The 246277-nt window shown below is 46.3% G+C and overlaps 1 protein-coding gene and 1 long non-coding RNA gene across 4 annotated transcripts; one reads left to right on the forward strand and one right to left on the reverse strand.

The window, feature by feature from the left end:
* Positions 1–15896: 15896 nt before the first annotated feature.
* LOC146863769 (uncharacterized) lies at positions 15897–223311 on the forward strand. Of its 3 annotated transcripts, none has more exons than XM_085627947.1 (4): positions 15897–15985; positions 106347–106432; positions 215629–216141; positions 217658–223311. In XM_085627947.1, exons 2-4 carry the CDS (start codon positions 106387–106389, stop codon positions 218176–218178), a joined length of 1080 nt encoding a protein of 359 aa, XP_085484073.1. In that variant the 5' UTR covers positions 15897–15985; positions 106347–106386; the 3' UTR covers positions 218179–223311. The 3 variants fall into 3 exon arrangements, with proteins under 3 accessions (XP_085484073.1, XP_085484079.1, XP_085484075.1); XM_085627953.1 differs by lacking the exon at positions 15897–15985 and adding an exon at positions 16261–16341; XM_085627949.1 differs by lacking the exon at positions 15897–15985 and adding an exon at positions 16458–16519.
* LOC146863770 (uncharacterized) lies at positions 165989–193762 on the reverse strand. The gene is made up of 3 exons (XR_014976563.1): positions 193688–193762; positions 193466–193588; positions 165989–166315 (listed from the first exon to the last, which is right to left on the reverse strand). It is a non-coding gene; the product is annotated as an uncharacterized LOC146863770 (long non-coding RNA).
* Positions 223312–246277: the final 22966 nt, after the last annotated feature.

A 246277-nucleotide genomic window follows, 5' to 3' on the forward strand; every position in this document is an offset into this window, starting at 1 on the left:
ATTCCTTTACTAGTCCAATTACTTCCCTGTAACCATTATGTATACTTAGCCTGCCTGTTTATGTCATAAAAATAACCGTTACCTTGTTGCTTATTTTACTTAAATAAAAGTCCAAGGTTAGCTTGAAACTGAAACAATTGGTTTCATAACCTTTTTTCCGAGCAACATGAGATACAGGTTAGAATTATCTGTCGCATCTTCAGATACAAATACGTCTGTCAGTTATTTTTGATGGCTTGATCCCAGGGAATCTCTTGGTTCAACCCAGATGTTGCTGTATTAAGGATAAACATCCAATAGACTTCTCTCATTTTTCTGATTTTGTCCATTGGCATGCTTTCACGTGGCAAAATCTTTTCTAAAATATACCACTGGATGTCTTCTGGCGTGTGTCCTAGGTTCACGAAGTGCTGAACCATGGGCGCCGATGTTTTCTGCGTTCTAATCGCAGATCTGTGCTCTGTAAGTCTGACATTAAAGGCTCGCCCTGTTTCTCCTACATAACCCTTGCGGCATGGACATATTATCAGATATATAACGTTTGTCGATTTACAGTTGTTAAGTGTGTTGGGAGAAATATCGACCCCATTAAATGTAAATGTCGATGCCTCAATGGCCATTGAGCAAGATTTGCACGAAGTGCATCTGAAGTTGCCCACCACCTTTTTGGTGCCTTCCAGATTGGTTTGAAGGAAGGTAATCTCATTTTTCATCCTTGAATGCACTATGTGATCTTTCAAACTTTTATTGCGCCTGTACGCAAATAGTGGCTTAGGTATTATGTCCTTTTCCTTAGATTTGTCCACATTTAATATATGCCAGCTGGAGCAAACCGCTTGGCGAATCCTGGCATTCAACATAGAATGCCGTGTTACAAAAACTAATGATGGATTTGTTTTCGTCTTTGTGTTTGTCAATAAATGTTGCCTGTCATAGTAGCGTGCCCTTTTATATGCATCCCGTACAATTTAGTTGGGGTAACCTCTCGCTTGAAATTTTTTCTTCATAATCACAGATTTTTCATCAAAGTCACTGATATTAGTACAATTTCGCCTAAGGCGTAAAAACTCGCCAAACGGTATATTGTCCTTTTGGTTCTTGGGGTGAAAACTATCATAATGCAGAAGTGTGTTCCTTGCGGTGGATTTAGTGAACAACACGACTGCTAAAACTCCCATATGATGTTTAATAAGGATGTCGAGATATTCTACTTGCTCCGAACTTATGTTATGAGTGAAGTTAATGTTATCTTCGCATAGATTAATCCACTCAATGAATTCAAGCAATTTCTCATAGGTGTCCGACCAAATGAAAAAGACATCATCAATGAACCGCGACCATTTGGTCACAGATTCATAAAATGGTGCTATTTCATTGTAGATGTATTTCTTCTCAAAGAAGGTCATATAAATGTTCGCTACAGTGGGGGCACAAGACGCCCCCATGCTGACGCCTTGATTCTGTTTGTACAGTTGTTGATTAAATTCAAACACATTGTCCTCCAGCACAATCTTTAAGCATTCCAACACAAAAATTGATGGGCATGTGATATTATAGGCATTAATAAACCAATGCACAGCTGATAGGGCTCCTCCAATAGGGATGTTACTGTATAAGGCCTCTATGTCCATAGTGACCATATACTGAGTCTCAATACTGAAAGGTGTATTTTCCAAGAGATTAATGACATGTCTGGTATCCTGTACGAAAGCTGGAGTTCTGGATATATATTTGCATAGTATGGCATCAACATATTTAGCTAATGGCTCCGTCGCTGATCCGATCGTCGTTACTATCGGTCTCAGCGGTGGATCCTCAGAATTCTTATGTATTTTTGGTAAGCCGTAGATGCTGGCCATTCTAGATTTTTCTTTATTAAGGAATGTCCACTCCTTAATGCATATGTCTCCATTTTTCAGAGCCCTATTTGTTATTTTACGTATTTGGTTGATGATTTGAGATGTTGGGTCTCTAGAAATGGCACAATAATATTGTTTATCTCCCAACATTTGATTCATCTTTAAAATGTATCTGGGAGTGTCATACACAACAATGCCTCCTCCCTTGTCACATGCTTTTATCGTCACGCTTGATGTCTGTTTAAGGGTTTGCATTGCTGTGTATGTTTCCAAGTTGGACAGTTAAAATTCTATGGCTTCAGTTGTAGAACCAGCAGGCAGAGACATAATATAGGGGAAAAATTAAAAGATGCTAATCAGGTAGAGAAAAATTGAAATGGTATTGGATGTGGATGGGTACACCTAGTTCCTGTATGGCACTGTACAAACACAAGTCCTTTTCTCATTGCTGATCACCAATGTGGGCTTCTGGTTGGCAAAGCTATGCACCCTGTTCAGGCAGGAGCCACAATCGTAGTTAGGGTAAGTCACAACACACCCTAACATATCCAGTGCTCACCCTCTTGCAGCTTGGCACAGAGCAGTTGTGCTTAACTTAAAATGCAACGTGTAAAGTACTTGTGCATCACTTCAACCAGTAGCAGAGTAAAAACACCACAATAATTATTTTAGAAATAAAACAAGACCAAAATGAAAAGAATCCAACAAGTAGAAGTCAAGATATGAATTTTTAAAGAATAAATGCAAATAGCGCTTAAAAGCAATAACCACTTAAATGAAACATCTGGTCGCACTGGACCGGGACAAAGTCAAAAATTCAGGCCGGCTGCAATGGAACATGGGCCGGATACAGGGACCCATTTGGGGCTGCTTCAGTAAAGTATCATGATCTGGAATGCAACATCGGCGACGGAGATGCGAACTGCAGCTGAAACGATGCGTTGGTGTCGAGCCACGCAGTGGACGACTTGCTTTGATTTTCACCATGAATCTGCAGTGATGTGCTGGTTCTGAATGTGATGCGCAGATACTGCTCCCCCCGTAGGTGATGGGTCAATTCCGAGGGTGTTGCACTGGTTCCAAAGGCGATCTGTTGGGTCCACTCCATGCAACAACAAGGATGCACTGGTTCTGACTCATGGAAAGGCGAAGATGTGCCGGTTCCGATGAGGATGCATGGGTTCTGGATATAGCAACACTTTATACCCACTTCCAAGGGACCAGGACTGTGTTGGCACCACTTGGCAGCGCAAGACTGACAGCAAACAAAGTCCAGGTGTTGATGAGTTGAAGTCTTTGATGTCCCTGTGACTTAAAACAGGAGGCAAGCCAGCAAGCCCTTGGAGTCACTCGGGGTTCAAGTGATGCAGGTCCAGTCCTTCTCACTCAGGCAGGAGAACAGCAGGGCAGCTCAGCAAAGCAACAGACCAGTAAAGAAACAGTCCAGCATAGTGGCAGTCCTTTCAGCAGCACAGCGTCTCCCTGGCAGAGTGGTCACACATTGAGATGTGTACTGAAGGTAGGTCCAGTACCCAGTTGTGCCTTTGAAGTGGGGGAGACTTCAATGAAAGCTTTGAAGTACACAGAGGCCCTCCCTGCCTGTCCTAGCTCCCGACTCACTACAGGAGATATGCAGTCCTTTGATTGTGGACAGCACACAGCCTATTCAGGTGTAAGTATGAGATTGTGCCCAACTCTTCCCTCCCATCTCCTAGGATGACCATCAAGACACATCTAAGCTTCCTTTGTTTATGGCTGTCTTGAGGGAATACACAAAGCCCAGCTGTCACCCAGCCCAGACTGAATAAAGACAGACAGCAGGCCAAAATTGCTAAAGTATATAAATGCCAACTTTCTAAAAGTGGCATTTTCCAAACTGCAACTCAAAAGCCAACTTCTCCATAAGTTGTGATTTCAAATTGTCAGTCCAGACACCAAACTTGAAAAGTCTATCTCTTCATAATTGGGAATTACACTTAAAAGATGTGATACAGTATTCCCTATGTCATCCCATGGGAGAGATAGGCATTGCCTTAGTGAATCAACAAATGTGGGAGATTTCACTACTAAGACATGAAATATTTAAACGTATGTGTCCTGCCATTTAAATTCATGACATCCTGCCCTCCGGGTTAGACAGAGCCTACCTTAGGGGTGACTTATATGTATTAAAAGGAAAGGTATAGGCATGGCAAGAGGTTTATCTTGCCAGGTCGAAGTGGCAGTGTAAAACTGCACATACAGGCTCTGCAATGGCAGGCATGAGCCATGGTTAGGGGGGTACTAAAGCAGGTCCACAATGAGTGCTGCAGGCTCACTAGTTGCATTTAATTTACAGGCCCCGGACACATGTAGTGCATTTTTACTAGGGACTGCTAAGTAAAATTACATATGTCAATTGGGGTTTAGCCAATATTATCATGTTCAGGGGAGAGAGCACAAGCACTTTATCACTGGTCAGCAGTGGTAACAAGCACAGGATCCTAAAGCCAGCAAAGACAAGGTCAGAAAATGGAGGTAGGAAGGCAAAAATTCTGGGGAAGGCCACCCTAAGGCTGTCAGGTTTAACATGATCCACCAGGGAGGGGTTGTGCATGCACAGAAGGAGTGCCCAACCATGGAGGGCATGAGGCAACAGGCCGAAGCCCAGGCAGCAGGTGATGCCTCTGGGAATCACCACATTTATTGGGAGGGAAACCTCCTGTATTGTGAGCCTAAGACACCTGTCCTTGGGGTAGCAAGGGTACTCATTGTTCCCCAATGCTACAGGGCCTTCTTACTGGAGCAAGGTCATGAGATACCCTTATCAGGACATCTGGGGAAGGGCGATAACTTTGCCAGGCTTGTCCCCCACTTTTCCTGTCTACTAATAAATATATCCTCAGTTGCTTTTTGTAGGACCTGCCAAGCCAGCAGGAAGACAGGGCAAAAGCTGAAAGCTCCACTGAATCACTAGCCTGTCATTGGCACCCTGTTTGAAAGGGTGGGCATCAACATTGTAGGGCCTATGGATACCCAGACAGCCTCTGGCAAAAGGATATCCTCATACTGTTGGACCATACCACAAGATACCCAGAGGGCATACAGCTGAAGGCTGCAACTGCACCTGCAGTGGCTAAGGCCCTGCTGGGGGGTTTTACCAGAGTGGGTTTCCATAAGGAAGTGGTGTCTGAAAGGAGCAGCAACTTCATGTCTGCTAATATGCAGTAAATGTGCAAGGAGTTTGGAGTTACTTGTATGGTTTCCACACACTACTTTCTATAAAACAATGTGCTTTTTGAAAGGTTAAACAAGACCCTCCAGGGCATGATCAACGGCCGGCCTCAGGCCATGTGGTATAAGTGGGACATCCTCTTGCCATGCCTGCTCTTTGCTTACAGAGAGGTGCCCGAGAATAGGGTTGGCTTTAGCCCCTTTGATCTTCTGTATCATCATCCTGCAAGAGGACCTCTCAGTCAGATTAGGGATGGGTGGGAGCAAGCTCCAAAGAAACCTCCCCAGGATGTGGTAAGCTACATGCTGGCATTCAGGTGCACATTTTTAATTTTTGTGTTTTATTTAATCTGTTTTTATTTTCACTAACTGGGTTAAACAGCTATATTGTAAGCTCCAGGTACACATCAACTGTTACAATTCTGGGTATGTTGTGCGTGCTTGTAGGATAAGTAACAATACATCTGCTTCTTCATTTCCATTACATTGTCAGAATTAATCACATTAAATGTGGTCTGTGGGCTGGATGCTGCTACATCCAATTGAGTAAAATGCTGTGACCAGTGGTAGTCGCCATATTCAGGGCCGACCCCACACGCTGCAAGTTAATCATTAGTCCCTGGTCCATGTTTCAGCATAGGCAGTCAGGGAATGTGGCACTGACAAAGCATAACAAGCATTGGCAATGCAATAGCTCTCGCACTTACGCAAGTTTCAGCTATTGGCATTGCAAATGACAAGGCGTTTTATTTATGCTTTGAAAACTAAAACATAAATAAAAGGCCTTGTCATTTCCAATGCCAAAGGCTCAAACTTGCGTAAATGCGAGACCTACTGCATTGCCAATAGTAGGCATCACAGAGAACGGGAGGGCGGGCGGGCGGGCGTGGGGAGGGGGAGAAGGCACAGACAACAGAGGGGGGGGGGGTAAAGAAGGCATGAGAGGGAGGGCAGGTTGTAAAGAAAGCACGGCCAATGGGAGGGAGGGTGGGGGTGTAAAGAAGGCAGCAAAGCGCGACGTACCTGCAGCAAGAGAAACTTAATAAAGAAAATAGTGCTCACAGTCTAAATAACACGTACAGTGCAGCAGCCAAAGTAAAGGGGCCAGTCGCCATGGGAGGCTCGTATGTTTCAGCGACACATGCACATAGCTATGCAAATCAGCTAGACGTTCATTCTTCTTGGAATGTCCACTGCGAAGGATCCCTGGGGGCATGACCCATGACTTATGCACATGTGAGCCCTGGAGGTGGGTGAACAATGCGCTGCAACTCAAGATTTGCATTAACGGGTTTTCAAAGAAACCCACAGAACCTTCCATTCACTTCACCTAATCAAGAAAATAAGCGATGGATATTAAAATAAGTAAAAATGACGCACTGCGCACTGTCAGTCCTGTCAGGGAGCGGGGGTGCGTTCTTGTTTTGAACCGCTCCGCTGCATGAGGGCAGCAGCCTGCAGGCAAGGTTCGCAATGTCCTTAAATCGGCATTTCTAGCGATCACTGGGGCCTCAGGCCGAATCCAAGTCAAAACTCGCACATATGATTCGAGATTCCTTTGAAAACCGACATGTTTTGAGTAGTCTTTAAAATAATTCAACACTCCCGGCGCCTTGACGGAAGATTTTCAGACAGGGTTCGACACGCATCGGTCTGGAGTTTGTCTCCCTGCGGTCCTATGGCATTAACCACAAGTCTTGCCCAGCGCCTTGAGGTAACTGAACGGTGAGCGTAGCACTTTATGCAACGTCTTAATGCATGAATGAATGGCACTGTGGCCTCGGGTGATGGCCCGGTAGTGGCAGGACGTAGGCAGAGCTGAGCAGGCTGCAGGCGGCCCTCGTCGTCAGCAGAGCCCACGCTATAGCCCGTGTGAGGGGACTGACAGAGACCGGCCTGTGATGGGTGTATTGACAGAAGTGCTACCAAGCCAGAGGCCAGAGGCCGGAGTGCTGCCGCTCGGGCCTCCCAGGTCTGTAAAAATGAGGGGGGCGTGAAGTCCTGAAGCACTTCTCTATCTCAAACGTCACTCAGTTTGAAGAAGCGAAACGAGCAGAAACCAAAAGGGTAATAAAATGAGAGGTGGAGAGAAAGTACAAAGAGCAGTAGCAGAAGAGGGTCAAGAACACAGGGTGGAAAGAGACCGGAGAAAGGAAGTGGGTGAAGTCATAGGACTGGGGGAGAAGGAGGAGAAATCAAAATGGAAAAGAAAGAGCTCAGGTGCCGAGGGGAAGAATCTGGTGAGTAGATAATGGGAGATAACAGGAGAGGGGAAGAGCAGTGGAGCGAGAAAGAGGAAACAGGATTGAGAGTAAGAAAACAACAGGCGGACAAGTGCATGTGAATGTGCAAGAGACATAGGAGTTTTACACGAGTTTTATGCCAAACGTGTTAGGAGACCGGGCAGTATTCGAATTGTGTGTCTGTCGTTTTTACCAACCCGGGACATAAGATGGCACAGCCCAATGGTGCAAATTGGCACAATCAAATGTTGCCGGTATTTATCTGAAGGAAAGGCAGCCGCAGTGACACGCTGGAACGCACAAAGACAACCTGTGTGCATCCCTGGACTTCAGCCTCAGTCACGCACCTACACGCAGTTAAGAACATACATGCACCCCAGATTTCCAATGTTTGGTGATCAGCCGCTTGGCCACTAGCATACCTAGATGAAGGAAGCGGGAGGTGACCTTGTGTCCCTTATGTCTGTGGAAGAGGTGTAGTATGCACGTCTCCCATCTGTGCGGTATGGGGAGTCCGAGCAATGGGATATCATAGTCGTGACAGATCGCCAATATGCGGTGAGAAGCGGGCAGGACCACAACATATGCAGAAGGTCTGCATCCTCAAGGTTACATCACGGGCAGCCGGCATCAGTGCAGTTAAATATTTATAGATTTTAGCTGGAGTGATATATGCTCATTGTGTAACATATTATTGTATGTTGCAGAAGTGAGTGTTCCTGGAGACATGTGTCGGGCCCTCTAGTACCATGCCCCATTCCTTCTCTGTGCAGGGAGGGTGCAAATCCGCCTCCCAGAGCTGCCTCAGGGATGAAAGTGAGACTGCGGAGTGATTGATGCAGCAAACCATGACATGCAGATATTGAACTGTCAGGTATGGTTGATGTTAATTTGTGATATCGGCCCATGCGGCATGCAGGGCTGGAGGGAGTTCATAGTATAACAAGAATTGGTCTACGTGTAATCCATCCTCCTCAATCTGTGTTTAATATGGTATCAGGGTGTCATCTCAGTATTGGTCGCCTAGGGTGTGTATCCCTACTCTGTGCCATAGAGATAATTCTGTATGTGTAGTGACCGTTCGGACCATGGGCGTGCCCTGTATGGGTAGGGTCGCTGTGTATGGTGTCATCGTCCGTGTTATGTACAAACTCCTGCAGCAGCAGCGGTATGCGAACTAAAGCAGCAGAGGTTCTGGTGGCCTCCGCCTGGTGCAGGGGTGGAACAGTGAAAGTAGGGACAAGAATGGCCAAGGCAGTGAGACCTTGGCTGTGTTGTCTAGCTGGAGACCTGCCATCCATCTGGCAACCAATTGGAGTTGAGCTGCAAGTCAGTATGGCTCCATGTTTGGTACCGCTAATCCTCCCTGGTACTTCAGCAAGTAAAATCTCTCATGGTGCTTTCCAAGGTGCGGAAGAAGGGGGTTGTGATGTACAGAGGCAAGCTAGTAAAGTAATATAGGAGCCTTGGCAGGACCACCATCTTAAGCAAGGCCACCCTACCCATGACAGATAGTGGAAACATAGCCCAAAAGGACATCTAGGAGTGAAGAGCTGTCATCGCTCTTCCAAGGTTACCATCTAACACATCTGCATGCTGACAGTACACCCTTATCCCAAGTATCGAAAGGCATCTAGCTGCCATGTTATGGGAACTAATTTAAGTAGGATGGCTGGGTCGGGACACGCCTGGTCAAAGGGGTAATGGCATGATTTAGTCCAATTGACCCTCAGAGCTGCTAGCGCGGCAAAGTCTTCTAGGATCTGGGCCAGTAGGGGTGGGATCGACCTTCATCATGCAAAGGAAGTTGCCCCTGATGCCGTATTTGGGTAGGATGGCAAAAAGGAATTCCCATTACAGAGAATCAAAGGCCCTCTTGAGGGCAAGCACAAGACACCCAAGAATGGCCATAGAGCTGTGTAGTAAGCAGCAACTCAAGAAAAGTGCCTCTGGTTCAGTGAGGTGTTGTGGGCCGGGACAAAACCATTTTGATTCAGATGACCAGTGGCACCAATCGATCAGCTAGTATCTTAGTTAAAAAAATATTAATCAGTATTTAGCAAAGCCAGAGGGCAATAGGATCCTAAAGTGGTAGGGTCTCAACCAGGCTTCGGCAGAGAGATCAAGAGCGCTTTGCGCAGTGATGGAGGAAGAGTAGAAGCTGCAAGGGCTGCCGTGTATATTGAGTGTGGCTGTGGGGCCAAGATTGGAACATAGGCGTTATAAATTTCAATGGGTAGGCAGTCGGGTCTGGGGGTTTTACCCATTGCCATGGCCCTGATGGCCTCCCGGATCTCTGAGAGTGTAATGGGTTTGATTAGTTCTGCATGCTGTGCATGATTAATCCTAGGTAGTTCTGTATGTGCAAGGAAGGTGTCCAAGTGAGTTTGCTAAACTGGGCAGTGGTTTCCTAAAGAGATGCGTAGTGTCGGGTTATTTCTGTGTGTATTTCGTGTCGTGGAGTATATGACCGCGCATGATTGTAAAGAGTGAATGTGGTGTCAAGGTCCATCTGGACGTATCCGCCGTGCCATTAGTCATCCTGCTTTTTCCGAAGCTGTGTGCGTGCGAGTAGAATGTCCTGCGTAGTTCAGGCACCGGAAGTGTTCCAGCAGAGCGATGTGTTCGCTGCGTGCCTCATCCAGCGGTTGTGTGTTTCTAGGGTGTGTCACTGCCCGTGTCTCGAACCGCAACAGTTCACATTCAATTTTGCTGATTTCCTCCCCTAGTTGTTTGCGAATGTTCCAGGTGAGCCCAAAACTGTATCCCCTAATGGTCACCTTAAGGCGTCCCACTCAAATAATGTGTTCTGTGTGGAACCCTTGTTAAAGTAAAAATACTCCCTTGCTGCACTACCGAGGGATTCACGGAAATGGTGGGTCCTCCAGAGAAGTCAGTTAGAGATGCCACGTGGGTATGGCTGGCGGGCCTGCTTCCCATGCTCGCTGCAGCAACTGGGGGTTGTGTTCAGAGTGGTTACGCCCCAGGTAACTGGTTTGTCGGACAATGGGGAGGAGTGCGGGTGACCCTACAATGTGATCTGTTCTGACATGTAAACCATGTGTTGGGGACTAAAAAGAGTATGTACGTGTGTCGAGGTTGCATGCGCACCATATATCTATTAGTCAGTTAGCGCTTGGGCACTGGATGCACCTGCTGTGCCTGACAAGAGTAGGAATGAGCAGTCTACAGTGGTGTTGAGGACAGAATTAAAGTCACCGCCCAGAAGCCATGGAATCCCACTCCAGTGAGCCAAGACATCGGTCAGCCTGTGTGGGAAGGAGGCCTGATCTGTGTTGGAGCGTAAATTGTTCCTAGTAGGAGTTGCTGACCATTGTCGCGTCCGCTCGCGAACACATATCTGCCCTACATTTCCGATACCAGCTCCTCCGCGATAAACAGGGTACCTGCTTTCAACCAGATCAGCACCCCTTTAGTTTGGAAGGAGTACAACGCAGATGATCTGCCTTAACATGTATCAGGTGTGTTTCCGGTAGGAATGCTATCTGTATGTGTCTACATTGCAGATCAGAGTAGACAGAGTATCGGCACGTGGGTGTGTGTATGCCTCTCACGTTCCATGTAATGATATTAGTATGGGCCAGTATAAGCGGATGCAATGGTTTCTCTCACAGTAAGGGCGTGCATAGTTAAGGGAGCTTACTGCACAGTTTGACTGCAGTGAGTGAAAGCATAGTGAGGGGTCTGGCAGTCTCAAGTCATTCAACAATCCTAGAAAGAGATGTCAGGGGGTTTAACCTTAACTTTTGTAACTTTAGTGGAGCAGATTTGCAACAGGGATCCAATCAAACCGTTCAGCCCAACCGTGGCAACTACCGGGCGCATTGGTGTGTAATAGGGGATGTGTACAGCAGAGGGTAGACATTGAGGAACCCCTACTATGCGGCATGTGACGTACTAGCTCTATCTATCGGTGCTTATCACGTAGTGCTTAACGATGTGGCATCCTGGGTTCCCATTGTCTGGCCCGCAATTTGTTCAGGTGGAAATTCTGTAGTATAGCTATGGAGGTGAGAGACGCAGGCCCCCGGGGGTTGTTGCATACAGTTCGTCATAACTCGTAGGGCACTATTTCGGCTAGTCCACCTACCACACTACCTCATAAAATGTCGTCTGCTGTCTGCGGCTTTATCTCCAGTGGAGCTGGCAACCCTGGCTCCGTCGACCAGGTGTTCATGAAGCCGTCATCGCTCAAGGATTAGGTAGCGCTTACGTTTTGGTCCGAGCTCATAGCCTGATCATGGATAGCCGTCGCCACGTGAAGAGTCTCATGCCGTTCCGTGATCATTTGTTACAGATTGGGTGCAGCCGCCAATAGAGGACTGCTTGAAAGGAGCTCTGTTGTTTTTTTGCCAATGCCATGTAATCTGGAAACAGCATAACCAGAGCATTGTTTACCCTGAATTCCAGTAATTTGTGCGCCTCCCTCAATATGGTGTCTTGATCTCTATACATTTTATTTACAGGCCCTGGCACCCCTTGAGTACTTTGCTAGGAACTTACTAGTAAATCAAATACGCCAAACATGGAAAAACGAATCCATAATATATTTTATAGCAGGAGAACTTGCACATTAACAATGAACAGCAGTGAGAAAGTGCGCAGAGACACTAAACCAGCAAAATCAGAGTCAAAACCAGGAGGCCAGAAAGCAACAAGCATTTACAATGCAAATGGGTGTCGCAACTGCGAGTTTTGGAGCTATTGGCATTGTAAGTGGCAATGCCTTTTGGCATTGTTATTTACAATACCAAAAGCAACACCTATTGCTTTGCATAGCACGGTGTTCGGAAGACGGTGCCGCGCTCATTAAAGTAAAAACTAGTGAGAATAATATGACATGGCAGGATGCAGGTAGTGGGCCACATTGAATTAAGATGGCACGGACCCTGGACCAGCTTTTAAAATGGTGGATGAGGGCCGAGGGACCCGTTGTTCAGTTTGGGTTTACGACTCCCCACTTCCCTGTTTCTCCAAAGGAAAAGCTGAACACCTGGGTCATTAAATTCTCAAATGTACCACAATATTACGAGGAAGTTGAGAAAAATTAAACAAGTAAATATACGTATGGCGTCTTTCAGTGTTTGTGAACCCTTCCTTTTAAGTCTCCTGTTTATCTCTGTAATGTTCTATTGTGTAATACTTTTCTCTTTTAACGTAACTGGTTCTATTGTACAGCGCTCTGACACGTTCGGGTGATGTCCGCGCTTTATAAAAATGCACTAAATAAATTTAAAAAATCACTGGGCAGACAGACGGCCAAATCTCGGACCCTCGCCCTCCCTCACTTTCCTGCTCGGGACACGTAGCTCTTGGCTTCCTGTTCTTAGCCCGTGGCAGATAAAGAGTTAAAAGAATAAAAATATATAAATATAAGGGCAACACATTTTGTCCAAATGGGTGCCAATGAGATCCAGATGTTAGAAACAGCGCTCCCAACCCCTGGCTGCTCCTAAATAAAGGAAAGTATTCCTGCAATTGAGCTGCAGCCGCCGCTGTCAAGAGCAACTCCCAGATAGGGTGGCGAGCAGCAGAGCGCCACCTGGAGAGTGTTAGGGAACATTGGGGAGAATTGCAAAGACCCGTCTGTGAGGGGAGACAGAGAGAGAACGAGACAGCGGGCAGAAAGAGAGTGGAGATAGGCAGAGAATCAGGGGGGTGGTGGGGTTAGGAGTGAGGTTGAAAATTACATGAGAGAGGTGTGAGCTCCTGAAGAAGCGGGAAAACAAAAGAAGGGGCTAGGGATGCAGGGTGTTCTGTGAATATATGGGGATGAGGGGTCCCTGGGGCATAAAGTTTAAACTGGATAGCTGTGTGTGTGTGTGTGTGTGCAGGAGGGGGTTGAAAGGGAGAGAGAAGTATGGAGTAAGAGGGGGCGTCAGATCTATGGGATCGTGGAGAAGGGAGTATGAGAAATGGAGGAGAGACCCAAGAGGATAAGGGGTGAGATGCATTGCTGATGATAAGTTATGGGAAACACAGGCGGAGGGAGGGAAGCTAACTGCAGGGCCCAAGAGTGCAAGAGGGGTCACATCACATGAGTGTGAGAAACAAAGGAGAGCTAGAGACAAGCCTGTGTATGTGAGAGGGGCAGGGTGTATTGACAAGGTTACAGAAGCAGAAGGAGGGAAAAACGAGAGAAGCAGAAGCGAGAACGTGAAGCAGATTGAAGAGAAACAGGTGACACAATAAGACGGGTGAGAGACCGGAGAGAAAGATGTTTAACTACCTCGTGTGCGAAGTGGAGTAAAATTGCACTTCTCTAGGTTACGTATAAATAAAAATGGCATTCGCACAACTCCTGCTGTAAAGTGAACCCATTATCCGCTTGACTTGTGCGTCCTGCCTTTGCTCGGCTGATGTGCACAGTTTATATCAGACACCATTCGAGAGGCCAGCCTAGAAGTTAAAGGAAGGGCCCAGGTCCGCAGTGGTTTGGCGATTACACCTGGGCTGGTTGACCTGAAGCATAGCCCCGAGCTCGGTGCTTTGGTGTCCCTGTGCAGCTGGTGCTTCACTTGAAGGGGGTAAAAAACATAACATCCAAGGCCGCAGCATTTCCACAAATAACCTGTTACCATTCCCTAGTGATCCGTGGTGCTAAAAAAAAAATATTTCCTGTGTGCGACTCGTTAGTAAACTAGGATATCATTTTTCTTGTGCAGCAGAAGTCTAGTGCCTTGGTATATATCTCATGTGACAAAAAACAATGAAATGCATGAAAAAAATCAAATGGGTGATCAAGGACATTAAAAAGTTGGCATCTGGGGTGCACCCAGACGCATATGTGAAGTCTTGGCGTCCTGCTGGGCGTACAGTGTGATACCATACAGTTAGCAACCGCAGCAGCTTAATGACTCGGGATGGTCACCAAGTTTTTGATGCACCTCCAGGGTGAAGTGGCAGTGGTGCCTCAGAGCAGCAGTCATTCACCACATGTCCACCACATTTCTTGCTGAGGTTACCACAGCTGACAGCAAAGCTGTTGGAGACAGGGCGGAGCTCACAAGAGCCGGCTTCACATGCAGCTGTCAGCGGCCGGGTTGATGGATGGATGCCAGAGCCCTCACCGTGCACATTCTCTGTATTACAGCCTGAGGGCTGCTTCCAAAGCAGTGCTTGCACAACTCAAGCAGACGCAGCCCCGGGCGCTGCTTTACACTACAGTCACGTCAGGGTGCTCGCATTAATATAATAGTGAAACATGGCACCTCTGTACTAGGACTGGGACCTCCCAGTCTGCGAGAGCACCTCTCGGTGTCCTACATCAGTTAGCAGGGAAGCATGGGGTGCGAGGCGCAGCTCTGCTAAACCACCTCATCCTAAACCAAAGCACACATATCGTGGAGGGTACTATCCGAGCAATGCACATGCACCTCGGTTCTAGCCTGCTGGAGCACCGCTGCAGCGCCGGACCCTGGCACCCGACAAACCGCTCGGCCAGTGCAGCTCTGTCTGGAGCACTGCTGTGGTGCCGGACCCATGCACCCGACAAACCGCTTGGCCAGTGCACCTCTGCCTGGAGCACTGCTGTGGAGACACACCTACACACCTGACATTCCGCTCTGCTAGTGCACTTCTGCCTGGAGCACCACTGTGGAGCCGGACCCACGCACCCGACAATCCACTCTGCCTAGAGCACCGCTGTGGAGACGGACCCATGCACCCGACAATCCGCTCCATTGGAATCCATGATAGAAAAATAAACACGTGGCTGCCTTTGGCAAAGCGTAAAGCCTAATGAGCGCGTGGGGGAAGCCACGCAGTTAAAGCAATGCACACGTTGGAAAGACGCCCAAAAATGCGGGAGTCCTACCAAAACAAGCCTGTTAACATAGGGAGAGCGTTCTCAGAGCGCCCAATGACAGAGCCGGACTGGCACGTGCAAGGCAGCGTGACGAGGCTTCTGATAAGAAATTTTGTCACAACATCCGTAATGCAGGCGAGCCAGTCCAGGTGGGCCAGCACAAAAAGTCAAAGGGAGGCAACACAGATAGCTCCTTTCCAATGGCTGGCCACCGTTTAGCATAAACGGTGACGCCAGCCAATGGAAATGAGGGGCGGGGCTTAAAACCCTTTTCTAAAAGTACTCATCTGCAATAAATCTCGCCGAGCGAGGTGCGCATGTGTGCAGCAACGCTAGGCGAGACCTAAAAAAGAAAGGGGAAACATGACAAACAATGCCAGGACTAACAGGAGCTGACACTTACACCTCAATTGTCTGTGTCCTGTCCCCACAAAAGGGTTTTGTGCACAGCTGTAATGAGTCTGCAGCCAGGACTGCCACTCTGCTGACCGGGAAGAACTGTTTTTCTGCTGTGCTGCCATGCTTCGGCCTCACAAGCAATGCATTGTATTTCTCTTGTTTGCCTCTTCATTTTCACCCTTTTATGCCCTTGTAGATTTATTTCCCGGGGCTTCAGTGTTCATTTTCTGTTTTCACAGAGAAGACATTTTGCTGGCAGGGGAGACAGCTGCAGGGGAGCAGTCAGTGTGCAGTGGGACCTCCCCCCTTCTGCCTCCTCCCACGGTTGCATTCCAGGCTCTTTAAAAGCAGAGTGTCTGTGTGTGGAGGCGTGCACTGTGCAGAGGGATCCTTCGAGCACGGACTGAAGCACCTGTACCTGCAGTGACCTCTTCAGACACCAGGTAAGGGACAAGAAATGTGCGTGAGTCCAAACCAGCGCCCCTGCTGCAGGTACCTGAGGCGATGGCCTGGCCCTGACTGAGAGCAGAGTGTCTGTGCACAGAGGCGTGCACTGTGCAGAGGGATCCTTCGAGCACAGACTGAAGCACCTGTACCTGCAGTGACCTCTTCAGACACCGGGTAAGGGACAGGCAGTGTGCGTGAGTCCAAACCAGCGCCCCTCCTACAGGTACCTGAGGCGATGGCCTGGCCCTGACTGAGAGCAGAGTGTCTGTGTGTGGAGGCGTGCACTGTGCAGAAGGATCCTTCGAGCACAGACTGAAGCACCTGTACCTGCAGTGACCTCTTCAGACACCAGGTAAGGGACAGGCAATGTGCGTGAGTCCAAACCAGCGCCCCTGCTGCAGGTACCTGAGGCAGTGGCCTGGCCCTGACTGAGAGCAGAGTGTCTGTGCACAGAGGCGTGCACTGTGCAGAGGGATCCTTCGAGCACGGACCGAAGCACCTGTACCTGCAGTGACCTCTTCAGACACCAGGTAAGGGACAGGCAATGTGCGTGAGTCCAAACCAGCGCCCCTGCTGCAGGTACCTGAGGCAGTGGACTGGCCCTCAGTGAGGTAACACGGGAAAGCAGGGACAGACGCCTCATACTCCGTGATTTATGGTTAACACTTGCAAACAGCGCTAACCCTTACGAGTGCGCATTGTCATCAGTTGTATTTCAAAACAGGGAAAGCGTTTTAGCTCTGCTGTTGTTGGGAGAGCCAGGTGCCAAATCTCTAAATCTTTGTACCTTGATGAGTCGCTCACCGTGGATTTAGTCATTCCTAATTACAAACTACATTTAGAGGTGACAATGAAAATAACACATTTCCGCCCGTAATCTCTTCTCCCATATCCAGCGATTTGGAGGCACTTTTTTTTCTTGTCTCTCAATCAAGAGCAATATATTTTCCATGTTGATTGGACTCTACGAAACAGGACGTTTTCGACCACTCCGCCTGTTCTTGGAGTAATGTGGCGTCCTATATTCAGAAACTGCATTGAGAACATGAGAGAGGCAGTGAGTGGACGAGTGAATATGTGTTTGTGGGATTTGTGTAAGCAGGAACTTAGCCAGACTGCCTCTGCATCAAGAATTCTGCGCTTTCCTAAACGTGGAAGGAAGTCAGTCCTGGTGGAAACTGTGACGTCATTCCACTGAGTGAAGCTCTTCGGGCATGCGTACATGTTTACATAAGCTTGTGAAACAAGGACTGGGGGGATCGTGTTTTTTGCGCAGAATGAACACACGCTTGACCTGTTAGAAACAACTGTGACCGAGCACTGAAATCTCAGCCTTGAATGTATGTCTGGGTCTCTTGCGCGCGCAGATGTGTTCTTGTCACTAACACTCTGAACTTCACTTCACAGTGAATGGGGCATTGCACCCCTTACTCCGTGTCAGTCTCCGGAACTGCAGGTACCCAGACTTCCTAATTCTACCTTTATCTTGTTCCTCTGTAGTGATAGCTGTGCAAATTTGGAAAAATGCAACTTCCCATCTCTCCGATGCTGCACTGATAAAAGTGTTTGTTCGTCCGCGCTTTCGCCGCATTCTGTGATGAGTGAGTGAATCATTCGGGCGCCACACGTGTTGAAATGCCTGGTGCGCGCTATTGTGGTACCCAGGCGCGTTGCGCGCCTGGGTACCACAATAGCGCGGGGGGCGGCTGAAGCCCTGTGAGTCCAATGGGTGTTGCACCCATTGGTCTCACCGGGCTTCAGCCCCCCCCCCCGCGTCATGTGTGTCAGCTCGGCTGAGACAGCCTCGCGGGCCGGCGTCCGTCTAATTACAGCCGGACCCGCGTACTTCACAGGTCTTTAAAAGACCACTCACTCGTTAATGAGGCTTTTGATGTGTTTTCACCCCTTTTACAGCCACTCTGCCTATGGCTGGCAGACTTACCCCACCCCCCCTCCCCCCGAAATCTTTTTCAGCCCCCCCCACGAAATGTGGCTCTACCATACATGCCAACATTTCAGAAGAGCAAAGTGGGAGATTTAAATAAAAAATTTAAAAAAATCAGGAGAATGGGGCCTTCAATCGGGTTTCTTTCATGTATGGACTTTGGAAGTGTGCTGCTGCAGGATCGGACATTTAAAAGCAAATTCACGTGATTTTTTTTTATCACCTTTCAGAAGCATGGAGCGCAATGGCAGGCAGAGAAAGAGGGGGATGCAAGAGTCGTGCACTGGCCTGGCAGGTTGCGGTCAGTGCATACACCCCCCTCCCTCCCCCGTCAGCCCCGGCTGAAACAGATTCCGGGCACACACACAGCCGCCCCCCCCCCCCACCCCCACCAGTACTTCACAGGTGTTTAAAAGACCATTCGGTTGTTAATGGGGCATTGTTGGTTTTCACCCCTTCTAGAGCCCCTGCATCGCCATTCTGACTATTGCTGGAAGAATTAGCACGTTACACATTACCAAGCCCTGTCAGCTGAAACCCCGAGGAATCGGGTTTTTGCATGCAGGAATCGGGAGGCGGGAGACTAGCCTTCAAATCGGTAGTCTCACGCCTGAATCGGGAGTGTTGGCATGTATGCTCTAGTTGCCCGCCTGGTGCCACTGCAACAATCTCCTGTATAAATAAGAGGTGCCACACTGGCCGCTGCCCCAATTTACGAAAGAGCTGACGCGTTGCCACATCGACATCCGTTCCTGGGAGTGTATTTACGAGCGCAGATTTTCCACTTGTGAATTGGTGCCGCTGTAGTTCAACGTGACGCGCTTAGTTGAAGAACGCTGTGGAGTTTATTTTCACCTGCCCGCTGGTGCCGGTTACGGTTACTAATATTTTAGAACCGAGGGAAATGTGTATCCATATGTTTATTTAATTTAAAACGCTGTTTCTGATTACTTCTCTGCAGTTGACGCACAATGCACATTGACGCAGTTGTTACATGCAATGAATTGCTTTAGCACTACATACCGTACGCAATGCAGGAGTACGTATAAGCATGCGGGGCGTTGGATAGTGGGTAGTTTGTGGTGGGCAGTTGCTTCTGTCTCTTAAAACGAGCTCTTGATAATAACTTGAGGGGAACCTCACCGTCTTGGGCAACAAGGAAGAGACAGCGTTTAGTGCCAAAAAGCCAATTCCACGCTCATTATGTTCGTACTGCTAGCCATCTTTTCGTTTCCACTCATCCATAAAACTCACTTTCCAGTCGTGAATAGACTCAGGTTTGATTCCATGGATAGTGCATACATACATTTTTATTAATTACTAACCTTTCTGTAACCCCTCCCAGGCGGCAAGCTCGCCCCTTCTTCTTGGTGCCCTGTCCTCTGTCTCCCTTTCCCCCATAAATCATTCCAGGTACAACATATTATGGTGCATAGAAAGGCCGCAGTTTATTTAGAACATGGATTATACATCTTGCAACTGACTGGTTGGACCTTCACAATCATCCATGTTACTTTACATCACACATTGTCCACCCCATGCTTGGCGTTGTCCTTGTATGACAGCACTACCCTGTTCGAGGGGCCCTTATTTGCAAATGTCTAGGCTTCCCTTGCTACCGACTTTGTGGGCGTCCGTTAGGTCTGGCCCGGGCTGCAAGTGCCATTCTGCTTTCCCTGGACCCTTGCTGGCCACTCGCCTGCTCCTCGGTGCCCCTGCCGTGTGGCATCCCAAGGACACAGTGTGAGCAGCTCTTCAACCTATGGTACTTTCCCCTTTGGATCTTTCTCTGGGTTGCCTCAGATGCGATGGGTCTTCATATGTCCAACGTCCCCTTTTGACCCCCTTGTCTCCTTCTACTGTCATTGGACGGCTAGCAGTCTGAACTGGGGAGAGCAATCTGAGGTGCCCCCCTTTTTGCTGGCTTTTCTTTTGGGTGCTCCCGCCTTCAGGAGGAGCTCCGCACGGGTCCGTACGAGGTCTGGCTTTGCCTTCCCGGCCCGTGTTCCTTTTCGCGTCCAGGCGAGGACACAAGATCCAGAAACGCCAAAAATAGTCTTACGGTTCATCAGTGTGACGTCTCTGCTAGTGTCAAAGGTCAGAGTGCAGCATGTACATTAAACAGTGCAGACCATGCCTTGCTTTATGGTACCCATACATTGCTCTTCCATGTGCTCTCTATTGCAGACTCACTGTATGATCTTCAGCACTGCAGTGGGAGGGACTGCGGTAACCATGCCAGCGAAGCCCAGTGTGCATTCATTGCAGGTAGTATGTAGAATCCGCCTGTGTGTGGGCCTGTGATGGGCACCTTCTTCACTAGCCACCAACAGTTGACCACCTTGACCTTGACCAGAAGGGCTGTTTGCCATATATTTATAGCATATTAAGTGTGACTTGAGAAGCCTGATCGGTAAGGGTTTGGGATTTGAGCAGGGAGTTTTCACAGGGCTCCACTTCCTCGGTGATGTAGTGCCTTTTTGTAGGTATTTCTGTGCCAGTTCAGATAGACCTAGACGGTACTTATGAGGCAAACGCAGCTTTACTCATAGGTTGACTGCTCAAACGCCAATGTAACCACGTCAAACGACCATACTTGCAGATTAATCACTGCTACTTCCCAATCTGGTCCTTATGCATGAAGCTCTCTGCCTCTCTGGGTCCTCTTCATGCTACATGAAAACTTAGTTAAAAACTGAATATTGAGGTACTGTGACCTAACCAGAAGTTCTCCATTTGTAGCTTCCAATGGTCAATAGTTGCTTATGTCACTAACCCTATTTAGGTGTCTTAGTCCGTCCGGATGATGACTGAAAACATTTAAAAACGATCTCTAAATAGTGTGGCTATGCATTTATTGCCAGCCTAGTGACTGTGCTGTGCTCCGTGCATGCACTAGTTGTCAAAGCTCTCTGGAGAGCGTGCACAAGATCACCCTGGCCGCCAATAGCATAGACAAGCTCACACAGTCCTTTTGAGCTTAGTTATTTTTCATGTTGTAAGTCATTTAGGGCCAGATGCACGACCCTAAATTGCATACGCAAATGGGTTTGCGACCCGTTTGCGCTTGCCAAAATAAGTAGGGCAATGTACAAACCCTATTTAGCGAGTCACAATTTATTTGACACTTGTTAAATAGGATTTGCAACTCACAATTAGGAAGGGGCGTTCCAAGGGCGTCCCCTCCTAATTGCGTCTCTCAACCCTATGTAAGAATGTTATGCGACCGCAATCGCAGTCGCAAAAAACTTGCAAATTACTCCTCTCTTCACGAGGGTGGTAATGCACTTGCAGAAGGGAAGAGATCCTTTGCAAATGCAGGGTAAAATATTTCTTAGAGGCAGGCAATGGTCCTAGGGACCACTAAATGCCCTTAAAAAATGAAATAAAAAAGTTTAATTTTTCTTTTTTTAAATGCAGCCCGTTCTCCTTTAAGGAAAACGGACTGCATTAAAAAAAAACTGCTTTGTTCAAAAGCAGTCTCAGACATGGAGGTCTGCTGAGCACAGCAGGCCACAATACCTGGGAGGGCCAGCAATTCCCAAAGGGTCGCAAATTGCGAGTCCCTCATGAATATGGATGAGGCATGCAATTTGCAACCTCATTGAGAATCGCAAACAGGGTCTCTGACACTGTTTTACATCCCAATTTGCGAGTCGCAAATTGCGAGTCGCAAATTCGGAGGTTGTACATCTGGCCCAAAGTTCTAGGTTTGCATGTGCACGGTCCTACAGGAATGTGTTGGATTACATCAGAGGCTGTACGGTTCACACATTTGGAAAGCTGAAGTGGACGTGGAGTTTGGTGCAGTTGTACTGTGGTGTGCAACTAGGAATTCTGATTAGAGCTGTACTCGGGAGAAAATTGATCCTATTTAATCCCTAATTCCCCTTCCTTAGAGGGGAATGAGAGAAAGGATGGGTGCAAACCTGTCCACTTTGCTTTCGCCAACCACACTCATTGGTTCAGGCCAAGCTCTACTGCTGTGTTGGAGGCATGTTCTTGGCTTAGCCACTGGAAAACGTAGTCCCTCTTAAGCACAAATTTGCTACACTGCCATATAGCCAGCCTGCTGCTTAGTTTGAAAATATTTTAATGAAAAAAGACCTCTCACTTAAGCAGATAAAAATGTATTAACACCGCAGGGACTCTGTGTTTCACACTTTCCAGAAGTTGACATCTTTCAGCTGTTGATTGTTTTTATCCAAGCATTGAATCAGGAGGCAATTTTGCCTAGATATGGTAATACCCCGAACTGATGTACTGGAGAATGGTTTTTGACTGCGGCAGGAAACATGCGCACTGCACTATGATCTAAAGAGGAAAAAAACACCTTTGACTCTCTCCAATGCACTACCGTATGTCTCACCCTATACCTCTCCCAATATATCCTCTACCTCCACTCTCTGACTCATCCCAAACCTCATTCTGCTGCTATGATCTCCAAAATAACCCTTTCTAGACTTCCCTCCTCTATCCCTCTTTGGATCAACCCAAACCTCATTTTAATACAATGAACTCTCAAAAATATCTCTAAATTCTTCCCTTATATATCCCTCCTTTGACTCATCCCAAGCTCATTCTACTGCTATGATCAACCAATAAACACTTTCTAGACTCTTCCCTCTCCCATTAATCCATTAGCCTTTTCAATCCAACTAACAGATTCACATGTCCACTGCTTAAATTAACTCATATTTCCCTTTACTAGTCCACCACTAATCCTTTTTGGGTCCTAGAATTGAGTGCTACTCGCTGAAAAGTGCTTTAAAGCCTCGTCTGGAGCTATATAAATACAATAACAGTTACAATCACAATGGAGTAACAATCCAGAAACCAGTGGCTTCTTCCGTCACTCGTCTGTATGCTTTCCTTTGACCCAGAGCATCGCTACAATTCCTGTTTGTCCAGGTTTGTGCAATAGAAATACCATCTACATACAAAGATATATTTTTATATATGTACCTTACAATGGGATAGTGTGGCGTTTTTGTTTTTAGTTTGTGGCAATGGTTTACCATCATCAGTTGATCATTCACTTTGGATCTTCCGGTTTGACAGGAGAGAGATCCAGGTACAAATGCCATGCTCGGACCCTGAAAAGTCTTATAAATGCCCAGATGCCATAAATGCCTATATATAAAACCATAGCAGTGCTGCATTATTATTCTTTGAGAATAAACGTTGTAAACCATTCACACTTAATATGAGGACACCACTAAAGTGTGCTCCATGTTGGCACTCTTGCACTGCCATGCCCTCCACCACAATGTATGGCAGGCTACTGCTAGAAATGCTATATCTTCAGTAGTATATATGCACCCGTCTTCTGAGCAGAGACTGTATTTCTAAGATGTGTACAGCTTAAGGGATAGGTCCTCTGTGCGGAGCCTTAAGTAACTAAACATATATTTGAATGCAAAATTGGATAGAGGGGCAATGAGAGCCATTCATAATCCTAAAAGTAATACAATAATAATAGGAGGTAATGCCTTTTCTGTTTAAGATTTTTCTCACAATAAGTGGGCACAATGTTATCATGGGAAGGATGATCATAATATTAATTAAAAAAATACACTAATTTATATAGAATATGTGGTTGAAATGTAAACAAGAAAGGATGGATATATTATTGCACAATAATCAATTCATACTTTGGATTATTGAGCACAATGAAAATATGTTATTGCACAAACACCAATGTATAACAGGTCGTGTTACAGCAGATATGTGAAAGGTGCTCCCTGAACATGTAGGGTGGACATGAAATGAATTGGGGCCTGATGTACAAAGGCCTTTTGCTATTGCGTAAGCTCCAATTCACAGAACCAAGCTTTGTGTGACCACAAAAAGACCTTTTGGTATGTCCAAAACTCAAATTGTGATTCGGTAACACATTACCAAATCACAAATTGGGTTTGCATGCACATACCTTATCGGTATCTGGAAAGGTTGTAAAAAGGGTGTCCCTTTTAAATACTGATTTAGAATGGTATGTAGTAATGTTTTGCAACCAACTTTCTGTCGTAAAACATTACTGTTTTACTGACTACGCAAGTGTGGTGGTAACCCATTCCCAATTTGGAAGGGGTCCCTAAGAAACCCCTTCCCCTTTGTGAATGTTGAAAAAAACATTTGTTAAGAGCAGGCAATTCTCCCATGGACGCCTACTCTTAAAAAATTTTACTTACACTTTTCAAATTTTTGTTTTAAAACACATCCCATTTTCTTTTGAGGAAAACGGGAGAAAAAAGATTGCTTTATTTAAAAGCAATCACAGGGATGGTGGTCTGCTGTCCCCAGCAGACCACCATCCAGATGATAGCTGAGAATCATAGTGGGCCGCAGTTTGAGACCTTCCTCATTAATATTCATGAGGTAGGTCAAATTGCGACCCACTATATTTCAGTCTTTTCCAAATTGGTCAATTTGTACATAAGTCAGTTAGCACAACAGCACACGAGTTGCAAAAATGCTGCTCTCAAATTGAGACCAGTCTTGTGTGACTAGTGCTTTGTACATCTGGCCCTTAGTGAGGGTACAGTAATTTATATTTTGTAATACTGCAGTTATTTTCACTTTACATTGCATCTGTTTTCTAAAGGAAGTTTGATATTATCCGACGTGTGACCTGTGTGTGATTGAATAGCGAATTGTCCGTTTATAACCAATGAATGTTATAGGTTATGCATTGAGGAACATTTACTTTTTATACATTTTCCCTGGTGAGGAGGGGAATTTTCCATTGCTTTTTATTCCCAATGTTGCTCCGTGAGATATCTAAATATTGACTCATTCAGATGTAGTCTATCCCTAAACAAGTGTCCTTCTTCAGGAGGTATCTTGAAATGGCCAACCTTTAAGCCAAGCATGCACTCTGGACAGATGCACTGAATGCAAGACCGGTCTGGAGGTCAGGGTCTGTTTTCAGGGGCAGGTTATGCCCCGCGGGCTCAGAGCACTGCTTTATGCACAAAGAGCCCATAGATTATGTCTCTTCCAATGGACTTCAGCACTGTTTAGCCTCCCAGAGGCCTTCACTGGGATCGCTGATCTCAATAGCGACATGATAGCTTATAATGTTTTCATGTAATCAGTGACATCACTTTTGAGGCCATCATCAGTGTACTGGTTGTATGACTCCTATGCTAAAACCTCCCAACAACAACAACAACAAAAATAACAACAAAACACAACAGCATGACACCGCATAGGACTACACAAAACAAGACAATAAAAAAACAAACACGAAAACAGACACAACTACAGCAGGGGGCTAGTAATACTATTTGTGTACAGGAAAGCACACCGAGCTGGCATTAATGAAGAAATGAGGAATGCAATTCCAATCTCACAAGGGTCTTTTTATCCTAAAATGCTTGCCTTCTTGGACTTATTTCCTGCCTTTGAGTGGATTACAACATCTTCTATACTGCTACCCTCAACCAAGTCTTCCAATAGAGCATCATATGTGTTTTCAGCACAACCGTACCACTAAAATATCTACTCTTCTCAGGGACCCTGGTCTCATGCAGTGTACCAAAAGGTTTCCCTTTCCTCTGTATCTATTAAACATTTACATTAATATCCTCATGGTTCTCCTTGGTGCAGCCCACCTCCACTTCTCAGCTATTGCTGGCAACATGCAAATCTACCAAGCATTTCAGTTGAGAAATTAAACGGCAGGGCAAAATAACAATCTATCAAAATTAATACCACAACATGACTAAACAACATGGCGGCAGAGAACATGCCACACAAACCACTACAGAATAGCATATCAAAAGAAAAACATGAAACAGAGCACGATAAAATACCAGCAGAACACCGCAATACAACACAACACAACCAACGCACCAATGCAGCACACACACACACACACACAACTATAACAAACCAAAACTGCAATACACCAAAGCAGACCACATAAAAAAACGACTTAATGGCACAATTAAACCCCACAAAAGAACACAAACTTTGCCCATCATTCATTCATGTGAACATTCCGATGACTTGCATGAAGTGAACATTTACATTTCTGCAATCCATGTAGTCAGTGGTAGCAGAACAGAGAAAATCTACATTGTGTGATTGGTTTCAAATATGAAACATGGACTCATGTGGCGATGTCTGGCCACCCACTGAAATGGCACTCCATGCAGGGCTCATAGACTCTGGAGGGGAAAATTCTTCTACACAGCTGTCAACAGGTGTCCTTGGAGCCAGAATGAAAGGAACATGAATGAGACAACAGCAACATAACTTTGAGGTTATTTTTCACATGAGAAGTCACAGTTAAACAGAGTTCTTCAATGAAGTCCTGAAGCCAGGACTTTCCTTCAGCTGAGCCTCACAACTCATTCTGTCAGGAAACAGTCAGCTGCTCAAGAGAAAAGTGACTTTCCTTGCTTTTAAACACTGATTTAATTACTTTTGAACTCTGGTTGAACTTTTCACACTGGCAAAGGGGGAGGGCAGGAGTTTTCCTGTCAGCAGAGGGTGTGGAGGGAAAATTAGAGCACCATTTCTGTAGCTGAGAGAGTCTGTGAAAAACAATGAAAGACTGCTGCATGTTTTCCATTTGCTTTTGAATTGCTGTATCAGAAGCATCTGAGAACTTTCAACTCTGAGGTATTTATCTCTCTCCATTTGACAGCTTAGACTCTGCTACACATTTAAGTAGACAAGGGAATTCCTACCAGCAAAGGGTGTAGAGCGAACTTAGATAAAGCTGTGTGTCATTTCTGATAGACTGTTTTTCAACACCCCTTGTTTGAAAACATCCATCCATAATGTTTGAGAATCCCAGAAGTCTGTCCATACCCAAATATGTATTTGCACTTATATTATTACTACCTAACTGCTTTGTGAGGCAACTGGGTATCATATTTGGTTACTAGGCAGTACTTATTTCTTGTCTTCTCTAACATTGAAGATTATCAGTATCGCCAGTGGAAAACCTAATAGAAAGCCATTTTTTACACAAATAGTAGGGAACACTCTAGCTTCGGGCACTTTTACTACTGTCCCACAAGATACAGCTTCAACAGACCTGATTCTAAAAGAGATCTCTGCTGTGGGACAACGATTGGGATCTATGGAGGTCAAAATCTCAGATCTCATGACAGAAATGAAGTCAATAAGGATGGACCTAAAGTCTTTTCATACCAAAGTGGAAACTCTAGATAAACGAACCACCCTTTTGGAAGAAAGATTAGATCAAGCATAGTATTGGGGTCCAGATATCTGCCATTTAAAACAAAAAGTAATAGATTTGGAAGACAGGTCCCAAAGAAATAGCATTTGCTTTTATGGAATTCCAGCAAAAAGGGAAATGAAAAATGATGTGAAGAGCTTGCTACTAACTTTAATACTGCAGCTACTGAACATATCTTGAGTTGCAGCCCCTTGAGTTGCAGAGAGCTCACAGGTTTCAGTCAAGAACTTCTATTTCAACTCTTGAATCAAGACCTAGACCAATTGCCTGTCTCCTGCGTCATGAACAGGTCCATCAATTACAGCTGCTCATAAGCATGGTCCTTACGACTTGGAAGACCATAAAGTATTTATTGCTGCAGACATCTCCGCTGAAACAAATGCCAAACAAAAACCATTCCTGCAACTTAGGCCAAGTCTTCAGAAATGGGATATTAAATATGATCTTTTAGAGCCTGCTACAATGTGGATCGCAATGAATTGGAAATCAAGGGATTATCACACACAAAATGGGGTGCCTAGAGGAGGTTTAAGGACCAGCGAGGGTACACTCCCCACTATTAACCTTGAGCACACAAAGAAACCCACGGGTCCGGGCAAGGTCAATTACACAAAGATGTGCACAGAAGAAACACTACTCCTCAGAAAGAACCTGGGAATCTCCCTTTTAAAGGACGACACCACTCACACACCAATGGTGTCATGCTTCATCATAGAGGTGCCTCCTCGCGTCAGAACCTAGTTCTGGCACGGGCTGCAACACCCTCTCTACGAGAAGGGAGCTCAGGGATGTTTTTCAATGTGGGCACATGGGTTATCCTAAAAACCCTATGTGAGCGTGGCGTGTGGGACAACTAAGTGCAGAGCGGAAAAAGTGTTTGTGAATTAAAACAGCCTACAAATGTAGCGATAAACTTTATTCAGCTCCCCTGTGGCAGGATTAAAAACAATAAACTGTGTAATGAGCCTATCCATATTCAAGATGGCTACATTAATGGGATCAACATGATTCAGCCTTGCTCACCTATAGAAGTGTCGAGTATTTCATCAGGATCGTAGTTGGCATTTACTGCTTATAAATAAGTGCAAGATAGTGCAAATTAAATTTGAAAAATAACAATGAAAGTTTTCTTCATACTGAACCAGATGCTTTCGTGTTCAGTCAAATCCACTGTGTGAACCTGTAATTAAGACAGACAAAGATAGTGTATCTGTGACTGTGACATATCAGAACTGACATTCATATGCCATACCATATTAGGCAAGGCTTACTCAATGCTAGTCTACTGTCAGTGTACGTTTCTGTGGCACTTACCTATTTATGTTAGAAAAGTTGCCACATCTGTCCGGTACTACTAGTACAAGGTACAAATGCCCACCTGGTAAAAGGGAAGGGGGCGTCAGAAGGAAAATATACAGTCTAAGGAGAACACATGGTATAAAACAGTTAGCGATAAGCAGTGTGGTGTCAATGTAGACCAGTCACACAGTATAGACTGGTGAACATTAGAAACCGCTTATGACCTTTATTGATAAGCATTAGGGAAGCGCCGATGCAAGACATAGACAGAGGACCAGTTATGGTGCCCACAGAGATTCCTTGTGAATGGCCAATCAGGTGCATCATTTGTGCAAGGTGTCCCAAAACTGGCGGAACAATTAGCCCAACTAACAGGTATGGGCACGAAAATGAGAGACTCGCCAAATTGCAGCTGAATGTATACTACGGCGGTGGTACAAGTGGAAGTATACGCCTTCATTAGTAACGCTGGCTTAGGCGAAAAACAGGGTGCGTGGGCGATATAAAGAGTTTGTAAGCTCTGAACTCTGAATCGGGCCTTAACAAAATGAAAAGCTATATCCGGGCACACTGCATGTGTGTAATAGCATGCGCCGGTGTGTCAAAGCATGTTTACAATCAGGGCGAGCGCGAGGAATACTACTGCGCAACTGGCGTAATGCCCGAGTATACTAACAAACTGCAGGTATAAGCGCAGTGGTAGACAAGAAAAAACATATATATAGAGTGACTCACCGCAAAGAATAAGCGGCGTGGATAACAATGTCAGTCCAACCGGCAGGGTCAGAGTGAAACTCGGACGCCGGGAATAAATGAGAAAAGACCTTCTGCTCGCAAGGGCTCATGGGAATAGTAGTCCATGGTCAGGAAAACAAGGGAAATGTAGTTCTAAACTATAAAAGGTGAATCTGATCACCCTATGCATGAGCAACAGATATCTGCGGATCACTGCAAAAATGGTTAGGCAGTCCTGCGAGTGAAGGAATGTTATAAATAATTTGCATTGGTGCCTCGGTAATATCAGTGAGTAAATGGCAGTCAGGATAACTCTGATAGAGCAAGGGCCTTGCAATCGCCCGTGGTATTTAACGTGGTGCGATAACAATTAGTACGAGACCGCAGTACAATAGTATGGGGAGCTAAGTGTGAGTGCCCACGGTTGCAAGCGACAGACTGGCAAGACATGATAATTACTAGCCATCATCAGGAGCTCGATACACCCACATCGGGAGACCACGGTATGCCTCAGCACTCGGTGGGTGCGGGCATACAAGTAGGGAATTGATAGAGCTTGTCAGGTGAGTGACAACCAGGGAATCTCATCATTAAGTCCCACCCTGGACGTGCCGGGTCTAAAGACCCAACGCTGATCAATGCACAGAAGTTTGAGTGTGAGCTCACCTGTAGTGGCAAAGAAGTTTTGCTGTAATTCAAAAAAATGTTTTGTCAGTCGTGTGTTCTGTTTAGCGCACCTAATGGTGCTCTTATGCTCTTGTAACCGTATAAGTATTTCACGGGTGGTCATTCCCACATACCTCATGCCACAAGGACACGTTATGAGGTAAATGGCCAGTTCGCTATTGCAGTTGGTGTGATTTGTCAAATGCCAAGGTCTGTTGGTCCCAATGTCTATGTGTTTGGTAGGGTTATTTTGAGCACATACTGAACAGGAACCACGAGGAAAGTGGCCCTGAATAGGTGGTAGTTGCCAGAATGTGTTTTGGTTTGTTGTCTGGCTTTCGGCAAAGGTCTAGTATGTACTAGAGTTTCTCGCAAATTCATGCTCCATGTGCAAACTGTGGTTTTTGTAATGTGAGCCTGCCTTTATTAAGCATCTTCCAGTTACTCAGGATTGACTTATTGACCGCCTTGGAAAGAGTACTAAAGGTGTTCACATAGGTAAGTCTGGTTTGAGGCGGTTTACAGACCGTATTGTCTAGTAAGGCATCACGATGGTTGTTGAGTGCACGTTTTGATGATCTTCTTACCAGTGCTTTAGTGTACTGCCGATCTAATAAGTTGTTTATGAGTATCTGAGCATGTTCATTGTACTTGGCAGTACTGGAACAGTTACGTCGCAGTCTCTAGATTTGTCCAAATAGGAAGTTATCCTGGAGTGATTTAGGATGGTAGCTCCCATAATGGAGGAGAGCTTTCAGGGCCATTGGTTTGGTATGCACTTCGGTGTCCAACTGTCCCTTTGCTGGATAGATTGAAAGATCTAGAAAAGCGAGTTTGCTTTTACAGTATTCACATGTGAATTTGAGATACTCGCTACGCGTATTGAGCCAACTGTGAAAGGCATTGATAGTTGCTTCATCACCTCTCCAAATCACAAGAATACAATCGATGTACCTTTTCCAAACCCGATATGGGTCTGGAAGGGATTGTCGGAAGAGAGTACATTATCTTGCTCGAAGGAATGCATGTACAGATTCGCCAGGCTCTGCGCAAAAGTGATCCCCATATATGTGCCAGACACTTGGAGGTACAATTGAGTTTCGAACATAAAGAAATTCTCTTTCATAGCCAAGGTGGCACACTTCATTATAAAAGAGATCGGTGTAATCGTATCTGGGGGATGTAAATGCAGCAGTTGTTCAACAGTGGCCAGAGTCTGGTCTTGTGGGATGCAGTTGCAGAGTGATTCCACATCAAAGGATACCAGATAGTCAGTGTGGGGATCAAATGGAATCTCTCTAAGAAGCCTGAGGATGTCTTTGGTGTCCTGTACAAACGGCATAGTGCGTACTAGTGGGCATAGAAGGAAATCAACAAACTCTGACAAGGGTTCCAGAATGGAACCAATGCCGGAAATGATAGGTCTTCCGAGTGGTGGTCTTTGTATTTTATAAATTTTTGGTAAGACATAAAAATAGGGAGTAACTGGTTCTTTAGTGCAAAGGAACTCAGCATCCTGTTATAGACTGGGGGTTGGAGCCACATTGTTTAAGAAGAATTTGGATGAAACCAACAGAACAGCTAAACATTACAAATAATCCCTTCTTACCAGCAAGATAACCAAATTTCTTTCTTTCTACGCCTACCAGTAAGCACTATGCCAACATTTGTACAGGACACCAAAGACGTCCTCAGGCTTCTTAGAGAGATTCCATTTGATCCTCACACTGACTATCTGGTATCCTTTGATGTGAAATCACTCTACACCTGCATGCCTCAAGGCCAGACTCTAGCCACTGTTGAACAACTGCTGCTTACATCCCCCAGATACGATTACACCAATCTCTTTTATAATGAAGTGTGCCACCTTGGCTATGAAAGAGAATTTCTTTTTGCTCAAAACACCATTGTACCTCCAAGTGTCTGGCTCATCTATGGGGAGTACTTTTGTGCCAAGCCCAATAAATCTGTACATGCATTCCTTTGAGCAAGATATTGTACTCTCTTCTAACAATCCCTTCCACACCCATATCTGGATTTGGAAGAGGTACATCGATGATATTCTTGTGATTTGGAGAGGTGATGAAGCAACTATCAGTGCCTTTCACAGTTGGCTCAATACGTGTAGCGAGTATCTCAAATTCAAATGTGAATACAGTAAAAGCAAACTCGCTTTTCTGGATCTTTCAATCTATCTAGCAAGGGGACAGTTGGACACCGAACTGTATACCAAACCAATGGCCCGGAACGCTCTCCTCCATTATGAGTGCCACCATCCTAAATCACTCTGGGATAACCTCCCATTTGGACAATTATTGAGACTGCAACGTAACTGTTCCAGTACTGTCAAGTACAATGAACATGCTCAGATACGCAGAAACAACTTATTAGATCGGCAGTACCCTAAAGCGCTGGTAAGAAGATCATCAAAACGTGCACTCAACAACCATCGTGATGCCTTATTAGACAATACGGTCTGTAAACCGCCTCAAACTAGACTGACCTGTGTGAACACCTTTAGTACTCTTTCCAAAGTGGTCAAGAAGTCAATCCTGAGTAACTGGAAGATACATAATAAAGGCCAGCTCACATTACAAAATCCACTGTTTGCATTCAAACGGAGCACGAAATTGCGAGATAGACAACAGGATGTGGGAGCACACCGCTGACCTCTCATGCAAGGTTCGCCCCTGGCATTCTGGGAAATGCAGTCTTATGTAGCTTGCTCCGATATTTTTGAGTGTTTTCCCAAGGTTTGCGCAGATAGTGCTGATCTCTATATTTTGGGATTTGCTGAGTAGGCTGCCAAACATTATATCAGGTGCAGTACCTCTCATTGGCGCGCAGGTGCTTCATCCACGAGCTCGTCAGCTCAATGACTCACGGGAGTACTTTAAATAGACAACTGGATGTGGGAGCACACCGCTGACCTCTCAGGCAAGGTTCACCTCTGGCATTCCGGGAAATGCAGTCTCTTGTAGCTCGCTCCGATATTTTCGAGTGTTTCGCCAAGTTTGGCGCAGATAGTGCTGATCTCTATATTTTGGGGTTTGCTGAGTAGGCTGCCAAACATTATATCAGGTCCGGTACCTCTCACTGGCGCGCAGGTGCTTCATCCACAAGCTCGTCAGCTCAATGACTCACGGGAGTACTTTAAATAGACAACTGGATGTGGGAGCACACCGCTGACCTCTCAGGCAAGGTTCACCTCTGGCATTCTGGGAAATGCAGTCTCTTGTAGCTCGCTCCGATATTTTCGAGTGGTTCGCCAAGTTTGGCGCAGATAGTGCTGATCTCTATATTTTGGGGTTTGCTGAGTAGGCTGCCAAACATTATATCAGGTCCGGTACCTCTCACTGGCGCGCAGGTGCTTCATCCACAAGCTCGTCAGCTCAATGACTCACGGGAGTACTTTAAATAGACAACAGGATGTGGGAGCACACCGCTGACCTCTCAGGCAAGGTTCGTCCCTGGCATTCTGGGAAATGCAGTCTCTTGTAGCTCGCTCTGATATGTTCTAGTGTTTCATACCATGTGTTCTCCTTAGACTGTATATTTTCCTTCTTACGTTACCCTTTCCTTTTACCAGGTTGGCGTTTGTACCTTGTACTAGTAGTACCAGACAGATGTGGCAACTCTTCTAACCTAAATAGGTAAGTGCCACAGAAACGTACACTGACAGTAGACTAGCAGTGAGTTAACCATGCCTAACATGGTATGGCATATGAATGTTAGTTCTGATGTGTCACAGTTACAGATACACTATCTTTGCCTGTCTTAATTAGAGGTTCACACGGTGGATTTGACTGAACAGGAAATCATCGGGTGCAGTATCAATTAAACTTTCATTGTTATTTTTCAAATTTAATTTGCACTATCTTGCTCTTATTTATAAGCAGTAGCTGCCAACTACGATCCTGATGAAAGCCTCGACACTTCTATAGGTTACTAAGGCTGAAACATGTTGATCCCATTAATGTATCCATCTTGAATATGGATAGGCTCATTACACAGCTTACTGTTTTTAATCCTGCCACAGGGGAGCAGAATAAAGTTCACCCCTACCTCTGAAGGCTGTTTTAATTCACACACACTTTTTCAGCACTGCACTTAGTTGTCCCACACGCCACGCTCACATAGGGTTTTTAGAATAATCCATGTGCCCACATTGAAAAACATCCCTGAGCTCCCTCCTCGTAGAGAGGGGGTTGTAGCCCGCACCTGAACTAGGTTCTGACGTAAGGAGGTACCCCTATGATGAAGCATGACACCATTGGCGTGTGAGGGGTGTCGTCCTTTAAAAGGGATATTCCCAGGTTCTTTCTGAGGAATAGTGTTTCTTCTGTGCGAATCTTTGTGTAATTGACATTGCCCGGACCCGTGGGTTTCTTTGTGTGTTCAAAATCAAGGGATTACATAGAGCCTGAGGATCTGGTGTGCTTCCTGAACTGTTTAGAGGACCAACACATGGACTTAACACCACCACCCCTGACCGAAACAACTATGAACAGTCAACTTTAATTACAGAACGATCCACAAAGCCACCGTACTGGTAGATTACAAGTCCATACCTTTAAGAAATAGTCTGACAGAGATAAGGTCCGCTGTGTAAAAGTACTCACACAGGAAAATACCGGAGACAAATCGATACCACCTCTGAAGTCATCCACATCTTTTGATAAAGTAGCTGATGCTAAACCTTCCACTGTTGCTTCATCCAGCTAGATGAGTATATATGCATGTATTAATATAAATGTATTACTGTCTTACAGCAGTTAATACCTCTGATGGACATGATTCATTTCCTTTTCTCCTACACTGTTGTTCAATACACCATGTACATCTTATACTGTATTTGTATATGCAAATCTCCTGGATGGATTTTATAACTCTAGGGCGTGTTTTTTTCCATAATCTGTTTACCACGAGTGGTTTTATTTTCTCCCCTGTGGATTGACGAAATATATACATTGTTTGATCTGTAGTGTTCTTTTCCTTTCTAGCAGTTAGAATGGTGTACTTACACCAATTAGAGTTTGTTATTAACAATATTTTGTGATTATATTTGCACATTTTGGTTACAGGTTAATTATACTCTGGATAGGTTTTTTTTTCTTTTTCGCTTAAGTAATTTTCCATTACCACATTTCCACATTTGTTATCAATCTTCCTTTTGCTTTTTACCCTAGTTATCGCTAAACTCATACATAATTCTTAAGTGTGATTCATGCCAGGCAGAAACTCTCGTAACAATCTACGCACTTTGGCTCACATACTCTGGTTTTCCAAGGGTGCTGGAGAAGACAGAGTAGCCTTATCCTTAGATGCTGAAAAGGCCTTTGACCATATTGAATGGAGCTATATGTTCTGTACACTACATAGGCTGGGATTAGGCAATGAATATATCTCTAAGTTCGAAGGGTTAGATGAGACACCATCCGCACAAGTGAATTGTGGGGGTTTCCTTTCACAATATTTTTTAGTGCAAGGAGCATCCCGCCAGGGTTGCCCTTTATTGCCTCTTTTATTCCTTCTTGCACTTGAACTGCTGGCTGCGGCAATAAAACAGTGTTCACAAATAGCAGGCATTCCTACACCAGAAGGGATCTCAAAAATACTTCTTTATGCAGATGACATATTGCTCACACTTACTGATCTGCCTACTTCACTCTCGACACTCATGTCTACCATTTCTCGCTTCTCGATCATTTCTGCCTACAAAGTCAATTGGAATAAGAGTGAAGCTCTCCCATTGTCCAGGGGTACAACGAAAGCAGCTATTTAGGCCTATAATTTTCAATGGAAAGTGGACCTACTGAAGTATCTCGGTATTAATATCAACATAGGTTTAGAACGTATGATTCAAGATAACTTAGATCCACTTATTGCCAAAACAAAGTCAGAGTATGAAAAATGGTCCCATCTTAACCTGTCCTTTTGGGGTAGAGTACAGGCAGTGATAATGATTATAGTGCGTTGTTTCACTGATGTTTTAGGTATGTTGCCTTTGACAGTTAAAATATCAATATTGCAAGATATCGACAAATGTATTAAAACCTTTATTTGCGGATCTCTGAGACCTAGACTTAAAATCTCAAAAATTGATTGCTCACAGGTGATAAGGGGGCCTTAGTTTACCGTGCATTGAGCATTACATAGAGCCCTTCAGTTATCTCAATTGGTTTATATTTGGCCCAGACAGGATGATCCCCCACTATGGGTTCTCATTGAAAGACAAACTGTACAGGCAACTTCAGGTTTTCAAATGTTTTACACTCATAAATCACCTGCTTCACAAACTTCCAACCCTATTATTCAATTTATATTTAAGATTTTGATACATGCCCACAAACTCCTCAAGAGTTACCTGAGACTACATGGAAAGGCCTCCATATGGCATAACGCTGATATTAGAATAGGTAAATAGACTATTTCCTGGGATATATGGGAGAGAGCATGTATTCTAATGTTGGGTCATATACTCACTTTCGAAGGTGAGCTTAAAACCTTTGAAACGCTTCAGATGGAATTTCAACACCCTACCTCCCAAGAGGGGAAATACTTACAATTAAAACAAGCCCTTTTTCGTAGACTAGGACTATATCCTTGGATAGTTGAGGATTACCCAGTGTTACAATACTTAAAAATGTGGGGGAACTCAAAGGCGCAGTCCTGGATTTTATAATCTCATAGTGCATAAATTACACTCATATCCATTACTAGCACAACTTCACGTCAAATGGCAAGAGTTAATTACTGTAGCTTATTCCAATGAGGAATGGGCGGATGTTATTATGAACATGGATAAGGGAATCAGAGAGGCCAGAATGAAATTTACTCTCTTCAAAATTCTTCATAACTTGTACTGGTCACCACAAAAACTCAAGACAGCAGTTTTACTACACCAATCTACCTGCTGGAGGTGCCCACAGGAGGACTGTGATACATTATACCTTTTATTCCGATGTCCAATTTTGAAGGAATATTGGTCTTCCATAACTGCCTCTCTATACAGAGCTATACAAGTGTCCATTCCTTTAACAGAAAAATGCATTCTATTACATGATGTTACTGATCTCCCAAATCTAACAAACCATACAAGACGATTGATCGCTATTGCACTTACCGTAGGAAATATTTGTATAATAAGAGATTGGAGAACACCACAATGTCCTACACATGATGAATGGCTTATTGAAATGTATAAAATGACATCATATGAAAAGCTCATTTATAGATTGGAGGACAATGTGAACTTTCATCCAAATTTCGAACCATTTTCTAGCTAATAAATATCCTTTCCTTTTTCATCTCTTTATTAATTCATTACTCTCATTATTTATATTCATGATGTTGCTGTTATCATTAGGACGGTTGATGCTTTAGGCATTAACACTGTTATTTTAATTAGGACTTACTGTTCACCTATTGGAAATTGTTGAGTTAGTAGGAATATCTCCACTTGAAATATTATATTTGTATGATATTATTGCTACTATCTTCCAATTATCTATAACATATGGTTTACTGCATATTGTATACTATCTACATCATATCCTCCCTAGTACACCTTTCCTATTTCTTCCTTTCCAGGTTTTATAAGTATCTTAGATATTGTATCTTTCGATATCTGTATTACCTTTTTTGTGTTTAGAAATCTGAAAAGTTAAAATTTCATAGTAATTTATTGCGTGACCTTAATTTGATTCATAGTTTAGTCTCCTTTTCCATGTATTATTTATAAACTGACATGTACTTCTCAATAAAAATATATAACAAAAAAAAGAAATATGGACTCACGTGTGAGTAAATTGTCCATGTCTATGAAGCCTCTGGATATATAAACAATGTGAACTGTCCACAACTCATAGACATACAGATAGAAGTTTGTTATTACAGGACATGGAGCTAGGTCCCCACATCCTAAAACCAAGTGAAAGAGCCTAAAGGGGTCCCAGGATCACAATGTAAATAAAAAACTAGATTTTTACATGGGGTTTCCAGATTCTGATACAAAGCTCAATAAACAACTTGCAAACCTTGGTTCCGCAGGTGCAACCCTGCAGCAAGGGCCCTTGAACCCTAAATCGACCTCCTATGTTGTTTACAGACCCAAAACTAGATCCGCCAACTTTGTGGGAGGTCCAGCAAGGGTATACGATTCTCCATGGGTTTGTGAGACCACACTGACTATCACAATACCCCAGAATCCAAAAAAAGAGACCAGCCTCTGCTTGGCTGCCTTTTGCCATTGATCAGTGAGTAGTGGCCAGAACTGGTAGGTAGGGCACAACCACTGCAGTGAGGGCCCACTGTGCATGCATAAAAGTTGCACACAGCTGGGTTGGCTGATCATAGCAGGCAAGTCACAGATTGGGTTCAATATGAAGACCGAGTTGTATACCACTCCAATTTATTCAATAAAACACCAAGGGCCAGATGTACAAAGCTTTTTTCAGGTCACAATCGCCTGATTCGCAGAATCGGCCCTTTTGCAACTGGAAAGAAGCATTTTTACATGTACCAAACCTTATTTTGCGATCTGGTAACCTATTACTGAATCACAAAATGGATTAGCGATTCAATAGTCCCTTCCTAATAGCGACTCACAGTGGTATATATGAATGTGTTGCAATCAAAATATGGTTGCAAAATTTTTGCTTTTAACCACCAAAATCAGTTTGGTGGTAACCCGTTTTCAAAAGAGAAGGGGTCCCTGAGGGACCCCTTTACCTTTGTGAATGGCTGCAAAAACGTTTTTTAAGAGCAAACAATGGTCCCACAGACAACTGGTTACTCTTAAAAAACTGAAACTGAAACATTTCAATTTCTTTTTGAAAGACATCCTGTATTCCTTTAAGGAAAACGGGCTGCATTAAAAAAAATACCTTATTTAAAAGCGAACACATACATGTTGGTCTGCTTTCCCCAGCAGACCAGCATTCCTGTGTGTTTAGCAATTCCAAATGAGTCGCAAATTGCGAACTACCTCATGAATATTAAGGAGTGAGGTCAATTGCGACCAACTGGGATTCGCTGACAGTAAAAAACCCACTGTTGTACATAGCTGTTTGCAATTTCCTAATAGACAATTACAAAAATTAACTATTAGGTAACCGCAAACTGAAGTCTATGTACATCTGGCCCCAAATCACCAAAACGGGCAAACAGGTTACATGCAATATGGTCTGGTGACATCATAACATCATATCATATCATACGGTCAAAGGCTTAGTTGTTTGTCTATTTCACAAGACACCATGATTAGAATCTCTTGCTACACGACAAAGACCTATGGGCAGAATTCATTCTACGCATTTTAAATAATTTAGCTTTGGGATGCCCGGTCCCGGATTCTTGGAAGGGGGCGGAGGTGGTGGCCATTTATAAGAAAGGGGATAGGGGGGACCCTGCCAACTACAGACCGATTAGTTTAATCGATGTCCTACAAAAAGTGGTCGGCAGAGTTCTCCTCACTAGAATCAAGACCTGGATAGATGAGGAGGGTATCCTGAGCCATTTTCAAGCCGGTTTCAGGGAGGGGGTTGGCACCATTGACCAGGTCTTCAGATTTTGCACCATACATTGGAAATCTGTAATTATTGAAAAAGGCAGCCTGTATTTGGCTTTTATTGATTTAAAAACGGCCTTTGACCTGGTCCCACGATTACAGCTGTGGCAGGTCCTGTATGACTTGGGCATCCCCCCCCCTAATCTTGGACCTCCTCAAACGCCTTCACGAAGGGAATTTTGCTAAAGTCCGATGGGGGCATCAGGGACAGCTCACAGAGAGGATTACCGTCGAGAAAGGAGTACGCCAGGGCTGTGTTTTAGCCCCGACCCTGTTCTCTCTCTTTATAAATGGGGTGGCAGACCACTTGAGAGAGGACACGGTCGATGCACCAACCCTGTGCGGGGAAAAAACACCCACCCTGCTCTTTGCTGACGACACTCTGTTGATATCTAAAAGCCCTATGGGCCTACAAAGATTGCTCTCCCGCTTCTCCCATTTTTGTGACACCAGGGGCTTGAAAATAAACACTTCTAAAACCAAGCTAATGGCACTATCACCCTCTAGAAATTTTAGAAATAATATTAAGCTTAACGACACTATTCTTGAGCTAGTTGAGGCTTTTGATTACCTTGGAGTCAGGGTAAACAATAAGCTAAAATGGGCTCCCCATCTATCGAAAATGCTTCTTGCCCATAAGAGAGCCTCAGGGGCAATAGCGAAACACCAGAGACTCTCTTACACCAGGCCCATTGCTGCGGCAGTTAAGGTCTATGAGGGGAAGGCAATGCCAGCTGCCCTATACGGGGCGGAACTGTGGGGGTTCGAAAACCTAACAGAGCTGCTTAGATCTGAGAATAAGTTCTTCAGAGACTTACTGTCGCTCCCTCTGTCTACCCCACTAGTTCCTCTCCGTTTTGATCTTGGCAGACAAAACATTAGCAATGTAGCCAGGCTGCGCCCATTACTATACTGGGCAAGGCTCCGGAGAACCCCTGAACTCCTCCACTATGCATCTGCCCTCGACGAGCTAATAAAACTCGGAGCTGAGCGTAAGATCCCTTGGGTATTAAATTTGAAAAAGGAGCTCCAGAAGATAGGTCTGGAAGAGGCCTGGGTAACCCAGCTCCCCCTACCCAAATCTGTGATAAAGAAGGCTTACTGGGAATGGGTTATGACTAATACCCTAAGAAATCAGGGAGGTGAGCTAACTTTGAATTTCCTGGATGTGAAACCTGCACCTAGCATGGAACCCTTTCTTGACATTATTGAATCTCCTGAAGATAGGTCCCTTTATCTCAAGATGAGATATGGTACACTCCCACTCTTCGAGTTTCAATCTAGATGGAGCACGGCACCCGTAAGTCCGAAAGGCTGTCCCGGTTGTGCCTCGCCCTTGGAGTCTACTGGTCACTTTCTGTTTGCATGCAAAGCATACCGGCAACCAAGAGCGAGATGGTTGACACCGGTTTGTAAAAATATGGGGACCAGGTCTGCCAGGGTGGCATTGCGTATCTTGATCTATGACACATCAGTCCCTAGTGTCATCTGTGGGACTGCTAAATACCTGGGCTGGGCCTGGAGGATTAGACGCAAGCTCCTTAAGGTGCAACAATTTTAAGATATAAACTTATCCCTGTTGCCCATAAAGAATACCATTGCCAAAGGTACTGACAAATGGGGGTCTTTGTTTACACTGTATATGCATATTTATTATTATTAAACAAATCGAGGGAGAAGAGGGCTTGAAAAAATAACAATAAACTTTATCGCTATCAAGGTCCAGCATACATGCCCTAGCAATAGTGAAAACAGAAGGTATGCAGTTCCTAGCATAAACGCAAGGTGTGACAGAATAACAAGTGAATCGCACAGTGGTGACAGAAAACTATAGTGAGAAGCAGGAGTAAAGGTTACTCCTTATTTGGAAAAGAAGACCCTCACACACCCAACAAGCGGGTGTCTTGCTTCATCACCGGGTCTTTGCTCCTTATCGGGCCGGCAAGTGCAATGCCCGATCAGGCACCTAATAGGGCCTTCCTAGCGGAGATCTTTTATTCCAACGCCGGTGAGTGATGTGTGTGTGGGGTTGAAGAAACAGTATTAAGACATATGTGAGTGTAGGTGCAAATGGAGTTAAAGTGATTAAAACAGGGGTAGGTGATCCACTAAATAATTTTAATGCAGTGTGGTCACCATCCTGGTTAAAAAATATATACAGTCTGCACATGTGACACCAATAGTTAAGTGAGTGTATGTGCTGACGTAATCAAGAGGTCAACATGTTTCTTGCCTTTGTATATAATAAATGGCAATTCATCAGGACCAGGGAATAAATGCGGCTACCTACACCTCTTTGGTGGTGCCCAATGTCTATAAGAGACTGAGTAGTGAGCACGCATACAGCACCCTAAAAAAGTGTGGTACCGTAGTTAAAAAGCACACCTGCAGGGAGAGAAAATAACAACAAAACAAGCATAAACAACAAATAATGTTAAAACAACATATGCATTGCAGCTGCGGTTACTTAAGACAAATGGTGGTGTCAAGCCAACCGTGGCATGCAAAGATGGTGAGCAACGTATGGAGGACTTATAAGCAAGTATATGAAGGAGGCACAATATCCAATCACTGATGCCAGAACCCATCATATATTTAAATTAGATAAATCAGATTATGATAGATAATTCATCCAAAGGAACTCACCCTCCTTGGTTGTGCTGTATATGAGGCTGGGAGGAGTACACACTAAATTATAGTGTCCTAGGGTGAGGGAAAACAGACAAAATCAAAAGAAACAATTACAGGTGTTAGAGCAATTGTATCCAACATCATTGGGAGTAGTCCGTGAGGCAGAAATCCCAGTGCCACTCCAAGCTTGACTGCTCGAAAAACACATGGCAATTGACTTCGTGGTGACCGCTATGACACCATCAGGGGGAGCAATTGAGAAGAGGCTGCCAAATAAACGAGTGTGAAGCGAGGAGGGATAGTAAAACCTCTCATTAAACAAGTCAGTTCCCAACTTTGTGCGTGCTATAATGAATGAAAAAGCCAGTGATCGAGGGAACACGAGGAAGTGGGTCTGGTCATGGATTTTAGCGTTGTGCGCTAATTGTAAAGTAAATACGCTCGCAGAAACCATCCAAAATAGGAAGAAAAAGTGGAAGCGTGGCCGTGCAAGACGACACTCTCAAGGTCAATGGTTAAGTACTCACTGTTCTGTTTACTCGTTAACCGCCGTCCACCTAGTGACGCGCCAGCCGCAGTAGACTGGTGGCGTCTAAACGCGCCCTGCCCGTATAAAGACCCCCACCGGCAAGCTCACGCGAGAGGCACGAGTCAGATGGGAGCGTGCTGACGCCGGGTTAGCTAGACCGCTAACAACAAAAAAGAGTCCAGTGGCAGGAACTCCCTCCCAGGACAATGGAAACCAGGAGTCAAACCAGGGACATGAGAGATTGATTGTCAATCTCTCACCCCGAATAATTACTCCTGTGGAAGAATTAGTACTCCAAAAAGGTCTGGGCTATGTTCCTACACCTAAAATTGATAGGTTTCGAGATACTTGCGAGGTTCAGAACCTTTTCCGCAAAGTGAGACTTCAAGCGTTCTTCCAGGATAGCCCCCCACCAACCAATGATGATTCAGGGCTCCATAGACCATCGACATTCACACCCACTCGCAGCATGGTCCCTCCTGAAGTACTAACTTTTGAACAGGCTGTCCTCAAGGACCTGAACACTGATACCAAGTGCGTCCCCTTTAACAACTTGTCCAATACTGAGTCAGTGGCCATTAAAACCTTGGCCAACGATAAATCTATCGTTATCAAACAAGCGGACAAAGGGGGAGCCACTGTCATTTGGTCCTCAGATGAATATGACATTGAATGTCGGAGGCAACTCAACAATACTAGATACTATGTCCCTATCAAAGACGATCCTACACCCAGGTTGACAAGGACCATTTGTACTATGGTCTCGACTGCTGAACGAGAAGGGTGGATTTCGAAAAAGGAGGCCATATTTCTGACAGCAAAAGAACCAGTAACCCCCTTCTTCTACTGTCTCCCCAAAATACACAAAGGGACTACACCGGTGCCCGGCCGACCCATTGTGTCAGGCATTGGGTCCATCCTGGAACCGCTGTCACAATTTGTTGATCATTTCATTCAACCCTTAGTGACCAGGACACCTTCCTACATTCGCGACACGACCGATGTCTTGCGCCTTCTTGAAGGGTTTCCGAACCCACAGGAAATAGACCTTTTGGTGACGCTTGACGTTGAGTCGCTTTACACAAATATTCCTCAACAAGCGACTCTTGAGGTCATTGAGGATGCCCTGATGAACAGCGATCATTCATTTCACACTCCTGTGCCATTCATTATGGAGTGTGCCAGCCTTGCCCTCACTCAAAATTTCTTTGAATATAATACCCAGTTATATCATCAAATCCAGGGGACTTCCATGGGCAGTACATTCGCGCCGAGCCTAGCATGTATGTACATGTCGGCCTTCGAAGCTAGGGAACCCATTATCATCTTGAACGTCATCCTCCAAATTCTTTTAAATGGATTGTCCTTGAATCACACCCTCAAATGTCAAAGAGAAGCCTCTTCAGACTTGAACAACGTTGGGTCCTGAGGTTATCCGCGGACACTACAGGCCTTAATGAGGACATTCCGTGGAGTATGCTGACCTGATTTCACCAGTTTCCTTTCCTTGAGTTACTACTTCCTCTTGGCTGTCACTCTTATGAAAAAATAAAAAAAGACCTTTAATTTTTGCTAGTACTAAAGAGTTTCCTGGTGTTTGTTGGGGCACTGTTATTATGAACCCTCATAATATAAAACCCTCATTTTTTGCCAGTGAATATGAGTATCCTGGTGTTTTGGTGGGGACTGCTAATATGAACTCCTCAGCTGCTTTACTCAATTCACCAGCGGGCCACTTTGACCCCTATGGAGTTCGTTTCTTAACTTGAGTGCCTCCTACACTTTGCCACGTCAGCCGATGTTGATATGCACCGTCTATTATTGACGGTTGTTTGCCGTCGTGCGTCGTCATATCGCCATGACAACGAGCAGGACGCACAGCCCCGTACGTTTTGCTTCTGTTAGCGGTCTAGCTAACCCGGCGTCAGCACGCTCCCATCTGACTCGTGCCTCTCGCGTGAGCTTGCCGGTGGGGGTCTTTATACGGGCAGGGCGCGTTTAGACGCCACCAGTCTACTGCGGCTGGCGCGTCACTAGGTGGACGGCGGTTAACGAGTAAACAGAACAGTGAGTACTTAACCATTGACCTTGAGAGTGTCGTCTTGCACGGCCACGCTTCCACTTTTTCTTCCTATTTTGGATGGTTTCTGCGAGCGTATTTACTTTACAATTAGCGCACAACGCTAAAATCCATGACCAGACCCACTTCCTCGTGTTCCCTCGATCACTGGCTTTTTCATTCATTATAGCACGCACAAAGTTGGGAACTGACTTGTTTAATGAGAGGTTTTACTATCCCTCCTCGCTTCACACTCGTTTATTTGGCAGCCTCTTCTCAATTGCTCCCCCTGATGGTGTCATAGCGGTCACCACAAAGTCAATTGCCATGTGTTTTTCGAGCAGTCAAGCTTGGAGTGGCACTGGGATTTCTGCCTCACGGACTACTCCCAATGATGTTGGATACAATTGCTCTAACACCTGTAATTGTTTCTTTTGATTTTGTCTGTTTTCCCTCACCCTAGGACACTATAATTTAGTGTGTACTCCTCCCAGCCTCATATACAGCACAACCAAGGAGGGTGAGTTCCTTTGGATGAATTATCTATCATAATCTGATTTATCTAATTTAAATATATGATGGGTTCTGGCATCAGTGATTGGATATTGTGCCTCCTTCATATACTTGCTTATAAGTCCTCCATACATTGCTCACCATCTTTGCATGCCACGGTTGGCTTGACACCACCATTTGTCTTAAGTAACCGCAGCTGCAATGCATATGTTGTTTTAACATTATTTGTTGTTTATGCTTGTTTTGTTGTTATTTTCTCTCCCTGCAGGTGTGCTTTTTAACTACGGTACCACACTTTTTTAGGGTGCTGTATGCGTGCTCACTACTCAGTCTCTTATAGACATTGGGCACCACCAAAGAGGTGTAGGTAGCCGCATTTATTCCCTGGTCCTGATGAATTGCCATTTATTATATACAAAGGCAAGAAACATGTTGACCTCTTGATTACGTCAGCACATACACTCACTTAACTATTGGTGTCACATGTGCAGACTGTATATATTTTTTAACCAGGATGGTGACCACACTGCATTAAAATTATTTAGTGGATCACCTACCCCTGTTTTAATCACTTTAACTCCATTTGCACCTACACTCACATGTGTCTTAATACTGTTTCTTCAACCCCACACACACATCACTCACCGGCGTTGGAATAAAAGATCTCCGCTAGGAAGGCCCTATTAGGTGCCTGATCGGGCATTGCACTTGCCGGCCCGATAAGGAGCAAAGACCCGGTGATGAAGCAAGACACCCGCTTGTTGGGTGTGTGAGGGTCTTCTTTTCCAAATAAGGAGTAACCTTTACTCCTGCTTCTCACTATAGTTTTCTGTCACCACTGTGCGATTCACTTGTTATTCTGTCACACCTTGCGTTTATGCTAGGAACTGCATACCTTCTGTTTTCACTATGCATATTTATTGCCATTTTTTACTGCTTTTAATTGTATAAGGTTCAAAGCATATAGTTGTAGTGGGTTTTTAAAACTGTTTTTATATTTATTGTACCAAACTTTTATGATATTTTTGTAATATATCGAATAAAGTAACTACAACAACAAAAAGAATAAACCTTATTACATGTTACCCATTCTGTATTTTGAGATTGTTTTTGAGAGGTGTTTTTTCAACAAGGACATGTTTTTTGAGAATATTAACTAAAATATTTGGGGTCTATTACGATGGCGGGCAGACAAAGACTGCCCGCCATCGCATCGTGAAATGGGACAGCCCGCTATGTGTGCGGTGGTCCTGCATACACAATTAGGATGCGCCTGCCACACTGGCGGGCACATCCCACATATCTTACATTGCGGCGGGTGGTGCTGTCAGCATAATATGGCTGGGGGAAATGGGAGGTGGGCGGGAGATCATGTCAGGCGGATAGCCACCGGCGTGCGGGCGGTGGCGATCCGCCAGACATTATAATAAGTTATGCTGTTTTGTTGTCAGCAATAAAAATAAGAGAACTATACTTATCAAGTTAAACATGTCTAAAAGGATTTCCTTTTTTTATGCCCTTGTCCTGCATGGTGTTGTCATTAGGCCAGGGTGGAAAGTTTCATTCCGCTTGCAATATTAGCAGAATTTGGTGACAGAGAGTTAGAAGAGTTCTGGCTCAATTACTATTTTCACCATGTGACGCAATTCTTCCTCTTGCAAGGCTCCACTGGCGAGCGCAGGCGAGGTTTCTGGTCCCCAGTGCTTTTTCCGGTCAGTAGGAAAGGCTTCAGGTGAGATTTTCTAAAGCAGGTGGTTGTGAGCATTTGCAGGTTAAAGGGCTGGTTCTCGAGTCTATTTTCTACTTGAGAGGCAGCAAAATCAACTTGAATGGCCATATGGTCCTGCTCACAGCGTGGTATCACTCGTGCTGATTTTTCAGCGCAGAATGTGCTACCCATGCTAAATCACAGGGTGAGCAGCGCAACATGCCTATTTCTGCTCATTGGCGGAACTCCGCTAAATCTCTGTGATTTCTGCCCACCCGTAGTTATCATCAATGATATCATTTCAGATATTTTAGTGATGTTATAAATGATGTCATAGAACATGTCTTGAGTGATGTAATATGTGAGGTAATTAGCAGTGCACGTTGAGGTTGTGTCTTCTAATTACATAAGGGCGCCAGTTATAGTGACTTGAGCAAACTATAAATGGTGAATTTCAGTGATTTTGTTAATTTAAAGAATTATGTTTTTCGCCTAACTATGATGTTTTTTCAACCTCTGTTTTTTTCATTGATTGAGGGTGCGTGGCCTGCTTTGACAACTTAGCAATCCTGCTGTGTTGGACTTACTATAGGTTATAGGATGGGTGGTTGGCCCCCAAGAATGTCCTTGGGGGCCAACTACCCCTCCTGTTACTTCCATTAAGTCCCATATAGTGGGATTGCTAAGAGGTCCTCAGAGGCCACGCCCCCCTTAGTCCACCACTCTGCAAACATGCCTCCTGGCACACTACTGGTTGGGGGATGAAGTCCACTTTACACCTGAGGGACTTTGGGGGCCAAGAAGCCCTCCTGGTATCTCCGGTAAGTCCTATACAGCTGAATTCCTGAGTGCTGGTTGGAGACCCAGTCCCCTTTCTCCACCACTCTGCAAACGTGACTACTAGTTAAAGAAGCATATGCAATGTAATAGGTATCGCATTTGCAGAGTTAAATCTATTGACATTGTAAATGTAAGATTTTACTAATGTTTTTTGGAGTAAAGTGGATGTACGTTGTGTGGAATTATGTGGTATGTTGTGCAGTGAAATTATGTAGATAGAAAGTACATGGTATTTAGTGTATTGGAATTATGCAGAGTGGGAGTATGCGTTATGGAGAATAATTATGTCGTATGGTAGTCTGTATTGTAGAGTGATAACCTCAGGTTTAGTCTTCCTCATTTCCATAGAAGCTAAATGAGAATAAAATAAAGAAGGAACCACTGTGGAGCACTTCTGGGCCTAATCAGAGGTATGAACAGGGCCACTGGAATTATGCGACTGTTCGGCTGCACAAATTTTTGCATAATTATACATTTCCGCAATTGCCACATAATCCATCATCTGCTGCATAATCTGCAGATTTGAACAAAAAAAAGACCTTGTTTCTAGCTCAAACAGCTCAAACGTTACCAGAAATGCAGCAACAAGTGTCACAGTGTGGTAGAAGGTCCTCTGCATACCTGGAATGATCACCTGTTACTTATTGCTAAATGTGGGTGTTAAATTGGTACTAATGGTGCGCAAGCCACTCTTGCTTCTTTCTGCATCTCTCTTGGCTATTTCTGCACTTCTCTTGCATCTTTCTGCATATCTCTTGCCTCTTTCTGCACCCCTCTTCCCTCTTTCTGCACCTCTGTTGCCTCTTTCTGCACCCTGTTCCATATTTCTGCACTTCTCTTTCCTGTTTCTGCACCACTCTTCCCTCTTTCTGTACTTCTCTTGCATTATTCTGCACCTCTGTTGCTTCTTTCTGCACCCCTCTTGCCTCTTTCTGCAACCCTCTTCCCTTTTTCTGCACCTCTGCTGCCTCTTTCTGCACCTCTCATGCGTCTTTCTGCAGTTTTCTTGCCTCTTTCTGCATTTATGTTGCTTCTTTCTGCACTCTCTTGCCTCTTTCTGCAACCCTCTTGCCTCTTCTGCACCCATGTTGCTTCTTTCTGCACTTCTCTTGCTTCTGTCTGCACCTCTCTTGCTTCTTTCTGCACCCCTGTTGCCCCTTTCTCCACTTGTATTTCCTCTTTCTGCACCTCTCTTGTCTCTTTGTGCACCTCTCTTGTCTATTTCTGTACCTGTCTTGCCTCTTTCTGCACTTCTGTTGCCTCTTTCTTCACGTCTGTTGTTTCTTTTTGTACCTCTCTTGCCTCTTTCTGCATATGTGCTCCTTCTTTCTGCACTTCTCTTGCCTCTTTTTTTACCTTTGTTACTTCTTTCAGCACTTCTCTTGCCTGTTTCTGCAGCTCTTGCCTCTTTCTGCACCTCTCTTGCCTGTTTCTGTAACTCTTGCCTCTTTCTGCACCTCTGTTCCCTCTTTCTGCAGTTCTCTTGCCTGTTTCTATACCACACTTGCCTCTTTATGTACCTCTCTTGCCTCTTTCTGTAGCTCTCCTGCATCCTTATGCACTTTCTTGCCTCTTCTGCACATTTGTTACTTCTTTCAGAACTTCTCATGCCTCTTTCTGCATCCCTCTTGCCTCTTTCTGCATATCTGTTCCCTCTTTCTGCACTTCTCTCGCCTCTTTCCGCATATGTGTTCCTTCTTTCTGTACTTCTCTTGCCTCTTTCTTCACCTTTGTTACTTCTTTCAGCACTTCTCTTGCCTCTTTCTGCATCACTTTTGCCTGTTTCTGCAACTCTTGCCTATTTCTTCACCCCTGTTCCCTCTTGCTGCAGTTCTCTTGCCTGTTTCGGTACCTCACTTGCCTCTTTCTGCACCTCTCCTGCCTCTTACTGTACTTTCTTTGCCTCTTTAAGCACATCTGTTGCTTCTTTCTGCATTTGATTTGTCTCTTCTTCTCTCTTGCCTCTTTCTACACCTCTGTTGCTTCTTTCTGCATTTTTCTATTGCTTCTTTCTGCAGCTCTCCTGTAAATTTATGCACCCTTTTGCCTCTTTCTGCACCCCTCTTACATCTTCCTGCAGCTCAGATGCCTCTTTATACACTTCCCTTGTTTTTTTCTGCACTTCTCTTGTTTCTTTCTGCAACACTCTTGTTTCTTTCATCACTTCTCTGGGTTCTTTCTGCAATTCTGAGGTTTCTTGCAGCACTTCTCTTGTCTCTTTATGCACCTCTCTTGCCCCAATCTGCAACTCTCTTGATACTTTCTGTACTTCTCTTGTTTCTTTCTGCACCTCTCTTTCTTCTTTCTGCACCCCTCTTGCCTCTTTCTGCACTCCTCTTGCCATATTATGCATCTCACTTGCCTGGTTCTGCACCTCTTTTGCCTTTTTCTGCACCTCTGTTGCTTCTTTCAGCATTTCTCTTGCCTCTTTCTGCACCCCTCTTGCCTCTTTATGCACTTCTGTACATTCTTTCAGCACTTCTCTTGCCTCTTTCAGCACCTCAGTTGCTTCTTTCAGCATTTCTCTTGCCTCTTTCCTGCACCCCTCTTGCCTCTTTCTGCACTTCTGTATATTCTTTCTGCACTTCTCTTGCTTCATTCTGCACCTCTCTTTCTTATTTCTGCACCCCTCTGGCCTCTTTATGTAATCCTCTTGCCTGTTTCTGCATCTTACTTGCATCTTTCACCACATCTCTTTTTTCTTTCTGCACCTCTCTAGTGTGTTTCTGCACTTTTCTTACATGTTTCTGCACTTCTATTGCTTCTTTATGTACCTCTCTTGGTTCTTTCTGCACCCCTGTTGCCTTTTCTGCACTCGCCTTCCCTCTTTCTGCACCCCTCTTGTCTCTTTGTGCAACTCGCTTGTCTTTTTCTATACTTGTCTTACTGCTTTCTGCACTTCTCTTTGCCTCTTTCTGTATTTCTGTTGCTTCTTTCTGCACTTGTCTTGCTTCTTTTTTGCTTCTTTCTGCACCCCTTTTGCCCCTTTCTGCACTTGTCTTTCCTCTTTTTGCATCTATCTTGCCTCTTTGTGCAGCTCTCATGTCTCTTTCTGTAACTATCTTGCCTCTTCCTGCACCTCTCCTGCCTCTTCCTGTACTTTTCTTGCCTCTTTCAGCACCTCTGTTTCTTCTTTCTGAATTTCACTAGCCTCTTTCTTGCTTTTTTATGCACATCTCTTGCTTCTTTCTGCATCTCTCCAGCTTCTTTCTGCAGCTCTCCTGCAAAGCTATGCACCTCACTTGCCTCTTTCTGTACCCCTCTTGCATCTTTCTGCAGCTCAGATGCTTCTTTATGCACTTCTCTTCTTTTTTCTGCACTGCTCCTGTTTCTTTCTGCAACTCTCTTATCTCTTTCATCACTTCTCTTGGTTCTTTCAGCACATCAGTTGCTTCTTGCAGCACTTCTCTTGCTGCTTTCTGTATTTTTGTTGCTTCTTTTTTGCAGTTCTCTTGCATCTTTCTTCATCTCTCTTGCTTCGTTTTGCACACCTGTTGCCCATTTCTGCACTTGTCTGTCCTCTTTATGCACCTCTCCTGTCTCTTTGTGTACATCTCTTCTATCTTTCTGTACCTGTAATGCCTCTTTCTGTACGTCTTTTGCCTCCTTCTGCACGCCTGTTCCCTTTTTCTGCACCTATCTTGCCTCTTTCTGAACTTCTCTTGCGTCTATCTGCAGTTTTCTTAGCTGTTTCTACACCTTTGTTGCTTCTTTCTGCATTTCTCTTTCTGCATTTTTTGCTTCTTTCTGCACTTCTTTTATCTCTTTCTACATTTCTGTTGCTTCCTTCTGCATTTCTCTTGCCTCTTTCTGCAATCATCCTGTCTCTTTCTACACTTCGGTTGCTTCTTTCTCCACTTCTCTTGCTTCCTTCTGCTCCTCTCTTGCTTCTTTCTGTACCCCACTTGCCTCTTTCTGTACCCCTCTTCCCTCTTTCTGCACCTCTCTTGCCTCTTTCTGCATCACTCTTGCCTTTTTCTGCACCCCTCTTTCTGTAGCACTATTGCCTCTGCCTCTCCCCCTGTTCTATCTTTCTGCTCCTCTCTTGCCTGTTTCTGCAACTATCTTGCCTCTTTCTGCGGTTCTCTTGTCTCCTTCTGCACCTCACTTGCCTCTTTCTGCACTTCTCTTGCTTTTTTCTGCTCCTCTCTGTGAGAAGTTGGCCTGGTATATGCTGTCCACTATTTATATTGGGCACCCTGTCCCAGTCCAAACAACCCCTTATTGATGATAGGTTAAAGACAACCTTTATTGAAAGCTATCCTAGTGGTAGCTATGGAGAGCTGCCTTCAGGCTAAGTCTTGAAGGAATGTAAAGCAGCTTGTTTTACCAGTCTATAATCTCTTAAATGACCAAATGAAAGGAGAACCACACCAGGTATATATTTAAAATATATGTATTTAGTATAAAACACACCCCTCTAGTCTCTTTATGAGGCTAGAGTTCGAAGTACATAAGTTACAAGTCAAAATATCAACAGTAATAGCACAATACACGTGTGAGCCCAGGGGTGTACCAAACCATATGCCAAAATAGTGGTATAAGAACCACGACTGAGCTAGACACAAGGCCTAGAGCCTGTAGAAGTGCTTGGACCACAAGGAACCACCCAAGGTAGTGACACAGGGGACCCACGGGGGACGCATGCAGTGTGAGAACACAGCCGCGATTCACCGTTTACTTCTATGGGAAAAGTCGCAGTTGGATTTTTAAAGAAAAAGGACACTTTGGAGAGGACATCCAGTTAACCCCTTTAAACTTAAGAGTTTCTAGGGCCCACACCCACTTGAGTACCATAGTACTAGAGTTACCTCACCAAGGGGAGCCGGGTGCATATGTGTCAAAAGGTGTCGGGAGTTGTCATAGTTTTGTATGGCAATCTTCTGGAAAGTGCTGCTGCCGTGAAAGAAGAAAGTGTCCGGTGCGATCCAAGCCTGGATCGAGGAAGAAGGAGACCTGAAAGCAGAGGGGACAGAGTCTGGGTCACTTGTCAGTGACCAGGGGCACGATAGTCAAATGCCCACTGATGTCGGATGCTTCTGGTGAGTTGACGGGCATTTTGATTCTTCAGCCACGAGATCCAGGAGGCATTGGCGATAACCAGGAGCTGTATTCGAGCTGTCCCACAACTAGATTGACCCAATAAGCCTTGGCAATGGCAAGTCACGGTGAAAGGACTTCGGTATAGACCAGCGAGGTCCGAGGGACTCACCCAGCAAGGGTAAGTCAGGGTACGTCTGGAGCAAAGAGGAAAGCCCACGCAGAGAAAGTGTTGCCTTCATGAGGGCCCACTACCCAACGGACTAGAGATCACGAAGGATCCTCGAGCGCTTGGAGCTGGCCCACGGAACACTCGTGGAGTGTAGGCCAGTGATCCTCAGTGCATTCGGTGCTCATGACTGGGGCTACTCAGAGCCCAAAGTACAACTTCGAGGAATGCCAGGAAGATGATGCAGTTGCAAATGTGCTCAGTGTCCAGGGGTCACGGTTTCACGTTACCCACGACAGCTACGTGCCTCAGCTTTGCTGTGGTCTCAGGGCAGCCTCAGGTATGTCTGGAAATCCACCTCTGGTGAAGCAAAGTCTTCGGAATCCGGCAGGAGCTTCACTGATGCAGACCGGACAGATGCTTTGTTGGTGCCTGCCAAGCAGGGGAGTCACTCTTTGACCCTAAGGGAGATTCTTCAGTCCTCTAATCTTCAAGTAGAGTGTCGAAGATCCAGGAATTACGTCAGAGTTTCATCCAGAGATAATCTAAAGTCCTAACGACTGGGGGTTCTTACTTTATACCCAAGAAGAGGGTTGACTTACTCTGGGGACCCACCTATGGAAAGGTTTGGAAAGAGGGGTGGCTACACCCATTTCCTCTGTCCAGTTTTGCACCAGAACAGGGGCTGGTAGCCTCTGCAACCGGTTTGAACTGGACTATGCACAGGGACATCAAATGTGCCCCCAGTGCCAGACTTCAAAGCTCCAGAGAGTGCTCCTGTCCAGCCCCAATACACACTATCCTGTTTGGGGAGGTGGTTACAGGAAACCTATTGTCCAGGCCTCTCCTGCCGGAGTTTCAGTCAGCAGCAGGAGGCCGTGTCTGTGGCAGTAGCATCCATTTTGTGATGCAAGGGCTCTGGAAAGTTAATACTGGTTATACCGGTGGGTACATGTCTCTCCCTCTAGAAGGGTGGAATTCTACCCCTGCCACCAGAACTGATGGGGGGGGGGTAGGATTCCAAAATGTTTGACACCAAACTCAACATGTTTCCTTGCAGCCATCCCAAAGTTAGCATTTACCGTGATGTTATAATGCACTTAAGAGTATATGGTCAGGCTGCACCACAAACAGCATCAGAGAATGGACTCCGAATGCTGCACAGGGGCTCTGCTCATGTAGGAGCACCCTCTCGGATGAAAAACAAGCACTCTGCCTTCAGGATTGATAAGGCCTGCTATAGGAATGACTTATAGTTTTATATGTGTGTGTATGGTTAGTGATATAGGTAACCTATATCATAGTAAGGGGTCCATGTACCACCTTACCCAGACTGCAGTAGCAGATCTGTGGTGTCATTTTGGAAGGCTGTCCAGGGGTGGCACAATACATGCTACAGCCCCTGGTAGGCCTCTGGGGTAACTATACCCTTGGTACATAGTGTACCATATACTAGGGACTCATAAGAGTTCCCCAGGATCCAATCTGGAGTGTACCTAAAGTACAGAAAACCATTTTAGAGAGGAAGCAGCTAAGCTGGAGTCCTGATTAGCAGGACCCCAGCCAGAATAAAGTCGACAAACAGTGTAACACCCGCAAAATGTGGGGATAACCATAAGAAGCAGATCCTACTCTCCTACACTCTCCTGTTTCTTTCTGTAACTCTATTGTCTCTTTCATCACTTCTCTTGCTTCTTTATGCACCTCTGTTGCTTTTTTCAGCACTTCTCTTGCATCTTTCTTTACTTCTCTTGCCTGTTTACGCTCCTCTTTTGCCTCTTTCTGAACCTCTGTTGCTTCTTTCTGCACGTCTCTTGCCTCTTTCTGCACATCTGTTGCTTTTTTCAGCACTTCTCTTGCCTATTTCTGCACTTCTCTTGCCTCCTTCTGCACCTCTCTTGCCTCTTTCTGCACCTCTGTTGCTTCTTTCTGCACTTTTCTTGCCTATTTCTGTACCTCTGTTGCTTCTTTCAGCTCCCCACTTGCCTCTGTCTGCACTTCTCTTGTTTTTTCTGCATTTCTCCTATTTCTTTCTGCACATCTCTTGCCTCTTTCTACACCTCTCTTGCTTATTTCTGCAGCTCTATTGTGCATGTATGCACCTCAATTGCTCTTTTGGTACTTCTCTTGCTTCTTTCTATACCTCTGTTGCCTCTTTTAGCACCCCTGTTACCTCTTTGTGCACCTCTCCTGCCTGTTTCTGCACCTCTCTTGCCTCTTTCTGCACTTCTCTTACTTTTTCTGCACCTCTACTGTTTCTTTCTGCACTTCTCTTGCCTCTGTCTGTACCCCTGTTCACTCTTGCTGCATATCTCTTGCCTGTTTCTGCAGCTCGCTAGCATGTTTCTGCACATCTCTCACCTGCTTCTGCACCTCTATTGCTTCTTTCTGCAACCTTCTTGCCTCTTTCTGCACCTCAGTTGCTTCTTTCTGCACTTCTCTTGCTCCTTTCTGCACCTCTCTTGCTACTTTCTGCACCCCTGTTGCCCCTTTCTCCACTCATCTAAGCTCTTTCTGCACCCCTCTTGTTTCTTTGTGCAACTCTCTTGTTTCTTTCTGTACCTGTCTTGCCTCTTTCTGCACGTCTCTTCTCTCTTTCTGCACCTCTCTTGCCTTTTTCTGTACCCCTGTTCCCTCTTTCCACACCTCTCTTGCCTGTTTCTGCACCTCCCTAGTGTGTTTCTGCACTTATCTTACCTGTTTCTGCACCTCTGTTGCTTTTTTCTGCACTTCTCTTGTTTGTTTCTGTACCTCCCTTGATTCTTTCTGCACCCCTGTTGCCTTTTCTGCACTCGTCGTCCCTCTTACTGCACATCTCTTGTCTCTTTGTGCAACTCTCTTGTCTCTTTCTATACTTGTCTTGCCACTTTCTGCACTTCTCTTTGCCTCTTTCTTCATTTCTGTTGCTTCTTTCTGCACTTTTCTTCCTTCTTTTTTGCTTCTTTCTGCACCCCTGTTGCCCCTTTCTGCACTTGTCTTCCCTCTTTTTGCACCTTTCTTACCTCTTTATGCACCTCTCCTGTCTCTTTCTGTACCAATCTTGCCTCTTCCTTCACCTATGTTGCCTCTTTCTGGACCTCTGTTGCTTCTTTCTTCTCTTCTATTGCCTCTTTCTTCACCTTCCTTTCTTCTATCAGCACTTCTCTTGCCTCTTTCGGCACCTCTTTTGCCTGTTTCTGCAACTCTCGCCTATTTCTGCACCCCTGTTCCCTCTTTCTGCAGTGCTCTTGCCTGTTTCAGTACCTCACTGGCCTCTTTCTGCACCTCTCGTGCCTCTTTCTGCACCTCTCCTGCCTCTTTCGGTACTTTTTTTTGCCTCTTTCCATACCTCTGTTTCTTCTTTCTGAATTTCTCTTGCTTCTTTCTGCATTTCTCTTGCTTCTTTCTGCAGCTCTCCTGCTAAGTTATGCACCCCTCTTGCCTCTTTCTGCACCCCTCTTTCATCTTTCTGCACCTCAGATGCCTCTTTATGCACTTCCCTTGTTTTTTCTGCACTTCTCCTGTTTCTTTCTGCAACTCTCTTGTCACTTTCATCACTTCTCTTGGTTCTTTCGGCACATCTGTTGCTACTTGCAGCACTTCTCCTGCCTCTTTCTGCACTTCTCTTGCTTCTTTCTGCACCTCTATTTCTTCTTTCTGCACCCCTCCTGCCTCTTTCTGCACTCTTCTTGCCTGATTCTGCATCTCACTTGCCTGTTTCTGCACCTCTTTTGCCTCTTTCAGCACCTCTGTTGCTTCTTTCAGCACTTCTCTTGCCGATTTCTGCACCTCAGTTGCTTCTTTCAGCTTTTCTCTTGCTTTTTTCTGTACCCCTCTTGGCTCTTTCTGCACTTCTGTATATTCCTTCTTCACTTCTCTTGCTTCTTTATGCACCACTCGTGTGCCTTTCTGCACCTCACATACCTCTTTCTGCACTTCTCTTGCTTCTTTCTGCACCCCTGTTCTATGTTTGTGCACCTCTCCTGCCTTTTTAAGCACCTCTCTTGCCTCTTTCTGCTATTCTGTTGTGTCTTTCTTGTGAGAAGGTGGCCTGATATATGCTGTCCACTAGTTCTAGTGGGCACCTTGTATCAGTCCAAACAACCCCTTATGGTGATAGTGATATAGGTTAAAGACAACCTTATATGAAAGCTATCCGAGTGGTAGCTATGGAGAGCAGCCTTCAGGCTAAGTCTAGTAGGAATGTAAAGCAGCTTGTTTTACCAGTCTATATTCTCTTGAATGGTCAAATGAAAAGACAACCACACCTGGTATATATTCAAAATATATGTATTTAAGATAATACACACCCCTCTAGTCTCTTTATGAGACTGGAGTTCGAAGTACTTCAGTTACAAGTGTTTAAGCATCAGAAAAAGCACAAATACTCATTTGGGCCCTAGGGGCCTACCCAACCATATACTAAAATAGAGGTATAAGAACCAGAACTGAATAGGCAGTATGCCTAATGCCTCTAGAATCACTGGGACCCCAAGGAACCACCCAAGGTAGTGACTCAGGGGACCCACGGGTACTGTATGCAGTGTGGAAACACAACTGCGGGTTCCTATTACTTTCTATGGGGAATGTCGCGGTTGGAATTTTAAAGATTAGGGACACTTCAAATCAAACTAGGACCAAACCCTTTTGGACTTAGACAGTTCTAGGGCTAGCACCCTTGAGAGTACCGGAGTACTTGAGTTACCTCACCCAGGGAAGCCGGGTGCATAGGTGTCTTTTGGTGTCGGGTCGGGATGTCGATTCCAATGGAAGCCTGCAAAGAGCTGCTGCTGCCGTGAACAGGAGAAGTGTCCAGAGAGATCCAAGCCTGGATCTGGGATTTAAGGAACCTGAAAGCAGAGGGGACAGAGTCTGGGTCACTAGCCAGTGACCTAGGGCTGGATGGACCAATGCCCACAGATGTCGGGTGCTTCATGTGAGTTGACAGGTGTATTGACTCTTCAGCCACGAGGTCCAGGAGGCGTTGACGAAGTCCACGAGCCGGATTCGAGCTTTCCCATGAAGTCTGTCGAGTGCTGCAGTGTCAGCGACCAGGAAGGACCCAACAAGCCCTGGCAATGGCAAGTCTCAGGCAATCAGAGAAAGGACTGCAGGGCAGACCAGCAAGGTCTGATGGACTCACCCAGCAAGGGTAAGTAAGAGCAATTCTGGAGCAACTAGAAAAGCACAAGTAGAAGTGGAATTGCCTTCGTGGGGACCTGCTAGCCAACAGGCTAGTGATCGCAAAGGAGCCTCAAGCGGTCACACTTGGAGCTGGCCCACGGGTCTCTCGTGGAGCTGAGGCCCACAATCTTCGGGCAAGAGGTGCTCAAGGCTGGGGCTACTTGGAGCCCAAAGCACAACTTCAAGGATCACCAGGAAGGTCCTGTTGCTCCAAAAGTTCACGGTGTCCAGGGGTCACGGTTCCACATTACCCAGAATAGCCACGGGCCTCAGCTTTTCTGTGGACTCCGGGTAGCCTCGGGGAAGTCTGGAAATCTACCTCTGGTGATGCAAAGACTTCGGCGTCCAGCGGGAGCTTCAGAAATGCAGACTGGTCAGTTGCTTCTTTGGTGCCTGCCATGCAGGGGAGTCACTCCTTGACCCCCAGGGAGATTTCTTCTGTCTTCTAGTCGAGATAGAAAGTTGAAGGTCCAGGACATATGTTTCAGAGGTTCGTCCAGGGTAATCTAAAGTCCTAGGGACTGGATTCCTATACTTATACTAAATTTAGAGGATGGACTAGCTCTAAGGCTCCACCTATGGGTGGGCCTGGGGTGGGGGTGGTTAAACCCCTTCCCCTTTGTCCAGTTTCACGCCAGAGCAGGGGCTGAGTGCCCCTGCAACTGGTTTGAACTGGGCTATGCACAGGGACATCTTGTGTGCCCCAGGCAGTGTCTCAAAAGCATTCTCTGAATGCACCCACCCTGCCCCAATACAAATCTGCCTGTCTGGGGAGGTGGTTATACCTCCCTGTGACAGGAAACCTATTGTCCAGGCCTCCCCTGCCGGAGTTTCGGTCAGCAGCAGGAGGCCAGACCTGTGTCTGTGGCAGTGGCATCCATTTTGTGATGCCAGGGCTTTGAAAGGATTTACCCGGGTTAAGCCAGTGTGAACATGTCTCTCCCTCTAGAAGGGTGGAATGCTACCCCTGCCACCGGAACTGGGGGGGGTAGTATTTCAAGGCATTTGACGCCAAACATGACATGTTTTGATGCAGCCATCCCAAAGTTATCATTTACCGCGAGGTTATAATGCACATAAGAGTATATGGTATGCCTCTATCACAGAACAGGCCTAAGGAAGTATTTCCGAATGCTGCAGAGGGGCTCAGCTCATGCTTGGGCACCCTCTCACATAAAACCAAGCACTCTGCCTTCAGGATTGTCAAGGCCTGTCATAGGAGTGGCTTATACATGTATATGTGTCTGTATAAGGTAGTGATATAGGTAGCCTATATCACAGTAAGGGGTGCAAGCACACCCTTACCCAGGTTGCAGTAGCAGACCTGTGGTGTCATTTTGGAGTGCTTCCCAGGGGTGGCATAATACATGCTGCAGCCCCTTGTAGGCCTCTGAGGTACCTATGCCCTAGGTACATAGTATACCATATGCTAGGGGCTTATAAGGCACTCCAGAATCCAATCAGATATGTAGCTAATGTACATGGAAACCATTTTAGAGAGGTAGCAGCAAGGCTGTGGTCCTGATTAGCAGGGCCACAGCCAGACTAAGGTCAAAAAGCGGTGAAACACCAGCAAAAAGTAGGGGTACCCAAGTGAAGCAGATCCTACTCTCCTACACAACCCCCCAAACGCAGGGACATTAATCTAACCTTGACCAGTTGAGTCTTCATGTTCTAAGTGGAAATACCTAGAGAGTCCATCTGCATTGGCATGGTTACTCCCAGGTCTATGTTTCACTGTAAAGTCCATCCCCTGTAGGGAAATGGACCACCTAAGCAGTTTGGGATTTTCACCCTTCATTTGTTTTAGCCATAAGAGGGGCTAATGGTCTGTCTGTACAAGGAAGTGAGTACCAAACAAGTATGGCCTCAACGTTTTCAGAGCCCAAACCACAGCAAAGGCCTCCCTCTCAATGGCTGACCAATGTTTCTCTCTAGGCGTCAGCCTTCTGCTTATGAAAGCTACTGGCTGATCCTGACCTTCTTCATTCAATTGTGACAGTACAGCCCCAACCCCCAATTCAGATGCATCAGTTTGAACAATGAACTTTTTGGAGTAGTCAGGACTCTGCAGAATGGGACCAGTACACATGGCCTGCTTCAGTTCATCAAATGCCTTTTGACAGCTAGCTGTCAACTGAATCTTTTTTGGGCATTGTCTTAGAAGTTAAGTCATTCAAGGGTGTCAGTATTGATCCATACCCTTTTACAAATCTCCTATAGTACCCAGTCAGGCCAAAGAAGGCTCTCACCTGAGTCTGGGTAGTGGGAGCAGTCCATTCCATTATGGTCTGGATCTTGCTCTGCAATGGTTGAACCTGGCCTCCACCTACAAGGTGGCCCAGGTACACTACCTGACTCTGCCCTATCTGGCATTTAGTAGCCTTGATAGTTAGGCCTGCTTTTTGCAGGGCCTCCAAAACATTCCTTAGGTGGACCAGGTGATCCTCCCAGGTGGAGCTAAAGACAGCAATATTATCTAGATATGTTGCACTAAAGCCTTCCAGGCCTGTGGGAACTGTATTCACCAACCTTTGGAAAGTGGCATGTGCATTCTTCAAACCAAAGGGCATCACCACAAATTGGTAATGCCCACTAGGGGTAGAAAATGCTGTTTTTGGCTTTGCATCATCAGCTAGTCAGTCAGTCAGTCAATAGGGGGCATATGTATCAACATCACCATTTGCGATTCTCAAATAGCGATTTTTAAAGAATTGCTATTTGAGAATTGCAAAACGGGATGTATTAAAAAAATTGCAAACTTTTTGCGATTTCTTAAAATTCCTTAATTGCGATTAGCAAATTGCGAAATCGCAATTAAGGAATACCTGCCCATTCATTTCTATGGGCCAGGAGGCCCATAGGAATGAATGGGAAGTAATTCTCAAATAGCGAATCGCAATTTGCTAATCGCAATTTGAGAATAATTTCAAAGGTGCAAGGGTGTCATGCTGACACCCTGATGCACCCCTGAAATGAGCATGTGTGTGCATATGGCGCACATACATGCCCTAAGGGCATGTATGAGCGCCACGTGGCACTTTGTAAAATTCAAAAAAGTGCTTTTTGAAAGGAAAACACAAATTACCACCAACTGGAAGTTGGTGGTAATTTGCGATTTCTTAAGGATAATTCGCACAACTTGGGTGCTTTTTACATATCATTTAAGAAATCGCAATTTGCGATTTCTTAAATGCTTACGCAAAATTAAGAAATCGCTAAATTAGCAATTCCTTAATTTTGCGATGGGATTTGGCTCATACATCCCGATTACCGATTTTTTAATCGCAAACGCTGTTATTTTGCGAATCGCAGCGTTTGCGATTAAAAAATCGTTTGATACATATGCCCGCAAGTCTTTATTCGATTAACATCATAAAAGACATACTATACATATTAAAAAAGAAAATTCATATAAAATACAATATCATACTACAATACAAGATAAAAATATTAAAATCATGTAAGATATTTCATAGTAGTCAAATGATTAAGACATAATGACTAAGCATAGTAGAAAACACATGCCAATCTAACCTAAAAGTCCATAGTGATGGCGCTAGTTTAAAAACAGCTGAAACCATGTGGGGCACATATCAAAGATTGAGTTTCCGTACCCTAAGAATCCACGCCCAACTAATAAATTTGGCAACATCTATTACAACAGGTTTTGATGTGTCTGTTTTCAAAATTCTACTAGCAACCTGTGCAGAATGGGTGCTCATTAATCTGCAAACAGGACGAAGCCAGACACGTCGAGGAAGAAGGTAGGTTGGACAACAAAAAAGAAAATGATCCATAGATTCGATCATATCCACACAAAAGGGGCACTTATCACTACCAAGAGGACTCCAGCTTTTAGTGAGACCTTGCAGTGGTAGGGCGCCCACTCTAAACTGATGGTACAGTTTACGATCAAGATGTTTCATAATGGTGTCCCAGTAACCTTCATAAACAGACTCGTCCTTAAAAGCAAGAAATGTGAAAGTCATGGAGGTACCCGTAAGAGAGGCAAATCTCCTGTTCCTAATCATACACCAATAGGCGTCCCTTAAAACTTTTTTCGGCGGGAAAACTGCAGTGTCTAGGTTGGCCCAAAGGTCACCCATCCCAAGGTCAATCAACAGGGTTTTAATACCAGACAACCATGATATCCTATGCGAACCCTCAAGCCCTTTAACCTCCAAGAGGGCTTTAGCATAAATAGATAGTTCGGGAGTAGTCCACAGGCGTCGCCAAAACGCCAGGGGTCTATACCCTGCCGAGTCCTCTATAGGCTGAATTCCCAAGTCATATAATAATAGAATGCGCGGTGTTGATTGCTGAAGCCCTATTGCTGACCGGAGAAATTTGTTCTGGGCAGTCATCAATTTGGACAGATTACTAAAGCCCCAAATTTCACCACCATATAAAATGGCAGGAAGAATCTTGGAGCCATAAATCTTCATTAGGGGAGCTATTGGTTTTGTTAAAGAATGTTTATGCTCTTTCAACAAAGCTCCACCTAATTGGGCATGTTTAAGAGCGAGAAGATCCAGCTGGTTTGACCAGCTGCAAGTCTCGCTAAAGGTAACCCCTAGATAAGTAAACACAGCTGTTTGATCCAAACTGACACCACCCAAACATACTCGCGCATTAATGCGCCTAGGGCCTCGAAAAACCATGAACTTGGTCTTCCCAACATTTATTTCCAACTCATGTTCGCAACAAAATACCTCAAAGCGAGACAGGGCTAACTGCAAGCCCTGTCTCGTCTTCGAAATCAGAATAGTATCGTCTGCGAACATGAGTTGGGGAATCTTCATTCCAGCCAAAGAGGGTGCATCAGTTGGATGGTTGGAGAAATAGTTTATAACCCTATTAATGAATAGTGAGAACAGAGTGGGAGCAAGCACACACCCTTGGCGAACTCCTTTGGATACTTTAAATCTGTCCGTCGCCTCCCCTGGTTTGCCCCATCGAACACGGGCATACGTATTGTTATGAATAGTAACCAGGAAGGACACCCATTCTTTGGGCATGCCCATCTCCAATAGTGCTTCCCATAATTTGACCCTCGGCACAAGGTCAAACGCGGACCATAGGTCCACGAAGGCTGCGTAAAGCTTACCGCCCCCCAAAAAAACCTCCTTCCAAAAAAGTAGTACAACCCTAAAAGCTTGGTCCAGGGTCCCAATATGTGCACGAAACCCCGCCTGAAGAGGGGACAGCACATTAGAGTCAGTCATCCAGGATTGAATACGACCCAGTACAAGGCGGGCTATAATTCTTTGTACTGCGTCAATAAGACTGATTGGTCGATAATTGGCCGGGGCAGACCGATCGCCTTTCTTATTGATCGGCAATATCTCTGCCCCGAGCCACGAGTCTGGGACAGCAGCACCACCCGCAAGGCCATTTGCTAGCACAGTCAAGTACGGGATCCATACATCTTGCTCCTGGATGAATAAATCAGCAGGGATACAGTCGGGACCCGGGGCCTTACCACTCCTAATACATTTTAAAACAGACTTAACCTCACAGGGGGAGAATTCCAAGGGGGTTTCAATATCAAATGGACAAATATTATTAGCCACCCTATCGCTAACCTTAAACTGCTCCTCGAAATACGCGACCCACTGCTGTGGCTCAACATAGGTAGTGGGCCGAATATCCGAGGGGCAGTTACCCCATTTGAGAAGATGCCAGAATTGGACCATATTACGGTCATGACAAGCCTGATACAGGTCCCTCCAGCGGTCCTCATCCCAGTTTTGCTTGGCCTTAAGTTGGGCAGATTTATATGCAGTCCTACATTTTTGGATGGTGGTAGGAGAACTAGATTTGATGGCCTGTATCAAGGCACTTTGGGCCAGTCTGCAGTCCTTGTTAAACCAAGTGCAAGATCTCAGCTCTTTGCCTTTACCGATAAAAGAAGAAGTTTTATCAAAGAATGATTTAAGTTCGGTAAAGAGCACATTGTGAATATCCCTTAAGTTATCCTTAATCAAATCTTGGGACTTCAACTGGTTGAGAGTTGCCATGGTATTGCTGACCAAAATCCTGATAGCCGCCCGAGAAGCCTCACAAGTGGCGATTTTCGGCCATCTCACCCTTCTTAGATCGTTTGTAAGAATAACATCCGTAGAGGTACGGGCATCCGGAGTAATAAGAGGGTCAGTAAAGCTATTATCATTAATACAAAGGACAAGTGGGTTATGATCACTCTCGACTCTACTTGCTACCACCATATCATCAATAAGCGACCACAACTCCAAATTGACTAAAATATAGTCAATTCGACTCCCAGTTCTACCATTATCAAAGGTCATCCTCCCCAACCTATCCGATTTTGTTCGCCCATTAACTGCTCTCATTCCCTGATATAAACATAAACCTTTCATGAACAGGGCCGCTAGTGTCCATTTTCTTACAGGTTCCAGCTCCAACTGGGGAATACCCCAGAGAGAGTCTTCATCCTCTGTAAGATCCCCACTATCAACACCCAAGGGCTCAAAGCAGACATTAAAGTCTCCAGCCACTATCTTATTGGTGGATTTCGATTCGAACCCTAAATAGTTCTCCAAAAGGAGACAAGTGGGTGAACATTTACCTCCCAGGAGGCCCCTCACATAAATATTTATGATAAGGAGATTAAGGCCATTGAGTGATTGAACCCTGATGATCAAAATATCTGGACTATCAATTGGGACCTCTGCCACACCCTCACATTGACGGACCCAAGTGGTTAGACCACCCATCGGTCTACCCCTGGGGCCCTTAACAGCAGGTTTTAAAAAGTTCAAGAAACCTGTACGAAAAAGGGGGGTCATTGCCCAGGTCTCTTGAAATGTCCATATCTCGAAATCGTCAATAAAAGTGGCCCAATCAGGAATGTCTAGCCTGGATCCCAAACCTGCAATGTTCCATGAACCAAACTTCAGGGGCGGGTTAACAAGGCCAGTTTCCACCACCTGACCTGACACGACCAGGGGGTCATTCAAAATAACAGAAGAGGGCTGTATAAAAACAGAGAGGTTAGACGTGCAAGGAGTAACACTAGGAGATAGTAACATAGTTGTATCCGAGCTCAAATGACAAGGGAGACCCGAAACCCCAGGATCTGTCAGTAGGGGACAAGCAAAGCTAGCCCTACGTCAATCATTGTCCTCCAATGTTGAGAGAATATCGAAACGATTGGAGGTCACAATGGGCTGATTAGACCTTACTGGGAAACTCGAAAAAGCACGATTATCCCCCACAGATTGAATACACTCTGGCTTATAAAAAAATCCTAATGGGAGAATTTTAATCGAGTTAAATGCTGAAGGTTGGTGGGAAGTGGCTTCCAATATGTATTCAACCAGTGCCGGGGACCTAAAACTCAGCACCACACAATCCCCAGGAAGGGACTTGTAAGACTGGCCAATCCAGTTAATGCGCCTAACCATTTTAAAATCATCGAACAAGGCCTTACTATTCCCTGTTTTAGTACCCAAGTAATGCAGGGATTTATTCTTAAGATTAGACCAATGTTCGTAGGTTCCTTCTAAAAGAGGTGGGACATTAGCCAAGACTATGGAGTAGGGGGTGGCTTGCGGAGGGAGATGTAGGTTGGGAAGAGTGATAAAAACCCCAGTTCCCCCCTCCTCATTACCTGCCCTATTACCCAGGGGGGGGGGCGACTTTGCTCGTCACAATAGTTGTTGCCCCTAGCAGTAACCACTTCCAAACCAGGATTATAACCCTTCGCTTCCCCTATAGGAGGGATAACTGGCAAGAACCCTACAGGCTTAGGTGGTCTAACATTACAGACCTCAATGGACACACCGACAGACATCACCCCGTTTGACTGTAAGGGAGGCCCTATTACAGAGATCTTATCACCAGGGAGTCTGGCTTCTAGCATATCCAACCTTCTGGCCACAAGATCCAGTTTATGAAGGACGGGTTCTAAAAGGCAAGCTAAATGGTCAAGGAATTGGTCGTACAATCAGGACACTTCCCTTTTGCGGAAGTCCCACTTGACTCGGGTTGGTGCGTCACGACAGATAACTTACCAGTCCCTTGGCCTCTCCTATTTTTGCTAGAAACCTCTTTTTTTGCCTTTATGGGCCAACCTCCCTCTTGTTGTAACCCTAGGAGGACTCTGGGTACTAACACACGCCTGGAAGGTATCCAATGACCCCGAGTCTGGAGAAATAAGCATTGGGGGGGAAGTGGAGCCAGCAACTGTACTGGGATTACCAGAAGCGAGTGGGTCTTTCTGTATCTGAGCACATGGTAGTGAAGCAGACACGGGATCTAAAGAGAGTCTGCGTTCCATAGCTTGGATCTCAAGATTCAGTGCGGACTCAGCCCTGATTAAATAATCATCTAATGTCCCCCCCACCTTATCAACAGCCCTTCTTTTAGTCATGTTAAAGCAAAACCAAAATCCACCCTACACAAAACAGCCCACCTTCCCCTGTGCCAACACAACAACCTAAGGCGATACGCAGCAGACAAATACAATGATAAAATAATCAATAAGTTCATCAATGATGCAATTGCTACGCCTGCCACCTTCTCTGAAACACAACGCCCAGCCACACCCAACAGCTTAGTGGACAGGCCCTGCCCTGCCTCTTCCTGGCACTGACGGGCTAGGACGGGCCCGCCCTTGGCCCGGGCTTAGCCCGCGCGCGTCCCGCGCATCGGTTCGTTGGCGGCCCTTATGTAGAGCCCGGGCGCTGCCTGATGACAACTACGGCAGGCGCCCGGAGCAAAGAATTCTGGGAAGTGGAGTCCAGATGCGGCAGTTCCCCTCACGGCAAGGATACAAGGTTCAGGGCAAAATGACACCAGTGCGCCGTTTCCCTCACGGCAGCGTCGTTATGCAAAGTAGTGGCACCAGGATTAGAAGCGCGTCCCGCGCAGCGGTTCGTTGGCGGCCCTTATGTAGAGCCCGAGCGCTGCCTGATGACAACTACGGCAGGCGCCCGGAGCAAATAATTCTGGGAAGTGGAGTCCAGATGCGGCCGTTCCCCTCACGGCAAGGATACAAGGTTCAGGGCAAAATGACACCAGTGCGCCGTTTCCCTCACGGCAGCGTCAGTATGCAAAGTAGTGGCACCAGGATTAGAAGCACGTCCCGCGCAGCGGTTCGTTGGTGGCTCTTATGTAGAGCCCGGGCGCTGCTTGATGACAACTACGGCAGGCGCCCGGAGCAAAGAATTCTGGGAAGTGGAGTCCAGATACGGCCGTTCCCCTCACGGCAAGGATACAAGGTTCAGGGCAAAATGACACCAGTGCGCCGTTTCCCTCACGGCAGCGTCGTTATGCAAAGTAGTGTCACCAGGATTAGAAGCGCGTCCCGCGCAGCGGTTTGTTGGTGGCCCTTATGTAGAGCCCGGGCGCTGCCTGATGACAACTACGGCAGGCGCCCGGAGCAAAGAATTCTGGGAAGTGGAGTCCAGATGCGGCCGTTCCCCTCACGGCAAGGATACAAGGTTCAGGGCAAAATGACACCAGTGCGCCGTTTCCCTCACGGCAGCGTCGTTATGCAAAGTAGTGGCACCAGGATTAGAAGCGCGTCCATCAGCTAGTCTGATCTGCCAGTAGCCAGCTTTCAAGTCAAATGTGCTAAGGTACTTGGCTAAGGTCAAAGTATCTATAAGCTCATCTCCCCTTGGTATTGGATGGGCATCAGTCCTAGTGACTGCATTGAGGCCTCTGTAGTCCACACAAAACCTCATCTCTCTTTTTCTACCACTGGTGTGAGGTTTTGGCACAAGGACCACTGGACTAGCTCATGGGCTATCTGAGGGCTCAATCACACCCAGATCCAACATTTTCTGGACTTTTGTCCTGATACAGTCCCTGACATGGTCAGGTTGCCTATAAATCATATTTTTAATAGGCAGACTGTCCCCATTGTCCACTTCATGAGTGCACCAGGTAGTCTGACTTGGAGTCAGTGAAATCATATGTCTGTACTGATTGAGAACCTGTCTGCAATCAGTTTGCTGCTGGGCAGTGAGGCTGCCTGCCAAGGCTACACCATCAACTGACCCATCATCAGGGTTCTGTGAGAGGAGGTCAGGGAGTCGTTCACTCTCTTCCTCCTGTCCCTCATCAGTTGCCATGAGCAAGCCCATGTCAGCCTTGTCCACATATGGCTTTAGCCTGTTGACATGGAGAACCCTAGGGGGACTCCTAGGGGTTCCTAGGTCTACCAAGTAGGTAACCTCCCCTTTCTGTTCAACAATAGTGTGGGATCCACTCCACTTGTCCTGGAGAGCTGCTGGGGCCACAGGCTCCAACACCACACTTTCTGTCCTGGCTGGTAAACTGTCAGTACAGCCTTTGGGTCATGCCAGGCTTTTTGCAATTCCTGGCTAGCCTCAAGGTTTTTGTTTGCCTTTTTCGTGTACTCAGCCATCCTGGAGCGGAGAACAAGTACATAGTCCACTATGTCTTGCTTTGGGGGTTTGAGAGGTAACTCCCATCCTTCCTTCACCTAACACAATGGACCCCTGACAGGGTGACCAAACAGAAGTTCAAATGGGCTGTAGCCAACCACCTTCTGAGGCACCTCCCTGTGTGCAAATAAAAGGCAGGGCAAGAGAAGGTCCCATTTTCGCCTAAACTTCTCTGGGAGTCCTTTAATCATGCCCTTTAAGGTATTGTTGAACCTTTCAACTAAACCATTGCATTGTGGGTGATAGGGTGTGTTGAATTTGTAATTTACTCCACACTCCTTCCACGTAGCAGTTAAGTAACTTGACATAAAGTTTGGACCTCTGTCAGATATCACCTCCTTTGGAAAACCTACTCTTGAGAATACACTCAAGAGAGCTCTTGCCACTACAGGTGCTGTAGTGGTCCTTAGGGGTATATCTTCTGGATACCTGGTGGCATGATCCACTACCACCAGTATAAACCTGTGCCCAGATGCTGTTGGAGGATCCATGGGAACAACAATATCAATCCCAACCCTCTCAAAGGGAACCCCCACCACAGGTAGTGGTATTAGAGGGGCCTTTGTAGTGCCACCTGCTTTGCCACTGGCTTGGCAGGTTACACAGGAGCGACAAAACTCCTTTGTGTCTTCATACATGTGTGGCCAGTGAAAGTGAGGAACAATTCTGTCCCAATTCTTGTTCTGGCCTAAGTGTCCTGCTAGGGGAATATCATGGGCTAGTGTCAATAGGAAACCCCTAAACTTCAGAGGTATAACCAACCTCCTGGGTGCACCAGGCTTGGGGTCTCTACTTTCTGAGTAAAGGAGTCTATCATCCCAATAAACTTTATGGGTGCCACTAGCATTCCCAGCAGCCTCATCAGTAGCTTGCTGTCTCAGGGTTTCAAGCAGGTTTTCTGCTCCTGGCTCAGATCAGACCTGGAAGGGCCCACTGTCCCCAAGAACTCAACCTGATCAGGTTCAAGCTCCTCTGGGACAGTTCCTTCTTCAGGCTCAAGATCATCTCCCTGAGGAGACTGATCAGTTTCCTGAGACGGGTGGGAAGGCTCTGCCTTAACCCTACTGCTCCTCCTCTTGTGAGGCACCTGATCCATTATCCCAGAATCCAGGGCCTTTCCAGCTTTTAACATTTTAGCCTGTGACCTAGTTACAGCAAAGACATGTGGAGGGATCCCTAACATTTTTGCATGAGTCCTGAGTTCCACTTCGGCCCAAGCTGAAGTTTCCAGATCATTTCCAAGCAAGCACTGTACTGGTAGGTCCGCACTTACCACAACCTTCTTAAGGCCAGTTACCCCTCCCCAGGAGAAGTTAACAACTGCCAGAGAATGGTCTGTTCTGACATTGCTTGTATTGGTCACTTGGTACATTTCACCAAGTATAATCTGCCCAGGATCCACAAGCTTTTGTGTCACCGTTGTGACACTTGCTCCTGTGTCCCTGAATGCCCGAGCTTCTCCTCCATTAATTAAAGGCTGCTGTCTGTATTTGCCCAGGTTACTGGGGCTCACAAAGGGTGACATATCCATGCCCCCATCACTGACAAGCACAGCCTGAGTTGGTACTCTGACTAGGCCAGAGTCCACCTCAGAAACCAGGGTCAACCCTACTACACCCTTATTCTGTGTATTCCCACCACCAATTGTAACTCTACTAGGGGGAACAAGTGCCGTAGGGGCATTGGTGGTGGTTGGAGTATTTTCTTTAGCCTTGGTGCAGTCACCAGTCCAGTGAGTTTTCTGCTTACAGATTTTGCACCAGGTCTTCTTTTGGCCTTTTCCCTTTCCTGACTGGGAATCACCCCCTGAAGAAGATTTTTGGGGCCCTTGTGAAGACTTCTGGTCTTTACCCTTGTCCCCACCTTTATCAGAGTTTTTAGAATCTTGCTTCTTAGGGTCACCACCTTGGTTCTGTACTTTCTGCCTCACCCTGGTTCTGACCCATTTGTCTGCCTTTTCCCCAATTCTTGGGGAGAGGTCAGATCAGAGACTACCAGGTACTGGTGCAACAGCTGATTTTGACAGTTATTAAGAATCTGCTCCCTCATTATCAGATTATACAATCCTTTGAAGTCACACACTTTACTGCCCAATAACCAACCTTCCAGAGCCTTAGCAGCACAGTCAACAAAGTCAACCCAGTCCTGATTCTGTGCCTTATGGGTATCTCTGAACTTTAACCTGTATTGTTCAGTGGTTAGGCCAAACCCATCTATCAGAGCACTTTTCAAGATTTTGTAATCATCAGCATCCTCCTCTCTTACAGTGAGAAGCTTGTCTCTACCTTTGTCTGCAAAGGAGAGCCATAAGATTGCTGCCCACTGACCTTGAGGGACCTTCTGTACTTTACAGGCCCTCTCCAAGGCAGTTATCCATTTGTGGATGTCATCCCCACTCTCGTAGGGAGGGACAATCTTACTTAGGTTTCTATGGTCATAAGATCTCTCCCTATCTCTAGGGAAATTGCTGCCACCAAGGGACCCTAGTCCCTCCTTTTTAGTAGCTCTGTAGAGCTCCAGGGCTTCCCTATCTAAGACCATCTGCTGTTTTCTGAGGTTGAACTTGTCTTGCTCATACTTCAGCAGTCTATCTCTCCTCTCCTGGGAGGTTTGTCTCCCTTTTTGAGAACAAATAGAGGTTCCAATAGAGGAGTTAGACTGAATAGATCCCCTCGACAGAGATCTATCCCTTCTAGCCCTGTGTTCAGACCTACCAGGAGGAATGAAGGAAGAAGCATTATTGTCCTCATCCTCATCCTCATCCTGATGGTCTGTGTCCACCAGAGTCTGGTCATTGTCACCAGTCTGGTCAGCATCAGAGTTAGGGTCAGGGGAGTTTCCGCCCCTGGACCCAGTCTCAAGAGCTGCCCCACCCACACTGTCTCCATCTACAGGCCCATGAGGACTTGTGATATCATCCAGTTTCAATATCTGTATAGGATGCTGTGTGGATGGACTTTTGCCTGTCTTCAGCTTCCTAATGGTGCATAAGGCCCTAAGTCTAGCAAACGACAGATCCTCATACTTGTAGGGAAGGAGCTCACTGGTCCCTGTTAGGGAATCAGTGGTTCCTGACTGGTTAGACATTACTAATGTGGTGTGGTGTATTGCACTACCTACACTAGTGTGGCCTACTAAACTCTCTTGAGTTGTAGAAAGGGTGTGCTATCCCTTAACACACAACTCTAAGTTCAGTAGATATTACTTTAGCTAAACTCGATAATATATGTACCTCAGGTACCTTTAGTGGTTTTCAGTTGATCAATTCAATTGAGATTATCTGGTAAAACAATAGCAAGCTGGAATCCCACACGCTGCACACCAATGTGAGAAGGTGGCCTGATATATGCTGTCCACTAGATGTAGTGGGCACCTTGTATCAGTCCAAACAACCCCTTATGGTGATAGGTTAAAGACAACCTTATATGAAAGCTATCCTAGTGGTAGCTATGGAGAGCAGCCTTCAGGATAAGTCTTGAAGGAATGTAAAGCAGCTTGTTTTACCAGTCTATAATCTCTTGAATGATCAAATGAAAAGACAGCCACACCAGGTATATATTTAAAATATATATGTTTAAGAGAACACACATCCCTCTAGTCTCTTTATGAGAATGGAGTTTGAAGTACTTTAGTTACAAGTGTTTAAGCATCACTAAATGCACAAATACACGTTTGGGCCCTGGGGGCGTACCAAACCATATACTAAAAAAGTGGTATAAGAACCACGACTGTAATAAGCAGTGTGCCTATTGCCTCTAGAATCGCTGGGACCTCAAGGAACCACCCAAGGTAGTGACTCAGGGGACCCACGGGAACTGTATGCAGTGTGGAAACACAACCGCAGGTTCCTTTTACTTTTCATGGGGAATGTCGCGGTTGGAATTTTAAAGATTAGGGACACTTCAAATTGAACTAGGACCAAATCCTTTTGGACTTAGACAGTTTTAGGGATAGCACCCTCGAGAGTACCAGAGTACTTAAGTTACCTCAACCAGGGAAGCCGGGTGCATAGCTGTCTTTTGGTATCGGGTTGCGTTGTCGATTCCAATGGAAGCCTGCAAAGAATTGCTGCTGCCGTGAAGAGGAGAAGTGTCCGGAGAGAGCAAAGCCTGGATCTAGAACGAAAGGAACCTGAAAGCAGAGGGGACAGAGTCTGGGTCACTTGCCAGTGACCTAGGACAGGATGCACCAATGCCCACAGATGTCGGGTGCTTCAGGTGAGTTGACAGGTGTCTTGACTCTTCAGCCATGAGGTCCAGGAGGCGTTGACGAAGTCTACGAGCTGGATTCAAGCTGTCCCACAAAGTCTGTCGAGTGCTGCAGTGTCAGCGACCAGAAAGGACCCAACAAGCCTTGGCAACAGCAAGTCTCAGGAAATCAAAGAAAGGACTGCGGTGCAGACCAGCAAGGTCTGATGGACTCATCCAGCAAGGGTTAGTAAGAGCAAGACTGGCGCAACCAGAAAAACCCAAATAAAAGTGGAGTTGCCTTCATGGGAACCTGCTAGCTAACGGGCCAGTGATCGCGAAGGAGCCTTGTGGAGTGGAGTGGAGGCCAACAATCTTCGGTACAGGAGGTGCTCAAGGCTGGGGCTACTCAAGGCCCAAAGCACATCCCCAAGGATTACCAGGAAGGTGTTGTTGCTGCAAAAGTTCATGGTGTCCAGAGGTCACAGTTCCACATTACCCACAAAAGCCACGGGCCTCATCTTTGCTGTGGACTCAGGGTAGCCTAGGCGAAGTCTGGAAATCTACATCTGGTGATGCAAAGACTTCAGCGTCCGGCGGGAGCTTCAGCAATGTAGACCAGTCAGTTGCTTCTTTGGTGCCTGCCAAGCAGGGGAGTCACTCCTTGACCCCAAGGGAGATTTCTTCCATCATCTAGTCGTGATAGAAAGTCGAAGGTCCGGGATATATGTTTCAGAGGTTCGTCCAGGGTAATCTAAAGTCCTAGGGACTGGATTCCTATACTTATACTAAGTTTAGGGGATGGAGTAGCTCTAAGTCTCCACCTATGGGTGGGCCTGGGGTGGGGGTGGTTACACCCCTTCCCCTTTGTCCAGTTTCATGCCAGAGCAGAGGCTGAGTGCCCCGCAACCGGTTTGAACTGGGCTATGCACAGGGACAACTTGTGTGGCACAGGATGTGTCTCAAAAGCATTCTCTGAATGCACCCACCCTGCCCCAATACACATCTGCCTGTCTGGGGAGGTGGTTACACCTCCCTGTGACAGGAAACCTATTGTCCAGGCCTCCCTTGCTGTAGTTTCGGTCAGCAGCAGAAGGCCAGACCCGTGTCTGTGGCAGTGGCATCCATTTTGTGATGCCAGGGCTTTGAAAGGATTTACCCGGGTTAAGCCAGTGTGAACACGTCTCTCCCTCTAGAAGGGTGGAATGCTTCCCCCGCTGCCAGAACTGGTGGAGGGGGTAGTATTCCAAAGCGTCTGACACCAAACACGACATGTTTTGATGCAGCCGTCCCAAAGTTAGCATTTACCGCAAGGTTATAATGCACTTAAGAGTATATGGTATGGCTCTATCACAGAACAGGCATTAGGAAGTATTTCCGAATGCTGCAGATGGGCTCAGCTCATGCTTGGGCACCCTCTCACATAAAACCAAGCACTCTGCCTTCAGGATTGTCAAGGCCTGCCATAGGAGTGGCTTATAGGTTTATATGTGTCTGTATAAGGTAGTGATATAGGTAGCCTATATCACAGTAAGGGGTGCAAGCACACCCTTACCCAGGTTGCAGTAGCAGACCTGTGGTGTCATTTTGGAGTGCTTCCCAGTGGTGGCATAATACATGCTGCAGCCCCTGGTAGGCCTCTGAGGTACCTATGCCCTAGGTACATAGTATACCATATACTAGGAGCTGATAAGGCACTCCAGAATCCAATTAGATATGTACCTAATGTACATGGAAACCATTTTAGAGAGGTAGCAGCTAGGCTGTGGTCCTGATTAGCAGGGCCACAGCCAGGCTAAGGTCGGAAAACAGTGAAACACCAGCAAAAAGTGGGGGCACCCATGTGAAGCAGATCCTACTCTCCTACAGTCAGCCTTCTGCTTATAAAAGCTACTGGCTGGTCTTGACCTTCATCATTCAGTTGAGACAGTACAGCTCCCACACCCAGCTCAGAAACATCTGTTTGGACAATGAACATTTTGGTGTAGTCTGGAATCTGTAAGATGGGGCAGTGCACGTGGCCTGCTTCAGGTCTTCAAATGCCTTCTGACAGCTAGCTGTCCACTGAACCTTTTTTGGCATTTTCTTTGAGGTAAGATCATTTAAGGGGGTCACTATAGATCCATATCCCTTAACAAACCTCCTATAGTACCCAATCAGGCCTAAAAAGGCTCTCACCTGTGTCTGGGTGGTTGGAGCAACCCATTCCATGATGGTTTGGATTTTGCTCTGCAATGGTTGAACCTGGCCTCCACCTACAAGGTGGCCCAGGTACACAACCTGACTCTGCCCTATCTGGCACTTAGTGGCCTTGATAGGGAGGCCTGCTTTTTGCAGGGCCTCCAAAACATTTCTGAGGTAGACCAGGTGATCCTTCAAAATGGAACTAAAGACAGTATTTTTTTCTCTGATAAAGTGAAGACAATATATTTTAATTTTATTTCCACTTCTTCTCAGGGTTCAAATTCGTCTGGATTAGACACTATGCACATGGATCCCCTTCCTAACATAGTGAAAATCTCACAGTGGCCTCTCCTTGATGATGAATCTTTTGAATATTGTCTATCCAGGGTAAATTCAGGTTCCCCTTTGGATCCCCTACCAGCTAATATTCTAAAACAACTTTCCCCTGTTGCATTGGGATTCTGTAGAGAGCTCCTTAAATCTTCGATACGCGAGTCCCGTTTTTCATCTGATTGGAAACACGCGATGGTGGTTCCTCTATTGAAAAAACCCAATGCTGATTCCTCGGTCTTGGCTAATTATCGCCCCATTTCACTTCTACCAGTAATTTCCAAAATTTTGGAACAACATGTCAATTTTCATCTAACTGCTCATATTGAAAAGTCTGGATACCTACACCCTTCTCAATCGGGTTTCAGAACACACCACTCTACTGAAACTACTCTTTTAGGAGTAACTGAAAAACTACGTCTTTGTTTAGGTCAGGGTGAGACCATGGCGCTCATCTTATTAGATTTGAGCGCAGCGTTTGATACTGTGTCTCATTCTATTTTGTTGAAATCTCTTCAGTCAGCAGGTGTGGAAGGTCCAGCCCTGCTTTGGCTGACCTCCTTTCTTAGTGACCGTTCATTTCAGGTTTTTTCTTCTGGCTCCTCATCCACTTCCCGTGCATCTGCATATGGAGTTCCACAGGGTTCTACCTTGAGTCCATTACTTTTTAATATCTATGTACGTCCCCTTGCTACCATCGTCGAGGACGCAGGGCTCACCCTATACTCCTATGCAGATGACACTCAAATTATTTTTTCGCTTTCCTCTTCTAAAGACAACACAATATCTTCATTAAGGAGTGGTTTGCTTCAAGTCTCGGAATGGATGAATACCAAATGCCTAAAATTAAACGTGGACAAAACGGAGGTCATCATCCTGGGCAAAGATAAACATCTCTGGAACCATTCTCATTGGCCTCAAGAAATGGGTTTATTTTCTCAGCCGGTAGCCCAAGCCCGTAATTTAGGGTTCATTATTGATAGCCAACTTTCCATGCGGCAACAAGCAGTGAGCACCGTTGGCATCTGTTTTTCCATACTGAGATGGTTGCGTGAGATAATTTGGATGCTCCCTCCTTCCACACAAAAAACCGTAGTCCAATCCCTTGTTATTTCACGTTTGGACTACGGGAACATACTTTATTTAGGTTGTAATAAGGAACTCTTGAAAAGGCTGCAAGTGGTCCAAAATTCTGCAGCGCGCCTTCTCTGCCATATTGCAAGGAAAACCTCTGTCACTCCTTTTCTTCACAATCTTCACTGGCTCTGCATTGGCAGCCGTATCAAATTTAAGGCTCTCTGTCATATTTTCAAAATAAAGCAAGGAGCAGCTCCAGTGTATTTACGTGAACTCATCTGCCCTTACACGCCGCATCGTGCCTTGCGTTCTTCTACTCTGGGTAATTTGGCACTCCCCAGATTTAAATTGACAAGAATGGGCGGACGCTCCTTCTCGTACCTTGGACCTAAACTCTGGAATTCTCTTCCTTACCATGTGAAACAGGAACCATCCTACCTGAAATTCCGTTGTGACATTAAGTCATTGCTCTTCATCCAGCAATTGGCTTAGTTACTTAGTCTAATTTTGGACTCATTTGCGCCGGGAAACCCTGAATAGGGTAGCTGTGCGCCTAACAAATTCAATAATAATAATAATAATGACATCTAGATAAGCTGAGCAATAAGTTTCCATTCCTGTCAGAACTTTGTTCACCAACCTCTGAAAAGTGGCAGGTGCATTCTTCCATCCAAAGGGCATCACCACAAAGTGGTAGTGCCCACCAGGGGTCGAAAATGCTGTTTTGGCCTTGGCATCCTCAGCTAACCTGATCTGCCAGTAGCCAGCTGTTATGTCAAATGTACTAAGATAGTTGGCTGAGGCCAAAGTATCCATCAGCTCATCTGCCCTTGGAATTGGGTAGACATCAGTCCTGGTGACTGCATTGAGGCCTCTGTAGTCTACACAAAACCTCATTTCCTTCTTACCACCCTGGGTATGAGGTTTGGGTACTAGGACTACTGGACTAGCCCAAGGGCTATCTGAAGGCTCAATTACACCTAACTCCAACATTTTCTGGACTTCAGTCCTGATAAAGTCCCTGACATGGTCAGGTTGCCTGTAGATTTTACTCTTCACAGGCAGACTGTCTCCAGTGTCCACCTCATAGGTGCATCAGGAAGTCTGACTAGGTGCCAGACTAAACATATGTCTAAGCTGTTGCAATACTTGCCTGCACTCAGTTTGCTGATGATCAGTGAGGCTGCTTGCCAAAGCAACCCCATCTACTGACCCATCATCAGGGTTCTGTGAGAGCAGGTCAGGGAGAGGGTCACTCTCTTCCTCCTGTTCCTCATCAGTTGCCATGAGCAAGCCCATATCAGCCCTGTCAACATATGGTTTCATTCTGTTGACATGGAGCACCCTAAGGGGGCTCCTGGGAGTTCCAAGATTCACCAAGTTCAACAATTGTTTTGGGGCCACTCCACTTGTCTTGGAGGGCTGCTGTGGCCACAGGCTCCAACACCCGTACTTTCTGTCCTGGCTGGTACACAGTAAGCACAGCCTTTTGGTCATGCCAAGTTTTCTGTAGTTCTTGGCTTGCCTCCAGGTTTTTAGTTGCCTTCTTCATGTATTCAGCCATTCTAGAGCACAGACCAAGTACACAGTCCATCACATCCTGTTTGGGAGGTTTGAGAGGTAACTCTCAGCCCTCCTTCACCAAACATAATGAACCTCTTACAGGATGCCAAAACAGAAGTTCAAATGGGTTGTAACCAACCCCCTTCTGTGGAAACTGTCTGTATGCAAACAGAAGGCAGGGAAGTAAAAGGTCACATTTTCATCTAAGCTTTTCTGGGAGGCCTTTAGTCATTCCCTTTAGGGTTTTGTTGAACCTTTCAACTAACCCATTGCAATGTGGGTGATAGGGAGTAGTGAATTTATAAGTTACACCACGCTTCTTCCACGTTGCTTTTAGATACCCTGACATGAAGTTGGTACCTCTGTCAGATATGAACTCCTTTGGGAAACCCACTCTGGAGAAAACACATCCCAGTAAACTTTATGGGACCCACTAGCACTCCCAGCAGCCTCAGCAGCAGCCTGCTGTCTGAAGGGTTCAAGAGAGGGGCAGCACTGTTGCTCTTTGCTCAGATCTTCCCTAGAAGGCCCCCCTGCCCCCAAGAACTCAACCTGTTCAGATTCAAGTCTCTCTGGGGCAGTTCCTTCTTCAGGATCTGCTTCTCCTCCCTCAAGAGGTGAATCTGTGATCTGAAACAGAGGGGAGGGCACTGCCTGAACCCTACTGCTCTACTTCTTGGGTAGCATCTGGTCCATAGTTTCAGGATCCAGAGCTGGTTCAGCTTTATGCATTTTGGCCTGTGACCTGGTCACAGCAAATACCTCTACGGGTATGCCCAGCATCTCACCATGAGTCCATAAATCTAGTTCGGACCAGGCTGAAGTCTCTAGATAATTGCCCAATAGACATTCGACAGGGAGTTCTGCACTGACTACTACTTTCTTGAGGCCAGTTACCCCTCCCCAGGAGAAATTCACAACTGCCAGACTATGGTTGGTCCTGACATTGCTTGCATTGGTAACCTGGTACTTTTCACCCATGATGATCTGTCCAGGGTCCACAAGATCCTCTGCCACCATGGTGACACTAGCTCCCATGTCCCTAAATGCCAAAGCCTGTTTGCCATTTATTACTGGGGCTCACTAGGAAGGACATATCAATGTCTCCATCACAAATCAGCAATGCTTGAGTGGGTACTCTATATAGGCCAGACTCCACTTCAGAACCCAGGGTCAACCTTACTACACCCTTATTCTGAGTAACACCTCCACCAGTTGCTAAACTAGGGGGAACAGTTGCCTTAGGGGCAGGAGTGGTGGTGGTTTGGTCTTTGGACTTGTTACAATCAGAAGTCCAGTGCCCGTTCTGTTTGCAGAATTTGCACCAGGGCTTCTTTTGGCCTTTTCCCTTGTTGGATTGTGACTCCCCACCAGATGCAGATTTTTGGGGCCCTTGTGAAGACTTCTGGTCTTTTGACTTATCCTCACCTTTCTCAGAGCCTTTAGGATCTTGCTTCTTGGTGTCACCCCCTTGGTTCTGGGTTTTCTGCCTCACCCTGGCTCTGACCCATTCGTCTGCCTTCTTTCCCAATTCTTGGGGAGATGTCAGATCAGAGTCCACCAGGTACTGATGCAACAACTGGCTCTGACAATTATTAAGCATCTGTTCTCTCATCATAAGATTATACAAACCCTTAAATTCAATAACTCTACTACCAACCAGCCAACCCTCCGGAGCCTTGGTTGCACAATCTACAAAGTCTGTCTAGTCCTGAGTCTGTGCTTTCTGGGTGTCTCTGAACTTCAACCTGTACTGCTCAGTGGTTAAGCCAAACCCATCTATTAATGTACTCTTCAGGACTTCATAATCATCAGCATCCTCTTCTCTAACATTGAGGAGCTTGTCTCTACCTTTATCTGAAAAGGAGAGCCACAAGATTGCTGCCCACTGCTTTTGGGGGACCTGCAGTACTCTACAGGCCCTTCCCATAGTTTCCATAGCAGTTATCTATTTGTGGATAACATCCCCACTCTGGTAGGGAGGAACAATCTTGGACAGGTTCCTATGGTCTGGAATGTATTCTCTGACTCTAGGGACACTGTTGCTGCCACCAGGGGTTTCTAAACCCTTTTTTCTAGAAGCTCTCTGGAGCTCAAAGGCTTCTCTATCTAATGCCAACTGCTTGGTTCTGAGGGCAAGTCTTGCTTCCTCATACTGGAGCAGTTGGTACCTTCTCTCAGAGGAGGTCTCTCTTCTATAAAAGTAGGAGTTCCCCTGCTGGAAAGATTTTCTGCCAGAGTTATAGGATTGGTCAGACTCCCTGGAAAGGGACCTAGTCCTCTCTTCCACTCTGTCAGTTCTCTTAGGGAGAATTCCTCTGTCCTTTTCAGATACCTGTGGATCTGGCCCTTCAACGACAGAGTCCAGGTCATATTGATTTTCATCTACTAACCCAGAGACTATAATTGACCCACCCCCTGATTCAGACCTATTAGCTCCTAGAGCTAATCCAAGATCATCTGCTGTCTGCAGATCTATCAGGTGTAGTGTGGAGGGACTCTGTCCTAGCTTCAGGTGCCTTGCAGCACACATGGCTTTCAAGTCAAAGAAAGTCAAAGAAAGTCATTTCCTTATACTGAGGCTGAGTGGACCCACTGGCTCCAAACTTTGAGGACATTCTAGTGTTGTGCAGTGTTGTACTACCTACACTAGTTTGTGGCCTACTGATCCTAGCTTGAGCTGTAGAAAGGGCATGCTATCCCATAACACACAGCTCTAAATTCTGTAGAACTTATTGATACTAAGCATGAGTTTATATATACCTTGATTACCTTTAGTGGTTTCCAGTTAGTAATTCAAATAGAGATTTTCTGGTAAAACAATGGCAAGCTGGATTCTCACACGCTGCCCACCAATGTGAGAAGTTGGCCTGGTATATGCTGGTCACTAGTTAAAGTGGCCACCTTGCACCAGTACAATTCGACTCTTATGGTTGATAGGTTTAAGACAACCTTTTAAAGAAAGCTATCCTAGTGGTAGCTGTGGCGAGCAGCCTTCAGGCTAAGTCTCAGAGGAATGTAAAGCAGCTTGTTTTACCTTATAATCTCTTGAATCACTGAATCAAAGGACACCACACAGGTATATATATAAAATATATATGTATTTATTTCTAACACACTCTACTAATCTCTTTATGAGATTAGAAGTCAGGGACATATGCACAAATCGACGTTTCACAACAAGTTAAGCACAAATATGGCTGGGGCCCAAGGGGTGTACCAGACCATATACTAAAAAGAAGGTATAAGAACGACTTGAGAAGGGAGAAGGCCTAGGGCCTTCAGAAGCGTTGGGTCCTCACTAATCCACCCAAGGTAGGTAAGTAAAGAACCCACGGGAGACGCATGCAGTGTGAGAACACAGCCACGAATCCCAATAGACTTCAATGGAGCAAGTCGCGGTTGGAATTTTAAAGTTTTAGGATACTTCGGGAGAGTCTACAAGCAAGTCACTTACAGGGTAAGTAGTTTTAGAGCCAACACACACAGGTACACAGTAGTGCTGGAGTTACCTCACCCAGGGAAGCCGGGTGCATAGGTGTCTTTTGGGGTCGGGTTGCAGCATCGTTTTCAAGGGGAGCCAAAGAAGACTGGCTGCTTGTGAAGAAAGGAGAAGGGTCTGGTGGAATCCAAGGCTGGATTCAGAAGAAAGAAGACCTGAAAGCAGAGGAGACAGTGTTTAAAGTCACTTGCCAGTGACCGGGGCCAGGAAGCTGGATGCCCACAGTCGTCAGGTGATTTCAGGTGATCACGGGTGTATTGACTCTTCAGCCACGAGGTCCAAGAGGTGTCGACGACAACCAGGAGCTGGATTCGGCGTGTCCCATGAAGTGTGCAGCTTACTGCAGTGTCAGCACTCGGATTTGAGCCAACAAGCCTTCGTAACAGTAAGTCTTGTGGAAAGTGTAAAAAGTCAGCGGTGCAGACCAACAAGGTCTGAGGGACTCACCCAGCGAGGGTAAGTCAGGGCAGGAAGGGAGCAACCAGGGGAGCCCTTTGGTTCTGTGGAAAAGTCTTCAGGGGACGCACAAGCCAACTGACAAGGGATCACAAAGACGCCTCGTGAGGATTCACTTCACAGAAGCCCACGGTCACTCAGGATGAGGTAGGCATCTGATCTTCAGTGGAAATCCTGCTGGAGGCTTGGACCAAGCGTGGTCCAATGCACAAGTTCATAGAACGTTGTGAAGGGATTGCACTTGACAATAGTGTACGGTACACTGGTATTGCTGTTCCTCATCACACGTGGGGTCCACTTGCCTCAGCTTCACTGGGGACTCACAATGGCCTTGGAGAAGTCAGGAAATCCACTTCCAGGGCTGCAGGGACTTCGGACTCCGCCGGGAGCGGGAAAGTTTGCAACCATTGATTTAAAGTTTTGGTACCTGCCAAGCAGGGGAGTCACTCCTTGACTCCAAGGGAGATTCTTCAGTATTCCAGAGGTAGTGGAACATCGACGGTCCAGAGCGTCATCCAGGGATATCTAGTTTGCAAAGGCAAGGGTTCCCTAACTTATACTTCAAGGAAGGGAGGGACTAGCTCCATGACCCCTCCTATGGGAGGGTCAGGGGAATGGGTGGCTACACCCACTTCCCTTTGTCGAGTTTCGCACCAGAGAAGGGGCAGGTAGCCCCTGAACCGGTTTGAGCTGGCATATGCACAGAGGAGCCTACTGCTTCCCCAGTGCAGGGCTTCAAAGCACTCTAGGAGTGCACCCACCCAGCCCCAATACAACAAATCCTGTCTGGATGGTGGTTAAACCTCGGTGTGACAGGATGCCTATTGTTGGGCCTCCTCCACTGCGAGTTTCAGTCAGCAGCAGGAGGGCAGCCCAGTGTCTGTGTTGGTGGCATCCAATTTGTGATGCCAGGGCTCTTTCAGGATTCTACCGTGTTTCCACGGTAGGTACATGTCTACCCCTCTAGAAGGGTGGGATTATACTCCCACACTGGTTACTGGTGTGGGGGTATGATTCTAAAGCGTTTGACACCAAACACGACATCTTTTGATGCAGCCATCCCAGAGTTAGCATTTACCGCGAGGTTATAATGCACTTAAGAGTATATGGTTTAACTGCATCCACAAACAGCCACAGAGAATAGACTCTGAGGGCTGTAGAGGGGCCCTGCTCAGGCAGAGGCGCCCCTCACATGTAAACCAAGCACCCTGCCCTCAAGATTGATAGGGCCTGCCTTAGGGGTGACTGATAGGTTTATATGTGTGTGCAGGTAGAGATATAGGGAACCTATATCTCAGTGAGAAGTGCTAACAATACCTCACCCAGGCTGCAGTAGCAGGCCTGTGGTGTCAGATTTAGTCTGCTTCCCATGGGTGACATAATACATGCTTCAACTCCTGGTAGGCCTGTGAATTACCTATGCCCTTGGTACTTAAGGTACCATATACTAGGGGCTCATAAGGTACCACAGTATCCAATCACTAGTGCACTGGTGTGGGGTTATGATTCCAAAGTGTTTGACACCAAACACGACATCTTTTGATGCAGCCATCCCAGAGTTAGCATTTACCGCGAGGTTATAATGCACTTAAGAGTATATGGTTTGACCGCATCCACAAACAGCAACAGAGAATAGACTCTGAGAGCTGCAAAGGGGCCCTGCTCAGGCAGAGGCACCCCCTCACATGGAAACCAAGCACCCTGCCCTCAGGATTGATAGGGCCTGCCTTAGGTGTGACCGATAGGTTTAAATGTGTGTGCAGGGAGAGATATAGTGAACCTATATCTCAGTGAGGAGTGCTAACACTACCTCACCCAGGCTGCAGTAGCAGGCCTGTGGTGTCAGATTTAGTCTGCTTCCCAGGGGTGGCATAATACATGCTTCAGCCCCTGGTAGGCCTGTGAAGTACCTATGCCCTTGGTACCTAAGGTACCATATACTAGGGACTCATAAGGCACCACAGTATCCAATCACTAGTGCATCTAATATGCCCTCCAAGTTGCTTAGAGATAACAGAGAGGCTGGGGCCCTGATTAGCAGGGTCCCAGCCAGACTATAGCCAGAAACCCGTGTAAACATCAGGAAAAAAGTGGGGGCAACATAAGTTGCAGATCCTACTCTCCTACACAACCCCCCCTCCAACGCAGGGACACTAAACTAACCTTGACCAGTTGAGTCTAAGTGGAAATACCTTGAGAGTCTATCTGCATTGGCATTTTGGGTCTATGTTCCACTATATAGTCCTTCCCTTGTAGGGAAATGGACCACCTTAAAAGTTTTGGGTTTTCACCTTTCATCTGTTTGAGCCATAGGAGGGGCTTGTGGTCAGTCTCAAGTATGAAGTGAGTGCCAAACAAGTATGGCCTCAGCTTCTTCAGGGCCCACACCACAGCAAAGGCCTCCCTCTCAATAGCTGACCAACGTTTCTCTCTAGGGGTCAGCCTTCTGCTAATAAAAGCTACTGGCTGCTCTTGACCTTCACCATTTAGTTGAGACAGTACAGCTCCCACACCCAGCTCAGAAGCATCTGTTTGGACAATGAACTTGTTGGTGTAGTCTGGACTCTGTAAGAAGGGGGCAGTGCACATGGCCTGCTTTAGATCTTCAAATGCCTTCTGACAGCTAGCTGTCCACTGAACCTTTTTTGGCATTTTCTTTGAGGTAAGATCATTCAAGGGGGTCACTATAGATCCATATCCCTTTACAAACCTTCTATAATACCCAGTCAGGCCTAAGCAGGCTCTCACCTGTGTCTGGGTGGTTGGAGCAACCCATTCCATGATGGTTTGGATTTTGCTCTTCAAAGACTGAACCTGGCCTCCACCTACAAGGTGGCCCAGGTACACAACCTGACTCTGCCCTATCTGGGACTTAGTGGCCTTGATAGTGAGGCCTGCTTTCTGCAGGGCCTCCAAAACATTTCTCAGGTGGATCAGGTGATCTTGCCTGGAGGAACTAAAGACAGCAATATCATCTAGATATGCTGAGCAATAAGTTTCCATCCATGCCAGAACTTTGTTCACCAACCTCTGAAAAGTGGCAGGTGCATTCTTCAATCCAAAGGGCTTAAGACCTCTCCCTATCTCTAGGGAAGTTGTTGCCACCATGGGACTCTAGTCCCATCTTTTTTCTAGCTCTGTAGAGCTCTAGGGCTTCCTTATCTTGGGCTACCTGTTGCTTTCTGATCTGAAGCTGAGCTTGCTCATACTTCAATAGTCTCTCTCTCCTCTCCTGGGAGATTTCCCTCCCTCTGTGAGAAGAAACAGAGGTCCCTATAGATGAGATAGAATGGTTAGACTCAGCTGAATAAGATCTACCCCTTCTAAGCCTACTTTTAATTTTTCCTGGAGGGACAAAGAGGGGGGCATTGTCGTCCTCCTCATCATCATCCAGTGGAGCTGGGTTGTCCAGATCCTGATCATTGTCATCAGTCTGGTTAACAGTAGAGGTTGGGCCATAGGGAGTCCCATCCTATGGTCCTTCCTCAGCTCTTGTCCCACCCACTCTGCCTACCCCATCAGATCCTGTAGGGTCTTGGAGGTCATCCATCCTGAGTATCTCTATGAGATGCTGGGTGGTTGGACTTTTGCCTGTCTTCAGCTTCCTAATAGTACATAGGTTCCTTAACTGAGTGAAAGGGAGATCCTCATAATTATAGGGAAGAAGCCCAGTGGCTTCTGGCAGGGACTCTCTGGTTCCTGGCTGAGTAGACATTACTAATATGGGGTGGTGTATTGCACTACCTACACTAGTGTGCCTACTAAACTCTCTTGAGTTGTAGAAAGGGTGTGCTAAGCCCTTAACACACCAAACTCTAAGTTCAGTAGAACTTACTGTATTCTAAGCTTGTTATTATATGTACCTAAGGTACCCTAAGTGGTTTTCAGTTGATCAATTCAATTGAGATTATCTGGTAAAACAATGGCAAGCTGGAATCCCACACGCTGCACACCAATGTGAGAATTTGGCCTGGTATATGCTGGCTACTAATTAAAGTGGGCACCATGTACCAGTCCAAACAACCCCTTCTGTTGATAGGGTAAAGACAACCTTTGTTGAAAGCTATCCTAGTGGTAGCTATGGAGAGCAGCCTTCAGGCTAAGTCTTGAAGCAATGTAAAGCAGCTTGATTTAACAGTCTGTAATCTCTTGAATGACCAAATGAAAGGAGAACCACACCAGGTATATATTTAAAATATATGTATTTAAGATAAAACACACCACTCTAGTCTCTTTATGAGGCTAGAGTTCGAAGTATATAAGTTATAAGTCAGTGAGTATGATCCCACCCATCTAGAGGGATAGACATGTACCCACTGTGAAACACGGTAGAATCCTGAAGAGCCCTGGCATCACAAAATGGATGCCACCAGTCACAGACACTGAGCTGCCCTCATGCCGCTGACCGAAACTCGCAGTGGAGGAGGCCCAACAATAGGCATCCTGTCACGGGGAGGTGTGGTCACCTCCCAGACAGGATTTAGTGTATTGGGGCTGGGTGGGTGCACTCCTAGAGTGCTTTGAAGTCCTGCACTGGGGGGGCAGTAGGCTCCTCTGTGCATACACCAGTTCAAACCGGCTCAGGGGCTACCTGCCCCTGCTCTGGCACAAAACTGGACAAAGGGAAGTGGGTGTAACCACCCACTCCCCTGACCCTCCTATAGGAGGGGCGATAGAGCTAGTCCCTCCCTTCCTTTCGGTATAAGTTAGGGAACCCTTGCCATTGCAAACTAGATATCCCTGGACGATGCTCTGAAGAAGAATCCTGGACATTCGACGTTCCACTACCTTTGGAAGACTGAAGAATCTCCCTTGGAGTCAAGGAGTGACTCCCCTGATTGGCAGGCACCAAAACTTTGAATCAACAGATGCAAACTTTCCCGCTCCCGCCTGAGTCCGATGTTCCTGCAGCCCTGGAAGTGGATTTTCTGACTTCTCCAAGGACATCGTGAGTCCCCAGCGAAGCTGAGGCAAGTGAACCCCAAGAGTGACGAGGAACAGCAATACTCGGCTACCATTCACTATTGTCAAGTGCAATCCCTTCACAACGTTCTACGAACTTGTGCATTGGACCACATGTGATGCAAGCCTCCAGCAGATTTTCCACTGAAGATCAGAGGGCTACTTTGTCCCGAGTGACCGTGGGCTCCTGTAAAGTGAATCCTCACTAGGCGTCTTCACAATCCCTTGCCAGTTGGGTTGTGGGTCACCTGAAGACTTTTCTACAGAATCAAAGGGCTTCCCTGGTTGCTCCAGGTCTGCCCTGAGTTACCCTTACTGGGTGAGTCCCTCAGACCTTGCTGGTCTGCACCGCTGACTTTTTACCCTTTCCACAAGACTTGCTGTTACCAAGGCTTGTTGGCTCGAATCTGGTCGCCGACACTACAGTAAGCTGCAGACTTCATAGGTCACACCGAATCCAGCTCCTGGTTGTCGTCGATGCCTCCTGGACCTCGTGGCTGAAGAGTCAAGACACCTGTGATCACCTGAAATCAATCGACGACTGTGGGCTGCCATCTTCCTGGCCCCGGGTCTCTGGCAAGTGACTTTAAACACTGTCTCCTCTGCTTTCAGGTCTTCTTTCTACTGAATCCAGCCTTGGATTCCACCGGACACTTCTCCTTTCTTCACAAGCAGCAAGCCTTCTTTGGCTCCCATTGAAAACAATGCCGTGACCCGACAACAAAAGACACCTATACACCCGGCTTCCCTGAGTGAGGTAACTCCAGCACTACGGTGCTCCTGTGTATGTTGGCTCTAGAACTACTTACCCTGTAAGTGATTAGCTTGTAGACTCTCCCGAAGTATCCTAACACTTTAAAATTCCAACCGTGACTTGCTCCATTGAAGGCTATTGGGATTTGCGGCTGTGTTCTCACACTGCATGTGTCTCCCATGGGTCCTTTACTTACCTGCCTTGGGTGGATTAGTGAGGCCCCAGTGCTTCTGAAGGCCCTAGGAATTCTCCCTTCTCAAGTCGTTCTTCTTATACCTCTTTTTTAGTATATGGTCTGGTACGCCCCTAGGGCCCCAGCCATATTTGTGCTTAACTTGTTGTGAAACGTTGATTTGTGCATATGTGCCTGACTTCTAATCTCATAAAGAGATTAGTAGAGTGTGTTAGAAATATATACATATATATTTTATATATATACCTGTGTGGTGTCCATTTAGTGATTCAAGAGATTATAAGGTAAAACAATCTGCTTTACATTCCTCTGAGATTTAGCCTGAAGGCTGCTCTCCACAGCTACCACTAGGATAGCTTTCTTCAAAAGGTTGTCTTAAACCTATCTACCATAGAGTTGAATTGTACTGGTGCAAGGTGGCCACTTTAACTAGTGACCAGCATATACCAGGCCAACTTCTCACACCTCTTTATGGACCCTTCTTCTTTGTTTATGCACCTCACTTGCGTCTTTCTTTACTTCTCTTGCCTCTTTCTGCACCCCTCTTGTTTCTTTATGCACTTTTCTTGCTTTTTTCTGCACCTTTGTTTCTTCTTTCTGCACCACTCTTCCCTCTTTCTGCACCTTTGTTCCCTATTTCTAACTCCCTGTTCCCTTTTTCTGCACCTCTCTTTCCGGTTTCTAGAACTCTCTTGCCTCTTTCTGCAGTTCTCTTGCCTCCTTCTGCACATCTGTTGCTTCTTTCTGTACTACTTGTGAGAAGTTGGCTGGGTATATGCTGTCCACTCATTAAAGTGGGCACTCTGTACCAGTCCAAACAAGCCCTTATGGTGATAGGTTAAAGACAACCTTTATTGAAAGCTATCCTAGTGGTAGCTATGGAGAGCAGCCTTCAGGCTAAGTCTTGAAGGAATGTAAAGCAGCTTGTTTTACCAGTCTATAATCTCTTGAATGACCAAATGAAAGGAGAACCACACCAGGTATATATTTAATTATATGTGTTTAAGATAAAACAACCCTCTAGTCTCTTTATGAGGCTAGAGTCTGAAGTACATAAGTTACAAGTCAAATATCATCAGTAATAGCACAAATACACATTTGAGCCCTCGGGGCGCACCAAACCATATACCAAAATAGTGGTATAAGAACCACGACTGAGCTAGACACAAGGCCTAGAGCCTGTAGAAGTGTTTGGACCACAAGGAAGCAGCCAAGGTAGTGACACAGGAGACCCACGGGGGACGCGTGCAGTGTGAGAACACAGCCACGAATTTCCGTTAACTTCTATGGGGAAAGTCGCGGTTGGAAATTAGAAGAAAAAGGACACTTCGGAGAGGACTTCCAGTTAACCCCTTTAATCTTAAGAGTTTCTAGAGCCCACACCCATGTAAGTACCGTAGTACCAGTGTTACCTCACCCAGGGGAGCCGGGTGCATACGTGTCATATGGTATCGGGAATTGTCATCGTTTTCTATGGTGAGCTTCTCGAAAGGGCTGCTGCCGTGAAAGAGAAGAGTGTCCGGTGCGATCCAAGCCTGAATCGAGGAAGAAGAAGACCTGAAAGCAGAGGGGACAGAGTCTGGGTCACTTGCCAGTGACCAGGGGCACGATAGTTGAATGCCCACCAATGTCGGGTGCTTCAGTTGAGTTAATGGGTGTCTTGACTCTTCAGCCACGAGGTCCAGGAGGCCTCGATGCCAACCAGGAGCTAGATTCGAGCTGTCCCACAAAGTCTGTCGAGTGCTGCAGAGTCGGCAAACAGATTGGACCCAACAAGTCTTGGCAACGGCAAGTCCCTTGGAAATAGAGAAAGGACGTTGGTGCAGACCAGCGACCTCTGAGGGACTCACCCAGTGAGGGTAAGTCAGGGCACGTCTGGAGCAACCAGGAAAGCCCAAACAGAAGAAAAGTTGCCTTTGTGAGGACCCACTAACTAACGAACTAGAGATCGCAAAGGAGCCTCAAGCAGTCAGACTTGGAGTTGGCCCACGGGACACTCATGGAGTGGAGGCAAGTGATCTTCAGTGCCCTTGGTGCTCGTGACTGGGGCTACTCAGAGCCCAAAGCACAACTTCGAGGGATGCCAGGAAAATGATGCAGTTACAAAAGTTCTCGGTGTCCAGGGGTCACGGTTCCACGTTACCCACGACAGCTACGTGCCTCAGCTTTGCTGTGGTGTCAGGGCAGCCTAGGTGAAGTCTGGAAATCTACCTTTGGTGATGCAAAGACTTCGGCCTCCGGCGGGAGCTTCAGCGATGCAGACCGAACAGTTGCTTCTTTGGTGCCTGCCAAGCAGGGGTGTCACTCCTTGACCACAAGAGAGATTCTTCAGTCCTCTAATCTTGAAGTAGAGTATCGAAGGTCCAGGATTCACATTCAGAGTTTCGTCCAGCCATAATCTAAAGTCCTAAGGACTGGGGTTCCTACTTTATATCCAAGGAGAGGGTTGGACTTACTCTGGGGACCCACCTATGGGAGGGTTTGGAAAGAGGGGTGGTTACACCCATTTCCTTTGTCCAGTTTTGTGCCAGAGCAGGGGCTGGTAGCCCCTGCAAAAGGTTTGAACTGGACTATGCACAGGGACACCAAATGTGCGCCCAGTGCAGGACTTCAAAGCACCAGAGTGCTCCCGCCCTGCCCCAATACACATCATCCTGTCTGGGGAGGTGGTTACACCTTCCTGTGACAGGAAACCTATTGTTCAGGCCTCCCCTGCTGGAATTGCGGTCTGCAGCAGGAGGCCAGACCCATGTCTGTGGCAGTGGCATCCATTTTGTGATGCCAGGGCTCTGTGAAGTTAATACCGGGTAGACCGGTGGGTGCATGTCTCTCCCTCTAGAAGGGTGGAATGCTACCCCCGCTGCCAGAACTGGCGGGGGGGGGGTAGTATTCCAAAGTGTTTGACACGAAACACGACATGTTTCCATGCAGCCATCCCTAAGCTAGCATTTACCGTGAGGTTATAATGCACTTAAGAGTATATGGTCAGGCTGCACCAGCATCAGAGGATTGTCTCCGAATGCTGCAGAGGGGCTCTGCTCATATAGGGGCACCCTCTCACATAAAAACCAAGCACTCTGCCTTCAGGATTGTTATGGCCTACCATAGGAGTGACTTATAGGTTTCCATGTGTGTGCATTGGTAGTGATATAGGTAGCCTATATCACAGTAAGGGGTGCATGCACCACATTACCCAGGCTGCAGTAGCAGAACTGTGGTGTCATTTTGGAGGGCTTCCCAGGGGTCGCATAATACATGCTGCAGCCCCTGGTAGGCCTCGTGGGTACCTATACCCGGGGTACATAGTATTCCATATACTAGGGACGTATAAGGGCACTCCAGAATCCAATCAGAGCTGTACCTTATGTACAGGGAAGCCATTTTAGAGATAAAGCAACTAGGCTGGGTTCCTGGATAGCAGGGCCCCAGCCAGACTAAGGTTGAAAAACAGTGAAACATCAGCAAAAAGTGAGAGTACCCATGTGAAGCAGATCCTACTCTCCTACTCTACTTTTGCCTCTTTCTGTACCCCTCTTGTCTCTTTATGCATGCCTCTTGCTTTTTTCTGCACCTCTCTTGCTTCTTTCTGCAACTCTTGTCTCTTTCATAACTTCTCTTGCTTCTTTCTGCACCTTTGTTGCTTCTTTCAGCACTTCTCTTGCCTCTTTCTGCACTTCTCTTGCATGTTTCTGCACCTCTCGTGCCTCTTTCTGCAGCCCTCTTGGCTCTTGCTGTACCCATCTTGCCTCTGTATGCACCCCTCTTCCCTCTTTGTGCACCTCTTTTGTCTCTTTGTGTACCTTTCTTGCCTCTTTCTGCACTTCTGTTGCCACTTTCTGCGCCTCTGCTGCTTCTTTCTGCACCTCTGTTGCCTCTTTCTGAATTTCTTTTTGTTCTTTCTGTACCTCTCTTGCTTCTTTATGCATCCGTCTTGTCTCTTTCTGTACCCCTTTTACCTATTTCTGTACATCTCTTGCCTCTTTCTGCACCCCTGTTCCCCTTTTCTGTACATCTCTTGCCTGTTTCTGTACTTCTCTTGCTTTGTTCTGCACTACCCTTGCCTCTTTCGGCACCCCTGTTGCTTTATTCTGCACTTCTCTTGCCTCTTTCTGTACCTCACTTACCTCTTTCCTCTCCTCTCTTACCTCTATCTGCTTTCTCTTACCTCTTTATTCACCCCTCTTGGCTCTTTCTGCACCTATGTTGCATCTTTCTGCACTCCTCTTGCTTCTTTCTGTACTTCTCTTGCTTCTTTCTGCACCTCTCTTGCCTCTTTCTGCACCTCTATTGCTTCTTTCTGCACTTCTTGCCTCTCGCTGCACTCCTCTTGCCTCTTTCTGTACTTCTCTTGCTTCTTTGTGCACCTCTCTTGCCTCTTACAGCACCTCTCTTACCTCTTTCTCCAACTCTCTTGCCTCTTTCTGTACCTCTCTTGCCTTTTTTCTGTACTTCTTCTTGCCTCTTTCTGCACTTACCTTGCCTATTTCTGCACCTTTTTTGCTTCTTTCTGCACCTCTCCTGCTTCTTTCTGCACCTCTCTAGCTTATTTATGCACCCCGTTGACTCTTTCTGCACTCATCTTCCCTCTTTCTGCACCTCTCTTGTCTCTTTGTGCACCTCTTTTGTTTCTTTGTACACTTCTGCTGCTTCTTTCTGCACCTCTGTTGCCTCTTTCTGAATTTAATTTGCTTCTTACTTCATCTCTCTAACTTCTTTCTGCACCTCTCTTGCTTCTTTCTGCACCCCTCTTGCCTCTTCCTGCACCCCTCTTCCCTCTTTCTGCACCTTTTGACCCTATTTCTGCTTCCCTGTTCCCTTTTACTGCACCTCTCATGCCGGTTTCTGCAACTCTCTTGCCTCTTTCTGCAGTTCTCTTGCCTCCTTCTGTATTTCTGTTGCTTCTCTCTGTACTAAGCTTGCCTCTTTCTGCACCCCTCTTGTCTCTTTCTGCACTTCTCTTGCTTTTTTCTGCACTGCTCTGGTTTCGTTCTGCAACTTTCATCTCTTTCATCACTTCTCTTGCTTCTTTCTGCACCTTTGTCGCTTCTTTCAGCACTTCTCTTGACTCTTTCTGCACTTCTCTTGCATGTTTCTGCACCTCTTGTGCCTCTTTCTGTACCCATCTTGCTTCTGTCTGCACACCTCTTCCCTTTTTGTGTACCTCCTTTGTCTCTTTGTGCACCTCTCTTGCCTCTTTATACTTCTGTTGCCTCTTTCTGCACTTCTGCTGCCTCTTTCTGAATTTCTTTTACTTTTTTCTGTATATCTCTTGATTCTTTCTCCACCCCTCTTGCCTCTTTCTGTATCCCTCTTCCCTCTTTCTGCGCCTCTCTTGCCTGTTTCTGTACCCCTGTTCCCTTTTTCTGTCCCTCTCTTGCCTGTTTATGTACCTCTCTTGCTTCTTTCTGCAGTTCTCTTGCCTCCTTCTGCACCTCTGTTGCTTCTTTCTGCTCTCCTCTTGCCTCTTTCTTAACCCCTGTGGCTTCATTCTGCACTTCTCTTGCTTCTTTCTGTATCTCTCATGCTTCTTTCTGCACCTCTCTTGTCTCTTGCTGCACCCCTCTTGTCTCTTTCTGCACCTATCTTGCTTCTTTCTATATCCCTCCTGCCTCTTTCTGTACCCCACTTCCTTCTTTCTGTACCTCTCTGGCCTACTTCTGCTCCTCCTTCCCTCTTTCTGCACCTCTCTTGCCTGTTTCTGTACCTCTCTTGCTTTTTTCTGTACCTCTCTTGCCTCTTTCTGCATCTCTCTTGCTTCCTTCTGCTCTTCTTGCCTCTCTCTGCACCCCTCTTCCCTCTTTCTGTACTTCTGTTGCATCCTTCTGCATTTCTCTTGCTTCTTTCTGGACCTCTCTTATAAATTTCTGCACCTCTCTTGCCTCTTTGTGCACTTCTCTTGCCTCTTTCTGTAGCATTTTTGCTTCTTTTCTGTGCATCACTTGCCTCTTTCTTTGCCTCTCTTGCCTCTTTCTGTACCTGTCTTGCCTTTTTGCTGTACTTCTCTTGCCTCTTTCTGCACTTCTCTTGCCTCTTTCTGCAAATGTGTTGCTTCTTTCTGCACATCTCCTGCTTCTTTCTTCACCTCCCTAACTTCTTTCTGGACACTGTTGACTCTTTCTGTACTTGTCTTCCCTCTTTCTGCACCTCTATTGTCTCTTTGTGCACCTCTTTTGTCTCTTTGTACACCTCTCTTACCTCTTTCTGTACTTCTCTTGCCTCTTTCTGCACCTCTGTTGCTTCTTTCTGCACCTCTGTTGCCTCTTTCTGAATTTCTTTTGCTTCTTTCTGTAACTCTCTTGCTTCTCTCTGCATACCTCTTGCCTCTTTCTGTACCCCTCTCCTCTCTTTCTGTACCTCTTTTATCTCTTTCTTCACCCCTCTTCCCTTTTTCCACACCTCTCTTGCCTATTTCTGTACCTCTCTTGCTTCTTTATGTACCTCTCTTGCCTCTTTTTGCACCTCTCTTGCTTCTTTCTGCCCTTCTTGCCTCTCCCTGCACCCCTCTTGCCTCTTTCTATGCTTCTGTTGCATCCTTCTGCACTTCTCTAGCTTCTTTCTGCACCTCCCTTGTACATTTCTGCACCCCTCTTGCCTCTTTCTGTGCCACTCTTGCCTCTTTCTTTACCTCTCTTGTCTTTTTTCTGTACTTTTCTTGCCTCTTTCTGCATCTTTGTTACTTTTTTCTGTACTGCTCCTGTTTTTTTCCGGCACCTCTCTAGCTTCTTTCTGTACCCCGTTGACTTTTTCTGCATTTGTCTTCCCTCTTTCTGCACCTCTCTTGTCTCTTTGTGCACATCTTTTGTCTCCTTGTGAACCTCTGTTACCTCTTTCTGCACTTCTGTTGCCTCCTTCTGCACCTCTGCCGCTTCTTTCTGTACCTCTGTTGCCTCTTTCTGAATTTCTTTTGCTTCTTTTTGCACCTCTCTTGCTTCTGTCTGCACCCCTCTTGCCTCTTTCTGCAACCCTCTTCCCTCTTTCTGCCCCTCTCTTCCCTATTCTTCTGCACCATCCACTTCAGTCACACCACGCAACCCCCATGGACTGACCACCACTGTGTACACTTTCTCGTCGACAATCACAAATCCAAGCCACCCAAACCCACATTGCGCCCCCACGAATAAACTGAAGCAGAGTCACCGAGGAGCAACTCGACTCCACCCTCAACCGCACAATCCCGACCACTGCAACCAACGCCAACCTTGCAGCCAGGAACTGCCACACATGGGTCTCCAACTGCACATACAAGCTCGCCCTGCTATGCAACCCTGACAAACAGAAGCGCAGGAAACCCACCTGGTTCACCACTGATCTCCAAGATGCCAGACGCACCTGCAGGTGCCTGGAGAAGAACTGGAGAAACAGCAAGACACCTGAAAACTACACCACCTACAAGGACGCCATGACAAAATACCACCAACGCATTAGAACCACCAAAAGGACATTCATCCATTACAAAATCCTCGCCAACTCCAGTAACACCAAGGAACTCTTCATCGTCATCCAGGAATTCACCAAGCCCCACAGCGTAGCCACGAACATCACCCCCTCCCAGGACCTCTGCAACAAGCTCGGATCCTACTTCCATCTGAAGATCTAAATCCTCTACAACAATTTCAGCAAAAATATGCCCGACTCCGCAGCCATCCCGACTGACGGCAACACCAGCCAGCCCACCATATCTTCCTTGACACGATCACGACTAAAGAGTCCACATCAACCATGAAAGGCATCCACTCAGGGGCCCCCACAGACCCCTACGCACCAAACATCTACCACAGAGCCACCGCCACCATCGCACCCAAACTACAACATCATCAACACCACCTTCCAGAACGGCACCTTCCCCATGACTGGAGACGCGCCGACATCAGGCCCCTGCTCAAGAAGCCCTCAGCAGACCCGTTGAACCTTAAGAACTACCGGCCAATCTCGCTCCTCCCCTTTGAGGCGAAAGTCACGGAGAAGACGTCAACGCAGAACTAAAAAGGTTCATCAAAGATAACGTCATCCTTGACCCTTGTCAGTACAGATTCCACAGCAACCACAGCACCAACACTGACCTATTTGCCATCACAGATGACATCTGCACCCTCCTAGACCAAGGCCACCACGCACCCCTGATTCTACTCTACCTGTCAGCATCATTCAACACCGTTTCAAAATGCACACTCACAGCCAGACTACACAATGCCGGCATACAATGAACCACCCTCGACTGGATCCGGTCGTTCCTCACCGGCAGAAGCCAAAGGATCAGACTGCCACCCTTCCTCTCCAATCCCACAAAAATCAACTGCAGAGTTCCGCAGGGATCATTGCTCAGCCCAACCCTCTTCAACATCTACATGCCGCCCTTGCCACCATTGCCCGTCAGTAGTACCCTACGTGGGCAACACCCAGCTCATCCTCTCCCTCACCAAGGACCCCGCCACAACGAAACTCAACTTCCTGTAAGGAATGCAGGACGTTGCAGCCTGGATGAGCAACAGCTGCCTAAAGCTCAACTCGGAGAAGACAGAAGTCCTCGTCCTTGGAACCACCCATCGGCATGGAACAACATTTGGTGGCTCACCGCCCTCGCCAGCCCTGACCCCCATGGACCATGCTCAAAACCACTGCATAATACTCAACTCATCCCTCTCCATGAACTGACAGATCAACACCTTTGCCTCCAACTGCTTCAGCATCCTCTGTAAGACCTTCAAATGGATCCCCCTCGAGTCAAGGAAGAGAGTCACCCATGCATTCATCACCAGCAGGCTGGACTACAGAAATGTTCTCTACGCTGGCATAAAGAAGTCTCTACTTCGCAAGCTCCAGACGTTACACAACACCACCACCAGACTCGTCCTCAGTATCCCTCGACACAAGCACATCAGCCAACACCTACAAAAGCTCCACTGGCTCCCCGTCGAGAAGAGAGTCACCTTCAAGATACTCATCCACATCTACAAATGCCTACATAACACCAGACCCCAATACCTCAAACACAGAATCACCCTCCACGTACCCCAAAGGAACCTTCGATCCACCCACCTTGTCCTCGATGAATCTCCACACTTCCAAAGAGCTCCCGATCGACATCAGACGCTCCCCTGGCTATTCAGCTGAACGAAGCTGCTGACCCCCCCGGGTGAGTAGCACGCTTACAGTTCCCCCCTGCCCTGATTGATTCTTTCAGCATTTCTCTTGCCTCTTTCTGGAACCCTCTTGCCCCTTACTGTACCTCCTAATGCTTCTTTCAGCACCCCTCTTCCCTCTTTCTGCATCTCTCTTGCCTCTTTCTGCACCCCTGTTCCCTTTTTCTGCAAAGCTCGTACCTGTTTCTGCAACTCTCCTGCCTTTTTCTGCAGTTCTCTTGCCTCCTTCAGCACGTCTGTTACTTCTTTCTGAACTACTCTTACCTCTTTCTGTACCACTTTTGCCTGTTCTAGCAACTCACTTGCGTCTTTCTGCACTTCTCTTGCCTCTTTCTGCACCCCTCTTGTCTGTTTCTGCACCTCTTGTGTTTCTTTCTGCAACTCTCTTGTCTCTTTCGTCACTTCTCTTGCTTCTTTCTGCACCTTTGTTGCTTCTTTCAGCACTTTTCTGCACCCCTATTGCCTCTTTCTGTACCCCTTTCCCCCTTCCTGCACCTCTCTTGCCTGTTTCTGCATCCCTCTTGCCTTTTGTGGAGCTCTCTTGCCTCTGTCTGCTCCCCTCTTACCTCTTTCTGCATCTCTTTTGCTTCTTTATGGACTTCTCTTACCTCATTCTACACCCCTCTGGCCTCTCTCTGCACCTTTGTTGGTTCTTTCTGCACTGTTCTTGCTTCTTTCTGCAGCTCTCTTGCACATTTCTTGCCCCCCCTCAGCGCCTTGAGACCCTCACGGGTAGGTAGTGCGCTTTACAAATTCAATGATTGATTGATTTCTACACCTCTCTTGCCTCTTTCTGTACCTTTCTACAACTCTCTTGCCTCTGTCTGCACCACTCTTGCCTCTTTCTGCACCTCTTTTGCTTCTTTCTGCACTTCTCTTGCCTCTTTCTACACCCCTATAGCATCTTTCTGCACTGCCCTTGCTTCTTTCTGCACCTCTCTTGCATCTGTCTACACCCCTGTTCCCTCTTTCTGCACCTCTTTTGCCTGTTTCTTCAACTCTCTTGCCTCTTTCTGTACTTCTCTCGCCTCATTCTCCACCCCTCTTGCCTCTTTCTGCACTTCTGTTGCTTCTTTCTTTCTGCACTTGCCTCTTTCTGCACCTCTCTCGCAAATGTCTGCACTCTCTTGCCTTTCTGTACCGTGTGAGAAGTTGTCCTGGTATATGCTGTCCACTAATTATAGTTACAAGAGACAGGGGCCCTGAAAAACTAGAGGGTAGTAATGCAATGAATATAGCCTCAATCAGTGCTATATTTATGCCAATATCCAGCCGGACAAAGGCACATTTAATATAAACAATGTTTCAACAATGGTACATAAAATGCAAGTCAAATGACAGTGGATACAAGCCTGTATCAGGGGACTTACATATCAGACAAACAGTGAAGTACAAAAGACTCAGGCAGTTTCGTGGTTGTTTCTTTCAGTAAATACTCAAATGGCGAAACAAATAATATACTTCTTCTATCTCGCATCGCTTGAACTCCGTTGTCGGAAACCACTCTTTCCATCGCATGAGGCTTGCCCCCCCACCGCGAGGTTGGATCATTAACGATCTACCCATCCTCCACTACTAAGGTTCCGGATCATCTTCCCTCCGGCCTACACTTCTCCTGTATGGGTGAGTGAGTGGATGTGTGTCTAGACCTATGAATCAGTGAGTGGGTATGTACTAACTGGTATTGATGTGTCTATGGTTTCAAAAATGGTAGTCTGTATTTTAGAGGGGTGTATGAAAGGTTATATCACGGTGTGAGGAGGTATATCAGATATTAAGAGGATGGTGTCATCAGTGATGTCATGAGTGATGTCATTTGAGATGTCATCAGGGATTTCATGAGTGATGTCACTGACCATGTCATGAGTAATGTAATAAGTGACGTCATCAGCAGTGCATTGTGGGGGCGCGAGTTATAGTTAACGGCTGAATTTCTCTGGTGTTGTATGAGTGAAATGTCAACCTATCTATAACGTCCCTGAAACCTATGTTTTTTTCAGTGAATATCTAGGGTTTTTTAATTGCTAATGCCTAACTATAACATCTCTGAAACCTGAAAAGAGCATGCGGGGGCGACGGGTCATGCACGTTATTTTTCCTGCTCACGGAGGCCTCGGAAGAAGATGGAAGATTCCATTGAAACGCATCAGGCCAGGGACACAAGTACGGGAGGGGAAGCTGTCTGTTTTACAGTTAATAAAGATGTTTCTTACCTTCAATGGAGTGCGGACTCAGACTGCTGGAGCAACTTTTGAGGTTATGATTCACGGCGTGCCTTAGGCCAGGGGGGCGACGCGCCGCCCGGGGAAAAGACACCGGGTCCGCTCGAGGATGAACTTTTCCTTGGATTGGGCGTTTGGAGGTGTACAGATTCAAATACACAGAGTCTTCTCCAGAGGCTCAATATGGGCTGCAGGATTTGTCCCGAAAAAAACACGTGAGCATGTAACCCACTGGAGGGTGTAATTGGTGTTTTAAATGGACTACGTTGCCCAGCATGCAATGTGAATGTGAACAATTGGCACACCGGGGGCCAATTAAAGGTACTTATACTTTAAAGAGCATGCGGGGGCGACGGGTCATGCACGTTATTTTTCCTGCTCACGGAGGCCTCTGAAGAAGATGGAAGATTCCATTGAAACGCGTCAGGCCAGGGACACAAGTAGGGGAGGGGAAGCTGTCTGTTTTATAGTTAATAAAGATGTTTCTTACCTTCAATGGAGTGCGGCCTCAGACTGCTGGAGCAACTTTGGAGGATATATATATATATATATATATTACGGAGTATTTCGTTTAAAGCGCTCCTGTGCACCAAAGATCCAAAGGAGACCAGGAACAAACGAAGGCTGACCCAGGATGCGGGTGAGAAATTTAATTTATTTTCATTTTGACAGCAATGCCTGCATGACGCGTTTCAGCCTACGAAAGGCCTTGATCACATGACGCCGAGGCTATGCAGGGGCAATTTAAAGTGCAAGTGCAAGGTATAACAAACATGATTGGCTAACGCATAATTGGCGTGATAGACATGAAAGAAATACATTGAAAATTTTGAAGATTTTGTACAAGGCTATTCGTAGTTCACTTTTAGTAAAATACATAAAAGTCACGAAATTTGCTCACCAATTGGTACAACAATCCTTAAAAACAAAGAAAGCACTGATATAAGGTGCAAACTAAATTAAAGGTAAAAACCAAAGGACAGTGGCAGTTTTAAAACAAGCTTTGAATGTTTTGTATGTAAAAAACTGAACACCTGCATGTGCAACAACGCAATCTGCCATGCAAAAGACGCAATGTGTGCAAATGAGACCCAAGTGGGTAAATCCTGGTTGTGTACATAATCAATGGGCATACATGATACAGATAGCCATCCTAAATGTACAGTGACATGTCTATATCAGAGCGCCAATCAAGATAGTGCAAGTATACAAAGTGCAAGAATATTGTGCTATATTACAAACAATCTTAATATAATATAAGGTGCTGTTTCAAAGTCTATAATTCTTTCTGTATACTAAAAAAGTTATGGAGGCCTGTGAAGTACCTATGCCCTTGGTACCTAGGTTACCATATACTAGGGGCTCATAAGGTACCACTGCATTCAATCACTAGTGCATCTAATAAGCACTCCATGATTAAGAGGCAAACGCCTCTTAATCATGAGTTCACAGAGGCACAGAAACCTCACCTGTTGATTTACTCTTAATTTATTGAAAAGAGTCTGCCCATCGTGGGCGCGGCTTGCAGTAAGCGCCACTTTGCATGATGGTACTTGCACTTTTTTCCTGCTGTTTGAATGGTTGTTGACTAGTCTGGCTGGGATCCTGCTATCCAGGACCCCAGCCTATCTGCTTACTCCCTTAAATGATTGGAGTGCATATTAGATGCACTAGTGATTGAATGCAGTGGTACCTTATGAGCCCCTAGTATATGGTAACCTAGGTACCAAGGGCATAGGTACTTCACAGGCCTACCAGGGGCTGAAGCATGTATTATGCCACCTCTGGGAAGCAGACTAAATCTGACACCACAGGCCTGCTACTGCAGCCTGGGTGAGGTAGTGTTAGCAGTCCTCACTGAGGTATAGGTTTCTATATCTCACCATACACACACATATAAACCTATCAGTCACCACTAAGGCAGGCCCTATCAATCCTAAGGGCAGGGTGCTTGGTTTACAATGTGAGGGGGTGCCTCTGTATGAGCAGGACCCCTCTGCAGCTGGCAGAGTCTATTCTCTGTGGCTGTTTCTGGATGTGGTTAAACCATATACTGTTAAGTGCATTATAAACTACCGGTAAATGCTAACTTTGGAATGACTGCATCAAAACATGTCATGTTTGGTGTCAAACAACTTGGAATCATACCCCCACACCAGTCACTGGTGTGGGAGTATGATTCCACCCTTCTAGAGGGGACGACATGTACCTACTGTGGTAACACTGTAGAAATCTGAAAGAGCCCTGGCATCACAAAATGGATGCCACCAGCACAGACACTGGGCTGCCCTCCTGCTGCTGACTGAAACTCGCAGTGGAGGAGGCCCAAAAATAGGCATCCTGTCACAGGGAGGTGTCACTACCTTCCAGACAGGATTTAGTGTTTTTGGGCTGGGTGGGTGCACTTCTAGAGGGCTTTGAAGTCCTGCACTGGTGGAGCAGTACGCTCCTCTGGGCATATGCCAGCTCAAACCGGTTCAGGGGCTACCTGTCCCTGCTCTGACATGAAACTGGACAAAGGGAAGTGGGTGTAACCACCCCCTACCCTGACCCTCCCAGAGGAGTGGTCATAGAGCTAGTCCCTCCCCTACCTTTAGTATAAGATAGGAAAACCTTGCCATTGCAAATCAGATATCCCTGGACAATGCTCTACAAGAAGAATCCTAGCCTTTCGACGTTCCACTACCTTTGGAAGACAGAAGAATCTCCCTTGGAGTCAAGGAGTGACTCCGCTGCTTGGCAGGCACCAGAAACTCTAATCAACAGTCGCAAACTTTCCCGCTCCCGCCAGAGTTCGAAGTCCCTGCAGCCCTGGAAGTAGATTTCCTGACTTCTCGACAGCCATTGTGAGTCCCCAGCAGAGCTGAGGCGATGGACCCCACGAGTGACGAGGAATAGCAATACCTGGGTACTGTTCACTATTGTCAAGTGCAACCCCTTCACACAACATTCTATGAACTTGTGCATTAGACCATTTGTGGCCCAAGCCTCCAGCAGGCTTTGCAGCAAATTTCAGAGGCCTACCCCGTTCGAGTGAACGTGGGCTTCTGTGAAGCATTTCCTCATGAGGCATCTTTGCGATCCCTTGCCCGTTGACTTGTGGGTCCCCCGAAGACTTTTTCTTTAAACCAAAGGGCTCGCCTGATTGCTCTAGGCCTGCTCTCACTAACCATTGCTGGGTGAGTCTATCAGACCTTGCTGGTCTGCACCGCTGTCTTTATTCACTTTCCACAAGACTTGCTGTAGCCAAGGCTTGTTGGCTCCAATCCATTTGCCGACACCTCAGTAAGCTGCAGACATTGTGGGACACTCCGAATCCAGCTGCTGGTCATCGTCAATGCCTCATGGTCCTCGTGAGCGAAGAGTCAAAACACCTATGATCACCTGAAATCACCGACTTCCGTGGGCATCCATCTTCCTGGCCCCGGGTCACTGGCAAGTGACTGTGAACACTGTCCCTTCTGCTTTCAGGTCATCTTCATCCTGAATCCAGCCTTGGATTCCACCGGCCACTTCTTCAGTCTTCGCAAGCAGCAAATCTTCTTTGGTCTCCATAGAAAACAGCGACGCGACCCGACACCAAAAGACACCTATGCACCTGGCTTCCCTGGGTGAGGTAACTTGTGCACTCTGGTGCCCTAGTGTGTGTTGGCCCTCAAATTACTTACCTTGTAAGTGGCTTGCTTGTAGACTTACTCAAAGTACCCTTAAACTTTAAAAATTCAACCGCAACTTGCTCCATTGAAAGCAATAGGGAACTCGCGGCTGTGTTCTCACACTGCACACGTCTCCCGTGGGTCTTTTACTTACCTGCTTTTGCTGCATTAGTGAAGCCCCAGCGATTCTACAGGCCCTAGGCCTTGTCCCCTTGCAAGTCGACTTTCCTAAACCTCTTTTTTAGTATATGGTCTGGTACGCCCCTAGGGCCCCAGCCATATTTGTGCTTAACTTATTGTGAAACGTTGATATTTGAATGTGTTCCTGACTTCTAATCTCATAAAGAGATTGGTAGAGTGTGTCTAGAAATAAATACATATATATTTGATATATATACCTGTGTGGTGTCCTTTCATTTGGTAAATCAAGAGATTATAAGGTAAAACAAGCTTCTTTACATTCCTCAGACACTTAGCCTGAAGGCTGCCCTCCACAGCTACCACTAGGATAGCTTTCTTTAAAAGGTTGTCTTAAACCTATCTACCATAAGAGTCGAATTGGACTGGTGCAAGGTGGCCACTATAACTAGTGTATATAGACAAAGGAGGGACTGAAGGGCTTTTATTTAAGGAGGTCCAACATACATGCCCAGTTAGTCATATAGAAAAGAAAAAGTATGCAGTTCCTCAGACAGATGGGGGGGTGTGAAGAGAAAGAAGAGACCGTAAGAAAGAGGAATTCCTCTATTCGGAACTAGGGTCCTCACACACCCAGCAAGCTAGGTGTCATGCTTCATCATATGGACCTGCTCCTCGTCGGGCCGGCGCTGCAATGCCCGACGGGCAGCCTGAAAGGGGCTCTTTGGCGGAGATCTTCAGTTCCTGGCCGTATGATGCAGTGTGTGTGAGAGGGACCTAGCGGTGTAGATGTGAGTGCAGGAAAGTGAATTAAAACAAGTTAGAGGGTCCAAAAATAATTTTATTGGGAGTGGCTCTCTACCTGAATAAAAAGTGGAAACAGAATGGCAGCTAGCTGATGTTATGATTCAGCTTGGCTAAGCTCATCTGTGCTGGTCGACATGTTTCTTGCCCAATGGTCCTAGTGATCCGTGGCAATTCCTCAGGACCTATACAAGCTGTCAAAAATCTACACAAAGCGGTAAGTACAGTTGTTACCTACTACCTGTTATATGGGAACGGTCTCGCCATATGCCTAGGGGAACCTAAAATGGTTTAGTACCATGCTCCTATCCGTGGCCGTGGCGCCACCTGGACACCAAGATTCTGGTGTTTTAAAGGTTGTTGCCAGTAGGGGGTATCAACCTACCCTCGCGCCGCTCGACCCGGGAATACTCTGTTTCCACTTTTTATTCAGGTAGAGAGCCACTCCCAATAAAATTATTTTTGGACCCTCTAACTTGTTTTAATTCACTTTCCTGCACTCACATCTACACCGCTAGGTCCCTCTCACACACACTGCATCATACGGCCAGGAACTGAAGATCTCCGCCAAAGAGCCCCTTTCAGGGTGCCCGTCGGGCATTGCAGCGCCGGCCCGACGAGGAGCAGGTCCATATGATGAAGCATGACACCTAGCTTGCTGGGTGTGTGAGGACCCTAGTTCCGAATAGAGGAATTCCTCTATCTTCTTTCTCTTCACACCCCCCCATCTGTCTGAGGAACTGCACACTATAACTAGTGACCAGCATATGCCAGGCCAACTTCTCACAATATATATATATATATATAACCTTGAAGTTGTAGTGTATGAGGAAGGTGAGGCACTGTTTACTGTGGTTACGTGTTACAATTTGTTGCAGGATTCAACACAAAGAATTTCTAGAGTCCAGTCCTGAAGATGACGAAGCAGTGCAGTCTGTCTTTCTCGTCCCAATCCCCTTTCCCCCTCACTGATTCTAGCGAGCATTTAAGCTCGCTGTAGTGGAGTAGAGGATTGAGGAAAATTTGCATCTGCTCCTGTGGAAGCTACAGTTTGTGAGTTGGTACTTGACAGCCATCTTGACCATTGGGACATAGCTAAAGGTTTTTTATCTGCCCTTTCAAAATTACAGTGTCACTACGTAGTCTTGATATACTTCAATGTCCAGAATGCATTAGGTAAATGCCTGCAATTCAGTTTTCCATATTAATTCATTATTTGAGGGGACACTGCAGACTTTCCATTTTATTTTACATACTTTCCATGTGCTGAATAAGCTCATAAAAATGCATTGATGCAATTAAAATGTTAATCTCCTGCAGTGCCTGTATTCTTTCCAAATCCCTTCGCAAAGGAAACAGTGTCCCTGTGCATTCCCTTGCCATGCTGCGCATCCACTTAACAGGTATATTTATATTTATGTTTTTTCCACAGTGATGTTTGCGACTGCGTAATTATATGTATGACTAGGTTACTATCGGAAAATATATTTTTTGTTTGCTAATGATTTTGACACCATTTGGCAAATCTTGATGAAACTTTCTTAAAAAGATTAATTCACCTCGGCTCCTTCCTTGAAAGTTTCGGAGTGATCTGTCAAGCAGAACTCAAGGAAAGTGGGGTCCCAAAACACATTTTCCAAATGCAATTTCCATAGGGAATTTTAGATTCTGCCACAGCTAAAATGTCTGAACAGGATTACATCACAATTGGCTGTAAGCTAGATTTTTTTACCCAGAAAGCATGATTTGTTGCAAATCGATTCCATAGTTTTAGCGCAATTAAGGTTACAAATGTATAGATAGTTATCTAAACGATTATGTTTGCAAGACTCTTGTGGGGGCACGTAATTTCAAACAAAAAAGCTATCTGATTGACTGAGGGGGCTTATTTTCCAGCTAGTATCACAGGAGCAAGAAGCTTCTGCAAGTCCCACAGGATCTTGCTCTCTGATTGACCGGCAGCAAAATGAAGGGAACTGTTGTGGCCCCCATTACCAAACACAGCCGTGCATGACGGGTGGGGAGGGGTTGGCTGCCTGCATGGTGTTTGGATGCAGGGCTTTACCATGCCTTAACTGTGCTCTACTTATGACCTGAAATATTATATCACTCATGATATGTTCTGTGACATCATAGATAACATCTTTGTTAACATTTGAAATGATGACGACTATGTGCATGGCAAGGGTGCAAGTTATATTTACTTCAGTAATCTGTACCTGATGTATTTCAGTGTTTATTTTAGTGTAAAATGTTACGTTTAAACAAAATTTTTTACCTAACTATAACAACTCAATCACATTTGTTTTGTTAGTGAACATATATGTATATATGGAGACTTGAGAAATATATATAAATATTATTATATTATAAATATACTATCACTGTGAGATATTACAGATGTAATATGTGCGCATGCGTTGATACATTATAGCAGTGCATGAGCAAGAAATATTTGCACTTTAACAGAAAGAAAGTAAGAACTCCCCTGTAGTTTTTATCAAATTCAAGATCAGATGATCTAGTCACTGAATTTTGGCATACTGCACTAAAATCAAAATATTCATAATGCTGTACTGTAGTTTCCAAGCACTCTAAATTTCTTCCTAGATTCCATTGCTTTAGACCTCATAGACAGTATTCATATTTTTATGTTTTTCAGGAGCCAGGATTCTTGGAGCTGAGTGAAACAAAGCAAAGACATGGATTCCATGGGTCTCTGCTCTTTTCTTCTAACGGTGATCACAGGTCAGTGACTTCCCATGGCAGGTGTTACACAAATGTGCATAGGTACACTATGAGGACTCACCTAGGGGAATTAAATAGCAGGTAATTCATCATTTAAAAAAAGCTTATCAAAAGATGTTTTCTAATAAATTAAAAGAATTTGGTTGATTATACAGAGTTGTGAATGATCAGTGGTGAATAAACTGGGTAAATTCTCAAAACAATATATCTAGAAATGCATTCCTCAACTTGAACAGTCTTTCAGACTTATTTTTCATTGCACAAACATGTCTAGCAGTACACCTGGATTGCTGCAACAGATAGGCATTTCCCAGTATCTTGTTGTGTACTCCATATGACATACTCCCTAGGCTGGCATGTTCCAAGCATTTATGCACAGTGTTGATTTATACACTGGAGAAATCCAACCTGATGCGCAAATGCATATTTTCCCATTCCTTTGTTTTCTCCATTGAAAAACCCCATTCCCTCTCCTCCAAGTTTGGAAGTCATCTCTTCGCTTTCTTACTCTGGAACAGGAGTAAGTGCAGCCCTTTGCAGAGAAGCGTGCACATCCTTTCCCATGACTCCAAATAACAATCTGGTAATGGTTCACACAACAATGGAATGAAAGAGTTCTAGATAATCCACTTGGTATGAATGGGCTCATGAGGCTGATGTAACCTCACTTGTACATAAACTGGACATGGGGACAAGTGATGTAAGGCGATGCAAGGCAACCCAAACCCTTAAGTCAGACTTACTAAGCCATGCGAAGCCACCTTGCGTGGCTCAGCATGGCTAATCTAGAGTAACCCAAGGCAGTGCAAGGTGCTGCTTTGCATTTCTCTGGATTGGGAAGGAATTCCATGGGTGGATTTTGGTTCATTCTTATATTTACTCAAAACAGTAAACTTGCAAATGCGTCAAAATGGTACGCCAGACCAACAGAGGCATGACTACAAGAAATATGTTTATTTCTCCTTATTCTTTTCCTCTTTCTACAAGTGCTGCATTCAGCAGCACACGTAGAAAAAGGAAAATATGTCCAAGGGTATTTTTGTGCAGGAAGGTCTCCTTTCCTGTACAAAAGCAATCCTGCCTGTAACGCAGGCGCCCATCCTTGCCCCATGGCGCAAGCGTGCCTACTTTGGCGCCAGGCAGCACACAGTGTGCCGTAGTATGCACAAAGAGAGCGGGAATGTACCATATTTTAGCAAATATGGTGCATTCCTGCCTTCTCTGTTTGATTCAGTACAGCATAGCAAGTTGTCTTGTAGCAACGGGCCCTTTTTGGATGGTCGCCCACCACCTTTTGCTCCAATGCTGATAGTTATGACTCTGGAAGTGTACTGGAAACTTCTGCCCAGGCCCCAGTGCCAGTGTTCTTTCCCTAAAACTGTTATGTGTGAATTAGCATTCCCAATTGATAAGGACTTTACCCCCCCTTATAAGTCCCTGGTATATGGTACTAGTGATACCGAGGACATGGGTGGCAAACAGGCCTCCAGGGCTTGCAGCACCGTTTTTGCCCCCCTGAGTGACCCAAGTAAACTAATGACAGTAGGCCTGCCATTGCAGACAGCAGGGACAGTGTAAACTGCTCCTTTTCGACTTTGCCCTCACTATGTTTGACAAAGTCAATGAACTGCTTTTAATATATGTCAGTAACCCATAAGAAAGGCATCCTGAGCCCAGGAGACTGGATGACTTATGTTCAAGGTGTGGACATGCAAGTGTAAGCTTATATCTCCCCATAGTGGCCTTTACCATTAAAGTACACTAGAAGTGGTAGGCGGTCCAAAGAATAACATGGACTTGCATCCGGGCAGACCCGGGGTTGATAGCGCCTTATGGTACTGCCTAAATATGTCAAGGGCGATAGAAAATTGAGCGCCTTCTCTCCCCTGAAATGATTCTTGCACCAAGGCGATATGGCATGCACCTAGGTGGACACCTTAGAGGTTGCCCACCTGGTTGCCCCAGCTTCTCTGTGCTGCCAAGACTGGTTCTGACCTCCTGCCAGGCATCAAGATGGTGAGCTTCAAAGGCGGCACCGCCTCTGAAATGCATCCAGGCTGTCTCCCAGAGGAGTAAACAGCCCTCCCCATGTCCCAGGGACATTTGTACCCGGGCAGGTGGAAAAATTAGGTTTTTAGGAGGTGAACACCCCTAGTAGACTAGCCACACCTCTAGATTGAGCCGCCTGGTCTGTTGACCAGAGGAATACTTCTGCCATCTTGAAAGGTGGTAGAAATAGTGGGTTCTGGGAAGAAAAGATGACCTACACCCAAGTATATGGTCATCTCAGGAGCAGATTGGCTGCAGTGACCAGCAGCCCATTGGCCTCTGGCTCCCATACCCATTAACTCCCCTATTATCTAGGATTTAAGGGACTCCCCGATACCAGAACCTCAGATCTGAACTTGACTGCGTTGAAGAGGACACCACAAGAGACCAGTATTGAGAGCAACAAGACTTTGCACAAAAGCAAAAGAGGCATACTTTGTCCCTGTGGCAATGCTCCTGGAACTCTTTGACTAAGACTCAGCCTCAGCAATCTCTCGGTTCCCCCAGACAGAGGGATCCCATAGGGAGCCTGAAGCACCCTCTGACTCCCCTGGACTAGTGCCACTAGGCCCATGAAAACTGCAGGTTAAACAATGCTTTGCATCTGCGGGACGAAGCGAGAGACGCGCCAATAGCTCTCTGGCAGTCCTGCCTCATGTTGTGTCTTGGTAAAGCAGCGCTCGAATATTTGTCTCTAATGTAAAATTGTTTTTTAATTTGCTCAAAGTCACGCTTGTGTTTTAAAAATTTAAACATTTGACTCACTTCCTGTTGGTCCACCACTTCCGCTTTGAACGCAGTCTAGTGCTGAGAGGGAGGGAGTTAGCAGCTGCTGCACAGCAGAGCTGATTGGTTGGAGGGCGGTAGGGGGACGACATTTCAGCGCGCTGGAGCAGACGCGCAGCGGACAAAGCGAGAGACGCGCCAATAGCTCTCTGGCAGTCCTGCCTCATGTTGTGTCTTGGTAAAGCAGCGCTCGAATATTTGTCTCTAATGTAAAATTGTTTTTTAATTTGCTCAAAGTCACGCTTGTGTTTTAAAAATTTAAACATTTGACTCACTTCCTGTTGGTCCACCACTTCCGCTTTGAATGCAGTCTAGTGCTGAGAGGGAGGGAGTTAGCAGCTGCTGCACGGCAGAGCTGATTGGTTGGAGGGCGGTAGGGGGACGACATTTCAGCGCGCTGGAGCAGACGCACAGCGGACGCGCGCAGCGGGCACGCCGTGGGCGCGCCGAAGGGGCGCCTAAGGCAAGCCCGTCCGCGCCCGTCCGCGCCCTGCCGGGACCAGGGGCCATAAACCCTGGCCCAACGCTAAAATACTCATCTATTGAGCTGCTGTCCTTCGCCACTTTTACCTACCCTCTCAAACCCTCTACCCTGTCAATATTGGAAACTGAAAACCTCCTTAGGACTCCCGCTGTAACCCCAGCCCACTCTGTTGCTCCCACAGTCCATCCTTCACCCAGACCAGTGAAACCTCTGGGCCTGACAGTGGCCCTCCTGAACACAAGATCTTTGCACAAACATCGCCTTGAAATCTTTGCCCTCCTTCAGGATGGCGATATTGACATTCTGTCATTGACAGAAACATGGATGGGGGATGCATCAGTCCCCGACCTCATCTCTTCCTTGCCAGGGAATTTCGATGCCTTCTGGCACAATAGGCAAGATAATAGAAGAGGTGGGGGGGTGGCGACTTTCTTTAAATCTAGTCTAAAGGCCACCATGATACTATCAGAAAGCTCGGACAATTCTGAGATCCTAGGAGTCAAGTTTATTTTTGACTCCTTTTGCTTTGTACTCCTGACAGTCTATCGCCCCCCGGACGCCTTACCTGGTTTCTGCAATTACTTCAGCGAAACTATATCGGACCTTAGTACACGCTATCAAAAGCTTATGGTTGTGGGTGACTTTAATTTCCACTGGGATAGCAGTCCCCGTGAGTCTCAGGCCAGTCAACTTGACACGACTATGTCTAACTTAGGATTCCATCAGTTGGTAAATGGCCCCACTCACCTTAAGGGACACACCCTTGATCTGGTTTGGTCAACTAGCCAGCAAGATAGACTCTTAAATTGTCTCCCATGTGTCTGGTCGGATCACTTCCTTGTCTCTTGCTGGGTCCCCTTGGACTGTCCTTCCACCTGTTTACCTCCAGAGTGGAGGAGAGTGCGAAGTTGGCATAAGATCAAGTCGGATAATCTCACCGATTTCCTTCAGAGACTTCCCCTGCACAGGCCTGAGGAGGGCCACACTAATATTGACTTAGCCAGCCAATCTCTTAGTGATACTCTCCTCTCGGCCATTGACCATCTAGCTCCAGAACGCAGGGAAAGAATTAAGCCCAAAATAAAGGGGCCCCCTGGTTCAACGAGGCTTTACGGACACACAGACAGAGCCTGCGTAAAGTTGAAAGACAGTGGAGAAGAGCTTATAAGGCCTCCGACCTGATCCTCTATAAAGCTGCTCTGGTCCTTTATAAGAAAGCTATCACTTCCAGGAAAGCAGAATATTTTGAGGCTCGGATTATTGATGCCCCTAATAAACAAAAGGAAACCTTCAAGATCCTAAAAGAACTTAGCAGAAAGGTCGATGTGCAATCAACTTTAATAACTTTCGACGTTGACACCTTGCAGTCTTTCTTCCTGCAGAAAGTGATGGATATTTTGCTTGAGATTAATAGATCTCCTGTGATTGCTGCCAGTCAGGGACTGGCGTCACCTAAAATTTTACCAGCCCAATTTCTGGCCCAATTTCCTCCGCTGGACTCAGAAGCTTTGGCCTTCCTGATAAATAAAGTTAAATCCGGCTCACCGGCTGATCCCTGTCCTCCCAGGATTTTTCAGCTGGCTCGCCCAATCTTGGAATGTCAGATTCTCTCGCTCCTCAACAACTCCCTGGCCACTGGTCAGGTGCCAACTAACCTGAAGGAGGCCAGAGTTATCCCCTTACTGAAAAAGCCAGGAGCTGACAAGGCTGAACTGAAAAACTATATGCCTATTTCACAACTCCCCTTTCTGGCTAAAGTTATGGAGCAACATGTCCTAGAAAACCTATCTGACTTCCTGGACACTTTTAAGCTTCTACATCCACGTCAGGCTGGTTTCAGAGCCTACCATAGCACGGAGCTAGTCATGTTGTCTGTCCTTGATGACCTTAGATTGAATGCTGACAAGAGAGAGCCGAGCGCACTTGTGCTCTTGGACCTCTCTGCAGCATTCGATACGGTCAGCCACTCCATCTTGCTGACCCGTCTGATGGATCTGGGGCTCAGGGGCTCGGCCCTTGACTGGCTTAAATCCTTTCTCTCTGGTCGCTCGCAAAGGGTGCAGCTTGGTGATTGTTCCTCTAAGAGAGTTGTCATCCCATACGGTGTACCCCAGGGCTCTGCGCTGTCCCCTCTGCTTTTTAATATCTTTTTGCAACCCTTAGTGTCTGCCTTATCCAATCTGGACTGTCGTGTCTTTAATTATGCTGACGACACTCAGCTTATTCTGAGGATTGACAATTCAGCCCATGCCCAAGAGACGGCTCAAAATATTTTAGGATTCACAACTAACTGGATGACAGCTAACTCTTTAAAAATCAACCCCGATAAAACGGAGGTTCTCGTCGTCCCATCCATTAATAACTCCTGGGGTGGCCTGTTTTGGCCCAAAGAACTTGGGACTCCTCCCTGTCCATCCCCAGTCGTGAAAAGCTTGGGAATCAAGATTGACGCAGTACTCTCGCTAAGTCATCAAGTCTCCTCAGTGGTGGGCACCTGCTCTGGTATCCTGAGGCAACTGAGGAAGCTGGTTCCCATTCTTTTAACTTCCTCCATGAAATCCATAGTCTCGGCTACTATTCTATCACGCCTTGACTATGGGAATGCGTTGTACCTGGGCCTTCCTCAGAAACTCACTAACCGGCTCCAGGTGGTACAGAATGATGCCGCTAGGCTGGTTTTCAGCCTTCCTAGGAGGTCTCATGCATCACCTCTGCTTCTTAAGCTACACTGGCTGCCCATTAGACAACGCTCAAAATTCAAGGTCCTATGTATCGCCCATAAATCCCTCTATGGTCACGCCCCCAGCTACATTAGAGATCGCCTGGCTAAGTATGTTCCAGGATGCCTACTTCGATCTACAGATGCTTTCCAGCTGGTCTGCCCCCGAAGCAATCTGGCCTCCAAGGGCGGGCGAGCTTTCTCTGTTATCTTGCCACGTCGTTGGAACCAACTGCCGGATGCCCTACGGAAAGAACCAGGCTTACTCCCTTTTCGAAAGCTACTGAAAACGCTGCTTTTTAGAGACACTTCTTAAGATCCCTGCCACCAGGACTGTCTTTGCCGGGCCATTTTTGCAAATCTCCTTCTGTCAGCGCTAAGGGACCTGTCGGTATACATGCGCTATATAAATTCCCCTACAAATACAAATCTGAAGAATAAATACCCATCGGGCTCTCTGAGGGATCAGATGGTTTAATGCATTGTGGGAACTGTAGTCCTACCTTCCACGAAATTACATGCAGGTATCATGTTCCCCGGGACCACTGGACGTCAAAGTAGCCTTCTGCTCTCTTTAAGTCTGCCAAGGCTTTTTGGTCGCTAGTCCGGCAACTGACCCCTTCACTCAACACTGCACCCAGAGGGAAATATATCCAATGTTCGTCCAACTTTAGCAGCAGCCCCGTTGCACTGTTTTTGCATCTTGTTTTCAGCAACACCATGTAAGCGGCAAAAGCAGCTCTCCTATGGCTCCCATTCAGCAATAGGGACAGCCAGGGCATCTCTTCAGCCAGGCTCTACAGGCCAGGTAAATTTGAACTGACTGTTGTAGCCTGGTCCTGCGGCCGCATCACCTTTACCATGTAAGAAGTTCACGCAACTCGACCTGCAAGTGACTTATTGTCACTAGTGTTTTTTTGCATCGACCGCAATTGTAACATTTAATTGTATTATTTTACACTGATTTTATATTGCTTCTAAAATCCATAACTCCTGTTGTATGTATGCTATCATGTTTGGAGTGGGGTATAAATTAAGATAAAAAAACCCATTATTTTGATAAATTGGTGTTGGATATCTATTGAGCTGTGTCAATTGCTTACCGTCCATGGTGGTACTCTGAAATGCTTAACACATGTTCCTCTAGTAAAGCCTGGCTGCTCTTTGCTACTCTACTAGGACTGAGCTAAGAATTTAATAGTGTGAATCCAAAGACCAAATTTGCAGTTTGTGAGAGGACTGCATGGTGAGTCTAACCAGAATCACAACATAACACTCCACCTTCCTATAGTTGTGTTGTGCCAAGTGTTAGTAAACTTGGCCCCAGGCCCGCTGTCACCTTCGACTGGAGCTATTACATGGCACTATGGTGTTCCGCAAGGAACATTCCACTTTCTTGTCATTTAGATAGTGTACTTGATGATGCTCAATATATACATTTGTATGCCCTTCATTTGCATCTACATCACTCATTATTATATGCTCAATGATTATATTTCTCTGTCATTCATTTCAAATACATTCTCATTTTAGCGTACATTAACCTGCAAGAATTTTGCTTAAAGGTGCGTCCATTACATTCACCCACGTAAAATTGTAAATAACTTTTATTGTTTGGTTAATTAAAACCGTAGCAGAGTTACATATAAACATTCATAAAATTATCATACATGATTTAAGTTGTAGCTACTCATCACGTTAGTTCATTTAATTAATCAGTCTCTATATAAAAAGTTGCACAATACCCTTGTAAATTTTAACAGATAACATTCAAAATCATCGTTCTTGCTGGACCACGATTTTACGAGCCTGTTCATGAACTTTGAGGTATTTTAGCAGTTTACAGTTCATTTGGGGGTCTGAAGGGTCAAGACCTTATATAATGGCCGCCTTGCATCTCCTGATGCCTCTGATCATGAAGTTTTCTTTTTATAAGTGATGCGCGCTGCGTGTAAATAGGGGCATATGCAAATGAGGTGAGCAAAATCCTCCTTTTTGCTGCCGCAGAGTCTGCATGCTGTTGATCCATTGTGCTTCCTCCTTGGTTGCTCCGCTCTTGACGGTCGCTGGCCGAAACAAAGGGGCATATCAGCAACACCCGGTGATAATTATCGCTCAGCGCTCTTAGCGTGAGGATAATTATCACCGGGTAACGTGGATTTTTATCGCTGAGATAGCGTGCTATTAGCAACGCTTATCTCCTCAGCGATAAAAATCCTAGCGCTAACTGGCTAACATGAGATTATCGCTGGAAACCCAGCGATAATCTCACGCAATGTGGCGTTAGCTTGCTGATAGGGACTCACAAACTTAGCCATGATATCCTCCTTCCATAGGATATCATGGCTAAGTCAGTCCGGAAGCAGGCGTAAGGACAGTAGCGATAACAGGGGTTATCGCTACTTTTCCTGACGCTATGCTTCATAGCGTGGGGCTTGATGATAGGAGAAATGCCGCTTAGCGACATTTCTCCTGTCATGTCAGGGCTGGAACGCCCACTTTGCATCTCATTAGAGATGCAAAGCTGGGCGTTAAGAATCCCCACGCTAAAGCAAGGTTTCACGCGTTAGCGTGGACTTGCTAATTAGGCGATAAAATTATCGCCGCTTGTTAGAACCGGCGGTCTCTAGTTGGCAGAGGTATACACTTCTGACAAATAGGGACCAACCAACTCTAGTCAGGGAAAGGGGATTACACACTCAGATAACCCCTGCTACCCCCTTGGTAGCTTGGCAGAGCAGACAGGCTTATCTCAGAGGCAGTGTGTTAAGCATTTATGACCACATACAGTAATAAAGTGAATACACTACAGATGGACACGACACAGAAGTTATTATAAAAATAGTATTTTTATATAAGGCTTAGCACAAGACCAAATAACGACAAAAATATACCACAGTCTTAATAAATACTCTTTGGAAGGAAAAATAATAGTTCAAGTAAGGTTTCTTCTTGGCAAATAGTTCTTTAGCAAAGTATTCTTCTGAGCACAGTTCTTTGGCAACAACGTAACCCCCACAGGGAGTCACACGACGTCGAGTCTACAAGATTCCCAAGGTTCGGCGTCGACCGCGAGGAGCGCTACGTCGAGCCTGGAGTCGCAACAGACCCCACAAGTACAGTACCTTGAGAAACGAAGAAAACGATGATCCACGGCGTCGAGATGTCGGCGTCGAGGTCGGCGTCGATCGTGCCTCGGAGTCGGGTCAATCCGCAGTGGTGTCGAGGGATGTCGGGCCGGAGCAGCGCTCACGGCGTCGAGAAGGGCGTTGAGTCGATGCGATCAGCAGCGGCGTCGGGACGGGGTCGCTTGGAGGTAGAGCCGATACTCACTCCTCACTGGCGTCGATACCGGCGTCGAGACGGGGTCACTTGGAGCCGGGGCCGATACCCACTGCTCACTGGCGTTGCTGCTGGCGTCGAGACTGCAGATTTTCCCTTGGGTACTGGAAACAACACTTTCCAGCAATTCAGCAATTCAGTAGATGGTGAAGTCCTTTGGCCCTGTGACTTCAGCAGGAGACTGGCACTCTTCCAGTCCTTGGAGATTTCCTAGCAAGTGTTCAGAGAGTACACACCAAGTTCCTCTCTCCTTGTTCCTTGGCAAAAATAAAGAAGCAGCTTTCAGGTTCCTCCACAGCAAAACAGCACTCTGGCAGAAAGGGGAGGCAAGTCCTTAGATCAGCAGGCTTCTTGTCCTTGGTACAGGTTTCCTTGTCAGAAGTGATCTGAGTTCTTGGTTCAGGGGTCCTTCTCTTATACCCCGTTTTCCCTTTGTTCCCTTTGTCCAAGCAGGGAGATTCCCACCATCTCAGGTTTGTTGTGGGTGTTGCCAGGCAGAGGCACCTGGCCTATTCACTGAGCAGGGCAGAGTCCTCAGCCGCCCAGCAGGAGGCGGAGCCAGTATTGTCACTGGCAGGAGCAGGGCTATCAGTCGCCCAGCAGGAGGCGGAGCCAGTATTGTGTCAGGCAGGGCAGGCTACTCTTCCCTCACTCTACGTGTAAACGCCCCATTCACCCCACACTGACTCACCCAGACCTCTGGAGCCACCCAGCCCCTGACACACACACCAAACCAGCAGAGACCGGTAGATAGTTGGACAAGAAAATAGCCACTTTCTAAAAGTGTTATTTTCAAACATAGAATTTAAAAACCATCCATCCTAAAGGGTGTGTTATTAAATTCTGAGTTCAGGGATACTAAACTCGACATGCTACCATGCTCCCTGAGTCAGATAGATTATAATGGAGTTAATAATCAGTCTGCCCAGTCTGGCCTATTGGAGGCAGGTAGCCCTTCAATAGTGAAAAACGAAAATGGCTGTAATTCACTATTAGGTCATGCCACACACATCAGGGCATGACCTACCTTTTACCAACAATGCACCCTGCCCTAGGGCCTACCATAGAGGTGTCTGAAATGTGGCAAAGTGAAGGTTTAGAGACTGGTAAGTGTGTTTCCTTACCAAGTCGACATGGCAGTCAGGGACTGCACGCAGGCGCTGCGGTGGCAGGCCTGAGACACATTTTACACGCTGCTTCTGTGGGTGGCACAACCAGTGCTGCAAGCCCACCAGCAGCAGTTAACTTACACGCCCTTGGCACACGCAGTGCACTAGACTAGGGTCTGAACAGTAAGTCAACCAAGCCAATCATGGTAACACCAATCAATGTAACAATTTAACATAGGGAGCACTTGCACTGTGGCACTGATCAGCAGTGGCACAGTGCCCAAAGCAATAATCCAGCAAAAACATCGTAAACAGAGGAGGCAAACAGAAAAAAATGGAGGAGAGACTCATGCCAATGATGCCAGGTCTAACACGTGTCCCCTCCAGCTGAAATGTGGGGAGAACTACCCTTCACCCAGGGAGTCCTCATCACTAAGGCGGAAAAATCTGGACAGACCATCAGCATTGGCGTGATCTGTACCAGGGCGGTGTTCCACCGTAAAGTCCATCCCCTGTAGGGAAATGGACCACCTCAACAGCTTTGGGTTCTCACCCCTCATCTGCATTAACCATCTGAGGGGCCTGTGGTCTGTCTGAACCCGGAAGTGAGTCCCAAACAGGTAGGGTCTTAGCTTCTTCAGCGCCCAGACCACAGCAAATGCCTCACGCTCTATCGCACTCCACCTTTGTTCCCTGGGAAGTAACCTCCGGCTGATGAAGGCTACAGGTAAGTCTCGGCCCTCCTCATTCATCTGTGCTAGAACAGCCCCCACACCATGCTCTGAAGCGTCTGTCTGGACAATGAATTCTTTTGAAAAGTCGGGTGCCTGGAGGACCGGTGCGGTACACATTGCAGTTTTCAGGGTGTCAAAGGCGTTCTGACAGGCGTCAGTCCAGATCACAAGTCTCGGCTGCTTCCTGGAAGTCAGCGAGGTCAAGGGGTGCACAATGTTGCCATACCCCTTGACAAACCTCCTGTAGTAACCCGTGAGACCCAAGAAGGCTCTCACCTGAGTCTGGGTTTTGGGCGGTTCCCAAGCCAGGATGGTATCTATCTTGGGTTGCAGGGGGGCCACCTTGCCGCTCCCTACTTGGTGCCCCAAGTACACCACTGAACCCTGCCCAATCTGGCACTTACTAGCCTTGATTGTGAGGCCTGCTCTGCGCAGGGCCAACAACACTTCCTGGAGGTGGCGCAAGTGTTCCTCCCAGCTGGCGCTGAACACTGCTATATCGTCCAGGTAGGCGGCGCTGAAATCTTCCAGCCCGGCCAATACCTGGTTAACCAACCTCTGGAATGTGGCAGGGGCATTCTTCATCCCAAAGGGCATCACACGGAACTGGTAGTGCCCATCTGGTGTGGAGAATGCAGACCTCTCTTTTGCCCCATCAGTCAAGGCGATCTGCCAGTACCCAGACGTTAGATCAAACGTACTAAGGTACCGGGCAGCCCCCAACCGATCGATGAGCTCATCAGCTCTGGGGATGGGGTGCGCGTCAGTCTTGGTGACCGAATTGAGTCCTCGGTAATCCACACAGAACCGAAGTTCTGGTGAAGCACCAGGCGCTGCAGCCTTTGGGACCAAGACCACTGGGCTGGCCCAAGGACTGCTAGAGGACTCAACCACCCCTAAGGCAAACATCTTGGAGACCTCCTCCTTGATATATGCTCTGACCTTTTCAGTCACCCTGTAGGCCTTGTGCCTCACAGGAGTGCTGTCCCCAGTGTCCACATCATGGACACACCACTGAGTGACACCAGGGATTAAGGAGAACAGATCAGGGAATTGTACCAACAGGTGGCGACAATCTTGCTGCTGCTCAGGGGTCAGTGTGTCAGAGAGGACAACACCATCCACTGACCCATCTTTTTCTTTTGCACACAGGAGGTCAGGAAGAGGCTCACTCTCCTCCTCCATCCCAGCATCTGTGGCAAGGAGCATGCCCACTTCGGACCTTTCTAAGTGGGGCTTTAACCGGTTGACATGCAGGACCCTTAAGGGGTTCCTGGGAGATTTCAAGTCCACCAAGTAGGTGACATCGCTCTTCTTCTCCACAACCTCAAATGGTCCAGTCCACCTGTCCTTGAGCGCACAAGGTTCCACAGGGGCCATGACCCAAACTTTCTGACCAGGTTGAAGCTCAACCAGAGTGGCATTCTGATCGTACCACCGCTTCATCTCTTCCTGGCTGGCCTCCAGATTTGCCTGAGCAAGATCTCTGAAGCGCCGAGTCTGGTTCCTAAAGGCCAGCATGTAACTATATACATCCTGGGGAGGTTTCCTGGGAGATTGCTCCCAGCCTTCTTTGACCAGACTCAAAGGTCCTCTTACCGGGTGACCATACAAAAGCTCAAAGGGGCTGAACCCTAGAGACTTCTGTGGCACCTCACGGTAAGCAAACAGCAGGCATGGCAAGAGGACGTCCCATTTACGCCTCATTGGTTCTTCAAGACCCATGATCATGCCTTTTAGGGTCCGGTTGAATCTCTCAACCAGCCCATTACCTTGAGGGTGGTAAGGAGTGGTAAACTTGTAGGTTACCCCACACTCCTTCCACAGAGACTTCATATAATTCGAAATGAAGTTGGTGCCCCGGTCTGACACCACCTCTCTGGGGAACCCCATGCGGGAGAAAACACCCATCAGTGTCCGTCCCACCACGGGGGCCGTCACTGTTCGGAGAGGGATGGCTTCCGGGTACCGGGTGGCATGGTCCACCAAGACCAGGATAAACCTGTTGCCCATGGCCGTCTTGGGGTCCAGTGGCCCCACAATGTCAATTCCCACTCGCTCAAAGGGGGTACTGACGACGGGAAAAGGTTGGAGGGGAGCCTTCTGCTTCCGCCCACTTTTCCCACTTGCCTGGCAAGTTTGACAGGTCCTACAATGGATATCTGAATCCCTTCTCATCTGGGGCCAATAAAAATGGGTGACAAGCCTGTCATAGGTCTTGTCCTGCCCCAGATGTCCAGCTAACGGAACGTCATGAGCCAACCCCAGTAGGAAGGCTCTGAAGCGCTGGGGTACCACCAGCACACGGGCTGACCCAGGTTCAGCAGCCTTAGGCTCGCTATACAGGAGATCGTTCTCCCAGTAGACCCAATGTGATCCTGACTGATCACCTGTCGTTTGGGCTGAGGCCTGCTGCCTCATACCCACAAGAGAAGGGCACACTTTCTGTTCAGCACAAAATTCCTCCCTGGAGGGACCACCATCCTGCTGCCAATGGGTCAGCTCGGGCAGGTCTCCCAGTTCGGCCACTTGTTCTCCTGTCGGTTCCAGGGCATCCCCCTCAGGGTCTGCTCCCTCCTGGACCGCGGGAACGATGGGGGACGGTTTCCCGCGCCCCCTGCCTCTTCTCTTCACGGTTGGGACCTGGGCCATACTTTCAGGCTCCGGGCCCCCATCAACACCCTTACTGACTGACATGGACCGGGTGGTCGCACACACCCACTCAGGCAGACCCAACATTTCCAGATGCGCTTTTCTCTCCACCTTAGCCCAAGGGGAGTCCTCCAAATCATTGCCCAAGAGACAATCAACAGGCATGGCGGGCCTCACAGCAACCTGAAGAGTACCTGAGACCCCCCCCCACTCAAAGGGAACTTGAGCTACCTCACACTGACTCTGTGAGTTGTCAGCAGCTACAACGGGGTAGAATGCATGAGGGACCACCTGCTCTCTGGACACCAAGTGACACTTGACAGCTGTCACACTCGCTCCGGTGTCTCTGAGAGCTTCCACCCTATGGCCATTAATGGTCACCCACTGCCTATATTTCTTAGTGTTACTAGGCAGAGGGGTTGGAGGGACCATTTCCACATCTCCTAAAGAGACCAGGGACATTTCTGCGGGACCCCACCCACCGGGGGCACCCATCTCATCCCCTCCCAGGGCTACACTCGCTACCTGACGAGGGGGTGCACGCGGCGGTGCATTCAAATCCTTCATGGGACACTGGGGATCATAATAACGGTGTCCCACCTGCTTACAGGCATAGCAGGTCATGGGGCCCCTGTGAACAGGTTTACCTGTCGGGGCCTCTGGCTTCTTTACAGGGGGAGGCTGGGAACCCTTCCCTTGGTTCCCTTGGGGACTACTTTGGGGCCCTTTCTGAAACTCCCTCTGTTTACCCCTGTCCCCCCCACTCTTCTGCTGGGGACCCTGCCCACCTTTGGCTGAGTCTCCCACTGGACCCTTGTGGACCCTGGTACTGACCCAGCGGTCCGCCTCCTCAGCAAGTTTTCTAGGGTTAGATAGCTTGCTATCAACAAGGTGCTGGCGTAGCTCTGGAAAACAGTTATTAGACAAGTGCTCCCAAGCAAACAAATCATAAAGAGCATCATAACTATCAACCTTGCTACCCTTTATCCAACCATCCATGGTTCTGCAGAAAAAAGACACATATTCAACCCACGTAGTACCAGGCAACTTCTTACATTCTCTAAAGGTTTGTCTGTACTTTTCTGGAGTTAAGCCATATCTCAGCATTAAAGCATCTTTCATATGAGTATAAGACATCCTATCCTCAGCAGGAAGGCTCAACAAGGTATCTCTCCCCTCGTTTGTAAAGCGGCTCCACAACCCCGTTCCCCAATCCTTCTCAGGGACCCGGTGGGCCAACAATGCTAACTCATACGCTTTAAACCATTGGCTAATATCTTCATTCTTACTGTAATCCTTGATCACATCTTTAGGAAAATAAAACCTACTTTCTGCAGGCACAGATGGAGTGCTGCCACCAGAGGGATTCAACTCTAAACTCCTAGTTTTAAGCTCCATCTCCCTCACCATCTTCTCACGTTCAAACGCTAATTTCTCTCTCTCAAAATCTAATCTTTTGCTCTCCATTTCAGCTTCTCTCTTGCTTCTCGCATTCTCTAATTCCAACTGCCCTCCTAATTTAAGTTTTGCCATTTCTAACTTGTACCCCCTCTCCTTCTCCCTGTCTTCTAATTCTTCGGGGGAAAGGCTCCTAGAGGACGCACTACTGCCTGGAGATGACACTGGCCCACCTGTGGGCTCTTCCTCTTCCTCTTCTTCTTCCTCTTCCGGTACCACCACCGGGTCAGAGGGATTTCTGGCCTCTAACCAGGCCTTCAGCGCTTTGAGGAAGTCGTCTTTCCTTGTGAGACCTGTGGTAGGAACTTTAAACTGCTTGCAAAATCCTTTTAGATCCTTTAGCACGTAGGAATCTATCTTCTCCTTATCAAATTCCCCCACAACAATCTCCACAGGTGTAGCAGCTCTGGCATTCTCCATGGTCAAAACTGGCAGTGTTTAAAAAAATCAGATCCAGGAAAGCGGAGAACAAAAATAGGCAATCCTACCAAAACCGAATGTGGCTGCGTTATGGTCTGCTTTCACTATGTAGCGTACACTAATCACTGCACATGAGTCATAAATGCAAAGTTCAAATCCTCACCGCTGACCACCAATGTTAGAACCGGCGGTCTCTAGTTGGCAGAGGTATACACTTCTGACAAATAGGGACCAACCAACTCTAGTCAGGGAAAGGGGATTACACACTCAGATAACCCCTGCTACCCCCTTGGTAGCTTGGCAGAGCAGACAGGCTTATCTCAGAGGCAGTGTGTTAAGCATTTATGACCACATACAGTAATAAAGTGAATACACTACAGATGGACACGACACAGAAGTTATTATAAAAATAGTATTTTTATATAAGGCTTAGCACAAGACCAAATAACGACAAAAATATACCACAGTCTTAATAAATACTCTTTGGAAGGAAAAATAATAGTTCAAGTAAGGTTTCTTCTTGGCAAATAGTTCTTTAGCAAAGTATTCTTCTGAGCACAGTTCTTTGGCAACAACGTAACCCCCACAGGAGTCACACGACGTCGAGTCTACAAGATTCCCAAGGTTCGGCGTCGACCGCGAGGAGCGCTACGTCGAGCCTGGAGTCGCAACAGACCCCACAAGTACAGTACCTTGAGAAACGAAGAAAACGATGATCCACGGCGTCGAGATGTCGGCGTCGAGGTCGGCGTCGATCGTGCCTCGGAGTCGGGTCAATCCGCAGTGGTGTCGAGGGATGTCGGGCCGGAGCAGCGCTCACGGCGTCGAGAAGGGCGTCGAGTCGATGCGATCAGCAGCGGCGTCGGGACGGGGTCGCTTGGAGGTAGAGCCGATACTCACTCCTCACTGGCGTCGATACCGGCGTCGAGACGGGGTCACTTGGAGCCGGGGCCGATACCCACTGCTCACTGGCGTTGCTGCTGGCGTCGAGACTGCAGATTTTCCCTTGGGTACTGGAAACAACACTTTCCAGCAATTCAGCAATTCAGTAGATGGTGAAGTCCTTTGGCCCTGTGACTTCAGCAGGAGACTGGCACTCTTCCAGTCCTTGGAGATTTCCTAGCAAGTGTTCAGAGAGTACACACCAAGTTCCTCTCTCCTTGTTCCTTGGCAAAAATAAAGAAGCAGCTTTCAGGTTCCTCCACAGCAAAACAGCACTCTGGCAGAAAGGGGAGGCAAGTCCTTAGATCAGCAGGCTTCTTGTCCTTGGTACAGGTTTCCTTGTCAGAAGTGATCTGAGTTCTTGGTTCAGGGGTCCTTCTCTTATACCCCGTTTTCCCTTTGTTCCCTTTGTCCAAGCAGGGAGATTCCCACCATCTCAGGTTTGTTGTGGGTGTTGCCAGGCAGAGGCACCTGGCCTATTCACTGAGCAGGGCAGAGTCCTCAGCCGCCCAGCAGGAGGCGGAGCCAGTATTGTCACTGGCAGGAGCAGGGCTATCAGTCGCCCAGCAGGAGGCGGAGCCAGTATTGTGTCAGGCAGGGCAGGCTACTCTTCCCTCACTCTACGTGTAAACGCCCCATTCACCCCACACTGACTCACCCAGACCTCTGGAGCCACCCAGCCCCTGACACACACACCAAACCAGCAGAGACCGGTAGATAGTTGGACAAGAAAATAGCCACTTTCTAAAAGTGTTATTTTCAAACATAGAATTTAAAAACCATCCATCCTAAAGGGTGTGTTATTAAATTCTGAGTTCAGGGATACTAAACTCGACATGCTACCATGCTCCCTGAGTCAGATAGATTATAATGGAGTTAATAATCAGTCTGCCCAGTCTGGCCTATTGGAGGCAGGTAGCCCTTCAATAGTGAAAAACGAAAATGGCTGTAATTCACTATTAGGTCATGCCACACACATCAGGGCATGACCTACCTTTTACCAACAATGCACCCTGCCCTAGGGCCTACCATAGAGGTGTCTGAAATGTGGCAAAGTGAAGGTTTAGAGACTGGTAAGTGTGTTTCCTTACCAAGTCGACATGGCAGTCAGGGACTGCACGCAGGCGCTGCGGTGGCAGGCCTGAGACACATTTTACACGCTGCTTCTGTGGGTGGCACAACCAGTGCTGCAAGCCCACCAGCAGCAGTTAACTTACACGCCCTTGGCACACGCAGTGCACTAGACTAGGGTCTGAACAGTAAGTCAACCAAGCCAATCATGGTAACACCAATCAATGTAACAATTTAACATAGGGAGCACTTGCACTGTGGCACTGATCAGCAGTGGCACAGTGCCCAAAGCAATAATCCAGCAAAAACATCGTAAACAGAGGAGGCAAACAGAAAAAAATGGAGGAGAGACTCATGCCAATGATGCCAGGTCTAACACCGCTTTTCGGCTGAAAACGGCAGCAAAAGCGGCAATAATGTTTTATAGCCTGCTTGTAAATATGCCCCAAAGTGCGATTAATTGTTTCTTTAGGCGTGCTGGGAATGTAAGACTTTCGTAAGTTGCCAATTTTAAGTTCTTATAATTTCGTATCACCATCCAGACACGTAATCTGTGGCCAAAGTTTTTTTATTTAACAGCAGGCAGTGAAATTTTGCGGCTTTATTTAAAATGTGTTTAAAAGTTGTAAAAGAAAAGTTCTTATTCCACAGCTCAAATGTGCTGGTTGAAGCTAAGGCCTTAGAGAGATGTTGATTATATAGATTTTTTGGCATTTTTTCATCTTTTGACCATAGAGCTTTGTTAAGTGGGGAATGTTCTGAATTTTGTTTTATTTTGTATCAGCATTTTAATGTGGTGGACATTCTCCCTATTGTTTCATTTACTGGCCCACATTCCAAGTGCACCTGAGCTTTTGACCTAGTCTGGGACAGTCGAAAGACATGTTTCTATATTGTGGTCTGTAGCTTGTTCAAGAGTGCAGAGTATTTTCTGCGAAAGACGGTGCTAGGATAGGATAGCTTTAGGAGCATTTCTGCTGCAACTACAGAATGAAGTCATTTGTAAGATGGACCCTCCAATGTTTTGGCCAGTGTGCTGTTGTGACATGTAGTTCTTCTGTTCATTATGATTGAGTCTGCTGTCAATGTAGGCTCCCAAATACTTGTAGCTAGTTGCTTCTTCAATTAGCTTTCCCTCTAACCAGATTTTCTGGGAAGGGCTTTGGCGGTTGCTAATCAGCATGATTTTTGTTTTTGATATGTTAATTTCCAACTTGTTAGTAGTGACCTACCGTCATTCATTCATTTCCGCCGGTGACCTCTGGAGGCCATCTTGGGTTGGACTCATCAGTACTACTTTGTCTGTATACGAGTGGAGGTCAGGTTAGCTTTCCCAAGCATGGTGGATGGGAGTTGGTATGATCAAGCTGTGATGTTAGATCGAACATGAACAGGTTGAACAGGTGTGGGGCCAGCACTCACCCTTGCTTCAGGCCCTTGTTTGTGGCAGTGCTTAATTTGTAAAATATTAAGTGCCAGGGCTCTGGCCAGGAGGCCACTGCAGCTTGCACCATCCATCGCCCCTGTCATCGCTGCCATAACATGTACTAACCATCTCTCTCTCATGTAAATGCGACAATTCAGATTATTCCAGGTCCCCAAAGCTAAAGGAATGTCTGGGGAGGCAGTTATTAGTATTTTTTTAATGTATTTTGTTTACCTAAACAGCTCTTATACTTCTCCCCTCTAAATTACATGAACAGCGCCACCTTGTAGCAGACTGCCCTAAGTATGGTGATGACAATTAGGTGCCGGTGCCCAGCCCTGGAAACCAATTAAGTGACGGTGCTCAGCACCGGAAAGCTTCGGCTCAAATTAAGCACTGGTTTGTGGTGAATTTTCTTGAAATCCTGGAGCCGTTATCCAACTTCACTCTCATCCAAGTGTTGGTATAAAAAACATTATTCCTCGCAGTATTCTATTAGGAATGTTCCAATTTCTTAGTTTCCCCGCAGGATGTGCCAATCTAAACTCTCAAAGTCTGCTTTTAAGTCAATGAATCAGAGGTGTCGTTTTTGCTTACAATTGTCCGCATTAGTGCGTTCGTCAAAAAATGTGCGATCGTTCCTGTCCGTTTTCTGAAACCTGTCTGATTGGCCAGAATCAGGTGGTGCTTGTCGGACCAGTAAACGAGGTCTGCTGAGCCAGTGATGCTAGTACTTTGCTTCTACGTCCAGTAATGCTAGGAGTCTATAGTTTTCTGGCTTTGATCTATCTCCACCTTTGCAGGTAGGTGTGATAATTGAGCCCTGCCAACTGGGTGACTTGCAATTTAATAGTTCTATTTCTTCGAATAGGAAGGATAAATGTTTGCTCCAAAAAAAACAGGTCTCATTCTAAAATGGCCTTGGGAATACCCTTTGGTCCCGGTGCACCATTCCTTTTCCCTTTGTGTACTATGTTGGTTACTTCTTCTGCTGAGTAGTTCAACCAGTTTGCTTTATATGCAGGCAAAGCGCTGTATCTTTCATTGACTGTGCTGGGTTATACTGTTATTTCGCTCCCCGCCCCATGTTGTCGCTGGTTATTGTTCCCTGGTTGTGGCCATGTTGATGATGCTAGTGTTGGGTCCCCCTTGAACCTCCTGGTTAGGAATTCTGCCCAGTCTTACTCTTGGACATTCAAGATCATTCCATTTGCTAGCCTCTTCAGGCTGTTTCCTGTTTCCCAAAAGGTACTTGAGTTGCTTTGCTTTGCATTGAACGCCTGGGAGGATGTTGCCCGGGCGTAGCCCATCTGGTCCCAGGCAAAGAACCGCCAGCCCCGGAGGGTGTTCCGGCATACCCTGCCCCTACTAATCCAGAGGAAGGCGACCCCCCATTTCTTGTACCCCGTGCACTCCGAGTAATGGAGGGGACCCTAATATCTAGTTTCTATCACTTTTTTCCTTCCCATGATATTTTTTTGCATTCCTTCCACAGGCAACGTACTTTCTCCCATGCAGTTTGATCGATGCCAGTTGATCTTAGTTTCCTGACTGCTTTCCCTAATTCTCTTTTCAGTCCCTGCATTTTACGTGATGTGGTATGGGCCTTTCTAGGCTTAGGCCTGTGGTAACCCAGCATTAATGAAGTCAGATTTTTGTGAATTCGGTTCAGGTGTCAATTAGGTTGGTTTTCTCGTTTCAACTGGTCATTGCTAGTTCCTTTACTGTGCAGTGCAGGTCATGGAGGGTGTGGTTTGTCCACTGTAATCTCTTTACGTTGATTGAATTTACGCTCCCGACCATTATTGGAGTAAAACTGTGCTTTGGAGGGTTTAGACTATTATATGCATGTTGATATGAGTGATCGCTCAGGGTGGTAAATTCAATTGAGAACTGTGATAAGAATGGCATTAATGATAGTGAGACAACTGTGAAGTCTAATAAGGATCGTACATTTGCTCCATGATAGGTGAACTTTGGTGGAATGTCTTCTGTTGTTCTGCCATTTATCACTCTCATTCCCAGGTACTCTAGAGCAGTTACCGGTGACTGGTCTGTGTGGTCTCGGCAGCGTATTGGTAGTCAAAACTGCGGTTGCACATTCCAATGTATGTTGTGTGCTAATAAGTTTTTGTCCTTGTGTGGTTTGTTGATTAAATTAGAGTTAAAATCTCCTGTCAAGATTATGTTCCAGGATGGGTACAGGAGTCTTATATCTGAAATTGTTGTGATAATTAGGGAGTTGAGTTTCTTTCTTCTGACTTTTGGGTGAGCATATTTGTTAATCAACAGAACTGAGTTTGATTTGTAAGTACTCCAGTGAGTACATTTAATTAGTTGCAATCCAGGGTCCTGGGATTTTAATTGGTCAGATTTGGTATTTAAAGCTGTTCACACGTAAACTGCTAATCCCCCATTAGTTGGTCTATTTGGCTCATTTCTTTCTGCCCCCAGACGGTAATGGATGAAGCCCTCAGGGGTTAAGTTGTTGTGAGAAGTTGGCCTGGCATATGCTGGTCACTAGTTAAAGTGGCCACCTTGCAGCAGTCCAATTCGACTCTTATGGTAGATAGGTTTAAGACAACCTTTTAAAGAAAGCTATCCTAGTGGTAGCTGTGGAGAGCAGCCTTCAGGCTAAGTCTCAGAGGAATGTAAAGCAACTTGTTTTACCTTATAATCTCTTGAATTACTACATGAAAGGACACCACACAGGTATATATATAAAATATATATGTATTTATTTCTAACACACTCTACTAATCTCTTTATGAGATTAGAAGTCAGGAATATATGCACAAATCAATGTTTCACAACAAATTAGGCACTTATATGGCTGGGGCCCTAGGGGCGTACCAGACCATATACTAAAAAAGAGGTATAAGAAGAACGACTTGAGAAGGGAGAAGTCCTAGGGCCTTCAGAAGCACTGGGGCCTCACTAATCCACCCAAGGCAGGTAAGTAAATGACCCACGGGAGACGCATGCAGTGTGAGGACACAGCCGCGGATCCCAATAGACTTCAAGGGAGCAAGTCGCGGTTGGAATTTTAAAGTTTTAGGATACTTTGGGAGAGTCTACAAGCAAGTCACTTACAGGGTAAGTAGTTCTAGAGCCAACACACACAGGAGCACTGTAGTGCACGAGTTACCTCACCCAGGGAAGCCGGGTGCATAGCTGTCTTTTGGTGTCGGGTCGCGGCTTCGTTTTCAATGGGAGCCAAAGAAGACTTGCTGCTTGTGAAGACAGGAGAAGTGTCTGGTGGAATCCAAGGATGGATTCAGAAGAAAGAAGAACTTAAAGCAGAGGAGACAGTGTTCAAAGTCACTTGCCAGTGACCCGGGCCCAGGAAGATGGATGCCCACAGTCGTCGGGTGATTTCAGGTGATCACGGGTGTCTTGACTCTTCAGCCACGAGGTCCAGGAGGCGTTGACGACAATCAGGAGCTGGATTCAGCGTGCCCCACAAAGTCTGTAGCTTACTGAGGTGTCAGCAACCAGATTGGAGCCAACAAGCCTTGGTAACAGCAAGTTTAGTGGAAAGTGAAGAAAGTCAGCGGTGCAGGCCAGCAAGGTCTGAAGGACTCACCCAGCAAGAGTACGTCAGGTCAGGCCTGGAGCAACCAGGGGAGCCCTTTGGTTCTGTAGAAAAGTCTTCAGGGGACCCAACAGCCAAGGGATCATGAAGACTCCTCATGAGGATTCACTTCACAGGAGCCCACGGTTACTCGGGATGAGGTAGGCCTCTGATCTTCAGTGAAAATCCTGCTGGAGACTTGGACCATACATGGTCTAAGGCACAAGTTCGTAGAATGTCGTAAAGGGATTGCACTTGACAATAGTGCATGGAACCCGGGTATTGCTGTTCCTCATCACTCATGGGGTCCACTTGCCTCAGCGTCACTGGGGACTCACAATGGCCTTGGAGAAGTCAGGAAATCCACTTCCGGGGCTACAGGGACTTTGGACTCTGGCGGGAGTGGGAAAGTTTGCGACTGTTGATTCAAAGTTTTGGTGCCTGCCAAGCAGGGGAGTCACTCCTTGACTCCAAGGGAGATTCTTCAGTCTTCTAAAGCTAGTGGAACATCGAAGGTCCAGGATTCTTCTTCAAAGTGTTGTCCAGGGATATCTAACTTGCAATGGCAAGGGTTCCCTAACTTATACTAAAAGAAAGGGAGGGACTAGCTCTATGACCACTCCTATGGGAGGGTCAGGGGAGTGGGTGGTTACACCCACTTCCCTTTGTCCAGTTTCGTGCCAGAGCAGGGGCAGGTAGCCCCTGAACCGGTTTGAGCTGGCATATGCACAGAGGAGCCTACTGCTCCCCCAGTGCAGGACTTCAAAGCACTCTAGGATTGCACCCACCCACCCCCAATACACTAAATCCTGTCTGGAAGGTGGTTACACCTCCCTGTGACAGGATGCCAATTGTTGGGCCTCCTCCACTGCGAGTTTCGGTCAGCAGCAGGAGGGCAGTCCGGTGTCTGTGCTGGTGGCATCCACTTTGTGATGCCAGGGCTCTTTCAGGATTCTACCGTGTTTCCACAGTAAGTACATGTCTTCCCCTCTAGATGGGTGGGATCATACTCCCACAACAGTTACTGGTGTGGGGGTATCATTCCAAAGCGTTTGACACCAAACACGACATGTTTTGATGCAGCCATCCCAGAGTTAGCATTTACCGTGAGGTTATAATGCCCTTCAAAGTATATGGTTTAACCGCATCCACAAACAGCCACAGAGAATAGACTCTGAGGGCTGCAGAGGGGCCCTGCTCACATGTAAACCAAGCACCCTGCCCTCAAGATTGATAGCGCTTGCCTTAGGGGTGACTGATAGGCCTATATGTGTGTGTAAGGTGAGATATAGGGAACCTATATCTCAGTGAAGAGTGCCGACACTACCTCACCCAGGCTGCAGTAGCATGCCTGTGGTGTCATATTTAGTCTGCTCCCCAGGGGTGGCATAATACATGCTTCAACCCCTGGTAGGCCTGTGAAGTACCTATGCCCTTGGTACCTAAGGTACCATATACTAGGGGCTCATAAGGTACCACAGTATCCAATCAGTAGTGCATCTAATATGCACTCCAAGTTGTTTAGAGAGAACAGAGAGACTGGGGCCCTGATTAGCAGGGACCCAGCCAGACTATAGCCAGAAACCAGTGTTAACATCAGAAAAAAAGTGGGTGCCAACATAAGTGCAGATCCTACTCTCCTACAGTTGTCCAGTGCCCATGTCTCTTGGAGGGCTATTATACCATACTCATCCCAGTTCTGTGGCGGTGTGCCAACTTCTAGCAATTTATTTTGCTCTCTTTGTATTCTATGAAAGCAAATGTAAATCGTGTGTCACAGACTTACTTGCTGAGTGCCCCATTGGTCAAACTCCCTTGTGCGCATTTATGATGATTGGAAGCCAACTCCATTGCCTTTGGCCTTTATCCGTGTTCATGTGCTGGTTGTTGTGGTTGTTGCTCCTCATTGATGAATTTAAACTCCTTCTATGGGCGTTCTGCAGACTTAGTACACCACAGCCTTTTCTGGAGGTAGTTTTGATGATTGCTTTGGATTATGAAGAGATTTTGAAATCAATGATCGGGGGTAATGTGATATAGTATATTTAGATAGTTTTATACCCCAAGCTTCAAATTGTCGTGCAAGGTTGATGACGAGGAGGTCTGTTTCTTCCATTTGCCAAGTGGTGAGGGCTTGTTCAGTGACGGCTCCTCCGCTAAGGGGGGGGTCGAGCTTCGCCCTACCACTTTATAGCACTGTAAATAAAGGAAACATAAAATGATAATAACTGTTTGTTATAATCATTTTACGTTTCCCAGCTGTGGCTTCTCTGCAGGTGGGGCGGGGCTGCTCTGCTCTCAGACCAGGGCTGGGGAGGAGTGGTTTGCCCACTCCAAGTGCGCATGAATTCTTTAATGCTCACTTTGCATGTTCTCCATACAGGCTGCATTACAGCCTGTGTGGTGAACATGCCCAGGCCCTCAGGCCCTGGCTGAGTGTCAATCCACGGCGCTTAGACCAATCGCAGTGTTGTGATTGGCTATGGGGAGCCTGAGAGCCGGGTGCTTCCTGCTTCCCTGTTCCAGATTGAAGAGACAACGGAGGAGAGACGAGGAGGGATGTGGCAAACAGGTAAGATAGTTTCTTTTTTTATACCCCTTCCCTGCCCTCCACCCCCGATCCATGGCGGCTGCCACCGGGTTTGTTCCACACATTTTGGGTCTTCTGCTGGAATGAACTCTACTGATAGAAGATCCAAGGATTCTAGATGTTTTAGTCCTGGAAATTCTGCTGTCAGTTTAAAAATGTTCCACCTATTGAGGATGTTGTGCCGACCTTGTGAGTGATATTCTGTTGTTAGAATCAATTGTTTTGCACATGTAAACAAGGAATAATTTGTCCAGTTCGAGTGTGATTGCTTAGTGCATTCTGACTGATTTGTTTCTTGTGAATTTCACCAGTGTCTCTATGATTTGATTGCGGGGTCGTACCATCCATCATTATGATAACTAATAGCCTACCCTCTTCTGGGTAGGTGGACTGCCGACCCGCCTGTTGATTCTCTGTCAGGTCACATGTTGCTTTCTGTGCCAGTCTTTGAGACTTATGGGCATTAGTTTTTTGTGCTTTTGTTGGTGTAGCTTGATGGCTGGGTCTGACTTCTGATGTGTTGTTTATTCTGTTCGAAGTAGTGTCCTGATTGTTCTTATTACTTATTCTTCCATGACTCTAGTGTTGTGACCTGGTTCATAGACATTGTTATCCCTGGTTGGTTGTTTTTGCTGTTTAACTCCTTTGTCACTTTTGCCAGTTTTTGCCGTTTGTGTTGGGTTGTTGATGTTGTCGGTATTTCTTTGGAGGCTTTATCTCCAGCTAGTGTATATCTTGTGTCTTTCACAACCATGTGGGTGGATCCTTCAGCTATGCCAGTTTTTGTTAAGCTAACCAGGATGTCTATGGAGGGGGATTGTGGTCCAGAGGCATTGCTGGAGATTTACTCTTCCAGTATGTCTACCTCCAACGTTGTTCTTAGTGCTATATTGGTGCTTGCGTGATTCTTAAATTAGCTAAATTCAGCCTTGTTATCTTGTGCTGTTCCAAACATGGGCTATACTCTGGGTGCCTGTTGTTTTGCCAATTGTCATGTTTTGTTTTGTACTTTTGTTTCATGGTTTTTTTCTTCTCGTTTGGCTGCCCATTTTGTACTCATCCGTACTTTTTCTATTGGAAGCTGCTGGACCTTTTCTAAATTTGCCCTTCTTGTTTCCTGCTTTATGAGGTTCACTCACTTCTCTAATTGGCTCCAAGGGACAACAAGTTTACCATCTTGCTTTGTGTTAGTTTTGAAGTTTTCATCTGGTCGCTAGTTAGTGGGAGAGCCATTAGCCAAATTAGCTTTTTTAATGTTTATTTTCTCTTAAAATATCACCGGTAGGGTGCTTAGTTTGTCAATTATTGGGCTGCATGCACAGAATGCATGAAATGGTGAGTGGATAGATTGGACTCCTATTATTAGATCTGTTAGTCTTTCCAGCTTGGTGTTAATGCCTGAATTATAGGCAGCTATCACATTCATTATATCTATTTGGATATCCAATTTGTTGGATTGCATTGTAAGTGCTGCTCGAGAGACTTGAAAGGAATGTAGTAATGAGATGTAGAGGTCAGACTGGCCACCCAGGTCATCATTTGGTTGCCCTTGTGCCATTTTCAGTTCAGTACTTGTCTGACCGCTTTGGTTGATATTTTGCAGAGTATTTGGGTGTGGTTGAGGGAAGTAAAAAGAGGTGCTAAAGGAAGTTTGAGCAAGCTTGCCATTGTTGTTGGGACGTTTATCAAGTATCACCACATTGTTTTCTGTTGAAGTATTGAGGTTGTTTTTTCTCTTCAGCCCTTTAGCTTAACTCACCTGATTAATCGTTTTTTCTTCAGTGGCCTGTAAGAGATCCTCTTTCATTGAGAGGGTAATTGATTTCAACCAGGAATTTCCCAGGTCGTCCTGAAGTGCCTGTGCTGCAGCTTTTACCCCCTGGGTTATTTCCTGTTTTGAGGTAACTCTAGGTGTGGAATGTGAAAGTTTTACCTCATACATATGTGTGCTCATTTTTGGTAAGTTTGTTTTTGTGAGGTGAGGATCCACTTGAAGATCTTACCAAGGAAGCAGAGCGTGTGGAAGCAGGAGGACAAAACGGCTTTGATTTAGCAGTTCATTGAGAGTGAGGAGACCAGGACGATGCAGAGGTTTTGTGCATGGTCCATGGCCATGGGTGGAATTCCAAGCGCTGCGGGCCATCAAGAGTTGACCCAGGTGGAGGGGAGGAGCCCAGGATGAGGACTTCAGTCTAGTCTGAGTTAAGCTTGAGGCAGCTGTCCTTCATCCAGGTGGCGACTGCCTTCATCCCGTTGTGGAAGTTGCTCTTTGAGGGAGAGTATCAACTGAGTGTCTTTTGCGTAGGAGATGATGTTGAGTCTGTGGCTTCTGATGATGGCTGTAAGTGGGGCCATGTAGATGTTGAAGAGAGTGGGGCTCCGGATGATCCCTGAAGCACTCCGCAGCTGATTTCTGTGGGTTCTGAGTTGAATGGTGGAAGTCTGACTCGCTGCATTTGGACGGTGAGGAAGGAGAGGAACCATTCTAGGACTTTGTCGTGGATGCTGGCGTTGTGAAGTCTTGTGCATAGGGTTTGGTGGGAGACAGTGTCGAAGAGAGCTGAGAGGTCCAGGAGGATGAGGGCAGCAGTCTCACCTCAGTTAAGGGTGCGGATGTCATCTGTAGCAGCGAGGAGAGCAGTCTTGGTGCTGTGGTTGCTTATGAAGCCCGATTGGGAGAGGTCAAGGATGTTGTTACAAAGAATTGACACAAAGCAACTCAGCAAGGAATGTTGCTGCACTGCATTGGGTCAACTCGAGAGAGCAGACAGTCTTTGTAGGTAAGTCGTAGTTCTGCTTTCTCAGGGTGCTGGTGCACTCTGTGCTGCCTAGCACCAATTCAAGCACTCTTAAGCCAAGGTGCAATATGTGCCTGCTTGAATCCGGCTTGTGGACTTCGTCGACGCCTCCTGGACCTCGTGGCTGAAGAGTCAAGACACCCGTCAACTCACCTGAAGCACCCAACATCTGTGGGGATTGGTCCATCCTGCCCTCAGTCACTGGCAAGTTACCGAGACTCTGTCCCCTCTGCTTTCAGGTTCCTTCCATCCTAGATCCAGGCTTGGATCTCTTCGGACACTTCTCCTCTTCACGGCAGCTGCAGTTCTTCGCCAGCTTCCATTGAAATCGACGACGCGACCCGACACCAAAAGAAAACTATGCACCCGGCTTCCCTGGGTAAGGTAACATGAGTACTCCAGTGCTCCCGTGGGTGCTAGCCCTAGAACTTCCTAAGTCCAAAAGGGTTTGGTCCTGACTCGATTCTAAGTGTCCCTAATCTTTAAATTTCCAACCGCGACATTGCCCATAGAAGCTAACGGGAACTCGCAGCTGTGTTTACACACTGCACACAGTCCCCGTGGGTCCCCTGTGTCACTAACTTGGGTGGTTCCTTGGGGTCCCAGTGATTCTACAGGCTCCAGGCCTTGTGTCTGGTTCAGTCGTGGTTCTTATACCACTTTATTGGTATATGGTTTGGTACGGCCCTAGGGCCAAAACGTGTATCTGTGCTATTACTGCTGATTGCTAACTTGTAAATTTAGTACTTCGAATTCCAGTCTCATAAAGGACTAGAGTGGTGTGTTTTATATTAAATACATATATTTTAAATATATACCTGGTGTGGTTGTCCTTTCATTTGATCATTCAAGAGATTATAGACCGGTAAAGTAAGCTGCTTTACATCCCTTCAAGACTTATCCTGAAGGCTGCTCTCCATAGCTACCACTAGGATAGCTTTCAATAAAGGTTGTCTTTATACCTATCACCATAAGGGGTTGTTTGGACTGATACAAGGTGCCCACTATAATTAGTGGACAGCATATATCAGGCCAACTTCTCACAGGTGGTAGTGAGGGAATCAGAGAAGGGGGTCATTAGGGGTATGCCAAAAATGATTGTTGCACCAGGTGACACCTAGTGGTCAGGATAGATCTTGTGCAGAAAGGGGTCCTTTCCAGCAAAATACTAACCTTTAGGATATTTTCACTTTTTGTATTTGCTGCAGAATACAAAGAGAAAAAACCAAGGAAAAAAATATTATTTCTCCTCATTATGCCAGCCTCAGAAAGGCACACCGTTTTGGCACAAACCCATGTTTACATATCTTTTTAAATATGGATTTGCTTCAAAGTACATGCAGCACCCATGTAACGCCTACTTGATGCAAGGTTCTGCAAGGCAGCTGTTAATATAGAATACGATTTCAATGTACGCCATGATATATGCATGCATAACAGCGTCAATACCAGTAAATGCAAAGCCAATGTACAGCATAATCTATGCACGCATAGCAATGTCAATACCAGTAAAAATGATGTTGTTGTATGCTATGAGAAACGTATGCATACTAATGAGAATTTCAGAAAATATTAAATCAATGGCCACCATGTTATATGTACATGTAATAACGAACTTGTGTCATTAATCTCCCATTCATCCGAGATGAACTCCCCATCAATTATGAGCCAGAAATACTTGGCGAGACAGGACCTGCCACCCAAACCTAAGTCTACCAATTGATAGATCACAGGTGGGGTTAAACCTATCCCAAAGACAAACACACAAACAGGGAACACCCTGATAAATCCCATAGATAGGCAGTTGCACCACTAACAGGTAAGAGGAGATTGGCCCCAATAAAACACGTTTGGTCAAAGGCACGCATTCTCAAAATACCACAAAGTTAGATACCACATGCAGTTGGGAAAACTCAGCAAATCAGGAGTTAGCATGCATACCAGACACAGTGATCACACGCTCCCCATGCCGGACATCTGGACACGTACACTCTGGCCCACACTAGCTCTCCTCGAGATCGAGAGCCAACTGTGCCCCCCTGATCAGATGGTTGTATTTATGGTTTATGACTAGGTCCGTATCTACATGCTTTACATGAATGTGTAATAATTTTATTGTACCTTATGAACTGTATATATTACCTGCCAAAACACTGTTCATTGAGACTGTCTTCCGACACAACTCTGTTGATGCTCTCCTGGCTGCTGCGTTTAATTAAACCAACTTGTTCCTGTTTTGCCAAACGCCTCTTGTCTTTTCATTTTTTTAAGGTAAATTCATATCCGTGCAATACAGCGTAATGCCCTGGGTTGCTTTGCTTATTTTTACAAAGCCACGCAAATCTCAATATGAGTGGCTTTGTAAATCGCAAAAAGGATTTTGTGTTAGGGCTGCATAAAAAAAGGGGTGCAATCCTGACTAAAATCTTACTGTATCTGGGCCTTATTTTCAAAACTGTTTCACACAACAAATCTTTTTGGCAAAACACTTTCAGCCACAACACATTCAATTGATATTTTCTGTTTTGACAAGTCTTTCATGTGCAAACATTTTGCATAATTTATAAACAGATTAAAAAGTAAACTTAAGCAACATACTTAAGACATTTTCTGAGCCTACCCTGGGCAACAACCACACAAAAGGTACTTCACGTATGACCTAATTGTGCATTTGTATCAATTCTTTTCAACGGAGGATCTGTTTCCCCTGAGACCCTACCAATGTTGAAGATATTCACCATACATTACTAACCATAGTACAACTTGTTCCTGCCTTTATCAGGAGTAAAATTCCAACCACATCCAGTGGCATCAGTCGTGCCATTGTTCTACGTAACGGTTCTGGCGCTGACTTTTTACCTAGTTATGTGCTACATGAATATCCTGTGGTTTTTCTCTGAAAACGAGCCTCATGTATTATGCATGAGGATTGTCAGTATCACAGCAGGATTTCCATCTTCTGCGTAATAACTCTGTATAAGGGTCACCTCAGTCATCATCCTTGTCCGACATGATCATAGTACACTTTTAGTTAGAACCCCTAAGGATACCTTTCGGGTATATAAGCATTACATCTTCACTGGGAAAACCAGAGGAGAAAGACTTCCATGCTAACACGCTGACATGAAACGCTGAGGTCCCTGCACACAGACACTCCAGCACGCAGTGGTCTGACATCCCTTGCGGGGTGTCCATGTCGAGGCCAAGACGGGTCCTTCGCTGTCCCACATCAGGTAATAGGGTTAGCTTTATCCTAATGGAATTTTTGGCTATACATTTACATACATGCTAGGTACACCTATGTACATCTAGGTAGGGTTTGCATCATAGGAGTACTTATGATTATTATTATGTATCTATATTCCCACGTATATATTAATTGTTTTATCACCATGGTAGAATTCTACCTTTTCTTTACTCAGTTGGTGCTTATAACCGTATATATCTGTTTATGTATAATGGTTGTTGCAGCACACAAATTCTATACTAGAATGACGCTGGTTGAATAAATACTTATTGAAAATGTCCCCACCGTGTATTCTGTATACTCCTCTGAGACCGAATGAGCAGAAGAGACTGAGCAAAAAAATCTGTACTGTTTCCACGATCCCTGAGGGGTCAGGGTTGTCGTGTTTGATAGTTGCCTAAGACTATTCACACCTTGGAAAGAGGGGCTCATATTGGCACTGTGAGCTTGCTGGTCTACAGATTAACATATCCTTAAGGGGTGCCTGGAATCAGTCTGGAAACCAATCCCTTAGTTTATGTTGTCTAAACGTGCAGATCCTATATAGAATTGTAGGAACTACACGACAAGGTGGCAAAAAATTTACACTTTCCATTTGTAACATCAAAATTGCCATTAAGCAGGAAGGAGGCCATTTGGCAATCCATCGTGGACAAAATCAACTGTATCGTACAAACAAAGAGGACCCTTCCGGAGTGCAAAAAGCAGTGGTACGATTACAAGAGCTGGACCAAAGAAAAACTAGCCAGGAACTTTAAGGCAGCCATGAGGACCAGAGACGGACCTGATGTCCAGGAGGAGTTGGATCCATTGGAGGAACAGGGGGCATCCTCTGTCCAACAGAGTTTAGTAGCTGAAGTGGGAGCGCAGGGCGGTGTTGAAGTGGAGGACCAGCAAGATCTGCAGGGTGAGTTGAAACAAGGGACTATATATTAGCAAATTGCCACGCAGACCAACATAGCAACACACTTTGCTGCACTGCACTGTGCTGCATGAAAGGGAAAGGGCAGAAATGCCTCACATGTCAACTCATCCTGCACATAACTGTCCGGGCCCGATTCACAGAACTAACTTAAGACAAAATCCTAAACTTACTACCATTTTCGTATTCACAGAAGGCACTTACTCATTTTGGTATTCACAGAAGACACTTACTCACTTCGGTATTCACAGAAGTTAGGAGTCCTAACTTTAGGACTCCTAAATGCCTTCTGTGAATACCGAAAGTCTTAAAGTTAGGATTTTTCTCAGTTTAGGAGTCCTAAAGTTAGGACTCCTAACTTTACTACTACTAAATTGAGAAATATCCTTATTGTAAGGCTTTCGGTATTCACAGAAGGCATTTAGGAGTCCTAAAGTTAGGAGTCCTAACTTTACTACTACTAAATTGAGAAAAATCCTAATTTTAAGACTGTCAGTATTCACAGAAGGCATTTAGGAGTCCTAAAGTTAGGAGTCCTAACTATACTACTACTAAACTGAGAAAAATCCTAATTTTAAGACTTTCGGTATTCACAGAAGGCATTTAGGAGTCCTAAAGTTAGGACTCCTAACTTCTGTGAATACCGAAATGAGTAAGTGCCTTCTGTGAATACCAAAATGAGTAAGTGCCTTCTGTGAATACCAAAATGGTAGTAAGTTTAGGATTGGGTCTTAAGTTAGTTCTGTGAATCGGGCCCTCCTTTTCTTGGGTAGTACCAATTTTACCAGCCCTGTCCATGCATGATGTGCTGCCCCGAAAAGTTATTACCTCTCAATACTGGGACGTGTAGGGTCATTTATCCCTTCACAAAACAGGACTACTAGTTACAGAATACAAAGTTGAAAACCTGGACTGGAGCATCATTTTATGCATGGACCTAGGATATCTGCCAGTGCCATTGAAGGCCCCCTTGCACAGTGACACAATTGTGCTTGTGTTGGGGCTAGATAACCAAAAGTGTAGTGTAATCTAAAACATATTAATGTGTCTTTGTAGAGGGTCAATATGTCATCCAAGAGGGTCTCCAGGTGCTGAGGAGGTGCATGCACTGAAAGTAGTATCACTCAAAGAGCCAGGTGTACAGTTAACAGAACAAATCAATACTGGCTGCAGGTGACATGATGTGCTGGGGTAAGTTGTTATGTATGAAAAAACCCTACCTCCTGGCATGCTCATATGGATATTGGGGATGTGGTTGAGTGCGAGTGATGCAGAGTGGAGGTTCATGATTGGTTGGTGGAAGTGTAGATAGTATGTGAGCTAGGTGGGCCCCTGGTGTTTTTGTGCCTTGTAGGTGTGACTGAGCATCCAGAACTGCTAGTGTGTCTGAATTGTCAGGCAGTGTAATATTCTTAGGTGACTTGTGATGTGCATGCCACAAGGTAGGCAGAGTAATAGACTGGCGTTGTTGTGTTGGATAGTTTGCTGCTTGTGTAGCAGGTGTGCATAGATGCTGTAATAGAGGTCGTTGGTGTACTACAGTCAACATGTGATGATGGCCTCGGTGATGGTCGTACAGGTGTCAGGAGGGAGCCATATGAAGAAATGTCTGACCATGCAAATAAACCGAAAGCAGGTGGAGGTGATTGTGGCAATTTGAATTCTTATTGTGAGGTAGGAGTCCAGGATGATGGACAGATGTTTGTGGTGGTTGGAGGGTGAGGCTTTTGGGCCTATATTTTGACCCAATCTTCACCTCCAGTGACAGAGTCAAGTACAGTCATGTCACGGAGCTTACCTGGACTGACCACACTATCCTCCACTTCACCATCAAAGGATCCTCACACACCACTACCACGCCTCCCAGCTCTTCCCACAGCACCTGGAACAAAGTGACAGAGATCCTATGGACGAACACCCTCAACACCACCAATCCCAACTCAGCAACTTACCTGGAGCAGGCCATCAAGAACTTCTCCACCTGGATCACCAACTGTGCAGACAGAGTAGCCCCTATCAAGCCCACCAAGACCAGGAGATCCACCAAACAAGCCAGCTGGTACACACCAGAACTCAGGAACAGAACACATGACTGCAAACGCCTAGTAAGATGATGGTGCATCAACAAAGATCCCACAGACTGAACCACCTTCAAGTCAGCCCTTAACGAATACATCAACGCCTGAAAGACACAAAAGAGGCACCCTGGCTGACCGCATCAAAGGCAGTCCCCAACCACAACAAGGAGCGCTTCAACATCATCAGAGAGTTCACCTCTCGCTCTCAGAAGACCGCTCCACCACCAGAACCGACTCCCACAACTTCATGAGAGCATTTCCGACTGGATGAAGACAAACTGCCTGAAGCTCAACACGGACATAACAGAAGTGCTGAATTTTGGGAACAACACCTCCCCGTGGAACAACACCTGGAGGCCCTCCGAACTCACACCCACAGCGACAGACCAAGTCTGCAATCTCGGCATCATCCTAGGCAGAAAACTCACCATGAAACACCAGATCAATGCAGTCTCTTCTGCCTGCTTCCACACCCTCTGCATGCTCTGAAAGATCTTCCGGTAGCTCCCCATCAGCACCAGGAAAACCTTCCCTCAAGCCCTAGTCACCAGTCGGCTGTACTACGGCAACAAGCTCTGCATAGGACTTATCATCCAACTCCTGAAGAGACTCCAGATGATACAGAACTCATCTGCCAGACTCATCCTCGATATCCCCAAATCTACCCACATCACTCCCACCTCAGGAACCTCTGCTGGCTCCCCATCAGTAAAGATGCCAATTCAAGATGTTGACAGTCTCCTACAAGCCCCTCCATAACCAAGGACCAGCATACATCAACCACTGTCTGAACTTCCAATAACCTTCCAGACACCTGTGCTCTACCTCCCTCGCTTATAAGCCCTGCATCCGCTGAAGCAACAGTAGAGGATGTTTCTTCTCCTACCTTGAATGACCTCCCTCTGCACCTCTGAACACCATCCACTCTCCCTGAATTCAGAAAAGGACTCAAGACCTGGCTCATCGACTCATCCGAGGAAGAACACAGCACCTGCATACCCCGATGGGTGATTAGCCATGATCTACAAGTACGAGTTGAATGATTGATTGATTGAGTAATATAGGCAGCCAGGGAAAGTACTGGTTATAGAATGTCATCCCTTCTATCTTGGCAGGTTGAGTATGAGCAACTAATCTCACACAGGGTTAACCATGTTGCTCAATGGCATAATGTAAGTATTGTTTGTGGTGTTAGTGTCTCCTGACATTTAATGTACGATCTCGGTGTCATCAGTGTAAGAGATGATGTACAGTTCCTGGTTCTGAATGATGATTTCCTAGGGAGTCTTGTACATGTTCAAGAGACTGGACCGGAGTAAAGATTTTTGCCAGGCTTTGCAGATGAACTCCTTGGTTTCTGGGGGAATGGAGTGAGGATGAGCTGTTGCATACGACCAATTAAGAAGGAGGCTATCCCCTTCAGAGATACTTCTAGGTTCTTAGTGTTGAGGAGTCTGGAGTTGACTGTGTGTGCCAGAAAACTACAGGATTTTCTAGAAAGATTGTGATTATGTCATGCACAGGCCCTTCCTCTTACATGCAGTGCAGCAATGTGTCTTGTCGTTTAGTTTTGTGTGGATGTTTGTGAAAGATGGACCCAAAGATCCAATAATGCACAAATTGCATGCACGACAATGCAACAAGACAGCTTGGTGTGCAGTGCTGTGTGAAAAGCAGAGTGTGGGATAGTGTGAGGTATAATATCATTTGGCATGTCTTGGCCAGTGCTGGTCTGCAAACAGATGGCTAGAGCAAATGCAGGCACCCTTGCTACATGCTGCAATGATCTCGGCAGTGGTGCTAAGTAGCCAAATTTGCAACAGTGCAGGCAGACAGCAGAAACATGTAAATGTGGCCCATTCTTGCACTCAATCTTTCAGGCAGGGCATCAAGCTTCCAAGCTGTGTTGCATTGGCTGAAATTTACACAAAAAGACCCCCTAGTGAATGCTGAGGTTGTGTGAACAGCTTACATGTATTGCCATGTGAAAATCATTAATAGTACAACATGGCCATATACACTTGCCGAAACATATTTTCCACAAATCCCTGTGTGCTTGAAAGTTAACAAAAATTACAGTCCAAATATTACAGAAATCACTTATATAAATATCAATCATGGAATCCTCTTAACATTTTTCTACTTCTTTCCTGATGGGCAAACAACACCTACTGGAAAAAAGACCATCGGTGTTGCCCAACCTGTTGAGGACAGCATGCTGCCCCCGTGGATGAAGATCCCTTCAAACAGCTCCTATACATTTGACAATTCTTCTCTGGAACTGGCACGGGAAGACAATGTTGTTGTGTCACCAGATGAACTAACGCACTAAACATGGACCATCAACCGATGGCATCACAACTGAAGTCCCTCAAGTTGCTTTTCAATGGCGAGTGGTAGGAGTCCAGCAGTGGATGGCTGATGAGGTCCAGTAGGGGATGGAGACTATAGCAGACATTCTTGAAGGAGTCCGTAGTTTTCTTAGCCTTAATAAGGGGTCACAGACACATACTCTTGGCTCCATGGGATTGATGAGTCCCTAGCTGATATCGCTGGTGTCATGATGCAAAAAGAACAACACCAGCCTTCTATATGTGACAGTAGGGAAGTTGTCAGGCAGCTAGGGGGCATTAATTAACCCATCCAATCCCTGGGAGGCAAACCTGACTCCTTCATAGCAACAACAAGTGCCCTCAATAGCAATGTCATTGCTTTATTGGCTATCCACCTCATCCTTGTCAGAGACAACCAAGCTCCCTTACTGGCACTCACAAATATTGTTGGAAACATGTGAATAACATCTTACCTCACATCTTCCTTTGATGTGTGTGTGCCTGAGGCTAGTAGCACCTCACAGCTTCCTCCCATTCAAACAGAACAACTTCCAGGGGAGGCAGAACATGCATCAAAGAAGGAAGATGTAGCGTTTTCTATCTTTCAACAAGGAACATCCAGATAAACATTTGTGAATGCCCCTGCCAGTTTTCCTATATGTGTCCTTTGTAGGACATCATGCCATTATCTTTGTATGCCAGGACAGTACTCTTTGTTTGTGCTGCACTTGATTTTGTCCACTTGTGCCCCCAAATCCTATGAAGCACCTGATAATGGAAATGCTTTGCTCCTCATGAACATGTAAACTAATGTATTTTTGCTCACAATACCTGTTTGATTTGACATATGTGTTTGAAAAACTGTCTAAGAATAAACCTACTCACATGTTGTACTGTGAGGATACCAACATCTGGAAGAAAATAAATATGGATTTTTGAAAGCTTATTGAGATTTGGATGGTTGTTCTTCAAAGGTCTACAAACATATTGTGACTATAACCCCCAATGTCTCTTTTGTTAAGCTGAAGAAGAGAGAGAGCACAGCTTAATTGCACATGCTGCGTTTGTATGTGCACATGCAACGGTAAACAACCTTTACAATGCAGTCATTACATCGCACAACCTTTACAACGCAGTCATTACAATGCAACATCCTTTACATCGCATGCCATTACAAAACAGCCATTACATTGCATGTCACTACAACACATGTCATTACAACTCATGTCACTACAACGCATGCCATTACAACACAATATAAGGTAAGTAATGGGGAATAGTAATTTTTACCCCCTACACTATCCAACACTTACCCTACTGTTGCACTCACTTGAGCGGGAATAGAAAATGTTACCCCTCCACTATCCAACACTTACCCTATTGTACCCCTAAAAGTACTATGCATTGTGATGGTATGCGTTGTAATGGTATGCATTGTAATGGAATGCGTTGTAAACCTAGCTTCTATAAATGCGTTGTGATGGCATGCAATTTAAATCATGTGTTTTAAAGGATGTTGCGATGTAAAAACTGCGCTGTAAAGGCATGCGTTGTAAATATTTGCATTGTAACGTCATACATTCACATACAACGATTACAATCATTGCAATGTTATGGAAAGCAATGTGTTCCTAATCAATGTCATGTCAGAGTGCATCAACATGATACATTTTCTTGATAGACACACAGTGAGAATGTTCTGACAAAGTACACACACAATTACCACTTATAAATGGGATGTGTGAGGAATGTCAGGTGAAAACACTGTAACAAATATCAGCATCTGTGTTGCAATGTGAAAATTACAACATCATTTCCAAATTTGAAAACATCACTGCTCACAAAAAACATAATCAGCAATGCAAAACTCTGGATGAATGATTAGTAGCCAGATAGCCATGCCCATAGTCCTCATAAATTAACCTTGTACTTGTGCAACAGAAGGATGCACAAGGGCAACACAATACTGTAAATAACAGTAAGCATACATTGCCTTCCCATGTATATACAGATAAGAGTTGAGTAACTCAACACAGGCCAAAATAGACGACTTAAGTTACTCTGCCACAGAGAGGCCTCTCATGTTTTGAGTGTGAGTGCATTCACATATCAAATCATTTTCACATACAATGTATGCATAGGTGGAAGACCAGTGAACCTGTATTAATGCTATACCTACCACACTAAGCAAGGATACATTCAAATAATGATGTACGTTTTCCAGGCAGATGTCACTTCCTTTACATTTAAAATCCACATAACAATTAAGTCCTCCTTGCACAATGGTGCAATGGTGTTAGTGTTAGTGCTAAGCAGGGGTTTATGTCAAAACGAAGACAGGGAGCAGCAATCTGTAAAAAAAGTCAAACTAAACACTTATCTATCCACTCTTTTTCACACATGTTGCTACAGTAGGAGACTACTTTGTAATCTCACTTTCTGAACCCCACTTTCAGTGCCTAAATTATGGAAATGGTTCCATACAGAACTCAAATCTTAGGAAGACTTACAGTTGTCCAGAGCCCTCTAACAAAGCAACATATACCAACAGTAAACTCAGGATGGGGGATGTGGTAAACCGCCGAGTAAGATGGCTGCTTCCTACAGTGGCTCTTGCAATCCACTGGCTAAATCCCCACTAATCTCCCATATTTACCTCCCTTCACCTCCACACCCAAAGACATCATATGCACGCGTACCACAAGGATCATCCCTCAGTCCCACCCTGTTCAACATCTACATGACCCCCCTTGCAGATGTCCTCAGTTTGCACGGACTCACCTTAATCTCCTATGTAGAAGATACTCAACTGATACCCTCGCTCACCGATGACCCCTCCAACACCAAAACCAACTTCCACGATGCCATGATCAATGTAGCCAAATGGATGAGAGACAACTGCATCCAACTGAACTCTGACAAAACTGAAGTACTGATCTTCAGGAAGTAGACTTCGGCATGATACCACAGCTGGTGGCCTGCAGAACTCTGACACACACCTACACTGACTGACAACACACTCCCTCCTCCTCCAGCTTTGTACATCCTCCTCGCTGGCAGACTTCAGAAAGAGACTCAAGACCTGGCTCTGCAACATAGACACAGCACCCATATACTCCTAGAGGTGACAATGTTGCACTTTACAAATTCTGTTTGATTGATTAATTGATTTACCCATACTCAGGAATGCATACAACCATAATCAGAGACTATGCTGCAAAAGATACCTGGAGAGCTGTTTTAACTATCCTGTGACTCCTCTGTGCAGCACATCGACATAAGGTCTACGCAGTGAGATGCAGCCATGGCCTCTAGTGTGTGACCTGTAGTGGCGATTGAGTGAGAGTTGGGGCAACATCAGAGTGAATTCCCGTCTCCCCTGGTGATAGCATGCAGTAATACCCCTGCTCTGCAGAGTACTGGTAAGGAGGTGTGATTGATTAATAGTGATGGAGGAAGACTAGTGACAGCGGGCGAACCCAGTTTGGCCCGTCGCTGTGCCTGGGTGACTACAGTGCTCTAACACCGTGTGTCCGATTGCACTAAAGCCAGCTGCACACTCCTGCTACAAGTGATACTTTCTCCATTTCCCCCACCCCCAACTCAGCCACAATCTCTGCTGCACTGTTTGGGATCCAGGCCACGATGCCTGCAGATGCGCAGAGTGGTCAAACCTTTCTTCGATCCCTGAGGCATTCACTGCTAGTCTTCTCTAGTGGCTACTCAACGCTCCCGCCACAAGTGGTGCTTTCTCCGTCTCTCCTCCTGCCATCAGCTTGGCAAAAGCCGTGACCATGCTCATTGGATCTCCAGCTGTGATACCGACAGAGACGTCGGGTGAGCAGGCCTCTCTCAGATCCTGGACTGTCCATAGCGTGCATTATCCAGAGGCTGCCCAACGCTCCCTGACAACCATGAGCTAGCCACCTACACTCTGTCCAGAGGTAAATTCCAGGCCCAGTTCAGTTAGATCTGGCTCCTCCTAACAGTCATTAACTGCATTTCCAGGTGTGGGATTAACTGACAGATACTTAAGCACTGTGAACTGAGATGCTCCTCTGGTCTATTGCAACACTTCCCCAACCTTCGATATGCAGCCTCATAGTGCTGCATAAATGTTCAGACCAAACAGAAAGAATTACTTGCAAAGTTGAGGGCCTTGTTGTGGGCGTAGTGAGCTAGAAAGTCATTGTTGCCACTCAGGCGAGGCACCTGAGTCCCACTGACTGCCTAGACCCCGGCGATCCACCTCATCACCGTCATCCACTGCCTCCCGCACACCAAGCAACTTGTTTGACACTGGACAGCCATCTACCCTCCAATGCTGGGGAGCCTTAGAAGTGACCTTCAACTGTAACTACCTATTTTGCTACCATTTCACAGCGTGGGAGACCCCCTAACCTGTTGCGATTGCCAGTCTAGTGGACCCAATGGGGTCAAGTATGGAAACCTCGACAGTCAGCAGGGCACCACTAGATATCCCCTGGTAGGTGGTGGTGAGTACTGTGAGATGTTGGCCTGGTATATGCTGTCCACTATTTAAGGTGATAGGTTAAAGACAACCTTTATTGAAAGCTATCCTAGGGGTAGCTATGGAGAGCAGCCTTCAGGCTAAGTCTTGAAGGAATGTAAAGCAGCTTGTTTTACCAGTCTATAATCTCTTGAATGACCAAATGAAAGGAGAACCACACCAGGTATATATTTAAAATATATGTATTTAAGATAAAACACCCCCCTCTAGTCTCTTTATGAAGCTAGAGTTCGAAGTACATAAGTTACAAGTCAGTTATCAACAGTAATAGCACAAATACACAATTTGGACCCTAGCGGTGTACCAAACCATATACCAAAAAAGTGGTATAAGAACCACGACTGAACTAGACACAAGGCCTAGAGCCTGTAGAGTTGCTGGGACCCCAAGGAACAACTCAAGGTAGTGACACAGGGGACCCACGAGGGACGTGTGCAGTGTGTGAACACAGCTGCGAGCTCCTGTTAGCTTCTATGGGAAAAGTCGTGGTTAGATTTTTAAAGATTAGGGACACTTAGAAATGAGTCAGGACCAAACCCTTTTGAACTTAGGAAGTTCTAGGGCTGGCACCCACGGGAGCACTGGAGTACTAATGTTACCTCACCCAGGGAAGCCGGGTGCATAGTTGTCTTTTGGTGTCGGGTCGCGTCGTGAATTTCTATGGGAGCTGGCGAAGAAGTGCTGCTGCCTTGAAGATGCGAAGTGTCCGAGGAGATCCAAGCCTGGATCAAAGATGAGAAGAACCTGAAAGCAGAGGGGACAGAGACTGGGTCCCTAGCCAGTGACCAGGAAGGCGATGGACAGATGCCCTCTGATGTCGGGTGATTTCAAGTGTAGAAGGTGAAGCTTGACTCTTCAGCCACGAGGACCAGGAGGCATCAAAGACAACCAGGAGCTGGATTTGAGCTGTCCTATGAAGGATGTCGAGTGCTGCAGTGTCGGTATCCGGATTGGACCCAACAAGCCTTGGCAACAGCAACCCACGCAGAAAGCAAAGATTGGCTTCGGAGAAGAACAGCAATGTCTGAGGGACTCACCACTTGGTAGGGAGTCAGGGCACATTTGGAGCAACCAGGAAAGCCCAAGGAAACACAAAGTTACCTTCAAAGGGACCCACCAGTCGACAGACCAGGGATCACAAAGGGACCTCAAGAGGAAACACACAATGGTGGCCCACGGGTCACTCGGGGTGACTAGGATGACAATCTTCGGTGGATTCTCTGCTCGAGGTGGGGGCTACAAGTACCCCAAAGCACGACTTCAAGAAACATCAAGGAGTTGATGCACTTGCAAAAGCATCCGGTGACCAGGAGTTCTGGTTCCACGCTACTCACGAGGGCTGTGGGTCTCAGCTTTGCTGGGGACTTGGGTCGACCTCTGAGATGTCTGGAAATCCTCTTCCTGGGCTGCAGTGACTTTGGAGTCCAGCGAGAGCTTCAGAGATGCAGACCGGTGAAATGCTTCGTTTTTGCCTGCCAAGCAGGGTAGTCACTCCTTGACGCCAAGGGAGATCCTTCCGTCTTCTAGTCATGTAGAAAGTCGAAGTTCCAGGATGAACATTGCAGATTTTTGTCCAGGTGTAATCTAAAGTCCTAAGGACTGGGGTCCCATACTTATACTAAGTTAGGGGGTTGGACATACTCTGGGGAACCACCTATGGGAGGTTCAGGGAAGAGGGGTGGTTACACCCATTCCCTTTGTCCAATTTCACACCAGAGCAGGGGCAGGTAGCCCCTGCAACTGGTTTGAACTGGACTATGCACAGGGGTACCAAATGTGCCCCCGGTGCAGGACTTTAAAGCACCAGAGAGTGCTCCCGCCCAGCCCCAATACACACTATCCTGTCTGGGGAAGTAGTTACACCTCCCTGTGACAGGAAACCTATTGTCCAGGCCTCCCCTGCCAGAGTTTTGGTCAGCCGCAGGAGGCCAGACCCATGTCTGTAGCAGTGGCATCCATTTTGTGATAATGTAAAAAGGTACGGTGTTCCTCTAATGAAGACAAAAAGGGGGAGAAGAAAGATGTATTGTTATATGTCAAGGGAAAAAGTGGGCCTGGCTGTCAGTGAAGCAGGTCGAAACAGAAAGGGGAGAAATCCCTTGTTGGAACTAGGGCTCTCACACACCCAGCAAGCTAGGTGTCATGCTTAATCATTTGAGCCTGCACCTCGTCAGGTCGGCGCTGCAATACCTGACGGGCACCCAATATTGGGGCTCTTTGGCGGGGATCTTTTGTTCCTGCCGATGGGTGGAGTGGGGGTAAGGGGCCCTAGTGTGTGTAGATGTGAGTGATAAGTGTGTGAATATAAAATAGGTATTGTTAGTCCACAAGTAACATTTTTATTATAGTGGTAAACAGCCTAAGTAAAAACAAAAGGAGTTGAGGTGGGTATTGAAACTAGTGGTTACGTAACTAGTTATGCAAGCCCTACTCTCAAAGAGATCTACATGTTTCGTGCCATGGTTGCCATAATGGTCAGGGCACTTCCTCAGGATCAGTGTTAAGAACTATCTACAACAGCTGGTACGTGAAGAATCTACATACCTAACAGGTTCAGTAAGGTAACCTAGAACAAAAAAGACGAAAAAATGACAATGAACAATACATAGAGGTGCACTCATATGATGAAACAAAATCTTATCTTCAAAATGCAGTGGTGAAGAAAGAGATGTCATAAAGGATAATGAGGCAAACAAGCGAGGGAGAGGTGTTAAAAACAGGAAAAAGGCGGTGCGCAGATGTCCCAACCAACTAAGTGAGATTATAAAGGTATCTCACAGGAAAGATACAGTGGATGCGGTTGTAGGCACACTCACCTATACCGCTATCAAGGTAATCTTGCAGCAGTGACCGGCGGGCATGTGAGGACTCCAATGTGGGTCCTAAGGACAAGTGCCGGTGAGGTGAGAAAATGAGTTAGGGAAATGAAAGATAGTGGATGCGGCAATTAAAAATTAAAAATTGAGCGTGTAGCTACTCGGAAAACCCCTATGGGTAGAGACACAAACGAGAAACGGGGCAAGACACCAACCAGTTACACACTCCCATGGACGGTGTGGTGTGCAGCCATGGCGATCAAGCAACCAAAGGCGAGCGGTCCGGTGGCCGAAATCAACATTCCATGTTTTGTACTGCATTGGAGCTACCGTCCATGGGTTTTTCTCGCTGCCGCGAGGGGGGACGGCGTTGGTGTTCGACTAAACGAGGAGAGCCCGGTCAGTTTACCACACCTCCTCTGTTGTTTTCGGCCACCGGACCGCTCGCCTTTGGTTGCTTGATCACCATGGCTGCACACCACACCGCCCATGGGAGTGTGTAACTGGTTGGTGTCTTGCCCCGTTTCTCGTTTGTCTCTCTCCCCATAGGGGTTTTCCGAGTAGCTACACGCTCAATTTTTAATTTTTAATTGCCGCATCCACTATCTTTCATTTCCCTAACTCATTTTCTCACCTCACCGGCACTTGTCCTCAGGACCCACATTGGAGTCCTCACATGCCCGCCAGTCACTGCTGCAAGATTACCTTGATAGCGGTATAGGTGAGTGTGCCTACAACGGCATCCACTGTATCTTTCCTGTGAGATACCTTTATAATCTCACTTAGTTGGTTGGTACATCTGCACACCGCCTTTTTCCTGTTTTTAACACCTCTCCCTCCCTTGTTTGCCTCATTATCCTTTATGACATCTCTTTCTTCACCACTGCATTTTGAAGATAAGATTTTGTTTCATCATATGAGTGCACCTCTATGTATTGTTCATTGTCATTTTTTCGTCTTTTTTGTTCTAGGTTACCTTACTGAACCTGTTAGGTATGTAGATTCTTCACGTACCAGCTGTTGTAGATAGTTCTTAACACTGATCCTGAGGAAGTGCCCTGACCATTATGGCAACCATGGCACGAAACATGTAGATCTCTTTGAGAGTAGGGCTTGCATAACTAGTTACGTAACCACTAGTTTCAATACCCACCTCAACTCCTTTTGTTTTTACTTAGGCTGTTTGCCACTACAATAAAAAGTTTACTTGTGGACTAACAGTACCTATTTTATATTCACACACTTATCACTCACATCTACACACACTAGGGCCCCTTACCCCCACTGCACCCATCGGCAGGAACAAAAGATCCCCGCCAAAGAGCCCCAATATTGGGTGCCCGTCAGGTATTGCAGCGCCGACCTGACGAGGGGCAGGCTCAAATGATGAAGCGTGACACCTAGCTTGCTGGGTGTGTGAGAGCCCTAGTTCCAACAAGGGATTTCTCCCCTTTCTGTTTCGACCTGCTTCACTGACAGCCAGGCCCACTTTTTCCCTTGACATATGACAATACATCTTTCTTCTCCCCCTTTTTGTCTTCGTTAGAGGAACTCTGTACCTTTTTGCATTACTACTTGACGGGGTATGTACATTGGACCTCATTAAACCTACCTCTATGTCCCTACTTTGTTGATATATCCATTTTGTGATGCCAGGGCTCTGAAAAGTTAATACCGGGTATACCGATGTGTACATGTTCCTCCCTCTAGAAGAGTGGCATGCTACCCCCGCCACCAGAACTGGCGGGGGGGGGGGGGGTGGGGTAGTATTCCAAAGTGTTTGACTCCAAACAAGACAGGTTTCTGTGCAGCCATCCCAAAGTTAACATTTACCGCAAGGTTATAGTGCACTTAAGAGTATATGGTCAAGCTGCACCACAAACAGCATCAGAGGATTGACTCCGAACGCTGCAGAGGGGCTCTGCTCATGCAGGGGCACCCTCTCACATACAAACCAAGCACTCTGTTTTCAGGATTGGTAAGGCCTGCTATAGGAGTGACTTATAGGTTTATATGTCTGTGCAATGGTAGTTGTAGGAGAGTAGGATCTGCACTTATGTTGCCCCCACTTTTTTTCTGATGTCATAGTCTGGCTGGGTCCCTGCTAATCAGGGCCCCAGTCTCTCTGTTCTCTCTAAACAAGTTGGAATGTATATTACATGCACTAGTGATTGGATACTGTGGTATCTTATGAGCCCCTAGTATATGATACCTTAGGTACCAAGGGCATAGGTGCTTCACAGGCCTACCAGGGGTTGAAGCATGTATGATGCCACCCCTGGGAAGCAGACTAAATCTGACACCACAGGCCTGCTACTGCAGCCTGGGTGAGGTAGTGTTAGTACTCCTCACTGAGATATAGTTTCTCTATATCTCTACCTGCGCACACATATAAACCTATCAGTCACCCCTAAGGCAGGCCCTATCAATCCTGAGAGCAGGGTGCTTGGTTTCCATCTGAGGGAGTGCCTCTGCCTGAGCAGGGCCCCTCTGCAGCCCTCAGAGTCTATTCTCTGTGCTTATTTGTGGATGCGGTTAAACCATATACTTTGAAGTGCATTATAACCTCGCGGTAAATGCTAACTCTGGGATGGCTGCATCAAAACATGTCGTGCTTGGTGTCAAACGCTTTGGAATCATCCCCCACACCAGTAACTGGTCTGGAAGTATGATCCCACCGTTCTAGAGGGATAGACATGTACCTACTGTGGAAACACGGTAGAATCCTGAAAGAGCCCTGGCATCACAAAATGGATGCCACCAGCACAGAAACTGGGATGCCCTCCTGCTGCTGACCGAAACTCACAGTGGAGGAGGCCCAACGATAGACATCCTGTCACAGGGAGGTGTAACCACCTTCCAGACAGGATTTAGTGTATTGGGGCAGGGTGGGTGCCCTCCTAGAGTGCTTTGAAGTACTGCACTGGGGGAGCAGTAGGCTCCTCTGTACAAATGCCAGCTCAAACCGGTTCAGGGGCTACCTGCCTCTGCTCTGGCACGAAACTGGACAAAGGGAAGTGGGTGTAGCCACCCACTCCCCTGACCCTCCCATAGGTGGGGTCATAGAGCTAGTCCCTCCCTTTCTTTTAGTATAAGTTGGGGAACCCTTGCCATTGCAAACTAGATATCCCTGGACGACCCTCTGAAGAAGAAACCTGGACCTTCGACGTTCCACTACCTTTGGAATACTAAAGAGTCTCCCTTGGAGCCAAGGAGTGACTCCCCTGCTTGGCAGGCACCAAAACTTTGAATCAGCGGTCGCAAACTTTCCCGCTCCCACTAGAGTCCGAAGTCCCTGCAGCCCCGGAAGTGTATTTCCTGACTTCTCCAAAGCCATCGTGAGTCCCGGGTACCGTGCACTATTGTTGAGTGCAATCCCTTCACGACGTTCTATGAACTTGTGCATTGGACCGCGTGTGATCCAAGCCTCCAGCAGGAATTCCGCCGAAGTTCAGAGGCCTACCTCGTCCCGAGTTACCGTGGGCTCCTGTGAAGTGAATCCTCCAGCGGCGTCTTCGCGATCCCTTGCCGGTTAGCTTGTGGGTCCCCTGAAGACTTTTCTACAAAACCATAGGGCTCCCCTGGTTGCTCCAGGCCTGCCCTGACTTACTCTTGCTGGGTGAGTCCATCAGACCTTGTTGGTCTGCACCGCTGACTTTTTACACGTTCCACAAGACTTGCTGTTACCAAGGCTTGTTGGCTCCAATCCGAGTGCCGACACTGCAGTAAGCTGCAGACTTTGTGGGACACGCCGAATCCAGCTCCTGGTTGTCGTCGACGCCTCCTGGACCTCGTGGCTGAAAAGTCAGGACACCCGTGATCACCTGAAATAATCCAATGACTCTGGGCATCCATCTTCCTGGCCCGGGTCACTGGCAAGTTACTTTGAACACTGTCTCCTCTGCTTTCAGGTCTTCTGAATCCAGCCTTTGATTCCACCGGACACTTCTTCTGTCTTCACAAGCAGCAAGTCTTCTTTGGCTCCCATTGAAAATGACGCCGCGACCCGACACCAAAAGATGCCTATGCACCGGCTTCCCTGGGTGAGGTAGAACTACTTACCCTGTAAGTGACTTGCTTGTAGACTCTCCTGAAGTATCCTGAAACTTTAAAATTCCAACTTTAAAATTCCAACTGCTCCATTGAAGTCTATTGGAATCCGCGGCTGTGTTCTCACACTGCATGCGTCTCCCGTGGGTCCTTTACTTACCTGCCTTGGGTGGATTAGTGAGGCCCCAGCGCTTCTGAGGGCCCTAGTCTTACACCCATCTTCCATAAGAGTCGAATTGTACTAGTGCAAGGCGGCCACTTTAACTAGTGACCAGCATATACCAGGCCAATTTCTCACAGTAGTGATATAGGTAGCCTATATCACAGTAAGGGGTGCTTGCACCACCTTACCCAGGCTGCAGTAGCAGACCTGTGGTGTCATTTTAGGGGACTTCCCCGGGGTGGCATAATCCATGCTTCAGCCCCTGGTAAGTCTCTGGGGTACCTATGCCCTGGGTACATAGTATACCATATACAAGGGACTTATAAGGGCACTCCAGAATCCAATTAGAGATGTACCTAAGGTACATGGAAACCACTTTAGAGAGGAAACAGCTAGGCTGGCGTTCTGGTTAGCAGGGCGCCAGCCAGACTAAAGTCGAAAAACAGTGAAGCATCAGCAAAAAGTGGGGGTACCCATGTGAAGCAGATCCTACTCTCCTACAAGTACCATAACAAATGCTCCCTTCCCCTTGCTACAACCACCACACAGCACTGTATGTGTCCACAGCTACCTTACCTCACACAACCATGACTGATGGTAAAGGGAACCGCTCTACGCACCAAACCAAACTTGACAAATATGCTGTGCCTAAAAACGTTGCCTCCTCAACTAAGATCCAAGAGACTCTACTTCAGACTGATCCAACATGCCCAGAGGGAGAATCGCTGACACTACATGACATTCTGAAAGCAATACAGGAGGTCTACATCTCTTTGGAGCATAAAATTGATACAGTGAGTACAGAGGTTATGCTGGTTAGACCAGATCTCTGAAAAATGGCAGCCAGGATGTCAGAAGTGGCGGACTTGCTTGCCGCGCGGTCGACAGAAAACTCAACTCTGAAATCCCAAGTCAAAGATCTACACATGAGGACCAAGACCTTAGAGGATCGAGTGGAGGACTTTGAAGGCCGTTAGAGTCGCAACAGTCTTCATATTATTGGCATCCTGGAGAGACCAGCAGCAGCCCTTTTCGTAGAGGACCTAATACTCAAGGTGCTGCAACCTAAGGGCCTTTCAAATTATTTCTCAGTTGAATTCCGGGCACACTTCCCAAACCAGGTGCATCTCCACGTCCTCTAATAGCATGACTATTCAACTATCGGGACCATGATGTCATCTTGCAGGCGGATTGCAGTGCTCCTACAATAACCTATGACAATACCGCTGTTTCTTTTTTCCCGAATTCATGTTAAAGGTTCAAGAAATGCGACGTTGCTTTTTGGAAGTCAATAAAGCCTATCGATAATGTGAGATAAAGTCCTCAATGGTCTTCCCGGCTAAACTAAGAATAGTGGCAGATGATATACATGGTATTTCACTGATCCTACTGGGGCAGGGTACTGGTTAGATGGTTGGAGAGCGGTAGAAGGTTCCACTTCACAACATCGTCTAAGTCAGAGACAGTGAAACACAGGCACTCCAGAGAACCACGACAAAACTGAACACCTGCAGTGGCACTCTGATACTCAACAGGAACCAGACTCTTGACTCCGACTATCTACAACGACAATACTTGCAGCTTTAGACAACAGACTACTGCATGGTAGATGAACCCTTGACTTGTCTGACCATGGTGTCCTGTTGGCATAAATGGCTGATAGAGGTCCTGTCCTCGTAGTACAGATGCAGGGGACACCATTCTCAAACTGTGCGAAGAGACACTCTTTCATAAAACAATTCCTTTACTGGGGATGTGGGGGGATAATTGCTTGGTGCAGAACATAGCCACCTATAGTTAGTCTGCTGTTATGGGGTGACAGACGCTCTGCAGAGTTGGGAAGGCGGCTAGTTTAAATCCCGCAATGCAGGGAGGGGGGTTTGTATTGGGATTTTACTACCTGTTTATGTAATGATTACATTTTCTTTTAGTTTTATTCACAGACTGCTACTAACGCTCACACCTCTCCCCCTGAGGGACCATCCCCTCCTGCATTCAACCCCCTGCCAGCTGTTGGAAGTGGTACTATACTTCCGCCCCTTGACCATGTCTAGCCCAATGTCAGATTCACTTCTTAGGTTGCTCTCCTGGAACGTTAACGGGCTGGGAGATAGAAATAAACATGGGGTCATTTTGCAATACATCAAGAGACATTCCTCGGATACAGTCCTTTTTCAAGTGACCCATCTTATGGGAAACTCCTGTTGGGCTTTGGACTGTTGGGGATACAGGATGGTCGCTCACTCGATTTACACCACTGGATCAAGAGGGGTGCGCAAAACATTACCACTGAGTATTCACCACACATGGGCAGAAACTCAGGGCCGACACCTAGTGATTTTGGGGTTGTGGGAAAACAAGTTGGGGAACATAATATCAGTCTATACACCTCCACGCATCCACTATACTTTATTCTTTGAGTTAAGTACATTTCTTCTCCGTCAGCAAGATGGCCTTTTGTTGATGGGAGGCAACTTTAACTTCGCCCGCAGTGAGGAGCTGGACTGTTTGCTACCCAGACTGACGCCCACTACTCGACACCCACTGGCCGACTTCCTTGCCGTGTTTGACCTCATGGATGTGTGGCGCTCCCACAACCCGACTGCGCAACAATACACATTCTACTCAGGGACACACAGGAGTCAATCCCAAATTGATTACATCTGCACATTAGTGCAATACACCCCCCCCAAATTTCCATGAAAGCCACACTTAACAAGAGACATCTCTGACCAATATCCAATATGGGCAGTGTATGGCATGCCTCCCAAACAAAATTGCTGTGAAATCACACTCAATCTCTGGTATTTTATGGTACTCCGCATTTGAGAGAATTTCCAAGTCAATACTGACAATTATTTTGCTGAACATGAGCAATCAGTTGAAGCAGTGTAAACCCTCTGGGAGGCCTATAAAACATTGATAGAGGGACAAGCCCTCTCACTCATCTCAGGGCACAAGAAAAACAAAAGGGCACAGACTTGAGACACTAGAACGTGAAATCACTGTATTGTGGGCAAGACTGGTCGCCCAGCTATATGATGCCATACAACAGATGCTACACCTAAAACAAAGGGAATACTGCGACAAGGTATCCGATGCTGCTAGGAATAGTCACCGGGCGACTGAACACCGTCTCTATGAGACTGGAGACGAAGAAGGGAATCTACTTGCGTGGCTTGAAGGGCATGAGAAGGCTAACCGCTGGGTCCTGAAAATACAGACTAGCAGCGGTGAGCGGGTAAGAGGGAAACAGGAGGTATATGCCTACTTATATTCCCCGGTGGCTACTGCCCCGGCAGAAGCCTACCACAAATTGCTGGCTGATATTCATCTCCCAAGCATGTCAACTACTGATAGGAACCTCCTAGAAGTTAAAATAATGACAGAGGAGATAGTGCAAGCAATCTGGGACATATCTTAAGGTAAGGCACGGGGACCTAACAGGATTCCCATAGAACTCGGTAAACTAACGGCTATGAAATAGCTCCCTACCTGCTTTGTTTATTCAAAGAAAGTAGCGATACGGGTATACTTCCCCATGACCAGAGACTGGCCAATACAGTTGTCATCCCCAAAGATGGCAGACTGCCTGAAGACTGTTCTTCCTACAGGCTGATTTCACTACTGAATGTCGAAGTCAAACTCCTGGCCAAAGTTTTGGCCTATCTCCTAGTTAATGTTATTAAAACACTTTTTCACTCTGATCAATCCAGCTTCATGCTGGGTCAAAATGCCGCTCTTAATTAGGGGTGGGCGGAATTTGCGGAATTAACCTTCGCAAATTATCGCGAGAATGTTTAAAATTATCGCAAACAAGCAGAAATATCGCGAAGATGCGGAAGTTTTTTTCCGGCATGTTCGCGAGATTTTCTGCATGGTTGCGGGTCGCCAACTTACCCATGTGGTTGCTTGCGGGCGCGGCCATCTTGTTTTGAGTTGTTCTCGCGGTGCATGATCGCGAGAAGAAAGACGTGATCGCGCGACGCATGACGTCACTGCGGGCGCGAACTGTCGCGAGACAGCGCAAATGGCTAAAAACAATACAACATCTCATGGAGAACACGACCGGATCAAGAAAACTTGTCGGCGAACGCAGGGATTCAGGTAAGGCGATCGCGCGCGCGCGAGAATGTATTATTTTACAGCGCGAGCAAGAAACAAATTATCGCCAAGCTGCGGAAACCGGAATTTTTGACATTTTCGCGCTCTCCGCGGAACGCAAAAATGTCAAATTATCGCAATTTCCGCGAACGGAACGAAATTTTTGCCCAGGCCTACTCTTAATCTCCTGCCATCCTCATAGCATGTTGGGTCATATTGCAGATCTGCGGGATGTGCTCTAGTCTTGTCACTTGATGCGAGGATGGCCTTTGACATGGTTCAGTGGCCATATATGTTTGAGGTTCTTAATAGAATTGGCTTTGGCCCTCAGTATCTGGTTTGGCTAAGGCTTCTTTACTCAGACACATAGGCCCAAGTGACAGTTAATGACAGTGTGTCTCCTCCCTTCTGGCTCTATCGTGGCACCCAAGAGGGATGTCCACTTTCGCTTCTAATATTTGAGATCATCTTGGAGCGACTGGCAGCCTGGATCAGGCAGGATCCCCTAGTTTGAGCACTCTGGAGGATAGCTGATTGGGAGGATAGAATCTCCCTTTATGCTGATGACATCCTCTTTATGTTTCCGACCCAAAATTCACACTTAATAGGATCATGCGCAAACTTACCGTATTTGCTAACTACTCCAGATACACTATGAAATGGAGGATGCAAGAAGTTGGCCTAGTATAGGCTGTCCACTAATTAAAGTGGGCACCTTGCACCAGTCCAAACAAACCTTATGGCAATTTAAGAGGTCCAAGATAAACTTAGAAGGCTATCCAAGTGGTTGCTGTGGAGAGCAGCCTTCAGGCTTAGTCTTGAAGGAGTGTAAAGGAGCTTGTTTTACCAGTATCTTATAGTATTGGTTAAATGGAAAGAGAATCAGTATGTATAAAAATATGTATTTATTATAATACACTAACTAGCCCCTTAATAGTATCTCCAAGGAAATAACACAATATACATAAATACTTAAGCAAGAAATGTCAGTAAATAGCACAAATACACAGTGGGCCCCGGGGAACCAAACTATATATCAAGGGAGTGGTATAAGAACCATGACTGCAGTCAGGACTATGTCGAGAGGACGTAGAATTGCTGGGACCCCCAGAAACGACCCAAGGTGAGTAACTAGATTCCCCTTGGAAGACACGTGCAGTGTGAGAACACGACTGTGGACTCCGTACAGTTCTACATGCAAGTCGCGGTAGAAAGATTACAAGTTAAGAGCCCTTCACAACGGATTCTGAAGCCAGCCCATGGAAGACAGCAAGTTGGGAAGTCACCCCACCTGTGGATATCCTGATACCCACGTTACCTGCCCCAGGGAAGCCAGGTGCACAGGAATAAGGAGGTGTCGGAAACTGCAGTTGAACCCAATGGAGGACCTCAGGAAGGAGCCGCTGCTGGAGGAAGAGTAAAGTGTTTGTAGGAACCCACTCATGGGTTCTGGAGAAGATTACCTAAAATCAGAGGGGCTAGTGTCTGGATCGGCAGGGGTGAGGGAATGCCCACCGTTGTCGAGCGCTTCAGGTAGACAATGATGGCCTTGACTCTGCGGATAAGTAGTCCAGGTGACAATGTCGAAGCTTAGGAGTCATCCAAGAGCTGTCCCACGCCAGATGTTGAGTCTGGAGGGATCGGTGTCCATCGGGAGCACCAACAAGCCATGGGAGATACAACACGACATACAGAGGCAACAAGGATGAAAAGTCAGGACCCTCAAGGTCCAGGTGAATCACCACAACTTAGAGGAGTTGTAGCAAAACCCCAACAACAGGGGGAGCCCACAGGAAGTCGAAAGGAGACTCTCAGGAAGATCTGGAGATTGAGAAGGAGAGAGTCGTTCAGCCTTAGCAACGCCCAGCCAACACGTTACACAAGTTGGTGCAGGACCGCCTCGATGATGCACTTGCAGCACAACCCGGTCAGCTACGTTGTGGTGCCTACCAAAGTAGGAGAGTAACTTCTTCACCCCAAGGGAGATCTCTTCTTTTGCTCTTAGAGTCCCACAGGTCTTTGGCAAACCTGTGTGGGACACAGACAATGGTGGAGCAGACGGACTTGGGGATGCGGAGAGCCGGGGTCGACAGAGTCGGTCTGATGGAGCTTCCTTTCTTCAGCGAGAAGTTTGTTGCGAGCAGTTCAACGTGATTAGGGCGATGAGGTGGTTTCGTCCAAGCGGTTGAAGAAGACACTGTCTTTGGATCGAAATCGAAGCCCACTTTGAATCTGGGGATCTACACTCAGGTGAGCCCTTAATTACAATGGCTCAGGGTTGGGATGATTCCAAGGTCCCTACCAAGGGAGGGGCCGGATAGAGGGGAGGCTACTCCTATGTTCTTTGTCCGGTTTCATGCAAGAGCCAGAGCCAGTAGCTCCCGGGACTGGTTTGAATAGGACTGTGCACAGGGACACCAAATGTGCCCGTCATGCAGACTTTCTGGCGCTGGCAAGCGCTCCCACCCAGCCCCAATATACTATGCCCTGTCTGGGAGGAGGTGGTCCCACCTCCCTGTGATAGGATACCTATTGTTCTGCCTTGCTCTGCTTCAGCGTTGCTCATTAGCAGGAGGGCAGAATCGATTCTCTAGTGGCAGACAACCGAGTTGTGCTGTCCGGGTCGAGCAGACTGTTACCGGGAGCACTAAGAACCACACAGGCCCCTTTCCAGTGCTTGGAATCATACTCCCAAGCCAGCTTTGGTGTGGGGGTATGATTCCAACATGTGTGATAACAAACATGATGGGAATCATGTTAGTCACCTTTGAGATAGTCACCACGTTATTACGTGGCTACCACTCTACTGTCTTCTATGGCTGCATCGCTGACAACCCAGGAGAATAGGCTATGTAGGCTGCAGAGGTGTTTCGCTCATGAAGGGGCACCCTCTCACGTAAAACCTTGCACCCTGCCTTTGGGATTGCCTGTAGGGGTGACTGATAAGTTTTACGTGCAGTGATCTTTTAGATATAGGGGGGATATGTACAATGAAGTTGCGGAGCGTGTCATTAGCCTCCTGGGCTTAACGACACACACCACCACTTCTGAAACACAGGGCTGCACCATATTTACAATAATTTGGTGCAGCCTTGTGTTTCCCCCTGCGATGGTGCCCTGGTTTAACAACTTAGCTCCAACCCAGGCACCCTTGCACCAGAGTGCAAGGGTGTCTGCGTGCAGGGGAGGTTTGTTTATGTGTAGGAAGGTGTCCCTTCCTGCACATAAACAATCCTAAAATCATCCCATTTTGTAACTTTCATGTGTGCTGCTTCATGCAGTTACAAAACTGAATGTTTTTTAAAAGGTTTGTTTATGTACAGGAAGGGACATCTTCCTGTACATACACAAACCATGGCAATTTGCTTTTTCCATGTGTGCCGCACAAGGCGGAACTCATGGAAAAAGCAAAAACCAGGAAAAATATACATTTCTCATCGTTTCGCAAAGCTTAAGACCGCAGAATTTTCCTGGTCTTAATTTTGGCACTGCCTCCTATGTTCGCCACCCTTGTACATAGGGGCAGCGTCAAATACAATGCGTGCTGTGGTGGAATGCCCACCGCAACACCCACTGCACGCCCCTTTCACGATAAACATAGCGTGAAACGGTACCTTATGTACAAGGTAAGGTTAAGTCACATTAAATGGCTTAACACTGCCTTGTACATAAGGCAGGGCCCCTAGCGCCACAGGAACGTCACAAAAAGTGACATTCCTGTGGTGATATGGGCTTGTACATATGCCCCAGGAACTCTATATCTTTAGTAAGGGGTGATAGCACCACCTTACACAGGCTGCAATGGCAGGCTTGTAGATTTAGTTTGGCTGGTCTCCCAGAGGAGGCATAATACATGCTTCAGCCCATGGGGGACCTCTGGGGTACCTAGTCCTTGGGTACATGTGCACCACATACGAGGGGCTAACAAGTGTACTCCAGTATCCAATCTGGGATGTACCTAGGTACTTACCACAACAGTTTAGGAAGACAGCAGATAGACTGGGGTCCTGATTAGCAGGATCCCAGGCAGACTAATCAAAAACAGTATCAAATCCAGCAAAAAGTGGGGATAACCATAAGAAGCAGATCCTACTTTCCTACAGAGGAAGTCCCTAATTCACTGGGTAAACCTGGATGTCTACCACAGTCATATGTGCATTCAAATATTGATACTGGGCCTTCTGTCCCATTTTTTTAGATTTCCTGTTCAACCCAATCTCTCCAGTATCCAGGCCCCTTCCTTGTGTTGTATCTCGGATTCAGCACTTACTTAGGGAAGCACATTGAAAGGCTGACTCTCCCATACGGCAGTGTCTGTTCCTTCCAGCTTTGCTGAACTATTGAACTCTATTGGATAGAATTAATCTAATCCTCATGTTTCCCTCAGGCAGCCATGTCTTACCCACAAATGAACGCAAAGTCCTCCATATTATGTAGCAGGGAGGCACGTCTGTACCTAGGGTACAGTCACAGCACAATCAGGGCCTTATTTATGAGGCCATTAGATCGGCTTTGCATCACTTTTTGTGACACTGCGGTCACGTAAAAAATGCACCACACAGCGTCATATTTACAGATATTTAGGCAGATGCGTCACTTTGTAGACCCTTGGCTACATTATACCTGCAATAGGTATAATGTATGCAGGGTGGGCATTCTGATGCAGAAAAGCCTCGTAGAAGTGTTGCAGGGAAATCTATGAGATTTCACGGTGCCATTTCTAAGGCTTCATGGCGTGCAATCCTCAGGCCTTTTCACATGAGGCGTGCCCCATGTGAAATGAGACATTGCTGGATTCACATCTGTTTCCAGACACACTCCAGCAATTCACCATTTTTTTGCCAACAGATACTCCACGATTCCTGACGTATTTATCAATCCTTGCGACATGGAGCACCATACAGTAAATACCGCCATCCATGGTGGCGCAAGGAGGGTGCAATGTGTTTTACCACAGCAATGCAACACTTTTCATAAATGAGGCCCTCAGTGACCAGTACTGCAATCCACAATTATCATGCTACCACCAGCTTACTGACATGCAGCACACACACTCAGACTGTGCACACTGTTCAGTACTGCAATCCTACTGTACTAGAGTGTGTCACTTTGAACACATTCTACCGGCACATACACAGTCACCATGTGCATACTTTTGCAAACTTCAAACTATATGTTGTGTAGGTCTTGCACAGGCACATGCATTTTGCACATGATTTTATCTCACACACACACACACTTCCAGATCATCCTGATGTTGGACAGGGGTGAGTTAAACACACAGTATCAGAACTTTAAAAGAGGCGAGTGAGCCTGTAGGCCTCACTGCAGTGACTCAGGGTTCAATGGTCATGTTCACTATCACCGATCACAACATAGTATGCTACCACCCCCACATTTGCTCTGTTTTGACCCTGGCAAAGGCAATAGAGTACAACAACTAAGAGGGTAGTTCTTTGTGTGGCCCTCCAGCAATCCATGTCACAGGCCTATGTCATGGCACACATGCATATTCATTGTCCTCTATAGGCATTCAGGACAGGTGAGGGGTACACAACTCCTACCATGCAAGGGAAATGCATTACCTAACACCACCATGGCACTATATTTAGTTAAATTGTGTACATCCACAACAATTTGTGCTTGCATTTTGACATACATGCTTCATACATTACCCATCTCTGTCTTCCTAATGTGATGTGATGGTTGGCAAACATCTCCCTTGTCTTTTGTTTCCTAAAAATCCCTTGCATTTCTATTTCAGCAGTTTATTATGTTTTGCTACGTGCCTTTGAGGCTCCTTGCATTGCTGTCCAATTCATGGTAATTGTGTATTGTAGCAATTGTGGGAAAATGTAGTATTTAAAGCAAACAGCCCTGGAAAAGTGATACAAATGTGCTGCTTTGTGGATCCCTAAACCTGCATGAATACTTTTTACAAAACACATTTTGACATCAATCAATCAATCAGGATTTATAAAGCGCACTACTCACCTGTGAGGGTCTCAATGCGCTAGGGGAAGGGGGGAGTGCAGTTCCGCTACTCACATGTGAGGGTCTCAAGGCGCTGGGGGGGGAGGAGGGGGGGGGAAAAGCAGCTCCGGTTCAGTTGAAGAGCCAGGTCTTGAGGTTCTTCCTGAAGGTGTGCAGGGTGGGGGAGCGTCTGATGTTGACTGTGAGCTCGTTCCAGGCTTTGGCTGCGACGTAGGAGAAGGCCCTTCCGCCTGCTCTGGTTCTGTGGATGTGGGAAGTCTCTGCCAGGGCAAGGTCGGCGGAGCGGAGGTTCCTCTTGGGTACGTGGAAGGAGACTCTCTCATTGAGATATTTGGGTACGATGTTGTGGAGGGATTTGTAGGCATGGGTGAGCAGTTTGAAGGTTACTCTCTTCTAGACGGGGGAGGTCTCGTAGGTGTTGGGTCATGTGTTCGTGCCGTGGGGTACCGAGGACAAGTCTTGCTGCAGTGTTCTTTCGATGGTTTGGAGCTTGTGTAGGAGAGTTCTGTTGATTCTGGCATAGAGGGCGTTGCCGTAGTCCAGTCTGCTGGTTATGAGTGCGTTGGTGACGGTTTTCTGCATTCAGGGGGTATCGGAGGATGCGAAGGCAGTTGAAACTGGTGGAGGCAATGGAGTTGATCTGGCAGGTCATGCTGAGGGAGGAGGCTATGCCTTTGGCCATGACATATGTCTGCCATGATCTGTGATGGTATCTGCTGCAACATATGTACTAGAAAAGTGCTGTCATTCTGCCTGCTAGTCCATATGTGAAACACACATTAATTTGAGGATTGCCTCAGGGACTGACTTATTGGGAGATTTGTGATCCATCATACACTGAGTGCCACATTTAACACACTTTGATGCAGCAAAACACAGCAAGACAGTTGACTTGCTGCGTCGATTTGTTCTGAGTTGGAGATATGCCCTATATTCATCAACAGCTAAGTAATACAAATTGTACATGTTGAGATCTACATCTAGTTGACAAAATGTGAGTGATTCTATAGGCACATTGACATTCACACATACACAACAATTGATGAGTTCCAAATAAATATTTAATAGATGAGAAATTGACATAGTTTGTTATTATTCACCTCATCTCCATTTTACTGGTTAAAAAAAACTATCAACAATTTGGTCCGTCTCCGCTGACCTGCCATATTATGGATATCTCCCCCTCAGAGTCTTTTGCCTCTTCATGCTCATGTGAAATTGCCCCCTCATCGTCCCATGGGACATTGATCCTTTCACATATATTGTGCAAAATTGCACAAACTAATGTTATTTTGCATACCACGGCAGGTGTATAGAGCAGTCTGCCACCTGACTTGTCGAGGCACCTAAAGAGGGACTCGAGTACCCCAAACATGCACTCCACCACATTGCAGGTGTTGGCCAGAGCTGCGTTGTACTTCTTCTGCCCATCTGTCTGTGGATTAGTGTCTGGACTCATGAGCCATGGCTGCAGACCATATCCCTGGTCACCTGAAAATAGACAACATCATAAGTCAATGAGTGTATTTTTTGTGCCTTCAACATAACTACCTATGTATCATTTATATGCAGGCAGTATGAAACACATTTCGATTTAATTGACACCGATATGTTTTTGTTGAACATTGCTTTACATGTTTGTTGCACTTTTTGTTTGATTTGTTTTATATATTGTACAGCATTTAAGGGATACAACACATAAACATATGAGTTAATGTGATTAGAAAGACGTTTGGCAACATAAGAAAATGTGTCTATTTTTATCTGTTAAATGTAAATTGGGGACTATGTGTGTTAAATATCTCCAAATATAGGTGGGAGTCTCTTGCAGCCATAATGAGATCGATGGGTTGGAATAGTGACAGTAAATTTGGCACTCACTAATAAATCTGGCATAATTTCAACAGTGATGTGCTTGGTTGCCTACATGGTATGCCAGGGCCTTATATTTACATTGTATGTTACAAAATTTCATGATCAATTGCTTATTAAAAGGTTCCCCTGTTTGACACGTTTCATAATTATTTCAGTTTGGAATGATCATCCTTAAGGTATTGTTTTCACTATGGCAGGTTATTTGGATGAACTTAGACTAACACATAGGAATAGAAATGTGGTCCTCCTTTTCTGTATGAGATCTAATTATGTTTGGAAGACTAACTTGGTCAAACAGACCTGTACAGTAAAGTTAAAGTCGGAAAATTTATGTATGTGTAATTTCAATGTTGATGAATCAGTACTTGTTTGCCTTGTGTCTTACACCATTTCTTGACCATCAGATTTGTTTGTGATAATTACGCTGTGATAATTTTCCTTCATCACTATGTGACCTATTATTTCCTGGGTGAAGCAGCTGGATTCAGCACATCTTCTGCTGCATGCAAACAGTAAAAAACTACACATTTGTGCAGATGCATCCTTTTTTACATATGATTTAGTACTTGCTCCGGTCTTGCATCTAACCACGTGACATAAGGCCAGAGCAAGCCACTCATAAATATGCCCCTTAGTTCCTTGTTTTTTACCTAAAAAGGGCTTATCAGATCTCTTGGGCTAAATGTCTCAGCTTCAACACCCTAAAAAACTTCTCATTCATGATGAGACTTTGCAAAAAATCTACAGGGAAATTGTGCCCACTCAAACTGCCCTCCAAAACAAAAACCTCATATAAACTTCCCCCTCTGCTTGGTCCTCACCCTGCCTGGTCCTCACCCTATCACATCAAGCTAAAGGTTCATGCTTCTCACAGACACACTTCTCTTTGCCAATATTGGATGTATGCACACAACTTTTGAAAGGACTTTGTGCACACATATCACCCTTTCCTGGCTCCCCTGGCAATCTACAAGACAGTGATGACCTCATAGGCCTTTTGAATGATTCGTGGAATGTTAAGCCAGTGCTTGGTACAAACACATTTTACCTGATTCTGTTGATGGTAATGTGTGACAAGAACGCTTGGGTATATATCTGTTGTTGTATTGTGTTCTATTATTTTTGTGATGCTCTTATATGCTGCATTATTACAATGCGATTTTGTTGAGTTGCTGTACTGTGGTTGTTGAGTTGGATTGTGATTTGACTGCATTTCACTCTGTTATACTTTATATGTGTTATTTTGTCTACCTTCTTGTGTTATCTTCTTGCTCATTTTAGATAAGAAAAGAAATGATGTGACATTTCCAGCTAAGAGCACCTGCCTTTAAAGTACCCATGACAACCAACCACCACTAGTGGTAAAGCAGGCCTGCTCCAGTTCTTTAAATATTCAAAACATCTGTCAGCCCAACCCTGAGTCTAGCTTATCCCAGGGTCAAGTGGGATGTCTAGCGAAATTCAAGAAGAGAAGAGGAGGCTCCTATGTGTAGCGGCAGATGGGTCCATGCATTAGGATCGATAGAGGAGAAGATTCGACAGGCACATTTGGTTTCCCATAAGCGTGGGATGTGTGCAAATAGGAGTCCGAATGAATGAAGGTTTGTGAAAGCAGTCTCAATTGTTGAGGTATGTTGGACTAGTATTATGTAGTACCTTGAAACTGTGGGTGAGGAGTTTGAATTGTGCTTGTTTGTATATTAAAGTGTGGTGTGATGTGAGTCCGGCATGTGAGGTTGAGAGTAAGTATGCCTGCCAAGTTCTTTGGCTGCCAAGTTCTAATTGGTCTCTAGTCTTCTTGTGAGTTTTACGTTGATCCTCGCAAAGAGGGTGTTCCCTTAATCCAACTTTCTTATGACCAGGGCATGTGTGATGTTTTTCTATCTGCTGATTGGGAGCCATTTCAATCAATCAATAAATCAATCAGGGGTTGGTAAAGTGCAACTACTCACCCTCTAGGGTCTCAAGGCACTGTGGGTAGGGGAGTCAGGTACGTTGTGTGCTGGGGTCATCCGAAGTGCCAGGTCTTGAGGTCCTTCCTGAACTGGATCAGTGTGGGTGCTTGCCAGAGGTGGAGGGGGAGGTCATTCCAGGCCTTAGCTGCTAGGTAGGAGAAGGACTTTCCTGCTGTTCAGGTCTTGTAGATGAGTGGACCGGTGGCCAGAGAGAAGTCAGCTGATCGGAGAAGTCTTTTGGGTACATGGAAGGAGAGGCGGTTGTTCAGGTATGTTGGTCCTGTGTTGTGGAGGGCCTTGTATGCATGAGTGAGGAGTTTGAAGGTTATTCTTCTTTCGATAGGGAGCCAGTAGAGATCGCAGAGGTGTTGGATGATGTGGCTGTGATGGGGGATGTCTAGGATCAGTCTGGCTGCGGTGTTCTGGACGGTCTGGAGTTTGCAAAGTAGTTACTTTCTTGTTGATTCCGGAGTAGAGAGCGTTGCCATAGTCCAGTCTGCTACTGATGAGAGCATGCATGACAGTTTTTCTGAATTTGTATGGGATCCCTCTGAACATTTTTCGTAGTATGCAGAGGGTGTTGAAACAAGCCGAGGATATGGCATTGATCTGGCGGTTCATTGTGAGCAATTCATCTAGTATGAAGGAGAGGTTTCAAGCATGCTCTGTTGGGGTGGTGGGTTTGCGAGGGCGGGGGGCAACCATGAGTCATCCCATGCAGAGGGGGTGGAGCCAAGGATGAGGCCTTCTGTTTTCTCAGGGCTGAGTTTCAGGCAGCTCTACTTCATCAAGGTGGATGACAGCTTTCCTCCCTTCTTGGAAGTTGTGTCTGGTGATGTTGGGTTCGTTGGTGAGGGAGATAAGCTGGGTGTTGTCTACATAGGAGACCATGTTGAGCCCATGGTTTCTAACAGTGGTTGCAAGGGGGGCCATGTAGATTTTGAAGAGGGTGGGACTGAGGGAGGATCCTTGGGGCACTCCACAGTTGGTCTCTGTTCGTTCTGAGAGGTAGGGTGGTAGTCTGACACGCTGAGTTCTGCTGGTGAGAAATGAGCATATCCTCACGTTCAGTCAATCATGTTTTTGAAAAGCTGTCTAGAAGCACCGGCAAGCTAGTCCGATGTCCTGCTGGTGCTGAGGCACGTTGCTTCTCCCCCTTCCTCCCACCTTCGGCTTCCGGGGTATGCTTCGAAGGTAAGACTGGCCGCGGCAGGGGCCGCGGTGAGGACGAGCGATATGTCCAGTGTATGGAGTGCTTCTTAGGTGGTATCAGCGGTATCAGCAGCTGCAGCTGTGGTGGAGGCAGCTAGGATACAAGCTGTTTGGCGCCTCTCCGCAGTGTGTCTCTATGAATCTGAAGTGGCAAAGATCCAAGCGGGAGAGTTCCCAGTAGGGAGCCGACGGCGGCCATAGGAGTGGAAACACGCAGAGCAGAGAGAGTCAGCTGAAGCGGTTGGAGGAGCATGGAGGCAAGGATTGTTGGCAGCTCTGGGCGACGTCAGTGAGGAGTTGTTGAGCCATGTTGAAACACAGGGGATGTGGCAACGTAGCAAACTATGGTTATCCAGGCACTACAACACCTGGGACTGAGGATTCAGAATCACTGTGGGAGATATATGTTAAATCGAGGCAAGGCAAAACTTGGATCCAGGCAGTAGCTACAATTTTCATCAGAATCCCTCGAGAGTGTCAGCATATGCCTACATTTCTCTGCTCACAGTATAGGCTTGCTGCCAAGTTGTTTTATAGCTGCCCTTTTGTTGCCTCTTGCGTGGTCTGGCTATAAGTGACTCGGCGACTTTAGGATTTGGGATTTGTGCTGAGCTTGCGGAGACCAGGTGCTCAATGTGGCCAGGTAGAGAAAACCCAGCTGTCCCCACCTACGACAGGAAATCCTATTGAGAATAGTGAGTCATAGCCCAGTGAAGAAAGGATAATGAGGGCTTGTACTGCAAGGTATGCTGCAAATGGTCTTGAGAGAGTCAACAACACAAGCAGGAGCTCCACCTGCAGCCCCCACCCCTCCATGGCTAACTCAGAAGGCTAGGCGTTAAGCAGCACAGTCCCGTATCTTGGCAGCCAGGTGAGCGAGAACTAATCAGAAAGCAAGGGAAGGAACAAGTATTGCATGCTCACAAGTGGCTCTTTTGTCTCAGAAGTATTCTCCCACGTTGTCTTGTTTCCCTGGAACTTCTTCAGGTTCACTAGCATCCTCTACAGAAAATAGGACTGAGGGCAAAGGCAAAGGCAGAGTGGAAGTGGAAGTAACACACGCTCTGTTTAATTTGGAAGCGGAGCAAGGCCTGGATAGAGTGCTAGAGGAGGCAACATTACGCCATTCCAGTACTATGCATGCTGTGAGTGTAGACAGTAACACTGAGAAATTGGGAGTACCACCTGCGTCCGTGTTCGATAATTGGAGCCAAGACCCAGATTACCCTTGCAAGGTGTATCCTGTTTTTTCAAAAAAATCGCAAACCTAACCAAATGGCTAACAAGGCACCTTCAACAGAAAAGGTGTTTCCTGAAGAGGCTCCCCCAGTTAACCAGGAAAAAGGTGCTACCGCCACTGTAGTTATTGTGGTTCCTCCAGGCAAGGAGGGGGAGATTCCCCTTCAAAAAGGGGATCAAGTGTAATCTAGCCTATTGGTGGGGTCCTCTCAAGGGGAGGTGCTGGAAAAAGAGAGGTGTATTTCCAAGAGGCAAGAGGTCTGGGAGTCTCTACCTCCCTTACTACATCACAGTCTCTTTACGGAAACTGGGCTAGAGGAGACGATCATGCCCTCTCAGCAGGGAATTGACAACAGAGAGGTCAGTGCCAAATGGGCTACTTCTACTACTACGGCCGGGTCTTCTTCTGTTCCGATGGACCAAATGCAAGTCCTCGCAAGCCCAGGGGCTATACGTAGTTCACCTACGCTTAGATAAAATTGAAACCATGATGCAGAAAATACCCGAGAGATTTAAAGAATTGGAGCAAAGGGTATCTGATTTTGAAGACTGTTCTGTGTTATGGGACTCTGACATTATCTCTCTCCAGAGGAAACTACAGGCCTCCCAGATAAAAATGGATGAAACGGAAAACTATGCCAGACGTTAAAATTTACGTTTTACAGGGATTCCAGAAGACAGTGAATGCATAGACGGCCAGTCTAATCCGGTGGCTTACATTGAGTCAATAATCAGAGACTACGTGCTTGAGAAAGCACCTGAAGATCTTACTATAATGCAGGCCAATAGAGTGCCCTTCCAGGAAATTCCAGGGGCAAAGTATCCTAGGAGAATGATTGTCAACGTTTCGGACTATCGCATTAGAGAGGCAGTATTAACTAAGGCGATCCAAAAAAGAGAGATTGCTCTTCCCAATGGGGGACGAGTACGAGTGTTTTCCGATATGTCAGCAGTTGTAGCATGAAGGCGGAAAGATTTTGCTGGGTTGCTGAGCCAATGTAAGAGTGCAGGGAGTGCAGTAGCACAGGCCTCTATTGCCCAGCAGTCCAAATTGAGAGTTCTGTGGAAAGGAAGGTTTCATCTGTGTCCTATTCTCGCCCAATATGTTCTACAAAAAATTGTTAAAAACAAATGTAAAATAAGGGACTCGTGTAGCGATTTCCTGTCTATAACAATGGTTCATTGTCATTGTCACAATTGTAGACTTTCTTCTGTCTTTTTTTTTTTTGCACTCAAGCACTTTAGGTATCTTGAGTATTAAGTCCATTATGACTCTATGAACCCTCGCCCATTGCCTTCTTGATCTTTGCCGACATAGGTTCTATTCTCTAAATGGCTTTCTTCTTTAGTCTTGTGATTTTTGTGAATTCTGAAATGCATTATGTAGGGCGCACTTTTTTCTGCATTTTATTTTTAGGTTGAAAAACCTGTCGTTTTTTTGCACTAATGAACTTTGCAAGTTGGACTTTTACCAGTATGTCTACAGCTGAAATCTTCGTCTTGGCACCATTGCACACTGCACTTTACCTCTCCCCCTTTTACTGTGTGGGGGGAGGGTTAGTATTTGAGTATTATACACTAAAAGCATTGTGATAAATTCCTTCTTTCTTTAAAATGTTTTAAAGTATTGGGGGAGGATGGAATAATCCAGAATACTGTTTTCTCCACATAAAACAACATTTGCACTATTTCATTAGTACTTTTGTATGGTGTCTTTGGCTAAAAATCTGCACTATTGCACTTTGGCACCATTGCACTTTACTTTCCCTCCTCCTTTGGGTGAGGGGGAAGGATACTGCTTTTAGCAATTGGGGGAAAGCACTAGGGCAGCTTCACCCTTCCTTGTATGTGCAGGGTAGGAAGGTTAGAATTTTTAGGTATAGCAGAGAGATCTAAAGCTCAAACTCTATTGCAGTTCAAGCTACATCAGAATCACTGGAAATTTTAGATATCTTAGATACTAGGTTTCCACGGGTGGAAGCTGCATCAGATACAAGTGTTATCAGTGTTATCATGAGCTCATACTAGTGGTACCAGTGGCACTGTGCTTGTTGATGGAAGTAGATAACAGTGGGGGTACAGATTATTCTAGGTCCTTTTGAAGGCAGCATTAGCAACTGTACAAACACTTCTTTCTGAAACCACTCTACAGTATAATCACTCGGGGGCTTAATTATTGGAAATGGTTAAGTTTATAGGGGTGAAGGGGGGGGGGGGAGGACGTGCTCCCGGGTGCCAAGTCAAGGAACCTTGTTGTTGGAGGGAGGCTGTGGAGGTGAGGGTAGGGCTACCTCTGTCCACAGACAGTCAGGGGAGGGGAGGGGAGGGGAGAATGGGGGTGTAGCATTAAAAAACAAATGAGCGTTTATGTAGCAGACAAATTTGGGATAATGGGCTGTTTGGCAACATGGCCAAATTCAGAGGTCAATCTGGAATTGGTAGTGTCTCTGGTATTAAGGGGTTATATGTGATTTTAATAAAAGAACTGGCTCTACTGGGAAGTAAACAGATGAGAGAATATTGCAGACTTTCTGTAAAATGCCACAATCTGATTGAAGAATGGCGCAACTGCTAAAGGTAATTTCACGTAATGTGAACAGCTTATTGAATGCACAAAAAAGGGGAGCAATGCTAAAATAGTTAGAATCTTTTCCCCCTCCGGTGATCTTTTTACAGGAGACACATCTTTAATCTCACTCCCCCAACTTTGCTCTCCCCAAGAAATATACCCAAGCATATTTTGCCTCGGGCCTTGCAGCAGTGCTTGGAGTGGGTATTATTTCATCTACAGAGTTGGATTGGGTGGTGGGTAAGGTGATCGGGGATGAGGGAGCCAGGTGGATTTGGATGGAAGTCCTAGTTAATGGGTAGCCTTAGCCCTCCCTAATTATTACGGACCAATTGGGGATAATTGTGCGGCCCTGAAGCAGGTGTATGATCTCCTGGTGAATATACATGTGTCTATAATTATGGGAGGAGATTTCAACTTAATACAAGATTTAGCCCTGGATTCCTTTTAAAAAGGGAAAAAAGCAATTGAAACCTAAAACAGATAAACTTTTAAAAACTATAAAAGAGGATTTTGCCTTTAGACCTATGGAGAGTAGACCATCCAGGTGCTACCGAGTTCACGTGCTACTCAGCGAGGTTTAAAAGAGCAGCTCACCTGGATTTCTTTTTGATAAGTAACCATCTCTTGAAGGGGGAATCTTCGATTGTTTCTAATCCATTCTCAGATCACTCGCTCGACCCCGTGACAATAAACTTGACCGCCCCTAAGAGAAAAAATAGCAGGAGGCGCTTTGATAAAACATTGTTATCTGATCCAAAATGGATCGACGAAACCCGTGATTTTATAATGTGGTTTTTAAGGAAAACGTGAAGACAGAACCAGGTTTTATGGTGTGGGAAGCCTTTAACGACACTTTTAGGGGACGGGTGGTGGCATATAGAGCCAATATTTTTAAATTAAGAAAACTGAAGATTGCTGGGTTCCGGAAGGCAGTGGAGCGGGCCCTCCTCCAAGACCCCCCCCCCCAAGGCCACGACGACACCAACTCCGCTGCCAGGGAATTCCACCGCTGGGTCTCCTGCTGCCCCGACAAGCTGGCCCCTCTCTGCCAATTATCACCCACTGAGGGCCGCCTGGTTCACCACCAAACTCCAAGAAGCCAGACACTCCTGCAGACTCTTGGAGAAAACCTGGAGGAACCAGAAGACCACGGCAGCATGGAACAACCACAAGAACACCCTGAAGAACTACCACCAGCGTATAAGGGACACCAAAAGGACCTTCATCAGAGAGACAGTCAAGACTAACGCATCCAAAGTCAAGGAACTGTTCAACTTCATTCAGCAGTTCACAAAATTCACCTGCAAATCCACTGACATCACACCCTCCCAGGAACTCTGCGACAAACTCAGCTCCTACTCCCCCCTGAAGAGCAAGTCCCTCTATGACAATTTCAGTGAGCCAGCAGAAAACAGCACCACACCTCCCACCACCGCCGAGAAGCCGACCATCACCTCCTGGGACTCCGCATCCATCGAACTAATCTCCTCAACCATGAAGAAGAGGCACTCAGGAGCCCCAACGGACCCCTGCCCTCTCACATCTACCACATGGCTGCCGCTGTCATCGCACCTGAACTAGGACGAATAATCAACTCCTCCCTCATATCTAGCATTTGCCCAGATGACTAGAAGCGCGCGGAGGTGAAACCAACGGTAGACCCAACTGACCTGAAGAACTACCGGCCCATCTCTCTCCTCCCCTTTGCAGCCAAAGTCACCGAAAGACTTGTGAACGCCCAGCTGACACCTTCAGCGAAGAAAACTGCATCCTAGATGCATCCCAGTCTGGCTTCTGCAGCAGCCACAGCACCGAGACCGCCCTCCTCTCAGCCACCGATGACATCCGCATGCTGCTAGACCAGGGACACACTGCAACCCTCATCCTCCTAGACCTCTCCACAGCCTTCGACTCCGTCTCACATCACACACTAGCCGCCAGAATCCACAACGCAGGAATACAGGGATCCTCACTTGACTGGATCCAATCCTTCCTCTCTGGCATAACCCAAAGGATCAGACTCCCCCTTTCCTCTCCGACCCCACTGACATCATCTGCGGAGTACCCCAAGGATCTTCACTAAGCCTGACGCTCTTCAACATCTACATGACCCCCATCGCCACCATTATCAGACAGCATGGGCTTAGCATCATATCTTACGCCGACGATACCCAACTCATCCTCTCCCTCACCAAGAACCCAGAAATCACCAGGCTCAGCTTTCAGGAAGGAATGAGAAAAATAGCAGCCTAGATGAAGGACAGCTGCCTAAAGCTCAACTCCGAGAAGACTGAGGTCCTCATCCTCAGACCCTGCACCTCCTCCTGGGACAACACCTGGTGGCCCTCTGCCCTCTGGAGCCCACCCACCCCGACAGACCACGCTCGGAACCTCGGCATAATCCTCGACTCCTCCCTCTCCATGAACTGCGAGATCAACGCGGTCACCTCCACCAATTTCAACTGCCTCCGCATTCTCCGTAAGACCTTCAAATGGATCCCTCCCGACTGCAGAAAGACTGTCATCCACGTACTCATTACCATTAGACTAGACTACGGCAATGCCCTCTAAGCCGGAATCAACAAAACTCTTCTATGCAAGCTCCAAACCATCCAGAATGCCGCAGCCAGGCTCGTCCTAGGGACACCGCGCCACGAACATATGACCCAACACCTACAAAGTCTCCACGGGCTCTCCATCGAGAAGAGGGTCACCTTCAAACTCCTCACTCACACCTACAAATCCCTCAACATCGGACCCAAATACCTCACCAACCGAGTATGCTTCCACGTACCCAAGATGAACCTCCGTTCCGCTGACCTCGTGCTGGCAGAGGTCCCCCACATCCGCAGAAGCAAAACCGGCGGGAGAGCTTTCTCCTACATCACAGCCAAAACCTGGAACGAGCTCCCGGTCAACATCAGATGCTGCCCAACGCTCCACATGTTCAGGAAGGACCTCAAGACCTGGCTCTTCGACTGACCTGGAGCTGCTGCCCCCCCCAGCACCTTGAGACCCTCACAGGTGAGTAGCGCACTCTATAAACTATTGATTTAGTGATTGATTGATTGATTGATTGAGGCAGGAACTCCTAGGCCAACTAAGGATCTGGAGGTAGAGACACTCCAGCAGGAATTAGTAAGGGCAAAGGAAGAGCTGAAAAGTTTCTTTATACTCGAGGATATTGCTGGAAGTAAAGCTTCTCAACATTAGGTGTACGATGAAAGCCAGCACATCGGTAAATTCTTAGCCTGGTCCACAAAAACGCAACAGAGCAAGCAGTCTATTCTACAAATTAGAGATCCCAGTACTAGGTGCCTTGTGAATGATATGGATGAAAGTGCCAAAATGTTTTTGTCCCATTTTAGTAAGATATATGCGGAAATCCAGATAGTAAACCCTCGAACTCTTGCAGAATATTTTATGTCACTCCAGTTACCTACGATTGGTGAGGAGGACTTGTACCTGATTCCAGAGAAATTAAACACCCAGAAAGCGCTCAGAGAAATCCATGCATTTACAGAACTTGGGGGCTATAGGGTCAATCAGGTTAAAATGGAGCTTCTCCTATTTAACGCACCAGGATTGGAGCTACCGGAAGGGTTAACATTTCTGCCTCCTAAACCTATTAGTTATCTGGGGCAGTATGTGACAGTGGACTTCCTCCAACTTTTTCATCTGAACTATGGTAGAACACTGGATAAAATAAAAAGTCTGCTAGAAAGATGGACACTTGTACCCCTGTCGATAATGGGATGAGTCTCTTTGATAAAAATGTCGATTCTCCCCTTGTTGATATTTTTATTCCTCAATCTTACTTTAAAGATTCCAATCTTGTATTTTAACAAAGTGGACAAGGTGATCCGAGAGTTCATCTGGGCTAAGAAAAAACCTCGGATTAAGCTGTCTATTTTACACTTGGATGTAGAACAGGGGGGTCTTACACTACCTCATTTGGCTACCTATTATCAAGCTGCGCTACTTAGCTTAACAACTCAGCTTTTGGTCCCTATTTCGAACTTCGATAATTTTCTATTTGATCTTATGTTAATGGAGAGTGCAATCAAGTTACCAGCATTCTTGCGCACTGCAAAGCTACCAAAAATGACAAGATACAAGGTCATGAGCACACTTTTTGGCCGCATGCAGCGGCTCAATAAAAAGTACAACATCCCATCATGCCATGCATATTCCTCTCTACATGACTGAGATATGGGGCCTTAAGCTCTCCCAAAATGGGGTCCAGCCCTATATTATCCAGCCCTAATGCTAGGCTTTTGTAAACTAGGGGACTTTTACAACAGGGCCAATATGATGACATGGGATGTTTTTACAAAACAATTTGAAGCTCAGAGCCGCAATCTTTGGCTAAGTTTCAGACAGATTACATGCTTTCTTTTAACCAACTATAGAGGAATCAGCGAGAGTGTTAGATTAATTTTAAAAGCAGCCTTTGAGGTAAATTTTGCTGGTATTGGCTATTGCTATAGGTTATTATGCCAGGAGAAAAAATAAGAATCTTATTGAAGCAATGCTCCCAAAAATTGCCCAGGAAACCGATTGCTGATTTTAACAGACAGGAATGGCTACGAGTATGTGAGCTTGGCCACAGTGGGTTGAGGGCGGCCAATTTCCAAAGAATGTCCTTCCTCTCCAGATGGGTGGCATATTACACCCCTTCCAGACTCCATAAATGGTTTCCTACGACTACGATTGTTTCATATGTAATCTGCCAGAGGCGGGGGATTGGACACATTTATTTTTTACTTGGCCGAGATTACAGTACTTTTGGAAGGAGGTGTTCAGGTTTATTAGTAAATGTCTGTCAAGAGTTATCCTTCCATGTGCATCGCTGGCGTTGTTTGGTTTCTCCTATGTAGTTGGACAGTTCTCATTTTATAGGCAATGGTTTGTCTTTTTAGCCATGGCAGTCGCCAGATCTCTAATATTACAGAGCTGGAGATCTCAGAAAATCCCTACAATAGCTCAATGGTTATTGAGGTTGGAGAGCACCTACAAATTGGAAGAGGCTAGGGGTGCGGAGATTTGAGAGGACATGGGAAGGCTTGGCTGCATCCACGCATACAAATGATACTGTGCAATTTACTTTGATTATCTATTGTATATATTTTAATTTCAGCAGTAACTGACCTCGGAATGGTACTGTAATAGTTAAAAGGAGGATAGCTCCCAGGAGAGCACTCAGGAGGTAGAAGTAGTTGACCATACAGTACCACTTTTCCAAAGGAAAGTCTATAATCACTTAAGCATCAAGGTAGGGAACGCAGGTTATCACTGAACTGCTTTTTAGAATGCTGGTACTGCACACCATTAAAAATGAGTTATGAATTTGCGCTTTTTGTTACTGTACATTTTAAATATGCTGCTCAATATTCTATAGGTTTTTTTAACCTTTTTTTCTGTATATTTTGTGTACCAAATTTATCATGTACAAATGGACTATGAAACTCATTTTACTTATTGTCTATTTATGATATGAGATTGGAGAGTTTGTAACTTTGTCTGCTTTATGTAATGTGCTATGGTTTTTTTTACACTCAAATAAAAAAAAAAATTTAAAAAGAGAAATTAGCATATCCAGCCTTTCCGTGGATGCCAGTGTCGTGGAGTCTGGTGGCTAGTGTGCGGTGGGTGATGGTGTTGATGGCAGCTGAGAGGTCCAGGAGGATGAGGGCTACCGTTTGGCCCTGGTTGAGGAGGGAGCGGATGTCATCGGTGGTGGCGAGTAGGGCAGTCTCTGTGCTGTGGTTGCTGCGGAATCTGGATTGGGAGATGACCAGGACGTTTTTAGCTTTGATGAAGTTTGCTAGCTGGGTGTGGATGGCTGTTCCTATGGCCTTGGCTGCAAATGGAAGCAGGGAGATGGGTGTTAGACCTGTCAGCCCTTTGGGTGGTCCCTCCTCATCATTATTTATTTTGTCCCACTTTTGCCTCAAACCCTGTTATAATTTTTCCTTTTTGGGAACCACCAGACTTTTTAGTGTTGATGCAGGGTCAGGGAGCCATTTTCCCTACCCCTGGAACTTCTGTCTGAGGGCCTGAGACACAAAATGGTGGCCACCCATTGTCACCTGTGACATCACCAGAACCTCCTGGAACATTCTAGAACCCTGTGACAGTGGGAGGCAGTTTAGAATGTTGGGAGGCCATCTCAGAGTGGCAGTTGGCATCTGACTGGAGAAGAGAGAGGACAGAGTTAGAAGGAGGTCGGAGTAAGGCAGCAGAGGTGGAAACCAGTGCTTGGAGTGGGGTCCAGAAACCCACCCTTGATGCTAGTCTCTACTGACCAAGCCCAGCCTAAAGCGTGTGGGATCAAGACTAGAAGAACCATCTTAAAGAACTGAATATCTGGAACAGGCCTTAAAGAAGAAGAACAGCAAGCTCCTGACCTGTTCAGCAGTGTCCTCCTGGAGTCCGGACGTCGAGAAGCCTGGAGACCTGGGGCCGGAGGTAGAGAAGCGGCGCTGACAGAAAGCAGACGTCGTACCCGGAGCCGCCAGAGGTCGAGTGAGGGCGCCGACGGAGGTCATGGAGAGGCACCGGAGGTCGAGTAAGGAGTCACCTGAGGTCGAGTGAGGGCGCCGACGGAGGTCGTGGAGAGGCGCCGGAGGTCGAGTCGGGAATCACCAGAGGTCGAGTGAGGGCGCCGACGGAGGTCGTGGAGAGGTGCCGGAGGTCGAGTCGGGAGTCACCTGAGGTCGAGGTGAGGCGTCGACGGGGGAGTGAAGTCCGCCCACCGGAGTCGCCGGAAACGGAGGTGAAGCGCGCCGGAGGTCGGGAGTGGAGATCGCACTCCGGAGACACCCAGAAGCGGGGAGACAGAGTCCCTGCGACGCCGGAAGGCGACATCGAGACAAGGCCGTCCAGCGACATCGAGCCGAGGCCGCCCAGCGACATCGAGCCGAGGCCGCCCAACGACATCGAGTCGAGACCGCCCAACGACATCGATCTGGAGCCGCCTCACGGCGTCGACACGGTGCAGAGCGGAGCCGATGATCTTGAAAAGCACAGTAAGTGGTAGAGGGGGCATCTGAGGCCCCGTGGAGCCCTAAAAGACCATTCTAGGGGCTAAAGGGGTGTTAGAACCAGCCTGGGAGTGCCAGGGGTGAACTGAGACTGGTACAGTGACCTCCATAAAGGGTTGTGTAGTCTGGAGGGCCAGATCTTTAGATTACTCTTGTTCTGCCTCAGTTTAGGCCCCAGCCTTGACCAATCTAGGTGGGACACCCCCATGCCACCCAAGTGTCCTTAAGTTGTGTATGGGCAAAGTAAGACCAAGTGACCTCATGAAAATGATTTGAACTGTAACTGTCATTGATTGTTTTACCTTTTTTATTGAGGTGCTTTATTTATTGTCATCCACTAATTTATTCCTGCACTATATTTATTGTCTGACTGTATTTATTTGCCATCTGTATTTATTGCACATCTATTTATTCTTTGCGTAATGATGACCTGAACCTAGTTATTGAAATTCCAATGTAGTATTATTTATTTGACCTGCTCTTTTGAAGGAAAATCCTAGTGTATTGTATTTATGTTATGAAACCTGCAACTAAGAGAAAATAAGATAAAGACATATATATTTTCAACTTGACTTGCATAATTTTTACGGTGTAGTGTCGTTTTTGGAACGGATGAACGCATGGTTATTGTGTGGGTGTGACGTACGCTTAACACGGTGCCTGACCCCAACCGCTCGAGCCAAGCTACCATTGTGCTGGGAACCTGGTGACTGCTAACCCGGTTGCCTGGTTTCCAACATAAAATTGGTGTTCAGCGGTGGGATTGAGCTGTGCTTGCGTCTACTCGACAATAACTGTGGGTAGTCCATAGGCCTACACCGGGAGTTTTCTCCAAGCGGACTTCCTAATTTCGAGTTTTGTTTTTTCCAAATTTACTTCTGGTGGTGGGAGGAGGTATTACAAAAGGTACCCCCTGCATAGCTTCTGTAAGCAACTGTCTTCTATCCTGAGTGGGCAAAATGGAGTTTGTGTTGGAGGATGTGGAAACTTATACTGTGGCCCAACTCAGAGAGTTGTGTCAGCGAGAGGGGGTGTTTTGTCCCCAAGGTGCAAAGAAGGGTGAGCTCCAGACCAGCTTGAGGGCTTGTGGGAAGACACGGCGAGAAAGTAAGGTTGAGAAGGAGGACAGGGATGGAGAGCTTGACAGCGAGGGGGCTGGTTTGTACCAACCTGAGGTGGGGAACCTAGTAGCGGGGCCCGGAACACTTTCAAGGAAGGGCAGCAGTGTCTCTAGCAACGGCTTATTAGAAGCAGAATTCACTGACCGGAGGGAGAAAAGACAGCTCACATGGGAATTGGCGAAGCTGGAGAAAGAAAAGGAGGAACGGAGGATGGCTCACGAGTTGAGGCTCAGGGAGATAGATCTCCAGATCCTACGGGTCGGGGCACACCCTGTTCCTAATGGTGGCAGCGAAGAAAGAGAAACCACCAGGGAACCCAAACCCTGTTTGCCGAAAGACATAGTAGCCAGCTATAGTGCGGGAGATGATATCGCTAAGTGGCTAGCGGCCTATGAGATCTCATTAAGAGTCCATGGGGTTCCAGAGAAATATTGGGGAGGGGGATTGTATAAATACATGCCTCCCGCTGGCAGGGATACATTATTGGCCCTGGAGCAGGATGAGCAGACCCACTACCCCACCATGAAAGTGGCGCTCGTGAGGAAATTTGGACTAACACCCGAGAAGTACAGACAGAAGTTCCGGGGTAGCCACAAACTGGGCACACAGAATTGGGTGGATTTCCTGGACTATGCAAAGAAGGCATTAGAGGGTTGGATACAAGGCAGCGAGGTGAGGGACTACGAGGGGTTGTTTGATTTGATGTTGAAGGAACACCTGCTCGAAAAATGTTTCCCTGAACTGCGTCAACACCTGGTGGATAGCAAGCTGACCAATCCCCGGAAGCTTGCTGAGTAGGCGGACATTTGGGCTAGTACCCGGGTGTCCACAAGGGGGACTGGAGGGGACTCTCAAAAGACCGGACAGGGCGCCCCCCAGAAGAAAGAGGGAGGGGAAAAGAAAACGGAGTTCTCTAAAGGCCCCCAAAATAGTTTCCAAGGGAAGGGAACGGGATTCACTCCTAGGGCTAACCCACCCAGAAACCCTAATCCTGGCCAGAGTCAGCAGCCAAGGGTTGTCCATTGCTTCGAGTGCGGTGATGTCGGACACTATAAGGGAGATGTGAAGTGCCCGAAAAGACCACCCCCTCCCATTGGAGGAAAGGCCCCCGGAGTAGCTAGTGTAGTGCTCGGGGAGGAGATGCCTTTAGATAAGGGAAGGGAGTGGGCGGGTGTCACTTTAGTGTCCCTGGGAGAACGGGAGATGGTTCCTAAGATCCAGGTGCCCACAAATACCGCAAAGTATGGGCAGTGGGTCACCATCAACGGCCAAAGAGGGGAGGCTCTGAGAGACACAGGAGCCAGTATGACTATGGTACGTAGCCAACTGGTGTCTCCAGAGCAGGTGATTCCCGATGCACTCCACCCTGCTGCGATGGCTGACGGCAGAATGGGCCACTATCCGGTGGCCGAGGTTCCATTTGAATGGGAAGGGGTTGCAGGGTCGCTTCGAGTTGCCGTAAGCCCTGCCGTGCCAGTCGATTGTCTGCTGGGGAATGACATGGAGCATAATGCTTGGAAGGAGGTGGAATACCGGACTCATGCTGAGATGCTGGGTACACCTGACTGGGCCTGTGTCAGCACAAGGTCTGCGACTACCCGGAGGGGGAGTTCGTTTAGGCGGGAGCCTGGAACAAAGGCACCGCCGGCTGCCAATCAAGGGAAGAACCGAAGGCAGGAGGAGCCTGCCTCGGCACCCGCGCCCCGTGTGACGGATAGGCCACCGGAGGTGGTGGATCAGGAGTCCGCGGGGGGGGGGATGGAACCGTACTGGAGAACCTACCCATCCCGGCCGAGTGGCACGTGGAGGGAGGGTCGACCAGGGAGGAATTCTGCAAGGGCCAGAGGGAGTGTCCTACCCTTGAGGGACTGAGGCGACAGGCCGAAGCCCAGGCAGCAGGGAACGTTGAGGGGAACTACAATGTTTACTGGGAGGATGGCCTCCTCTACGGTGAACCCAAGGAACCCATGCACGGATCGTCACGGGCCTTAGTTGTCCCTCAACGTTACCGAGCCTTCCTTCTGGATTTGGCTCATGAGATCCCCTTGGCAGGACACCTGGGGCAAGACAAGACCTTTGCCCGGCTTGTCCCACACTTTTATTGGCCTCCAATGAAAGTGTCGTCCGACACCTACTGCCGGACGTGTGTGTCTTGTCAAGCCAGTGGGAAAACAGGGGTGAAGCTGAAAGCTCCCCTGGAACCACTTCCTGTCGTTAGCACCCCCTTTGAAAGGGTGGGCATCGACATTGTGGGTCCGTTAGATCCGCCTAATACAGCTGGTCACAGGTTTATCCTGGTTCTGGTGGATCATGCCACACGGTACCCAGAGGCTATACCTCTGAGGACCATTACGGCACCTGTTGTGGCTAGGGCCCTGATGGGAATCTTTACCAGAGTGGGTTTTCCCAAGGAAGTTGTGTCCGACAGGGGGACCAACTTCATGTCAGCATACATGCGGGCGATGTGGAAGGAATGTGGAAGGAGTGTGGAGTGACCTACAGGTTCACCTCTCCTTACCACCCCCAGACCAATGGTCTGGTGGAGAGGTTCAATAAAACCTTGAAAGGCATGATCAGAAGTATGCCTGAAATCCTGCGGAGGAAATGGGACGTCCTCCTACCCTGTCTATTGTTTTCTTACAGGGAAGTGCCACAGAAGGGAGTGGGCTTCAGCCCCTTCGAGCTTTTGTATGGGCACCCTGTGCGTGGACCTCTCGGCCTGGTGAGAGACGGATGGGAAAGAACTCCCAGAAAGCTTCCCCAGGACGTGGTGAGCTACATGCTAGCCTTCCGGAGCCAAATGGCTAAGTTGTGGAAGCAAGCTTCTGACAACTTGGAAGCCAGCCAAGCAGTGATGAAGGCGTGGTATGACCACAATGCTCACCCGGTGGAGTTGGAGCCTGGCCAGAAGGTGTGGGTGATCGAACCAGGAGAGCTTAGCGCCCTCCAGGATCGCTGGTCAGGACCCTTTGAGGTGTTGGAGAAGAAGGGTAAGGCTACCTACTTGGTGGACCTGAAGACCCCTCGTCAGCCCCTACGGGTGCTGCATGCCAACCGCCTCAAACCCCACCATGAGAGGCCCAAAGTCATATTGTTAATGGTGACTGACGGAGCAGAGGACGTGGAAAGCGAGCCTCTCCCCGACTTATTTGCGTCTCAAGAGAAGGATGGGTTGGTGGAGGGAGTGATTCTCTCCCCGTCCCTAACTCCTGAACAGCAGGAGGACTGCCGCCAGGTCCTGGGGCAGTACTCTTCGTTGTTCTCCCTTGTTCCGGGTAGGACTCACCTGTGCGTCCATGACGTGGACACAGGAGACAGCCCACCTGTGAAGTCAAAGATCTACCGGATGACAGACAAGGTGAAGGCCAGCATTCACAGTGAAGTCACTAAGATGCTGGAGCTAGGAGTGATTGAACCTTCCAGCAGCCCCTGGTCCAGTCCGGTGGTATTAGTACCAAAAGCTGCACCACCGGGGGCCCAACCGGAACTGAGGTTCTGTGTGGACTACCGGGGACTGAACTCAGTAACCAAGACTGATGCTCATCCGATTCCGAGGGTGGATGAACTGATTGACTGGCTGGGAGCTGCCCAATATCTGAGTACCTTTGACCTTACTTCCGGGTACTGGCAGATCTCTCTGACTGATGGAGCTAAGGAAAGGTCAGCCTTCTCCATGCCCAAGGGCCACTACCAGTTCTGCGTGATGCCCTTTGGGCTCAAGAACGCACCTGCCACGTTTCAGCGTCTGGTGAACCAGATCCTCACTGGAATGGAGAGTTTCTCTGCTGCTTATCTGGACGACATTGCCGTCTTCAGTAACAGCTGGGAGGATCACTTGCGGCACCTGCAAACTGTTCTCCAGGCCCTGAAACACGCTGGTTTAACGATCAAGGCCAGTAAATGCCAGATCGGGCAGGGGTCGGTAGTGTACCTTGGACACTGGGTGGGTAGGGGAGCGGTGCAACCCCTCCAGGCGAAAATCGAGGCTATCATGGCCTGGGAACCCCCCAAGACTCAGACCGAGGTCCGAGCTTTTCTGGGCCTCACCGGATATTACCGCCGCTTCGTGAAGGGGTATGGGACCATTGTGGCCCCCCTCACGGAGCTTACGTCCAAGAAGCAACCTCGACGGGTAGTCTGGACGGAGGCTTGTCAGCAGGCCTTTGTGAAACTGAAGCAAGCCATGTGCGAGGCCCCGGTCTTAAGGGCCCCAGATTTTTCCAAGGAGTTCATTGTCCAGACAGATGCATCGGAACATGGCATTGGGGCAGTGTTATCGCAACTCAATGAAGAGGGTCTGGATCAACCCGTGGTCTTCCTATCCCGGAGACTGCTTCCCAGGGAACAGAAGTGGAGTGCAATAGAGCGTGAAGCCTTTGCAGTGGTATGGGCTCTGAAGAAGTTGCGGCCATACCTGTTTGGCTCGCACTTCCTAGTTCAGACCGACCACAGACCCCTTCGGTGGCTGATGCAGATGAAGGGGGAGAATCCCAAGTTGCTAAGGTGGTCTATCTCCCTACAGGGAATGGACTTTCAGGTGGAACATCGGCCTGGAGTGGACCACGCCAATGCAGACGGTCTCTCAAGGTACTTCCGCCTTAGTGATGAGAACTCCCAAGGGGTTGGGTAGCTCTCCCCACTTTCAGCTGGGGGGGGGGACGCGTGTTAGACCTGTCAGCCCTTTGGGTGGTCCCTCCTCATCATTATTTATTTTGTCCCACTTTTGCCTCAAACCCTGTTATAATTTTTCCTTTTTGGGAACCACCAGACTTTTTAGTGTTGATGCAGGGTCAGGGAGCCATTTTCCCTACCCCTGGAACTTCTGTCTGAGGGCCTGAGACACAAAATGGTGGCCACCCATTGTCACCTGTGACATCACCAGAACCTCCTGGAACATTCTAGAACCCTGTGACAGTGGGAGGCAGTTTAGAATGTTGGGAGGCCATCTCAGAGTGGCAGTTGGCATCTGACTGGAGAAGAGAGAGGACAGAGTTAGAAGGAGGTCGGAGTAAGGCAGCAGAGGTGGAAACCAGTGCTTGGAGTGGGGTCCAGAAACCCACCCTTGATGCTAGTCTCTACTGACCAAGCCCAGCCTAAAGCCCTGTGTGGGATCAAGACTAGAAGAACCATCTTAAAGAACTGAATATATGGAACAGGCCTTAAAGAAGAAGAACAGCAAGCTCCTGACCTGTTCAGCAGTGTCCTCCTGGAGTCCTGACGTCGAGAAGCCTGGAGACCTGGGGCCGGAGGTAGAGAAGCGGCGCTGACAGAAAGCAGACGTCGTACCCGGAGCCGCCAGAGGTCGAGTGAGGGCGCCGACGGAGGTCATGGAGAGGCACCGGAGGTCGAGTAAGGAGTCACCTGAGGTCGAGTGAGGGCGCCGACGGAGGTCGTGGAGAGGCGCCGGAGGTCGAGTCGGGAATCACCAGAGGTCGAGTGAGGGCGCCGACGGAGGTCGTGGAGAGGTGCCGGAGGTCGAGTCGGGAGTCACCTGAGGTCGAGGTGAGGCGTCGACGGGGGAGTGAAGTCCGCCCACCGGAGTCGCCGGAAACGGAGGTGAAGCGCGCCGGAGGTCGGGAGTGGAGATCGCACTCCGGAGACACCCAGAAGCGGGGAGACAGAGTCCCTGCGACGCCGGAAGGCGACATCGAGACAAGGCCGTCCAGCGACATCGAGCCGAGGCCGCCCAGCGACATCGAGCCGAGGCCGCCCAACGACATCGAGTCGAGACCGCCCAACGACATCGATCTGGAGCCGCCTCACGGCGTCGACACGGTGCAGAGCGGAGCCGATGATCTTGAAAAGCACAGTAAGTGGTAGAGGGGGCATCTGAGGCCCCGTGGAGCCCTAAAAGACCATTCTAGGGGCTAAAGGGGTGTTAGAACCAGCCTGGGAGTGCCAGGGGTGAACTGAGACTGGTACAGTGACCTCCATAAAGGGTTGTGTAGTCTGGAGGGCCAGATCTTTAGATTACTCTTGTTCTGCCTCAGTTTAGGCCCCAGCCTTGACCAATCTAGGTGGGACACCCCCATGCCACCCAAGTGTCCTTAAGTTGTGTATGGGCAAAGTAAGACCAAGTGACCTCATGAAAATGATTTGAACTGTAACTGTCATTGATTGTTTTACCTTATTTATTGAGGTGCTTTATTTATTGTCATCCACTAATTTATTCCTGCACTATATTTATTGTCTGACTGTATTTATTTGCCATCTGTATTTATTGCACATCTATTTATTCTTTGCGTAATGATGACCTGAACCTAGTTATTGAAATTCCAATGTAGTATTATTTATTTGACCTGCTCTTTTGAAGGAAAATCCTAGTGTATTGTATTTATGTTATGAAACCTGCAACTAAGAGAAAATAAGATAAAGACATATATATTTTCAACTTGACTTGCATAATTTTTACGGTGTAGTGTCGTTTTTGGAACGGATGAACGCATGGTTATTGTGTGGGTGTGACGTACGCTTAACACGGTGCCTGACCCCAACCGCTCGAGCCAAGCTACCATTGTGCTGGGAACCTGGTGACTGCTAACCCGGTTGCCCGGTTTCCAACAATGGGCCTGAAGATTTTAAGGTCCGTTTGGTCTGCAGAGGGTTTCTTCAGGAGTGGGTTGACTTTGGCATGTTTCCAGTCGTCGGGGAATGTGACAGTCTCGAGGGAGCAGTTGATCATCCGGCGTAGTTTGGGTGCGATGGATGTGGCGGCTCTGTGGAAGAAGTGGGATGGGCAGGTGTCTGAGGGTGCTCTGGAGTGGATGCTCTTCATTGTCTGTAAGGTGTCTTCTGTTGTGAGTGGGGTCAAATTGAGCAGGGTCTGTTTGGTGGCATCGCTGGGGGGGAGCTGGAGCGGTGCAGAGGTCTTGGTTATCAAAGTTGTCATAGATCATCCTAATCTTGAGGTGAAAAAAGGTGCTGAGTCTGTTGCAGAGGTCTTAGCAGGGTGGGCCGTCTCTTGTTTTGCTGCAGGGATTGGTAAATTCCGTCATGAAGGAGAAGAGTTCTGTGGTGTTATTAAGCGTTGGTGAGGATTCTGTCTTGGAAGGATTTCTTCTTTGTGGATTTGATGAGTTGGTGGTGTGCTGTGGAGGCTGCTCTGTAGGCGGCGCATGTTTCCGAGGTTTTTTTGTTCCTCCATGTCTTTTTGAGTCTTTGACAGGAGCGTTTGGATTCTTGGAGTGCAGGGGTGAACCAGCTTGCTTTCTTGCTGTGTTGCCCTGTGGCTTTCTTGAGGGGCGACTGTGTCGGTGCAGTTCGTGATCCAGGAGTGGAGGTTGCGTGCTGCAGCATTAGCGTCTGGCGTAGTCGGTGGTGGGATGCTGAAGAGCGCAGAGGTGAGCTGGTCTTCGGTGTTCCAGCTTCTACAGGGAGGCAGTGGGCATGCTTGTGTACTGTGTTTTTTTTTTTAAGGAGAAGTGGCTACAATGGTGGTCTGTCCAGAGGAGTTCCGTGGTGTGGCTGTAGAAGACTCTGTTTCCTTCTGTGAAGAAGGGGTGGAGTGTGTGTCCCACTGTGTGCATGGGGGCGGTGACTAGTTGCTTCAGTCTTATGTTGGCGAGGTTCTGTAGGAGAGAGGTAGTGTTGGGGTTGTCATGATTGTCCAGGTGGAAACGTAGGTCTCTGAGTAGATTGCAATCTGTGGAGGCGAGGGCATGGGCTGCGATGAGGTCAGTGGTGGTGTCAGTGAAAGAAGCGCAGGGACTGGGCGGCCTGTAGATGAGGGCTCCACAGAGAGTCATTTGAGGATTGGTCTGGATCTGGAAGTGGAGGTGCTCCATGAGGGTCGTAGCGTCGTCCGGGCCGGTGGTCGTCATGCGGAGGGTGCTTTTGTGGACGATGACGATGCCTCATCCTGGGCGGATGGCGGATTTGAAAACCTTCAGCACCTATAGGATATGCAAGCATGAGGTGGTGATGGCATTGACTTGGGAAGTCATTTATTTTTTTATCTGTTTTATTAGGTTTTCTTAATCAGGACAGACATACAGAGTATACATTCCTTTTGATAATGACTATTTAGTGGGTACATTTATATTGAATATACCTCAACACAGATTTAATCGGATTGGATCCACATTTCCGACTGCAGTGTGTATTTGTGTCTTGAACATTAATCCCTGGTGCTCATGGAGGCTCTGCAGTGCCCGAGTGCCTGATACATGTCTGCTCTGTTATCTCTCTCTGTGTAGTGGTCTGTGAACTGGGGAGGCAGGTAATAATATTTCAGGGACAACTTAAAACATAACAGGTGATTGAGTTATAAAAAACTGGAGTGTTCCTTGGTTCACCTGCCTGGCGTGCCCCTACGCAGTGGCATTAGCTGAAGGTAAAGCCTCTGTGTTGGTATTGTGTATGTTTTGCAGCTCGGGTAACATCGTGTTCCAACCTGCGGCAAGTGGGGTCCCGAGAAAACCCAGTGTGTCCTCTAGATGTAGTGCAATACTCTCAGCATTAGCCCACGCCAGGATGGAGCGTCTCCACACTAGTATCTGAGGGGGATCAGGAGCCTTCCATCTCCTAGCGATCAATCTCTTAGCTACCGCGAATCCCAGATCGAGAAACCTAGAAGTCACTTTATGTTTCAGGCTTCTACGATAAAGATGCAATATGTAGATTTTCCATTTAAATGGAAGGGAACAGTCTGTGCATTGGTTAAGAGTGTCTGGTACCTCAATCCAGTACCTATGCTGGTTGGGGCATTCCCATAACATATGCAGTAGGTCTGCATCAATGAGGCAGCAACGGTGAGAAGCGGTGTGAGACATGCTCTTTGTGTGATGTAATACTGTATTTGTCATAGGCCTACATTCCTGGGGATGTCCACTGGGCTCTCCAGCACTGAGGCCCATTCAGGATCCATGAGCAGATGGTGTAAGTCTCACTCCCATTGGAGCCGAAGTGGTGCCATATGACTGCAGTGTGTTGTCTCAGTGAGGCAGCAAACCATCGCGTTAGGTATCCTCCTCGTCCCATTATGTGCAAATACTGTATGGTGAGATGGGTTGGCGGCTCTTTGGTTAAATCCCCCATTTGGAAGCAAGGGCAGTCAATAGCGAGCGATGTAGTAAGAACTGACCTGGGTGTAACCCGTCTTCTTCTACTAGTATGTCATATGGGATTAGGACACCCTTCTTATATAGATCTCTTGTATCCTGAATCCCCGCCTCTCACCCGGACTTGGGCAGTCATGTTGGTTTGCTGTTGATTACGATCTCATGGTACATGGCATGGTTGGAGGGTGTCATCATAGATCTGTTGACCACCAGGTGGAGTCCCACCGTGAAGTGCTCTTCTTCTTAAAGATCATGATTTCGGTTTTGTCTGTGTTCAGATGCAGACAACTGGCCTTAATCCCGTTGGTGAGTTCACTCATGTAGACTTTAAACTTGATCTGAGTACTAGACGTCTTGTCCTTGAGGAGAATGAGTTGCATGTTGTCAGCATAGGAGAGGACATTTATGTCATGAGAGCAGATGATGATGCTGGCTCGAGGCATCGTATATGCATTAAAGAGGGTCAGGCTCAGGAAGGATCCTTGCAGAGCTCCACAGGTGAGGTTGCAGGCTACTGAGGTGTACGGTGCCAGGCTCACTGACTGGGTCCTTCAAGTCAAGAAGGAGCAGGTTCATGGGAATGCATGTCTTTGGATTCTGATGTCAAGTAGATGTTGTATGAGGATGGGTTGGGAGACTATGTCAAACTGTGTTGTAGATACCATCTCCTAAATTAGCACTGCCATTGCCCCCTCATGTGATATCATCCCCTGTCTCTAGCAATGACTGCAACACTAGAGTTAGGCCTGAGCGAGACTGGAAATCAGGAATTGCAAAACAGAAAATGAAGAAGCAAGCATTCAGAGTCTATCGGCCTGATTACTAGTTGGGTAGTTAAATACGTTCTGTGAATAAACCCCCGTTTATGCATGGGTCCTAATATGAGTTTGATTTTATTTAACAGATGCGATCATTATTGAATGCGTTAAATAACCCAACATTTGTTAAATGTCAACGGATCATACCTGCTGAAATTTAACAGTGGAAAACATATGGTATTTACCGTATCATGAGCATTTTGGTACGTTAAACACCAACATCTGCATGTTATTTCCCATAAACTAATAATAGGTATTCATCCCACCCAAAAAATAATATACCTCAGGGTGTTGTTATTTATCAGGGGCGATAAATGACGCCTCAACTTGTAGTCAGACATCACAATTATTGATTCCATTGAGAGTATGCTTCCCCAAATGCTTCTTGGGTTGCAGTAATGAGATGTTAGGTCATATTAAGACCTAGTACACAGGTCTTGCTACAATCCACCATATGGAGAGTTCTTTACAAGTGTATTGAATGTATTTTTATGTTAATTAAAACAGGGTTTGGCCTAGAATGTGAGAATAAGGCTGCACAGCTAGTTTACCACTTTCACTCCTAAGTACCTGCAAAATGTATTGATTTAGGACATATGCTACAACTGTTATTACATACTACACCCTACCAATTAATTCATTTATCCTACTGCTTTTGAGGAATTTAAATAGTGACATGATTAAGAGGCTGAAATAAGTCTCTGGGTAGGAAAACAAAATTACCATAAAGTCTATAAACACTTCACAGTTTTCTGAAATGGATGTCTAATAATAATAATAAGTTTTCCTGGAGTTACTTACTGAATATAGTGTGGTGATGATGAAGAGATGTGTTTGTGAGTGAAGGATGGTTGCAGTGCTGAAAGGGAGGGAAAGAGGGAGAACCCACTTGGTACCTCGCACTGTTCACTGGGTGGGAAAAAAATGCCCAAACCTGACTTATCACATTTTTCTAAAAAAATATAGATTCTTGATAAGGAACAAAATTAATAGGTTTGTTGGATAAACAATTTTTTCAACGAATAACAACAGTTATTTAATTGTCATATTAGTATTGTTCATATCACAATACATTTGACAATACATTTGTACATCATATTTGTTGTAGATAAATATACAATACACTTGAACTTATATTGTTGCTAGAAAGTAAATAATCAAGATATGTTTATCATCATTGTTGTAGGAGCCCAATGCATTTCGGGATTGTAGAATCCCTTCGTCAGGGGCCAATCTAAAAAATAAACAAACACGTGAATAGAACCTTGTTGGTTATTGCTATGTTAAACTGATGCTCAAATAGTGGAGCTACATGCGTATGAAAATATAGTGACTGTTTGCTTATAGTATCAGCTCAAATGCATGTGTCAGAGACAATAGAATTAGTACGGGAAAGTATTGAGGAGATGAAGAGTCCAGAAAGCGAAAACAGGGGTGTCAACCAAGATAGAAAACCGAACTGAATCACGGGGTGCTGAAACGGCTGGAGTGGCTCAGGTGCGTGATGACTAGATAGAGAAAATCATGACAGTGGTAAAAGTGTGAACTCGCCTCAAGTGCTAAAGTTACGATGGTTAATGCGCTCACCTCAACGTAACGATGAAAATGTGTAATCAATGGGTGACCAGTCAATCGGTCACGTTGAAAATACTCTGTATTACAAGAATGAAATGGAGGTAATGAGGATGGTGGGCAAAACATTTAAAGACAAAAAAGAGGGCATTGCAAAAAAATAAACGCTTACCTAAAATCACGAGGAGACTACTGCAGAAACTTGGCTTCCAGGAGATGATGTATCGGCGTGGAGCTGTTAACTGAGCAAGGACGCGTGCTCGCAAAAGATGCGTAGGCAAGTGGGTGGGATAATCTGTGGGGGATAAGCAATGGTGAAACCCTCAAAAATAATGACGTGCGAGATTATCGAGAGTAACACGTTGGGGGAGCAAGCTGTACAAGGCAGGTTTACCTGGAATCCGTGTAATCACGTTCTTGAACGTTCTGATGCTGACGGGAAGCGGAACAGTTCTCGGGAGCAGCGCGGTGATAGGTCAAGGAGACTCGACTGGGTTAAATGATCAAGAAAATAGAGAAAAGACTAAGGAAAAGGGAAGAAAATAATTGAAACCGTTGCGTGAGGGTAACTGGGACAAAAAAAAAAGTGAGGAATCGGGTTAAAAAGGAATGGGTGAAAAAATATGATCGCGATGAAAGAATGTAAACGGGAACAGTAAAGTTTTCAATGGAAGATTGACAATAAAAAATCGGATGGTGTAGAGTAGTAGAATGGATACGCATGAAGGAAGACAAACTCGGTGAAACCGTCAAGAAGTCATACAAGAGTGAAAAGCCCATAAAGAAAAGGTTAATGTACATGTTTGAATTGTATATGCAAATAGTGTCGAACACACTTCTATGCAGTGATGAAAGGTCATGCATGTGGATCACAAGATGTCCTTGGAGTTGGAAACCATAAGGCTTTTTCCTCCGATCAGGATTGCGATTGTCATGTGATTTACCGTGAAGTTTTCATTAGGGTAAAGATCACGTGATGTCATTTGCTGTGATTATGCTATTTAATGGTTTGGAACTGGAAAAAATCTTATATGTGTTTTGTTATTGCAATGTTGCAAAAAAAAATATTTTGAGAGTTATAAATACATAATATTAAGTGCCATATAAATGTTTTATGGCATTCTTACAGTGCATCAATGACTTCCATATGGAGCCTAGAAAATCCAAAACGTGTCCCAAATTCATAGTTTTATCTGACAGTCTTAGAGTGCATACATAACTCAAGAAAAGCTTAGAAAACTATATTCCAATTCACACTTTACCTCTGGCACACCTGTGAAGTGGATAGGGGATTGTGTTTGCTTGCTGGCATCAAGATGTTAAGGCTCCAGCTAGTCTTCAGACAGTAGGAAGACTCCATTAAAAGGATTTGACCCTGGGTGCCGCCCTTGGGGAATTGCACCCCAGGAAGGCCCCGGGACCGAACGGTTTCCCCAACTGATTTTTTAAGCGGTTTTTCTTGCACCTGGGTCCCCACTATCGCAAAGTGGTGGAAGAGGCTAGGGAATGGGGTCGCTTGCCTAATAACTGGAGGCATGCAGAGGTGGTCGTATTCCACAAGCCCAAAGCCCTCCCTAACAACATGCGTCATATCGCCCTATTTCCCTTTTAAACGTTCAGGCAAAGGTTCTGGACAAGGCATTGGCCAACCGCCTCCGGACTCATATTTCCTCCTTAGTTCATCCCGATCAAGCCGGGTTTATGCCCCAGTGGGCAACCCTTCATAACATCCACCAGGCACACATTGTTATTGCGACAGTCAGGGGCATGGGGGAGCGGGCGGCGCTTTTGCTGGTGAAGAACCAGAACCTTTTGGGTCTGGCGGCGCAGGGTACACCTTAATCTCCTGGGTTCTTCTGCTTCAGCTAACAGAGACACGGGGACACTCTGTCGGCGTAAAAGATCAGATTTTATTAGCTGCAGCTAGTACAGTTGTCCTAGAAGTACACACGGTATGTTCTCAGGAGACTGCCACTTCACTCCGTGGCGCACAATCTTATATAGTATATATGTGAAATATACATTAACCAAAGACACACCTAAAACATATAAAAAGAGCCAATAAGAAAGGTTGTAAAACAGAACAGAACCAATAGGAAAGGTTTGAAAATAAAGTATCAAGTAACTCGAAGAAGCCTCTCCTCCAACTGTGTTTGTCACCCCTCCCCGTGAACTAATTCATTAACAGGTTTGTAACCGACTCGCAGGTGGCGAGATACGTTTGTGAAACGAGAGAATACTAGCAGAGGACAGCGAAGGCCAGACGATAAGATAAAGTCAGAAGAGAATAGTGTGAACCAACAGATAGTTGAGACAGGGATTAGAAAAACCAGACGGGGATTAGTGTACTCGGCCAGTCCTAACACCAGCTTTGTAAATAGAGGCAGAAGGCTTATTTTGACACAATGCTGCAGGAAAAGCAGAAAAGACTTTGTTCACCGTGCTGCCTGAGTGAGGGCAACACAAAATGGCGGCCGAGCACAAAATGGCGGGTCGATTCGGTCACGATCGAAAATCGAATTTTCTCAGACCCTCCTTTTGCCAGAACTCAGGCAAGATACATAGACTCACGTTAATCTGAGTCAATGTCAATGGCCATGAGGTCATCGAGTTGTTGCTGTAGCATCATTCTAATATTCTCTGTTCTTTGTGATTTGGGTTTAGGGATGCACATAGTAGTACAGAGGTCGCAGACGGCGGGACCACAGTGCACACAAAGGCAACAAGAGAAAATGATGGTCAAAACTACTTCAAGGAATGTCAATACCTTCCAACCCCATTTGGACAGTAGTCCCCAAAACCACTCCAATAATGACCAATCTCCTTCGTCCTGATGAATCGACTCAGAGATTATATGTAACTTAGAGATAGCTTGGTATACTGTCGGAGCGTCATCAGGTATGAAAATACAGCAACTTGACCCGATCAATTTGCACACTCCACCACGGTCCGCAAGAACAAAGTCTAAGGCAACTCGGTTTTGTAAAGTCATAAGATGATCCGCCTGTAGTTCTGCCGTGATATTACTTAAGGCTCCTACAGTGATGTCTATAGTGGTTTCTACGACACGAACCAGTTGCCTTATATTTCTGCTGTTGACCATTGGACCCCAAAAAGGAAGACATCCTTTGAGGAAATCTCCTCCCTCTTGTCCTGTTGTGTCTTTACAATCAATAATCCCTCTGCCATATCTGTTTCGATGATGATTTGCAGAAGCGGTGTATGTAAGGGAAAGAAGGAAAGCTATATAACAGGCACCAGAAAAACCAGTTGGCAACCACGTGTAAGCCCTATCGTGGCAGATAAAATACGTGCCTTGAGATGGTACTAGAGGCGGCGATGCTCAAATAGTGGAGCTACATGCGTATGAAAATATAGTGACTGTTTGCTTATAGTATCAGCTCAAATGCATGTGTCAGAGAAAATAGAATTAGTACGGGAAAGTATTGAGGAGATGAAGAGTCCAGAAAGCGAAAACAGGGGTGTCAACCAAGATAGAAAACCGAACTGAATCACGGGGTGCTGAAACGGCTGGAGTGGCTCAGGTGCGTGATGACTAGATACAGAAAATCATGACAGTGGTAAAAGTGTGAACTCGCCTCAAGTGCTAAAGTTACGAGGGTTAATGCGCTCACCTCAACGTAACGATGAAAATGTGTAATCAATGGGTGACCAGTCAATCGGTCACGTTGAAAATACTCTGTATTACAAGAATGAAATGGAGGTAATGAGGATGGTGGGCAAAACATTTAAAGACAAAAAAAGAGGGCATTACAAAAAAATAAACGCTTACCTAAAATCACGAGGAGACTACTGCAGAAACTTGGCTTTCAGGAGATGATGTATCGGCGTGGAGCTGTTAACTGAGCAAGGGCGCATGCTCGCAAAAGATGCGTAGGCAAGTGGGTGGGATAATCTGTGGGGGATAAGCAATGGTGAAACCCTCAAAAATAATGACGTGCGAGATTATCGAGAGTAACACGTTGGGGGAGCAAGCTGTACAAGGCAGGTTTACCTGGAATCCGTGTAATCACGTTCTTGAACGTTCTGATGCTGACGGGAAGCGGAACAGTTCTCGGGAGCAGCGCGGTGATAGGTCAAGGAGACTCGACTGGGTTAAATGGTCAAGAAAATAGAGAAAAGACTAAGGAAAAGGGAAGAAAATAATTGAAACCGTTGCGTGAGGGTAAATGGGACAAAAAAAAAGTGAGGAATCGGGTTAAAAAGGAATGGGTGAAAAAATATGATCGCGATGAAAGAATGTAAACGGGAACAGTAAAGTTTTCAATGGAAGATTGACAATAACAAATCGGATGGTGTAGAGTAGTAGAATGGATACGCATGAAGGAAGACAAACTCGGCGAAACCGTCAAGAAGTCATACAAGAGTGAAAAGCCCATAAAGAAAAGGTTAATGTACATGTTTGAATTGTATATGCAAATAGTGTCGAACACACTTCTATGCAGTGATGAAAGGTCATGCATGTGGATCACAAGATGTCCTTGGAGTTGGAAACCATAAGGCTTTTTCCTCCGATCAGGATTGCGATTGTCATGTGATTTACCGTGAAGTTTTCATTAGGGTAAAGATCACGTGATGTCATTTGCTGTGATTATGCTATTTAATGGTTTTGAACTGGAAAAAATCTTATATGTGTTTTGTTATTGCAATGTTGCAAAAAAAAATATTTTGAGAGTTATAAATACATAATATTAAGTGCCATATAAATGTTTTATGGCATTCTTACAGTGCATCAATGACTTCCATATGGAGCCTAGAAAATCCAAAACGTGTCCCAAATTCATAGTTTTATCTGACAGTCTTAGAGTGCATACATAACTCAAGAAAAGCTTAGAAAACTATATTCCAATTCACACTTTTCCTCTGGCACACCTGTGAAGTGGATAGGGGATTGTGTTTGCTTGCTGGCATCAAGATGTTAAGGCTCCAGCTAGTCTTCAGACAGGAGGAAGACTCCATTAAAAGGATTTGACCCTGGGTGCCGCCCTTGGGGAATTGCACCCCAGGAAGGCCCCGGGACCGAACGGTTTCCCCAACTGATTTTTTAAGCGGTTTTTCTTGCACCTGGGTCCCCACTATCGCAAAGTGGTGGAAGAGGCTAGGGAATGGGGTCGCTTGCCTAATAACTGGAGGCATGCAGAGGTGGTCGTATTCCACAAGCCCAAAGCCCTCCCTAACAACATGCGTCATATCGCCCTATTTCCCTTTTAAACGTTCAGGCAAAGGTTCTGGACAAGGCATTGGCCAACCGCCTCCGGACTCATATTTCCTCCTTAGTTCATCCCGATCAAGCCGGGTTTATGCCCCAGTGGGCAACCCTTCATAACATCCACCAGGCACACATTGTTATTGCGACAGTCAGGGGCATGGGGGAGCGGGCGGCGCTTTTGCTGGTGAAGAACCAGAACCTTTTGGGTCTGGCGGCGCAGGGTACACCTTAATCTCCTGGGTTCTCCTGCTTCAGCTAACAGAGACACGGGGACACTCTGTCGGCGTAAAAGATCAGATTTTATTAGCTGCAGCTAGTACAGTTGTCCTAGAAGTACACACGGTATGTTCTCAGGAGACTGCCACTTCACTCCGTGGCGCACAATCTTATATAGTATATATGTGAAATATACATTAACCAAAGACACACCTAAAACATATAAAAAGAGCCAATAAGAAAGGTTGTAAAACAGAACAGAACCAATAGGAAAGGTTTGAAAATAAAGTATCAAGTAACTCGAAGAAGCCTCTCCTCCAACTGTGTTTGTCACCCCTCCCCGTGAACTAATTCATTAACAGGTTTGTAACCGACTCGCAGGTGGCGAGATACGTTTGTGAAACGAGAGAATACTAGCAGAGGACAGCGAAGGCCAGACGATAAGATAAAGTCAGAAGAGAATAGTGTGAACCAACAGATAGTTGAGACAGGGATTAGAAAAACCAGACGGGGATTAGTGTACTCGGCCAGTCCTAACACCAGCTTTGTAAATAGAGGCAGAAGGCTTATTTTGACACAATGCTGCAGGAAAAGCAGAAAAGACTTTGTTCACCGTGCTGCCTGAGTGAGGGCAACACAAAATGGCGGCCGAGCACAAAATGGCGGGTCGATTCGGTCACGATCGAAAATCGAATTTTCTCAGACCCTCCTTTTGCCAGAACTCAGGCAAGATACATAGACTCACGTTAATCTGAGTCAATGTCAATGGCCATGAGGTCATCGAGCTGTTGCTGTAGCATCATTCTAATATTCTCTGTTCTTTGTGATTTGGGTTTAGGGATGCACATAGTAGTACAGAGGTCGCAGACGGCGGGACCACAGTGCACACAAAGGCAACAAGAGAAAATGATGGTCAAAACTACTTCAAGGAATGTCAATACCTTCCAACCCCATTTGGACAGTAGTCCCCAAAACCACTCCAATAATGACCAATCTCCTTCGTCCTGATGAATCGACTCAGAGATTATATGTAACTTAGAGATAGCTTGGTATACTGTCGGAGCGTCATCAGGTATGAAAATACAGCAACTTGACCCGATCAATTTGCACACTCCACCACGGTCCGCAAGAACAAAGTCTAAGGCAACTCGGTTTTGTAAAGTCATAAGATGATCCGCCTGTAGTTCTGCCGTGATATTACTTAAGGCTCCTACAGTGATGTCTATAGTGGTTTCTACGACACGAACCAGTTGCCTTATATTTCTGCTGTTGACCATTGGACCCCAAAAAGGAAGACATCCTTTGAGGAAATCTCCTCCCTCTTGTCCTGTTGTGTCTTTACAATCAATAATCCCTCTGCCATATCTGTTTCGATGATGATTTGCAGAAGCGGTGTATGTAAGGGAAAGAAGGAAAGCTATATAACAGGCACCAGAAAAACCAGTTGGCAACCACGTGTAAGCCCTATCGTGGCAGATAAAATACGTGCCTTGAGATGGTACTAGAGGCGGCGATGCTCAAATAGTGGAGCTACATGCGTATGAAAATATAGTGACTGTTTGCTTATAGTATCAGCTCAAATGCATGTGTCAGAGAAAATAGAATTAGTACGGGAAAGTATTGAGGAGATGAAGAGTCCAGAAAGCGAAAACAGGGGTGTCAACCAAGATAGAAAACCGAACTGAATCACGGGGTGCTGAAACGGCTGGAGTGGCTCAGGTGCGTGATGACTAGATACAGAAAATCATGACAGTGGTAAAAGTGTGAACTCGCCTCAAGTGCTAAAGTTACGAGGGTTAATGCGCTCACCTCAACGTAACGATGAAAATGTGTAATCAATGGGTGACCAGTCAATCGGTCACGTTGAAAATACTCTGTATTACAAGAATGAAATGGAGGTAATGAGGATGGTGGGCAAAACATTTAAAGACAAAAAAAGAGGGCATTACAAAAAAATAAACGCTTACCTAAAATCACGAGGAGACTACTGCAGAAACTTGGCTTCCAGGAGATGATGTATCGGCGTGGAGCTGTTAACTGAGCAAGGGCGCATGCTCGCAAAAGATGCGTAGGCAAGTGGGTGGGATAATCTGTGGGGGATAAGCAATGGTGAAACCCTCAAAAATAATGACGTGCGAGATTATCGAGAGTAACACGTTGGGGGAGCAAGCTGTACAAGGCAGGTTTACCTGGAATCCGTGTAATCACGTTCTTGAACGTTCTGATGCTGACGGGAAGCGGAACAGTTCTCGGGAGCAGCGCGGTGATAGGTCAAGGAGACTCGACTGGGTTAAATGGTCAAGAAAATAGAGAAAAGACTAAGGAAAAGGGAAGAAAATAATTGAAACCGTTGCGTGAGGGTAAATGGGACAAAAAAAAAAGTGAGGAATCGGGTTAAAAAGGAATGGGTGAAAAAATATGATCGCGATGAAAGAATGTAAACGGGAACAGTAAAGTTTTCAATGGAAGATTGACAATAAAAAATCGGATGGTGTAGAGTAGTAGAATGGATACGCATGAAGGAAGACAAACTCGGTGAAACCGTCAAGAAGTCATACAAGAGTGAAAAGCCCATAAAGAAAAGGTTAATGTACATGTTTGAATTGTATATGCAAATAGTGTCGAACACACTTCTATGCAGTGATGAAAGGTCATGCATGTGGATCACAAGATGTCCTTGGAGTTGGAAACCATAAGGCTTTTTCCTCCGATCAGGATTGCGATTGTCATGTGATTTACCGTGAAGTTTTCATTAGGGTAAAGATCACGTGATGTCATTTGCTGTGATTATGCTATTTAATGGTTTTGAACTGGAAAAAATCTTATATGTGTTTTGTTATTGCAATGTTGCAAAAAAAAATATTTTGAGAGTTATAAATACATAATATTAAGTGCCATATAAATGTTTTATGGCATTCTTACAGTGCATCAATGACTTCCATATGGAGCCTAGAAAATCCAAAACGTGTCCCAAATTCATAGTTTTATCTGACAGTCTTAGAGTGCATACATAACTCAAGAAAAGCTTAGAAAACTATATTCCAATTCACACTTTACCTCTGGCACACCTGTGAAGTGGATAGGGGATTGTGTTTGCTTGCTGGCATCAAGATGTTAAGGCTCCAGCTAGTCTTCAGACAGGAGGAAGACTCCATTAAAAGGATTTGACCCTGGGTGCCGCCCTTGGGGAATTGCACCCCAGGAAGGCCCCGGGACCGAACGGTTTCCCCAACTGATTTTTTAAGCGGTTTTTCTTGCACCTGGGTCCCCACTATCGCAAAGTGGTGGAAGAGGCTAGGGAATGGGGTCGCTTGCTTAATAACTGGAGGCATGCAGAGGTGGTCGTATTCCACAAGCCCAAAGCCCTCCCTAACAACATGCGTCATATCGCCCTATTTCCCTTTTAAACGTTCAGGCAAAGGTTCTGGACAAGTCATTGGCCAACCGCCTCCGGACTCATATTTCCTCCTTAGTTCATCCCGATCAAGCCGGGTTTATGCCCCAGTGGGCAACCCTTCATAACATCCACCAGGCACACATTGTTATTGCGACAGTCAGGGGCATGGGGGAGCGGGCGGCGCTTTTGCTGGTGAAGAACCAGAACCTTTTGGGTCTGGCGGCGCAGGGTACACCTTAATCTCCTGGGTTCTCCTGCTTCAGCTAACAGAGACACGGGGACACTCTGTCGGCGTAAAAGATCAGATTTTATTAGCTGCAGCTAGTACAGTTGTCCTAGAAGTACACACGGTATGTTCTCAGGAGACTGCCACTTCACTCCGTGGCGCACAATCTTATATAGTATATATGTGAAATATACATTAACCAAAGACACACCTAAAACATATAAAAAGAGCCAATAAGAAAGGTTGTAAAACAGAACAGAACCAATAGGAAAGGTTTGAAAATAAAGTATCAAGTAACTCGAAGAAGCCTCTCCTCCAACTGTGTTTGTCACCCCTCCCCGTGAACTAATTCATTAACAGGTTTGTAACCGACTCGCAGGTGGCGAGATACGTTTGTGTGTTTTGGAGGACAGTTGTGAAACGAGAGAATACTAGCAGAGGACAGCGAAGGCCAGACGATAAGATAAAGTCAGAAGAGAATAGTGTGAACCAACAGATAGTTGAGACAGGGATTAGAAAAACCAGACGGGGATTAGTGTACTCGGCCAGTCCTAACACCAGCTTTGTAAATAGAGGCAGAAGGCTTATTTTGACACAATGCTGCAGGAAAAGCAGAAAAGACTTTGTTCACCGTGCTGCCTGAGTGAGGGCAACACAAAATGGCGGCCGAGCACAAAATGGCGGGTCGATTCGGTCACGATCGAAAATCGAATTTTCTCAGACCCTCCTTTTGCCAGAACTCAGGCAAGATACATAGACTCACGTTAATCTGAGTCAATGTCAATGGCCATGAGGTCATCGAGCTGTTGCTGTAGCATCATTCTAATATTCTCTGTTCTTTGTGATTTGGGTTTAGGGATGCACATAGTAGTACAGAGGTCGCAGACGGCGGGACCACAGTGCACACAAAGGCAACAAGAGAAAATGATGGTCAAAACTACTTCAAGGAATGTCAATACCTTCCAACCCCATTTGGACAGTAGTCCCCAAAACCACTCCAATAATGACCAATCTCCTTCGTCCTGATGAATCGACTCAGAGATTATATGTAACTTAGAGATAGCTTGGTATACTGTCGGAGCGTCATCAGGTATGAAAATACAGCAACTTGACCCGATCAATTTGCACACTCCACCACGGTCCGCAAGAACAAAGTCTAAGGCAACTCGGTTTTGTAAAGTCATAAGATGATCCGCCTGTAGTTCTGCCGTGATATTACTTAAGGCTCCTACAGTGATGTCTATAGTGGTTTCTACGACACGAACCAGTTGCCTTATATTTCTGCTGTTGACCATTGGACCCCAAAAAGGAAGACATCCTTTGAGGAAATCTCCTCCCTCTTGTCCTGTTGTGTCTTTACAATCAATAATCCCTCTGCCATATCTGTTTCGATGATGATTTGCAGAAGCGGTGTATGTAAGGGAAAGAAGGAAAGCTATATAACAGGCACCAGAAAAACCAGTTGGCAACCACGTGTAAGCCCTATCGTGGCAGATAAAATACGTGCCTTGAGATGGTACTAGAGGCGGCGAGCTCTGAGAGGAGTAGACGTATGTGTGGGAACAGTTGTTTCTTTGTACGGTGTCAGTAGACGGACCATTAATTTGCAGACAGAAATTTCCCTGATGAGGAATATTCCAAATCGGTGAAGATTTTCCTTGTTTAACCTTATCACTAAGGCTAGTGACATAATGGGTGACGTTCCAGTTAGTGTACGCTTTTCTTTCGTCAACGGAAATTTTACTATTTTCCATGATTTTAGCCATAGCTACCATTCCCTTTATCAATGAACTATGACTGAAATCCGGACCACCAATATATGAACTAACGGATCGTCTGAATTTGCTTTGATAGGCATTGGAGAAGATAACAAAATAAGCCCAAGCAGAACCCTCATAAGAGAACTGAAGAACTAGATACGGCATTACTTTTTCTGTGGTATGTGGCGTAAGTCCACACACCCAACAGTCAGTTGTATTGATCACTAATTGGTGTTGATGTAATAACTGGACAAAAGAATTGTTGTAATATTCGGTTCTTCTAATGAGTTCATGTTGAGGAAGGGTATGAAATAGATGTGGAGAGACAGTAGAAGAAGACGAAGAGGTAGAAGGAGAGACAACTTTTTGCTGCAGAGCATAAATAATCCAATTTATACACGCCAAAAGGATACACAATAATATAATAATACATAAGGCTATATTAAAATGACTGTACATTAATCTACAGGATTCTTTTTTCATTATATCCTTTCTCTCTCTTTTTCCTAATGTAGTTTCCATCTTTCTAAATGGATGCTCACGGCAATCTTCCTCAATCACTTAATTATGATTATCTGCCGTCCTATGACACTGCAAGTCCTGCAGGCCTATTGCCACTACTCAGGTCACAACCAAGACTCCTACCGTGACCCTGCAACCGGGATAGAATACTACATAGGAGAGAGTAAATCTTAAGTGTTCTTTAGTCTAGGTCTTAGGTTATAGTGTTCTTTATCAGGTACAGTTTGGTCTCGGAACAATGTTCGCAGATTTGTCGTATTCAAGCGACGATGTGGTGTTATCGCTTCCTGAAGAATGTCGTCGTCCTCTTTCTCAGACAATGTTCCATTCAGGCGTGCATCACTAAAAGGTACAAATTGTGGAACCTTCTCACTCTCAGAGTCACTAATGCCCTTACGCACCCATTGATTGAAGGGTAGAGGCAAAGGCACTTTCTTACAATGCACGCCGTGAATCCAATTTTTCTTTCCTTCGACTCTTACTGCTGTTCTCGTTGTTAGGAGAACCAACCGAGGTTCCTTCCACCGGGGCTCCAATTTTTTCGTCCTTTGGAAATTCTATATGCAGACCCAGTCACCTGGTCGGATGGAATGACCTGGGTCTGTGGAAGCCTCCGGCAAAGCACTCTGAACCTGTTGATGGAGAACACGCAATTTAGTTGTAAGTTCATGCAAGTAATCAATAAACATTGGATATGGCAAGTCTGAGTATTTCTTGGGGCGAGGGACTCCCCATATATTAGCTGGGCGCCCAAAAACCACCTCGTAAGGGCTAAGTCCCAAACGAGAGTGTACAGCAGTTCTGGTAGATAGAAGAGTCAATGGTAAAGCATCGGGCCAATTAAGTCCTGTACTAGCCTGCACTTTCGCTAGTTTAAGTTTTAAAGTTCCATTGTAGCATTCCACTAAACCCGCTGACTGTGGATGGTTTGCCGCATGGAACTTTTGCTTGATACCAAGACACGCACAAACTTTTTGCATGACTTGGCCCACAAATTCGCTCCCATTGTCACTCCAGACAATGCGCGGCAAACCAAACCTGGGGAAGTATTCTTTTAGTAGAACTTTGGCTGTGGATAAGGCTGTATTGTCTTTTAGAGGGTATGCTTCTATCCACCTAGAAAAGGCCCATACTACCACCAGAACATATTTGAGGTTGTTGCATCATTCCATATGAATGTAGTCGATCTGCAACACCTCAAATGGATATGTCGGAGGAGCAAAGTGACCCGCTGGAGTTGGGGTTCCCTTTCCCGGATTGTACATCAAACATACAATACAATGTTTCACTACATTGTCTGCACACTTTGGGATTCCTTCATTTTGCCACACTGGAGCCAGAAGCTTGCATATACCTTTCGCACTTAAGTGGGCTGGACCATTTGTCATAGTAACTACTGGGAATACATAAGCATCTGGTAACAGCCAACGTTGGTGTTCAGATAATTCCACCCAACATCCCATCTCATCTAACATTCCTGTACTTTCTTTCCACTTGCTCAATTCTTTCTCTGTACCCTCTTCCTGAATCGACCTTACACTTTCTACTGTATCCTCATACATTCCTCTCTCTCTAACCCAATTCGCAGGACCCGCAACATACATTCGACTTGTAGCATCTCTCGCTGTCTTTTTAGCTACTTCATCTGCAAATGCATTTCCTCGACCAACATCATCTGTAATCTTCTTGTGTGCACTACACTTCACAATTGCTATCTGAGCAGGTAAAGAAAGTGACTCAAGAAGATCAGTCACCAACTGACCATGTTGTATTTTAGTGCCATGTGAAGTAAGGAATCCCCTCTCTTTCCAAAGACGCCAAAAATTGAACGCCACACCAAAGGCATATTGGCTATCGGTGTACACGTTCACTCTTTCTCCTTTTGACAACACACATGCTCTCGTTAAAGCTATCAGTTCTGCTGCTTGAGCTGAATTGTGTTTGATACGTGCTGTTTCCACAACTGTATGTAAAGTAGTAACAGCATAGGCTGAAACTGCATCTCCATTAGGAAGCTTAAAACAAGAACCATCTACCCATAGAATTCCATCCGGATTTTCTAGCAGCGTATCTTTCAAGTCAATTCTTCCTTTTGTCTCTTCCTCAGTACAGAGAAAACAATCATGTTGGTTTTGAAAGTCTTTATCTACTGGAAGAGGCAACAAAGTAGCTGGATTTAAAGTGTTACATAGTTTGATGTGCACATGACTAGCCAAAAGTGTCAGCTCATATCCAGACAGAAGAGCACTCGTAAGATGCTGTGTTTTCTTTCGGTTTAGTAAGGTATCCACTGCATGCGGCACCATAACAATAAGTGTGTTATCTAACACTACTCCAGCAGACTGTCGAATAGAAATTGCTGCTGCTGCTGTCGCTTTAAGACAACTAGGCAATGCTTTGGCTACTGGATCTAACGTTGCTGAAAAATATGCACATGGTCGCTGTTTGTCTCCAAAACGCTGCATTAAAACTGACAACGCACATCCCTCTCTCTCATGGACATAGAGCGTGAACGGCTTACTGTAATCGGGAGTACCCAATACAGGAGAAGAACATAGCGCAGCACGTAAGTCAGTGAAACTCTTCTGACATTCGTCAGTCCATGGAAGGGGCTGAGGTGTATCTTTCAAAGTGAGTGCCAACAGAGGTTTAGCTAACAAAGAAAAGTTTGGAATCCACTGCCTACAATAAGAAGTAATACCCAGAAAGGCACGTACCTCCCTTTGTGTGGATGGCACAGACATTTGCGCAGTCGCCTGAATTCGTTCTGGGGTTATTCGTCGTCCCTCCTTTGATAGGAGATGACCCAAATAGGTAACCTCTCGACGAACATATTGTAGTTTGGAAGGTGAAACCTTATGATTCAGATAAAACAAATGCCGTAACAATGCAACAGTCACATTTTTGCAAATATCTTCTGAATCAGCAGCGATTAACAAGTCGTCCATGTACTGAATAAGAGTAGCACCAGACGGCAAATGAAAAGTATCAAGATGATATTTTAAAGTTTGGCTGTAAATAGAGGGACTTTCACAATAGCACTGAGGTGCGCGCTTGAACCGGAAGCTTCGGCCTCCAAGAGAGAAGCCAAAAAAATCCCTACTCTCTTCTGCAATGGGAATACTAAAGAAGGCATACTTTAGATCGATAACAGAAAACCAAGTCGCTGTGGAAGGTATCATTGTCAACAGAGCAGTGATATCTGGGACAACAGGAAATTGTGGTACAACAATTTTGTTTACCTCCCGAAGATCAATTACGAAACGATATACAGGAGGCTGAGAAGGATCAATGTGTTTAAGAACAGGAAGAATAGGACTATTGCATATGTTTCCTCTCGTTTCTTCAACCACACCCTTCTGAATCAAATCATGAATGATTTCCAAAAGCGCTTTTTCACCTTCAGTGGAAATTCTATACTGCGGAATACATGGCAATTCAACATTAGGCTTGAGAGTGACAACATAAGGTGGAATCTCAAGAGAGCCCACATCGTTCGGACCCGTGGCCCAAAGCGTTGCCGGAAGAGAAAGCAATTCAGGTGGAAACTGATCTTTGGACAAATACATTGGAGAAGTCAGTTTCTGTCCTAAAGTAAGATGTACACCAGAAGGAGAACAATATATCGTAGCAGGCATTCTTTTCAATAAGTCCAAACCCAACAGATTCTCACCGCTACCATTCGTCAAACGAAGCGGAGCTTCCAAATCATAAGGGCCAATTGAAATGGGCAAAGGGCAAGAAACCGGATTACGAACAGGGGCGCCAGAAAATCCTACAGATACATTCGTTAAGCCAGACAAAGGTGCCCCAGGAAGTTTAGAATGAATGATAGAACTTCTCATTGCACCAGTATCTAAAAGAAATGGCTCTGAAATACCCATTGTAGTGACATTAACATAAGGTCCATTCTGATCTACTGGAATCGACACAACTCCCTTACTTTGTCCATGGCTGTCCTAGTTAGCATGAAGTCTTTCATTCCCGTCTTCAATGTAATAATCCTCATTGTAATACTGTGTAGACCGAACGTTTTGCTGATCAAAGTAATTCACGGAATTAGGAGGAGGAAGGGAACGCTGTTCTTGAGTCAACATACCTCTACCTCTACCTCTGTTTGCTGACTGGAGGCCAGCACGACCTAGTGGAGCAGATAGTGTCCCATTTTGCTGAAATAAAACCGGACAACTATTCTTGAAATGACCTTCCTCTCTACAATAGGCACAGTGATTAGGACCTAACAAAGGTCGCGGAATATGTGGCTCAGGCTTTTGATACACCCTTTGAAACTGCGGAGGCTGTTGAAACTGGGGCTGGGCATAACGAGGTGGATAAGCCTGTTGCAAGAGAACCTTCGTTTTTAATTCTTTAGTCTTTTTTTCTTGCTTATCTCTTTCTTCTTTATCTCTATTTTCATAATATTGAGCAGTAGCCAATATCTGGGCTGAAGAAGAAACAGCCCATGAACTTTCGGAGTCTTTCAACTTATGCGACAGCTCGGGAAGCAAATTAAATACGAACTTATCTACAAATAACCGCTGTCCACCCTCCGTAGTCATGTCCTGACCACTGTGATCAATGAATGTCTCCTCGAAACGAGTGAAGAAATCAGAGACACTCTCATCTTTCTTCTGTTTACACGCGGATAGTTTATCCCAGTTAACTCTCAAGGCTGGCATCATCGTTTTCATTAATGTAATAATCCTACCAGGGATTTCTGAAATCAAAGCATCAGGCTTCGCACCACCCACTTGGTTTCTATCTGCGGCAATTATAGCATCCCAGTCTCCACCTAATTCTTGGGCATGATTTTCTTTACGAATCCTAGCCCATAATGCTTGTGGAACTACATTCCCCATCAACATATCAATATCTGCTAAATTCATGATGCAGGCTTCAACAGTTTGCGACAATTCTTTATAATAACCTGCAGGGTTCTTATGAGGATCCGGTAGAGACTGTTTAAGGGCTAAAACTTCAGATCTTTTCCAGGGGACATGTACCCATATTCGCTGGAAGTGAGCAGGAATAAGTGGAACGTTACCTGCTGCTGGAACCTCTTCTCTCCATACCGGAGGAACCTCTCTCATTGGATAATTTTTCAGTGTTAACCTAACTGAAGGATCGGAATCTAGAAAAGTCTGTGAGGTAAATAAGGTTCTGAAGGTAACAAGTGTCTTTACAGCGTCCTCAACCTAAAAACCCACAATGAGTCCCTTATCAAAATTAGCCTGAATGTCTAACAGACCCTGAGGAACCGAACCCAAATCCATATCCTCCCATCCTTTAATAAGAGTATCACACATAGCATTGAAAACATATCTCTGCGTAGGCGCATTCCACTGTGAGAAGGTAGGCATAATATCGAGCACACTATACCGAGGACCCTTCTCAATCCATTTACGAGCAAGGGAGCCCAACTCTTCTCGTTCTTCGGAAGCTGGGAACTGACTACGAGACTGTCTTCGAGAAAATGCCGGAGACACATTTAACGCCTCAAAGAAAGGTGATAAAAGACCAGAAACCGTATCTGTGAGTCGTTTACGCATAGACGGAGAATTGGACATAAGAATAGGGGACAAGGTATTAGGCGAACTAACGGAAGAGAAATCAGTAATTACCGGAGGAACAGAGGGCAAAGAAGATGAAGGTAAAGGAGTCGAAGGCAAAGCTGGCAGAGGCGGCAATACTTGAGGGGGCAAATGTGGAAGAGCCGGAGCAGGCGGAGGCGCAACTGGCGGCTGAACAGGCTGTAACAACTGGGGTGCATTAGCACCTTGTGCATAGGGCGGAGGCAATCTCAATAGGTGAGACTTCAAGGAATCCTCCTCTAAATCCTTTCTTTTATCAGAGGGGGAAGTTGGCAACATCGGATAGCATTTATCTATCGCCATACGATGCTGTCTCTCTGAAATTTCCATCGCATTATCGACTTCATCATCTTTAAATTGTTGAGCAGCCTGTATAATGGTCATACCCTGTGCCATTCTTATCTCATTATTCTTGCTTAATTTTTCTCTGTTTGGCTTCCTTACGCCAAATGCGGAAAGAGTCAAACATTGTCGGCTGGGTTTTTCTTTTGAATAAAACTGCTTCCAAATTATCTAGTATGTCAGGCTCAAAACTACCATTTTCTGGCCATTTTAAAACACCATCATTCTTCGTGTATCGGATCCATGCCTTATTAAAGGCAATGGGGCCAACACCATGTTTAGAATAGAGCTCATAAGTGGGAGTTCCAACCGAAGGAATCGGACAAGAGTCCTCAAGCCGGGAATCCCTATTACAACCAAAGCAACAAAGTTTTCCAAACTTAGTTAGACCAGGCATCTCGTGATTTCACCGGACTGTTCACAAACATCAAGGGGGTAAACTCAGTTTACGCAGCACAAATGCACTTACCCCTCGGCTTCTGCTATTGCAATAGTCGAATCTAAGAGCCAAAGAAACAAAGGAACAAAGAAACAAAGAACCAAAATTGTGGGAGCGACCCACCAAATACTTAACTAAGGATGTCTTCTTACGCCAACAGAGGCCCCGTCTATCGTCTCGCTTTACCATACATCATAGAAAGAGGGCTGAGGCAGGGCGGCAGTCAGGGCAGCAGTCGTCAGTAGCCATCAGGAAGGAGTAACCATGCTGCAAAAGACCTTCGGACCACTTTCGACATACAGGGGTCGCTTAATGTGGCTCGCGATTCCTCCAGAATTTTCTTGCGGGGTTCCTCACAACCTTCAGGCAGAACCACTACCTCTGAAGCCACCCCACGTTGGGCGCCAGTTGAAGAACCAGAACCTTTTGGGTCTGGCGGCGCAGGGTACGCCTTAATCTCCTGGGTTCTCCTGCTTCAGCTAACAGAGACAAGGGGACACTCTGTCGTCGTAAAAGATCAGATTTTATTAGCTGCAGCTAGTACAGTTTTCCTAGAAGTACACACGGTATGTTCTCAGGAGACTGCCACTTCACTCCGTGGCGCACAATCTTATATAGTATATATGTGAAATATACATTAACCAAAGACACACCTAAAACATATAAAAAGAGCCAATAAGAAAGGTTGTAAAACAGAACAGAACCAATAGGAAAGGTTAGAAAATAAAGTATCAAGTAACTCGAAGAAGCCTCTCCTCCAACTGTGTTTGTCACCCCTCCTCGTGAACTAATTCATTAACAGGTTTGTAACCGACTCGCAGGTGACGAGATACGTTTGTGTGTTTTGGAGGACAGTTGTGAATCGAGAGAATACTAGCAGAGGACAGCGAAGGCCAGACGATAAGATAAAGTCAGAAGAGAATAGTGTGAACCAACAGATAGTTGAGACAGGGATTAGAAAAACCAGACGGGGATTAGTGTACTCGGCCAGTCCTAACACCAGCTTTGTAAATAGAGGCAGAAGGCTTATTTTGACACAATGCTGCAGGAAAAGCAGAAAAGACTTTGTTCGCCGTGCTGCCTTAGTGAGGGCAACACAAAATGGCGGCGGTGCACAAAATGGCAGGTCGATTCGGTCACGATCGAAAATCGAATTTTCTCACTGGCAGATATGGATAGGGCATTTGATTCTCTGAGTTGGGAATACCTATTTGCACTTCTACATAGTTTGAACATAGGGCCTCGTTTTCTGTCTTATCTAACCCTACTGTATACCGACCTAACCGCATCTGTGCACGTGACGGGCTCTGTCTCATCTGTTTTTTCCATCGGACGGGGCACCAGACAGGGGTGTCCACTGTCTCCCTACTTGTTTGCATTAGCCATGGAGCCCCTGGCTGCCTGGGTGCGAATCGATGCTCAAGTGACCGGTCTTGAATAGGCGCATGGATTGTCAGATCGTATCGCCCTTTATGCTGACTATGGGTTGCTCTTCCTTACTAACTTAGACAGGACTGGCCTGCGGCTGTTGTGCATCATGCAGGTCTTCGGGGAAACCTCTGGCCTCTACATGAACCCACGGAAGTCTACTCTCTGGGTCATGGGTGAGGAGGGCGATCTTGGCTCCTGGGCATCCGCGGTGCAGGTGGTGTATGGGGGGATGAAATATCTGGGCGTGTTCCTATCAGATTCGCCTACCACATCTTGGGACAGAAATTTGGCACCTGTGTGGCATCATGTATGCGAGGACATTAGAACTTGGTCCGACATGCCCTTGTCTATTTATGGTCACTTGGCCATCTTCAAGATGGTCTTGCTCCCGCGCTAATTGTACCAGTTCCAAAACCATCCATATCCGATTTCTCCTAGAAGGTTCCGTCAGTTTAACATGGCCCTGGGTCAGTTTCTATGGTGTGATTGGGTGGCTAGGGTGACTCTACAGACCTGCTTTCAGTCCACATACTGTGGGGGGTTGGCAACCTCTGATATTCTATCGTACTAAATGGCCTTGCATCTGCTGGTCCTTACTGAATGGTGGTAAGGGGCTAGGTCTTACCCGGGGTATGCTATCGAACGGAGGTGCATGGGAGTCCATACCTTACATACGATTCTCTACTCTGCGCCATTGAGGCACTCTCTGCCGTCTGCCATGCAGACTGTCTTCCAGATCTGGAGGAAGGTGTTGCAGAGTATAGGTTGGTGGAACAGGTTGACTCAGGAGACCCCTTTATGGCACAACGGATGCCTGCCACAGTTGGCGGCTCTGCTTGTATTTTGCGACGGGACACTATCGGGATCTCTACTTTGGGGGATGTTATGCGGGGAGTTGTGTTGAAATCCTTTTAAGAAATGCAAAAAGATTTCCTAATGCCAAAAACCCAATTTTTTTTATATTTGCAGTTCCGACATGCCATTTTCCCTAGCTTGGAGGGGCTGGAGGTGCTGGCAGAGTTCAGTTCAGTGGAAGCAAAGGTGTTCATGGGGGATCTACAGGACCACAAGATCTCCAAAATCTACCAGTCCCTGGTCACACATAGTCCCCCGTCTCTGCAGCATCTTCGGGAGGTATGGGAGGGAGATGTGGGCCCGATGGAGGAGGAAGACTGGGGCAGCCATCGCAATGAGCCTTTGGTTTATCCAGTTTAAATGCCTCCATACGGTATACTATACCAGGGTCAGGCTGTGGAGGGCGGTCTTGGTGGCTTCCTCGGTGTGTCTTCGATGTGCGCATGTCGAGGGTACCTTGTTGCATACCGTGTGGAACTGTTCCGCACTGGCATGGTTTTGGAGGGGGGTAATGGCCTGCCTTTCAGAAAGTTCTGTGTTGGGATCTTCCCTGTTCACCCAAATTGGTGCTCTTACACATTATGGAGGGCATTGGGGACAAAATTTATAAATTCCATCTCATGCTTTTGGGCTTTACCCTAGCCAAAAGGGATATTGCCAGGGCCTGGAAGGCAACTGTGGTGCCCTCCATCTCTGCATGGAAGAATGACGTAGACTTTTGTATGGGCTTAGAGGCTCCTATTTTTGTGGCAAGGGGTGTCCTCATAAGCACTTCGAAATCTGGAAGCGCTGGGTGGACTATCGTGGCCTGGAGCTAGAACCTTCCTCGACCCAGCACCCAGACTTGGCTTAATCTTTACCCTCTCTTCTTGTGCTTCCTTTTATACATGTGTGGTAGAAAAGCTGCCCCTTGGGTAATGACACATTGCGTACATATGTTTATTGTTTTTGCTGACTTTGTTGCTCTGGAATGGTCGACAGTGCGATGTGGGGGGGGGGTTAGTTCTTTTGCTCTGTTTCATCTGTATTGCTTTTCACTTTTTCCTGTATTTACAAGAAAATTGTCGAAGGCAAAATGATGTATGTTGATGCTGCGGAAGTCTCTGGGACTCAGAGCTCTGCCCTATATGTGTTATTTGACAAATAAAAATTGTTTAAAAAAAAGAAAAAATATTTGACTCTTTAATTGAGGTATTTATTTTGGTCTGCAACTTAAATCAAGAGTCCCCCTTCCCCCCTGCATGTTGAGGCACTAAACGCAAAGCACACAAAGTGCTACTCTGCTAAATGTGTCCTGGTGTTGTCACCAGGATAAAGTCCCTATATTTCACAGGGGCTGGCTGATCCAGCTTAGTAATAGTTGCCGAATCCGTGATCCTGATGCAGTCTTTGCATTTCCAATACTGTTTTGAAGCCAGAAAAGTCTTGGGCCTGATTTAGAGTTGCATTTGTTTCCCAAACTGTGGTCTGCGGACACCCAGGGGTCTGTGACACATTCCCAGGGGGTCCTTAGGCAGTAATTTTCAAAGCACAACAAAGTTCCTTGTTGAATTAGCAGTTTTCCAGCATCAATAAAAGTGTCAAGATAACGTGAGTGATTAATGTGCCTGCTGGAGAGAGATGAGAGTTTTGTCCTGTGGCAGCTTTGACTTCTCTAACGTAGCACAAAGGGTTAATATGCCTACTGCAAAGAACGTGTACCATGCATTTTAAAAAAACAGTTCTTTATGTGCATAGGTCAGTGGGTTAGTGCTTTTGTCACAGATTCTTTTGTTACTGTGCAGTTCATAAGTGACAGTTGTAATCTAGCACAGTGACTTATAAACTGTCATCAAAGAGCTGCTTGCAAACTACATGGTACAAGTTAGAAACACATATTTTTTCCAAGTCTTTCATTATCCTGGTGCTTCTTAAAAGGTTTATTTGGGTGGAAATACATTTTTATAGTTTACGTCAATGCTAAACACTCTGTTATGTTCTGAATCCTGCGATTGTGCTTCGCCACACCAAGCACTCTTTAACCCCTTCACTGCGGTGCGAATTTGTAACATTTTCTATACACTGATTTGCATAACATAACACGTGTGTTTATTGTTATTGAATTAATGTTTTAATGTTTGAAATTTAAATCATACAAATTGCTTGGGGGTCCCCGGGTTCCAGTGGTGACTCAATGGGGGTCTTCAGGAGTCATAAGTTTGGGAACCACTGGTATACAATATGTGTGCTTGTATGTTGTATCCTCCCATCTACATGTATTGGAAAACACATCTGCCTCCTTCTGAAGAGGTCTCTAACCTTCATTCTTCTCTCCTTCCCATTTAAGGTTCAGTTCTCCTATTTCCAGGACACACTCTTGCTTTCACTCCTGTCACAGAAGAGAGTTATAAGCAGGCTGTTCTGCCGCCCTTTTTGGATGGTTTAAATTCCTTGGCGTCTGTGGGTGATACTTTGCAATCCAGCCCCGACCTTCTGCAAGGCATTAAAAATGTCCACCAGCTCCTAGAGTCGTCCTACAAAAGTCTGTCCACGGCTGAGCAGTCATCCCTGACACAAGTGAGAGCACTGAGTGCAAATGCGGAAGAGCGTGTAAACATGATAAACCGTCTGAATGCTAATCAGAAGGAGCTAGAAGATCGGCAACAACGTCTTAACGTGCGACTCTTCGGATTACGCGATCAGGAGAACCTCGCCAGACAACAGCTATACGCGGCAGAGCGCGCTCTCGACAATGCCAATGATAATCTAAACAGAGCATTTCAACAACAGCGAGAGGCACGGGAAGCCGAGGAAAAGGCACTGGGCCTTCTGTTTATACCTATTTTTGGGCCATTAATAGGTATTTATTTTTCTTTCATCTTTTTGAATCTTGACAAAAGAAACCAGGGGCGCAACTAGAGCCAAATTTCGGGCGGGCGGGGTGGAGGGAGGGGGGAGCAGGCAAAAATTTCAGAAGGGGACGACTCTTCCAGTAATAGTTAGAGATGCAGGGGCTCTAGAAGGGGTGTAAAAACAACAAAGCGTCATTTACAAGGGAATGGTCTTTTAAAGACAGACCTGTGAAGGACTCTGGTGCGGCTATGTGTGTGCCCGGGAAGCTGTCTCAGCCCGGGCTGCCACACATGGCAGGCGGGTGGGGATATTAAGACCTTTGATCCCACGCCTGAAAGAAACAACACACCCACATTCATATCACATACCCATAGACAAGACCCAGATAAACATGTAGACTTAGATTTACAAAGTTTTACACAATACAGGGCAGCAAGCAAAGTTGCTGCGCTGTGCTGCGGTGTCTCAGCTTACACAAAGAATTAGTGTGGTAGTTCTCTCTCCATTGGTGGTACACTTTCTGCAGCCATAAACCAACGTAGACACCCTTGTGTCATAGTGCAAGAGTAAGCGCATCGTGGTCAACATAGTTTTTGTGCAAGGAAGAGTTTCCTCCTTCTCAAGTCTTACTAGCTAGATTTGCTTTAAAATCCACAGGTGGATGGATGCACGTGCACCATCCAGGGAACAGTCTCTGGATGCAAAGGAACTCAAGGCAGCTCATTGCGTTGCACTGCGTAACTTTTGATCAGAAACCTGCACAAATTGCCATTTGCGTCACTTTATAAATGACAACTAGAATTTTCTGCCATGTCTGAGTTAAAACAGTAACAGAAGCCACAGGCAAAATCATTGTAAATCTTAGCCTTGGTCTCTAACAAACCCACATTCACACAGGCAGGCACATCAGATTAGAAGACATATTCACTGAAGCTCGCTCTGCTCACACACATACATACATACACAAAAGGAGGCATGGCTGCAACACACGCTCAATCACAAACACAAACACAAAACACAAACACAAGACAAAAATACCAAATCTGCAGGCATGACTACAGAAAGACAGCAATTCTCCCAAACGCTGTGTTTCGCTTACTGTTAATCCATGCTAGCTCAACGTTGGACATATATTAAAATATCAGCTGAGCCATGCCAACTATGAACTAAAATCAAAAGTGCATGTTACATTTGCATGCAGCACACAAAGACACCCTCACTCATGCCCTCTCATGTCCTCTGAGTCCCATATACTATTTTACACCGGGTTTGTTTGAACCAAAGCTGCTGTTTTTTTTCTTTTAATTGTTTTGATGGTATGGATAGTTTTTTATCTAAATAACACAAGTTACCATGTGATCCATTTACCAAACCATGTAATCCTGCTAAGAAGTTTTCTTATAGCCACATTCAAAAAATGATTTGCAATGATATGCTTTTTCCACTAGCAAGTGAATATTCTGAATGAACTCATAATTTTACATGTGCCAATAAAAATGTAATCTTTTTTCTATTTTTGTTAGGTGGTATCATGCTAATTGATGCAGAAAAAGCTACGGAAAATGCTCAACATGCAGTTAGGGGAGCTAGACGCAGTTTTTTCGAGCAACGGGACCTTGTGAACAAGTATGAATCAGAGCATAGGTCCACCAGCCAGGACATCAATTACACGGAACGCGATATTGTGGCGAACGCTGAACAAATTCAAGCCCTTCAGCAGGACATAAGCCGGGAAGAAGCTCTGCAAAAAATGGCCATGAATTTCCTCATCCCGTTGAGAAAATGCACGAGTTTCCTGGGCATCTTAGCTGGCAAGATGAGTGCGGCCAACGTGTTGAAGGAGCTCGCCGAGTCGCTCGATGCCTTGCTGCCAGTCTTGAATGAAATTGTAGTGGCTCTTCGTCCCCTGGTTGAAAGGAGCAGCGATTACCAGCTGCTTATCACTGCTAGTTTACCGACCACCATAGTGAAGCTGGAAGAGGCCAACAGAAGGATTAAGTCGGCTGTAGATTCCGAAAACAGTGGCTTTCTGGATTTCATGTAACTTTCTCTGCGGTGTGGCAAACTATGTAACCTGCTCTTTTTCTCACATTTCACTATGCTATGCCTTTCAGTGGAGCTCTCATCCCTCCTTAATTGCGAATGTTTCCTTAGCCGACCAGGCCCTTTAGCCTATGTATGGTAAAAATCAGGAACTGCGTCGCCTCCCCCTCCCCCGCAAGACCCGCCTACTCTTCACTACTCAGAAGAGTACAATTCTATCAACTTCTTCTCAGACCAAGAATACAGAAGGTCGAACAGCACATTGACAGCACCAACCCTTCTTCAACCCTTCCACCCATCCCGTCCCATGTAATCCCGCAACTGAAGCCTTCAACGCCTCGTCTCTCTCAGATCTCACCATCATTCTCAACTCGCTCAGAGCCATTTCTTATGCGGATGAGGGCACATTTATGTAGATATCACGCAATGCGGCAAGTGACCTCGCTGCGCTGTGCTGCGTGACAGGGAAAGGGTAGGAGCGCACCATACTTAGCAGTATATGTCACATTCCTGTCATTTCCTAGCGCTGATGCACAATGGGCTGCCTAGCGCCAACACAAGCACCCATGCACCATTGTGCAAGAGCGCCTGCATTGCAAGCAGGATTGTTTTTGTGCAGAAAGGGATACATCCCTCTTAGTATGTGTGCTGCAGAATGCAGCAGACAAGAAAAAGGACGTAATAATGAGAATAAAGATATAAAGAAAGAAAGATATATAGAAATAAATATATATAGAAATAAAGATATTTCTCCTTGTTATGCCTCACCTGGGGAGACATAGCCTTGGACGCATTCCCAGATCTACCACTAATGGTATATCTAGGAATTCATCAAAATCTATGGGTGGACTCGTGGAAACACTCACGCACCAGCCATGGAATGCCTCCCTGGCACAGAGTAATGCAACGCAGCGATTTGCTCTGCGTTTCATTACACTGTGTGTATCAAACCACTCAGGGCCACACTAGGTGGCCTTGCATGGATTGATAAACCCTACATAGAGTTTGCATTGCCCTTGCAGCCCCTTGCTTGCACAAGGGTGACACAACATCTGCATAAATAAGCCCCATCATTTCTTAGTCTCACCCTTCATCAAAGCTCTCAGGGGACCTTCTCTCACTCCGTACATTGCCAATGCCTCCCTCACTCAAAACATCTTCTCAGAAGCTCTCAAAACAGGCCAGATACTCCCACTCCCAAAGAGTCCTACACTGGACACTGATGACCTCACCAACTATCAGCCCATCACTCACATACCATTCATCTGGTTTCATCTGCAAGCTCATTAGTTCTGGCTTGACATTGTAACTGTTGCTGGACTTTACATGATCAATCTAATAAACATGTTTTAAGAAGTACTACCAGGAGAGGGGCATTGGCTCCTCCCACATGTCGGTAGCCTAATGTACATGTTTTGATTGGGCATAAGGTATGTGCCTCTACAAAGAAAGAGATTGCCCTACACTCAACTGTGATCACGTTTTTATTAATCTGGATGCCTGAGCTTGAATTTTCATGGGCAAACACATGACATTGCATTGCTATTGAAGTGTCTTAGATAACTCGATAATTTACAGTGTGTTGCTTTCTCTGGCAGCAACGTAGATGAGAGGAGGGCAGTTATAAACTTTGGACTTCAGAGAGCAGTTTTGTGTTTGAGAGCCCAGGGCTACACTAAGTTACATGAACCTTTTGATCTAGCTTGACACCCATGTGTTGGTTCTCCTGACTATAGGATCTGAATGGGCCTAATGTGCATGCTTCCACCAACACACTACTCGTATTACACTTTTTTGGCTTCTGGCAAAGTTTATGCTCAATATAGCAGATCTGAGATGGTTATAGTAGCAATCCAATGATTATGGCTACAGGTCTCATCTGTCCATGATAGGAGGTTATGATAAAGGCACTAGGCCCAATATATTTATTGTAAAAAACATATGTTTGAGTTGATAGCCATTTATGGTTGGAATGTTATTACTCGATTTTAAAGGCTAGTGATAGGTATTTTGATACATGGAATCTCTCAGATTACTATAGTAGGCAATGGTTTTTAGTGTTGGGCACTCAGAGTGACAAACCATAAATATTGAAGGCGTGTGGTTTGAGAATCCGTGTTAGCCGATCTTCGGAGAGATAGTATTTTGCTTCGCCAAGTGTAATTTTGTATAGCGTTCTAATTTCATGACTGTGTGTCTGATGATTGCCTTGTAGAAAAGCTTACTCTAAAAAAAAAAACTGTAGGTCTGAGCTAGTTATGATGACAAGCTATATGCTTGTTCGGTGCACTGGGAATGTTATGGCTAGACTTCCTATTATGAACATTATGGCAAAGACAGTTGGTGTAGCTTATTAATGGTGAAACGCATATGATAAATCCAGTGAGCCTTTCATAGATGGTTGTTATCTCATTTTGTAAGACATGTTTTAAATTACATGTATTCTCACAGATTACTGTTGCGGGAAGGGGTGATGGTACTGGCCACCCACTGGCAAAGCGTGAGGGTTTTTCACTGTAATGATTCTTGATCTATCCTGTCAAGATGGATTGTTTATTGCTTTGAGGGCTGATTTTTGCGACATATTTGTTATTTTATAGCTGTATGTATGCTGGTAGCTGGTTAATGAGCACTTGAAGAGGCTGCGATTGGGTTCATTAGGAAAAGTCATGACAGATTTAATCGGTTTGATCTCTATATTATGAAGCAGTATGGTAAATTCAGTAGGTCTGGCTACTTATTATGAAAAGCATTTGTTAAAGACAATAACTTATAACGGATAAATTACTAGATGCAAATTTCATAGATTACCATAGTAGGCAAGGGATTTGATATTTGTTATCCACTCAAACAAACTGGATGAATACAATAATCCTTGTTAGGCTCGCTTAGGAGTTATTGCTCCATGTTTAAGAGTTTAGTGGCGCAGGGCAGCATAGCAAGTCACCTGGCTGTGCTGCCCTGCGTCACAGGGAAGGACAGGAATGCACCATATTTAGGCAGGATTGTTTTTTTGTGCAGGAAGGGCCACCTTATGTCCGCAATTCAACCACCCCGATGGAAATAAAAACAAAAAACGCAATACCAGAAAACCTGCAATAAGCCCTTCCGTGATGAGGAAAGCAGGGATAAGCAGCGGGAGGTCAGCAATACTCTTTAACACGCCAAATGTGCATTCAACGATGCCCCTGGTGCGTATATTGGCCACAATGTACTGCCTCTGGGCGGGTGTGTTCGGGTCCCAGAGGGGTGTCATCATCCAAGGGCAGAGTGCATATCTTTGATCACCTGTGACAGTGTAGGGATAAAAGAGTCAATACATGGTTCGGCAGGATGTGATGGCAGTCCCACCAATTCAGTGACCCCTGTGCTGGCTGTGTGTGGGGTAAGTGTAAGCCAGCCCTAAGGGAGTAGCTGGTGCTGGCAACTACACCAACAGTCATCAGGCACTCAGAAATGTAATGTCAGAACCAAAAGGGGGGATAACTTGAGTCGCACAGGGCCAGTGGCCCCGGATGCACTTTGGCCGACACGGGCCCACAGCCACGAGACGCTGACCTGCGGGAGAATGGGGCAGGGTCGTGAGGGCAGAGCAGTGCCTCACATGTGTCATGACTCCATTCCGCGTATCCACACGTCCAGCCATTGTGTGGATGTGGTGCCATGAAATGTCTGTATTTGGTGCAGGGGTAGCCCAGGATGACTATAGAGTGGTGTAGTCGTGTCTGGTAGGTGGTCATGTAGTCTTACATGTTGAATGTGGATTGGTCACGTGTGCATCCCCACAGATGTACTTTGTGCGTTGGTGGCTGTGGGATGTGTGGTGTGTTGATTTGATACTTACCTACAAGCAGTCCAGTTCCATATGTGCCATCCTGGAAGTGCTGGTTGCTGATGGACCGTCGGAAGATGAAGGAATCGTGCACACTGCCTGGGTAGTTGGCGACGACATTGGTGAAGAGTCCCTGGTGGTCCACTATTGCCTGCACATTGATGGAATGCGTGTGCTTTCTGTTGCGGTAGTAGTGTGCAGTATCCTCAGGGGGCACAAGTGGAACATGTGTGCAGTCAATTGCCCCCAACACGGCCAGGAATCTGGCTATGGCGTAGAAGCCTTGCTTTGTCCTCAGCTGTTCCTGCGCAGTGCTGGGGAAGTGAAGGGACTGAGGTATGAAGCTGAGGATGGCATCCAGGACAGGTGTGATGAACTTTGATAGGGCTGGCTGTGAGACTCCTCCGACTCTGGCAGTTGTTGGTTGGAATGTCCCAGAGGCCAACAGGTGCAGCAGAGCCAGCAGCTTTGTCTGAGGTGGGATGTTGGTTCTCCGCTGTATTGGGACCGTCAGCCTGTGGGCGATGTGGGTCATGATGCAGAGAATGGTTGTCCTTATGAACCTGTAGTGGGCAATGACTTCCGCGGGCGTTAGGTCTGTGAGAGTGGTGCGTTGTCAGTATGTCCACTGTCATACTCTACGCTGCCTCTGTGGTGGTCTGAGGGGTGGGCGGGTCCAGATCCTGGGGGTGGTGGTGGTCCTGGGTGTGGTGGCGGTGGGTGTTGTGGCCCTGTTGGGGCTCTGAGCTGCATGATGAGTAGCTCCATGGCGTCATTTGTTCTTCGGGTATGGCTGGGTGCAGGGCTCCGTTGCCTACTGCAGGTAGGCATCCGTCTTTACACCTGCTTGAGGCAGATGTTAAATACCTGCGGACACCGCGGCTTATCGCCTGTTTTTGGTTTGCTTCGCAGTTCTGGCAGTTTGTTGTGAAAGTGGTGGTGTTCTTTTTTTGCGTATTTTTGCACGGGAACGCCTACTCTTCATCTCATTAGAGTTAGTTGGTGGTGTCCACCGTGGTGTTAGATTTTGGGGCAGTTATTGCAGGAATACTGGCGATGTCTGCGGTTTGGGCCTGCTTGTGAATGGGGTATTAAATATATCTCCACTTTTGTTGCGTTAAGGTGGAGATAAATCAGAGATAAGTCCTTGCGAATATGCCCCTGAGTTTCCTCACAGAATATCTGCACTCAATGTGATTAGTGCTCTACTTTATTATGATTAACTGTATACTTAACTAATGTTTCTTTCATAACTGATTTTCACTGTTTTGCTTGCAAATAAAAATAGCATATTAACCCACAGTGTGCCTTGACTCATACAGCATAATTAACATAGGTGGGAATTGATGCAGATCTTGCTCAGCCTTTTATTCTTCTCAGGTCGATGCACTGCAAAGAATTATACATTTAGAAAACTGTCTAAAATTATGAATTATGCAAAAAAGGTACGGGAACTTTGGAGGGTTAAAAGACTGTTTCAATAAAAAGATAAAAACAAAAACAATTCAGACTCAAAGCATTCAGTCCACAAATAATAGTTATGCTTTACAAACATTAAAAAAGAGAAACTTCAAACTCCAGACCCAATCACTGACATTTACAGAACTGAAGAGTCAACATTAAGAAATAAAAGAGAAAAAGACAAGTAACAAAATACCTTACATAACTAATAACATAATTAGAAGCAAACTGTAGAAATAAGAACATGTTTCTGAAGTACAAATGAGACACATTCATGTCACAGTTATTGATTTTTCATGTGGCAAATCTATATATTTCATGATGAAATAACTGACTGTATATCAACTGCCTGCCATAGGGTAATATCAGACATTTATTATAATGCACACGCATTTACTTTTGCCAATAATAAACTGGCAACTCCTCTTTGGTGACTCTGGAGGCTGAGATGGCAGACAGCTGCCACATGTGTCAAAGGCCAGATGCAAAGAATCATCTGATATATCAGCTTAAACTCTTTCACTGAAAAATGTGCTCTGGATAAATCATTTCCACCTCCCTCCAAACCTGTCACAGCAACAATGCAACAACCCTGGTTAATGGATGGCAATGGAAGGTTTGAAGAAGGCAGGGATTAGGGTGATGCACAGTGCAATAGAGCAGAGCTGGAATGAGAACGAGACAAAGAGACTTAAACATGTAAACTGAGTAGAGCTGGATTATATAGAATCATTTTTACGCGTTTTCAGCGCCAGGCCACCTAACGGTAACAGTGCGCTTTACAAGTTCCATTAACATAACATAACATAACAATAAAATAGTCACTGCTGTACATTATGGGCTATTACAGGTCACAGAGGAGGTCCATTACCATATAGAGCAAAGAAGCCAAAGGCGAGGTGACAAGCAATATCCTTTAACAATGGCAGAAGGTATTTTATTTTTTCTAATCCATGGTCATTTGTGTGAAAGAGAAAGTACGGTCGCAGACTTGACAAGTAGAAGCAGAATCTGAGCTGTGAAATTAAAAACACCCAATAGCAGTTAGTGATATTTCGCAAAAGTGTATTAGAATCAGTTTAATATAAATCAGATTACATAAAATGTTGGATCTTAGAATGATTAGATCTCCTATCTGCTGGGCATTGTTCATTTTACAAAAACAGATCATAAAACTAAAAGTCAGTTCTAATTTTAAGTGTTTAAACTGCACCTGCTCTGATGTTCCATGACCTGCCTTAACTTTGGCTGCAGGTATTTTGACATCACAACTCAACTGTAATGAGCAAATTAGCATCATTTTATGCAACGAAATGCAGCAAGAGAACTAGCTGTGCTGCACTGTGCTGCGCTGCATGGAAAGGAGAGGGCCGGAATGTGCCATATCTATCAATGTATGGCTCATTCCTCCTTTCTATTGGCGCTCATGCACAATCTGCTGCCTGGCACCAATTCAGGCACCCTTGCACCATGGTGCAAGAGTTCCTTCACTGTAGGTAGGACGTTTTATTGTGTTGGAAATGACACCTTCCTGCAGAAAAACTGATGTAAAGCCACTGAGGTCCGCCTCCTTCTTGGCTAATGGAGGTCGCCGACTTCTACCTCTCACACAGTGGAAGTTACCATTAAGCTGTCATTAGAGGCAGATGTTGTCCATCTTTCTAAGAGCCGTGAAAGCATCAAGCTATTCTATTAATCACATAGACACAATTGATGCAACATTTGTCTGGCTTAAATGTCTAAATGTTACCATGTTAATGCTAAATAAGAAGACATAGAGACATATACCTCAAATAATGTAGTCTGAATTGACATCCTTTTAACCTATATGTTCCAAAGGAAATGTCTGGGACTCACACCTTGATGTACATAATCTATGTCAGACATTCCTAAACTAAAGTCAGAAATTCCAATTTCTCATAAGATTCAGTGCATATTTATGAGAGGTTTGCTTCATGCTTGCACCACTCAAAGTGGTACATGCATAATGCAAACCTCTACAACAGATTTATGAAGCCAGGCAAAGCCACTTTGCGTGGCTCTGAGTGGCTTCATAAATCTGGAATTGGCAATGAGCCCAAATCGCTGCGTTGTCTTACTCTGCCCTGGTTAGGCATTCCATGGGCGTTGCGGTGGGTGTTCCCATGCAACTCCCATGGCTTTTAACACATTCCCAGATTTACAAGGACTTGTAAACCTTGGAATGCGCCAGCATCTTACACCTCCTCAGGTGAGTCATAACGAGGAGAAATATCTTTATTTCTTCTTGTTTTTCATCTTTCCTCTTTTTGTTGCATCACACACAGAAAGAGGAAAAGTCCTCCGAGAATTGTTTTTGTGCAGAAAAGTGCACCTTCCTGCACAAAACAATCAATCATTAAACAGAGGCACCCTTGCACCATGGTGGCACTAGGCTGCCAAGATGCTGCCAACGCTAAGAGAATGGACAGGAATGCGCAGTATTGGATACATTAAGCACATTCGTGGTCTTTCCCAATAACACAGGGCAGCGCAGCGAGATGACTTGCTGCGCTGCCCTGCTCCGCTAGTTTAATAAATATGCACCTTAGTATATAAGGACTGCCCCTTGACCACTACTCAGGAAAGGTCCCTAGCCCAGATTATCTTCTGAGATTCTGACAGAGACGGTCTCACCTACTGCCAGCACACTTCGCAGATGCTGCTTTGCCGCTGAAGCCTCAAGTCCTGGAGGAAGACTGACTTAGTGCTACCACAGCGTGTGTTTTCCCTTCACAGGGAACACTGTCTTCATGCCTCTGCTGATGAAGCGAGCCTTTGCTGTCAGCAAGTTAGGCCTCTTCTCCGTAAGAAACTAGACTGCAAGCTGCTCTGTCTCCCAGGCTCTCTTAGTGTAGCACATAGAAATAGACATTTTAAAACATTCTAGAAATGTTTTCCTTGTTATTTATAGTGTGCGCTCTTGCTGTTTAATAATATTCTGTGTAGTCGTTTAGATCTTAGTACAGTGTGTGTGATAGTAAGAACAGTGAAATAAGTTTCCACAGTGCTCATGATCCCTTTATGGGATTCTTATAACCCAAAAGCAATTAGTCTGTCTCAATTACATATTGAATGATGTTTTGCAGGTCTACAATAACCTGTCTTTGACATTTATCTCTGGTGCATTGAACCTATTTACCCTGTGGGAAAGCACACCATGCACAGTTACACCAAAGTCGCAACAAAAGAATCCTTTGAGGCTTTCAAGTCTTTCTAAGTGTGCTGCAGAAAGAGGAAACAACAAGGAGGAAGAAAGATGTTTCTCCTTGTTGCGTCTCCCCTGGAAAGGTGTAGCATTTAGACTGATTCCCAGGTTTACCAGCATTGGTAAATCTGGGAATGCGCCTACATCCATGGGTGGATGCGTGGGAACACCCACACTCAACCCATGTAACACCCCCACTACACATAGTAACTCAAGGCAGAGATTTGCATTGCTTTACATTACTCCAGATTAAAAAAAAAAAACTAATTGACATGCAAGGTGGTCTTGCATTGGTTGGTAAATCTAAATTAGGTATTGTGTTGGCCTTCCAACACCAGGCGTGAGGCAAGGGCAACGCAATACCATGATAAACATGCTTCTTGGTTTTTATTCAGGGATTACTGTTTCCTATATAGTATAAAGATACTGAAACCACTTATATTAAAAGATGGTGTGAGTGTGCGTGTGTGTGTATGTGTGTGGGGGCCTGTATTACCCACACTGTGAGGATCGGATCAGTCTATGTGTGTGAGAAGTGTGGTATTTTCCCATTTTCATTTCCATGTCTGCGTGATCTGGGGAATGATGTGCATTTTACTCAGGGGAAAGTTTCTTTACATCTGGGACCCTGACTGACTGTTAGGTAAGGGCAGCGAAGACCTAGATTTAGAGAAAGAAGCAAGTTGGCTCTTTTCGGAGGCTCATATTAGTAGCTGGGGCATATATTGTCCTTCCTTCGCCACCTATAAATATTCACACCAATATATTGTGGAACACACATTATGCATTTAGTTTAATTTATTGAAATGAAGCATTTGCTTTCAAATAGCCGAAAATAAAGAGTAAAAGATAAAGACGAAACTGACATATAAATAACATCTCCATAAGAATTGTAAACAAACACGTACAAAACAAGACAAAAAAAGATGACTAAAAGAGAAAGGGGCATGCCAATTTTATCCTATGGGAGAGGTAGGCCTCACAGTAGTGAAAAATACATTTAGAAATCTTTCACTGCCAGGACATATAAAACTTAAAAAAACCTATTCAACTTTTTATGTCAAAATCTGTTTTATTGAATTTTTTCTCAGCGAGTGCAATAAAAGCATTACATAAGCAACATTAGTCATAATACATTTTGCCCAGTTGTATAGATAGCAATTGAAGGATACAGCTTTCACAAAAGATCTGTGCGAATTAATGTTGAAATATGACACAGCATCATTGTGGCATGTTGCTTTTAAACCCCTGAGTCTATGTTACAATCTACCCTCCCTTGAGAGGAACAAAAAAAGGAAACTTAATTGTGCCTAAGAGAAACTAAAAACAAAACCCTAACTGAGATGTCATGGTGCTATGTCGAGAAGAAAAGACATAAAGGAGAAGGGAGAAGGTGAGCGCGGGGAGGAGTCACCAGACTTCTACTCAGGTGATTACAACGCCAACTGGAGGACCCGTTTAGAGTAGTTAGATAAGGAACAGATTGAGGGCCCTGAGCCTCGGGTGGCAAGTCATTAAAAGAAGCACCTCCGATGAATAGGTGACCAGCGGGGACCAAATGTAATCAAAACCTTTCCTGGTGTCTTCAATTATATCAGTCATGCGCTCCAGAGCTAAAACCTGCCATAGTCTCACATGCCTTTGGGTTAAGGATGGGGCCTCATGTTTCTTCCAGGCCGCAGTGACATCACTGATTTATCCCCCTGCATCTGTCGTTTTAACTTGGGATCTCGGAACCCGAGTAGAACTTGTTCCATGGAGCTGGGGATGAGATAGCCAAAGATAAGCTTAATTTGGGACAAGAATTCCTTACAGAAAGGTTTAATGGCGGGTCAGTCCCACCATATATGCCTGAAATCGCCTAACAGCCCACACCCCCTCCAGCACCTATCCGATGAGCCAGGGAAAATCTTATGAAGTTTTTGAGGGTACAGGTACATGAGTTTATAGTGTGCTTCCCTGAGATGCATTGAGCAGTTGAATTTCACAATATCCTTTCCTAAGTGCTTATCTTCCAGAGGAGCCCCTATAAGAGCGTCCCAAAAGCGTTTGTAACACGGCATTGCTCTAGGACTCATCAATTGGATTAAAGCATATAGATAGGAGATGCATCCTTTGGAAGAAGAGCCAGACTGAGCGAACTTCTCAATAGGGAGCAACTCCCTGGTGGCGGCCGGCCGCACCAAGGGCTGCAGCGCCCAATGTTTCAACTGCAAGTAGTGGTATTCTTCTTTGGTGGTTAATGCAAAATGCTTCTTGCATTCCTGAAATGTGAGGAATTCTCCTTTGTCAAATAAATGAGCGATCTTGTGACAACCGCCCACGCTCCTGGCCTCAAAGGGACCATCTGATAGTGCGGAGGGAATGCAGTATTAAAATGTGTAGGCGTGTGAGGGGAAGGGAAGGTCGTGAGATGCAATTTGTTAGTGAGGATATCCCAAACCTTAAGTATGGTGGACGTGGGTGTGCTAATGTAGGCGTTGAGAGGTCTGTCTTGCTTCGGCTTCCAGAGAAGATCCCAGATGGTGTGCCCTGTAATCTGTCTGTCTATATGAAGCCAATGCTTCTCTGAGGCCTGCAGCGACCATTCCATGATTACCCGCATTTGTGCTGCTCGATAGTAGACTGAAATTGCAGTAAGGCCAAGCCTTCGTCCTTGCGAGGTCTAATAAGCAAATTATAGGGAAGCTGTACCCGTTTCCACTGCCAAATAAATTTGGTGACCATCTGACACAGCTCCTTAAATAGCCCTTCCACGACCGGAATAGGCAGCCCCTGGAAAAGATAAAGTAAGCGAGGGAGAACATTCATCTTAATGGCATTGATCCTGCCCAACCAAGTGATATAGGCCACACTCCATTTTCCCAAGTCTGACTTTAGTTGTCGCAGAAGAGTGGGGAAGTTGGCTTTGTATAGGTCTCGTATTCGAGGAGTAAGCTTCACCCCTAAGTAAGTGATCTCCCTACTAGTACAACGAAATGGTGACCCCTCTTCTATCCTGCGCCACTCGTCTTTGGGAATTGTGAGATTCATAAGGAAGGATTTGGTCAGGTTGACCTTGAATCCCGCCACCCAGGCAATGATATTAAAAAAAATAATTAGGAAGGGAACAAGCTCCTGTGCGAAAGTACGATAGAAGTGGGCTGTAAGCCATCCGGCACTGGAGCTTTCTGGAGTTTGAGAGAATCATTTGCCTTCTGTACTTCTTCAGCTGTTATGGGTTTCGCCAATTTGTCATTGGAGCTAGCCCCTACCTGAGGGAGGTCTAGAGAATCCAAATACACCAAATGATCAGGTGTCCCTGGAAGCTCTGAGGTGTAAAGAGTTCTATAGAAATTCTTAAAGGCCCCCGCCTTCCCCTCCTCTGACCTATGAGAGAAGCCCCTCTCGTCGACTATTAGTTTAACATACTCTTTTTTCCTGTTTGGCCCTTAATTGGCGAACCATCGAGGATACCACTTTATTTCCGCCCTCATAACCCTGGGATTGTAAGCGTAAAATGGTTTTCTCAGCTCTATTGGTACAAATAACCTGTAGATTTCCCTTTAGGGCTGTAATCTTCCGTAGGGCCGGAGTTGAAGGGTTGACCTTATGGGTCTGCTCTGCCGCTGTTAGGTCTCGCTCCAGTTGGAGGCGCTCTGCACATTGCTGAGCTCATAAAGCAGTGGACAGCTCAATGCACTTGCCACGAACCACTGCCTTAAGAGCGTCCCAGGTAGTTGCATGGGAAGTAGCCTCAGGGACGTTCAGCTCAAGAAAGTCTCTAATGGCCGTTCTTAGGTCATCACGGAGGAGTCTATCCCTGCAGAGGAGGTTAGGGAAACACCATCGAGCGTGTTTCGGATGCAGATTGGGCCAGGTGAGTGACACCTCCAGAGGGGCATGGTCCGACAGGCAGATTGGGTGAAATTGGGCTTGCAGTATAGAAGGGAGCAAGGTTTGGCTCATAAAAATATGATCGATACAGGAATACATCCTGTGGGAATGAGAGAAGAACAAGTAATCTCGCTTTGTGGGATTAGATTTCCCTCCAGACATCTACCCTCCCCATTAGTTGGAGCTGTGAATGCAACACCTTTCCAAACGCCCCTCCCGGAGCCCCATGTGAGTGTGTTATGTCCATGTCAAGATCCCAGTCTAGATTGAAGTCCCCCAAGAGAATTATGTCTCCCTGAGCAAATTTCTCCAGATTCATGAGGAAAGAAAGAACGAAGTCTTGTTGACCTGAGTTAAGGGCATAGAACATACACTGGAGGCCTTGTAGTTCTCCCTTAACCATTAGGAATCTCCCTTTTTTGTCTGCGTTGGTGTCATGAGCATGAAAGGGGACCCCAGTTTGAAACAACAGTGCCACCCCGTAATGTTTCGAGGAGTGTGAAGATCGGAATTTGAGGGGATAAGCTTTGTGATGGAGCCTGTGTTCATCAGATTTTTTGAGGTACGTCTCCTGTAGAGCTGCTATTTGGACATTGTGATCTATCATGTATTTCCAGGAGTGCTGTTGCTTGTTAGGAGAATTTATTCCCCGGGCATTCCATGTCAGATTTCTAACCACCATTCTGTTCTATAAGGGGTTGTCTTCCTTTTTGGCAACCGGTTCCGCTGAAAACTCTCCTGTGTGACTCCCTCTTCCCCCCTGCCCACCAACCATAAAAAGATGAGTGTGTAGGATCCACCTCCTAGAGGGGAATCCCAATACCAAAAAACACTCAGGGAGCATCACCATTTCCATTCCCCCAGCCCTTATCATAGCAAAGAACAAGGCAAGTGTTGCATAGAAAACTGTTTTCTCACCCAATTGAGTAATAAGGAACAATGGAAACTAGACCGCTGCCTATGATAACCTTAGTGAAAGACTCCCAACCATAACTCAAACGATCAGAAGCTTGCAAGGTCCCGGCCTCCAACCACCCCACCATGAGCCCTCTTACCACCTTATGGATGAGAATGACCCCCTGCCTCGTTGCCACAGGAACAGAGATCTCTTGTGATGTTTGTGCCCCACCCCAAGAGTAAAGCAACCAGGAGCGCCCTAACCCCACAGCTACCTCCCAATACGGCAGATGCAAGTCCTCCGCCCCATCCATCTCTCCAAGTCTTCGGCCGGATGTGCTCTTTGGGGAGGAGGGGGGGAAGGATGGGCATGACCACTTCAAAGTGGCGACGGGATCAGTCAGAGGACTTTCTGGGCAAGAACTCATCTAAAGATGCAAAGTGAAGGGCCCATGAGACACCTCTGCCATAGGCCTCAGTCTGGTGATTTTGTGTTTCTTCTGACTTTTGTCTGTGATCGGCCCCTATTGCGTCATTCTGGTAGATCCTTCCAGGCTGTGTCCGATGAGTATGTGGGAAGTTCTAAGCCCAGTAGATGAGCCGCCTCCGACAGTTCCACATAGTGGTGTTGTTTGTTGTGCCACTGGAAAGCGATTCCAAAGTAGTATGTCCATCTGTACCTGATTTTCTTCTCCTACAGATGATCGGTGATTGGGCGGAACTGCTGGCGTCGCTGTAGGGTGGCCTGGGCTCCTTCTTGATATAGTGAGCAGGTAGCATTCTGGAAGGTGAGCGTGTCGGTAGACCTCGCCCTCTGGAGGACCAGTTCTTTGACCTTGATGAAGCTGAACTTTGCCAGGACATCTCTGGGGTGTCAATTCTCCCCCGGCACTCGGGGATCCACTCTGTGCACTATCGCCAACTGGATTTCAGGGCCGTCATCCCCTAAGTCTGAGGAGAAGAGGCCCACAATGAATGCCTCCAGATCTAGGCCCTCACAGTCCTTCATCAGGCCACAGACCCTTACGTTGTTGCGACAAGAGCAGTTTTCCAAATCTTCGTACTTAAGTAGTGATTCCTTTATTTGGTCACGCATTTCTGCCGCTCCGTCTTCTAGGGCCTTAACTCTGTCGGACACCTCCTGTTGTTTCGCCTCCAGGTCGAGGGCACGCACACCCACGGAGTCGACATCTGCCTGAACTGCCACCAGTTTCTCTCACACTTCCGCGCGGAAAGTTTCAAAGGAGGCCTCCATGTCTGCCTTGATGTCCGCCCTTAGCTCCGATCGCATCTCCTGTTTAAATTTGCGAAAGGAAGCCATGAGGTGGTCACTAGTCAGTGCCATTTTTGCTGGACTTGACTTCATTTCTCCGTCCGTCGCCCCTGCTCCAGCCGACACAAAGTAGTTGGAGACCTTGTTATTGAGAGTCTTTTTGAGTGGCATTGTGGGACCCCCCACTCGGAGAGCGCTCGGCTGCACCTTCAGGTAGTAGGCACCAATGCACCACAGCTATCCAGTCCTGAGACCCCCCTCCACTTGTTTCGCCGTGCTTGGGCCCCTGGTCCACCTCTCCTCCAGGTGCTCGTCTGAGCCCCTCCGATCCGGGTGCCCCCCGGGATTACGGGCGCTGGGCAGCTGCTTCAGGCAGACGCCCCCCCGGTGCCGGCCAACATGTGCTCTTGTGCTCTCTGGTGGTCTCCCCCACGGACCCTGCTCCCCTCTGATCAAGCTCCTCGTGGCATCTGCAGGCCGGAATGGAGTGTCACGGCGGCCATGCTAGGGTCAGGCAGTGCTCAGCAAGGTCAACACGCTTGGGCCTCCGATCCCTCCGCCACCCCCTGGTTCGCTGGCAGTGTACCGTACTGTGGCTGAATCAGGGATGTGCTCCACAAGAAGCACCCACGAATCCCTAGGTCATTCTCGGGTGGCAGAGCTGGCAAAGAGAGGCCTATGGCAGCTATCGACCTATCTTTCCCCGACCAGGCCAGCGATAAGCTCCAAGCAGGAGACGTGGCATTCACCGATGGAGGCATGCCGTCTGGATCAAGGCCCCCTTCTCTTGTGGATCGCGGCCCCCCATACACCGTCAGCCTGCCATTTTGCTTGGCGCTGCTTCCGCACCGGCACGGCTCCGTCTCACGCTGACATCATCAGGGGGGCCGAAGTGATCTGGTGTAGTCCCCAGCTAGACTGCACTCCAAGGACCCCGAGGAACCTACAACGTTGTGGGAATGTCAGGACTCGGAGCCTTCTGCCTCAGAAGCCTGCGCCCGGGCAGCTGCCATTTTATATCCTGCACCGGCCTCACCGCCTTCTTCGCATCGGAGCCTCTCCTGCCCAGGCTCCGGGTCTCTGCACTCGGCGGGCCGCCTCCCTGTCATCAGTGCCTCCTGGTCATCGCCAGACACTGTTTCGGAGGTCGGTAAGACGCCTTGTCTCGTAAGTTTCAGCAGGGCCTGGGAAGGAGCCGATCGGATTCACGTCCGAACGGCCATGTTGGTTGGCCACGCCCCCATGTCTGACTTTTTAAATACACTGCACCCTACCCTTTGGCTGTTTGGGGCCTAAATTAGGAGTGGCTTATATGTATTAAAAGGAAAGGTGTAGGCCTGGCTAAAGGTTTTTATTGCCAGGTCGAAATTGCATTTTGAAACTGCACATGCAGGAAGCAATGGCAGACCTGAGACATGTTTTAAAAGGCTATTTAGGAGGGTGGCTGAATACGTGCTGCAGGCCCACTGGTAGCTTTTAATTTACAGGCACTAGGAAGATACAGTACCACTGGACTAGGGACTTACATTTAAATTAAATAGTCTAATTGGGTATAAGCCAATTTTATCATGTTTAAAGGAGAGAGCACAAACACTTTAGCACCGGATAGCCGTGGTAAAGTGTGCAAAGTCCTAAAGCCCACAAAAAAAGTCAGCAAAAATAGGAGAATGTAAGCCAAAAGGTTGGGTGAAAACCACATCAAGGATGTCAGTTCCAACATGTGTTCCACCCAGCTGAAAGCAGAGAGAACTACCGTCATGGGAGTTATCATCGCTAAGGTGGAAGAACCAGGAGAGACCATCAGCATTGGTGGGGTCAGTTCCAGGGTGCTGCTTTCACCCCTCATCTACATTAGCAACCCGAGGGATCTGTGGTCTGTCTAAACCCAGAAATAAGCCCCAAACACGTATAGTCTCAACTTCTTCATTGCCCATACCACCGCAAATGCTTTTGTTTCTATTGCATTCCACTTCTGTTCCCTGTGAAGTAAACTCTTACTAATGAATACCACTGGTTGATCTAGGCCCTCTTTGTTCAACTGTGGGAACACAGCCCCTATGCATGCCCTGAGGCATCTGTCAGCATGATTAACTCCTGGGATAAATCAGGGGCCTTGAGCACGGGTGCCTGGCACATGGCCTTCTTCAGGGTTTCAAAAAAAGTGTGAAATGCCTCCATCTCGATCACCTGTCTGGGCTACATCTTCAAAGTAAGCTCTGTTACCGGGGCAACAATGGTGCCATACCCCTTGACAATTCTCCTCTATTAATCCATGAGGCCTAGGAAGGCCCTCTCCTCTGTCTGGATCTTGGGAGCTTTGCAAGCCAGATTGGTGTGAATCTTGCATTGGAAGGGCTGTACCTTGCCCCCTTCAACTTGGTGACCCAAGTACACTACTGAACTGTGCCCTATCTGGCACTTACTGGTAATTATAGTCAGGCTGGCGCTCTGCAGAACCTGAAGCATTTCTTTGAGATGGTACAGGTTGTCTTGCCAGTTAGAACTGACAACTGCATTATTGTCTAGGTAGGCAGCACTGAAGTTCTTCAACCCAGCCAGGACCTGATTGACCAACCTCTGGAATGTGGCTGGGGCATTTTTGAACCTGAAGGGCATCATCCAGACCTGGAAGTGGCCTTCTGGGGTGGGGTAGAGAACGCAAACCTCTCTCTGGCCCCCTCAATTAGGGCGATCTGCCAGTACCCAGACGTCAGCTCAAATGTGCTGAGTAACTTGGCAGCCCCCAACCGATCAATGAGCTCAGTAGCTCAGCAGCTCGGGGAATGGGGTGTTTGTCACTGACTGCAATGAGCGCCCCATAATCCATGCAGAACCTAAGGTCACGGTGGTATCTGGAGGGGCAGACTTGGGGACCAGCACCACTGGGCTGGACCAAGGGCTGCTGGAGGGATCAATTACCCTTAGTTTCAGCATTTTGGAGACTTCCTCTTTTATGCTGGCTCTCACCAAGTCAGATAGCCTGTAGATGTTCTTACAGGCATAATGTCCCCAGTGCCATGATCAAGGGTATACCATGTTGTGAGCTTTGGGGTTAGGGAGAAGAGAGAGGCAAACTGCCCCAACACTTGGCTACAGTACCTCTGTTGCTCTAGGTTCAGGGCATGGGAGAGGTTTTCATTCTCCACTGACCCTTCCTGCTCCTTGGAAGAAAGGAGTTCGGGAGAGGTTCTCTTTTCTCCACCACTCCATCATCCGTTACCAAGACCATGGCAACCTCGGACCTCTCAATGTGGGGCTTGAAGGGATTCACATGTAGGACCTGTAAAGGGTTCCTGAGGTACTTGAGGTCCACTAGGAAAGTGACATTCCCCTTGTGCTCCTTTAAGACCAGGCTGAAAAGCGATTAAAGTGGCCTACAGGACATACCACTGTTTCATAAACTCCTGGCTGGCTTCCAGATTCTCCTTCAGCTTCTTCCAAAAGTGTTTCATTTGTAAGTAACTGACCACACCCAGAGGGGCTTGCTTGAGAGCTTGCTCCCTAACCTCCTGCACGAGGATGAAAGGCCCTCAGACAGGATACCCACACAGAAGTTCAAAGAGGCTGAATCCAGCCCCTTTCTTCCATACCACCCTGTACGCGAACAACAGGCATTGCATGACGACGTGCCACTTCTGCCTCAAGGACTCTGATTGGCCCAGGATCATGCCCTTATGGGTCTTGTTGTATCTCTAAACAAGGGTGTTGGTTTGGAAATGATAGGGTATGGAGAATCTGTATGTTACCCCACATTTGTCCAACATGAACTTCATGTATGCCAACATGAAGATGGTACCACAGTAAGATTCTACCTCCTTGAGGAATCCCACATGAGTGAAGATCTCCATCAATGCCCTGGCCACCATGGGATGCGTCACTGTCCTCTGAGGTATAGCCTCAGGTACTGGGTGGCATTGTCCACCAAAATTAGGATTGGGGTCCAGAGGATGAATAATGTCGATGCCCACCCTTTCAAAGGGGGTGCCAACAACCGGGAAGGGAACCAGGGGAATCTTGTGCTTCCCTCCAGACTTCCCACTGGCTTGGCAGGTAAGACGTGACCTGCAGAACACATCTGAGGTGATCTTCATCAGTGGCCAATAAAAGTGGATGACAAGCCTGCCAAAGGTCTTGTTCTGCCCTAAATGACCTACCAGGGGAACATCATAAGCCAGCTCCACTAGAAAGAGTCTATATCACTGGGGGACCACCACCTGTGGTGTCACCAGCTGCCTGGGCCTTGGCCTGCAGTTGCAGGCCCTCCAGAGTAGGGCACTCCTTCTGCGCTCTGCTGAACTCCTCTCTGGTGGGAACTCTGCTTCTGCCATTTGGTCAGTTCAGGTAAGTTTGTCATGACAGCAATGTCCTCTCCTGTAGGTACCAGGGCTTTTTCCTCAGGTTCCACCTCCTCCCAGACCAAGCAAGTTTCAGGAGCAGGTTTCCCACACCCTTGCCCTTCCTCTTTTTGGAAGGCAATTGGACCAATCATCTAAGCTCTAGGTGCTCCTGACTACCCTCTTGGTCGGTGATGGGCCGTGTGGTCAGGAACACCCGCTCGGATAACCCCAACACCTCTATGTGGGACTCGAGCACTGCTCCAGATATATTTTGTGCAATGGCAAGCCAGAGACATTTTTTGAAAGGCTATTTAAGTGGATGGTACAATAAGTGTCCTAGGCCCACTAGTAGCTTATATTATACTGACCCTAAGTACACTCTTTACCACTGTACTAGGGACTTACAAGCAAATTAAATAGGCCAATTGGGTGTAAACAAATTTTACCATGTTTAATTTAGAGAGCACAAGCACCTTAGCACTGGTTAGTAAACTTTTCTGAGTCCTAAAGCCAGCAAAAACAAAGTCAGCAAAACAGGAGAATGGAAGTCATAAAGTTGGGTGAAAAACACGCCAAGGATGTCATGTCCAACACCCTTCCAAACAATAGCAAATGGCCTCCACACACTGGGAGGTTTCTCCCAGGATGTGGGGGTCATTATTCTTTCCTGTCCCTAACAACCGGGTTTTACCCTAACTAGAGCAAACAGTTCTTTCCCTGCTGGCCCCCACTCTGTAGGAGATTTGGAGGAAGTATTCCGTCGACAGAGCAAAAGAGTGAAAGATTGGGACTATAATTAATTGAATTGAATGCCATTGGTATATGAATGAATATTCCCAATAAATCAGAAAAAAAGACAGGTAGGCATTTAAGACACAGAACAAAAGAAACTGACAGAGATATTTTATTCAATTACTTCATTACAAATCTTGATGAAAAAAATACACTATATAAACAGACTTTTTGTTACTTTCATTTTTGTGGTCTATGAATTGATCATATCACAGTTCCAGTTTTATATTTAAATATGTTATTTTCCAGACAGGGGATATGATGGGGTGTCAGGCCTGATTTGTGATGACTCTTTTAAATATAATTGAATCAGACACAGCCTTTGTCTTAGGTAATGGCTCTGACAGAAGTAGAAATAATGCTGGCTCCAAGCAGGAATTTCCAAAACAAGGACTCAGTGAAGTGTGAGATCACCGCCCCTAGCTGGCATTAGCCATCCTGAGCATTCATCAGGCACTGACTGATTAAAAGATTTGTTCCTTTAACAAGAGAAACACCTGACCTACACCTCACTCCTACCTGTTACCCTATGTTATCACTCAGCAGGAACTACCCAGTGCCCTTTGGTAAAATAGAACCTCACAGAACTTGTGTGTGTAGCCTTTTCTCCATACCCCCTGCTGGACCTGGCCCTCTCTGCAAGGCCACCCCCAACCATTTTGCTGTTTTCTCCACCGTTTGCTGAGCTAGTTTTGGTTTGCACTTTACCACTGCTAACCAGTGCTAAAGTGCTTGTGGTCTCTAATCTAACCAAGATTTAATTGGCTTATACCCAATTGGTATAGTTAAGTTACCTATAAGTCCCTTTTAGAGTGTTAGGGTGTATTAATTAAATACTACCAGTGGACTTGCCACACTTATTGTAACATCCACTTGAGTAGCACCTTAACATATGTTCCTGGTCTGCCACTGCAGTTTTAAACTGTCTTGTCGGCTTGGCATTTAAAATCCATTGCCACCCCTTAAACACCCCTTTTCTTACATAGAAGTTACCCCAAAGGTAGGCCCTAGGCAACCTATATGTCAGGGTGCTGTGCAATTAAGAGGTTGGACATGTACTTTTTACTAGCGGCTACTACCAAACAGGTGTGGGGGGGCAGGGAAAGGTTAGGGGAGTGGAGGGGGGAGGAAATTAAAAAGAGTAAATAATAAAAAAGGAAAATAAAACTTAACTGGAGATCGCCGTTGGGACCGCTGCGTCTTCTACAGCAGGAAGCACCCAGCCTCCCAGAATCCCCTGCCCAATCACAGCTCTGCCTTAAGCGGGCATTGTGATTGAACGCTTTCAAAGCATCCGCTAGAGATTTTATTATTAGATATATTTCAAAAAAACGAAAAAAGGCAAAGGAAATAACCAATGCCCTTTTGGCCAAAATAAAGAGATTGGAGCATTTTTACTACTCTTCCAAATCAAAATCCTGCTTATCTGAACTTATAAGTGCTAAATTTCAGTTTAACAAAGATACAACTAATAATGCTTCTAAATTTCTGCTGAAGTCTAGTGCAAACTTTTACGGGGGTCAGAATAAAGCTGGAAAATTGCTAGCTAATTATTTGAAAGTTAAACAAAACAAACTTAATATAGAATCTGTTTATGATTGTAGCCATACATTGAAGTTCAAAGATGAAGATATCCTACAAGAATTTCTCCAGTTTTACAAAAAATTGTACACGTCTGAAACCCTTTCCTCTGATCATTCTATTTCTCAATTTTTTCCCAATATTCCACGCACTTCTGACACATGTTCAGATCTTTCACTTTTAGAATCGGATCTCACACACAAGGAGCTTCTTGCTGCATTGCAGACACTTAAAAAGACAAAGCACCTGGCCCAGATGGTTTCACTGTTGAGTTTTCACCCACTTCGCACATTTACTCATTCCCAAATTACATACACTCTCATAAATGCATTTTTAGAATCAGGTGAATCATCTGGCTCTTTTTCAGACGCCCTAATTTGTCTAATACCTAAAGATGGCAAGGATCCACAACATTGTAAAAACTATCGACCCATTTCTTTGGTTAACATTGATTACAAAATGTTTTCAAAGGCTTTAGCCTCGCGTTTGGAATCTCATTTACCTGACCTATTAGGGCCAGAACAATTTGGTTAAAGAACGTCTCATTACAGATAACACTTGTTTATTCTTTGACGCCCTTTCCAAAGCTTCCAATCTTCCGCACTCTTTAGCAGCAATTGCCCTGGATGCAGAGAAAGCATTTGATCGAGTTGAGTGGCCCTACCTTTTCCATACACTTAAATGGTTTAGCTTTGGCCCAAAAATAACTGCTCTGATTTCTATTTTGCATTCTAACCCGAGAGCGGCTGTTTGTGCAAATGGGGGCATTTCTTCCTATTTTCCTCTTGGCAGAGGTGTCAGACAAGGTTGTCCACTTTCTCCTTTTCTTTTTAATCTTGCCTTAGAACCTTTTTTGTTAAGAATTCGCCAAAATAACAATATTCATGGTTTTACCTTTAAAGAGACCAACATCAAAATGGCAGCTTATGCCGACGATGTTCTTTTATTTCTATCACAACTCCAACTCTCTCTCCCCGCCTTTTTGGAGGAGGTTGATTCCTTTGCATCCGTGTCTGGATATAAATTAAATTTTACAGTGCTGCATGCACAATTGTAAAAGGTCGGATGCATGACGGAAAGTTCCATCCAAGCCTGAACAAGAACACAGTCTCTAGGAGACTGCACGGCACAGCTGGCAGATATAAAAGCTCTAATAGTGGCACTGGTAAATACCGGGTAAATATATGGCGGGGATCGAGAATTACCCACTCTAATTGTATGTGATTCCTTTTACTGTGTACAGTTGTACAATGAATATTTTGATTATTTGAGACAAAATGGGTTCAAAGATGCAAAAGGTGGCATAATTAAGCATAAAATGCTATGGGAACAGGTAGTGGAGTTGAAAAATGAACTACCAAAAGTTCACGTGATACACACGCTGAGTCATCATAGTGATGGTGTTCATGTTGAAGGGAATTCAGTGACTGATGAAGCTGCGAAGTGAGCTGTATGCACCCGTAGCTGCAATCACTCGTTCAAAAACAAGTGTTGACGGAAGCACAATGGTAGCTGTTATTGCTTCACGCAAAAACAGCAAAGCATTACCGAAAGGTTTTCCACTCATGTACTCCTACAAGTTAGATGCAAACAACGTTCCATTTGCTCAGATTCCTGGAGTGGGGGATAGAGTAATACCAGATATGGATTGCGGGTTAAGCTTAATATTAGCTGCATATGAGGGTTTGGGTCCTGTACATGCAGGGGTTATGGCAACTGTTTCTTTACTGAAACAACACTACTGGTGGCCAGGACTAACAAAGCAAACTAAAGAATATGGGCCATATGTATCAAACCCCCATTTTGCGAATCTCAATTTGCGATTTTTAGCGAATCGCAAGTTGATAATCGCGAAACGGGATGTATATAAAAAATCACAATTAAATATCGATTCTGTAAAAATCGCTATTTAATTGCGAGATGTGAAATAGCGATTCCTTATCTGAAAAAATTGCAAAATTGCTAACTTTGCAAATTAGAGAATCGGAACTCAGGTGCAGCATGATGACATCCCAACCAGGAAGTGTGACTACCCATGCTGCACCTGAGTTTCTGAAGCACAGTGTGAGAGAAGGAGAGGAGGTGAGGGAACTCTGCAGTGCAAGAACCAATGGCAGACACCGGAGACATGGCCAGCCAGGACAAACAGCAGCAGTGGGAAACAGGCAGGAAGAGAAAACATACGTTTTCAGAAACTGAACTGGAGGTCCTGATACAGGAAATGGTGGTAAGCCACAAACTGCTCTTTGGGAAGAAGTCCCTGCGGGTGCCGGAGACACACAAGCGCCGGATCTGGTCAGACATCCTGCACAAAGTCAATGCAGTTGGTGTCACCCACAGGAGCGTGAAAGATCTAAGAAAGCACTGGTATGACATGCGCCAGCGCTCCAAGGAGAAGGTGGCTGCCAGGTTGGAGCAAGCAAAGAAGACTGGTGCTAGGCCCTCCACCGCCACTGACTCCACACCACTTGAGGAACTGGTTGAGGGGACCCTGCTACCAGAGAGTGTGATGGGCGTGTCCGACCTGGACAAGCTCCGACCACCCGGCACCAAGACAAGGTAAGAAGCATGCCATCACCCCCCTGGTATCCTCCAACTACCCCCACACACCCATTAGCAACCCATGGGCGGAATCAAACAAAAACTCCAGTGCAGGTACCCAAGCACACACAGCAATGCATTATGGGAGATGTAGTCACATGCACATTACAGTGGTGCATTTACACCCAGCCAGTCCCTAACAGCATATGCACATCAGGAAAGGCAAAATACAAACTCACAGTACCCATGTAAATCCAAACAGTGATATTTAATGCATTACAAGTGCAAGTCTGGACAGAAAATTAATGTATGCATTTACGTCCACTGCACCATCAGAGACACAGGAACTAGCCAGAGGAGGAGAGGACGAATCACAAAACCCAGAGGCACCAGGGCAAGAGGAGGAAACGTAGGAGGAGGACAGCCCAGTAATCCCTCCAAAACGATGCAGGCATACTGTAGTGCCACCACTGCCCCCATTGGAGGATGAAGACCAGGACACAGATGGCGATGTAGTACCAGTCCCAGCACAGCCAGAGCCACAACACCATGCTGATCCTATCCTATCCTGCCAGTTCCAACAAGGCGCAGGGCATGTCCATCCACCAGTGGAGCAGTCCCAAGAGAGGACACAGTCTTCGGCGGGCTGGAGGGCCAAATGTTGGCGGTACAGCGCCTGCAGGCAAAAAACATAAGCTCATTACAGAGGGAGGTCAGGGCTGGCTTCATGGGCATGACGGGTGCCCTGGAGGCACTCTGTGCGGAACTGAGGGAAGATCGTGCTGCTAGGCACAGGGAGATGCAGCGCCTAGACCTGTACACACGGGCAGTTAACCGGCTGACCTCAGCAACAAATGTGCTGTCAAGGCAAAGCATATGCATACAGCGTGAGGTGGCAGGAGTCCTCACTCCAACCGATGAGGACGCACAATCAGCCGGGAGCAGCATCACCCCACTGGCCCCCCCGGAGAGGCGCCGTAGTGGGCGTCACAGCAGGTCTGCTGGGACATGTGAGGAGGGCACTGTGCACCCCCTGCCAGGGGCTCCGGCACAACAGCGCCGCACTTGAGGTGTACTAAGTTGGACCAGGAGTTGGGTGCCTCAACACAGTTCACATGGACACTTGCTCCGGATTGTGCTATCACACTGTGATAATAACATGTGATGTGCATTTGACTATACATTGTTGGGAACACAGGCTGTGTGCCATCATTTCTCCTGAAATAAGGAAATGAAACACTGCCTCCCAACTGATATTTAGCATTGTGTCATGTATTCTTAACTAGAAATAGTTGTGTGTAATCTCATCCCACCTCTGGCGCACAGCAGCTGCACCAACAACATGCGTCCTGGCACTGGCCCCTCATCATCGGATGAATCCGATTCACTGAGCTCCACTGGGGTGCCTTTCCTGGTGGCGATGTTGTGCAGCATGGCACATGCTACCACTTTCTTGCAACAGGTCTGGGGGCTGTATTATAGTGCCCCTCCACTCTTATGTAGGCATCTGAATCTGCTCTTAAGTATCCCGAAGGTCCACTCAATGGTACTTCTGGTTGCTGTGTGGGCACTGTTGTACCTCTGCTCCCCAGCGTTGGCAGGATTCAGGTAGGGAGTCAGAATGAAGTCACGGACCGCATATGCACTGTCACCTGTGGGGTGGGAGGAATATGGTTAAACACTGTCCTGGCAATGCTATCCTTTACTTGTGTGTCCTTTGTACAAATGCATTTACATAGTAGATATCCCTCACCAAACTCCCCACTTGTGAGTCGACGGTGTATCCCACTGTGGCGGAAGATGAATTCGTTGTGCGTGCTGCCTGGGTATTTTGCGACTATGTCGGTGATTATGTGCTTGGCATTACACACCACCTGTATGTTCAGGGAATGGTAGGATTTGCAATTCCTGAACACATACTTGTTCTGGGAAGGGGGGGATATTGCGACATGTGTCCCATCTATGCATCCAATGATGTGGGGAAATTGGGCTATTTGATAGAACTCCTGCTTGGTCTGGTCCGGTGCCTATGGTGTGCTGGGGAAGTGGATGTGGTGATGCGGCCTCTGGAGCATGGCATCAAGGAACGCGAGGAAAAAGCATGGCAGTGCACTTTGTGAGACCCCTCCTGCTGAGGCTATCACCCCCTGGAAGCTACCTGATGCCAAGAGATGCAGTGAGCACAGGACCTGGATGTGGGTGGGGATAGTGTGTGTCCTGTGTGTGCGGTGTTCAAGGATATGTTTGAGCTCCTCAATTAAATCTAAGATGCTCTCTTCATCCAGCCTGTAGTTTGTATGGGTCTCCTCCAAGTGCGCTGGAACAGGGTTAAGCGCGCACAAAAGATCCTCTCCTGGCGTCTCCTCCTCTGTGCAGCAGCTCTGACTCGCAGCCTCCTGGCTATCACATACAGCCCAGCCATTGTGGAAAAATCTGTTGCATTGTGGGCCTCCTTAAATAGATTGCACCTGGTTACCACCTGCTCAGACTTGGTGGTAATTGCGATTCTCTAAATTTCGAATATGATGAAATCGCAATTTGCTAATTTTTCATACATTTCATTGCGATTACCAAAATTGCGAATTTTCAAATTGCGATTTTCGCAAGAAGCTAATCGCAATTTTGTCATTCGCACCAATATTCGCAGACTTTCTGTTTCATAGTGTCATTTATCGCTATTTTAGTGATTCCTTATATTTGCGATGCGAGAATTTCTCATACATCACGTTTAGCGAAATTTTAGTCACAAACGCTGCTTTTTGCGATTCGCAGCGTTTGCGAGTAAAATTTTGCTTCATACATATGGCCCAATGTCTTGAAATTCTACATTTGTCAACAGAGGAAAGGCTCCACCGTTACACGTCCAGCACAGACACCATTACTAATATCAGACAATCCACTTGTGTGTGTTTATTTGGACCAGTGTGGCCCTTTACAAACAGATGGGGCCTACAGGTATATCATGGTTGTGTGGATTCCTGTTCTAGATTCCTATGGGTATGGCCTCAGCACTCGGCTGACATCCAAACTGTTATCAAACATTTGCGAGTCTTTATAGGGACATACCAATTTGCACAATTCATTCTGACCGTGGCCCCGCGTTTTGCTCTTGGGCTTACAAGGAAGCCATGGGAGGTTTGGGTGTAGCATTGCAGTACTGCTCTTTGTACCATCCCGAAGTAAATTTGGTTGTGGAGAGGAAAAACGGGGACTTAAAGCAATCTTAACAGCTAGAGTATTAGGTTTGGGTGGTGATTGGGTCAAACATTTATATGGAGTACAAGGAGCATTAAATAATATGCCAATAAGTTATCTGCCTTATCTTGATTGTGAAGGCACAGTGGTGGATCAAAAACCATTTGACATCAATAAACGTGTGGCTGTTTTACAGGATCTGAATGAATCCAGGGCACTACAAAGCAATGTACAGATAAAGCAGACCACCACTGGGGAAGTCAAATCAGTGGCAGCAAGAACTGCCTGGATCCCTAAAGTCAGGGATCTGGTCGGAGAAAAGATAGAGGACAAAAAAGAATTTGGGCCATTATATAGAAAGCCTGTACCTGTCCTGGCTGTTGAAAGAACAAGAACTGTACTTCTGCCGCCTCTTGCCAGAAAATAGGAGAAGAGATTTGTCTCCATTGATCTGATAAAACCACACAATGTGGCTGATACTGAATAGTAGGCATTGTGGACTCCTGAGTAGCAAACGTCCTCCTCTTGCTACTATACAGGAAGTTTGAACAGAAAGACTCATCACATTTGAAGAGTCTCCAGCCAAGAATAATGGACTATGCAACAATGCCATGGAACTCGATCCTCTCGAAGCTGAAGTTTATTTTATTTATTTATTTGCGGGTTTAGATAGCGCTAGAATCGACTCCAATGGAGTATCTCTGCGCTTTGGGTCGGGTTTTCAGCTGATCAGTAGCAAACAAGAGAGGGCTGGCCTAAATGTCATTTTTAAACAGAAGAGTTTTAAGTTGTTTCCTGAATTTCAAATGTTCGGGACATAGTCTTAGAGTTAGTGGGAGACTGTTCCACAATGCAGGTCCCACCACTGATAATGCTTTGCCACCATGTCTAGCCTTCTTGGCACGAGGCACTACCAACAAATGACCATTGCTGGATCTAAGGGTCCTGATAGGGGTATAAGGAATGAATTTATTTTCCAGGTATAGGGGACCTTGCCCATTTATGCTTTTGTGAATCAGGCAGCATATTTTAAACTTAGTCCGTTGACGGATTGACAGCCAATGCAACTTTTCTAAAAGAGGCTTTGAG

This window comes from Triturus cristatus, chromosome 2_1 (assembly GCF_964204655.1).
Source record: "Triturus cristatus chromosome 2_1, aTriCri1.1, whole genome shotgun sequence".
Classification (NCBI taxonomy): Eukaryota; Metazoa; Chordata; class Amphibia; order Caudata; family Salamandridae; genus Triturus; species Triturus cristatus.

Excerpts from the sequence above, each read along its gene's own strand:
- LOC146863769 (XM_085627947.1), top strand. The coding sequence starts at position 106,387 with ATGGATTCCATGGGTCTCTGCTCTTTTCTTCTAACGGTGATCACAG. Across the intron at positions 106,433-215,628 it reads TCTTCTAACGGTGATCACAG|GTTCAGTTCTCCTATTTCCA; the intron begins GTCAGTGACTTC and ends TTCCCATTTAAG. Across the intron at positions 216,142-217,657 it reads TATTTTTGGGCCATTAATAG|GTGGTATCATGCTAATTGAT; the intron begins GTATTTATTTTT and ends TATTTTTGTTAG.